Source organism: Microchirus variegatus (genome assembly GCF_963457635.1).
Source record: "Microchirus variegatus genome assembly, chromosome: 17".
Classification (NCBI taxonomy): Eukaryota; Metazoa; Chordata; class Actinopteri; order Pleuronectiformes; family Soleidae; genus Microchirus; species Microchirus variegatus.
Window position 1 is genome coordinate 17,123,143 of NC_139818.1, and position 270,980 is coordinate 17,394,122.

The 270,980-nt window shown below is 39.7% G+C and overlaps 17 protein-coding genes across 20 annotated transcripts; 7 read left to right on the plus strand and 10 right to left on the minus strand.

The window, feature by feature from the left end:
• Window positions 1-7,026: 7,026 nt before the first annotated feature.
• skap1 (src kinase associated phosphoprotein 1) lies at window positions 7,027-35,059 on the minus strand (the record flags this gene model as incomplete). Its single annotated transcript, XM_083903705.1, has 12 exons — window positions 7,027-7,458; window positions 15,202-15,311; window positions 15,414-15,467; window positions 17,652-17,819; window positions 19,435-19,498; window positions 20,314-20,438; window positions 20,538-20,621; window positions 20,747-20,827; window positions 33,457-33,573; window positions 33,796-33,821; window positions 34,394-34,499; window positions 35,020-35,059. The coding sequence occupies 12 exons, from the start codon at window positions 35,057-35,059 to the stop codon at window positions 7,366-7,368; spliced, it is 1,068 nt and encodes a 355-aa protein (XP_083759831.1). The 3' UTR covers window positions 7,027-7,365.
• Window positions 35,060-44,632: 9,573 nt separating this feature from the next.
• hoxb1b (homeobox B1b) lies at window positions 44,633-45,795 on the minus strand (the record flags this gene model as incomplete). Its single annotated transcript, XM_083904011.1, has 2 exons — window positions 44,633-44,943; window positions 45,237-45,795. 2 exons carry the CDS (start codon window positions 45,793-45,795, stop codon window positions 44,633-44,635), a joined length of 870 nt encoding a protein of 289 aa, XP_083760137.1.
• A 1,389-nt stretch (window positions 45,796-47,184) lies between these two features.
• On the minus strand, window positions 47,185-49,999 carry LOC310939039 (homeobox protein Hox-B3a-like; the record flags this gene model as incomplete). The annotated part of the gene is made up of 4 exons (XM_083903706.1): window positions 47,185-47,756; window positions 48,470-48,570; window positions 48,750-48,840; window positions 49,855-49,999. The coding sequence occupies 4 exons, from the start codon at window positions 49,997-49,999 to the stop codon at window positions 47,185-47,187; spliced, it is 909 nt and encodes a 302-aa protein (XP_083759832.1).
• An 8,388-nt stretch (window positions 50,000-58,387) lies between these two features.
• hoxb5b (homeobox B5b) lies at window positions 58,388-59,944 on the minus strand (the record flags this gene model as incomplete). Its single annotated transcript, XM_083904254.1, is given in 3 exon segments — window positions 58,388-58,635; window positions 59,217-59,874; window positions 59,876-59,944. Coding segments are annotated over 3 exon segments (975 nt in total).
• A 1,135-nt stretch (window positions 59,945-61,079) lies between these two features.
• On the minus strand, window positions 61,080-62,783 carry hoxb6b (homeobox B6b; the record flags this gene model as incomplete). Its single annotated transcript, XM_083903888.1, has 3 exons — window positions 62,334-62,783; window positions 61,434-61,466; window positions 61,080-61,336 (listed from the first exon to the last, which is right to left on the minus strand). Exons 1-3 carry the CDS (start codon window positions 62,779-62,781, stop codon window positions 61,080-61,082), a joined length of 738 nt encoding a protein of 245 aa, XP_083760014.1. The 5' UTR covers window positions 62,782-62,783.
• A 5,064-nt stretch (window positions 62,784-67,847) lies between these two features.
• ttll6 (tubulin tyrosine ligase-like family, member 6) lies at window positions 67,848-82,059 on the minus strand. The gene is made up of 17 exons (XM_083903708.1): window positions 82,014-82,059; window positions 81,838-81,920; window positions 79,342-79,500; window positions 79,063-79,097; window positions 76,205-76,323; window positions 75,657-75,787; window positions 75,415-75,571; window positions 75,187-75,330; window positions 74,408-74,493; window positions 74,086-74,311; window positions 71,901-72,079; window positions 71,606-71,794; window positions 70,552-70,714; window positions 69,943-70,230; window positions 69,704-69,841; window positions 68,907-69,036; window positions 67,848-68,303 (listed from the first exon to the last, which is right to left on the minus strand). Exons 3-17 carry the CDS (start codon window positions 79,497-79,499, stop codon window positions 68,056-68,058), a joined length of 2,391 nt encoding a protein of 796 aa, XP_083759834.1. The 5' UTR covers window position 79,500; window positions 81,838-81,920; window positions 82,014-82,059; the 3' UTR covers window positions 67,848-68,055.
• A 2,616-nt stretch (window positions 82,060-84,675) lies between these two features.
• Window positions 84,676-92,184, plus strand: calcoco2 (calcium binding and coiled-coil domain 2). 2 transcript variants are annotated; one of them, XM_083903351.1, is made up of 15 exons: window positions 84,676-84,761; window positions 85,217-85,405; window positions 86,375-86,477; window positions 87,188-87,348; window positions 88,016-88,141; window positions 88,252-88,377; window positions 88,470-88,574; window positions 88,682-88,791; window positions 88,876-88,945; window positions 89,224-89,391; window positions 89,466-89,654; window positions 89,763-89,879; window positions 89,956-90,139; window positions 90,472-90,497; window positions 91,222-92,184. In XM_083903351.1, exons 2-15 carry the CDS (start codon window positions 85,223-85,225, stop codon window positions 91,381-91,383), a joined length of 1,830 nt encoding a protein of 609 aa, XP_083759477.1. In that variant the 5' UTR covers window positions 84,676-84,761; window positions 85,217-85,222; the 3' UTR covers window positions 91,384-92,184. The 2 variants fall into 2 exon arrangements, with proteins under 2 accessions (XP_083759477.1, XP_083759478.1); XM_083903352.1 differs by lacking the exon at window positions 84,676-84,761 and having other exon boundaries at window positions 85,217-85,291.
• A 59-nt stretch (window positions 92,185-92,243) lies between these two features.
• Window positions 92,244-94,740, minus strand: snf8 (SNF8 subunit of ESCRT-II). The gene is made up of 8 exons (XM_083903839.1): window positions 94,419-94,740; window positions 94,285-94,335; window positions 93,968-94,106; window positions 93,762-93,866; window positions 93,593-93,665; window positions 93,309-93,450; window positions 92,863-92,937; window positions 92,244-92,664 (listed from the first exon to the last, which is right to left on the minus strand). The coding sequence occupies exons 1-8, from the start codon at window positions 94,467-94,469 to the stop codon at window positions 92,527-92,529; spliced, it is 774 nt and encodes a 257-aa protein (XP_083759965.1). The 5' UTR covers window positions 94,470-94,740; the 3' UTR covers window positions 92,244-92,526.
• A 970-nt stretch (window positions 94,741-95,710) lies between these two features.
• msl1b (MSL complex subunit 1b) lies at window positions 95,711-100,282 on the plus strand. 2 transcript variants are annotated; one of them, XM_083903346.1, is made up of 9 exons: window positions 95,711-95,834; window positions 96,331-97,043; window positions 97,145-97,344; window positions 97,451-97,812; window positions 97,914-97,978; window positions 98,091-98,158; window positions 98,304-98,428; window positions 98,538-98,610; window positions 99,101-100,282. In XM_083903346.1, exons 2-9 carry the CDS (start codon window positions 96,423-96,425, stop codon window positions 99,189-99,191), a joined length of 1,605 nt encoding a protein of 534 aa, XP_083759472.1. In that variant the 5' UTR covers window positions 95,711-95,834; window positions 96,331-96,422; the 3' UTR covers window positions 99,192-100,282. The 2 variants fall into 2 exon arrangements, with proteins under 2 accessions (XP_083759472.1, XP_083759473.1); XM_083903347.1 differs by having other exon boundaries at window positions 97,451-97,770.
• Window positions 100,283-101,220: 938 nt separating this feature from the next.
• On the minus strand, window positions 101,221-104,999 carry chmp2a (charged multivesicular body protein 2A). The gene is made up of 6 exons (XM_083903365.1): window positions 104,871-104,999; window positions 103,848-104,015; window positions 103,584-103,763; window positions 103,362-103,492; window positions 102,659-102,720; window positions 101,221-102,558 (listed from the first exon to the last, which is right to left on the minus strand). The coding sequence occupies exons 2-6, from the start codon at window positions 104,013-104,015 to the stop codon at window positions 102,437-102,439; spliced, it is 663 nt and encodes a 220-aa protein (XP_083759491.1). The 5' UTR covers window positions 104,871-104,999; the 3' UTR covers window positions 101,221-102,436.
• Window positions 105,000-106,297: 1,298 nt separating this feature from the next.
• mrm1 (mitochondrial rRNA methyltransferase 1 homolog) lies at window positions 106,298-107,428 on the plus strand (the record flags this gene model as incomplete). The annotated part of the gene is made up of 1 exon (XM_083903709.1): window positions 106,298-107,428. The coding sequence occupies one exon, from the start codon at window positions 106,298-106,300 to the stop codon at window positions 107,426-107,428; it is 1,131 nt and encodes a 376-aa protein (XP_083759835.1).
• A 2,010-nt stretch (window positions 107,429-109,438) lies between these two features.
• Window positions 109,439-122,710, plus strand: fbrs (fibrosin). Of its 2 annotated transcripts, XM_083904304.1 has the most exons (18): window positions 109,439-109,872; window positions 111,533-111,664; window positions 112,002-112,028; window positions 112,154-112,183; window positions 112,473-112,521; window positions 113,629-113,977; window positions 114,083-114,315; window positions 114,806-115,050; window positions 115,163-115,207; window positions 115,319-115,417; window positions 115,626-115,709; window positions 115,925-115,963; window positions 116,335-116,406; window positions 116,563-116,716; window positions 116,983-117,063; window positions 117,186-117,269; window positions 118,706-118,910; window positions 119,801-122,710. In XM_083904304.1, exons 1-18 carry the CDS (start codon window positions 109,570-109,572, stop codon window positions 121,407-121,409), a joined length of 3,840 nt encoding a protein of 1,279 aa, XP_083760430.1. In that variant the 5' UTR covers window positions 109,439-109,569; the 3' UTR covers window positions 121,410-122,710. The 2 variants fall into 2 exon arrangements, with proteins under 2 accessions (XP_083760430.1, XP_083760431.1); XM_083904305.1 differs by lacking the exon at window positions 115,925-115,963.
• A 3,084-nt stretch (window positions 122,711-125,794) lies between these two features.
• srcap (Snf2-related CREBBP activator protein) lies at window positions 125,795-149,095 on the plus strand (the record flags this gene model as incomplete). The annotated part of the gene is made up of 35 exons (XM_083903710.1): window positions 125,795-125,802; window positions 126,299-126,375; window positions 126,658-128,750; window positions 129,174-129,773; window positions 130,203-130,250; window positions 130,404-130,658; window positions 131,529-131,714; window positions 131,879-132,019; window positions 132,172-132,364; window positions 133,033-133,202; window positions 133,690-133,777; window positions 133,902-133,991; window positions 134,469-134,642; window positions 134,752-134,987; window positions 135,205-135,382; window positions 135,478-135,614; window positions 135,747-135,916; window positions 136,317-136,646; window positions 136,823-137,009; window positions 137,124-137,293; window positions 138,013-138,164; window positions 138,348-138,560; window positions 138,645-138,809; window positions 138,914-139,069; window positions 139,371-139,700; window positions 140,610-140,776; window positions 140,888-141,201; window positions 141,313-141,515; window positions 141,629-141,798; window positions 141,918-142,114; window positions 142,342-142,456; window positions 142,881-143,006; window positions 143,182-143,358; window positions 143,508-143,591; window positions 143,803-149,095. 35 exons carry the CDS (start codon window positions 125,795-125,797, stop codon window positions 148,597-148,599), a joined length of 12,897 nt encoding a protein of 4,298 aa, XP_083759836.1. The 3' UTR covers window positions 148,600-149,095.
• LOC310939044 (syntaxin-4-like) lies at window positions 148,630-154,630 on the minus strand (the record flags this gene model as incomplete). The annotated part of the gene is made up of 10 exons (XM_083903711.1): window positions 148,630-148,806; window positions 151,198-151,308; window positions 151,401-151,538; window positions 151,730-151,794; window positions 152,488-152,596; window positions 152,834-152,940; window positions 152,997-153,071; window positions 153,428-153,527; window positions 153,636-153,755; window positions 154,601-154,630. 10 exons carry the CDS (start codon window positions 154,628-154,630, stop codon window positions 148,630-148,632), a joined length of 1,032 nt encoding a protein of 343 aa, XP_083759837.1.
• Window positions 154,631-155,688: 1,058 nt separating this feature from the next.
• Window positions 155,689-161,337, minus strand: LOC310939177 (syntaxin-4-like). The gene is made up of 10 exons (XM_083903855.1): window positions 161,204-161,337; window positions 159,804-159,908; window positions 159,205-159,304; window positions 158,914-158,988; window positions 158,767-158,837; window positions 158,555-158,663; window positions 158,131-158,204; window positions 157,605-157,742; window positions 157,399-157,509; window positions 155,689-156,895 (listed from the first exon to the last, which is right to left on the minus strand). The coding sequence occupies exons 1-10, from the start codon at window positions 161,231-161,233 to the stop codon at window positions 156,815-156,817; spliced, it is 894 nt and encodes a 297-aa protein (XP_083759981.1). The 5' UTR covers window positions 161,234-161,337; the 3' UTR covers window positions 155,689-156,814.
• A 1,861-nt stretch (window positions 161,338-163,198) lies between these two features.
• LOC310938915 (rho GTPase-activating protein 44-like) lies at window positions 163,199-219,770 on the plus strand (the record flags this gene model as incomplete). Its single annotated transcript, XM_083903545.1, has 22 exons — window positions 163,199-163,251; window positions 195,293-195,332; window positions 196,027-196,131; window positions 198,180-198,256; window positions 198,831-198,942; window positions 200,001-200,077; window positions 201,136-201,253; window positions 202,279-202,347; window positions 202,457-202,538; window positions 203,144-203,271; window positions 203,813-203,924; window positions 206,046-206,127; window positions 206,239-206,319; window positions 208,812-208,925; window positions 209,834-209,925; window positions 210,056-210,236; window positions 211,552-211,569; window positions 212,709-212,900; window positions 213,663-214,181; window positions 215,093-215,208; window positions 216,514-216,897; window positions 219,613-219,770. The coding sequence occupies 22 exons, from the start codon at window positions 163,199-163,201 to the stop codon at window positions 219,768-219,770; spliced, it is 2,910 nt and encodes a 969-aa protein (XP_083759671.1).
• Window positions 219,771-231,120: 11,350 nt separating this feature from the next.
• Window positions 231,121-239,859, plus strand: ndel1a (nudE neurodevelopment protein 1-like 1a; the record flags this gene model as incomplete). Its single annotated transcript, XM_083903546.1, has 9 exons — window positions 231,121-231,206; window positions 232,970-233,123; window positions 235,483-235,631; window positions 236,077-236,213; window positions 236,384-236,557; window positions 237,467-237,561; window positions 237,668-237,813; window positions 237,941-237,975; window positions 239,732-239,859. 9 exons carry the CDS (start codon window positions 231,121-231,123, stop codon window positions 239,740-239,742), a joined length of 987 nt encoding a protein of 328 aa, XP_083759672.1. The 3' UTR covers window positions 239,743-239,859.
• Between the last annotated feature and the right edge of the window lie 31,121 nt (window positions 239,860-270,980).

Sequence of the window (270,980 nt, forward strand, 5' to 3'; positions counted from 1 at the left end):
TGCAGCCACTTTTTTTGTGTGGACAGGCGTTGACATCATTGTCTAGGGCAGTGAGTTTTGTTGAGAAATGCTGTGTCAGCAGAAAGGCACCATGCCCAGACGGGTGTGTTGTATTTGCTCGTGAAACTGGCAAACAGCATGTGACTGCACATGATGATTACAATCAGTTTGCTTTATTCTTAAAAACAATAATCTCTAGTGATATTTATTGACACTTTTCATTATCTGGGTCAAACCTGTTTTCAGTGTATTCAATGGTACAGTATTACCAAATAAATCAAGGCATAAAACACATGAGTAGACATGATATCGCACCCATAAAACGCAGAACAGACTCGCACTGCCCCCTTTACAAATGTCTATAATAATGTTGGGGGAGAAAAAAGTACAATTTTAAATATTGCTTTATTTAACAGTCACAAATCACTAGATAAGGAGTAATATGTATTCATGCTCATATTTGTGAAGATAGAATCAGGGGAAATTTCTAAAACTAGTTAAGCTTTTGTTATGAGGCGATGCTCATGTGCTTGGTGGGATGACATGGAAATTAGACCTGCTCAGATTGTATTGGAATTGATTATGGCCAGTCAGAAGGTGACTTGAACAAACATTGGTGGACTCTGTCACATGTCTATGGTACTCATGGCATGTGATAACGCTTGAGCTCTGCTATAAGCACGGCAACAGCTGACGCAGCTGAACCATGAGTCACTGGAGTCACATTAGTCACAAAACAGCGTTAAACACATTTGTCATGTGCCCAACCCTATCGGCCTTGGTGTGTAATTTGGTGGCATAAATAATTATAACAACAAGAACACATTTCTTTTTACAGAGGCTCATTTAATTTTGACCCGGCATTTTATTTTATTTTGTTTTCTCACAGCACTAGCTCAGGAAACACTGAGTAGGCGATTATGTGCAGTGGCTAGCAGATCACCACCAGTGCTGTTATTGTGCTCCAGTAGCCAAAGATCATAGTTTTCTCAGACAGTCATGCTTAGCACAAAGTCTGTTCCACTTTAATCAATGGGAAAGTCTAATGTCCTGCTGTACTCGTCTATATGGTTTTACCCCTGGAGCAGCAGTTGGATTGTGTGTCTTATCAATGTCAAAGTTACTGTATCTTCATGTGAGGATGTGAATGACTGAGTTAAAGGAACCACACATGTCACTAATGAATTTGCATACAGTGCATCATTTGTAGATCATGATTGTACCTCATCCTGTTTTTCTCTGTTGCTAATGGATTCCTAGAATTAAACAGTTGTTATAAACAAGTCTTATAAGAATAAGATCTGTCAGGCTTTAGGTCCGTACACCATACACTAGTCGTTGACAACAAAAGAAATATGAAAACCATATCCTTTTACAGGATTACAGCGACTCACTCTGTATGATTATTTATTTCTCCACTTCCAGACCAACAGTAAAGCCTTCACAGCAAAGACGTCCTGTGTGCGTCGGCGCTACAGTGAGTTTGTCTGGCTCAGGAAGAAGATGCAGAAGAACGCCGGTTTGGTGTAAGTAGATGTGAGGAGTTAGATGCTCGTAAGCAAATAAGATATAACCTCCAAATGTTTGATTTTTGCTTGTTGTTATTCTTTCAGGCCGGTCCCGAACCTTCCAGGAAAGTCCTTTTTCTCCTTTAGCAATGAGGACTTCTTGGAGAACAGACGGAAAGGACTTCAGGCTTTTTTGGACAAGTTGGTCCTTCATTTTATTATTCTCCATCTCCTGCTTTAAAGGTTACATAATGTGTGGAACTGACAGTTGATTTTGTTGCCTGACAGAGTGGTGCACATGACGGTATGTCTGTCAGACAGCCAGCTCCACCTCTTCCTGCAAACGCAGTTGCCCGTCGGTCACATCCAGGACTGTGTTCAGGGTCACACCCCTTACTCTGTGACCGAGGCCATTCTCACTTACGCCTCGTCCAACTGGGGCTTAGCTCAAGCTCGGACTCCAGAGGACGATTCCATCAAGGATCCAAGTCTGACCATTTCTTATGAGTCCATGGAGAGGTATGAAAGAGGGATATGTGGCAGTAATGTAGTCTATAGCTATTTTACTTTTACACTAGCCTACAACTGTTTAAAAATTTCATTGAATTACTTGTGTACATGGGTTAGGTTTCGGGCATTTAATGTAATTACCATCACTGTCACGGCAATCGCAATAATATAAAGATATTGAATCATTCATGTATTTTGTGAAGAAATACAATCTCAAATGAACCGTTTTAACTTGATGTAAAAGTATTTGTTGAATTGTTTGACAGGTGGGGGAAATAAGTTTGTTTCCCTTTTTCTGAAAGTAAAATGAGATATCGCTCTTTATCTGTGATTATGAAGCTGTTAGCTTAGTGCAAAAGGCTGGGAATTCATCATTCATTGTAGTTGAACTCTTTATTTTATTATTCTAATGTTTTATTGTTTGTATTATATATTATTTTGTTAATACTTTACATTACAACGCAGTGACAATATGGTAATTATATGGCAATATCATCTTATTTCCAATGCACTTTTCACCTTAGTAATAACAATGGTATTATTGTGGTAATAGAAGATAATATTACTGTTAAGTTGATATTCGTCCTTCCTTATGTTGGACACATTATTCCATTGTTCCATATACCAAGCTATTACTTGGTAAAAGAGATGGTATTACTATAATATGACCCCTATTATGAAATGCTAACCACACGATTACTGTAATAATTACTGTTGCCATTTTTGTCTGTAATAGCAAATATTTAAATGAGAACAGCAGAAAAACATTAGTAGTGGTCTTTAAACTTGGATTGACATAGGAATCATTCAAATCCGTGTCATCTATCCCACCTGACATGAGCCTGGCCTTGGAGGTACTTGTAGTTAAATTCTTGTCACAGTTGGACGGAACAAGGTCACCCCCTTATGTTAAGCTAGGTTTTCTGATATAAGACGGCTATCCATCTTCATCAATGTTGACAAGATAACAAGTGAAAATACATAATCTTGTGACATGTCTCCTTATAGCATTTGTTCACATCATTGTTTTCTTCTCCCGCTGCACAGCCCGGCTCCTCATCTGCCATGCCTTCAAACACAAGAGACTTTCAGCCCCGAGCTCCTCACATGCGAAGACTCTGACACTCTTGCAGATTTACTGGCGCTCTGTGATAAAGGTACTGCACAGGTACAGCACAAGAAGAAATCCTCCGTAAAGATCTCCCAGAAGAGCCACCATCTGGAGGCGGTTGTTGAGTGGGAGAGTGGCTCCACAGACGCTACCTTCTTTGTGGGTGACAGCCCGGTCGAGCACCAGAGTTGCGACCTTGCAGAACACAGCCAGCAGAGGTGCGGTCAGATACAGACTCCAGTGGAGGTCCATTCACCCATGGGGGCTGGCTTTGTGGAGGACTGTGTGCTAGGAAGCGAGGAGGAGTCTACAGAAAGTAGAGCATGTGATACAGAAGATATACAACAGGTCAGTGCTGATCAGTCGGACAATCCTTTGCTGGCAAATATCGACGAGGTCACCAGTGAGCCAAAGACTTTAGATTTGAAATACAACGTCTCAGAGGAGGGGAGCACTCAGGAGGAAGTTTTCAAAGTTGTTAATTCAGATAAGAAGATTCTAGAAAACCACACGGTCTCTGAGGACAACCACACTGATAACACTAAATGTCCTGCTGTAGAGGACGTAAGGAAATCAGACGGACAAATCGAGCCAAACAATAAAGACAGCTGTGAAGATGAAGGCAAGGCGGAGACAACACTCGAGACAGAAATCCATGCAGATACTGACGTTATAAACAAGGTACAAGACGTTGATATTGACAACACTCTTCAACAAGTGGACCAAAACCAAGCTGATGAAGATTTGATCGGGTCCAAACACGAGCGCGACGAGGACAGCCATTCACTGCCGTCTTCCAACGAGAGCATCGTCCAAGTAAGCGATGAAGACAGCACGTGCGACGACGCCGAGGAGTCGATTCGGGCTCCGAACGGCTTCATGAAAACGTCTCCCGACGACGTTCCTCGTCACATTTTGGACCTACACGTGAACGGATGCTCCGTGGAAAAAGAGGACATTTCTACGCACAACGATGACAACGAAGACTTACGATATATGACATCTCTGAAGCGTAACTCCACCGACGCTGGCGAAAGCTTGAGTGAGAGTGGTGACATCAGCATCTTGGAGACCAGCTGCACACCTGGAGTCGCCGACGAGGAAGCGTGGTCCTCGCCGATGTTGGACACCTCAGAGGAGACTCGCGAGGTGCAGATGTGTTAGTTAAATGGCTGCAGAGACACCAGCGGTCCAGGAGAACTCCTCAACAAGGTTCATACCACGATTACAAACACACAACAAGGTCGGCCACATATTCTGTTGAAGGTACCAATCCGTCATGATTGTTTTTGTAAAAAAAATAGGATTTATCAATTTGCAAAATGTAGGTTTTTTATTTTCCATGCTGATGCCAGTTTTCACCTCGGGCCTTGTGTCAGCACAGGCTTCATTAAACAGCAGAGGATTCCGTGATCACTTAAAGGTTCAGTGTGTAACGTTAAGGAGGATTCGTTGAATAGATGTTGGCTGACGTGTTTCACACAAACAAAGACACAGGAGGAAACAGCAGAGAGGCTAAGACCTGAGTCATACTTGTCACTGTGCAGTGTCATGGAACATATGACCCAGGTGAAGGAAAAAAGGAAGAGTGGAGAGAGGTGCTCTTTACGTCTACACAGAGGTCACCGTAGTTCCCTGACATACTTGACAAAAGGAAAGGTTGAGGGTTTGTTGCAATCTGCAGTCTCACCACTAGACGTCACTGCGTCTTACACACTGGACCTTTAAGGATTGAAGGTTTTATCATAGATGTTATATATATTTATTTTTTAGCTCTGACATTTCTCCGTTAATGAAGCTTTTATCAGATTAGTCAGATCGTGACAGATTTGCACACGTGAGCTAAAGGTTAAGTTCCCTTTTTTTTTTTATGTTAACACTCACATGCTCACTGTGTGTCATAATGATGAAGCAAGTTGCTAAATATTTTGATGCTTCCAGTTTCTTAGTGACAGTGCGATGCTTTCTTTCCATTGTGACAGTTAACCTAATATCTCTGAGGACAGTGACCTTTACCGAGGGGAAATTACATTACATAAGGCATGTTTTACTCTGTTCACTGTTTTACACCCAAAATGAATGGATTATTCTCTGTAATTTTTCGTGTTGTGCTTTGAACAGTCCAAGTAAATCTTAAGTTTTGAGGCTTTGAAAGTCAAAAATAATTTTAGTCACAACCTTAAGTTGCAGATTTTTGTTTTTATTTTATTTTTTTACCACAAAGATTGTCACTTTTATGAGTCAGCGTGATGAAGCCTCACATTATAACGATGTAAACCCAGAATATTCTTCTTCACAGAACAAAGATTTCCTCAGGGATCGCTTCAGGGAAATCATACATTTAACGCTCATGTCGACACCTGACTAATGACAGACTTTAAAAAATTGCAGACAAATTGTTTTTCTCTGAAATGTTTTAATGTTGACAGAAGAACAAAAAGGAAGAAAAAAACATAGCCCCACATAAAGCACAAATAACTATTATCTGGTTATGTTTTCACAATTTGATTTAATAAACAACTATTAAAATATGTCTTTTTATTGAAGGCTGAAATATTAGCACATTTAATTTCAACCAGAACTTAAAATAATAAAACACACTTGTATTTTCTCAGAACAACAGCCACTAACGCCTTCTCAGCCTCGTGGTAGTAACGGGTCTTAATGTTATTGTAGTATTTTACCGTATGTTTTTGATTCAGGAGAAATGAAGGAATCGTGGTTTTGCATACACTCCGCTTTATCTGTGAATTAAGATTATTTTTCCTTTTATTTATTTCACAATAATATGCTGGATCACCTCCAACTGGCTGGATCTGAATTAAGACGGGCATAATATCTTCTAAAATAAAGCTGACAAGACTTTTTTTTGAGAGAAAATCCCCTTTTGTGAAAGTTGAAAAATTCTAGCTGCAGTTTTTAACCTCGACATATTGTAGTTCCGACACACTACTGCTTTTGTCAATCACTACCACCGATTCTAATATATCGCTTTTAAGAAGGGACTCTGTTTACTGCTCCATGTCACACATGGAACTTCACCTTTACACATGTTCATATTGTTATGGTACAAGCTGGAAAAAATATTATTTGACTGTGTTTTCCATTTGACAACTGACCATTTCTCTGAGTCTGATCAGAGAAAATGATTCTCAGTTTCTGTATTTGGACTGAACAGTTCTGGCTTTTGTTTTCTGTCTACACTATTGTTGGATACTTTTTTTTTTTCTTTTTTTTTATAGGGGGCAATTTTGAGTTGCTTCTAAAGAGACTCCAGCTGTATCCATGTAAATACACAAACTATGAATCTATTTCAAATTGTTTGGGTGTTGATCTTGTTATTTATTTGTCCTTGGAGCAAGCCTGACCCCTAGTGGACGAAAACTGCAACAACTGCACTGACTATGAACAGGACATCAGACACAAATATGTCAGATATTGTTCATAACATCTGAAGATAGTTTTATACAAAATCTGTGAAGGGAAAATGTCGAGACTCTGAGGAAATATTTTACAATTCTCTCCATATTTTTGCTAATTTTAACCGGTGATTTAATGTTATTAGTCTGCAGGGATTATTCAGTAAATACTCAGACGCCTGCTAATGTTGGAACATGTTCATTCATTAAAAATAAAACCGTCCACATTCTCTGTTTGAAGTGTTCTATTATGAATGGAATTGACCGTATATTCCATTCACAATATCTTCCCTATGAATCTCAATAGTACATAGGAATCAATAGAAGTGCAGCACATGTACAGAATGTAATTCAGTCTTCTGAGAGAGAGAAGAATTTAACATTATAAGACATTATCTGACAGGACTGTTGGTGAGAATCATGGCTGTGTTTTGTCGGTAAACAGCAGCAGCTCTATGTGGAAAAAAAAAAGAAGAAAGAAACGTACTATCAGACAAACATGCATCAATAATTCAGTGTTCATTTCAAGCTTTGCTTATCTAACTGTATTAGGGCAAAATTGTCTTAAATACGACGTCTGCGGTGCCCATGATTATGCTTTTGTTGCACGGATTTATTCTCGCCCCCCACTGCAGCGTTCCCGCTCGCTTTATGTAGTACTTCTTCCAGCCAGCAGATGCCATAAATGGCAGGTCAACCACTGAATATACCTCAATGGCAATGTGGATGAGCACCAAGGGGACCGTTTGTGTGTATCGGGCCTCAGTAATGGTCCATAACACTGATGATAAGAGAGTAGCTGTGTACCTGTTGGCGCTCAGAGGATGTAAGCGGGGTGCAGGAAGTCTTTGGGGACGATGCCTATGGTGCTGTTCAGCTCGCCGACCCACCAGCCGTGAATGTTGTACTCCTGGACCCAGAATATGAACAAATAAAAACTGTTAAGAGCTGGCGAACGACAGCAGCACCAATCTCACATTTTTATTTGATTTTAATGCGAGATCCACCTCATAATAACGCTAACGCGAGAACAGCCATTTAAATGATTTGAACTGTGGCCCCTGTGTCCTTTCAAGTGGCTGAATAACTGAGACAGTGAGAGTCTCAAATTAAACCGCTTTCTTTTTGGTAACCAATTTAACTGCTGTTCCCAGACTCATTTCAGGAAAACGTCGTTTTTGTTCTGTGGTTAAATAAAAGAAACTGAAACAGAATCTCAGTTTTGTCATTAATTGTGAATTAAAGTCAGTTCAATTTCATATTATGTCACAATTCACACCACAACTTTTACAAACTAACACGGCCTAGATCCTCAATTTAGGGGGAAAAAAATGTGATTACATATGCAGGTGAATAAAAACATGAAACCGTTAACTCTGTCATCTGTTTTATAACCTCATGTATCAAAAAATATATACAGCACTTTCAGGGTTTGGGGGAAATTAGGAACATTTTTTTAGAGTTTAGAGTTTATCAAATGGAAAACAAACAAACACATGTATCAAGATTTAAATGATTTAAATAGATGATGAACATATAATTACGGTGTTTTTGTTCAGTGAAAAACTTCTAGTTCTTCAATTTTTATGTATTTCGTCTACTTCTACTACAAGCTGTTTTCAATGTTGTTTCCAATTAATATAAGTTGTTTTTCTCAACTGGAAGTATCTTTAAAAATGAAAGAGAGTGTGATATTTGATTTAGAATGCATTTAATCATCACTCAAACAATCCTTATTTGATTAGTTGTCACAGTAAAATTGAATTAATTGAAAGTAAACATATTCTGTTGTTTGCTCCACACACACACACACACACACACACACACACACACACACATTGTTTCACGGATTTGTTGGAATTAAAACACGTACACAGCCCTTTCAAACTAAGACACTCTCATAATGCATTTGTACATCTGTGCCGCAAACATTACAGGAAGTTGATTCACATCTCGACCGCCACATGATCCCGTGGTGGTCCGAGATTGATCGTTCCCCATAATCCCCTCCACGTCTCTCCCCTGTTCTCTGGCAGATTGAAAATGGCTGGGTGACCAATTTTGTCTCTGCGCCCGAGAAGAAGAAGATCGGCCACGCTCGGCTACGTTTTGCCACATCTGTGCGCGCACACGTGTGCGAAGACGCATAATAAACGTTTCAAAGTGGAGTGAGAGTTCACTTCTCGCTCTAACCGGTTGTGTTTGATCTTTCTAAAATCCCACTCATACTGTGACAGGATGACGGCACTTTGTCAACAGTTTCCATCCAAACTTGGAAATGAGGCCTGCTGCAGCTAATGAGTGGTGTTTGGAGCTTGTCCATCCAGGCCTCTTGGTTTCAATGCTGCCTGGAACGCGACACTGTGCTTGGGTTGATGACAAACTCTGATTGACAATTCAGTGAGTGTTTGAACTCATCGCACAGGGCTAAGTTACGTCCAAATGGGTCCTTTTATGGTCCAATATGACGCCTTGGAGGGGAAAAGCCCGGTTGCGGAAAGCTGGCTCTGGTTCTCATTTGAGAGGACGGGAAAAAGAGGAGAAGGAGAGGGGAGACAGACGGACGTGAGGGGGGGGAGGCATCGGAGAGAGGGAGTGAAACAGTTTTTCTCTCCCTTGGGGGCGTCACAGCACTATTCCACCAACCGTAGTGACAGAGATTTTTATTTATCTCTGTGGCCCATCTGTGCAGTCGGTCTCAAATTCTCCCTGAGAAAGGTCTTTTGGATTATCAGCGCCGCCATTTTAATACCACTGCTACATCACAGAGTGGGTGCCAATGGCGGTGGAAGTCTGTCAGGCGTGCAGAGTCCATCTCCCTCATACTTGAAAAGGGTTCATCCAGAGTACACCTGCTGTAATGGGGACATTCCAAGAGGTGTGGAGAGTAAATTATCCAAATGATGCCAACTCATCAACGTCCACCTCCTTCTGTTTGTTCTCCTCTTTTTTTGTCTTTCGGGGGGGGTTGATTTGTTTTTGTGTGATTCTGCATCTGAAGTGTTGCGATGCTAAGGTTTGGGGGCAGGCACATTTGCGGCTCAGTGTGGCACCGTGAGAGATCGAGCAAGTTGTTAAGCGTTCACCTGAAATGGGGAGATGTTCCCTCCGAGATGCTCTGTTGTGAGGTAAATCAAGTGTGTCTGGGCAGCGGCGTCCGGGGAAACGTCTGGTTTTGTCCCATTTATGAGACGTACGGGAACACGCTGTGTGCGAGAGGTGACACATATCAGAGCCTGTGTTTGCTGCAACCTGGATGCAGCTCAAATAAACTCTGTGGGAGCAAAGGGAGGACAAGTGTGGGCTGGGGGGGGGGGGGGACAAACAGCGCCGTGTTGTGGTGGCTGCGGCGCGTTGACTCGTTAACCTCCCGGTGACTCCTCCGTGGAGAGAGCAGGGGAATGAGCGTGGGCGGGGCTGGCACTGAGCGCACGTTGCCATGACAACACCTGCAGTGTACCGGCACGATCGTTTATTTACCACTCAGGGGGCTGGCTAATGGTGGCATTCTGATAGGCCCATCGCTCATGTCCCCGACCGGAGGACGGATTGACAACTAACCGAGCCTGAAGCAACAAAAAAAAAAGGAGACGTGGTTGAGTCGTGGTTGGGTGGATGCGGTGAAAGACAGCGGGCGAAGCAGGTGTCGCTTCACGCTGTGTAACTATACAAAACACACTTTTTAAATTTCTCTACGCTCTGACCACAGCTTTACAAAACACACATTTTATTTTAAAAACAAAAATCCTGACCTTCCTTTCTCTTTTCCTTCCCTGAACCACAGACTCCCAGAAGAAATGCACACAAATATACACAATCCCAAATGCATACAAAGTAGGGGGAGTGCTAATAAGCCTGACACATGAGGCATCTTTCCTTGGCCAACAGCTGACTGAGGCAGGCCTTGGGCGTGATGGAGCGCAGGAAGTCTCTCATTGCCCTGCTGCTGAACCCGCCGCCTGGGTGTTACAATCTCTCCCTTCCTCCCTCTCTTCCTATCTCCAGCCTCCTTCCTCGTTCCCCTCCTATTCCTCTCTTTCCATCTCTCCTGTATTAGCCTTCTGCTTGCATCCATTGTGTTTTGTTTTTTTTATCCTCTCCTCTATGTGGACTCATCAGACACACTGCAGTTCTTCCATCAGCGGTCACTAACAAAGAAACATGAACACCTTGTGCCTGACAGAAGACAGTAATCTGTAATCTGCAATCGGGTTAGCGGGCCCTCGTAACTGCTCACGCCGCTGCCACACAAATGACCTGATAGCACCTGAAACTGTGGAGGAAACACTTATTGTGTGTGTGGGTTATTTTAAGGTTTCTGTGCCAAAAAGAAACCCCCAAAATCTGTCCAGGAATAATATAGAAAATATGGCAGGTGATTCTGCACAACAGGATCAGAATGGCTATTTAGTGTCCATTTTTTCCAAGTGGGCTTTTAATTAAATCAATGAATTGGCTTCATGGAAACATGACAGAGCATGAGAACATTTGAAAATATCTCAGGGATGATGAGATTTAATAAAAAGAAAACCTACTCGTTCCTTTCTAATGCACGCCCGGGATTACAGATAGCTCCTTAACTTAATAGCAATTTAAAGTGGATTTGTGTATGCCACTGAGTGTCTGTAACGATGGCTGTTTACGCCGCCCCTCATTTATAATAATTAAGCAGAATGGATTGGGGGTCGGTTGCTCGGACACGGTTCTGGGCTATTGGCTTGGGCTGAATAATGACCTACTGTAGTTGACCGGGGGATGACCGCTGCCTCCTGCATGACCCCAAACCCCAGACTCACCCCCTGCTACTCTGGGTGGTAAATAGGATGTCTTGCCTGTCTATAGCGTCTTGGTGTCTATGGCCACAAAAGCAGCTAGGGGTCTTTAAATGGGTGTGTGACAGAGGAACGGAGAACGGAGAAGGGGGGGGGGGGTCACACAAAAGAATAAAGGGATCTCTCCTCTTTGTCTCTCTTGCTTGACTTTCCCATCTGATTGTTTGCCCACTTTTGCTTTTCTTCAGCTGCACTGAGTCAGTGTGACCTGTGGGCTACAGACCAAAGTAGCTTGTAAAACAGAGATGTGACCCCCCCGAATAAAGGCCATCTCAGGTAGCCTGGATTCAACACAAGTGTCCATTTAAGCACAAATTTACTATTTATATTTTTTTAGCAGCAGTTGAAGCGGTTAGATAAATATCACAGCAAGTGGATTTAAAAGACAGTAAATCAGCTTCTAGTGTTTGCATAGGTTGCCTCTCCATAAAGCCGTCCTGTTACGAGACTAGCCACAAACTGCCACAAGGTGTCAGTGGTGTCCACGTTCTCCGTTGTCTCTGACAAGCAGCTGCAGCTGAACACTTATAGGTCTAAATGTGAATTGCTTTGGGAGACGCAGCGGATTGGCTGGCTCGTCTCCCGCTCTCTGTGTTTTGGTTGGACAACAGATGGAAGAAGAGAGGTGAGCAGGGCAATGGGCTGGAAGAGGGAGAGGTGGCAGCAGAGCTCGCCAGAGTTTTAAGGACCCTGGATGGGGTTCGTGCCATAAATCTCTCCCCACTCCATCCCACCGTTCTCCATGAGTGCCTGTGGGAATACAGGAATGTGACAGCTGACCTGTGGAGCCCATGTCTTTTTTTTATTGTGGATACATAAATTAGAGGGCAAGAATGCAGGACAACCGTATGGCTTACTGTGAGACACAGCTGACAATGTACACAAGCGTTTCACACGTCAGGGAAAAGTAAAACAATAGCTTACAGCCAACCGTGATATATGAACGCCGCACTGTAGCCGCTACATTGTAAATCCTACCGTATTATTTTCATGTTAAAGGATAAGCAGCATTTTAAAAAATCAGAGAGTGTGATACTGCCAAAAAAAAAAAGGAAGCTCTGCGATATTAGTCATCACACACACTGAAATGTCATTGTAATGCCATAATGTGTATGAGAAAAATGCAAGCTCTCAGAAATGAAATGCCAGAGCGAAGGAGGGGAAAAAAAAAAAATCACAAGATGGATTTCATAGTGTGTTTCTACCTCATGTATCAGCGCGCTGAGCATCGACATCAAGCTCTGCGGAAAGCAAGTTAGGCATCACTGAAACCAGCAGCAGAGGCGCACCATGAGATTAATTCTCTTGAACTAATGGGATTCATATGAGTTGTGAGGTTCCTAATTTATTTACTTTGTCAGTGACATGCAGATATGCACACGCACACAGCAGCACACAGGGAGGACGGGGGGGGGGTTGAAAAAAATACACAGATACAGTAAAAATGCCCCCACTTTACAGTAAGTGAGAGATCAATAATGATGGATGAGGGCCTTTTATATAATCGGCATGTTCTCCTCAGTTCACAGCCATATGACACTCCGCCTGTGGCTATGCCATTCTGCACTTCAGCAGTCAATCACATCCCAGCTTTAAAAATAACACTTTGTTAGCACCATTGATTTAGCACTTAGAGCGTGTCCTTATTACCTTGTAATTATGGTCAGTGTTGACATAACAGCACAGACAACCAGGCCTCCCACCCTCTAAGAGAATTTATGGGCCCTGGTTTTATTACGGCCATTTCATGTGTCTGGGTCCCCAGTTAAGTGACAGACTTGAGATCCAGCCAAGGGCCCGTATTTCACTCACGGAGGTCAGGGTTCTTAGGAATCCCCCCCGTAAAACTCGACGCGGAAAGGGCCAACATGTTTCGCACAGAAGACACAGGGAAGCCCTCCCCAAGGGCTCGTTAAAATAAATAGCCGATTACAGGCCATAATCCAAATAATTCTATTCATGAGGGGAATGTGTTGCTATTAGGATGCAAAATGAGACACAGGTGGAGTTGTAGCATCCGACGACACGAGAAAAAATAAATTCGGGGAGCAGTTTCAGACTTAGCCTTTCCATAATTTACAGCCTCGCTGACACCCGGGCTCTAAACCCTGTGGAAGATAGTTAGCATATTCTCTCATAATCTCTCAGTGTGTTATGACTTCAGCGTGCGGCTTGACAAAGCAAGAGCGATCTGTGTCATTAAGAGCGTGAGATACTACAGCCAAGTCTCGCTTCCAACCTGGACTTGGGTTTGCTTTTAAGATCTCCAGTGATGCTGTAATCGGATCCATCCAGTGAAAAGTGATATGGCAGCCAGGCTGAGGCAGTTTGAAGCAGATCTGTAGCACGGAGCCAGGTCCCCTTTGTTTCCCCAAGTACACTGCCTCTGTCATCCTGACGTGAAAAATGGACATGGCTGTTTTGACATTTCCCCCTATCAAACAGCGCACAGAGGCAGAGAAGGCTGGTCTCTCATTAATCTGGAACTGGCAAGCGAGCCTCAATTAAGAGTTAATCTCTCAGGATATTTTATGCGGTTATAAACAAAAGGCCAATATTCACGAAACAAAAACATCCCAAATTCCCACAGAAAAAATGGATGTGAATTGCTATAAAGAAATAATTCAAATTCAGCTTCTCTAACTGCTGATCAAAGATGTCATGGGATTGAACACTCGATTTCTTCATCTCCACCATAAAAGTATTGACAGGAAAGCTGAGTGTGCTGTAATTTCCTCCTCCCACTGCTCTTCAGATAATTTACCTAAACACAGAACATGATGATTCAATTTCAAACTGAACCAATAGCAACAGTCTGGGAACAAGACGCCTGCACGCGGCGGAGTAAAAGTGCCCAAATTACAAGCCATTGATTTCCAGTAGGGTGGCTTTTCAATGGTAGATACTCTGCATGTAACTACAAGATGGCCATAAAACACAAGGAAATAGACTGAGAGAAAAGAGCTGAGATGCACCTGCAGTTTGTGTCAAACAGAAAGGAAGAGCTTCGCATGGCTGCCTACTCAATTAACCCCTGTGATAGAGGCTCTATAATGAACAACAGCACCATTACACAGCACGAGAATGGTGCTTCACCCTAGCGGCCCGGGAATAGACAACGCCACTGTCGGCGCTTCTCTGCTGCATCGACATGCAAGTGACGCTGGCGATATCAGCATGTTTTAAAGAAAAGGTAAATGAAGACACCACGATGAACTGGAATTGACGTTGTTTAACTCTTAATTAATTGCCTGTTTTAGACAGTCTGCGTCACGTTTGACTCATTTTAAACATGAGTCAGAAATTGATTCCTGGTAGAGATGAGCTGCAGAACAGTCATCTCATATTTGACTGAACTAGTGAGCTTAAAACGTTGTCTTATTTGCTACTATCACAGTCAGTTTGGAATGTAAAATCTTGTAAATCCAAATCCATTTTGATTATTGTTGATTATTGACACACAAGGCTTGTTTTCTGGTGAGAAACTGATAACTGAGTTGATTCTGACTCATTAGTTTGTGTCCGATTTGTGTGACCAGGGAGTTGCTGATTTGTTGGGGGAAAATGAGACAATTACAGTAAATCACCAGTATAACGTTGCCATGGTTACAGTGAAGGTAAACTGATTTATATCTGTTTTTGAACATTCTCAAAGGCATCTATGTCGCACAACTTTCCCTGAATTACTGAATTCTGAACAGACTTCACATTTACTGATTCATGAATGAAGAAGAAAGTACGGACCTTTTTTTTTTTTGTCATTTGCCAGCTAATAACCTTAATAGCACTTTTAAATAACGTCTCAGATTATCACTGCTGACCTTGCTAACGATGTAGATGAGATCTCCTCTCTGGAAGGACAGCTCATCTGGCTCGTCAGCCTGGCAATCCCATAAACCCTGGTAGTAGTTAGCGTAATCTGATGACCAAGCTGAGAGAAAATGCAGAGCACAAATTAAAATTTTGCCATCGCCTTCAACTTACTGAGTTGGAAATGTCCTCATTATTAGCACAAGGCCAATGAGGTTCTGACCTGGTTTGCTGTTCCTGTCACTGCTCTCATCCTTCTGATCCAGGAAATCCTCATCTACACAAACAAAACACAGCACAATTATTATTTTACCAACATATTTTACCACTTGGAATTCCATTGAAAAGTGACTTAAAGAGCATTTATTTTGTGTCTCTCAGGAAACAAATAACACACAGCCTCTCTGTTTTTATCTCCGCGTGACACAAGATTGAACTATTCAATGAGAATCAATTTCTTTAGATTTATCTGCGCGCCAGACAGGAGTTGAAGTTGAAGAAAAAAGAGGCTGCCTTTAAGGCACGTGGAGGCGGCCCGTGTCATTGACTGCGGGGCGTGGCACCCGGTGGTCTGAGAGGTGACACAGTGATACGCCTGCCCTCTGTCTCCCACATCCATCCTTAACACTCGCAGGCTGACAGCAACGCCACAACCCAGCAACACTATCCAACTTCCAGCACAACCTGCGCCTCTGCTTCCAGGAAGAGCAGGAAGGATGACACACACACACACACACACACAGACACACACAGACACACAGAGATATATAGTGTATATTCAACACATGCATATTTGCGATCAAAGGAACACTTTGTGTTTTGATGCGGAACGTTTTTCTCGTGTCTTTATGCAACGCAATGACTGGCACATTTTCATACAACACCATTACTCTTGTCTCCTTTAAAAATGCAGATAAGATCACTTTGCACGCATCATATGAACCCCTGGAAAAAAAAAAAAGAGACAAAAAGAGATTTCAAATTTATTTGCAAAAGGTCCACACATTCGTTCCGGCTCTCTTCAGTTGCAGTAGAGAAGAGCATCCTTCAGTTGAGAGGCCACGGCAATGGGCCAACGGTTTCTATATCAAAGTGATTTAATTTTCCAGTCAATAAAATCAGTCATCAGCCCCAGAGCTGATGGCACCGACGCTGCATTCGGCCTGCAACTGAGCCATGTTCTGAAATCTGCTACGGAAAAAAAACTGATCGTCACCTAAAACACTTAAGTCAACACGTTTTGTATTATTTCTCCATTTATTGTTCCTTATATTGGGCATAGTAGTATATAATAAATGAAGCACAAGCCTAATAAATGAACAGAACAAAATACTTACTTAAACAGTAATATTTGTTTTGTTTGTTTTACGAAATTAAGATAAGTACGAGCAGCTTTCCAAATCAATGGTTATAAGCATAATTATCTAATCATTTAACAGTATCTAATCACTGTGTCCAAGCTGCGAGCGAGCAAAGGGAGGTGCAGAATGATTGATAAGTGAAGGGGTGAGAAAGTGAACGAAAGAGCCCGTCATTCGATATGCCATCTGTGGTCAGGGTCTGTACCTCTTCCCAGATGGCTTTGAACGCCGGTGTGACAGTTTGAAGACTGATTTCCCTCTCACCAGTGATTTTGGCAAAGGTAATGTACTCACTGAGTGAAACAGAATCTTGATGTATCTTATTTAATAGAAAGAGTGATGGACGACGGCCTTGAGAAGATCGGATCACCCCCTTTTGTCCTTCTCGGGATCTTGTAGCCACCCTGACACGTGGGATCATCTCTCCCCCCTCAGTGGAGACTCACACTCACACTGTTTGCCGTGCAACACTCTCAGTCAGAGTCTAATATCTATTAAAGACGTGACATTAAGACCTCCAGAACTATTTTAAGCTCCGAGAGATGCCGTTTTTACTTCCTTTCAACTAAATTGCTGTTGCTAGGCAATTTTAGCCAAAACTCTGCTTAATGGATTGAATTGTAGGCTATTTGTTGCCTGGCAACATTAGCTAATTGGACGTTCTGTGACAGAGCATCGAGAACGAGACGACTCTCGCTGATTTTCCACGACATACGACGACAAACAGATAGCTCTCTGGATGATGAGGACAGAGAACAGAGGAAGAGACTCTCCTTCTCTGCGTCCTGTTTGTCTCAGCTTGGTCAACCCCTGCTCCTGACAAGCTTTATGGTGTTGATTTAAAATGAGCGATCAGTCTGGGTGTCGTAGTGATAGGGAGGCACCTGGCAGCCCACACTTTGCAGCCAGGGAAGCTCATCACGAACACCGTCTTGCTGCTAAAATCCCAGAGGGCTGGAGTGTGTGTGTGTGTGTGAGAGGCAGAGCATCTGTGTCTATTTGTCTGACTGAGTATCACACAGGTTTGTGTGTGTAGCACCTTCCGGTCTTTTTTTATCTGTGTGTGGGCAGTCGCTGGTGTAGTAACCACGTCCTCATACCTGGTAGCACCTCATAGATATCGTCGTCGTCCTCGCCCCACTCCCCCCTTTCCTGCCCTCCTGCCAGTCTGGCGCTCTGAGAGGCCTGGGCAGCACCCTCAATGTCATCATAGGTCTCCTCTTCCTCCTCCTCTTCGTCGTCGGGAGGGATGAAGGTGGAGCTGAGATCTATGAGGGGAAGGAGAGACGGCGTGATGGGCGGCGTTAGCGCGGAGATGGAGCACAGCGTGGTACAAAAGACACAAACATGTATTAAAAGGAGGGGGGAATAATAGAAATGTTGGAAGGGCATGTGCTTCATTGTAGCATTAAAAATAAAAACACTAGAGGCTTAAACTCGGGCTTAAATTATTGTGTTTTATATTTCTATTAATGAATTAATTACTTGTTGACTCTGTGAGATGTTTATATATATTTTTTCTTGTCTTCAAATTGCTAACAGTTCCATCCTAACGTTAGGAGTTGATTTGCAATGGTACAATGACACAGAGAAAATGACTCAGCAAATGCACGCTACTTTTGCTTTCAGTTAAATTCAAGTATTTTTTTAATAAAATGATGAATTAGTGCACTTTCAAAGTATGACAGATATTAAGGGCAAGGGTGAAAATAAGGCCTTGGATTAAAAACTATGTACATGCTTTTTTAAATTATATTTATTAATATTTTATTAATTATAATTGTTTTATCCCCTGAATAAACAGCAAAAAGATTGATGAATTGATCAAATTCTTATTATTATTATAGAGTTTTCTGACTACTTCCTGTTTATGACTATTCTTTACTGTCTGTTCCCTAACTTGTAATCTCCCTTTTTGTTTCTTTTCTTTTTATTTGCTGATTATTACAAAAAAAGAATTATTATTACTACTTATCAAGACGACATTTAACAAGTTGTGTTGCCTGTCACCCCGCATGTCACTCATGTCAGTTGCAAACAAAGGCAAAAGGATACAAAATAAACTTAAGCAGAAGAATTTTAGAATTCTCCATAAGCATTCTGGGTGTAAAGAGGTTAAAATCAGACGGTGCACTGTAGTGAAACTGGACTGGAAGTGAAGTAAGACAAACTGCACAGTGTCTGTTACTTCCCGCAAATCAGTGGCCCAGCCCGAGCCCATTTTAGAGTAGACGAGGCAGGACTGCTCTCTCAGATGGAGGAGCCGTCTCATTGCAGGCGACTGGCCACTGCAACACAGGGTATCAGGTCCGCCGCCGTACACCAGCGGCCAAGCAGAAATCAATGTCACTGGAGGATAACCAGAACATCTACCAATCAATTTCCTGTAAGTTGGAATTTGGTAGGAGGGTTAGGGGGAGGAGTGGTTGGCGGGGAGGGGTGGAGGAGAACTAGAGCTACATGACGGCGCACGTGACATGGTGGGTGACTTGTCGAATGAGGAGACTCAGGACGGCTGTGCAGCCCGTGATGGATCGGGTGGTTTTTATTTGAGCCACAGATGATAAAGCACTTTCCCTCACTTGTGACCTTTCGGCTGTGCAGAAACACAAGCAAACTTTGGTAGAAAAATGAGGGAAAAAGCAAGGTCGAAAAAGGTTTATAGTGCTCTTATTGTATTCTCCAATTAATCATTGTAACTTTTAAAAAGCCAGTCAATTTTATTTATACACACCAGAATAAATTAGTCTTCAACCTAAGTCTTTACATTCTTAACGTAAACAGACATCTAAAAAAAAGCTAAAATGCAGAGCCCGCTCTTCCGAAAAGCTGCATATGCACTCGGTATTCCAGAAAAACACACACACACACACAAAAACCTACCTCTAAGTACAAAATTGATTTGGTCCACCCATTCTCGTGCCTCTTGAGGGCTGCTGGCAGTGAACTGAGGGGACAGAATGGCAATAATCCTGCAATTATCATCACATCTAAGAGTGCATTTATGCAGACATAAAAGTCCAGATTTGTCTTCTTGGAGGCACGGACCAAATCGCTTGCGTGCTGCCACACAAAAGGCCAAATAGAAACCTTGTCTTTTAGGAGAGGATTTAATGGGTTAAAGTAATTTATTCTAAAAGCACATTTCATAAATTCACAATGATTGAGAAAACATTATTATACGCAGAGAGTTAATCTGCCAATGTACCATACATACATGTGTATTGAAGGTTTTTTTTTATTTTATGAATTTAGATTAGAGCTCAAAGCAAATAATTGTGAGACAGCAAAAATACTGATAATTTAAGAAATAGTCTATTATAGCATATTAAGCAGCAGGAAATTATTGCTTCAGCTATTGAATAATGCAGCAAAATAAAAATTCAAAAAAACATAGACCTTTTTTTGCAAAAGAAATGTCCAAATTTATATTATTGAGTTAATTATTACTTGACATTAATTTTACTATGGTCATGTTAAAGGTCAATGTGTGTTAATCGTCTGAAGAATTCTAAATGTATTCTAATCAAAGTGATCTAATATGAGGACTTGTATATATATATATATATATATATATTATTTTTTCACAGAAATGTGACCAAAGTTGAATGAATTAGGTGATCTCTGGCACACATGGATAACACTTTCTTGTTAAAATCAGTACCATATCCACAATAATATATATCTACATGATCTTGCTTTACTTCAATTACCTGACATATTATTTCATTTAAATGATTTTTATGTGGTGTTAATGCAGACCTGGAAAGCTCGCCGTCCCACTGCAAAGAACTCGAAACAGGCATTTTTCTTGGAGTCTCTCCTCAGGTTGGGCACCAGCTGAACGCCGTACTCGCTGATATGAAATGAACCCTTCTGCTGTTTATCTGCGGGAGGGACGAGTGCACAGAGTGAGCCTGAGTTATCTGATTCACTTGAAGTACCTGTGTGACACGACTCGCACATACTGGACATTTAATACAAACCTTTTTCACAGCCGTAGTAGTAGAATATTGAGTTGTTCAGGACGCACCATCTCTTTTGCCACTCGGAGCCAAAGAAGCTGTGATCTAATGTCGGAAATACATAGGTTTCAATACAAGTAAATAAATATCTTCAAATATTTTCTATTACACATTATGCTACTAAGCCTAAATGTCACCCATCCAGGACTGGTATCTACAGGCTGTCATACCTTTCCGTTTTTTCTCCAAGAAGCCTTGCTTCAAAATGTTGTTAAGGTCTTGAGCTGCCACGGCTGGAATGTCACCAAAATCTGGGAATAAAAGTATTCAATTTGTTAATCTAAGAAACACACAAAGGAGACGCACAAAGAGAAATTCAGCTACAACTTCAAAATCCAACAATGTTTGATTTATTAAGAGAAAAGCTTTAAAGATTTTTCCTTTTTGATAAGTGATTAAAAACTATTATTAGCTAATTGTTCCAATCCCCAATAAGCTGCACTTAAAAGGCAACACAAACACACACACACACACACACACACCGTGCATATAAAATCTCCCACTCTGTGGATCAAATACATCCCAGCTATAGGCTTGAGCAAACTGGGATCAATACGTGTACAGTGCTGCTGAGCACTGCACTCCATTCATCTGCTCACATTGCACTTTTAATGGGAGCAACCTTCCTGTGGGGACTCAAACAACTCTCATCAATTTGCAAAGTCAAATTTGAAAACATGAGAGGACAATGGCACACCCTTAAGAGCCTTAAGTTAATTAGTGCAGTTGTTAGAAAGCAATGCACCACGTATGTCAGAGAGTATTAATCCTACTGTGCCATTTGTGCGAGGGAGAAGTTTTAAGACGCCTCTCTCTTGCTCTGCTTTTTCATCTTTGTGGGGGAGGTGCAATCTAACGCTGTGATTATATGAAGTGTGTTTAAACCTCCCATTCACCAGAACACCTGCAGAGAAGTGCTTTTAAGCAGCTGTTCCATGTTTGACTTAGTTTTGAAGGTCTAACAAGAAATGTGCTTGTTTGACCTACTGTCTCGCCTTAAGTCATTAGAGGGCACCTTGTAAAAGTGACCCCTGTTTGGCCTTGAGGGGCCATCTTCTGCCCTGTACTTCAGCAGGACTACTTGGGTTTTTTTTCCATGTGTCAAAAACAAAGCTCAGCATCCTCCAAATTCATTAGTCTTAGCAGGAGGAAAAAGCCCAGGGCGAACAGGAACCGCCTTTTTAGTCTGAAACACAGGAACAATTTAAAGATCATTTACACTGGTCAGTGTGACACCTCACACAGTCCACTGATGACAAGGGGAATGCCTGGAGTCCATCCCCCTGTTTAACTGCTGGGAAAAACCAAACATGTCACACCAAACAAGGTCCTTTGACTTAAACAAAGAGCACCTCCTAACAATGGAAAAAGAGGAACCTCTTTCTTACTCAATCTTAAAAAATCGCCAACATGAGAAAAAGCAGCTTTTCTAGAAATATTCGCTCCATCTGTGTCTTGTTCCCTCTCTCTCTCTCTTTCTGAGAGCGGCTGCTTTGAGTCTGCCCTCAGTGTGTGTCCTGTTAGAAACACTCTGATCTAGGGGGTGAAGTTGATATCCTTAGCTTGGCTTACATTCCAGAGATTTAACTTCACAACAGTGCAGCGTGTGATCCGACAACGCCGCCGCGCCTCAGCTCGTGGGCCTGACGGATGAGCGGGTCATTCTAGAGCAGAGCCCCAGACACCTCAGCGCACTAACACACTCACATATCATCAGGCTGCCGTTGTGGATGGACTGACTGGTGACATAATAAATACAGAGGTGCTCGGGACTGTTTTGTCAAAGAGAACCTGATTCAGTACATCATAACAAACAGCGGTCATTATGCTCCCCCACCTCATCCATCCGCCAGCAGACCGTCCATTTTTTTTCCCCGGGCCTGCTTCCCTGTTGCGGCCCACTTCTAATCCCCTCATCCGTCTGCTTCCCTCGCTCTTCATTTATCTCAAAGGTCGAGCACGGCTAATAGATGAGGAGGTACAAAATCAACATGGGATCACTCTGATCTGCTAGAGTCAATAAACATTACACATTTGTGCGTGTTTAACACTTTAACGCTGAGTGACCTCACTTGACTGTATGAATCCTCAAACAGGAATACAGCAGAGCGTAGCACACATGCACGCGCACGTGCATGAGCTTGAGTGCAAACTGAAGCACAATTATAATTCTACGTTCTTCCACAGGGTCGCAGCACAACCTAAAAGCAGTGCATTGCTTAACGCTCCTTGCTCAAGTCCTTAATTCCACCCTAAACAAAAGCAGAGTCCTGATTGCTCCCGAGTTAAAAAAAAAAACGCCTCCTTTAATGAAAATTACACACTAACACCTCTTTGGGACCAATGCAATTTTAAGTGGATATTCAGGGGTAATGTTATTTGAAAATGTGTAATTTAGAGTGTTAAAAAAAAAAAGCAGCAACCATCATGGTGTTTGAGTTTTGAGTTTGAGCACAGGCACAGAGAGAGACACATTAATGCATCTAATTAAAGGCTCATCAAAATGGCAGACAGACGGCACTCTTTCATAAAAATCATAAATGGCCGTATCAATTATTCAGAGCAATGCCATGACTTCATTTTCATCCCTTTTGCGTTTTAATTAGCGCCATCCAAAGCTTTGGTATTGACATTAATTTGATGGCAATTTATTGATATTTCAGCATAACCTATTTAGCTGAGTGCAATTACCAACAAAGAGAAGCAGATAGATGCGATGTGAGAGTCACATCCCGCGTTTCGTAAATCAAGGTGAGGAGTTGCTACGGGCCGCGCTAACTGAATCTAACAGCTCTCAGTGGTAATCAGCGAGACGAGATTTGAGCCACCCAATTTCCAAATGGAAGGAGGATAATCTATAGAAATTGACCAGAAATATGTGTTAATTGATCCTGACAAAGAGGCATTTCCGTACGCGGGCTGACCCGTGTGCCTACGCTACACGTTCTGTCGCCTGGTCTTAAAGCCATGTTGGGGAAGGTACTGGCAACAATGCATCTGAGTTGGCAGCAGTTTGCCACAGCCGCAATCTCTCATTTGGTTATTCACACTCTCTCAGCATGGTGTTATGAGCTCAGCAGTTGATCCTGCAAGAAAGGTCTGATTTATGTTAGCATGACCAGAGGGAGTTAATGTATTCTCTCATTAAAATCCACTTTAGTTGGGATGAAAGTCAATCAAAGGCTGTATAGAGAGTGAATCAAAATGAAGGGAAATGGTTGGGTGGGAGGAATAATATGTTACATTAGATCTAACGGTGGTCATAATGCAACAGAGATGTTATGAAAACACCGAAATGCACTGAGGATGCAGAGGAGTGCAGATGATGGGAAGGATGAGAGGAGAGTGAGAAGTCTTTTTTTTTTTTTTTTTTTTTCAGACAGTCGGACAGCAACTGACAAAGCTGGCATGGTTCAGTCCCAGCAGGGTACATGCACTTATGAGTCAGGGGTCTTGACCGTTACTGGAGCCCCAGCTACAGGAATCACACCGTTTCTGCAGCCGTTTACGCGGAGAAACGGGACGCAACCATCAGCGAGTGTTTTCTCGGCTCTGCCGCTACTCTGTGTCTGCAAAAACAATATATGGCCAAAAATGTTACCACAATAACAAGTTCCAAATCAGTCGATATTAATAATTATTGCAATGAAGTGTCAGATTGTTACAGATTCAGTTTTATTCCAAGAAGAAACCAGTAAACAGTGGTTTTAAATTTCTGTGCTACGTCTCAAAGTATGTTTGCACAATGCATACATATGATACTGATATATTTATTGAACCTGTGTTATATTGAAAAAATCATTTAATTTCATGAAGAAAATAATGTTGCAATACATAATGTAATACCTAAAATGATGCAGAAAGTCATTTGGACACATGGAGGTAAACTGTGCAAAGAGAAAAAAGAGGCAGTAATGCAACATTATGGATGCCAACTGGCCGTAAAACACACAAGAAGGATAAAATAAAATAAAAAACAAGAGATTATGCTGATGTGTAGACATGTAATACTCTATATATGTCATGGCGGAAATGCCGTGCTGTATTTATGACGTTTGATGTACGGACAGTATTGTCTGGTGGAATGGCAACGACATGAAAATGAAAAATTATTTCATAATATTTGTCCGTCAGTGTCTATCTGGTGTATTTAAAGTCAAATATTGCACGTCTCTCATGTCTACACTATCTATTCTTTTATGTGTGTGTGTTAGTGTGTGTTTTGTGTGTCCAAATCTGCCGTCCTCTGTGCTTGTAACCCATTTGATGCCAGATTGTAAAATCTGTTGTCCTTTGTGATGCTGACATTTATCTGATGTTGTGAAGTTATTCGATCATGTCGTCTGTATTTTTCCGCTCCGTCACAATTTAAACGGCTCTCTTTTCATTCATGATGCAAGTACTACCACTACTGCTATGTATTATTTTACGTTTTTAAGTATTGTCAGCATTTGCTCTTTAAATGTTATGATGTAGAAACAGTTCAAAATACATTAAAAATTACTATTATGTATCATAATATTATGTATCATATTATCATGTAAATGTTTACTTGATATTTTTTGCATTAAAATGCTAATTCTAATGTTTGGCAAATTTTTGGCTAATGTGAATTATTGGCTGATAGCTTGTACCTGGATACTCTAGATACTGGATAATATTGCATCAGGAGCTAAAGAAGGAGAAATTTAAAAAATGCAGTTGTGTCATTTACTTGCGTTGACTGTGAGGTGAGAGAAAAAAAAAAGAAAAGAGTTGAGAGCATTAATGGGATAAATAAATCCATTTAAGGGTGTGTAGGTTGGAATGAAAATTGGAAAGTAATCATATGTTTTCTTTCTCCTTTGCTTAGTCCTTGAGCACAGGGGCTTTCACAGTGCCTTTTCGACGCGAGAGGTATTGGAGTGAATGCAGCATCAGGGGGGCAGGACCTGACCTCGGCGTGAACTCTTCTGATGAGGTGAAACAGAAGGCAGAAAGAGGCTCCCCGGCCCAGGGTGGGGTGGGGGGTCTGAGGGGGTGGAATGCTGCTGATTCTACAGACGAAGCCAGCGAGACCACAATCCTCTTCCATACTGTCCTTGATTAGGAAAAAGGATTCACTCAGTGCACCTTCACCCACCCGGCGCTCAATCTGCACGCAGGCCGAAGCTAAATTGATACATTTTTCCTCATTACAGAAGAAGGCCTTTGCTGCGCGTCCCTCCGGCTAGGCGGCCGTCAGAAAGGGAGGAGAGACTGAGCGGCACTGAGGTTAAGGGCAGAATGTCTTTCCTGCCCTCCTCTCTTCCCCGTGATTTGATTAGGACTTCAGTCATCAATACATAAACCGTGTTTAGGACCTCCTAATGCATGTGTTTAAACCAAAGAAAACATGCAGTGCATTATATCGAGCTGCAACCATGCCTGGCCGTCTTCAGATAATGTTAAATGGCACCACGGATTTATGCAGGAGTGATTATGTGTGTGTTTTTTTCTTCTGATCAGGGCTGTCAATCAGGTTAAACATCGAGTCTCCCTTGACGTGAGATAAAAGCTTTTTGACTGAGTGACGCCTTAGTAAAAGCGAGGATATGCACAGGTTTGGTTTTCTTCAATGATTCGGAATCCAAAAAATCGATAACATTCCAACTCCATCCCATGCAGAGATATTGAGCGTTTGTCTCCTTTATTTTCTTCTATATGTGAAGCAATTTGGGATAAAAAAAAATAACAACGTATGTGGCTCTATACGCAGGAATAGACGTCAAATTATTCTCGACTCCGTTTTGCTCTTTTCCTGCGTTTGAACATCACAGGCCAGCTACTGCAAAGACACTAAGGGGCTAAATTTACTATGTGACATTGCCTTCCCCCTGGGCAGCTATCAAGCGGCGTCTACAGCGACCCTGAATTTCCCTTTTCTAGATTTACTACCACTATTCAAATGCTTAACTGCAGATACAATGATCCTCTAATCGCTGGGGATGGTTTTCAGCTGCTTCACTGACAAGAGACAAAGAAAAGAAAAAAAAAACAAACAAAAGAAATAAAAATAAATACAAACAAAAGGGGAAAAAGCATACTTGTACTGATATAAATACCAACAACGGAGGTGTTTGGGCCCACAAGAGAGCGTGCACATCTGTGATAAAAGCGGGATATAACAGAGTCATCGACAGAGCCTGCAGGGAAAAACACTCAAGAGGAAATCAACACACTCACCCTGTGAATGTACAGTTATTGCAACTTTAAAACGCTTCCGTTATTTCCTCTAAAATGCTTCAAATATCATTTCAGCAATAAGGGTGAGTAAATATGTTCCGCAGAACTGTGTTCATGCACTGTGATTCCTGAGCAATATCTCATGCCTGTTACCTTTATATATAATCACTCTCATATTATAGTCACTCGTGTTACATATTGTGCCAATAAACAATTCCACGATGCATTTATTCACATGGATCACCGGCATGTTCGCGGGCAACAGGTGTTATAGGTGTAAATCAGTGTCTCCTTTATTTTTCTTTATTTGTATTTGGTCAAAATAAAAACATTTAATTAATTTATTGTCTCTTAATGTCATATGATTTTTAACCTACTGGGATTTTAGAATTAAATTAATGTATCATTATTATGATTTCTTTTTTTTTATTTAAATGATAAAAAGATTATTATTCATTCATATTATTTTTGTATTAATCATCGTTTTTGATGATTGGTATTTATTATATAATTTGGGAGGGTGTCTGTTTTATCTTTGATAAACAAATAGGGGTGAGAATAGAATAATTATTTAGGATTGATCCTTTCTTTTGCTTCGTTTCCTCTTTTGAGACAGAAACTATGGCTCATTTTCATCTGCGATGACATGAATCAAATCAAAGGTATTTTATTTACATATTTTCAAAATATACTTTATATTATAGAGAAGTGATAGAGTTACAAGTAAAATATATTTTCTTTTTCAACTCAAAATTATTTTCTAACTTTTTAAATCTTTATGAAATCAAAATCTTCAAGTTTTTCATTCATATAATAACTAAATAAATAAACCACAAACTGAATGTAAAAGAAGACCATTCAAAAGAAAATAATGTCAGCCTCTGTAACACTAACTACCAAAGAAGTTATTGAAATATACAATATACAAATTAACTAGTACAAAGCAGATCCATTATTAGAAACACAATTTAAATGTTTTTAATTATTAAATTTTTGTTATTGTTGTACCATACACAAACCAAAATTACAATCAATGACCGCATCAAATTAAGCAAAACAACAATTATCCAAAGGTCTGATATTTTATAAAATGTCAGTTTTATGTTTTGTTTTGTTTTTAAAGTTATTTCTCCAAATGCACAATTTTTTTTTGTTTTCTTTTTTGTAATCAAACTAATTATAAACTATACTGTGAAACTAAATTATGCTTTTAAACAATAAAATGTGGCACCCAATCCCTTCACTTCTTTTCTACTTATCCGAGACATGATAACTTACAGCATCGGTTTAGATCAATGGGTAAGGAAAGAAAAAAAAAAAAAAAAACATTCCATTGAAGATATGTATCCTCAAAAAATCATATAAGCCCACGACAGCCCTGTCCTGCATGACACACATTGTGCTGACTTCCCACAGCCATGCATTGATCCCAGTATGAAGAGGGATGCATCTTCAACATCCCAGAATAACTCCACCAGGGTATGTTAATGACCTTAAAGTGCTACATTACAGCAACAATTAAACAGAGGGACCCCAGAGGCATTGGAAGCCGTCATGTCACTGTCTGTTTACAGGCCAACACATCTCTCCCATCTCCATTTATTTCCCTAAGAAATCAGCAGGGCCACCTGGGCTTGGCATTGAAACTTCATTCATCTCCAGAAATGGATTCCAGTGGAGGGCAAAATCAAATTCTCATTTGCAAGGCAGGGGGAGTAAGAGAGGGAGTGAATGCAGGAGGTACCTGGGAACGCTAACCTCTGGGTGAACCCGCTGCATCTGATAGTTTTGCTATTTGTCTGTGACATTGACAGCTCTGGGGGAGATTAGGAGCCACCCTGCCCCAGCTTCCCACTTTGCATTCTGCCTATATGCCGCTTTACAGATGGACTGCAGCACATTTACCTTCGCCTGTTGTCCCTGGGTTTCAACGGGGTGCTACACCGGTGGCAACGCTGGGATGTAATTATATGCTATGCAACAATAAAACAAAGCAAACGAGGAGAGAGCCGCATCTGAGCGCTGACAAACCAGGAGGATGCAAAAACTACACAGAGTGGCTTTTTGTGGGGGTGAAGCCAGAGAGGAGAGTGATGGATGCCCCTCGGTTAAATACGTCCAAATCCCCCCTTCAAGCCTCTCTCTTCTTGCCAGGGAGTGTGAGTGAGCATGTGAGAGAGAGTGTACAAGATTAATAGTGTAAACAGCAAGGGAGAGAGGGAGGGAATGGCAGAGAGAGAGGAGAGAGCGAGAGAGAGAGAGGGAGAGAGAGAGAGAAGACTATCAGCATCTGCAGCAGCACAGTAGCCCTGGGGGAATAGTGTGAACTTTTGAACCCTGATGGCAAGCAGTTGCAGCGATGCACAGAAACTGCTCCTGGCTCATAATGTGAGTTTGTGTGTGTGTGTGTGTGTGTGTGTGTGTGTGTGTGTGTGTGTGTGTGTGTCTTTCTAGAATAGCATGCAGGCAGGCAGCGAGAGAGGGCGGAGAGGAGAGAAGAGCGAAGGAGAATGAGGAGGAGCGGGGGTCATTAACATGTTCCTCGCTTCCTTGCAAACGAGCAGCCACTATGCAAATGTCATGAAATCCATACGCCGATGAATACGGTGAAAAATTAATCTCCTGGCAGATATTCTGACTGAGAATTACAGCGGATGGTTATCAGCAAGTCCTAAGAAACTTTGTGACTGATGGCCATTCTGAGACAGGAAGGCCAATCACTCGCATAACTCTGGACTGAATGCAGACAGGTCACAGGTTGGCCAAGCATGAGGCCAAAGGTCAAAAGTTCACTGTGTGTAGAGATTGCACTCTCACAAAACAACAAATCTGCAGCGACAGGTCATTTGTGAATCTCAACATACCGTCCAGGTGCCTGCGTGTGTTTATTTCACATCAAAATTAGGGTTTATTTCACAAGAGATTTGCCTGCTGCATCTCTCATTCATTTAGAATCATTTGTTTTTCCAATGACGCGCCCACTAACTTCCTCTTTCTCCACGACTTCATTCGACATCAAACAGAGACGAAGGCCAGTTGGCAGCCAAAAGATTGCTGATTAACCCCCTAATGGAACATCACTCTGTCAGCTGGCATTGTTTCTCCTGGTTCACCAGCCAAGACAGCCAGGCATGCACACTCAAAAAACACTTCACTTTATACAGCTTTTTCAAGCCACGGCCAAAATGATGAAATTCAAATTTAATATTCTATTTACCAGCGCCGTGTAATAATGTTGTTACTGTGCACACTGGCTCCTCATATTCATATGAGGAATAGGCAACAGTAAGACATAACTTCAAATTGGTTATCCTACTAGTGTATTCTCTTGCCAGTAATTGGTTTAGGAAATTGGGGCCAGCACAGTAATCACTGACAGAAGTTGTGTTCCAGCATGAACACCTGCCTATAGAGCTGAAAACATTATTAATATATCAAGCAAAAATGCAAATAATTCCTTTGTTCCACACTTTAAAATTATTACTTTATCCCGATGCCGTTTTACACAGATGAAATAATTAAATAATTGCTGAAATAATCAATTGCATGCTGGAAATGTATCTAAGGTATTAGATAATATGAACCAGTAAATAATCACACGTAATTTGAGATCACATCATTCCAATGGCTCAATAAACAAACACGATCCACGTCCACACATGAACAAACACAGACTGTACAAAACAAAAGAGACACGGCGATCACAAAGAAGGAGGAAGACGGAGACGTTTCCAACGTGCCATCTTTTTTTTTTGTTTGTTTTTTTTGCACGCCTCCGGAAACAAAGCTGTCCGTGCGGTGCTCTGTCATCGCTGCAGCTTCCCCAACAAATATCCCCGAGCGCCCAGCGGTGCTCCCCAATCAAAGAAAAACAAACAGGCCATTTCCACTTCGTAAACTTGACCTGCGAGCAGCATGACAGGTCTGAAAGCCCCACATCTCTGTCTGTCTCCTGGGGTCTACTTGTGTGTATGATCTGTTTGTGTTGTTTGTGTGTGTGTGAATTTGAACGCCAGAGGGAGAAGTTTTTAGTGCATATATTTGTTTTTTAATGCAAAATTTGCTGGAATGGCAAATTATGTGTGTGATGGAGGGAGAGAAAAATAAACATCCCCAAAATTCCTGTGTGAGGGCCCTGGAGAGAGAGAGAGAGTAAGACAGAGAGAGAGATAGGTGGAGGTTGTTAAAGGGGGCAGACGAGGGCTGGGGTGAGGCTGCAGGCGCGCTCAGGTCATCAGTTCGGTCGGCGGGTGAAACTCAGTTCACATTACCATGCAGACACCCGGCCTAACAATGGAGGCTCCATCTGTTCCTGTCAGCCATTACAAATCTAGTGTCACCCAGTCCGCTGAAGACAACAGGCCACCGCATCTAATCAAACGGCACAGGCTCCTCCTGCGTGTAAAAGCAGCCATCGACTTCACACTCACTCACTCTCTGGTTAGGGAACAGAGAGCAGCAAAGGCGGGCAGTCGATTACCACGGATAATACATTCACCGAGTCACAGTCTCTCTATTGTGTACAGTAGGGCTCAAATGAAACGGTACAATTAAACTCAAGAGGGGGAAGAGAAAAAAAAATCCCAATCTTCTCCATAACATCTTCTCTAAATCACAAAATCATCATTTATTTCCCCGACGACAAAAGGAACCAGTGCAAATAAAAGGAACGAAATAAAGTTTCCGTCGTCACCGCAGAAGAGCCATCCTCCTAAAATGTCACTGATTTCATTAAGTGGCCACGCCATTATTTTCCACAAACACTCCCTCTTCCCTTGAAGCAGACCGCCCAGTAGAAAAGTGTGAGCCATTTCTTTCAACTGGCAATGAACAGAGAATGAACTATGAACTCCACATGCCCTTTTACTGAGGACACAGGCCATTCACTACACTAACATGGCCGCCGTCCCCCAGCAATAAAACCACACAGCGCTGTGAGGAGCACGTTTTTCTAACACAATCAAATGCTATTATTGATCCAACAAAAAAAATCAGCCTTTTTTCTCTAAGTGTAGTCAAAAGGCACCAGTTGGTGAAAATAAAAGCAAAATGCAAATGAAATGAGAAGATTGTCTCCGTGCTGTATAATTGGCTATTTCTCACATTTAACGCCAACAATGGTGAGACATGATGTTCGTGTTTAAACAACTAGCACATTCAATTGTAACAGACGGCAGAGATTGTAGTCGGGCATGTTACCGTTAAAGCAGAAAGGGGGATTATTTTTCTTTTCTTTTTTTTAAAGCATTTTACAGTTTGATTTTTGTCTGTTTCCCAAAGGAAATCTCGCCTTCATCATTTTCTTGTCCTCCACGTTGCCACCATCTGCCATGATTTGTTTTCTCTTGTTTTTCCCTAGTTGCAGAGAAGAGGTGGCACTTCCTCTTCCGTGGGCGCAGGATGAAAGAGTTCATTAAGCCATCTCCAAATAAGGGGAGCATTTTTGACTACATCCTGCTGGCATTAACTACCGCTATCACAATTGCACAATGCCATGGGGAAATTCCACATGATAGTTGCTTTACCTCAGGAGGGGAGCTTAAAAAAAGGTGTACAAGGTAGAGATTGGCACCTGAGGCAGCCGACTCAGTAATGCCCACCTGCAGCATGTAACGTCAAGGGCTATTAGCTGGCACGTAGAACTAGAAATACAAAATAGTCTGAATGGGAGGGAGGGCAAGTCAGAGAAAGGAAGATAGAAAGAAAGATTGATACAGGGAGAGAGGGATAGAACCCACATGGCCCCTCAGGTACAGTGTTGTATTTCAAACCCGGTTGTGAAAGAATAGAGGGGCTCAGGGTCAATTAATCACTGCGTTAGCCTGCAGCTACAAAGCCACCTCTCTGTGTGGGCTGCCTCCATGCCTCCCTCAGTCCACACATCCAACTCAGGGATAGAGACCGGGAGCAGAGGATCTGCCACTGGAGGGAGCTCTAGGTCACCAATCGGGCTTTAGTGAACCACCAGCCCCCTTTCTCCAGAGTCAGGACAGCCCACCTGCAAACTGGCTCAGAGGCAGAGGAGCGGGAGGAGGAGTCAATGATGTCACTGGAGTCTGGTAAAGAGGTAGGAGGCCGACAGGGAGGGGAAATTTTACAGATGTGGAGCAGTTCTTCAAATTAACATGTCTTGCGATGACATACAGCAAAAAGGTCCACCCGCGCTTCCTGCTGCGAGGTGTAGGTGTGTCGGTGAGGATGTGAAGGGTCATGTGTTAAAGCTGCACTAGTTAAGTTCACTTGTGGGAATACTGAATCTTCTCCTGTGACACTGGCTCCTCCTTTTTTCTTTTTTTCTTTTTTTACCTTTTCCATTGCAGTGCTGAATTCCTCGCACACCGTTGCCATTCAGTGGAAACATGCTTTCATAAATACGACACACACACAACGCGTACATGTTGTTCTACAGGGGTTCACATTTCATCCTGTTGTCCTTAGTTAAACTAAATGGGTTGCGCTAAAAGCTACATTTAATCTGAACCAATGTTTTCTGCCCCAATTCAATATCATTACTTTTTTTCACGCAACTAATGTTGTGAAGAAAAAGCCATTAGTGATGCTTTGCCACACAGAAACGCCCACACTGAGAATTAGGTCTTTTTGTGCTGAGATCTCTGCACTGCGCAAAGAGCCAAAGTTCACACACACACACAGGAATTCCGAATTGTGGACTTACACTCTGGGCCGCCATCATCCTGGTAGTCAGAAGCTACTGAGGCGTCGTCTGATGGGGCAGAGCGGCCAAGACTGGAGCTGCGGTTGTCATCAGAACCATCTTCTTCCCTGAAATCGGCTGAGTGTGTATGTGCGTGTGTGTGTTTAACAAAGAGAGATAAAGTAAATGTCAGTGACTGGCGTGAAATAAGAGATTCACATGACTGAGAGTCATGATAAACCAGTCACTAATGTGTGCACTTAATAGTATGTAATGTGCACACATATTTTACATATACATGTGTACACACAAAGCAGAACTTAAGTGTATATAAATTAGAAACTGGCCCATTTAACTTACATGGGAAGGGAAATTCCTGAGGGTTTCTGTAAATAAAAAAAATAAATCAAAATAAATCAATTGCTAAGTTTGTGCTTTCATTTTGCAGACAGTTCAACACCAGTCTTGCCATTTAAATGCAGCAATTGCTTCCTGCACAAGCGACCACAAAACCCACAGGTTTTCTGTTGGCTGCCTTTCTTATCAAGCTGTAGACGCTGTTTCCGGAGAAAACTGCTGCACTTCATACAAGAGTTTCGGTTTGTTTTTGGACCATTCATCATGCTTAGAAATAAAAATCCCAGGACAAATTATTTTGATCAGAAAAGATTATTCTTTGAGAACTACAATACCTACAAGAACTCATCACAGCAATAAAAAAAAAGCAAGAATGAAGTCTTGAAGGTGACATCATTAGACTTAATGAGCCTCTTCAAATGTAATTTTGCAAACCATTTTTAAAGCAATTACAGCAGCATTTCAGTCTTGTGTGACATTAAAAGCAAAAGTTAGATAATGGTGTCGTGAAATTCAACTGTAAAAATCAATTTGACATTCCGTGTCTCCTGCAAAACAGTGATTAATGATTTAATGCTGCTTTTGGGACGTTACAGCCTACCTTATATGGACGACTCTGAAGTTGTTTAGTAAGACTTTTCGTGTCTCTTGGGCATTTTCACTGAGGTGCTCATCTTCGAGGATCTCCGCTACAAAAAGCTCACAGTCTGAGGGAACAGAAAACAGGTGTATTTCAAAAACTACAGCTAAAGACACACAAGTTTAGTTATTATATATTTAGTTATGTGATATAATATCACAATTTGCTATTGCAGATCAAACAGGCCAGGTTTGAGAGCAACATGGAATAACACCTTCAGTCTTTTCCAAATTTGATGTCGTAAAGATGTAAAGAGAGTAACATGACAAAGTCATATGAGGTACCGTAGGCAAAACAGACTAGCGTCATTACTTATCAGATTCATTTTCTTCATGTCCTCTACACAAATGTAGTGGTAAATGCAAATCTGCCTCAAGAGGCCATGAATGCCAGACTGACAGTACACGCGAATGTCGCAAAATGTCATGGCACCACCATGTTTTTACGGTTGAGTGTTTTTGTTTTGTTTGAAATGACTTGAAATAACTCACTCTACATTTGTATGGCAACACTGTGTGATAACAGGATTTCAAGACAAATCCGCATTGTTCAAAAAAGTATTATTGCAATCAAAATAAAGGCATTACCATCCAACAGTCTCCGAAGATCATGCAGAGCCGTCCCCATCACCTAAATTCCACCAGGTCAAATGTTTTACTCCACCTTTCACACTTCCCTGCTCCTTTGAACTTTGCTTCTAAAAACACAAGGCAGCCTAAATATACTCAGCCTATGTCATACTATTAACGACTCCAATAACAGAAACAAAACACTGGCACGAACGGCTACAACTTTAAGCCACCTGAGTGTGGTTGCTCTGAAAGCTAACTTCCGTGCATGCACCTCGATTTGCACAAAATGGGGTGGAGCAGGTGCAACGCTGACAACTTCCTCTGCACGCTGGTTTCTCAGATGAGGAAAAGAACTGACAGGCACTGAGCATAACCAATGTGTCTGACATCAAAACAGTACCACAAAGCAAGCCCGATCATGGGAAGCCAATGCCATGATCTACACATTAGCAGCACTACTAAATCGATAAAATGATCTTTAATAAAAATGTGGAGAAGGTCTGCAGTAAAACAAACACACAGGTGTCTGTGGTGAGCAACCTTAATCATACCTTCAAACTTTCGACCAAATGAGGCTGGCAATCATCTTTCATGTGAAGCAGAACAGTGAATTCCCACCAATTCCAACTGTGTTCTTTTGCTGAGTGTCTACAGCCTGGCATCATAGTGAGTGGAGGAAACAGACAATGGCGTACAAGTCAGTAAAATGGTATGGCTAAAGTCGACACCCAGCACCACAAAACCTACTAGTGTAGGCAATAGCAGCCACGAGAACGTTGCCAGATATTTGAATATTGGAGATCTTATTTGGTTATTTTCAAATCTAACACATGAGTCACTGAGGGCAGTGACAATAAACATATTTTGGTTCATGATGATACCTGAACAATATGGTTCCTTTCCAGGAAGCATTAAATGATTGACTGGAATTTAGAGACTTTAAATAAAACCATGTTAGGATTTCTTAAGTCTTTAAAACCAGTGGAAATTACTGTTTAATCTTGTGCAGTAAACTGCGACAACTCAAACACTTTAAATTTACAATGTGTTAGTGGACTGGATGTACCATACCTAACATTAAATCATTCCCTAACACACTCTCAAATATTGCTATTCTAATAAATATTGCACGGTCAAAGATATTTATTGCCCAAATAGAGGCAGAGCAATTTTAACTCATACTGATCACAGACCAGATAACAACTATGTTTAATGGAAAACATGTGTTGTTGTTGTTTTTCTGTGATTTATCATTATCTGGAGGTCCAATATTGCCCATTTATTATCCCTTGGCCCTTAAAGTAGCAGCCATTATGACACACATTAGCAGGAAAAGCACAGGTGCTACTGATCACGTGAGAGATAACGCTGTTCAGTTCAGTACATGTAAAAGTCAGGACAGTGTGAAAGAGAAACAACATGATACCCTAAAAATGAGGAAGCTAAATGCTGCTCACTCGTCGTTGATTAATTTAATTATTCACACCTGTGATTTTCTTACCGTCACCTCTCAAAATGGCCGCTGTGCTAATGGTCCATCGGTTTGAAGCTAAACATCACCTCGCTCACCTGGTCGGTGAAGGTCCTTCCCTTTTAGGCTGGATGCAACAAGACAGTCGGTGAAATCGCATTAGATAACACAGAAATGTTAGCGTGTTGTCGTTGTACTCCTCCTGTACTACTGTATATGGGTCAAAGTGCGTGCTTTTGTTTCTGAAAGCGCTTAAACTGGATTCACAAAGTAGCATCAAGGCCCTGCGTAAGCTAGCGCGATAGCTTACTCACCCCCAGTGGAGCCCGACGTTCATCTCTTACCAAAACTAATTCTGAGTAAGTCCATATATTTACCAAATGAAAGCTACTGAAAATGAGTGCGAAGTAACTTTAAAATGCTCGTTTATTTGGTCGTACACACAATAACCACGATAAGTACTTCCCCCATTCATTTCTAAAGGCGTTGCGTTCAAGTCCTCACAAAGTTTGTAAAAACGTATATCATCGTTCATGCCGTGTGTACATTCACTTTTAAAACTATTGTAGTGTTTTATTTGGGTTATGTTACACACATAAAACTAATGTTTTTAATGTTAATATTTTATTATTATTATTTGCGTGGTTATTTTATACGTTGCTCACAGTATGTAGTCGCTACATTCAATGCTTCGCGGTCTTTCTTACGGTTAATGAAGATGTAAAATCGTAAACGAGAGTGTACCTTCGTGGGTAAATTGTGATTGTTATGTCACCTTAATTCGGCTATGTTTTCCTACTATTTCAACGAAGAATGCTAGTATTGGTTATTAAAATGTTTTTAACGCTGGCTTCACCGTCACACGGGTTAGTGGTAAATTAGAGTTGTGTTACATGGGAAGATTTTGTTTTGAAAAATGTTTTAATATACATTCCTTACTATTTCCTTTGTAGTATGTGCAGATTATGCTTTCAGGTACTTGCAATATGTAATTGTAGTACAATTAATATAACATTATGGGGACCTGTAATGCTGAAATCCTGTGGCAAGTGCTGCATTGTTTAAAGATAAGAAAAACACAATCGGCAGGGATGCAATTGATGTCTTAACATGGCCATACAACAATAAATGACACAAGGCTCAATTACTCAATCAGACTTTCAAATGGTTAAGCATTATCTTCTCCCCAAATTGCACATCTTGTCAAGTTGGTATGAGAAATTCTGACTTTCACTCTTTAAATGACAGTCGCTGCCACTTTGATGGGTCTTTGCTTGAAGCCAAAAAACAAATTGGGCTATTTCTGACAACGCATGAATATAACATCACTAAATTGGTCCCTCACTATATCTGACAGGGTATGGATGAATAGTTTATATTCGTGGGAGAGGCTGAGCAGCAGTGGAGTGGCCTGGACTGTGCTTTCATATCCACAACTGACATGTAGTGGAGGAAGTAATACTAATAGAAGTAGTGGTGGGCCTTATTGATCCTGTATTACAGAATGACGACAAGAAAGGTCATCAAATAAGCAAAGTTCAATCAAACACTGCTCACATCGACCGGAAACACAGAATATCAATCGTGCTTGTGTTGAACTTAAATTACGTTCGTCTTCCATTCTGAAGTGTGCAATGTGTGTTCAAGCTCACAAGATAATTAGTTCATATTCCCAGCAACATCCCACAGATGCAGACACAAGCACACACAGCATTAACTACTAACAGACTGGAGGGTTTCAGCATTATGGTTTTAATGCAACATTTATATTTGTGTAAAAAAAAGTTGTTTTGAATTGATAGTTTATATACCAGTGTTTAGTTTATATACTGGTTTAGAATTTTTAATTAACAAAGGTTTTGTTCAGGTATTCCACAGATGTAAAACAAATGCAGTGATCTCATTGTTGTCTTATTTTAAGTTCAAAACTGATTACCCTGTTCCAGTAAATTAATTTTATAATTGAGTAATCTGCCAGTTATTTTTCCTTTTTAATTAATCGGTCCACCATAATTTCATAATCTAATGAATTGTTGCAATTTTGCATTTTTATATAAAACTTTTACTTTTGCTTATAGCAAGTGAGCAGCAATGTTGGCAGCAGTCTCTGGTTTTAATGATTTTACTATTTTTCCCATATTTCACGATGATGACTCTCATGATGGTCTCCTTTTCTGTCACGTCTCTACAGGAAGCCATGGGGTCAGAGCGAGTTGAATCTCATGTCAGAATTGTCCCCATGTTGACCTGTGCCTGACTGGCCTCCCAGCAAAAAGCCCCTGTGAAGGTAAGAGGAACTGGGGTCCCCTCCCCTGGAAAAGAGGTTCCCTCCCCTTGACAGCTCCACAGAGCCCCAGCCACCTGCCTGCTGAGCCAGCCCCATATGAAAAGGGAAGCCCTTTGTAATCCGACAGGGATTACACCACCTAACAATGCACTGTTGAAAGAGCGACAAAAGCCCTGTATCAAACGCTGCTGAGGGGGAGCAAGGCTATGATCTCCCACTACTACCAACACTGACTCCTCTGCCACCTCTCATCTCCCCAAGAGGCTCTACACCCCCTTTAGCATTCGCTGCCCCTGTCCTCCTCCTGCCCTCTCATCTTTAGGATCTGGCCTTTTATCAGTGCATTCCTTTTCATTTGCATTGCGGTGTGGGGAGGGACAGCAGGTCTCTCTGATCTGCCAGGAGAGAGTCAGGAGGATCCTCAGGGCATGAAGGGTGTGTGTGTGTGTGTGTGTTTGAGTGTGTATCCTGCCCTGAAAACACACACACCACATTGCCACATTGCATTCTCAAGATATGCAGTCCAGAGGTGCAAATACCGAAGCACCCATGCCTGTCTTTCAGGCTTCAGGCGTCTTCACCTTTATTTTAGAAGAGGATGTGTTGTGGTTTAGGGGCATGTTTGTTCTGAAAATAATTTGTTCTCTTCCAAAATTATGCAGAAAGTCTTGTTACTGGTTGACATTAATCACTCCGTAAGAATAAATGTCACCTTTCACAATAGCAAATATTTTAAGTCGGTCCTCACACATGGCCCTTATCTATGCATGTCACTACATATTCAAAGACTTCATAAACAAGGGAAAATGGGTGTTTGGCCTGATTCTTAAGGGTCTGTTGTAAATGTTTGTGTTGCTCAATCAGATAAAAAAGAGGTAGTTTACTTTTCGGATTTCCTCAGAATCACTGTATTCTCAACCCACCCACTGCTCAAACATATATCAGTGTGGGGGGGCTTTGGTGGCAGCGAGGTATAGAGTGATGATAGATTGAGGACACAAAAGACAGAGGAGCAAATGTGTTGCGCTAAATCTACAACCTTCACTCTCACACTGGCTGACTGACTCAAAGGGGGGGGTGTTACCTCGGCTTGTTCTCGAATCAATGTTGGCCCTGAGAGCATTGAATAGAAAATCATTCAAATTGTATTATGTTAGGATATATGAGCCATTTCAAAATATTAATTCAGCATTATTTGAGGTGTCTGTTAAGGACAGCTGTTACAGCTCGCAGTGCGTTGACGCAACTGAGTGATCGCATGCCTCTATTATATGTGATCTATGAATGTATGAGAGGGAACTATTTTTCATTACCTAGACATTGTCCCTAGAGGCAGTAGTTAAAGAAGAATCTATGTATTATCCCCTTGGAACAACTGGCCCTTGTCAAGGCCCGAAGAGAAAGGAGAGGAAAGGAGAAGTGAAAGGGATGCACGGCACCTCAGATTGTAGTAGGATTGAGAGACTGGAAGGAAGCCAGGGGAATGTCTGCCTGAGCTTGTGATCTGCTCACTGTTGCCTCTCCCTCTGTCCAGTTAATTGGAATACAAAGCAGAGCAGGGTCGATGAGAGAGCGGTGGTGCTGGTGAGGAGGATGGTGGAGCAGGGTGGGGGGGCTGTCTGTCTCCAGCAACACTCAACCTTCACTGCTCGCTTGGAATTGACTGGGGAGCCAGCAAGCGAGACCGACACACTGTCACTGGTAAAATGAACTGTCACCTTGCATTTCTCAACCTCCTGGCAGCATCGAATTGGCCGCTTTGAACCATGTGACGTGACACTGATTGAGGTCTGGTTTTCCCCTCCTGGGCTACAAAGGATGGAGCTGCTTTAATTTCAAGTGTACAGGCTCCACATGCAAAGTATCCCGGCAAGGGCTCATCATTGTCTCGGCAGCAAGCATCGCCTCAAACCTGTATTTTTTTTTTACCACCAAACCTTTCATAGGTGCTCTATTTGTCCTCACCACCCCTCATTATTTCATTGTGCTGCTTCGTTACTCTGCCTTTCAGCTAGTCTTGTTTTTCTTACGGCGTATAGTCATGGCGGTCTGACAGGCACATGGAGGAGGAAAACTATTAGGGGTAGCCATTTGGATCCTGGAGGCAATCCCAGGGAGTATTAAGATGTTAACCCTGGCCAAGTCACTTGTCTCTCTCAGTTACAATGCTGATGGAGTGGGGAAAGGATGCAGTTGCAAGGGGACCCAGGAGGCTTCAGGGGCTTCAGGTCGGCTGCTGCTGCTGCTTCCAGGTCCGGTATAGAGCCAGACTAGGTTGGGGGATGGTTGTCAAGAATCGCTAAGGCTGAGCTAAAAAGAGCCTCGGTGCCATAACAAAGGCAGAGGAGCATGTGCCATTCAAATCTAGGCAGCAATTCTTATCAAGGCTTTGTTGGAACAGGCAAATTGTAGAAATTAAATATGAGAATAGATTTGTAATTTTTAAGTCTATCTTTGAAAATGATAGTGAACTAACTAAGGAAATAATGTGCAGTGAATCAGTATGTGGGCACTAATCATTTGTCCTTATTTCCTTACAAACAAACTAGAGACACAAGAAAAAATCAACAGGCCAGGGTGTGAACTAGAACATATTATTCTGTTAACTGGAGCTCATTTCAGCAGTCCTATTTAAATTAAATCACATTTTCAAAAGTCTCCTTTTATTTGAAAATGTACAGTTTTATATCTCTCCATAAAAGATCTGCAAAATAAACACAGTCTGGAAAAACAAACTACAACTGTTGTGCTATAAATAAGTTTATTCCTCAGACCGCTGAAGCTTCATATCATTAATTCATTTCAGATAACCTTACATGTTGGCAGTTTTGTTGTTCTCACAGGCACTTGTTTGTTTGTCTCTTTTTTGAAAGTGTATGAATAGAATGGTTTATTTTTATTTTTAACACTTTGATACCCTCTTAAAACTCCAGTCTGTAGCATTTAGAAGGAACGGTTTGCAGAAATGGAATATAATATTAAAGATGACATTGTCATTATTTAATGTCAATTAATATTCATTCATTAAAATTAGCCCCTTAATTTCGCCCTGAGAGAGAGTCCTTTTCCACGGTGTCCAGCATTTGTTTCAGCAATTTCATATTTCTATAGTAGCCCAGAACTGACAAACCGGAAATCACTGGTTCATATTACCTGAAGACCATTTTGTCAAAATATTGGAAGGGAGGAGGACTTGCCAAATGCTACTTCACCTTAATACACTGAAACATTTAACCCACCGGAATATGTACCTTTTTAATAATAATATAATATACATTATGTTTGGACAGCTAAAATACATTCATTGTATGGTTCTTTAAAATGCATGTACATCATTTTTCGATTGGTTGTACATACATAACCTTTTCTAGTGATTTTTTTTTTTAATACAGCCCAATACCACAAACAACTATTTTTACTGAATTTGAAGTTACCTGTAGTACACCCTTTATCCTCAGACACATGATTTGAATCAGGTAAAATTAAAGCAGTGTTTTCAAATATCTTGTGTCTAACAGACCCATTCCCTTAGATATTCACTCTACTCTTATGTCAACAAAAATCAAAATCACTGCTGTTAATTTTCTGTTGACTATTTAGTTACTTGTCTTTTGCAGCTCTGGGTATTTTTCTCTGTATATAGTAGTAGTAATAGTCCATATTCTATTATAGATAGATTACATGACGTTAATGTAAACAGCTGTTGTTTGATATCTGCCAATAAAAATGCCTCCTGCGGTGTCTCTGAAATGACCAACCCCCCGTTACCCTATGAATACTGTATCTAGATTGTCTTTGAAGCCCTGGGACCCTGCAGAGTGACATGTGACAGTGGAACTGGTAGAAAACCAAGGAAGTGAGCCTTGCAATAGACTTGTAAAAGAGCCTGCAACAACTGCAAACAGCATGGGGTACAAACAGCATTGGGTTGACCTCAAACAAAGTGTGTGGGGAGGGGGGGTACAGGCTGGCTTAAGATGTGGAAGATATGTGAGGAGAATGTTGCTTGCTGTATCTATTAATAATCCCCATATTTGTGCAGTCAGGTGTTTGTGCCGCAGAGTTTTTGATTATTCGTGTGCCGGCAGTAGATCTTCTTTCTCGCCCCTTTGTGTTCATTTACCATTTTCTGCCCCTCTCCTTGCCCTACATTTTCCAGCAGAAGAAAGAGATTGCTACGCTGATCTGAAGGTGAAAAACACCCTCCTCCTCCTCTCCCCCACACGAACATCTGTCTCCGCGGCGTTGGCTGCACCACAGACTCTGACACCTCCAGATGGAGAGCCCGCTGGGAGTGCTGAGGTATTGCCTACAGTGATGGCAGGGATCACACACCTCTGGAATGAAGTCCCACACTTGTTTTCTGCACCGTCCCCTTTTTTTGTTGTTGAATCTGTCACTATTGGCCATAATGACTGTCGCCCCAGTCCTCAGCCTTGTGACTCATCTGAAGAGGAAACCTTTGGCGTGTTAAGAAATGTATGACAACGAAACCTCTTAGCCCCTTTTCTAATTTACAGTAATGGGTCTTCTGGTATTTCAACTGTAACTTCTATTCGTGGAACTGTATTAATTATTAATATAGTTGTGAGAGACCTGCATACTTATGCAGATATATTTCAAATGGTTGCTTATTTCCATTTACCAGAAACATGTTTTTAGAGGCTTGCAACAGTTTAAAAAGTTCACAAAGTATATGACATAGGCTAAATGGCCAATAACCTCGTTAGTCTGAATAGTAAAAGCAATACCTGCAAAGAGCTAAAGTAAGAGCGGCCTGGAGTTGACTCCTCCAAGCCACTCTGGTGTCTTGACAGATTGACTCGGCATTCATTTGTGCCTGAACTCTGCATGAACCTTAGCTTTAGGGAAAAGGACACCAACAGGCCAGTGCTGCTGGGGCAGAAACTTGTGTGTGTGCAAACTTAACACCCAGTGCAAATATTGAAACTGCTGCCCCTTGTAGCATCAGATGAACCTAGGTGGCCTGGTCTGACAAACGTTTAGCTAAGGGCGAGACCCAGATGAGCATGGAGATGTTAAATTATCAACCCAGCCCCTCTTCTTTTTTTTAAAAAAGAGAAGCGTTTGTGTCTTGTTTAACACAAATTAGAGTTTAACTTAAATTATGTATAGATTGAGTTCTGTGGCGACCCATGTCACTCGTGTCCAAGCAGAATTTGGGTAACAAATCAAGGGTGAGACTTGGCTCCCTGGAGTTTGTTGTCATGTTTAGAGCCCCTGGAGGTATTTGGAGGTGAAAAGGTCACTAGGAACCACCCCATGTGTTGTGAAAGATTCCTCTTGTCACATTATGCAAGGAGACTTTGGCAAGACTATTAATGGAAGTTAATATCGAAAAAAAAAAAGTTTGATGTGCAATTTAAGATTCGGAACAATTTATTTAACACCTATGAAATTCAACAATAAGAGGAAGAGACTGTCAGTGGGAGTAGATTCTGTATCAGCATTTCTTTTCTTTTCTTTTTTTTTTACATACAAAGCAAACATTTTTTTAAATTTTATTTTATACACTTTGATAAGCTAGATCATCTCAAAATTTGTTCGAAAATACCCTGTAAATAAATAGTGCAAAAAATGACACTGAGAATTTCAGTGCTCCATCACAAAAACACACTCTTATGATGGGAGGATTACAAAATACAAGAATGGATGAAAAGACATTTTAAACAAAAAATTCCCAGCATTCAATGTCAAAACAATGCCCTTTAAGCACATCAGCAGACACAGACATGGCGCGTGTGTGTTTTCACCACACACAAGTCCATTTTCACGGTAATGTTTTTCTGCAGCAAAACTGCTCAGGCCCTCACAGTCATTTTTTTATAATATTTTCTATTAAGAGTCGTTTATGGTTCAGGGTCTTTGCCCTTTTCGTTTGGGGAGTTGTCAGGGCCGGTGAGTTTCTCCACAGGTGCGGGAGCGTTGACCAAGACACAGCCGAGTTTCTCGCGTTTCTTTTGTTTCATCCTGCGGTTCTGAAACCAAATTTTCACCTGCGTCTCGTTGAGCTCCAGACTGGCGGCGATTTCCACCCGCCGTGCCCGCGTCAGGTATTTGTTAAAGTGGAACTCTTTCTCCAGCTCGGTCAGCTGCTTGGTGGTGAAGTTGGTGCGGATCACATTGTGCTGGCCAGGAACACCGTACTCGGACAGAACGGCTGAGGAGAGAAAAGGATGAATGTGTGATAATGGAAAACATGGGAGTCACAGAACTAACGCAGGGGAAATTATGTGCGAATGGAAAGTGTGAGAATGAAGAGGAGTACAAAACGTTAGTTGCAAAATAATTTTCCAGGACAATTTTAAACACTTAGACCTAATTATATGAACTAGATTGCGTTTTATGCACCGTTTACGCACTGTGAAGCCATTATTACCTTCAAATGTCTCATTAAATTTCTAAACTACACTTAGAGCTGTAATTCTCAAATCAGTCTAAGGATGAACAAACCTGTTTTAGGAGGATTCCGCTTCACTTTCATCCAGTCGAATGTTTGAGACACTTCCTCCACATGCTCCAAATCCCTCTCCTTATTTTTGGGTGGTAGCCTTGTGTAGACACTCTCAGAGTAGTCTTGTTGCCTCTGATCTCCGGTGCCAAAATGCAGATACTGGCTGCCCGTTGGGACTCCAGGCCCACAACTGTCCCCGGTGTAAGGGGCCATGTTTGTTCCAAGGGGTGAAACTTGCGCATGAATGAAGTTCCGGTCCTGCTCTGGAGCAAGGCCGTACTGGTGGTGCCCGTACTCCAGAGGTGACCCATACATGGAGTTCCCAGCTGTTGAAAACTGCAGGTCCAAGTTGACGTGTGTCTGATGGTGCAGAGGGAGGCTCGGTGTCTGGTGGGGCGCAGAAGTTGCTGCAACTATGCGCCCGTCCTGTGCGTAACTATCACTTGTTGCGCACGAGTTGGACGACATGTATCCATGGTTTAAATTGTGATATCCGGCCTTGGCACTGAAGATATTTGCCCCCCTGTTGCACACAGGATAATCTAAGTAGGAGTTCATCCTGGACCTCGGCCTTCTGTTTGTTCAGAAGTGATCAAGACTGAGCAGTCATTAATCGGTGCTCCCTTTGCCCTAACCTTCTAGGTAGTATGTCAAAGCTGTAAAACTGCCTTCCACTCTCATATCACCTTCCTGACACACCATGTGACCCGCTAAACGCCAATGGCAAAGGACCTACAGCACTCTGTCAAGTCTGCGGGCTCGTCCATCAAGCGGCTCGCATTTACATGACAAATGCTTCAATCAAACTCGCTCATCCATCTGATAAGAACACAAACATCAGGACAAATTTCCAGGCTGCAGTCTTGGAGACACGCAGAATGACAAATTTGAGAGCGTAAAAATTAAACAAATGAATAGCGCTATAATAATGGATGTATGATTCATAAAATGGCCTCCACGTAAAAGATTGTGCACATATGTGGCGTTATTGTCTTTTAAAATGATCAAATCAATATGAAGCATGTCGTTAGACTGAAATTATTCTTCTGACCTAGTTTTTCTTGTTTTTGTCATTTGAGCGTGTTAACGCTCAAATGTATGGCCTGTGGTTTTTATTGTGGATTATTCATTTTCTCGTTTGTGCACCCGTTTGCCTCAGATATCGACATAGTTGTTCAATTTAAATATACGTTTGATCAAAATGTGTAGTGGCTTATTACTAAAAAATGTTCCTCAGCCAGAATGAGTGCTGGTGCAGTCAGACTCCTCTGAATCAGACTGTGTTATAGTGGGGAAAAAGGCAGTGGAGTGAATCTAGTGATCCATCATGCGCTCTTTTAAAAGATTGACAGCTTGTGTGGCCCACTTTGCCCATAAAGGAACAAAGACACGTTTAAGAACCAAACAGGCCCCTTTTCTGCATTATATCTCTCTTATTTGAGTGTTAACGACACTCCCTATAATGTAATATCTTCCAAAACCTATCATGTCCACAGCCAACCGTGAGGACACTGTGATTAAGCAAGAGGAGTCAATGTGATGTTGGAGACATAAAGTGCCAATAATGCTTTCACAAAAAAACGGAGGATTTGGCTCCATAATCGTTATATTGTGCACAAGCTCTAGAGAGAATATTTACTCTTGAGATTCGTTTTTATTTATATTGCCTAAACGACAACACTTAAGTTTTATTTAACAGAGCTGGATTATAGCATTTCAGAACGAATGTTTAAAGAAGGCTCATGCGTAAAAGTTAACACAACAATACCCAAGAGGAACAATATCTATAATAAATACAAATAAATATAGTTTGGGACTAATCAGACCATTAGATCAATAAATAAACGATAAAAAGCCATGCTTCTATACACATATGTACAGTTTTTCTTCCATAAAATAAAGGGAAGGTGTTTTGTGGCGACAGGAGGAATTCAAAATCAATGTCTTCTACAGATGAGTCAGTTTTGGAGCTTGCATGATTCTGTCCTGTGGTGTGCAGCTCTGTGAGAAATATGAACCCGTCACATCCAGATCCGAGTTTTTTGCGTGCACGTTGTTGTGAGTGCTGTACTGCACATCGAAATGCGGGCCGTGCAGCGTGAAGCCCGGAGCAGGGTATTCTGCGGGATATGTCGGCTGATGTGGCTGCCGGTGCTGGGAGTCGAGCGGAGGAGAGGCCGGCTGGTAATCCCCGCCCAGATGGACATAACCCAGGCTCGACAGAGTGGGGCTGCCCGGGGCGGAGGGGGAGGAAAGGGGTGAGGAGGGGGAGGTGGCGGTGGTGAGGCCCTGCTCTCTCTCGTCCTTCTTCTGCTTCATCCTCCGGTTCTGAAACCAGATCTTGATCTGCCGCTCGTGGAGATTGAGCAGATTGGCCATCTCCACCCGCCGTGGCCGGCACAGGTAGCGGCTGAAGTGGAACTCCTTCTCCAGCTCCACCAGTTGCGCGCTCGTGTACGCGGTGCGCGTTCGCTTGGAGGCCGGGGTCGCGCCTGGGCACTTCTCGTTGATGGTGCAGTCTGTGTAGACAAGCAGTTTGAAAAAGAGGCGGTTGGACAGGCAGTGTTTGTTATTGTTTATTTATTTTACACGTTTGTATTTGACATTTGCTGCTTTATTCTCTCTCACGTTTGCCTGTCTGGGCCTCGTTTACTCTCCTCTGCGTATACTTTATCTATCTGGACGTTGTGTGAAATTCAAATAATGAAATAGTGTTGGTCAAAAGGGAAAGAGTGGTAACGTTAGTAAGAGGTGGTGTTGCACCGTTCAAGACATTATATAGACATTATATTAGTTTTTTTAAGTAACATGAAATTTTTCCTTTTCTAAATCGTGTTACTCAAGTTTTATATTTAAAAGTATGCAAACAAAAAAATACGCAACATACTTAAGTGTGTGTTGTGTGTATTTCTGCATTTTTGTTTGACACCTGAAATGAGAGTGTGATCAGGAAAAGTGCTGAACAAATAAATGTTCCATGTTTGCTCACTTTGAATGACCCTCTCAAACCAATGCGGGCCCAAACACTGAGCCAGTGTCTGTTTACACTTGTGTTCCATGCCTGGCTGAACCTAATTAATAGCTACCTCGACCTTTTGAACCCCGAAAAAGGAGGAAAATACAAGTTATATCCCTTCACTTGTCTGTGTATGAGCTCATTAATGAGTCATAAATGAAAAGGCCTCATTTGGAGACAATGGCTGTGCCTCTTTTCCTCGTGCCATAAACAAACCTGAGATTCTCCTGCCGTGTTTCTGCTGTGCCTGTCTGGACTCCTTCATCCAGGGGAAAATCGTTTTGCTCATGGTGAAGTTGGGCTTTTGCTGCTTTGATCTGCGGACAGACGTGAACGAAAACGTTTCCTCTTGCGTCATTTGTTGACAAACATCACGCAGGGATTGGCTGAGGAAGCCGTGGTGGTGGTGCTGGTGCTGCACGTTAATGTGCGCAGCTCTGGTTGTCTGCATTTCCATGAAATGTGCACCGTGGATCCCCCACACACACATACACACTCTCTCTCCACTTTGACCTTCTGATACAGCGCTTGGCAGCCAAATGTCACATGGCAGGTTTCCAGAAAGCCTGTGCTGCTGGCCTGAGAGGCTGCAGGGGAAAAAAGACAGAGACAGAATCAGGGAGGAGACTACATAATCCATCTTATCAACTCAATAGTATGCTGACATGAATAGCAAGCCTCTCTTGACCAGAGAGGCAACGGAAAATTAAGAATGGGCTCAAAATAGACCCTCTAAAAACACACCAGCTTAGGGATAAACCTGTAAAAATGTGTTTTATTGTGAATCCTTTGTTTATTTTAAAGAAAAAACACAACTGACCCACAACTTGATTAATTGTGTGTAATATTGCAATAAATATAGACTAATTCACGTATTAAAATGTACTTATTTTATATTTTCTAAAAAGAGATCAACGTTTACATGAATGGCAACAATAACAGAGTCTAAATAGGAATATTAATTACACTGCACACGTGCGTCTGAAATGTAAAGAAGCCACCAAAAAAAGAAAATGCATTAAATACCAATATGCTGCAGTAAATAGGCTAAATTATTTATACTCTATTTTCAGAAGTGGGTTTCTTGAAATCACATTAGGCCCCGTGACTGTTAATATAAATGAAGGCTTTATTCAGTAAATGGATTGTCCTGTCTGTAACATTTTTTAAGGGGAAAATTAAATGTTTTATCACAGGGAATTGAAAAGCTCATCCATCAAACAAAAATAATACACAAGTCCATTGTGCGCTGCAGCTGTTTTTTAAGGCCCCGGATTGAAACAAAATGCGATAAAAAGAAATTACATCCCCTCAACCAATGTCCTAATTAGGGCAAATTAAATCCAGAATTAAAGATAAAACGATAGAGCAGCGGTTTGTAAGAGGGAGAGAGGATCAGAGAGAGGGAGAGAATAAGTCTGGAGGCATGCAGCTCTATGAACTCTGGTTGAACCGCGGCTGGAGTCAGGCTCGTAAATCATAAAGACACATAACCCAGTCCTCGGCACAACGGCAGCCTTACCTTCCCCACGCACATCCACATTCACCCCGCACCCGACCACAATCCTCGCGGTAAAAACAAACGCACCGGCGCCTCTCACCTTCGCAGATTATAGAGCGATCCCCGCAGAGGCAGCGGCTCTCCCGCGTCACTCGATGTGGATGTGGTGGTGATGATGATGTGGCTTTAGGATGATGCGGAGAGTGGACAGTGTTTCTGCAGCTCACGCTGCTCTTGCATAGCATTTCTGCACACCATGTCGGCGTGTGTGTGTGTGTGTGTGTGTGTGTGTGTGCGCATGTGGTGTGTGTGCGTAAAAAGGAAAAGTCCTCTCTGCTGATTCTGCAGGAGCCGAGTGTCATAAACGGTATTAACGCGTGCGATAAAGATAAGAAAATGTGGGTTTTATGTCTTTTTACGTGTGGCAGTTTGACTCATGACTGAAGTGGAGCTGAATGGAAACAAAAGCTCTGAAGAGGTGACTTAACAGACCCCCCCCCCCCCCCCCCCCACACACACACACACACACACACACTTTTGGCACTGCACTATATGTTTGAATAGGACAATTCTTTGTTTAAGAAGTCTCATCTGTGCCATTCTGGTGCTATTTTTACATTTTAACCCTGAGGTTTTCAAGTTGTGCACAGTTTTCATGAATCATTTCTCTGGGAAAGTGTCCAACACTTGGGACAATAAATTCAAAGATCTCGTTTAGGAGCTGTGCCAGTGATTCCCATATAAATTACACAAGGGAGGGTTGTTTGTTTTTTTTGTTTTCACACATCAGGTTTTGTGAATGTAATGGATTTTTCTTTTTTATACCCCCCACTAATTTAAATTACTGATCAGATAAAGTCATTTTAAAGCATTGAAGGGGGGACAGACAGAGGTCAGTAGCAGTATCCATTAGAAAGTCTCTGTGCAGAAGGGGAGAGAGTGTAATAATGAGGCCTGTGCAGGGTTTGGTTTCCATGCCGCAGTGGGTCGATTGGGGCTGCTTTGCTCTCTCATCTTCACGTCTTGCTCGAACGCTTTGATTGGCTCTTAGAGGTAATATTTAACTAAGTTAGCGTTAATTAATGCAAATTAGTTTGTCTTTGATCTCTGAGCCGTACACAATCTGCCAAAGTTGGAATTTAAAAAAAAAAATCCCAAATGTGATTTGTTGTTTCAAGCAAAAAAAAAATGCATTATCATGTTATTTTCAAAGATTCATAATTTTGCAGAATCACTATAATTTTAAATAATCTGTCTTCAAACTGTGTGCTTGTACACTCAGTTACCAAATTATTAGGTACACTTTGTTATAATGAATGCAGCAGACCCACGTGGTGCCAGCACATCTTAAACTTTTATAAAGGCAAGTTAATTCAACTTTTTACTTTGATTTTAATCCGTATTTATAGGGAGTAACATAAGTGTAACTTACTGGTGTGGTGGTGTGGGCTTATTTAAGTATTTCCATTCCCTCATACTGTTATTTTAAATAATTTACATAGATCACATAAAGAACCTTTATACATAAAACCACTCCACAATATAAAACAGACAGATAATCTGCACTTCAACCAAAGCAGTAAAATGCTGCTTAAAATCGCAACCGTAGTATATAATTCTCTTTTTATTGCACCGCATATGTACGTTTACTTTTTAGTTAAATGTGCTTCATCATATCGGCCTCTGCACATCACAATAAAACAATAGAAGAGCCTGGATGTTTCAGTCAAAAGTAGAAAAACACATTTCAGGATAGTGTACCGGCTCTATTGTAGGTCTGTTTATAATTATTGATGCTTTAATGTGCAACAACAGTCACTTCATGATATATTTTTAGTTTATATTTTGTGTTTTAATCTAAAAGTTGTGTTTTTTCATAGTTGGTGTTCATTTTACTATAAGTATATTTACATACGTCTCACTTAAGTGTTTAAGACAAATTTAAATAAAGTAAAAGTAACTTAAGTTATCGAGTAAGAAAATAAAAAAGTCCAGTTTTCCTCTGACAAAGCTGATGTATGAAGTAGTGGAAAATGGAAACACTTGAGTAAAGCACAAGTACCTCAGTTGTACTTTAGTGCAGTACTTAAGGGATGCTCAGGTGTACTTAATAAACTGGCTACTTAGTGTGTGTGTGTGTGTGTGTGTGAGCCATAAATCTCACTGATGGCCTATAAAGTGCAAAAAAACGTGACATGTAAATACATAAAAATGAGCATTAAGTTCACTGATTTAGATGACTAACTCTGCATACATACAGTTTATCTATATAATTTATATTTAAGTCGATAAAAAATATTGTTTAAACATATGCTGTGTGCATATTATGGTCTGTAGCTGTCATTCAGTTAAGACGCCATCTTTGAGTTGCACTTAACACAACCCATCACGCCACACTGCCTGTCTGATCTGTGAGGGACACACACACACACACACACACACACACACACCATCCCTGGTGAAAAATGCAGCTCACTGCAGCTTCTCTTGTCTATTAGCTGCAGAAACCACGTGTCTGCAGAGGAGGGGATTTATTGCTCTCAATCAATATATGGAGACAGTTGAATCAACAATGGCAGCAACTTCATTTCCCTCAGAGATGCAATGCAAGTGAATGAATGCGGTTGTGTATTTATATAATCAAATGTATACTAAAATTAAGTTTATTGTTCAAATAATCGGCAAAAAATACATAAAAAAATTCCCAGTTGGATTAAGATTAACGTCGGTACTATAGACCTTCATGAGGTTTAGAGCACAATAAGCAAATTGAAGTGAATCACATCCTGTGGGCGGATAATGAATAAAAACACATTTTACAAGACATAAGGATACGTTTTAAATACCCTTATAGCTGCTTATAACTACCAGTGTGTTATAACCTTTTATTTAATCTAAATTTAAGTTGGCACTATAGTACATAGACCTTTTTTGGAAAAATAACTGGCTAAAAGGAGTTAGTTTTCAGTTAAATCGTGATTAAAATCTGCACTTAAAACAGCAATATTTTTATAAAATAGTTTTCCAGTTGAATTAAGATTGAAGTCAGCACTATAAACCCCCACATAGACCTTAATAGGTGTATAACAAATTAGAATCCAAGCAGATGTAGGTGGATCACATCATGCCGGCAGTTAATTAATGAAAGCGCATATTACAGGACATTAAGGAACATTTAAAAACGTCCTAACAACTGTTGGTGTGTTGTAATCCAGTTATTAAACGTCTAAGTTGATATTAAAGTAATCACCATAAACATTTAACTATTTTTAATAGCACATAGACTTTTGTTTTACCAAATAACTGGCAAAAAAGTTAGTTTATTGTCAAATCAAGATTAAATGAGCTCTATAAACTGCATGTAGACCTTTTTGTAAGCAGTTTATTATAGTATTTCTCATTGTGTAGGCAGATAATAAATGGAAACAAGTTCTTATAGCCTTAACTATCATTGTGTTTCGTTTACAGTACAAATAAGTGACATAAATGTTGATTTCCAGTTAAACCAAGATTAACGTCGGCACTATAAACGGCACGTTTATAACACAACGTAGTCTGAGCAGATGTAAGTGGTTTATTAATGTATTTGTCACCAAGTCACATCATGTATAGGCAGATATAATGAATCAAAACTAATGTGTTCATAACAAAACAAGACATTATGAAACACTTTAAATGTCCTAATAGCGGCGTACCACTATCAGTGTTCTAAACCATTCATTAAATCTAAGTGTCCCATCTATTCCGGGATTATTCCCTGATATTAAAGCCACCCTCACACATTGACCTCGCCTCTCTGCTCCTCTCTTGTCAGCACAGTAAAATACATCTTCAGCAAACTTACTGTGTGTGTGTGTGTTTTTCTCTCTCTCTCTCTCTCCTTCTTTGGCAGCTCATCCTCTCACGGTGACACATTCTGTCCGTCCAGTGTGTTGGAGCGGTTTGCCGAGGTCCTCCTCACGTTTCCCCCGCAAACTCTTGAAACTCCTCCTCGACTTCAGACGGTGGCAGTGAAACAGAGACATGATAAACGACGTGTTGAACAAAGGCCACATTGAAAGGAGAGGGCCTGTCCTGCAACTTTCACAGATGCCATATCCTTCCAACAATATGCAGCTACACAAAAAAGGGAGGGGGGAAAAAAAGCAGTTAAGACATCAGTTGTTTACATGAAAACTATACTTTCAGAAGTCCTTTCCTGAAAGATTGTCACTTCTAAGCTCACTTTATCACCGGAGAATAACAAACACACAGTAAACTTTCATCCCAAAGCAACAACATATAGACAATTAAATGCATATGTTCTTCCTCTTTGAGGTGAAGTGTCATCACCTACATACTCCCCAAGATGCGAATTTGCGGCTGCTGCTACATTTACACAAATTCGGATCTACAGGGTATATATAGATGACAGTCTCTGCAGTGGACAGTGGAGTGTACATTATAAACAACACAAAAACAATACATTCATGTGTTGATTAAGTGTTGTTATTAATAATTATTCATAGCTATACATGTATTGCGACATTAAAAAGTGGTTATTAATTGGCTTTAATAACTTAGTGAGTAGTTAAGTCAATAATTCATAGGAGTAACCCCTCATGATCAGTCAGAGAGACTTTGCACTTACACCTGGCAGCCCAAAAGTTTCTTAATGGCTTACAAGGGATCTATAAAGTAATGATTTATTTATCATTAATAAAGCCATTAGTTGAGAGCCGTACCAAAAAACACTTCCATCCAATATGCCTGCATAGGTCTGCGAATATATTTTACATCCACATGACCTCATATTACGGCTCCGTTATGGGTTTGTTTTCTGTTTTAGGTAATGTATGAAATCATAAACATGTTAATTGCACTTTACACTCTCTGTTTAGTGCATATAACGAGCACTTATCGGAGTGATTCAACTGTCACAAGATGGAGTACAGTCAATATGCCAAGTATGAGGTTTGTTCTTGCACACAGCAGCGTTGTCGCTTTTATAACCCGAGTTTCACCTCGACTCAACTGCAGAAATACTCACCTCACGACACTTAAGTGTAAAAATACTCAGTGCAAGTTCACAGTGATGGATACTTTATTTTATTTTAGACATTAATAGATATTGAATGGTGTCCTGTCCTTTTTTTTTTTTTTTTAAGTTTAGCAGCATTTTAATATGAACTGCTGGAGCTGAAATGGTGGTAAGACAAATATGAGGGGCTGGGAGGTGATTAAGCAGGAGAAAAGAACGAGGACAGAGCCTTTCTTTCTTTTCCCTTTTTAAATTATTTTCATTCATTCATGTGAAATACTGGTTCATTTCACCCCACGTTTGGAGAAATGTGTCTTTGAATCTGATAACTATAGTTTTAAAATTTTTGTTAAAAATCAGACAAGTGGCTGCAAGGTGAAGGTTATTTCTTCTCTTTAATCCTACTCCACTTTTACTTGAAGGGACATTAAAGAGGAATGCTCAAGTAAAAACAGCAAAAAAATTATTTAAAGTACAAAATACTCAGAGATAGTGTGACTTGAAAATGAAAAGGCCACAACCGACACACTCAGCTCTTAAGTATCAGCAATTACTTTAACCTGTGCACAAACGTGAGCAGAGATAATGCAGCCATAAACCTGACACACACATGTTCACAGTGACACCTTGTTTCTATGTGTCTCTCTCTGCTCTGCAGCTTTTAGGCTTCATGTCCTCAATGATGAGAGCTGGAGAGAGGAGAAGAAAAAAAAAAAACTCATCCATCATCGGGCTGACCGGTCTGAGGCGCCCTCTGCTGGCAGAGGCGCTGCGCTGCAGAACACTGCAGTGGCATGAAGTCTCAACAACAACAAAACAACACAACACAGCCTTCCAGATGTTGAGCGATAACCTCCAAATCCGTTCAAGGTGACATTTGTTCGGTGTATTTTATCATTATTATACTAATAATAATAATACTTACTGTATTGAATCTAATGGGCTGGGAGGTGGCGTTTAAATTGTTATTGACATAAAGCTTTATTTTACTTATGTAACCATGACATAAACACCCCATTTATTTTACAATAAATATACCTAATTAATAATATTTTATTATATCAACTTCAGCTCAAATAACGTTGTTTAGATTCTCAGAATTGAACACACGTGGTTAAAATGGAGGATGCTTCATGAATGAATCTTTTTTTTTATCTTTACTTTATAATTTGTTGTAATTCTTGCTGCAATTTCCCCAAAAACAAACGTTTATTGTTAATCTCGTTAGAGGTTCTGCTGTTTTCCTCTGCGTTTATTATAATTAATAATAATTATAATAATTTAATTAATTGTATTTTATTCCGTTTTTAAAACACAAAGTGTGTGCTTTTGGGTGGTTTTTTATAGATTTGAGTGTGGATGGTGACGGTGCAAAGTCTGACAGCAGCAGCAGCAGCAGCAGCAGCAGTGCGTTTCCTCCTGACGCATCTGCGGCTGCAAAAGTCTACATCGTCTCCTGACCCAGCGATGATCCCCGCCGCCATGAATTATGCATGAGATCCGGGTACAGATTACCCCTATCAATATGCAATACTCATTACGCTGCTTAAATTGCCACTTAATAGTTATGAATATGTGGGAAATGTCTGGGACCCATATAACCCACCATTGGTTTAAACTTTTTCTTTTCTTTAATTTTTTTTTTTTTTTCTTAATTTAAAACCTGACATGAGTTGGAAAGACTTTGGAAAATATTGCACAACAAGATAATATTGCTGTGTTTTTACTATAGTGGTCGCTAAACTATATCCACTATATTCCCCGAGATTTCTATGCGTAAAGCCTGTGTCCACGTCTGACTTGTCCGGGACTTCACCTTTGACCGCCGCGTGACTTGACAGAAATAGATAAATCACTGCAGAAACCTCGCTCAAGTTCGTATCATGGCAGCTTCATAAAGGCGCTTAAATAGATGTGAAGACAAGGGATGTGTAGCCTTTCTTCCAAAAAAATATTCTTCTATAATATATAAATATTTTTAGGTTTGTTTATTTTACATTAATATAATAATTGCTGCAGAAACACGATAAAAGTTAAAATACTAATAATTCCTGATTTTCTGCAGATACACACGTGGAATAGATCTGGATTTATATTTTTTTTTACTTTTTATTTTTTTTTATCTCGCAATAAAATTAATATATACACTTTATAATATTAAATTGTCATTTTTTAATATAAAAAAATAAAGTACATGTAGAATTATTGTCTTATAAAAATGAAAATACAAATATTTCCCAAGTTTTCCAGCTGCTAAAACGAACTAAATATGAGTGGACACCACTTCCTTCCCCAGTCCAGCCTTTTCCAGTCCCATCCACGCAGTTAAGCCGTCACTTTCATTCAAGGTTGTGAATTATATAGTACATTGTCTACTCCCCAAAACCATAAAACCAACTTTATGGACCTCACGTGACTTTTCACAGTCTGTAAGTAATATAGGCCTATACAATCTTTGGTAAGGAGGGATTTTTACCAACTTCAGCCATGACTATATACCTGTAAGCCAAAGCCACTCTTTTTTTTCTTCTTTTTTAGGTGGGATTATATCACAAATTTAAACTTCTGACGTGCCAAACACGCAATTCTGCTGCAAAGAGGTGAGAGGAGGTAAGTTTTCTTTTTCACTATCTCTCTGCTAAGAAATGCGTCAAAAACAAGTCTAAAAAAATGTTGTTCATCTGACATTTGAGCTATTTCTCCAGGTTAATTATTAACAAGACTTCTCGCTGTTAGAAGAAACGCATAAATCTTTGAATGTGTATTTATACTAAGTGATAACACAGTGGAGACACGTTCAAAGCAATTGAGAGAAACTTTATTTTCAAGCGCTATGAGTTCACTTACAAATACAAAAAGCTTATTGGCGAAACCAAAAAAAAGTCAACGCTTACATCACTGCCTATCCACAGAATAACCCTTTGCACTAAAAAAAATCACATTGACAGGTTGAATACATTGGCATTGCTCATAATTAGCTCTAAACAATAATAATAACAGATGCACAAAATGTCCTAGAGCTACACATTGGCTTGTTTATGAAAGTTTATGAGATCTGGCCACAAGATAACCATCAAAAATAGCAGTAAAAGTTACACTAAAGCGCTTTGAATGGCCCCCGATACATTACATTCAATGAAGAGCAGCATATGGTTTGGAAACTTGTTTTTTTTTGTCATGTTTTGGTTTTTTTTTTTTTTAACTGTACAATGGATTTACTCCTGTTAGACCGTCAAGAAGTTACAATAAAGAGCTCAAGTTTTTTAACACCTTCAAGAGAAAGATAGAGACAAAAAGAGCATTTAAGACAATGAATACCCCGAATAATATTTACATCTTATTTTTCAAATTGGACATCTATAGCTATCATAGTACAACAACAGTCAACTAAAAAAAATGGCATTTTAAGACCACAGAATACTTCTTTTTCTATCACAATAGCATGCTGGAAGGTGCTGCGCTTTCAATAGCTTTACAGTACTCATGGATTTCTTTCTTTTTTCTGTTTTTTTTCCCCCACCTTTTAATTCTCATTATTATGATGGTTATTATTATTATGTTGATGATTATTGTTATTCTCACTCTTATTCCTCCCCCCCCCAAAAAAAGTTATTCAGTTGTGGAAGGCGCTCCCTCCTGTTACAAGGCTCATGCTTTTCAGTTTATTGTCCTTCTTCCACTTCATCCTGCGGTTCTGAAACCAGATTTTGATCTGTCTTTCGGAAAGACACAGGGCGTGGGCTATCTCTATCCTCCGCCGTCTGGTTAGGTACCTATTGAAGTGAAACTCTTTCTCCAGCTCTAGCGTCTGGTAGCGGGTGTACGCAGTTCGGGCCCTTTTCCCGTCAGGTCCAGTCATATCTACAATTTCACAGAAAACCCAGAGAATTAGCAGCTGCACTGCACAACAACAACAGCAACAACAACAACAGCAGAGTGGATTTCACCACTGGACTTAAAATCATCATCATCATCATTAGAGTCATTTTTGGCTTCACCACACTGGAGACAGACAGAGAGGTTACGACATGGAATGAGCGGATGCAGGTGGACAAGCATGCAACACCACACACACACAACATACACCACTGCTATATCATTAGTATGATTATGATGATTATTATTTCTTATCTTATCCCAAGCTCCAACATCCACATGTTTGGTCACGTTTAAAAAAGAAAAAAGACAGGAAAAAGCCCAGATCCACATGAAACCAGACCTCCACAGTGTGAAGCTGCAGCGGCTGCAGTTACACAGAGACAACACACAGTCACAGCCACAAACACTTCACTGAATAAAAAACACTCACGCTTTTCCCCACTCATCCACGCCAAAAAACCTGCCCCCCCTCATGCGCACTCAGACAGATTTATGTCGCGCCGTCAGCCTGGCATGCTTCAAAAGTAAACATTATTAGATAAAGTATATATATGTATATATACCATGGCTTATGTGCAGTTTCCGCATCCAGGGGAATATTTGTGGCGTTTGGCAATCATTTGATGTTGGAGTAGAGGAGGTGGCGTTGGGTTCCTGGTGCTGCTGCGGTTGCTGCTGCTGCTGCTGCTGCTGCTGCTGTTGCTGCTGCTGCGCCCGCGGTGCCGCGCTGGAGCCGCCGCCGCCGCTGCTGTGTGCCCCGTCCTCGGTCTCGGAGGCGACGGTGGAGTCCTCGATCTCTGTGAAATGGGCGCTGTTGCTTTTGTTGAGCTGGCTGTTGACGGCCGAGGTCGCGCTCCGGTCACACGGGGGAGAGGGGCTTTTTAGTTCCAGCGGCTCTCGGCTGGCCGTGGCGCACGACGGCGGCACCGGGTCTGGCGACGAGAGCGAGCAGTTGGGTGTCTGTCTGTAGCGGGCGTCCGGCCCGAATCCCCGGGCATCCTCTCTCACCGCCCCGAAGTGGCTGCCGGTGTTGGTGCGGTTCACGGTTAGGTCCATGCCATTGTAGTTGTAGCCGAAAGACCCGGAGTGCATGGTGCCAGGGTCTCTGAAGGAACCGTTCACAGCGCCGTTAGTCCCATAATTTAGTAACTGATAGTCGGAGCCATTTGGGTAGCGCCCTGAGAACGAGTTTACAAAGTAAGAGCTCATTTGCTTGGATTTTTAAAGCCTCGATTTGTAGATCTTTGTCGCTATAATCCTGTGTGCTTGCACGATTTATGGACGCAATCATGAATTATAAGCAATGAAGCCCTACTGTACTTTGCCAGGTATGCGGCCAAATATGGGAGAGCGTTCGGGAATCACGTGCCTTTGTTGACCAGTCGTAAATCCTCACTGATGACTTCAAGAGGTAATTCATGCTCCATGGTTACAAATGATGACGAAATAATGGTCGTTAGGCTCCAGTCAATGGTGCCTCCCCGCTGCGCCCCGAGAGCCGTGCGGGCAGAGGGCGCCATCTTCTGGACAGAAGTGGTAGTGCTCCGGCAGGGACGCGCTGTCAGGCCCCGGAGTCATCGATCATTTATGTAACGCACTGATAGAACAGGCCACAAACAGGCTCAGGTAACACATAACAGAGACTTATCAGCAGCAGTGTTGGCAGTTTAACGTGCAGTGTGTCAAAGTAAAATTTAATTTAATCTTTACGCTGCTTTTATGCGAATTTATGAGCTCATTGTGATCCCAGAAGCAGCCCCCAGTATAATCTGATATTAGCAAATAATGATAATATAAGGAATTATTATTATTTAATTGTTCTTTCTTTCTCGATCATGAATGACACCACAAGAATTTCCCATTATACATCAAAAAAGCGTTTATTTTTTTTTTATGTACAATTTCTCTAAACAAAAATATTGCACACAATATCCAGATGTGCACTGAACACAAGTGAACGACAATAAATAACATGTAACATCTGTACAAAGTGTCGATGGCACAGCTGAAGACGAGTCTATGGACTATTATAGAACAACTACACCACAGAATGTACAGTGAAGGGCGAAGCCTCCTTTCTTTTTAATGTCATGAAGAATAAACAATAATAACAATGACAAAACTCAGTAGGCCTATGGTCATGAGATAACAACATTGTCCAAACTAAACACGAAAGATTATTTACATTTTGGCGGATTTTTGCATAGTCCCCTAAATAAAAGACACGAGCACAAGGACAAACAGAAGGAGGACCTGATTTTAAATCTAATGCAGACATTATTACCGTGCAGATACTTGGAGGGCTATCACTCTACACGTCTCTAACATGGGGTGGTTTTTTGCAGCACTTTATCTACAAAGAAATAAAACATTTATTCATTTATTTATTTATTTATTGAGCATACAATATGTGTCCTTATTTTTTTTTAGCTCTTTTTCTCCGCCTGCTCCTCCTCCTCTGGTGTCTTTGAGGGGTTGAGGAGTTTGTTCTCCTTTTTCCACTTCATCCTGCGGTTCTGAAACCAGATTTTGATCTGTCTCTCGGTCAGACACAGCGCGTGGGAGATCTCTATCCGGCGCCTCCTGGTCAGGTAGCGGTTGAAGTGGAACTCCTTCTCCAGCTCCAGAGTCTGGTAGCGGGTGTAGGTCTGTCGGCCCCTGCGGCCACTGCTGCCGAATGGCCCTGGAACAAGACAAAAAAAAAAGCAAATTCAATCATTTAATATTTAGAAATCTTGAAGCTCGAGTGAATTTTTCCAAAGTGTGGGAGAGAAATCTACCTGAAACTGCACTCAAAATCTGTAGTGGTGTATCTGAAAAAATACAGTAAAGTGGCACTTTAGTGTAATGCAACTCTAAATCACATATACGACATATATAATAGAATAGTTAGGTGTGTAAGTGATAGATAATAATATATAGCTTATATGCTTTTGGGTGTATTTCTCTTTTCTCTCTTTTATAACAACTTATATTATAATTGTAAAGCATATACATGACTTGGTGTCTTTTTATGACGCCTTATAATATAAATAATCACTCTACATATTTAATTAAAAATAAAACTTCAAATAATGCAATAAAAATGAAGCCTATATGAATTTGTGTGGTGCGTAAAAGGACATAATGTTGTATTTCCTTTCTAATAACAACAGTATAGAGTTATTTAACATCAGGTATGTGGAGTCAGAGTTGAACAGCGCAATGTCTTCTTTTTTATACATAAAATATATTTATAGTAAGTTCATTGTTGTTTTGTTTTTTTACACTATGTGTGATATTTCTGAAAAAGGTCCAGTCTGAAGAAGATGTGACTGTCAAAGTTTGTACAGCTCGGATGATGTAGGCCCAGTCTCTATGTGTGTGCGTGCGTGCACGCGTGGCCGTGCATGTAGCCTATGTGTGATGGCGATGATGATGTGGTCGTCAAAGAAAAAGCCCTGAAGGCACACGAAGACGCGCGCACTGTCAATGCAATCACAAATTCCCATTTTGAAAACCACCTCATCATCATGTACTCGCTGTACTTTTTTTTTGTTATTCTCTGTGTAAAAATGTGGAGCTGATTTTAAAAACACGCGTGTGAGTGGGGAGTGTGACAGGAAACTGTCACTTCATGCGCTCCCTTTCTAGCTCCAGGGCTGCGCGACAACAACAGCAGAGTTAAAGTGTGTACTCACCGGCGGAACAAGCGTTCATCCTCTGCATCCACGGGTAGATGAGTGTGGAGGACTTGTCGTCGATGCTGCTCATACTGATAGCCTGCTCCGGACACTCAGCTTTGCGCTGCTGATGCTCCTGCGTGACGAACAGCGGCTGGTCGTCGCGGCTCGAGAAAGCGCACGAGCCCTCCGCGTCCTTGTAGAAAGTCCCGACCGGGTTGTAATCGCAGGTGGCTGCGCCGCTGGCCCGGCCGTAGATGGCCGCGGCCGCTGCGCCCGTCTGCTGGTAGTAGGACGCCGGGTAAACCTTCTCCTGCATGTTGGCTGCTCCATATGTGGCGGCGTTAGAGTAGTGTCTTAACGGATCAGTGTATCCCGAGGAATATAACGGTATCTGGCCCAGGAGAGAGTCCTGTCCTCCCGGTAGAGACACGGGAAAAGTTGAGTTAACAAAATAGGAACTCATTGGGTGGACAACGGGGTGTATATACTCCGGAGGAATATGATTTGTTGTCTTTTATAGTCCAAGTGGTTTTGCCATTACTTTATCGGAGATTTGGTTTTTGCTGAGAGGGGGGGTTGTGAGGTGCCACTGAATACAGAGGGGAAGTGTACCATCTGATCAACCTCCGGCCAATCACCGCCGCCTGCGCTTACACTATTGCACCCATGGGGGGCTCTTGTTGCGCGCAGGAGACCCCGGTGTGTCCAAATGAAGCGCTCGAGTCTGTCTGTCTTTACGCACGCTCGCTTACGCACTCACAGAGATGCTGCGACTCAGAGAAATATATACATACTCTTAAAAACACACACACACATACAACATATATGAAATAACATGTATATAAGCAGTTCAGGAAAACAAGGCTCTACACCCGTGCACAAACTATCCCTCCATATTCCCCCCTCTTTTTCTGTCTCTCTCTCTCTCTTACACACACGCGCGCAGACACTGCATGAAGAAAAAAAAAATCATGCCAAACACTTTGCGCATTCTTTCCATTTACGCGCAAATCATCACCCCGTGTGTCTCCTCCTTTTGCCTCAAACCCTCACTCCCATCATCTTCTTCCTAAAGCAGCTGCTGTGTCAATAAGCACGAACAAAACGCACGGATAAAACATCACATCAGTGAAAGCAGTTACCACAAATGTGTTCATCAGTTCACGTCTATATAATATAAGTGCAAGTGCAGTCAATAATGTTGATCTTTTTACTCTTTTCTTTTGGAAAAAAAGAGCTGCTCGTTCTGCATGGCTCCTGATTCAGCACCAAGGAGAAGACATGCGAGAGCAGGAGGGACGACACACATACACACACACACACACACACACACACACACACACACACACACACACACACACACACACACACACACACACACACACACACACACACACACACACACTCCATCATCATCGTCACCATCCTCACCTGCAGTGTGATCAAGTGGGCACTACTTTCAAAAAACACGTGTAAGTATAAATTATATTTAGTTTTGATAAAATCCGATGAATTGATTATTATAATTGATTATTGACGTCATAATGACCTTTAGTAAGTATCAGTCAATATTAATGACTCCCAAATGTAACGCGTCTTAAGTCCCACTTTATTTCAGTTTATTCTCTATTCTTTTTTATTTTAGTGCAAAAACAACAACTTTTGAAGCTTAGTAAAGAACCCGTTTTGATTTATATTCAGCATATTAATAATTCTATTTACCGTTTATAAACGGGAAACATCTTTCCTGTTTGGAAAAGGCACCCTATTAAATGAAAAAGTCGAATTTAATAACGAAATAATGCACAAAGCAATCTGATTCTTAAATGTATGACGTTGCTTTGAATGTTTAAAAAGAAAATGAAATCAGACCTTCTGTCTTGAAATGTAATGTATATAAAAGTTATTAAAAAAAATATCTATTTCGAAAATATCACAAAGTATTATTTTAAAATCATATGCTTTTTTGCTCGTTCGTTTTGTGGCGCAAAACCATAACCACCAGGCCGCAGCCTCTGCAGCGTCAACATAGCTGCTTTTACACGAAAAAAAATCATATGAACTGATCAAAGTAAATAACTATGTATTTAGTTTCATTATTAATCCAATTATTAGTATATAACTATATTAAACTAGTGTTATTTACGCGCCACTCGTAGGCGACTATGAACCTGAATCAACAGCCAAGACAAAGGGGAGCCAGAAATGCAACAAATGTGTTATGTGGAAATCAATGCTTCCACTAATTTATATAGAAAGCAACTATAATAGAGTAAAAATAAAATAAAATACCATAATAATCATTTAATAGGAAGTCTGGATGTGCAGACAGCGCCGCGCGCAACAACCTGCAGGATTCCTTCACATTTCATTCAGAATAAAACAAAACAAAATAGGAATAATGTAAACTAACACTTTAAGGCGGAATAAAAACCTGTCATTTGTATAAAATGTCACGTGTATCTGATCAAACGCGTGTGAGCGGCTGCAGCTTAGGCCTTTGTATCATCATCATCACCATCATCACCATCATCAAAGCGGAGCATGTGTGGCCTGCAGCCCAAAAGCAGTCACCGTCAAAACACGCAGTTATTTTCGCATTTACAGGCCGCAGACTCTCGGTGAAACGTGTCTGTTCTCTCTCAACCACAGGTCAAAACACTGCGGTTTTGTCGCAGACGCTTAAAAGGCGCTGCAGCTACTGCGGGGTTAAACGGAGACAGAGCAGCTGCTGGGAACAGCTCTCACAACACATGAGAGGAAGAAGGGGGGAAAAAAACAAAAAGGATGGTTTGGACTGGATCATTAACATTTTTTTAGACTAATCATCTCATTCCCTCTAGTGTAAACATCAGGCCTACAGTGACAGTTCAGGCACAACAGAGCTGCAGCGGCGCACTTGTGCGCTCAGTTAATCGCTGGTCGACTGGAAACATGGTGCCCTTACCTTTGTTGATAATCCATCATGTTCCAGTGTGGCTGCCACTCCGCGCAAACTCCTTCTCAGCCGCTTTCTCCCACACATTTCCCCACTTTGCTCAAGTGATTTCATCAAAGTAATCCCAATGCTGCATCATCCAGGAACCAGGAGGGAGCTGATGCGCAGCCCCTTCTCCAATTTTCACCGACATAACACCAACACAAGTGCGGGCACACATGGACATGGCGGACAAAACACGGTGAGGCGTCGCGCAATAATCAGGCTCCATCGCCCACTTTTCTTTTTTTTTTTTTTTGGGAGAATCACGTGTATACATAACGCACACAGTGGATCCACAACACGACACACGCGTGTTGCATTTACAAAGAGCCCAAGGAAGGGGAGAAAAAAAAAGGGTTGTGTTACGAGTGTTAAGTGAATGAGCAGTGGAAAACAGCAGCTGCAATATAACCTCATGGGAAATAAGTTCCCATTCCTGCTGTCCACATGACCGCCAGCGACCAATCCTGGAGCCGGGCGAGTCGTAAACTTCCATGGCAAAGTTGTAAATTTTCATAAACAGCAGCCGTTTTTGTGCTTAAGACATTCTTTCTCATCGCCATCTTTTATTTTTCCTCCAGCGTTTGAGATGTTTATGTGCGAGAGGGAAAAAAGAGTGAGAGGATTTTTGTGATTATTGTGCTGCTGGATGATGATGATGATGGTGATGGTGATGACGCGCACTTGGTCGTGATCCATGCAGACTCTGGTTTTAGGTGATTTTTTAAAAAGGTCTGTACACCTGATTGTTCTCTGATTTAACCGATATGGAAACAGAATTTTTGAAATATTTACCGAAACTAATTTTTTCCCACTGCTCACGTTCGAAAATAATCGTGTCATCTCCAAACCTTTACGCACAGAAAGATTTGGTTTGCTTTGGTGCAATCATAATGTGTTTTCACGATAAAACATTCTTCACAATCTCTTGGTAAAACATGAGTGATAGTTTAAGGTGACAAACAACTCTTCAACTGGACAAAGTTAAAACTTTAAAGAGTCTTAAGTGTTCGTTCAGACTCAAATGAATCTTATTTCTCCACGATGCCATTTCTTTAGGCGCGTTTCCGTTTCGTCTTTGTTTAAAAAAAGGTCCTTTTCAGTTCGTGATTTCCACCACCGACATTTACAGACGCAATAAAACCATAAATTCCTGAAATGCAACTCATGCCTCACATCAGGCGCTTTGCTGTTTTTTTTTTGTTCTTCTTACCCTCGAAGTGACACAAACTCCATTATAGTATTGTGTATATTTTAGTTTTTAAAAAGTAAAAATAGAAAATATTGTTGCTTCCTCCACTGGCCAATATTTTAAAGTGATATCATCGAATGATCAGTGGAGGCCTGAAGCAAAAACTGTCCATCTGCACCAGAGGCCTTCAGTTAATAGAGTTTATATAATTTTTGTTATTTCTATTAATATCAGTGGATGAACTTGAATTCTTCTCGAGTCTGAAAGCGTCATTAGAAAGTGAAGTTTACAAATTTAACATCACGTGGTTCCCGATTTGTCTCTCTAATAATAATAATAATATTTCAATTTTGGATTCCAATTATTATTCTGTGATTCTAAAAAATATATATTGTACGAATGTGTGTAGTTTCTGTTCTATTTCCCACACCATAAACCCTCAAATACAACCTTATTGTTTAAGGGAATTTCCCATCAGATGGTTTATAGTTTTAAAGTTGTTTTTTTATCTCGGTTTCTTTTTGTTTTCAGTCTGCGATGCAAACAAAGAAACCGGACACAGCGATGCTGTAAAACTTTATGACTTTTTTCTTTCTTTCTTTTTAAAATCCAACTAAAAGTCTCAATATGAAACGGGAGCATCATTATTTTAAACATGAATGTACTACTTACGAAATATCAGATATAAAGGTTTTAAAAAAACAACATTATTTTAATTTTAAATAATATGAATTTAAAATAAAAATATACTATAAATTGTTTTTACAGATTGAAAAAGCTATTTTTTTATCATAAGTGTAAATAAGGTTTTTTTTTTTTAATACTAGGCAGCACAAAATAAATATAACAGTTAATTGGTGACTAGGAATTAAAGGATTAGTGTGTAAAATTTAGCAGAATGTGTTGTGAAGTTGCAGCTGAATATTCCTCACCTTTTCCTTCTGTGGGAAAAAAACATATGAAGCCTTCCATTAACCTTAAAATCTCAAAACATGTTAAGTTTGTCCATTGTGGGCAATTGTAAAATAAATAAATAAAATGGTGGTCCAAAATGGTGGCCTCATTCTGGGGTAATGGAAAACGAAATTGGACACAATCAAGTGATGAAAACAAATAATAATAAAAAAAGAAGCCAAAGAAAAAATAACTTCACCTTTAATTTTCACACATTACCTTTTAAAAATATAATTAAGGCCCACAACAAAAAACCCCAGTAAGCATTGAGATTTAGATTTTATTTTTCAGATCTAGATTACACATTGTTAAATGAGGCCTGTCTGCTTTTTATTTTTGGCACTGAATGTGACATTTTCTTTGAGTTCATTCACCCTGAGAGCAGAAGTGTTAGGCTGCAAGTATCTCAGCTGGTAGAAAATGGTAAAAATAGTGGAGGGGGGGGGGGGAGAGAAGGGCATCTGCTGTGCTGCAGGCTATATTCTGTACAGTGGTGAGCAGCTTAAACTGCAGGTGTCCACATATAAAAGATAAACATCGTACAAACATGAGAGTTCCTTCACAGGCACAGTGTGTTTTCTGTGTATGATCACAGTCCTGGTTTGTGCTCCTCAGTGCCCTTTACCGTGCTGCGAGCCTCTGCGGGAGGAGTTTCTGACGGTGTGAGAGAAACCAGGCCTCCTGAGGAGCGGGATCGGAGTGGAGACGACGAGCAGGCTCTGCAGGGCAGCGGGGTCGTGGGACATGTGGCCGCAGTGCCCGCCTCTGTTAGCGACGTGGATTTGGACGCCGGGACGGCACCGTTTCTTGGAGTAGGAGCTGCTCCGGCTGTCCTGCCTCGCGGTCAGGGAGCTGCTGACTGTGAGAGAGCGAGAGGGAGAACATTCTGAATGAAAGCTCACTGTTAAAGTAAGAGTCAAACACGTGTGCTGCTGTGCAAAGGCTCATTTTGTTTTTCCATCTTTTAATTATGTGTTTTAATAAGGCAGTTGTCTGGGAACTCTCCAGGGCTCCGTGGTATTCAATATTAAACTAATTCCTCACAACTCTTTTATTAGTGTTGCTCAGGTTTTCCTCGGTTAATAATCGAGGAGTTGTGAGAATGCCTAAATTAAAAGTGCTAACTAATTATGGAGGCTGAATTATGTTCATATTTAGTCATGGGAGCATGTGATGGAAGGATTTTAATATTTGAATTTAAGTCGATGCCATTTTCATCACAACTTTAAATTAAAACAATTTAGATTAAAAAGATTTTTAATGCCATTTTAAAACAGTTTTTTTGTTTTATTAAATATTTACAAAACTATATGTATGATATGTATGAAGATTTAAATATTCTTTCCACATAAACACCCTCCACAATTCCCAAAAATGCTCTTTAAATTATATTTTTTAATATTTGAAGGTAATTTTAAGGACATTTCTGTGAAATCATAAGCGTGCAGAGTGATATGTTTACCTGGCCAGTGCAGTCTCTTAGCGCTGATGGCCGCTCTGTTGTTGTTGCTCACAGTCTCATCCTTGTTCAGGCTCCTCTGGTCCATCGAGGGCCTGAGCAAACGCTGCTGAGTCACGTGGGAGCGGATGTGCTGCAATACAACAGTGATTTTATTAACAGCATATATGATAAATTCCATTTCATTAACGTTATTTTACTGCAAATCACTGATAGGCTCAAAAAACACTGACTCTGAAACATGGAAAGTGTTTAAATGTCATTCAAATCTGGAAAAGTGCTACATTTGCAACAATGCATCTGAATTTATGTTTGATTTGAATTTTTTCCACACATATTCAGACCTGAAACTAGCAATTTTGTAAATTTTAAAAATCCACACTGGTGTGCACTGCTCCAGTTTCATTAAAAAACTATTATTAATTCAATAATATGATTTAAAAAAAACAAACTATAATATTAGTGTCTACAAGCAGAGCTTTGATGAGTAGGTAACAACTTCTGATGCAAAAGAAATTAATCTGCAACAAATTTGAGACATTTTCTTAAACAAAAATACAGAATATTCTCAGGAATTTTGAATATAAATAGCTGGGTTTTGTTTGCCCATACTGTTAATAATGTCACATAAAAATGAAAGACTAAATTTAAGATGGCAATGTGGAAAGAAAAATGTAAAAAAAAGAAATTGACAAATATTTAAAAACACTTTAAATAGTAGATCAATAAATCAGCAGATTATTTCAAACAAATACAGACAGAGTTAAAATATGGGTTTGTTTAATGGGATGGTTTTGTACCTTTTTATGAATCTGTTGTGAAATGTGAGTGTAGCTTTTCTGATGCTGCTGCTGATGCTGCTGAAGCTGATGCTGAAGCTGATGCTGAAGCTGATTCTGAAGCTGATGCTGAAGCTGCTTCTGCGTCCGAAGGGAAAACTGTGCCAAAGAGTCCAAATGCAACACGTCAAAAACCTTTTTCTGTTCATTTAAAGTATTACTTTAAACATTCCCTGACATCACCTGTCACCAGGTCTTACTTTGGTGTGTTGTCGTCTCTGCTGGTGCCTGTGGGCGTCCGGGGCTCCCTGCAGGGCTCCCCCTCCCTCTGTCTGGCCCTGTAACAGCTGCTGGATCTGGCCCACCACCCCCAGGTCCTGTAGTAGTTTCTTCCTCTGGAGAAGCAGATACACTCTCTCTTGCTCCTCCATCTCTGCTGCTGCTGCATCCTCCTCCTCCCCATCCTCCCCCTCCTCTTCCTCCGCCTCCTTCTTCTCTTCTTGGACTTGTGCAGCTTCAGGATCGACCCACATGCTGGACAGACGGAGCTGCTGAGAAGAAAAAAGGAAAAAACATTATGGCATTTGATTCAATTTGTGTTTATGGCTTTACTGTATATCCTTCCACGAGTATGCATTTCCCACATATTAGCAATTACTGTCACCGAATAACACTGTTTGTTTTTTCAGCCTCGACAATAAAGCATCATCTGAAGGGAATATTATTCTGGCTAATGTAAAATGGGTAAATATATACGTAGACTACGACTCTAAAGGGGTCAGACAGACTATGAGCCATTCATCACGGGGCAGAAGCTGTTTGACTCCCTCTTGTGGCTTCATGTGGACACTACATGGTTAATGACTCACCAGCTGAGGGTCACAGCCAGTGTCTGGGATGGGGGGTTGTTTTGGTGCTCGCCGGGGTTTGGCTCGCTCTCCCGCCGTCTCCCCCTGCAAGTCTCTCCTGCGACTCGCCTTCAGGTCTTTCTCCTTCTGCTCCTGCTTCAGGAGCAGATCCTGCAGCTGAAGCCTAAACACACAAATGCACAAAATGATCATTCACAACTCATTTTATTGATTTTTTTTTTTTTTTTGTTAAATCATGCTCCCTTATAATATAAAATATTTAAAAAGTAAGTCACATTTAATGCATGATTTTGACATAATGGGATATAAAAAATACAAGTTTAATTAAAATGTTGACATTATTTCTTACAATATTACCTTTAACTATCTGTTCATATAGAGCAGCTTTAACGTATAGGCGTTAATGGGACACATGAATAAATACATATATTTTCTTCAACCTATTATTTTTATTACATGCCCTTTTTAAACTGCACATAAATGCTAAATACTCAACGCCTCTATATGTAGATGTGTAGTAGATTATAGGATTATTTAATGAGTTCATTTGGAAGAAACATTAAAACTGTTGCAGTATTAAAATCTCTATATTTAGTTCCATAAAAACCTTAACTCAATGTGATTATGTCTTGGAAAAAACGTATATAAAGTAAAAATGTATTAATATAAGAAAAACCCAGAAAAAATAAACAATTGTTTTGTGGGAAGCCCAATTAACAAAAAATCTCATAAAATCTCATTTATAATTGAATAATTGACTGTTTTTAAATCAAAATTGCAATTCCCAAATCTGAAAGTCAACAATTTAATTTTAAAAAATTTGTTCAATTCCAATAGAATAAAACACACAACAACACAATACACAGTAAATATTAAAATGAGGCTTGACTGAAATCTCTATATTTAAATCACTGAAATCAGATATTTCCACCAAATCATTCAGCCCTTATTTACAACAAATAATGTGTGATATAATAAATGAAACATAACATAAAGGATGTGCATCACTGACACTCTTGTCCTCAGTCTATAGAAGGCGCGCTGCTGCTGTTACCTGACACACTCCTCTCTGGCCTTGGACGCCGCAGTCTCCTGGAACAGCGACCTGCTATGTATGAAGTACTTGTCGTATTTCTCTCCTCCCTCTCTGGGATAAATCCTGGTGAATCCGCCCAGGTGTTCGGCCTGGTATCTCTCCATCTGTTCCACAGAGGCGGCCTGGCACTGTCGCAGCTCCTCCGACCTGACGGTAAACACACAAACGCAACAACCGCACACGGTCAGTGAATGAGTAGATGAGTGCATGAATGACCTTGGTGAAAAACCCTTTGCTCCTTACAGCTCCATACCTGGCCTGCCTGGTGTGCTTTAGTTGCAGCCTGTCCTTCACCCTGCGTCTGTCCTCTTTGTTGACTTTGCGGCGGTCGCAGGCGCCTAGGTTGATGAGGTTCAGGGTGTCGTACAGCAGAGCGTCCTTCACCTCGCGGTCCAGCTGTGAGTCTGTGGTAAAACTCGGCGAGTGGTTCACCTGGACACACATTTAAAAACAACAGAATAGTTATGTCTTATTAAACATTAAACCTTGGTTCAGCGGCCACATATAGCACAATTTGATCTCAAGTGGGCCGGACCAGTCAAATAATGGCATAATAACATATTAACCCTCTTTTTTACATTAAATTAATATCTTTTTACAAAATATTATGAACAACCTGAAACTTCATAAGAAACATAAGTGCATTCTCTACAATATTATGCCTAAATTTACCATTTACAGGTATCTGTAACTGAGAATTAGGATTAGATTCTAATCCTAATGTGAAATTTCCACAAATTCATCCTGGGGGACAGATTGGACCCACCGGTTCGGGGCACAGATTCGTGCCGCAGGTGCACTCTTTGTAAATTGCCACAGGAATAATAACTCCTTATATGGACATCCTGGGCGTGTGTGTGTGTTTATGGGTCACATCTTCAGGCTTTACAAAATGCTTTTTTTTCGTCGTCTTATGTGTTGTTGAGTCAAATTTATAATTCATTTTAATCGCATCGAGTAGATATAATTGTGCAAAAGTCACACAATTACAGTTTTTTTATTTTATTTTATTTTTGTTCGTAAATACCAGCCAGGCGAATTTTGAACTATGACGCATTTCTAGGTTTCAAAATGTTGTATTTTATGCTCAGGTGTGTTTATATAGTTGGTGAAAATGAAAACAAATAATCAGATTTGCCTATAGGTTGTGCTGAAACTAAAGGATACTCTATACTGCACATTCTTATTATAGCCTCTGTGAATACATTTTAACATAGTAATGGATTAAAAAACAGCCTAAATGCTCTGTGTTCTAAGGCTTAAAATGCTTCATTATTTCCTGATTATTATTTCCCCTTATACCTCATTAGAGTCGCTGTTAATGATGCTGTTAAGCCTCATGGACTTTCTCTGTATTTCTCAGTGTAGTGGTGGTGTCTAGATCTGGCGTGTAGGCCCGTGTTGCACACAGGAAGTGATTTGGGAAGCAACGGCAACACTGAGCGAATAAAGCAAAATACAACAAACACTACTACTAAAACTCTACTTGACTCCGCTGCGCTCCCTCACTCAGGTCTGATAGTATTGCTCGGCTGAGCCTGGTTTCAGATGCAGAACGCAGCATATTAACGACGTTATGCATCACCTCTGCACACGAAGACCGAGGCAGAGCAATAACATGAAAACAACAACAAAAGTTTACGCGCTGCAGCTTTATGCTTTTCAAAGATACCAAAAGATTTAATTTAGAGGAAAGACGAGTATAAAATAATGCATAAGATAGCGATACCGTTTCCCTTTGATGGGATGATGCAGCCATAAAAAAACATCTGAGGTCTGCTCCTTAATATTTAACTCAGTGTAAACATCATAAAGCTTCGCTAAAGAGCTGGAACGAGCCAAGCAAAATGAGGAGTGTGAAATGAGCGCGTTATGAGGGGGAAAATGTTGCTACTTGATAAATTTTACATTCATACTTTTCTGTCATTTTTATACTTGATGGTCCGGTGTGTCAACATTTTGTAGATTTTATTGGGCAGAGATTGACTGCACTACCTTTTAAGTAAGTTTGTAGAAGTGTGGAATTGCTTTAAAATCAAAACATTGCTTGTTTTTCTTTGCTTAGAATGTACGCAGCATGAAGAAAATGGACATAGTTTTCTGGTTTGGTGGAGCAAAGGGAAAAGGATGGAAGTAGCAGTTAGCCACCAGGGGGCGACTCCTTTGCTGGTTGCAAAAATAACTCCATTTGAATAGAAGAAAATGTGAACATTTGCCTACTTCTCACTTGATTTATAACGTCAATCTCTAGTTTCAGGTCTGCTGCAGTGGAACATGATGGCAATTCTGTAAATTATGTTCCCATTTAGAGGAAAACGGAACAGTTATGTATCAATATCAAACTGTCAACTGATGTCTGTCAACTTCTGTGAACCATCATAGATCCCTCTCTGGTTCTTAAACCCAGAAATAAACTATAATGTGTCGTGTTCTCTCACCTCCAGCACCCAGGGTCTGAGGCGGTGATCCAGCAGCATGTCGAAGCCCAGGATCTCAAAGCAGGCGCTGCCCGTGGTGTGGTTGGGGAAGCACGTGTGGTAATTATGCTTGAGGATGGGATGAGCGGAGATCAGAGTCTTGATGATCATGTCCTCGATGTCGCCCCACATCTTCTGTGTGTTGCACATGATGGAGTCCAGGTACTTGTTGAGGGTGGATAGTTTTCTACAGTTAGGAGAGAACAAAGAGTCACTTAAAGACAAAATGTGATATTTTAGGAGTTAAGAGTTGTAATAGAATTTGGTTAAAGGGTATTTATACCGTTTGCTGCCAGTATCCCTGTCACGGATAAAGTTTTCACTGTGCTTGTTGATTGAGTAGTTGGTGAGATGCATGCACACATCATCCTAAAATTAGAAACGCAAAAAAGACTTGTATGGGTTTACATAGTGTCAATGTTTGGATTTTAAACTGCATTAGCCTTTTAAATTTTTGCTGCAATTATCTGACAAATTCATGTATTGATTAAAAGAGAATCAAATATATTTGTTAAGCCCCTTTTGTTCAAGTTTATGTCAGTCTATTGGTTCTGGAATTGTTGTCTTAGTGCTTTATTATTTTTAGATTTGTAATTATTTTAATCATAAAAGGGCCAGGAAATGTCCTGTGAGTAGTGCTTTCGCCCATTTTCCAGAATAACTTTCAATATCTGTAAGTTATTTACAATGTTAAAATACTGTATTAACTAAAATTTAAAATGAAAGAGGAAAAAACACTATAGCTCTACATGAACACCAGCTTTTGTGTGTTAAATTTGTAATTTGAACAGTATAACTCATTTAAAATAACATTTGTTAGAGTTTTTGTCTCAATGTCCAAAAACAGGGTTAGGGTTAGCGTTTTTTCCAACTCTCTCCTCTCCGGTGACAAAGACTCTGATTCTCCGGCTTCCTGCAACAACGCGAGTGAAATTACCGTAAGAACCACAACTACACGCTCATTTTTCCGATAGCACAAACCGTCGCATAATTACGGTAATGCAACCACTTGGTGTTGTGCACCATGTGCTCCTCAACAAGTCACACATTGTCATGTCTTACCACGTTGCCGTGTGTCGGCTCGTTGTACTGCGTGGTGCAGAAGCGAGCCAGTCCCTCCTTGTACACGAAGATGCTGAACGGGTCGCACGACGTCACCAGCACGTAAATACGCAAGTCAAACTTGTACCCGTCGATTAAAAAAGGCTGGAGAAACAAAACAAAACACATATTTAAACATCGAGTTCTGCGTCTTTTTTTTTTTGAGTGTGCTGTTTGACAGACCCTCACCTTGGAGAGGTAAACCTGGCAGATCATGTGTTCTCCGGGGGGAATGTCTCTATTCGATTTGGTGATGAAGATGCCTTTGCCTTGGCAGCCCGTGTCCGGCTTACAGATGTACGTCTTGTTCTTTTTGGCCCTGGTGTAAGCTTGGAAATCATTGTAACTGCAGAGTACAACAACAGGATAAGTAGAGGAGTAAGTGACAGTGAGACATACTGAGAAAAAGTAGCAAAAGTAAGACAACTGACTCTGCGGGGAGGCACCACGTTCTCGGGAAGATGCCGTAGTCTCTGGGGAAAAGCTTGCGCATGCGGTTCATGTTTCTTGCCAGGGAATCTTTGCGGCAGATCTCGCTCATCCCAGGAAAATGGTTTATTTTCTCCACGAGAAAACAAAAATGTAGATGACAGTATTATTCGATGAACATATGAAGACTGCTCCATATTTTTATGAGTAGGATTGTGTGCAGCATAAAAGGGGATATGGTACAGCAGAGTAAAATGGGTTTTAACTTGCTGAATAGTAACTGAATTACCCACTTAGACTGCAAAAATATTTTACAAATCAAAACACTGTGCCCTTAAAAGCATTAAATCTCGACAAGAATCAGGGTGAGGCTATTGATGATCATTACAGAGTGAGCGAGGAGAACGACTAGTCTTCCGTGATCCACCTCCAGGTGCAGAAATTGAATTACAAGACAATTATTTGACAGCGTTGAGTCCAGTTCAATTAGCTCTTTATGATGATGACCGTCGTGTGGCTGCGGCAAGTCGCAGTGAATTCAATCAAATACCTGGTAACGCTTCATGTCTTTAACACGCTCCAGGGACACGGAGAAGTCGGTCCAAAACAGCGTCCACTCCTCGCCGTCCGCCGCCTCTTTGAGGCCGTATCGACGAGCAGCTCGACGCACTGAGACAAAGCAGACATCAACATTTTCTCATTTGTTCCTCATGTTTTTTACACAAATGATCTGTTTGTAGCCAAGAAAAAATGGCTACAAGAGATCTATCATCAAATCAGCTGTGGTTATTATAAATTAAGTGGGGAAGCAGGTGTGCACAAGCATGTTTTCTTTTAACTTTAACTTTTAAAGCTAAGTTTAGTTAATTATTTATAGCCTAAAGTAGACTAGCCTACATTTTTATATATTTTACTTACTTTATATACCATTTGATATTTGTAATGTTGTATGTCTTGTGTGTTATTGTTTTACACCACTGCCAAAGGTAAATTTCCATTTTATGTGAATTTAATAGTCTATTTTTATCCAGTTCTATAGTTATATGTGTGTGTATATATATATGTATATATGTGTATATGTATGTATGTGTGTATATATATGTGTATGTGTATATATGTATGTATATATATGTGTGTGTATATATATATACACACATATACAGTATGTATATATATATATTTACATACAAACATATATGTGTATATATATATATATACACTTACATCTACATACATATATATTTATATATATATATATATTAGTTGTATTGCCGTGTATGTTTTTGCTCGTGCATGTGTGTGGGTGCAAAGTGTTGCTGCCGTCAGGAGTCGATCGAAGAAATGTCGATTAACGATAAATCATACGATGAATAAATTATATAGATTTAGTGTACACGACATGGGCAGAAATATGTGGATGCACAGCACTGACTGCTCTGATTTCAGACTTTCCAAAAGGCTTTGGACGCACACACAGAGCAGGGATTTACTCGCTTTCGGTGCACGAGAACATTAGTGAGCTGCTGTTGAGTGATCAGTTGCCGGCTGACGCTCTCAAAATGTATTAGGTGAGGTTCTTCTGTGTCAACCAACAGTTTGCACAACCTTTAACATAACAGAGAAGACAATTCAATGCACGTGCACGAACACATTTATTCTCCCCATCGTTCTCTTTAACGCCATGTTCACTTAGAGCTGCAGAATCAATGGAAAAAAAGCTGATAAATTCCTATCTCTAACACCGCTTATCGTGTGTAGTTTTTGTAAACTAAACCCTCTATTTAGTTTTCAAAAGTTAAAGTGACAGTTATCCATTGTCGTGACTTATTGTGGTCAACGTATAAAGGGAATTGAAGGTGTGCAGACGCAGATATGAAAGTTGGCATCCTCGCTTTTTCAACATAAACGTAGCCCCGGCACCATTACTGCAAAAGTGTAATAATAATGATACTAATTCACAGAACGCTGAGAGGACGAGAGAAAACTAAATGCAACATTGCTCTTATTCACATAAAAATGTCATAATTGTGAACAAAATGAGCTGTGTGTGGTTAAGTGTGATAGTGCAGATAAGGAAAAAAAACTGAGTAGGATCTATGAAAAGAAACAGTAGTTAACTAGACATCAAATTGCAGTTATTATGAATCAAATAACCTTATTCTGAAAATGTAGGTTAACTAGATGAAATATAGCAGGTTTAAACAGCTAATTATCACAGTGCAGATATTGTTTTGTGATGCTATGCCTCTCTGTCTTGTGCCCCTCACTGAATGACCATGCGACAGATGACCATCTTTTTTTTGCAGTGAAGGAAATTGTGTTGGTGCTGCAGCACTGGAAAGGGTTTTTGCTATGGGACAATGTACGATATTATCGTTGATTGTGATAAAAAGTACTAAAAATAAATTGCTCGTGGTGGATTTCTATTATTGTGATAATCGTGAACAAATACTAACATTAATATTTGCAGTGAGTGTCTAGAAAATCCTGTCGAACTATACTTATCTCACCTCACGGAGTGGGAGTGAAGTATTGTTTTTGGTGGCTCTGTGTGTCTGTCTGTGCTTTTTCACTTGCACTTGCCAATATGACCAACAGAGGCCGCCAGAGGCTTGTTGCATGAATGGGGTGCCATAATGTGAAGCTGCAGCTTGTTACTATTTATGAGCTATTTAAATTCATCACTTTTCACTAAATATATTAAGGCTGCAACTAACGATCATTTTTAAAGTTGACTGATTGATTTAATGTCGATTATCCTCTCGATTAATCAACTAATCGTTTGGTTCATATAATGTTTAAAAATGTGGATCAGTTTTTTTTGAATGTTTTCAAACATCTTGTTTTGTCCACAAACCAAAATTATTCAGTTTTAAGAAAAATCTGTGATGGTTCTAATCAACATATATTAAGTTAAAGCATCTGAATCCATGCAATAGTATCATAAATCGCAATTATTTTGGTCAGGATAATCGAGGTGGGGAAGTTTTATATCGTTTATACAGATTAGCAGTGCTAGAACAGCTCTCTCTCTCTGAAATGCCCTGTGATTTTTCCTTTATTATGAAATTATGAATCAATAATGCCGAACATATATCCTGCTTACTGTACCTTTAATTTGCCATATTATATATATATAAATATTATATTCTGTCTTTTTATCTATATTCCTGTTGCACAATTTGAAACTTCTGTGGTTGCTTGATAATTTACTTTGTTTGACTGTTGCAAATGAGAATATTACATACCTGGGCATTATGTTTTATATAAAAGTAGAGTATTTGTCCATATACGTTTGGCCACATGGTGTACACTTACTACTAGAGCTTATCCAACATGATTACACATAGTTGTCTAATGTAAAGGCCTAAATCAGTGGAAATGATCATAGAAACGTCTGAAACGTACCACTTTCATATTTGCAGTTGGTCATGTTGATCCACAGTCATCTGGAAGAGAAGAGAGACGAGGAGAAGGACAGACATCTGCTTTGCTGTGAGCTTCTCACAGATGCCTCATTACACTCATCTTCCCCTTTTTTTTCCCCTCCCCAAAAGATGAGGCCAAAATGTGAAAACTAAAAACTTAAGAACCTCAAGGACAAGTTCTAAAAATCATGGCTGTCAGGGCGTCCAGCTGTTAAAATACCTGTGATGGGAAGAAGAAATGAAGGAGATCCTAACATACCTCTTTTTGCCCTTTCTCCTCCTCTTCTTGAGGGTGGGTGGCAGAGTACTGCGGCGGGCCTTTTCTTCCATTTGATGTTCATCCACATCGTCCTCTCCCTGCTGCTCACATTTAAGTACATCACTGTTTGTGTCATGGCTGTCCACAGGTACACCCATCCTGGAGAAACAATATATGCACAGTTTGTAATACTGCATAGTAAACAAAAATCATGCTGTGCCGTTTTTAACGGGACTCGCTGCACGGCGTCATTATGAAATTCAATCAAACAGAACAAAGTACACGGTGTAAGTGCGGGCATGGACTCATGTTTCCGTTTCCATTCCTCTCATCAGGTGAGTGCTCTGTCTGTCAGCACGTTGTTCCCTCACTGGCATTCAAGGGTTATTGTGGCAGGACGGATACAGAGGCTAACACTGCAACAATAGCCCGGGAAATTAATCCCAACACTGATGCACAAGAGCAAGTGAATACCTTTTACTTACTTCAACTGCGAACAATACTAAAAACATCTGATCTGACAAAAAAAACATCTCGGTCCCATCTTAACAGCTGGAAAGCTTCTGCCAAATAATGTGAACATTTAGTCAGCGCCACCTACAGTTTATTTTTGCAGCTCATCCATTTCCTTTTTTTGTCGATTGTGCACGCTCAAACTCAGCCAGGCTGCATTCTGTGCGGCAGGTGTGTTCCGATTCCAGAATATACGCTTCACACTTGCATGAGGTGAAATCTCAGCGTGAATGCTGAGTAATCACGCCGCCGCCTTTGATCTTCGAGCGTGCACCCACTTCCGATGGGAACGCCGCCTATGATCTGCACGCTGTCGTCATTTCCCCCATGGGAAAAATGTGTTCTAATTCAGAACTGATTTTTCTTAAGCGGTAGTAGTGTTCTCAATCTGGATTATAACACAATCTATACTCGGCATTCCCAACTAATTAATACTAAATTAGTATGAAGTAAGGTTTCACAAACTTCCTGAGACGGTACTTAAAGCTGCAGTGTGTAACTTTCCGTAAAAATCTGCCTCGATTTGGTTTGTTGTGAACAGAAACTACATTATTTGAATGTCGTGTCCATCTGAAAACAAAATATGTGAAGCAATACTATCAGACCTGACTGAGGGAGCATTTTTGTGTATTTACAGCATTTATGCTGTCAAAAAAAAACTTACATTTTTCAACTTGAAGGTTGGGGGTTCGCTTCCCGATTCCGCTAGTCTACATTGAGTCTAACAGATATTTTCTATTTAACTACAGTTAAACTAAAGTTTAAATGTTGTCACCACAAAGAACAACCATAGTTGACTCGAGGTTCTTTGTCATCAACCAAAATACTTGACAAACTGAACAAAATAAGCACAATAATATCGGTGTGCAAGTGCGTAGAAACTATGGTTGAGATATTTTATCCAACAGAATAACCCACATGTTACAGCGACAAACCTAAGTGAGTTTAATTCCACTTATTCCTCATAAGCAAACGTCCGTCTGCACTCTAACCTGAGCACAGTGGTCAACGATCCTCACAGCAGCGTCTCAGCTGTTCACCTCTGCCCCCCTATCTGGTGTCTTGTTGGGTGAAGGTGAGGTCAAGTTAATTGTAGGTAATGATCCTGACGGAATACTGGGCGGGTGGTGGTGGGGGTAACTTTAAGGAGGGATATCCCAGGTACACTGCGGGAGGTTACGGTGCTAGGTGACTGTATTTTGATCCAGTAATCTGGATAATCCTGACCCTGGACCGTGAGCTTCACGCTGGGTTGAGACGCCCCTCTGACCTCAGCTCGTATACTGTTACAGCACTGCCAAAGGATTTCTCCAAGGTTCTTTATCAGAGTCAACAACAACAACAACAATATGTGGTTAACGAATCTTCGGCAAACAATGGTTTAATCCAGTTAAGCTGTTAAATGATATTTCCTTACCTGTAAAGAAATAACGGCACTAAACACTTCAGTAAGTTGTGTTGAATGAACCTATTTCTATCTAAGAGTTGCTTTGAATGAATGTGTCTGCTTAATGAACTGTAGGAAAGTATACTAAATAAACTACCCTTCTTTTTTACAAGTAATATGTACATTTTAAAGCTCAAATTATATAGCATTCATTTGATCAATAAATGGTCAAATTATGTCCATATTATGACAGTCACAGGTATTTCCACTAATTTGCGATGATATAAAACATAATTAATATGAAAAGTTTGACTTGTTGTCCTTGATAAATGGATAAACACCTTTAAACAACTTTGTGAGCTGAAACTACAGCAGTGTAAACTCGTTTAACTGAATTTAGTTGTCACTGTGATTGGCTTGAAACACAGTACACTCTAAACACATTTTCAGTATAATCCAGCACAAAATACAAGCAAACAAAATTCTCTGAAACGTCCAGATTCATGACAGTTTGGTCAGTTTTAAGTACCCGTACCTAACAAATTGGTTTACGTCAAGGCTCGCTAACATTATTGGACAAAGTGACCGTTACTCACCTGCATCCTTACCCCGCTACATTTGTGAGGATGAGTGGAGAGCAGACCAGGAATCTTTATTGAAGAGCCCTTTTAAGCCACATCTGCTGAAGAACACACACACACACACACACACACACACACAGTGGATTAGTATGAGCACAAGGATGGGTTCACTTCACTTCAGATTGACTTACACACTCAAGCCACGGGGCCTGCTGGTTGACCAGGATCTGGTGACCAATTAGAAACTGTGAGGACAAACACCCGATCCCTGGTGACATGTTGAGGAGAAAATGAGCAGGAGACCTCAGCAGGGAGCGAGCGCTGAAGGATAATCGCTGATATTTGTTCACTGAAATCGGAGCGCTGCTTTTCAGTTGTTGAATTTAAATCTGTGCCGAAAAGCTTGTTGACAGTGTGTGTGTGTGTGTGTTGTAAGTGAGCAGCTTTAGCTCCGGACAGGAAAATGAAAGAAGAACACAGAGTGGACAAAAGAGAAACCATGTCAGACAAACATGTTATCAGTCAGAGATATCTGATGATGTAGTGCAAGGATCGCACAACAGCGGCTGCTTGATTAATGAACGAATCAACATGAATTAACCATAGGCTGACATCCTACACTCGTCAACCTTTAGGCTGTCATTGTGATGCTTTAAAGATCACCTGCTAAGATTTCTGCAGCCATGTCAATCATGTCATGTGCTTTTGCTGGTCTTTAATTTGTGAGACATAGAGACGTGGACTACGTGAGCCTTCATACAATTACAGTGAGGGGGAATTATAATTTAATGTACTGTAGCAGTGGTGTAGTTTTCATGCGGAGAGGTATTAAATAAAGGCAGGAGGAGATGTTTGCCTTGAAGAGATTTCCCCTTATGTGTAAATTGTTATTCCTGGTGGTTTGAGAAATATGCTGCTCTCCAAGATCAGGAATTGCCAGATTGTCTGAACTCTGTCCTATTGTTGGATTATAAATAAGGATGCATTCAAGTGTAGATCACACCAGGGCTGAATGAGTAGAGAGTAGGGAAAAATACTTTTGAATCTAGCTTTTTCGATATTGATTATTATCTTTGAATGAGTTGCTTGCTCCATAAAGTGTTGAAAATTGCCCATCATTGTTTTCCAATTGTCCTCAAACAAACCAAAGCTAAAAAAAAACCAAACCTGAACATAATCATACTTAAGAACCTTAAATTACAGAAAAAATTCAAATAGATTCATCCATGATCAAAATAGGTGGTGATTAATTTAGTAATTGTTGCATTAAATACATAATTGTTAAAATATGAACCACATTATATCCTAAAGTGCAGCCTTTGTCATTTACTAGTTGCATTGTTTAAAACTGCAAAGAATTAATTACTGTACAATACTGGGCTTGTGTATTTTGATTTCATCTGCACTTATAATAATCCACATATTCCTTGAATATATGCTGTGTTATTAATGTTCCTAAAAAAGGAAAACACATATTCTCAGTATCAGTATACTGTGTATGCATTGCACAAATAAACTTTGAGATATAACGCATAAAAAATGACTGGAAATGTTTTGCCTCAGATTTGTGAAAAATTATTCCAAAAATAACTATAATCAATACTCTTCTATCCATCATTTATCGTGATAATTATCGAGGAGCAAAGAACAAAGAATAACTAAAATCATCACAAACAATCAGTTCATGAATTCACTCACACTGATTATCAATTGTGATTAATTTATATGTCGATTAATAATAAACTAATTCATTAATTGTTGCAGCCATGGCCAATAAAATGGTGGTCCAACAACAAATCTATGCCCCCAGTTGTACAAATGAAGCAAACCTGAAGCTAAAACTACTAGCACAGGCCTATATGTTGTATACTATAGGCGCCATGCTATTACCATGGTAACGGGATGCCTACTTCCCACTTTAGCCACGAGTGCTAAAGCTTCAGTCAACTTTCAAACATTTTAAAGGGACTTTACCGTCTACAAAAAGCGCATCTTCTTGTTCCTGACGAGCAACAACAAAGTTGCGCGGACTTTTGTCGCGTCACTGTGTCACAGACGCTGCTGTTGTTGTTCGCGGGTCGGTCGTGACGTGACGTGAGTGAGAGTGTGTGTAGGAGTCTCGCTCTGGGGCAAGTGGGAGTAACTCATTTCAACACCCGTTCATCCTCAGCCAATCATGAGCCGCAGCCTTTAAGAGTTCTCACACCTGATTGGTTGTTGGCTCACCGATGAGAAAAGACACACATGAGGATGAATCACAGGTGCACAGCCGGATGATGCGTTCCATTGTATCTCTTATGGATAGGAAAACTGTGAAATAGAGACTAAAGAATTAAACTGAAATTACAGTGAGGGTCAGCAAACATTTTAAACCTCATATATTGTTTCCTACACACTTGTTGAAGATTATTTTAATCATAAACCTATACATTTTATTCACAATATGAAGTTTAATTTGGCTTGAAAGAAAGTGCATCATTTACTTCAGTCGATTAAAACGGCCATAAACTGCAACTTTCAATGTCTCAAGAGGATCAGTAACAAGAAGAGAAGAGTCTGGCTCCCTCTTGTGTTCTTTTTGGCTCAGGAGTGAGTGACACTTTCAATCTCAACTACAGCTCCCATAATGCACCACACACTGATGCCTTCACATACAATCGGAAACGAGGGTGTTACAAGTTTGGCGTGTATACGCCATTGGACCAGAACCAGGCGAAAAACCCTTAAACGTCTTGTCTATGAAATGTGTAGTCTTGAAAAACCTGGACTAGCAGCGTACTGTTTATGAAGAATGAAAAGTTGCAGCTGTCGTAACACTTTTCATTTCGACTTACAAATCTCCGAGGAGCACGTGAAGGCAGCACGGTGATAGGCCACAGACGTCGAGCGCTTCAGGAGTTGTTGGAGCTCAGCTCGGTGCTGCGACAGAAGTGTGTCCTGTAAGTAAAAACGTCTCTACCTCAATACTATAGCATCATGACGTTATTATTTTATTATATACATGTGTTATTTATTAGTATACGTTTGTTTTCAGCTAAACATATGGTGAGTGCGGTCGTTTATAGTCTAATTTACTTTCGGTTTCCCTATGACAGCGTTTTTCTTTTCACAAAGTACTTTTTTAAAAGTGATTTAAATCGATAAAATGTACATTCCAGGTGGAGGGAACAGTTTTAAGACGACGCCACTGTGTAAACAGTGGAAAGTGTCCGTGTATAGTAAAGTAACAAGTGCTGTGCATTGCTTTAAAATATTAAAGCACCAACAACAGGAAGAGGGGGGAAATATGTTGTTTGTAAACAGGTTGTTTTCTGTCAGTGTGGCACCTGCTGTCTTCACTCACACACACTGTGAGGTGTTGTTTCATCATCACTCTTTATATGTTTGTTGGCAGGAGAGTATGGAGAGTCCAGCAGAGACAGCAGCAGCAGCAGCAGCAGCAGCAGCAGCAGAAAACCCCTTCTCCCAGGTTGTTTTCATCGACATCCCTCAGTCCTATCCACCTTCAACCCCCATCACCTGTCGCTATACACTCAATGCAACCTTCCAGCCCCAATCTAGAGACTGGGTGGGCATTTTTAAGGTGAGGGAAATCAGTAATCTAGAAGAGTCACACATATGCTATGCACATATTATGCAAAGTCAATTTTTTTAAATAATTTTAATACTTATATCTGGGACTCTGGAGGCCCTACCAGTCGCCAAAGTGTGAAAAACTAAGACTCAGTCATGTCAAGTTCGAAGTCCGAAGTTTTATCAGTAACAGAAACTGTAAGGACTGCTTCATGGTTCCATACAACTGAATTGTCCATATGAAAAAAAAAGAACAGTTATAAATAACATCAGTAAAATTTGTGGGATTTGAAGTGTCAAATGAAATTTCACAAAGTGGTGTTGGTGTCGCTCGGTTGCCAGGTTTGTATGCAAGGCCGCAAAAGCAGACAACCAATGTTTTCCATGTTTATTTGTTTTTTTTGTAATGTTAACCCTTCAATATTTAAGAAATTGTAAATATTCTAAGATTCAAGTCATTTTGAGTCAGTTTATGCAAGCCTAAGTCACGAGTGTTATACTCGAGTCAAATCACGTGACTCAAGTCCCCCACCTGTGGAATCTAGGAATGAACCAATATGATACTATTTAAAATCTGATCTGATATTGAAAAAAAAAAAAAATCTTAATTTTACCCATGTTCATATATACTGTTCATGTTTGTATTTTACAATATAAATAATTCGTTTTTTGTTGCTATATAATAATCCTTAATATGTATTTTAGACATGTGCCTTGCTTTAACGGAGCTCGCCATCTCGCTAGTGTTTCTAGAGTTTTGAAGTTTTGAGACGGAACAGCTCACATGGGGAAGGATTATTACCTTTTTGGAGTGCGAAGGCCGTCATAGTCCCCTCATGTGCATGGGAATTAATGCTGCATCGGAAGTCGGAATGCTGAAGCATAAGATTTTGGAAATGGCTGTTAAAATGCAAGATGTAAAACAAATGTACAGGTAATCCTTAAGGGAAACCGGTGAAATGTAATGTTTCGTTTACAGGTGGGATGGAGCACAGCAAAGGATTATCACACGTTTGTGTGGGTGGAGCCATATCAGGATGTGGAAGGACAAGAGGTCGTGACGAGGCAAGCTGTTTTTAAGGGTAAGAAAGAGTTTTGATACTTTAAATGTGCCAATGGGTTAAATTTAAATCTGATCTGCGGACACAAATACGCAGTTACATTTGTTTTGTTTCCATTTTAGGTTTTAGACTTTTGACAGATAAAACAGTTTGCAGCAGCAAGATCGCAGATGTGATTAATAACAAAAGCTGGCATTAAAAAAACGTCATGAATTTGCTATTCATTGAGTATATTTGAGTTTTTTGAGTATTTAAAACCTTTTAATTTGCACATCGTATGAGTATTGTGAAAATGACTTCAAGTACGATGATGACTGGTAATGGACAAGACTGCATATGTTTGTTTTGAATTGAGCAAGAGAGACTGACATGAATTCCTTTCCCAAAAAGGCTTTTTTCGCTTGTTTGCTTGTGTTTGGTCTATAAACCACGCAAAACATCAACAACCTCGACTTGACATTCCATGTGTTTTGTCTGCATAAAACACATGCCCATGTTGCAGTAGTGATCTTTTGATAAAATTTCAAAAAAACAAAAACCATAAAAATGAACATGTCACAGCTAAAATCTAGTGTAAGGATTTAGTGCTTTTCTTATTTTACTGTGTTGTAAACCTGAATATCTACTTTGTTGACTCACTTTGCCAGGTAAAGTGTCATTTGCTGAATAAATGTGACCCTGTATCACTGTGGTTCTGCCTCTAGCAGTCATTTCTTATCTCGCCCCATCAGAATATTACCTGCCAAAAGATGAGATAGAGTTCTACCAGTTCTGCTACGCTGACAGCACGGGCCAAGTGCGAGGGGCCAGTACTCCCTTCTGTTTCAAAGCCCCAGAGGGGCAAAGCATGGACAGCAGCCAAGATGATGACCTCTTGGTTATTACAACACAGGTACCGACTGCAAAGGGTTGACATTACTGGAAACTGCTGAAACAGATGTCTAAAATATCAAGAATTCTATTCAGAGTTGGGCAATAACAGTTCTAGTTTGGGATGCAGAAGAAGGGATCATGAGAAATCTACGCTGTTTTGCTGAGTTTTAATTAGGGATGCACAATAAGCTAAATTAGATAAATAAACTGCTTCCTCCTTGATGACGAGAGTATGAAAAATATATATTAAATACATCTTGCGAAAAAAACGGTATGGGCTATCGTCCCAAGCACTCCCAATATATAGACATATCGGCATAAAGTCCAATATCGTGCATCTATAGTTTCAGTTAGCAGTCAAAGCTCTGGTGAGGAGATTTAAACATGCGTGTTAAATATGTACAACAGTGACCTTAAGCATTTAAAACAGTTACTGCAATCTCAATTTTCCCCCAAAAAAGGATAAAAGGATAATGAAGGCCATAATAACAGATTGTAAAAAACATTATATACGTTAAATAGAGGAGGGGGTGTTGCCGACATTGAAATGTTTTAATTCAGGACCTGAGAAGTATTTAACTGTATGCTTTGCCACTGCTACTTTAATCTTCCATGTCCCATGAAAACAGGTCTCTGTCTCCCAGAAGCTTATACTATATTTCCTGCATGTGTTTCACTGAACACAGGAGCAGGTGGAACAGAGCATACACGAGAAAGCTGCGCTGCAGAATGAGTTGGATCTAAAAAGAGAGGAAAACGCAGCCTTAAAAAGTGACTTACAGAAGAAACAGCAAGAGGCCGACATCTTAAAAGTACGTATACATCTAATTTACAGCAAAGACACTTTGCTCATTGTGCAACAGAGAAAACAGACAAACAAGAGGACTGAACTTTGATGTTTGATCGTCTTTCATTTGTACAGGGTCAGAGTGAACAGAAAGAGAAAGAAAACAGTTGGCTGGTCAAAAAGCTGGATGAAATCAAGGAGCTGAATAAAAACCTACAGAGCACCTTAGAGCGACAATTCCAGGAAACGGAAAGCTTAAAGGTTTGTTTTCTTTTGTGCACGTTTCAAATCTGAGCTCAGCACTACACTGTCGGTATGAAAAACATGAACCGCAACAAAAATGTCTGCACCAGGAGGAGCTGCTGGTCCAGACCAAGAAGGTGGGGATTCAGGAGCAGAACGCAGCTGAGCAGAAGAAGCTGATCTCAAACTACGATGAAGCATCAAGGGAAAGTCAGGTAAAGACAATTTTATTATTTTATTACAGGCTCTGACTAAATGTTCTGTTGGTCCCCTCCTCCTGTAACCTTTCTTCTTCATTCATGTTTTCTTCTTCTTCTTAAAGAAACACACTAAGGAGAAATACGATCAAGCCGTGTTAAAGATCAACCAGCTGAAAGAGGAGCGCAAGGAGTTGCGGGAGAAGGTTGAGGTTCAAAGTGAGGAGATGAGCCAGTGAGTCAAGTCTGCACCTTTTTCTATTTTTAAAAATAAATAAATGTATACATACATACAAAAATACATTTCTGTGCGTTTTAGGCTCAGGAGCAAATCCAGAGAATCAGAACGAGAACTGCTCAAAGCAAAAGACAGCAACCAGCTCCTAGAGGTAAATCTGATGATGTGTAAAAGGCTGATTTTATTCAGATTATCTAATCCCATGATTAAAAAAAACATGACTGCTGCTCTTCAATGCCTCTAAACACATTTGTTAATATTAATGTTGATGATGCAACTATTAAAGAAAAGGTCACAAAGTTACTTCATAATTTCCTAACACTGGGCTTTTGTTGGGGACTGAGTTCTGCAGCAGATTAAACATACCAGTGAATAATACGTGTTGATGAACGGGTGGATTGTGATCACATTTAAGTGGTTTACCTTCAGGTGGATCTAAAGAGTAGTGCGAGAGACAACGAGAGGCTCACTGCAGAGCTGCAGAGGCTTCAGAGCCTTGCACACAACATAGAGGACATGAAGAGGGAGAACCAGGCGTTGAGCAGGGAGCTGATGCAGCTGGGGACACAGCAGGATTCTCCACAGGAAGATCTAAGAGTGAGAACAAACACAAAATCTTTAAATTCATCAGTCTCTCAAGGCAGGACAGCTTAATGATTTGTGCTCTTTAGGTGCAGTGTCAGACTCTTGTCGACCAGCTACAGGACACTCGAGAGAAACTGGCGGCTGAGAAGGGAAAGACCACAAAAGCCAAGGCACAAATTGAGATTCAGGAGCAAGAGCTGACGCAAGCCAGGAAGCAGCTGGAGAATGTGTTGATGACATATGATCAGGAACAGCGGAAAAGTAGCAAATTTGAGGTAAACCCAAGCATCATTGGAGACTAACGTTAGAACTATGTTTCAGTATTTGAAACGTGTGTAGAAATATAGTTCATGCATATTTTTTTTTTTACTTTGATTGTCTAGCTGCAGTTCAGAGATGCACTTGAAGAGATTACAGATAAAGACTGCATCATAGAAGAGAAGGAACACCTGACGATGCTCGTGAAACATGAGAACAGTGAGCTTGTCGCTGAAAACCAGGTACACTCTCACACAGGCAGCCAATGTTCACCGTCGACCTTGTGTTGTGTCACTCAACTGTATTTATTCATGTCAGAATCTGCGAAGCGATATCGAGAACCTGCGTGCCAGAGTTTACTCCGATCTATATGCAGCACCTGCCGCCGACTCACCACAAGCGCAGCCAGACGCCAACTCACCTGGTAGAAACACTCCAGGCGGCCATGAGCAGCAGCAGGAGGAGGTACCTGACCAGTCTGACCACCTGTATGAAAACATAGGTGAGGAACAGCCTCTGATATTTGTTTCTAACTGTTTATAGGCACCTTTAGGGTATTCTTTTGTGAGGTTTTGAGATATCAGACACTTCTGTCGACACCTGGATGGTTTATTGTTTTAAAAGAAATTGAGTATGACAAAGGCAACTTGTCTTTACTGGAAATCTCTTCCTTATTTATTTGGGAAAAAAACAGAAATTCCAATGATGGATATTGTGATTACTTCTACATAAATAGCTATGACTTTAATATCAGATAATTAACTCTTGACTAAAATATGGACAAGTAATATTTCTCGATTTATCGCTCATTCATTGATTTGACTTTTCTTACAGACAGTCTTGATGAAGCAGCAGACGAGGTGAGTGAAATAATATCTGGAATCTGGTCCAGTCAGCTGAGCCATCTCTCACATGACTCCTTACCAAAACATGTTTTCAATCGTGAGCAATAACTAGGTCAACTATTATCTCAGTTAAAGGTCTGTTTCTGAATCATAGTTGTTCTTCTGCAGCTAAATCGTCTTTCGACCTAATGTATTTTACTTAATTAAACTGAATAGTTCTGATAGATTTGCATGAATAAAATAGAAAATGTGTGGTCGTGTCTGTTTTAATATATTTAATGTATTTGATTTCCTTTTTACCCTATTACTCCATTTTTACATTTTTTTTAAATGGGCACAATTGTATTCTATACATTTTTGAGATGTGTATGTGGTGTGAAGGATTAGCTGACATTTTAATATTTTTTGTTTATTATTGTTATAATTGGACCCAACAATTTAATACACCATATAAGGATGTGATGGAACAGAAGATTTGTATTAAGAATGTGCTGCAGACAAATCTGCACCAGTTGTGTGATTTGTGCTGAACATAAAATAAGAGTTTCCAGCACCGTGTTGTGTCCGAGCAATGGAGAATTAGGGCTCAGTAATATAAAGGTCAACACGGATGTGGTCCCCTGCATACTCACACAGGGCTCTTGTTTACTGTTTATTTTTGCCGTGGACTTTAAAACATAATCTGCTCCATATTTTGTTACCGCTTGCGAAGTGTCGTCTCTATTTCTGTCCCCGGCAGACGCTGGTGTGTCGTCACTGCAGGGAGTGTTTCCCTGGCATAACCCGAGAGGAACTGGAGCAGCACGAGCAGAGTCACAGAGTGTGTCCCTTCTGCACCATGATCTGTGACAACATGGAACAGTCCGTGTTTGAAGATCATGTTTACAGCCACGAGCTGTGAGATCTGCACCTGGGCCAATAAATATGATGTTTTGACCAGTTAGGTGGTCATATGTTCCAACAGTTTTACACATCAATCTAATTGTCAAGGGGAGAAAATCCTGGGAAACAGTTCAATCATTTGTTTTGATGCTTTAGGAGTTTTGTTTAAGTGCATCAAAGGACTTACAGATGGGAGTGAGAAGTTTGATGAAGGCCAACACAATAAGATGATGGTGTAATTTTCAGCAATTTTCTTTTAAAAATCTGTGCAATAGTGTTCTTTTTAAATTATCCCAAGGCACACAACTGTACCTGCCAGTTATCTCATCCAAACACAGAACCCTTATTTTCAAGTTGCCAAACAAATCTTGTAACATTTCTCTTCTTACATAAACCCCTGGAAAGAAATCCACTGTATAAATCTTAAACCAGTGGTATATTTTTTTTAGTATTGCACTAGTAAAAGGCTGCTTGGAAGCTTAATACCTAAAAATAAACCGTAAAGAATAATTAAATATATATATGGTGTTCAATGATCAGAATAGGTAAAAAATGAACTATATTCAAATAAAGCATGACACATGATATATTAACCACAATTATTCATTTACAGCAAAGCTTTGCACTTGAGATCTCTGAGGTAATTATTTTCCACTGATTAGATCTATTATTCAAGTATTTATTCTATCTCTATCCATTTGTATGTGATCGGATGAGTTGTCGTTATTGTCGTGGAAGAGACCAAGTTGTCCAACAAGTGGATTTGTGTCAGTAATCATAACAATGGTTGGTATAATAAAAATAAGTTCAAATGATACAATGCGGCTGATTTTGTCTTTGTTTATGAATGCAGGATTCAACCGTCACATGATCTGTGCATTGACAATCATCAGAAACTACCCCTTAACCATGATTTACAATGAATTTATATATATGCTGTGTGAAGGAAATCTCTTTGGAAATTGTCTTTGAAAGTACATAAGTGCACTTAGAGTAAAGTTTCCCTTCTTGTTTCCACAAAACCATCTCAGTGGAAGGTCAAACAGCCTGCCACCTCAGTAAGCAAGCCAACCTCTGTATGTGCCTTCATTCCATGCCAGGCACATTCTGTTGACTAATATCTCTCAATCTGTCAGCAGCTCATGGTCCAGGTCCATTTTTTTTAAGGTGTCATCTGATTGGCCTCCTCTGGTGTGACATCGCGTGATGTAAGCTCAGAGAAGAGAGCAGGCAGCCAGTACTGTGCTTCTCCAGCTGCTTGAGAGTCCAACCAAGCCAAGCCTTCTTTCAGTAGGTGTTCCTGGAAACACAAGGGCAGGGTTCACAATAACGCAGTAAAAGACTGTAACTCACCTTGAACAACCAGTGAACCCGATTCTATCATGTGAATGAATAATGAAAGTCCATTTTATACAAAGTTTCAACATGCAAATGGAACATACATCAGAGCAGAGGGAGCGAGAGTCTATGACAACTTGACAAAGAGCAGGCAGCTTACCAGGACATGACAAGCTCGTTCCTTCTCCCATTTCAGGCTGTCCTTGATCTCACTCACTGAGACGTATCCCTTTTTCTACAAACAAACACCAGTGATAAATCCATCAGACAGGTTAGTGACTAACTTTTGTCCTATTCAGAACTTTTTTCAGAGCAGCTATATTGATGTATGACCAACTAAATAGCACATTTATTTCAGTGGTTAAAGAAGGCATAAAGATGCAATGTTTAAGTTTCTCACAATTTTTTGTTGTGCCGCTGTAGCCTAGGGATTTACATCAGACCTGAGCAGTGATTCACTGGAGACGTATTGCAATACTTTTACATAACATAATAAATGTCTGACTGGTTTTTAGATTGGTAACAATTATGTACACAAATAGAATTAAAAGAGTTTACAACAATTAATGATTTCATTGCATTTCAACAGGTTAAGCTGTGTCTTACCTCAGCCAACTGCAGAACCACTGTATGGTCCATGTTGAGCTCTGCCGGGACAGACTGCACCAAGTAAGAACCACCCACAGGAATCATCCCAAAGCCATTTCCCATCACCTTTAGTTTCTTAATGGCTCTCACCAAATCATCTCTGGGAAGCATGGATATGATGTTTAAATTAACATGGAAAGACAAAATTTACATGGTAAATAATAAGGCATGGTAGTTGAGCCTAGATAGATTGATAAAATTAAATCAACAGATGCATGCAATATTTGATTCATGGTACTCACTGGCTCACTTCCTGAGCGTATTTGCCTCTCCCTTTCAGTACTCTCTGATGGAGTTCATCCAAAGTAATAAGCCCTGAAAGAAAATGCACATCCTGAGTCTGGATTTTGTATCCTTGCTTGCAGCGAAATACAGCAACAATCACTTAGTTTTCATTGACAAATTACAGACCTCCATTTCTGTGTTTCAGGGCCAGACACACTTCAATAATCTGTACACCAAGCTCATAATAGAAGTCACCAACTCCAAGCATCTCAGACCAAAAACCTTTGCCAGCTGTGGGGGGGGGGGGTGGGGGAGAGAAATAGGAATAGATATGTTCAACCTGTAAACATGTACATTATTAAACACACTTTTTAAATAAATACAATTCTCACAGGCAAGTGGGTCAACTCCGATGGTGGCACACATTTCCTGGAACTGAACCCTGAACTGTGGGCTCTTTTTGATCTCCTGTTTGTGTTTGCTGGCAAATTCTTCCAGGTTCGATTTGAAGGTTTCTAGCTGCTTGGACATCTGTCATAAAAATAACAAAGCAGAGTAGGGTCTCACTTGTAAACAAGATTTTTATGTCAACATGACTTCCAAGGAAAATACAGGTTAAAAGAGTAAATATCAACAGACACTTATATGCAAACAAGGATGAAAAAGAGACTTAAAGATATTTCATATAAGTTATTACATATTGATTTACCTGTACAATTTGATCCTCGGCAAGAACATTTCCTCGCTCCTTGTATTTTGCCTGAGTAAGTGCAGAATATGAAATGTGAGCAGTGGAATTTGTATTTATATTTTTTATACAAAAAAAATAGCATTTTACTTTACCTCTGCCAGTTTCTTTTTGGCAATAGCTCCCGCTCCAACTCCTCTCCGCATTTTGACTGATGTCTGGCGAAGACCCAAATTACGTATGTGATTATCGCGGGATAATGAAAACAAGTGCAGTAGTTTCAGGGAGTTAGCCTTTGGTTAGCTGCGAGGCTACCTGTTATTTTACTGACTTCTCCGCTGACATTTACACGCTTCTCCTGAGCACACACTTCTATCAGAACACTAGAACATAAGACCACACCAGTCCACGAATTTTAACACAAAACACACAGAAATAAACACTATCACCATAAATGTTTCGGGATATTTCAAGCTATGCCAGTAATGGAGTTTACATTTTCATTAACCGGAAATGAACGACTTCCTCCCATTTGGCGAGTTCTATAGTTTATTGAATGTCGCCACCTAGTGTCACGGAGAATATAGCAGCCCTTTTATTCGAATAATTCAAATGCGGACCTGGACGAATCAATTCAGTGACTACAGTACTTACACGCTGTTAATATGTTATTTTTGCTGCAGTCTGTGATCACAGATCATCATTTTTTACTGTTCATTGACATGCCTTTTTTGTCACAGTGAAGTAATACATTAACATATGCCTGTCATTCAGAAAAGGCCACATTTTCAAATGTACCTCAACAGTCAAAAATCAGTTTGTCTTTTTGATTTATAGAAATAATCCCTCAGTCTAAAAGAAATAAAATGTGTATGCAAATTGTTAATAAAGTGTGGAGCTTGATGTGGACAATCAGTATCAGGATGTTTGACTGTAGGTATTCTGAGGGAAATAAATTATTTGAAGGACATTTTAGTTCCCTTCAAACATTAACATATGATCTGTGAGGATCATTATTGATATTACACTTGGCTCTTTTGATTTTTTTCCCCTTAAAATGTCAAAAATTATCTAATCTGGCATTATGGATAGTCATAATACTAATTAAAAAAATGCATGCTTTAGTATCCTCTAGAGTGGTAAAAACATCAGGAAGTGTCATTCGTATGTGGCCTCTAAATCAAAATATACATTTTAATATGTATTGTTTATTAATGAGTGGCTTTCTAGTGGAGACATTTGATGCAGTAACCTAAAAGATTATACTATGGGTGCCCTTCCAATCAAAAAGGGTGTCCTTAATTTTCGCCCCTGTCCTTCTAAATGTCTGCGTACGCCACTGTCCGTCATGAGAAACCCCATACACATAAAAGGGGAAGAGTGACGTCATGAGAACAGTGAAGTTGTGGAAATCTGAAACGTTAACTCGACCTCTGCGGCTCCTCCTCTGATCTAAAACCTCCGAGGAAATGGCCAGGCAGCACATTACGCATGCGCAGTCAACGGCGCTTTAAAACAATCTTGAGGAGGGAACATGAAGATACCTGCAGGTGGGCTCGATTTTAGACGAGGTGAGTTCAAAACACACACAGTCGTGTCGACAAAAACGACCGTGGGCTGTGTACGTGTGTTACGTTGCCTTCGTTTTAGTCGTTTTTCTCCGAGGCGCATTTTATTGGCGAAGCTAACCGGCTAACGTTAGCCAGCTAGCTAGCTGTTATTGTTTTTCACGAGAACCAAAATGGAGGAGCAGGCTGTTGCCTGTGTCCTACACAGCCACTCCCGAGTCCTCGTGTGGCGTCTGCTCTCCGGTCCTTGCGAATGTGGGTTCTTTGTGTCACCGACAGCGTCTGTATGTTTGTGTCGCAGTGCTAATGCAGCTTAGCTTGAATGTATTACTCGGTGGAGGATTTCTGGCCAAAGGATGCACCAGATCTCTGTCTGTGCTGCAGTTTCCCTCGGATTTTCCCCAGTATTATCAACGCTGATACTCTGCTATTTAAAAAGGAATGGTAACGCCATAGTAATATGACAACGCATATATTTTATTTGTCTCCAATCTTACAGGTTAACAGTTGCTGGGTGCACATGGGAACCACATAACTGTGGTTGAATTGCATCGCCGAGGCGTTGCATGACGAAATGTCGCTGTGTTCGCCATGACGCTGAGGTCCACGTTGTTTCTAAAGACGGGGTCCAAGCAGAGCACTGACGCCGTCCACTTGGAGCAGTCACACGCTGGCACCGCCAACGTGAGTCATGTTGGCCTGAAGAAGGAGTCCTGTGACTTTGTTCTGAATGTTCAAAAAGTGCAGGGGGGCCAGATCCTGAGCAAACCACAGGTCTTAGACCAGAACTACATGACAAGCAAAGTTGCTCTCGCTGCCTCAGTTTCAGAATTAGTTCCAGGAGACAATATAAGCGTGGGGATATTGTTCCCTGTCAGACCGATGGGGGGTGAGGGAACCCCGGTGAAAGGTAAACCCCTCTCTGTTGACAACATGGATAACCCTCAGATGGCGGTGAACAATAACCCTAAGGATGCTGGTGCTGACGACAGTGCAAAGGGGGTTGTCCCTGGAGTCGTTGGCACTGCATCCATTGAACTCTCTTCTGAGGGCAAATGGAGGAACATCAGAAAGACCCCTGCCAATCCCCACACACAGGCCAACTGCCTCAGACAGATTCTCCTGCTGCAGCTGGATCTCATTGAACAGCAGCAACAGCAGCTGCAATCCAAGGACAAGGAGATAGATGAGCTCAAAGCTGACAAGGAAACGGTATGTTCCATTTTTTTCTTCATGTCAATGTGGTGGGAAACACACTATTGATATTGCCTTTGAAGTTACAGGTGTTGTCATTGTCTCTCTCGCCTCTGCAGCTTCTTGCACGTATTGAGCGCATGGAACGTCGCCTGCAACTCACCAAGAAGGACCCACCGCGTGACAAGCGCCTTTTCCAACCCCTGGAGCCATGGACTCCTGACAAAGAGGACATGTGGGATCTGGATGTAGAGGAGACTCCACAGTCCAACCAGGCCACTTCGCTCCCCTTTAGTAGGGGTGGTAAAGGTCAAAAAAGGTAAATTATAAGTATTATAAGCACTTGGTTCGAAATCAAACCATTGCTTTGAAATGTAATCATGAACACTCTCTTCAGTTTGTAACCATTTGCTTTCCACACACAGGAAGTCTTGCTTTGGGGATGTAAAGAACCAGAAATCGCGGGGAAAAAGTGCTAAGCTTAGCCCCCAGAAACCTGAAATTCCGCCTGGCTCACCAAATCAAAGAGAGCTACGCAGTAAGGAAACTCCAGAAAAGATGGTTCCCACAAGGTCTGGGACAGAAAGGGACATTTCACTTCCGTTTAAAGAAGAGTCTGAGCTCAACTGCCAGATGGAAGATCTGCCCTTTATGTCGACCACAGAGATGTATCTCTGTTGCTGGAACCAACCTCCACTGTCCCCTCTTCGTGAGACTTCCCCTAAAAAGGAGGAAGAGGTGGCCAGTGAGTGGACTCCTCATGTAGTTCATGATATGCTGATTGTTTGTAAGGCTAATCTATATCCCATCTTTAATCTATTTATCCTTTAAACGCACTGAACACTACAATTGACTTTTTTTCTCTGACTGTCTTTTTCCACTCGTTAGTTCCATCCTGGAGAGAAAATTGCATTGAACCTTTGGAAGAAGATGACGATATCACCTCTACTGAGGTGAGAGACACTTGTCAACAGTCCAGCCTCACCAGTCTGAAAGGTTAAATGACACCCGGCGCAAAAGTATTCAACACATGATTAACTTGTATTTTTTTTCTTCCTGTCAAAGCCGTTGGATGATGGTGTGTTTTTGAAACGCCATGCGAAGCTGGAGCTGGATGAAAAGAGGCGGAAAAGGTACCAAAAACAGCACTGCTGCTCATAAAACATCAATTTAAATTAGGGAGGATAAGGATTGTGTTATGGTACTTTGTTACAGATAGTTTTTCCCCCTTATTCATTAATTCTGCTATGTAAAAACGTAAATAAATCATGTTTTCAGGTGGGACATTCAGCGAATCAGAGAGCAGCGCATGTTTCAGCGTTTGCAGCAGCGCATGAACCGGAAGAAAGTCGTCCAGGAGACGGAGCCAGAGCTTTCATCCTTCTATCCTGACACTGACGATGGTATGTTTTTTTTTTTTAAATCAAAATGTGAATTGAATTGAAGGGTCATACTGCTGGATGTTTTTAAGTGGATTACAGAGTTTAACTTTGTTCTTTTAATATCTTCCAGTTGAGGCTATAGTGATCACTCCCTTCTTGCCCGTGGTTGCATTTGGTCGGCCGTTGCCTAAACTCTCTCAACAGTAAGTAACAGTTTATGATTCATCACGTTGTTCTCAAAGGAGCTGTTAAACTTATCACTGAACTGAAAAAGGGAGGAGGAAGGCAACTAATAAAAGCAGGTGTAACTCACTGAGATTGATAGATTAAAACATAAATGGATGATCTATCATGTGCACATATACGCTCTAAATGCATAACCTGATTCATTAAAACAACAGACTGGTTAATCTTTAATCTGACTTATTTTATGGTCTTATGTTGATAGTCAAAGATGACTTCATCCGTTCAGTTATGAGTGAGTCAAGTACACAGAATGGTAGTAAATTTCCTCTTCTACTATGATAGATGAGAAGAAACTGCTTAGTCATACCATGAAAAAAGGGTTTCTAAGAATATGAATACTTGTGTGAAACAAACCTTTTTGTTGTGTAATAGCCTTTTCTACTTGTATAAAAAGTAATAGTTCAGTATAGTTTTATTTGAATGAAAAAGTGTCTTCTTTACCACCAGGAACTTTGAGCTGCCCTGGCTGGATGACCGCAGCCGATGTCGCATTGAGGTTCCCAAAAAACACACGCCTCACCGGACCTGTCGGAAGTGAACCCACCCCCAACCCTCCTCTGACATTAACAGCAGAGCAATACAGCTCACACTCACAGATAAAATACCACATTAGTGTTGTTTGTGGACGGCACACAAATCATCAGTCACGATATATATCTATATATAACTGCTGTTGCTTTCAGTCTGTGGAAATATGAACGACTCTCCGGCCTTCTCGCCCCGTCACCACAGACCGGCTGATCTCCTGCAGAGTGTTAAAGACAGGATGGGAGATAGCTGTTGCCATTCGATGTTCTTGATATTTCCAGTTTCATTTACACCGTTTTTGAGCGGAAGGAAGTCTCTAGCTTCCTTACTTGATGCTCAAAGTTCGCAATACGGGAGATTACACACGAGTACTTGCAAAATATAACAGTTATATGCATGTTCTGCAACATGGTTGAGATACATTTTTCCAAAAACTGACTTATTTCCTTCAACGAAAGTGGAGATTCTGTCAGTTTTTAATTCATAGTGTGCCGACTGGAACATCTAGGGACTCTTGAGAGCGCAGGGGAAAGTATTTGTTGCCATTTAGGCAAAAAAATAGATCTCAACACAGCCATGACGTTCTGCTCTGGGTAGCTGTATCACACCCATTCTTCCTGCCTAAGTGGAAAAAAAAAAGTCAACATTTGACTGTGTCGTGCCGTGTATTGCCTATATTGTTCGCACACAACTTCAAATAAGATTATATCAATGTTTAATGTGATATCTGGAGTTTTGAGCCACACTCAGCATGATGTTATATTAAAAAAAGAAAAAAGCAGCTATTGAATCAATTCATTGCAAGGAAACAATTGTAAAAGCAACCACGTGATTGTTGTGATATTTGGGGTTTTTGCTTCATGAAAAAAACCAAGGCACAGAACATTAGATGGGTGGTGATCTTGAAATGAAACCCACTGACCTGTTATGTTTTGTTTCTTATCCTTTTTTTGTTTGTTTCTCCCTTTTTCTTTGTTATGTGATTTGCATGGCTGTGTCAAAAAAGGTGGTAGCATGGCTCGACCCCAGAATGGAGAGTAATCACTGCTCAGTGGGATGCAAAAACTACAAAATATAGTTGGAAGCATGATTCCTCCCTGGCTGCTCTGTTGTGATGGGTGGGTGAGGGCGGGCAGTTCATCGCCACCACAAGGCAAATCTGATAACAAGTTCAGTTTACATCTTAATTTTCCTTCACTGTACGCTTACATCCAGATAATATTCTCCGACGAGTTATGTGAATGCATTAATCTCTTTTTAAGGATGTGGTTAGCTGACATCCAAACTGAACCAGATTAGATGATTAATAAGCTTTGATAGCTGTAGTTCTAGCAATGTTCACCAGTATGCTCTTTAACATGCTGCCAGTTAATCTCTCCCTCTCTTGACTTTAACCTCAGTCGCAATCGCAGTGTTTGACTTCTGCCTGCGTTTCCTTCCTCGCTGCGTTCTATTTCGCCCTCGTTAACATATGCAACGGCTTTATGCAGCTTGTGTACATCGGCTGCCAGGTGTGTGCGTGTATGTGTCGGCAGGCTGGAAATATAAAGTTGATCTTTCTTTCCTGTACATAGCTTTTGGAAAAACAAATGTACATAAAACATGGCTGTTATTTTTTTATTATTTAATGTCAGAAGTGTTGATTACATTTAATATTGTTCTATGATTGTGTGTTGACCAATTGACGGTTTTGAAAGTTGCATTTTCTTTTGGAATAAAATTACTTCTCTATGATAGGTGGATTTGGTGCGACTTGAATTGTTTTAATGTGAAGGCAATTTGGAGCATGCTCCAAATTTTATTCACTTAAATATATGTTTGATATGGATATATAGCAAAATGTTTTTACAGGTAGAAAAAGAAAAAGTATTTGCTGTACTGTACCTTAGAAATACTGTGCTCCTATGTACTCCTTATTCAACCAACACTATGGTACACTTTATTGCACTACGTTAACTATGGTTTCTAGCTATTTAATGATACACAAAAAATGTTGAATGCACAGAATGTAAAATTTCTCTAATAAGACAATCACTGAATCTGGAAAAAAATGTTTATTGAACAAAGGCTGAAGAAAATCAGGACAGTTTATCAAGAAAAAAAATCACACAACTCATTAGTACTTTGGTGAAATTCCAGCTTAAATGAAGAAAAAAAGGCAATTTCCAGACTGAATTAATTCTTATTTGATTTGTGAGAATTTCCACAGGATCCAGGTGAGGGGGTAGCATCTGGCCTGCAGGAGGCAGCATTCTCAACATTCAACATTATGCAGAGATTGAAGTGGGGGAGCTCACATGAGAATCTGCAGATTTCACACGTACAGCCCAGTGCATGACCGAAAGCAGCTGAAGAGCAGCCACGTAGAACACATTCCTCTGATGACGAGTCGCCTCAAAATACCTCGGTCTCTTTTTCCATCCATATGTTTTTGTAAAATAAACCTTCCTAATGGTTAATTTACACAAAATCTCAAACTAGGTTGAGATAATTCACCATTTGAATCTGTTCTGAGGCTGGACCCTGACCTGCCGTCTCACTCACACAAAACCTATGGAAAGCTTCTCTCTCTGAGCTAAACAGTATATTTTATATTTACTCCATGTGGACATACAGATATCAGTCCGACACCGTTTTTCTTGTGTCCTTTTCAAAGAAAACCACTCAGATTTTACCACCAAGCCACAAATATTGTACTCAATAAAGGAAAAAAACAGGTATTCCACAAATCCTGCTAGTTATTTTTATTGGAAATATCTACAAACAAAATTCCACTTGGTTTAGGATGTTTGGCTTTTTTTTTTTTTTTAAAGCATAAAGAAAGCCTTCATAGCTGACAGTGACAACCCTTTCTCTGTTGCTGGTCACATGACGGCAGTTTTATTCAGGGTTTATGGAAAATATCGGATCCAGTAAATTTGGACTGATCCCGATACAGAGTATTGTATTGGTCTAATCTCTGACGACAATGATGATAAAAAGCATGACTGAAATACAAAAAAAAGCTCTACATATAAAATGACCACTTCTGTAATATAACCTTATATTTGGGCTCTTTTTGTAATTATTAGTGTCTATTTAGATTGCGAAACTGTCATGCCTGGTATAATTAGTATTTACACAGAATGAAAAATAAAAAAAAACACCTCAAACAAAAAAAGTGTCCTGCCCTCGATACACTCTGGACACAGACACACACTGCACAGGAGTGTGTTCACATTTTTTCCCCCGTCTGTCAGATACCGTGTGTCCTGTTCAGTCTCTCCGTAGGTTGTTAAGTCGCTCCTCCAGGTCAGCGTCTGCATCAGCCAGTGCGGCCTGAGGCTCGGCCTTCTTCCCTCCAGCCACCGACAGGCTTCCCCCAGGCGCTGGAAGACCTGAAGGCGAACAAGACATTTGTTTAGTTTGTTATAATGAATGTTAAAATAGTATAAAATAATAATAATAATGATAATAAAAGTGCTGTGTATTTCTTACTCGACAGTTCGTCGGACAGATTCAGACCCAGCTCGTCCAGCACTTGGGACACGATGGCGTCGCTGCACGTCGGAGACAAACACAAATATGTCAAGGTACATGCAAAACATTTGTTGTATTACATGCTAAAGCATAAAAGAAAGTAATAAAAAAACAAAACACGGCGGTAGTCTGCCAGTGACTTTTGCAAGAAAGGATTCTAGAAAATGTACTTCAGGTAATTAAAGTATAACCAAGAGGTTATAACTAACTTTTGTTACAGTGGTGCTGTAAGTCGAAAACCAACAACTGGACTGTCTTTATTACTCAAGAATATATCTGTTGGCATTTTATTTACTTATTCTCTTTCGTGTATAATGGATTATGTTTTTTCCATATTTTACAGTACAAATGGGCCATAACCGATGTAGATGTGGCACTTTTATTCCACTTCTTTGGCAAGTATAGCTTAAATTGAATGTATCAAAATAAAAATAAGATGCATCACAAACTGGAGTATCTATTGATATAAGACCGATACAGACCATTTGTGAACTATGAAGCTGTCAACAACACATTTGTGCTGAGTGTTTTTAAAGACGTAATTCTCCAACTGTGTATCAAATATTGTTCTCCCCAAAAAGAAGAAAAAACAGCCCAAACATGACTCTTATGAACTGGCCCTATACAAAGAAAATTTAATTGAAAAATAACAGGCCCTTACCTCTCGTCTTCATCATCCTCATCCCCCATGGCATCATCGATGGCATCATTCATCATATCCTCCTTCATGTCCATGATTTCACTCTGTCGCTCAAACTCCATCATGATCTTCTGAATCTGAGGCAGTTTGAGCTGAAAAAAAATAAAAATAAAATAATGGAATCAATACGTTTGGAGGCTCACAATACGTTTGGAGGTTACCACCAATGAATATTAGACAGACCTGTCTGTTCATGGTAGCCATGGCTTTGGTGACACCTTTCATAGCCTGTGCCATGCTGTTGTTGGACTTGAGCGTCTGTATCTTGAGACTAACAGCCTGGATGTTTGCTCTCATCATGATGAACTTCTTGACGTAGCGCCTCGTGCGAACCAAATCCTTGGCCATGATCTTGACAGCGTCCTGCAAAGAAGTAACGTTGCACGCGATTAGAATCATAATTCCGCCAGTCCTCGCAAAGCACACATTATTTTCTCTTCATCTCACCATCTGTCCCTGTTTGGCCATTTTCTTTATATCGGCGATGATCTTCTTCTCCTGTTGTTCAAGTTTCGATCGTTCCCGGTCGAGTTCTCTAATAGCGCGATTGAGTGCCCTCTGATTCTGCTTCAGTATCTCCTCAGGAGTTTTTCTCTTACCGAAAATGAACTCCATCTGTTTAAAAGTAAAAAGTTAAAAAAAAAAGTTCAAGGTCAAGCTAAAACAGGTTTTTCTATGACTGATGCTGATCCATAGAAATCACACTATATGTGCCTACCAGTTGCAGATATCTACAATTCTCCACATCCTGAATTGTAGATATCGCTAATGTAGTTTCAGATTTTTACGTCATTTCAAGTTTGAGGTATCTTAATTCAATTCAAAATATCTAAATAAGGACAAGGAAGATACCTACAATTGAGGATAATTAATTATTTCAATTAGTTAAATATTGAACTTGAATTATGACTAGTCAGTGACGTAGATATCTGAAACTGGATATCTATAGCGATGAATCCCATACACGTGAATGGCAAAAGTGACGTCATTGTGACTAGTAAAAACAGAATGGCAGATAACTAGTTTTGAGTAGTAAGATATGAATGACGTTGCAGATATCGGTAGTGAATATCCAGTCTGCCGATTACATGAGAATCATTGAAATAATGACACGGAAACCGTAAAAACAATATTAACTAAGTGAACCGCTGAGTTTACCTTTATACAACACTGTAAATTGTCGGTTTAAACCGACTAAAGTGTCATGACATGACGCGCTATACAAATAAAAAGTACAGTGTCCGTTTTACACGTTAGACACATCCGTTTTGGTTTAACTCCCTTATTTCCTGGACTACACTGGTCAGCAGCAGCTCTTATGTCACAGAGAGGAGAGGCCCAATCCTCCTGTGGTGTTGAATTTCGAACTCTGTCAACCTGTTTTTTTCCATCTTTCCACACGAGCTCCACCAGCACACACACAACATTACTGTTATAAAGACACAAACCCGACAGTGCGTTAACTCTCACCGTGTACAAGGTGTGTCGTTGGCGAGGCTTCAATCTCGAGGGTTTAAGGTTTTTCTGGGCGTCTTCACCGACAACAATGTTAAACGATTATTTGTTTTCGTTGTTTCTCTTCCGTATCGCAAGAGTTTCACATCCGGGAAATGACGTCAACTCGTACGTGCTTTTGCATTTGCGTCACACGCTCGGACGTTCGTCAAGCTCACGATGACAAAGTAAGAAAGCAAAGAATTTCCTTTCAAGATAAGAGCTAAACATCGCGACTTTATTTTCTTTCTTTCTTTGACTCTAATGATTAATATGCGTGGCTGTAGAGGGTATGGAGGACGATTAATAAATAAATAAATAATTAAATTGATAAATAAATACATTAGTATATAAAAAAAACATTGATAAATAACGTATTAAATGTGTTTTTGTATTTATTAATTCAATTATTAATTTGTTCGTTTATTTCTGTATTAATTGTTTTATTTATTCTTTTATATATTCATTTATTTCAGTATTTCTGTATTTCCTTTATTTATTCAGTCATTCATCCATCTATTTTTTGTTTATTCTTTATTTATTATTATGTTATTTATTGTCTTCCATAAACCTTTTGCGTCAGTCAAATCACATGTAGACCACACCCTGAACGCTTCATGTACATCAGACAATCTTTATTATTTTGACTGTCAATATCTGCAGGTCCTGATATGCACACAAAGAAAAAAGGGTGAAAAAGAATAATCACAGCAGATGCAACAGGGCCATCACACCAGTAGATGCTCTGCCCCTAATTACTCTTACTTAATTTATAAAGTGTAATATTTTACGGCATTGTCATTAACTTCTATATTTTATGAGTTCCTGCTAAGCTTGTAGATCAAAGCACTCATCATGAATAAGGAAATTCACAGATCACAGATAAACAATCTATCTTATCCATTTGTCTGTCTGAATTAACTTTTTTGTACTTTCTGAATCTTTAGTGTATTATGGTGTTTTTCTATGCGTTGTCATGTATGAGCTGATTTATGTTTATGTTTATAAAATGTTCAATCTATTTCATTACATTAATTTTGGTTTTAATATTATTGCACATTTTGTGACAATTCATTAAATCAAATATAACAAGTATTTTTGTGTGGTAATAAATCAGTAGTTCTTAGACTTTTATTTTGTAGCTACGGGCGCTCCTTATCCGGTCATATTCTCAGTCAATTGCCACAACTAGGCTTCACATGTGCCCATTCAGGAGGAAGACGACTGCTGTTGATGTTTGAACGAAGATAAGTTCACTATAACGAGAGCTGCTCAGTGAAATCTGTGTTTACGGCTGTTATCCACGGATTAGTGGATCACTTCTGTGGGACAGTCATGTCTCTTGGGGCGTGTGGACACATTTGCAGGTATTTCAAAATATAGGAATCCACATCGGCTCGAAAATGCTGCAGGTTTGGTGCAGGACATTGCACAGGTTGCCAGTTTCCCTCTCAAGAGTGGTCTTCTCTCCGATTGCCTCATACCATGTCACAGGTCCACTCCTCTACCCAGAGGACAGAAGCTCCAGCCGCGTGGTGAGTAGAAAACACAGACACAAGCCAGGACCTGATGGACGGAGAGACCATGAGAGGTCAGTCAAGGGTAAAGTGTGGAAGAATGAGATGCCAGTGATGCAAGGTGTCGGCCTCTGGAAAGGAGGTGATAGAAGAGTATCATCTGAGCTCAGGAAACTGTGTCTGGACGATTCTTCTGCAGAGAGGGAGAGGCCGGTGAAGCAGAGGTCATCTCTGGACCCCAGATCAGAGAGATATGAGGTTGTTTTTGGCATCGCTCCCTGTCTCTTGGCTCTAACTCGGGGCAGAAGGAAGGCCACAAAGCTGTTTGTAAAAGATGGTGCGACTTCTCAAAGGGTCTCTGTGGTAAAGGTGTGTGAGGAGGCTTTTCAGCGAGGAGTACAAGTCCTGAGGGTCAGCAAGAACGAGCTGGACAAGATGTCTTCAGGGGGAGTACATCAAGGAGTCTGCTTGCAGGCCAGTCCCCTGGACTTTCTCACCGAACACTCGGATGTAAAATCAAACGGGCAACGCAACCCTCTGTGTCTCGTCCTGGAGGGAATTCAGGATCCTATGAATCTCGGTGCCATCCTGCGCTCTGCTTATTTTCTCGGCGTGGACAGAGTCATAAGCAGCCTTCACAACAGCTGTCCACTGACTCCAGTGGTCAGCAAGGCCAGCTCAGGAGTCATGGAGGTTCTTGGGGTGTATGGATGCGAAAACCTCGAAGATATGGTCAAGTTGAAGGTGAAACGGGGCTGGCAGGTGGTCGGCACAGTAGCAGCTGATGCGGACGGATCTGGGACCCCTGTCACCCAGTGTTCTGACTTTCACATGACCAAGCCCACGCTGTTGTTGATGGGCGGTGAGGGGGAAGGACTGTCTCAGGAGCTGCTCACACTGTGTCAAACGCTGCTCACCATCCCGGCCGGCAGAGATCTGTGTGCTGGTGTCGAGTCTCTGAATGTGTCTGTGGCTACAGGCATTCTGCTGCACTCTCTGCTGTCCTCCAACAGATGATCTCCTCCTGTGCTTATGTTTTATTCGAACAAACGCTTAAAAACATAAATCAAAAACAGACATTTTTGACCAAAGACACCGTGAAAACAACACTGAGAAATAAACAAGTTGTGTGAACCATTTGGTTTCTGGTTTCTTTGTGTAATCATGTAAGGTCTTGAGAAAATGTATGTTGTGATTCGACAGTAAACAAATAAAACTGTAATGCACAGTTTTGTTGTTAAGTAAACGCAGTTTTGGACACGTTGGATTTGGCTAAATTCCCTTCTTTCCTGTAATAAACACATTAATCAAAGATATCAAAAAACATAGCAAGTGCCTAAAACCTTTGTGTCCTCCTCTCACAAAATATGCAAAGATACTGAGACTTAATATTTGTATGTTTGGTGATTTTATTTGTCAAATACTCCAAATAAACCAGCTGTTTCAGTTTGTTTTTGTGTTAAAATGTGTGTTTTCTATAATAACCAGTGGGATTAATTAACAAGTAACAAAGATAGTTAGAGGAAATGTAGTGGAGTAAAAGTAAAAGTTACTAGAAATATAAATAACAATAAAGTACAGATACGTGAAACAAATGTCAGTTACACCAAAATGTATCAATGTAATCAACCAACGGTGATAAATTAATCTGAGCCGTAAAAGCTTTCTCCACATGGGGGCAGTGTGCTCCAGCAGGGCTGCCAACAGGCCTGTTTGATGGGCGAGGAAGAAGAGCGGGGCACACAATGCACTGCACGGCTGACAAGGGTTGTGTCTTCCCGATTTTCACGATAAATTTCCAATTCTGTGGAAACTTGTAAAGGGGTAGCGGCGGACTCGTGCGCTTCCTCTCTGTGAGTATATTTACTCTGGATTTGGTCAGAAAGAGGAATCGTTGTGTGGAAACCTCAGCGAGTGCTTGAACTTCTCCCAAACATTGGATGTACACAGTAAAGGCTGCATGAAGGAGCTGCCCGGCCCGACGGGGGCTTGGCCGACACCCTCGTTTATGGAAATCGACACCGAGGCTTATGATTATTGGGCCTTCAATTTTTTTCTTTATGGTGGAAGGGGAAGGCAGAAGAGTTGCGTGTGAAGAAGCGAAATATCATCACTTTATGCCCGATTACTTGCTAAATATATGCCCGCATCCATCCCGTTTTCTCACAAAAATGTTTCTTTAGCCGGCTAACGTTAGCTAGCTGTAGTGCTAACGTTACGTCTTTCTTTTGATGTGATGCGAATTCAACCATTACTCACGGCCATTAACGTTTCGACAGTAAGACATTTTATTCTCGTGGCTGGCGAATAAAACGCAACTTCACAGTGTGTCGCCCGGTTTTTCAAATCTACAAGACACATTGTAAGAATATAATTTTATTCTTATGTTGCGGGCTGCATAACTGTATGTAATGTATCGAGTTAGCCGTGTGTGCAAAAGCTAATCAGGCTGGGATCAACACTGCGTTAGCTAGCGGTAGCATTCACTACGTAAACTCCACCGATTTTTCTTCGTTGCAATTCATTTAGGAAAAAAAACACGGCACATTACTGTGATATCATGCCACTGCCGTTGTGGTAATGTGAATGTGTGGGTTATTGATCTCGTTACTGTTAGCTGAACGTATCAATTTGCTAATAAATTTGTCAGCGTGTGCAGAAAAATAGGAACCCATACGACTGTGTTTAGCAATTCCGTCGTCGGTTTAGATTTCTTTGTGAAATATATCCAGGGAAGATTCGATCTCTCCTGTCAGCAAAACACCGAGACGTGTCTTTTTTTTGTTTACATGCGTGTAACTTGTGTGGTTTTCGGTTGAAATTTTTGCTTGCTAGCTAACGTTAGCATTGTCCGAGGTACAATTAGCTATGTCCTGACATTTGTGTACGTCTTGGATGATTTAAATTTCCATGAGGATCCAAGTTTCAGTGAAATGACACTCAAATTTCGCCGAAAGAAAGGCACGGCTGCCAATGGACTGTTGTCAAAGGACGGTAAATAATAGCAACTGGTTTCATTAACGCCATTTTAACAGAGGCTCCCTGAAAGGGCCTGTGTGGTGGTGTTTTTTTTGCGGTTCGGTGCCTTCCACCGGACCGGGACTTGAACAAAGTGCCTTTGGCCTCACTGGAGTTACAGAGGGGGACGTCGTCTGAACATGGAGGGCCCGAGCCGAAGCACTGGATTTAGGCAGAGCCGACGGTCCCGTTCCCAGCGCGACAGGGAGCGGCGGAGGCGGAGAGTGGACTTGGCGGCGGAGAGGGCCACATCCCTGTCCTCAGGCTCCGACAGGGAGGCTGCTGGGACGAACAGTGTACTGGGACCCGGTGGGAGAGAATGCCGGCCCGGTTTTGGGAGACACAGGCCTCCACGTCGGAGGAAAAGGGAGTCGGTATCCTGCGAGGAAGACATCATCGATGGCTTTGCTATTTCGAGCTTCATTAGCTTGGAGGCACTGGAGGTAAATGTCAAGATTGTACACGCAGTCATCAGCTGTCACCCGTCAAACTTTATTTATTCCTTAGTTATTAATATAAACAAAGATTGATGACAACGAAATGATACTGGCAAGTATTTTTTACATAGCCCTTTGGTGAAGTCTGTGTGATTCAAATCCATACTTGTTATTTACTTTTCTTCAAAAACTATTAAACCTTCCCCACATGTCTGTTAAAGGCTTTGTCTCTAAACTCCTCAACTCTGACCCAGGGCTGAATGATTTGGGGAAAATATTTAATTGCAAGGGTTTGCTACTTACTTTGGTTCAGTATACACATTTAACAGGTTGCACATTACTGAGCCTTACCACGAGATTCCATCAAAAATATCTATGTAAAATGATGCAAGGATTATTGAAACCATTAACATTAAAACCCTGGGTCGGATATGCACAACATACAGTGAATTTAAGCCTTTGCCATTTGGTAATTGCGTTGTTTCAAATTGCGATTTTAATACGAAAACTATTATTTGTTCAGCCTTACTTGGAGCAGTCCTTGCTTGGAGAAAGCACTCCATTTAGGCCATACCCAAACCCCAAGGCATCCCTCTGATGGATTCTGGAGAGGCCTCAATTATTCATGTTCTAATTCTGTGAGGTGTTGATGAGCTGCCAAATGGCTTCTCAGGAAAATACTGGAACAAATATGACCTTAATTGTATATTAATTACCACAAACCCATTAAAGTACCTTGGCTCTTCACCTCAGACTTGTCATTCCTAATTTGCTCAGGTCAGTTGTCTATACATTCAAAACAGACTATATGTTGTCTATGGGCATTTTGCAAATTGGTTTACCTCACCCAAAAAAGGATATTATATTATTATCCCCTTTCCTTTTAAGGTACATGGCTGGCAGAGCACTGAGTTTAAAAGGAATGAGAACCTGCACTTGTGTAAACATGTGGCAGACGAACTCAAGTTGCCACGTTATCTGTGATGACTTTAATGTTTAACATTCATAATTAGTGTTATTTATTATTTATTACAAGCTCAAGTATCTATTTTTCATTTACAAATAAGTAAAACTAACCTATGTTCCAACAAGAACAGTAATACATGGTGGACATTTTCAAACTTGAATTGCCCTTTTGCATCAAACCATCAAGTGGATTAAAAACTGGATAGTAAATGTAGATATATCCAGCACTGTCTTCAGTCTTTCCAGTTTCAGTTCCAGATGGGTGTATGTTTGTGTTTATATATATATGTATGTATGCATGTATGTATGTATGTATGTATATATATATATATATATATATATATATATATATATATATATATATATATATATATATATATATATATATATATACTAAATAACCAGATGGATAGAAATCTCTGCACATTCATATATTAATTTCTTCCATTTTTATCCTCCACATGTGGGTCTTGAGGTTTGCGCATTCCAGTTTACTCGAAATATCCAAATTTTTCAAAAAAAGAAGCACACTTTATCTTCCCCACATCTTAGGCTGCATTACATCGTTTGATTGTTTTCTTGTTTTAACTCTGAAGAAACCTGTTGTCCACATGTAGTCAGCATATGGTCTTTGTCTTGAAACACACACAGTTTTAAGTAGATTTCCAAATAATGCATTTTTTTCTCCATCTTTTATCAGCGGACTGATATGTTGGGAAGGAGGAACAAGGGGAAGAGAGGGCCAGAAGAGAACGGAGGAGGGCCACTTTCGGAGCCAGAGGAGGGAGCCCCACACACCCACCCAGCTAGAAATAAGAGAAGAAAGATAGAGGTGAACTAGTGTATTCATGGCTCTAAGGTTGCTGATCATCTTGTCATGTTGGAGGTTGAGCTGCTTTTAATAGTTGTATTTACTTCTATGTAGCGCTGCTTATCTGTATATCCTGCTATTGAACATGATCTAGTTAAACTGGTTTGCTCACAGGCTTTTGCCTGCAATTCCAACAGCACCCACCCATGGGTGTTCCTTTTATTCATGAAGTAGTACAGAGTGAATCCATACATCATGAAAGTAGTATTTTATGTTGACATATTTCAATTTTTTTTTCAAATCAATTAAACCTAATTTAAGAGCAAATTAAAGAAAAATAATATTCATGTTTTTTTAGGGACACCCTTTGGAGACTGGCTACATTGTAAGTTACTTTTCAAATGCCCTTTGTTCTCATGTGTCAATGCTGTGGATTATTTCAGCAAATGTCTTGAAGATTGCACTTTACCTTCAGTGTTCTAAAAGATGCAACTCTGATTTTTTTTTCAGTGTGACACCGAGAGTGATACTGGAGACAAGGTATGTACAACTTATTATATACTGCAATATTTCACTGTTACATATGCAAGACACTAAACATAGTTTGCCACATATTGTGCACCGCTTTTCTGTAACAAAACTTTGTTGCGCTCAATAATTGAGAAAGCAGCAATCAATATTAATATCTGGAGTTGTAATTATTTAAATGAATTGGACATCTTACATAGGTCATGATTAATTTTTCTTGATACGGCACAGTCAATTTGCTTTCAGTGGGTATAGATGGGGAATAATTATAAAGGAATCTTTGTGTTTTGTCCATTGCCAGGCTTCTGACAACGACATGGATCCAGTATTCACAGTCAGCACTAGAAAAGGTATGAGAAGTTGTGCACTTAATCTTTTTCTACTGCTCCTTGACATTCATGAAATCACTGATTTGTGTGATGTCAGTCAGCAAGACTGTGAGAAAAGTCTCCAATCATTGATTTGATTCAAAGGGGCTGTATGGCTCCAATTTGAGCAATTATTCTGATAACTACCAAGACATTCATTGATGTACAATGACACTATATGAAAAGGTGACCTGGTATGTTTGGTATTTCACAGTATGAATGTTGTTAATTATGGTTTAAGGTTTTGTTTGGCTTGGTGTATGCAAGTAAGTGATTTGTTGAACATTTACTAGGAAAAGTCTGCTAAGGTCTCCTTGATTACAGTCATTAAGACCCAGATCTGTGACCTGACTTGTTTCAGCTCCATGTTATATTCAGTGTAATCAGGCATGTGTCCTTGTCTGCGTGTCCCTAGGGGCAATACAAATGTTTATCCAATCAAGACTGATTGTGTAGTGTGTCCTAGTCACATGGGGTTGCTGATCATCAGTTGGCGGCACATCATGATGGTGCCAGTGTTGTTTTTCTGTCGAGGACAGCTGCATTTTTGCTTTGGATTGTGATACTGGAGCTTAGGGATTCTGTAGATACAGATAGCCAAATAAAACAATGTCTCGCCACTTGGAACACACTGGGATGTTTTCTTTTTGGAAAATTGACATGAAACTAAATATTGCAGTGGTTAGTTGCACTAAAATGGAGTTGGCAGCTCACTGACAATTACTGTAAATACAAAAAGCCTCTACATTTATTAACAATTTAGAGTCACAACGAGTGATACCTTTGGTTGATATGCAGTCCATTTATTTAATAAGGTAAATTTTGCACTGCACTGACCCATTGGTCTGGTAAATCCAAATGTTGGACCTGTTTTGAACAAGGTCTGACTGACCACAGGTTAGATTATCTATTTTTGTCTTTTTCCCATTTTTAATAATTAAAACTAAGTTAGAGGCCAACATTGTGGACCTATGCTGATTGACATTTTGTGCTCGATGCAGATCTCCATTCATGTTGCATTTCTTTTCCTCATATTTGTCCCTCTTCAATGCAAAAAGGCAAAATAATGACTGACAATTTCTTCTTTAGTTGCAGAACCTGCACCCTCAAACATGGGCACATCCATGGGCAAAAGCTGCCCACCTCTACCGGCTCGTTGTGGTGGCATCTCGCGGTTGATGGTGACCCCGCGAGTATCGGGCCTGGAGCGAAGTCAGGAGAAAAGCCTGGAGCAGCATTTCCCTGAGCCTGTTTCTTCTTCTACCTCTTCTACCTCCTTCCGTCTGCCTTCCCATTCTCCAGTGACGGCTTCAGGCACGGTGCCCCGTCTCAGCTCAATGAATGGTAATGGAAGCCGCCACAACTGCAGCCCCCCACTCTCCAAACCCAAGCCCTTTCTCACTTTGCCTGGACGATCGCACTCCATCTACAATAACAGGTACGTCAAGTACCCACATCATATTTTTGATGAGAAATGTTTAACCTATAGAATTCTTTTTCTGCACATGACTAATTTTTTTATACTTAAATTTGATTCTTTCAGGAGCAGCACCCCAGTCAAACCTCCATCATCTGCTTCATCAATTGCATCTTCTTCATCCTCCATGCGCCCACCAACTCCTTCCACCAGTGTGTCTCTGCCCTACATCAGGGGCTCTGCATCCTCGGGTCCCCTTCGACCTCCATCCCGAGCCAGCTCCGGGGCCTTGTACACATCCTCTCCCGGACTTCCTCCCCCTCCACCTCTGCGACAAGGTCCTACCCATTCAGCAGCAGGTAAAGCCAACCAACAGAGTGCACTGCATTTTTCTGTTATTAGAGTCTTATGGTTGTACAGCTGTTCTTGCTAACCCAGTGACTAATATGTTACGAAAATAGACCAAACTCAGACTTCCTCTGGTGGTTGTCTGGGGGTTGAGGAAATTATGTATTAATGTACTGAGATCTGATTACTGACTGAACACAGCTGAGTATTGACATTTTTAAGACCCAGGCTGCCTTTTGGTATTCCTATTATACAGCATTTATGCATTTTGGACAGTCTGGCCTTAAGTGCATTTGGAGACTGGGTATTCAACACCTTTAAAAAAAAAAATCACAAATGGGTCATTCTTGTATATCAGCTCTTGCATACATGACCACTAATTAATCACCCTTCCATTTAAGAGCCAATGTGTGGTTTGGATTTATGTCTATTTGGCACCCTCTTATATAAACCAGCAATTGCTTTTTCAGAATATTAACTCCCACTTCTTGAATCCACCAGAGCGTGAGGGCAGACGCAGTGTCCCAGGGGCTGAAAATAATGCAGCAGCAACAGGTCGCTCCACTCCTGGTGGTCCATCATCATCGGGCTCTGCACCGGGCTCATCCGGCCGGGCATCTCAGAACCAGCCGAGCATCGGTCCCGTGGCCTACCAGTTCCATCAGCACAACCACCAGCACCAACACACGCACACACACCAACATTTTACACCCTTCCTGCACCCTACAGCTAGTGCACCACCTCTGGTGAGAGTCTGTTTGTCATTGTGATCAACATCTGAGTCAAATGAGAAATTCCAGTTTGGCTAGAATTGTCAAATAATTTTTTTTAAACTTGTGCACTGGTTTTGTCTTTTAGTTTGATAAGTATCCAGGCAAGATGGAGGGGCTGTACCGACACCCTGTGAGTGTTTTGAGTCATTTTACTTATCCTATAAGTTGTGTATTTTCATTAACCTATTTAGTTTACTTAAATGCTCCTTCAACTAATGTGTGTTTGTCGCTGTTATGGCAGTTCTTCCCACAATACCCGCCGCCCTCAGTGCCGAGTATCCAGCCTGTGATTCCTCCCACTGGGCCTTTCAGCTCTTTGCAAGGAGCATTTCAGCCAAAGGTGAGAGTAATTCTCTTATACCATCAAAGGTTCAATTGCCCCAATTAATGATGAAAACAAATATAAAAGGAGGGATTTCCATGGTGATTTGATGCAGGGGGTGTTGGAAAAGTAGCGTTGGAAAAGTAAATGTTTACCCAATGTTTATTTTATCAGATGTTGACATTATGAGTAAACAGTTGCTGATGTGTTGTGCTGTGTGTGACAGCCTCTTGTCCCTCAGGGAACGAGTCACGATATATCTGCACGACTTGGGGTTGTGCCTCACCACCTGCAGCCCAAAGACCCCAGGGTAAGAACGGTACTCACTTACTTACTACCTGTTTGCATCATTCCTCCAGTGATGTCTTTCTGTTAAAAATGTATTAATGATGAAGTCCAGTTTAGGCTAGGACGCCCTGCGACATGGGCCTAGTCAGTGCAGTAAAAAGTGCAAAGCTATTTTTGATAAGGAGTGAGGTATGACACATTGATTAAAAGTGGTTTTACACTTCTGTTCTCTTGTAGCTAACTGATCCATTTGGGACATCGTTGAAAGTCAGTAATGTAAGCAAAAACAGATGTTTTTGAATATCCTGGCTCCTTTAAATCTTCCGCCTGTTTTACTTTCTCGCTGCTTCACTCACTCTTTGCACTACTCTTACTTGTAATCTTGACTGCCACCACTCTTTTTTTCTGCCCTTGCACACCCAGTTAGATAGTTCAGATTCTGCAGTGAATTCCCAGAGATAATTTGTGGGTAGTTTTTATATTCCCATACTCGAGTAACCTTCTGTCCAGCTCGAAAATTCAATCTTTATTGAGCCTCGAGATATTTCTGAAAAAGCAGAGACATCTGACTCTGTGTGCAAAGGCTTTCAAGTTGTACATGGAAGATTGATGAATTTAACTGTTGTAATTTTTTTTTTGCTGTGCAGAAACCAGGAAAATGGTGCGCTATGCATGTGTATGTGGCCTGGATGATTCTAAGCCATCAGAAAAAAGTAAAGGTATGTGTTTCTAATTGTTAACCTAGGGCTGTAATTTTCCTAAAAGTACATTTCACTTGCCAAATACAGTTTATCTTTCGGTGAGATAGCCACAGTAGTATGAGAAGGGTTCAGATAGTAAATAAAGTGACCCCTCAAAATGCTTTCCTCTTTCAGATGATGCAGGTTGATCCTCATAAGTTGGACTTCCGTAGTGACCTGCTGGCCCGTCTTCCTGGACCTGGGGGCCATGGCCCTCTGGGCCCTATGGGCGGAGCCCTTCCTCCTACTCATGACCTGACCAGACCTCCCAATCTGTTTTCAGCTGCAGGTGCATGTCAAAAAAATTTAATCTCTGGAGAACAAAGACTAGAATGTGAATTTGTTGTTGAAGAATGTTAGGTTATTTTTCCTCAGCTCAGCTCAGAGTCTTACTCTTCTGCACATCATTTTAACTGTAACTCTGGCTCCCTGTCATCTTTTTCATTCGCTTATCCCTGAGGTTGAGAAAGCTCCTGCAGCTTTACTAAATGAGCCACAGCATGAAGTGTGAAGATTTGATTACTCATCTTTTGGTTTGCTACTCCTTTCCCTCAGGTGCAGTCAATCCATCCTCCGCTCCATTTATCTCTCCATCAACGGCCCATTCCTCATTCCTCCCACCAACTGCACACTTGGGTAAGAACCATTTAAAAAGGCACATCAATCAAGTCAGTGATTGATAAATTGTTAAATGTAATGTTATTCTCTTTACAAATATGTTATGTTCAACCCATGTGTTTTTTTTTGTTTTTTTTTAGATCCGTACGGTCGTTCCCCACCTTTTACACCACTGGGAGCTCTGGGTTCTGGTGCCTTTGGAGGTCTTGGCAGCCCAACATTGGGTCAGTTTCACAATTTTTCTGCTGCTGAAGGGTTAGGGTTAGGTTAGGCTTTAAGTCTGTCTTGATATATTGCCCATATGTGGGTCATGTATCTGACAACGTTGCCGAACATTCCGACTCCACATTTGCACAACAATCGAAAAATGAACAGCAGAAACATGCTGTTGACTTACCTGCAATCCTGATAAGGGTGATATTTGATCGCTGCTGGCTACCATCCTCTTGTTAGCTTCCAATTCAGTGAATGTGGCTGGAAAATTAAACTAAACAATTGTTCACATTTTAGTCGGAAGCTGATCTTGTTCTCATGAAAAACCCACAGTCATTTTGAAGCATCGAATATGTCCTTTTTTCTGCTGTTACTATTACCTGTGCAGCTTTTATCTAGTCCTGGGAATTGTCTGTGAGGATAGTTAGTCATGCAGGTCATGATCATCTGAGAACAGATGAATCGAGAGCAAATGGACCAACCATGCCAAGTATGTGTTTCAGCTTTTCATGGACAGCCCTGAGTATTTAAAAAAAAAAAAAAAAAAAAATTATATGTACATTGGTACTTTAAAGCTGCATTTGGCCGTATTGCTGGAAATAGTTGACTGTTGATTTTCATCTGCATGTTGTTAAAATACTCATGTTGTGGGATTGCTGTGCTCCATCCTGAGCTCCTCATCAGATGATCATTGACAGGCACCCTTTTTAATATGAAGCAAATGACCGGAGATATCCACACGTATCCCTTTTTTTTGGAGGTTTGGATCCAAATGCAGAGCAGGTGTGTTGGAACAACACGTAGAAGAGCCTGCCGTCTGTCACTCTGAACTGTGATCTGATTGGTCAAAAGCTTCCAATGAAGGGTCAGATTTAGTTGTGAGGCTATAAACAGAGCTCAGAGGTGCAGAAGTTTCAATTTCTCTCAGATCACTTGATTTATATTACGCTTAAATCTTACTATGGAATTATTAGTTAATAATGCTCCAGAAAATCCCAATCTCTGTCTATATTTGATGGTTAAATTAACAAGTTTAAAATGTTATTCTCAAAAAAATACATTAAAACATGTGCACAACTTAATCTTTTTCTCTTCTATCTCGTATCACTCGTACAGCTTAGCTCTCACTATCAGAGACATGCTTTGAATGGCTGTGCTAAGCTTTGTCTTTGATAATAACAAGTACAAGGTTGAGAACCTCAGTGTGAGTCACCATGAAGACTGAGAGCAGTCTTAATAAAAACCCCACTATAAAAGCGTAGATTAGACTTTTCTGTCAAATTGAATAGGTTGTTCAAGTTATACAAACACCTTATACTAACTATTAGCTTGATAACAACGCCCTAACGGTTAATGTTACAATTAAAAACTAACATATTTTCACTTCCACAAGATGGAAATATATAATCAGAAGGCTTTATTGTAAAATGTTTTTTTTCTTCTGCAGCGAGCTCCATGTTTGCCCCTAAAGACTCACCAGCCAGCTTGTCCAGCCCCAACCACCCTGACGCATGGAGTCGTCTGCATGGCGGTCCATCTGGGTTTCCTGTTGGCCCTGGTTGGGCTAAAGCGGTGGACAAGAGGGATGAGAGAGATCGTGTGAAGGACGGAGAGAGGAGAGATATCCCCCACATCAAGGATGAAAAGGACAGGTATGTATGGCATTCAGCTGAATTTTAACTCAGGCTTCATTCACAAGGAAAAGCTTTGATTTTCAAACAAGAAAATCTAAATGGTTTTAGTTGGCAATCACTAGCCATATTCCCTCCAGCAGTCTCGTTATTGCACAGGACTGCAAAAACAGCAACACACACAAAATATATTTAAAACAATTAGACAATTATCTCATCTCTATCTTCGTTCCATTTAATGACCGATGAGGTCAGATTCTGTGTTTTCTCCTCGAGCTTTTATAGTCTTCATAATCAGAATATGAGGATGTTATATAGCTATAGTTGTGTAGTATAGTAATTGTAAAAGATTTTGTAGCATAAACTAAATGTTTAAGATTAAGAACCCTTTAAGTCCCGCAAGGGGAAATTCAATTCTGCAGTGAGTTAGTGAACACACACAGCACACGGTGAGGTGTAGAACATGTAACCCAGCGCAGTGAGCTGCCATGCGAGTGAGCGGCGCTCGGGGAGCAGTGAGGGGGTTAGGTGCCTTGCTCAACAGCACTTCAGCTGCGGACTGGTCGGGGATTGAACCGGCTACCTTCCGGTCTCGAGCTCGAGACCGGAAGGTAGCTAAGCCACAGCTGCCCCAAGAAGAAAACCTCATAGACTATATATATACAGTGTGTACTATAAGATAAATGAACATATCCTTTCAAGGGTGTCAGAATTTTCCAAAACCCAGAAGTGCTCGGTGTTTTTCCTTGGTAAAACTGACTTCAAACTATAAATCTATTTCTCAGAATAGTTCGAGATTAAGATTCTGTTCTATTTGTCGATTCTAAATCAATCCTTGATTCAGCTCTAACGTATTTGTAACTGAACTACTTTAAATGTGTTGTTTTAATACACATTTTTTGTTTTTGCAGAGACAATATGCTGTATGGCAGACAACCTGTGAGAATGTCCCCAGGTGCCCCCTCCTTCAAATCCCGAAGTAGCACCCCAGTCTCCCACATTAATGGTCACAGCAGTGTCCTAGGGAGGGGCAGTGGACCTATTGAGGACTTAACACGCAGCTTAATGAGAGACAGAGACCGCGAGCGAGACAGAGATGGGGACAAGAGGCCACTGCCAACAGTGTCCTCACGAGGGCCTCCTCTTGCATCTTCATCTTTAGTAGCAGACCGGGACAGACCACGGTCTTCCTCCTCATCTGTACTCACTACCCCCCCACCTTCAAATCGGTCAGCCCCATCTCCTTTGGACCTTTACCACCGCTCATTGGTCCAGACAGCACATAGCCAACACAGTGAACCCTTCCACTCCCAAAGAGACGGTAATATCCCTGCTTCCTCGGCAGCTTCTGCTTCTATCACGTCTTTGTCTCAGGCTAGGAAGCCTGACCGGACCACAACACCTGTCTCCAAACCTCCCATGCTTCTTCCACCAGTAAAAGTCAAAGAGGAGCGGAAAGAAGAGCCGGAGCACATCCCCATCACCTTGCCTCCCCCGATGCCCAACCATAGCTTTGACCGCCCCAATAGCCATCACCATAGTTCTGGTACCCCTTCCTCCTCCTCTTTATCAGTGACTCCCACACCTGGTGTACCCCTTCCACCCCCCACTCATAACGCTCCTCCCCACCAGCACCTTTCCCTGCTGGACCGCCCAAGAATTGAAGCATATCTGGGGAGCACAGCAGGACCTCCAGGTTTGGTAGTGGGTCCAGGAGAACGTTTCTCTCATGGCCCACCCCATGGACCACCCCATGGACCGCCACATGGCCCTCATAGCTTCACCTGGGACCCCTGGAGGGAGCTGGCAGCTCAGCAGCAACATCAGCATCGTAGAGAGGCTTTGGCACTTCGGTCAGACCCACACCTGGCCCTGCGATCTGATCCACATCTGGCCCGACTGTTGCAGCATCAGCGCCTTCTGGAGGCAGAGAGGGTCGCATGTGTAGCAGCTGCAGCTGCAGCAGCATCTCCTCACCTCCCTCCGACTTCTACCTCTGCATCCACTTCTGCTGTTCGCCAAGAGTTCGGCCTAATGGCTCATCATTTCGACCGCCCTCATCATCATCATCATCATCTTGGCCCCCCAGGAGGAGGGCTAATTGATGAGGAGCAGCGTGCCCAAATCCTGAGGGAAGACTTTGAGCGGGCTCGCTACTTTGGGATGCACCCACACCTCCCTGCTGGCTCTCACCTCACAGGTCCCTCTCATGCTGCTACTGCCGCTCACCTGGAGCAGCTCCACCAAGGCCTTCTTTCCCACTCGCTTCCCCATGGAGCCTCTGCTGCTGCACAGCACCATGCAGGACTCTACACCCGTCTTGGCCCACTAAACCCACACCATCTGCCCAATGGTATCCTGCCAAAAAGCCCTCAAGGCTTGGTGGGGGCTCTGGCAGTGGGGGCACCACCTCCACTCATTCCGTCCATCACTAGCCGGTCAGCCACACCTCCTCGCAGACTTGGAGGGCCAGGTGAACTGGCACTGTACAGCACCCACAAAGATGGAGAGTCTAGATAGTACAGGGACAACACTGGAGGAGATTCAGGGACGTGTCAGGATCACTGTGCTGCTCTCAACCTGCCCCCTTTTCCTCTTGAAGACTACTAAACCCTTCCCTCCCAGTTACACAACCAAACCAGCTCCAGTCTCCCACAGACAAGGGTAACATGACTTGGCTGGAGGTAATGGTAGGGAGGAAATGCAAGAATCATCAGTGTGACTTGGAAATATGTCCAATGGTTCTATCAGTGCAATTTAAAGGTACATGGTTTCTGTGCATCCTTTTATGTATTTTTATTTTATTCTGGTTGTTGGTTATTACAGTACTCACTTTCAAAAGCTGTAAGAAGAGGCAGAGGACAGGTTTTTTTTCTTTCTTCATTTCTTCATTTCTTCATTTGTCAGGTGAATTTTGATCCATACTTTTAATCAGCCTATTCCAGGTGGATTGGAAAAAACTTCCAGAGGGATTTACACTTTGAGAACATGTCATGGGTTCATGCTGGTTATCTCATGGGATATTATAAACCTCTCTTCTACATAAATCAAGCCTGATTAGGTATTGTGGTTGAGGGTTTTTAGAAATACAGTGGTAAAGTGGTGCTTTCTGTTCTGTCTTTGTGTCTTTTTGTCATTGTGAAAAGACAGATTAATGATTACACCATTTGATGAGTATCAGTAAGCATTGTACCTCAGTTCCCGCATTACCCAAAAATGTAACCCCAAACCTTCAGTTTCACTGATAAAATTCAACCTTTTGTCTTGTTTTTTGTTTTCAAAGGATGGATGGTGAAATGAACTGTGTGAATAAACACAGTATTTTAGAGCTTCCTGTAACTGTTTTCCAGTCTCCTTTTGACTATACAAGCAGGACCAGATTATAGTAGTCTAGAGATATTGCCTTTGTAATTATTATTCTTAACATTAATTATCTTCTATAATAATAAATATATTCATTGTTATGTTATTTGTCATTGTTTCAGGTATCAACCAGTACTCTCTCCCCAGGTAGTAATGTTTCAAATCATGCAAAAGACGAAGCAGAAGGCTTTCTTCACAGAAAACTTTTTAATGCTTGTGAACATTAAGCCTTATTGATTGCAACCTCTGGCCTCTTCGAGGATCTCATCTGTCTTTGTTATGCTGAGAGAGAGGTTTACCCGTTTGCCACTGGTTGTGCCGTATCCATTTGGGACTATGGCAGCCCTGTACATTGAACTGTCAAGTTGTTCAACAAAAATAAATTATATACACGGATAAGTGGGACATCTGCTGATGAATTGAAAAACAAATATAAGGACGTGTGTCAAGAGACAACCAGACAGTGGGTATCCTGAGAGGAAAAAGACTGGGTCGATTATTTTAATATGACCATTTTATACCTTTCAAACCCCTTCCCTAGAGACCACAAAGATTAATTATTAAATGAATTGTTGTTTACTCTGTTGTGTGCTTCTTTTGTTCTTAACCCAATTATTATCAGTGCAATTAAGGTAAGGCAGGTTTATTTGTATAGCACTATCCATACACAGGGCAACTCAAAGTGCTTTTAAGTATTACTATTGTGTAAAAAACAAAATAAAAAAATCCCCCAGTTTCTTAGTCCACACTGACATTTACAATACAAATGTAGCAGAAAAGCTTATGCCTCTCATTTTGGTATTTTTTTAATTGGATTAATAATATTAATCATATACCACAGCAACTTAATGTGCACATTATCGTCAACATTTGAATCTCCATTGGGATTATATGTTAAATAAATTCTACTACTAAGTGAAATACTGTCAAACTTAAACCAAAAAAATGTGGTTAATTAAAATGTGACTCACTTTAAAATGTGTCAAAAATTCATACAGTGGAGTAAAATTCAGTTTTAACACAATCATCCCGTTAACTGCTAAGACAAAAAAGGCGATATTCTCACAGACTCACATAAAGTATGTTCATTTGCTTAAAATGGCTATGGTGCATCCATCATTATGCTAAATAATATTAAAATGATCAACTAATCAGCTAACTGGTCATAGTTTTAATTTAATTTAATGAGGAATTAACAGGAAAATAAAAAATACTCGATATGAAAGTCTTCATAGGGTCGACATATAATGCTGTGTTCCTTTTATCACAGTTTTATCCAAGAATTAGAAGAAATCGGGATGATGTGTCTTCAATAATTATTTGTCACTTTGCATTCAAACTAAATAATTACAAAATATATTGATACAACATTTGTGTCTCTCAGAAAGCTATAGAGCCTCACACATCTGAGAGCCTGTGATCATTTTTGACACAAAGTTGACCATCAAAAACATGTTTTTACTTTACTTTTTACTTACTATGAATTGACAAATTGTCTCAGTTTTGCATAACATTTTCAAGCGCAAATTCCACATTTAAAAAAAAAAGAAGAAAAACGATTGATCTAATTGTCACACATACTAATAATGAAAAACAAAAAACATTGTTATCATAAAAGGAAAACACACGTATAAAACTTTACACATATTATTTAAAATGAATTGTGTATCGCAATTGCAATGAAACATTACATGGGGTTGTGACCGATTAGTAAACATGTACTTTTATTCTCGTTTTTACGCTCACAAACGAGTAAATATCGTACGAACGTCCACAAATGTCAACATTTTAAGTGGCGCGCTTGACCAGATCTCGCGAGATCTTCCGGTGCTCAGTACTTTGTCAGCAGCAGCGCTCCTCCACCATTTCGCTGCGTAAAGTCTCCTCCCCGCGACCGCTACATTCTGCGCCGAAACCCAGTCTCTCCCGGTCCGTATTTTAACTTCTTCCCACAGACCTAGTGGTACCTCGTTGGGTACCGGGAGACAGTTTGGATTACTGGCATTACGGATTGAGTGCGATTTTACGTGGATGACGACTCCTTCAACGAGAATTTAGTAAAAGAAAATTGGTCGGAAATTTCAGGTAGGTGGGAACTTAAGATGGCGGCCTAGAGAGGGAGGGGGGCAAGGAGGAAGTAATGGGGGGATTTGAGGGGGGCCTCCGATAAACGATAGGACACAATCGCACTCCCTTTCGCCTGGTGTTGCAGTTTAAACGGTCTGTGTTCAAATTTGGTAACAGTGAACTAAATAGAGACAGTAGCCATACGAAACGGATATCCACAACGCTGGACCTAAGTGTATTTGCTTTATGTATTATGAATGCTCCATCATTTTCTCATTGTCGCTTTCAAAGAGTCATTGTTTGTGGGACAGTGCGGGTCCCCCTGAATACCCCGTGTAATCATTGCAAAATTTCTATGAAAGTTAATAATTTTGTTTTTGCTTTTTGTATGTTTGGATCGAATCTTATCGTTTTTAGAGCTCGAAAGGGAATATTGTATAAAAACAATTAATTTTGCTAAGAGATTTGACCCCACGCAATGACGTCACGAGTGATTGTCCCCCTCCAGTGCATGCAGAAGTGGGTTTTAATGCGACTTTTCGTTTTTTTGTTGTTTCCCCCGTGAACTAACATGTCGTGTGTATCAACATAAATGAACGGGCTCCTTTACATGCTGGAGCATTACATAACTGATGGTGGGATGTGGCGCTTGCGCATAAAATGAACGCACCCTACTAACTCTTCTAGCTTGCTAGTTAGCAGCAGCAGTGCCACCCAAGCAGTGTTATTGTGCGTGCGCTAACGTTAGCTAGCTAACCACACTAGCTAAACCGGTGTTTTATTGAAATCTGCCCCCCATCGAGTAGCGCCTTCCTTTTACTAATACCATAACTACGATTTAATGCTGTCTTTCGACAGTGGCTCAGTGCAATGCTTGATGCTAACACATTTTTACCCTTATTCATAGACAGTTACCTGTCCCGCTTCTTACCATAATCAAAACTAAAACCTAACACCAACATCACAGGGTAATAGTCCAAGGGGATAGTATTCCGGAGTGAAACGCCACAGCGGCAACGTTAGCTGTATACCACATATCTGTTGTTATTATTACAAGAAAAAAACGTTTCAGTAGCCACTGAGATGGGAATGAAAAGTCAATTCAAATGTCATCCACTCAGCGACAGTATAAAACCATTGAACGAGGATGTATTTTCTTAACGTAAAGAACTGTCTACAAGTTCACGAGGGCTTTGTGTAGCAACAGTGGCCATAATTTACATTGACGGGAACATTAAATGAAATACCAGGGTCCCGCGCGTCTGGTCACCGGCTTTTAGCTCAAAGAGCGCATGTTGCAGAATTCACACCACCTTCCAGTGGGCGACTGCAGCAAACGCAACTTGGAGCTGGCTACCGTTTAATGCAGCTTCACTGACTATTTTTTTTATGCTGCTGTAACAAAAATAAGATAAGATAACCCACTCAAATTCGGCCAAAATCAACTGCTATAGCCCTAACACAAGTTGATTAGCATGGCTCTGTGAGTGGCGGCTAATATAATGCTCAAAGTCTCATGTATATTTTGTTTTCAAATTGCACGTCTTATGAACTGTATTGTAGCTGTAGTTCATTGATTGCAAAAGTCACTGTCGTCAAACTTAGAACATTGGATCAAGTGTCCAAAATACAAATATGTAATTATCACTAAAAGTAATGATTGCGTACCCCATGTTCCTGGAATACTATGATATTATTATAACTGAAGTTTTAAAACCAGTTTTACTTGGTTCATTTCGAAGGTCAGGACTGCAACAAATTATTCTCATCATGGATAAATAAATGTGTGTGAATTTCACCAGTGTGGAGTTAATGAAATCAAACCTTGTTTGACCGTTTTACATGAAATATCCAGTGATCAAAAATGTTGTCACTTTTTTAATTGTTGTTTGGTTAAGAAGTTTAAGGTGACAGTCAATGTGGTTGGGTAAAAGTTACATTTCCTTCTCTAATCTCTCTTCTATTTTTTGCTTCTGTAGAATATGTGGAGGGGACCTTAATTTCAGCATCCTGGAAGTAGAAAGCACAGAAGATCTGTGTCTCACACCACAGACAGGTGAGAAATTGTTGCTTTCATTTGGTCATTTCTGAATATAACATGTTCTTGCTTATGGCTTTTATTTCTTCTATAACTTTGATAATTTCTCCTTAACTGAGAAAATGGTTTATGTGTTTTTTTTGCCTTTGCAAGTTGAATACATCATCCTGCTTTTGTAGAAAAGACGCAGCACACAGCTACACCCTGACTGCCTTTTTTAACTTACGTCTTTTTGTGTGAGTTTATTTAGTTGTTGTATATCTTTTGTTTAGACACTTTGTTATTGATCTCCATCACCAGGTGCAGTGTGTAGCAGGGGAAACACAGAGGAAGGACGCTCTGGGGAGGAGGCGGTGCGGCAGCAAGCCTCTCCGGCTGTGGATTTGCTGGGTGGCAACCCCCAGGCTGCACAGAATGTGGCTGGGGAGTTGCCTCAGCATGCCCCGCAGCCGGTCGGAGCTGCCCCCCACCCAGACCGTCCGTTCACCAATCCATCCACTGTGCCATTGCCAGAGAGCAACGACTCAGCATTCTTTGGCATGGAGAACATCCTTCCATCACCAATGCCCGAGATTGTCCCCATCAGCAGCAGTACTAAGGACAGTGTCTCGAAGGAAGTCTCCGCTGAGGAAAGCATTTCTGGAGTTGTTGGAGTTGCAAGATCCTTTACGACAGCCCTTACAGAGGATTGTAGCTCCTCTGCTGAGTTGCAAAGGCTTCCAACACCCCTTTGTCCTCCTCTTGCCACAGCCACACAGATCGACAGCACAGTGCAAGAGTTGCAATATGGGTCAAAAACTGAAAAAGAGAAAAGCCACTCATGTAGTGAGACAAACCAGATTCAGCCACATAAAGGTGCTGGGCTTGTGGCTAATGCAAGGACAAAGGAGAAAGAGTCTGCAAGTTTGGAATATAAACCAGAGACTGGGACAAACATGGAACTTGTTGGAAAAGAGGAAACAGGTGGAAATACTGTCCCACAACCATCATCTCAAATCTGTTTTACTGCCTCATCATCTTCTGTCCCACAATCAGATGTTGGATTTAACACAGAACATGGGGCTGTGGGGCAGTCTGACAGGGATTCACTGGTCCATGCAAATCAGCATGGCCACTTATCTCCATCTGGTGCTGATGGTCAAAAAGACTCAAAACCATCTCCACTCCCTTTACCCTCTTTTGACAGGTGTGAGATTAAACATACGAAACAGCAACCTAATATCACCAAGACGATCTCGGATGATGCCAGAGAAATACAGAGAGCCAACTCTGTGGAAACAGCTGAGACAGTGGAGCATGTTAAAGGACCTCTTGAAACTTCTCACAAAGAAACACAACTTCCCTCAACTGAAATACTTGAGACCCCAAATAAAAGAGACATGCTTGATGGATTATACACAAAAACAAGCTCAGTGTCCAGCAACACATCTAACAGAGGAGACGGCAACGTCGACAAAGGCTGCGATCCCATTGAAGGAGAGCCGGTGGATGGAAGCACAAGGGAAGAAGAAACTGACATGGCAATCTCATCTGACTTCACAATACTGCCCCAATGTTCTTCCACACAGGATAGTTCCTCAAAGCTCTCTGCTTCCCCTTCCCTGTTTGACACAGGCATAGTTGTCTCTCTGCAGGAAGGACAAGTTGTAGACGCAGAAACATCTCACCCCTCTGATCAAATCCCCACAACAGAGGCATCACTGGTTGCTGAGCTCCCTGAAGCCCAACAGATTGTGGTTGTCCAAGAGGGAGGGCATATCAGTGAGGACTGGTCTGACATGCATCTGAATCAGAGTTACCTCATACAACAAGAGGATGGCAGTCTGTGTGAAGCTGCCATTGTTAACGAACTGACTTCTGAACCAAAGCTGTATGAAGAGAGGGTTCAGTCACATGTGGAGTTGGACTCACAGCCGGTGTATGAGTTTTGCGGCCTGGTGGAAGAGGTTGCTGAGGAAACGGTGTGTGCCAGTAACATCACACAGATACCTCACTCTCCAGGATATGAAGTGAACCTATTCAATGCATTACTAGAAAACTCTGAGTATACAGTGAAACAGGACTTGGAGATGCACCTTGGACCATCTATTCACACAATCAATGATAGTGACACTGTCATAATTACCCAGCAGCATTTGCCTTCATCAAATGATGCAAATCAAATAGATAATTGCCATACTTTGTCCATACAAAACGTGAGAGCGACTTCTGTCAGACAGCATTTAATATTAGATGCTAACCAAGCTGTTCAAGTGGCAAACTCAAGTGAGGTTTGTTTAGTTGAAGTAGCTGCTGTTACATCTGACCCGTTCACTGTTGAACAGACAGGCACCAGTGGGCAAATTGAGACAACTTGCCCACAGGCCAATGCTGCATTGTCGGACCAAACGGATGTGAGTGATTCTGCTGAAAATCACACAGCTCCCCCAAAACAGGAAGTAGAAGCAACAACTGATTCATTATCTCTCATATCTCCAGTAGTAACTGGGGAGGACACTGGGACACAATCATCTGTTGCTGTTTCAGTACATGTACCTCATTTTGAAAATCCACCTTCTTGTGTGCAGACCCCAGGAATAAATATTGTAAGTGCCACAAAGCTTGAGGCATGTGTATCTTCACGTGAAAGGACCAAAGAAATCCTTGCTTTGACAGAAACTCCATCACATAATGACCAGAGTGTTGCCATGTCCACAGGAACCAATCCAGTGGCTCACTGCAGCACTCCTATCTCTAGTACAAAAAATTCTAATCCGATCCTTCTCAAACTGGGTGGAAGTCCTATCTTGAAAACTCCACCCTCCCTTTTGGCACAGGTGTCCAAGCAGCAAAACGTGGCCAGCAAGCTGGCCAATGCTTCTTGCTCTGGCACAGTATCTGAGGAGTGCCTTCCCCAAATTGTCTCAGCAGCAGACTCTTTGTGTTCGTCAGGCATTTTTAGCAGCCATCAACAGTGCTCCGTCAATAAAGCCTCTGTGCCGGAAGAAGCGTTGTCTGTGGAAGTGCAGCAGGCCAGTATGAGCAGTAATGTCATATTTCAGCCTGACCAGACCGCAATAAGTACACCTGAAAAAGAGGCTTTACTTGTCGCTGAAACTTCAACAAGTGAAGCTGGGTCCCGAGATTGTGTCACACCTACCAATGGCACCCCACCAGGAATCCCACACACTCATGACATCCTCAAAGCATCAATGGAGAGGGAAGATTCAACATCCACCAGTCCTCATGACCCCATCAGCCAACCCGACTCTTTCTATGCGGAGGATGAGAGTGAGGACATGGACCAGGATGAAGCCATGGCAGAAACTGAGGCTCAGGAGGTTGCTTCAGGGCAGATAAGCAGTCCAGATGAAGGCAGTGATGAAGACCCTGATGAAGACAAAGCAGAAATGGCTTCACCCAGCTCTCCACACAAGGTATTTTCATGAGGAATGGGATGTTGTATTAAACTAATTTGAATCATAGAGTAAGGGAGGTGCAGAATAGGTAGGATTTGAAAACAAAGTGACACCTTTTCTGATGCAACACAAGAACACAATGTCTTTGTGTTGTGCTTGTTTTTTAGTGGCATTTATATGATAGCATTTCAGAAAACGGCAGTAAACTTGAAATCTGTATTTGCCAAGGACGAAATTGCTTTATTTGCTATCACGTCGTTATTCCATCATGTCGTTGTTTTTCTGTGATTCACATGAGGTATGCTGGCATGTTTTAACTGTGTAAATATGGCATCACTCTGGTATTATACCTATCCCTCAGTCTGCATGTAGTCCATATTTATGTAAATCGTTTTTGCTCTTTCGTGATTTTATTTGGCCGCATGCTAAGCCATGTGTGTTTTCCAGCATGGACAGAGCAGGACAGACATGAAGGCATTGTTCCTTAACATCACAGTTTGTAGCGTATTGTGACTATTTCATGTTTCATAATTCTGCACTAAAAGCAAGCTGCATGTGACTTCTGTTACATTTAAGAGCAGTATGCTCACATCAGCTAGTTTCTGTTATTGACTTATTTCCTTTTCATACTTGTCCCATGGCCTTTAGGTACAGCAATGGATTGCAGACAGGGCTACCTTGAATTCATCTCCTGTCTCACCCTCCACCTCCTCTTCCTACCCTGGTCCCTCACCCGGCTGTGACTGGAGCACACGGCGGGAGAAGTCCTCGCCTCTCCGGGATCCTCACGGCAAATTTGTTTCTCCTTCCCTTCTTGGTGGCTACAGCTCGCCCTCTGATCAGACCACTCCTCAACGACCCCGTGGGGAGCGTCACACAGACATGGCAGAGCTGGCTAAACACGTGAGTGAGCCTTGAAATACAGTTTGTAATGGGAAATGGGAAATCATGGTCGCTGCTTGAGTTTAAAAGAACCGTGTTTAGTTAATAAATCTATATGACATTTTTGTTCTTCAGTTGATCTGAGATGGCACAAAAGACTTTCAGTCACAGTTTATTTGCCTCATGCCTTGATGGGGCTGCTGTCAGAGACTGACATTTAAATCATATAAAATATATCTCTGACACAACATTTTTGGTTTGCCGCAGGGAGATTAAACTACTTGGTTTCTGATTAATGCTGTCACAATTGGTTTGGGGTTGATATTTAATACAAAAGTAATTCTTGATTCAGTAAAGAGATAGCAAAGCACTATTTTTACTTCACTCTGTGCTAGGCCACACTTATGTCTGTAGTATTGCTGTGTTCAGTAAAATTACTGCATTTTTCAAATGTTTGCCATTTTATACTTTTTCTAGCTCTGGAGAATATGCTGCTTTTCATTTTTTTAAACTTAACTTGATGCATTCAGAAGTATGTCAAGTAGAAACACATCACAAGGGCAGCCTTATATTATCATTAATATTACAATTATTCTCAAACGATGTAGAGCGGCATGTCTGCTGCAGCACAGGAGAAAATGGAAAAGAGATACGGGTGCATATATAATGAAAGTTTTCATGCAAAACTTTCCCCTGCAAAGCTGTACACCATCAGAGTTCTGTGCTATGCCCCCCGTGTGTTGACAACAATCAATCTATTCAGAATCATAGAAGTTAAAAGCTATGATCTTGAATGAACTCATTTTAATTTCAGAATCACTAGATCACAAGTGAAACAATGTGGTGGCAGGATTTAATGAGGGATTTTTTTTTTTCATTTGTGTCGTGCAGGAAGCAGACATTGAGCATCGGACCCTGGCACTCAAGCGAGAAGGCTTCTGGTCAATGAAGCGTCTCACGCGTTTGACAGAACCTGTGCGACCAAAAGTTCACTGGGATTACTTGTGTGAGGAGATGCAGTGGCTCTCTGCAGATTTTGCCCAAGAGAGGCGATGGAAGAGAGGCGTGGCCAGAAAGGTGAGTGCTTCCCTTCACTTGTCACATATGCTTAATTAGCATGCTTCTAAATCGAATTACTTTAACACCACTTGAGTAGCTTTTCTGAAAAGGTGTTTTATAAATATTTTTTTGTGTTCTATACAGTTTATGTTCTATATTGGATCTGTTATTGTGTTTTTTAGGTAGTACGAATGGTGATGCGACACCACGAGGAGCTGAGGCAAAAAGAAGAGAAAGCCAAGAGAGACGAGCATGCTAAAATTAGAAAAGTTGCCTCTTCTATTGCAAAGGAAGTGCGGGCATTCTGGAGCAGTGTTGAAAAGGTAAAGAATTGCAAAATTTGACACTGGTTAAGTGTTAAATCTGTGATTTCTATGCATCTTTCAGAAAGAATATAAATCTATGCAGTTACAGTCGATAAATATTTGCGGAGGAGCATAAAGTCTTAAGAGTGGTGTTGTCTTTGACCATAAAGGTGGTGCAATACAAGCAGCAATCCAGATTGGAGGAAAAGAGGAAGAAGGCGTTGGACCTGCAGCTCGACTTCATTGTTGGCCAGACGGAGAAATACTCGGACCTTCTCAGCAAATCACTAGCAACCACAAGGCCGGCTGAAACTGTCCCAGTGGCTCCCCAAAAATCTATGCCGCCTCCTGCTGATGAGGATGGTAAGGAGAATTCGCTTTTTTTTTTTTATTTAATAAAATGAGCTTGGTCCTGAAAATCCCTTCAGTTGGTCCATTGGTTCAGACTTCGACGTTGGCATAGCTACACCACCAATGACTGAATTTTCTTTGACTGCCACAGAGGTATGATGAAGACAAAAGGCTCTTTTTGACTGTCAAGGTTGTTTCATCTTTGAAAGAATCCACCATAATCTCACGTCTGAAAATCTCACCTTCTTACCTTAGCTCAAATGTACTCTGGCTTGACTGATATGATGTTAAATCAGATCTGTCATTGCAATACACCTGAAGACTACTCTAACTTTTCTCAACAACCGACCGATGAGAAACTTGTCAAACTTGTCACACTAGTCTGCAGCCATTGTCGGCAATGGATCATGATTCCTAAAGCATGGCTGTGTGCAGTCATTTCAGGTTAAGGGTTTGTTCAGGCAGAGGAAGGACATGGTTCATTTTTGTGCCAGTAGTTGAGTCTTCGTCTTCATTATGTGAAAGTTATGTGGTGGTGAATTGCAAAATGAATATTCTTGGACATCAAGAATCTCTGACACTGGAACAGTGTCTCCTGAAATGTTGTGAACATGTGGCTTAAAACCTTACAGCTGAGTGTTTTTGTGGCATGAGCACAAACCATTCCTTTTTTAATGCAGACAGAGACTTTGAGCCACCATGTGAGGAGGAAGATGATGAGGAGACGATAGACGTGGAGGAGCAGCAGGAGGGCAATGATGCTGAGAGCCACCGGAGAGAGATTGAACTGCTGAAGGAGGAGGGCATGCTGCCACTGGACCAGTTACTCAGCACCCTCAACCTGCCACAGGTACCTCCACAAACCTGCCAGCACTGGGAAATTGTCACTGATTCTTCACTGAGCTTACTTTTAAGATTTTCTGTTGTGTCATGCTCTCGTTTAAACCGTACGTGGAATTACAGTTCAGAATTCATTCGAAACTTATTGGCACATTCAGACATTAACCATTAACTATAGAGCTGAAAGAAACCTGGACTGCATGTCCATGCTTTTCTTTTTAAAAGATAATTATTACAAAATTAGTGTTATTGCTATCCCACTGTTAAACCACAAGTAAAATGAATATATATCTCTTGTCTGTATTACGTATTTTGCCTAACATATGGATCATGTCATCTATCTGTTTTTCAGTTATAAAATATAGTATATTTCAGATTCAGGGGTTGAACAAATGAATACATACACATCTAATAAATATTTTGGTTGTGCTGTTAAATATAATCATGTTAAATTAGGTTTACATTTGATGCAAATACTCTGTCATTGCACTACATAGGACTCGGTCTCTGAGGAAGAAGGCTCTGATGAAACGTCTCCATTAGTGGAAGAGGAAGATGGTGAATTCACTGCCAATGAAGAGGATGGTAAGATCACTTCTCTCATGGTATAGAAGAGCATAAATTATACTGCATTTGGGAAATTAATCACTGCACCAGAATTTTCTTGGAAATGTTATGAAATAAATGTTCAATTTCTTCTCTTTTTCAGCTGAGGACGAAGAGGACACAATAGCAGCCCAGGAGAAGGTTGAGGGAACGGTAGATCATGCAGAAGAACTGGATGAACTAGCTAAAGAAGGTTGGTGCTTTTTCTTTTTCTTTTTTTTTTATTGGTGCACACTGTAAAATAAATTATGCTTTTGTATTGTGTGGCCTTGTGTTCATTTGTGCAACACTTGATAGTTCTGTAAAGTGTGTTGTCCTTGAAAATAATTTGCCCAATAGCTTAAATGTCTGTGTAAAAACGTTGATATTACAAGGAAATAACTATGAAGGGTCTGCATGGGCTTAGAAGAAGACATAAAGTCATACAGTATAAGCCAGAACTTGGAGTACTGTGGATGTATTTTGACACATTAAAAAGCTCACAGACGGTGAAACAACTTGACTTTTACAATCCGGTGTTCAGATCTTCAATGGCAACACCATTGCTATACTATTGCAAACAAGTAATTTCATATCTCAAAGTCTTTTCCATGTCAAGTTCATTCAAATATTAAAAAAACAACTGTTTTACTCGTCTTCTACCCTGACATGTCTCTAAATCTCCGCGTAGGTGACATGAGTATTGAGGAGCTGTTGGAGAAATACAAAGGAGCTTATGCCTCAGACGTTGAGGCAACGTCAGCTTCTGTCTCTAAAGCGAGCTCCGACTCTGAGGCATCTGGGGATGACGAGGTGGAGACTGAGGAAGACGAAAGTGATGTGGAAAGCAACTCTTCCTCCTCAGGTATTCATGGTGTCAATAAGAATTACAACTGCTCACGTCATCCTGCATGATTTTGACATTTCCATCAGTAAAATAACTTTAACAACTTCTTCTGATGTGTTGCTCCTAGTGTCACCTGGAGACAGTGGAGAGGAGGATGAGAGCGAGAAAGAAGAGAGTAAGGAAGACGACGAAGAAGAGGAGGAGGAAGAGGATGACGGCTGTGGAGATGAAGGGATGGAGCTCTTGCTCAAGGAAGGAGACCACAGCCCACCCTCTGGCTCACGACCAAAGAAAGAAATCAGCCATATTGCTGCCACTGCAGAGAGCCTGCAGCCTAAAGGCTACACTCTGGCTACTACAAAGGTCAGTAATGAATCTTAATGAATGAATGATAGTTGAGGCTAATTGCATGCAAACTCCTTGAGTGTAGTGCAGATGTAACGGATCTTTATTGTTGTAGCAGGAGAAACCCCTCCAAATCAGTAGTTTATAAAGTAGGACTGTTTTGTGTGTTCAAGTTCACCAACACAATCCTGTGCAGTTCAGGACCATAGATTTCTCATCTTCTGCCCAATAAAAGGTCAAGACCCCCATCCCATTCCTGCTGCACGGCACGTTGCGAGAATACCAGCACATTGGACTCGACTGGTTGGTCACCATGTATGAGAAAAAGCTAAATGGCATTTTGGCTGATGAGATGGGTTTGGGAAAGACGATCCAGACGATCGCTCTGCTTGCTCACCTCGCCTGTGAAAAAGGTAATGTACAGTCTCCCAAATACAGCACTTTAATGTTTTTTCTATTTCATTCTATCCTTTCATTTACTTACATTTCCTTGGTTGTTGCTATTTAGGTAATTGGGGCCCTCACCTGATCATCGTCCCCACCAGTGTGATGTTGAACTGGGAGATGGAGCTGAAGCGCTGGTGTCCCGGGTTTAAAATCCTCACTTATTTTGGTAGCCAAAAGGAGAGGAAGCTAAAGAGACAGGTAATATTTCCAATGGCTCTGGGTGGTTTTATCTGCAGTTTGCTTGATTCCAGTGTGGGAGCTGCAATTACTTAATTATAATTAAATGTGGTTGACAATATTAGAAATGTACTACTGTTCTCCTCTTCTCAGGGCTGGACAAAGCCTAATGCTTTCCACGTGTGCATCACTTCGTACAAGCTGGTGCTGCAGGATCATCAGGCCTTTCGACGCAAGTCTTGGCGTTACCTCATCCTAGATGAGGCCCAAAACATCAAAAACTTTAAGTCGCAGCGCTGGCAGAGCCTGCTGAACTTCAACAGGTCAGTGAAGCTGGGTATTTTGTATTCTCGGAAGTATGCACTCTGAATAATTATTTTCCCACTACTGATGAGTCAACATATATCTACAGCATTTTTGATGCGAACAGTTGTATTTATTTTTGGGAGGTAGGCCCAAAGAAAATGTGTTTTTGAAAGAAAATGTGAGCATCCTGAAAAGTTGACAAATGACCAGTGAGGCAAGTTTTGTTTCTCTGCAAACAGACACATTTTCGTGTTCAAGTTGGCACCAAGTCAGTCAACTCTAGGGAGTTTTAGTTAGTTTTTTTTTATTAGAAATCTATTTCATTGAGAAAGTCCTGATTAGATTAAAGTTCTTTTTGTCATCTTAAGTCATGAGGATAAACAGTGAAACGTCTTCTCTGACATCTCCCAATTTCAGCCACCGGCGACTGCTGCTGACTGGAACCCCACTGCAGAACAGCTTGATGGAGCTGTGGTCTCTGATGCACTTCCTCATGCCCCATGTCTTCCAGTCCCACCGTGAGTTTAAAGAGTGGTTTTCAAACCCGCTTACAGGAATGATTGAGGGCAGTCAGGAGTACAACGAGGGCCTGGTCAAGAGGCTTCACAAGGTGCTGAGACCTTTTCTGCTCCGGAGGATCAAAATTGATGTTGAGAAGCAGATGCCCAAAAAATATGAGCACGTTGTGCGCTGTCGCCTTTCCAAGAGACAACGATTCCTCTACGATGACTTCATGGCACAGGCCTCGTAAGTAACAGTTTTGTGCAAGAGAATTTAGCAATGTTCAAAATTAGTTTATTTTTGTCTTTAATAACTGTAACAAACACAAAGATATATGAATTATATTAACAGTTGGTCACATACTGTTATTGTTGATACTATCTTTAAGGTCTCTTCATTCCCTTTTTGTGTGTAATTCACAGGACACGGGAAACACTGGCTAGCGGTCACTTCATGTCTGTGATCAATATCCTAATGCAACTCCGCAAAGTGTGCAACCACCCCAACCTGTTTGACCCTCGACCCATCCAGTCTCCCTTCATCACAAAGCCCATTGTTTTCCGTACAGCCTCTTTGGTGCACGAAGCCCTGGAGATCTCTCCTTTAAAGGTCAGCATTTAAGGGAGACCATGAAATCTTTGATTTGGTTTGAAATATGAAGAGAAAAAATACTTTGAAACTGAGCACTATTGAGGTAATAATTTGTTCAATTTTTCTCCACAGCGCTGCGACTTGTCAACGTTTGACCTTGTTGGTTTAGAGAGCCGTGTGTCCCGGTACCAGGCAGATGTCTTCCTGCCACGGCACATGGTCACGCGCCAATTAATCCAGGAGATCATGGAGTCTCCTGGACCTCCTCCGAGACCCAAACCAGTACGCATGAAGGTCAACAGGTACAGATTCAAACTAATACTTTTGCAGTCAAGTATTCCTGATTCTCAGATTAGTATTTCAGTTATATTGAGTTGCCAGTGTACAAGAAGATAATACCAACAGGTGGAATATGATTTTATTCCTGTCCTTGCTCTTCTTTGCTTTTGGTCAAACTGGTCACAATTTTATCACATTTTTCCATTAACCTTTAACAATTGATTATTTACTATTCTGCAAGTTTCCCTATGTTAAAACATAGCCCTAAAATACATTTTAATTTAAAGTGTCAGCCTGAAGCAGCTTCAGCTTCTGTCCTGGAGGAAATACTTACCCTGTGCTTTCTGACCACGGTATTTCAGCTAAGCAGTTAAGTTAACACAAGCAAAACTCTTGTTGCACTTTAGGCAAAGACTATTATCAGCATCAGTTCTGATAAAACATAACCAGACTTTTGAACGTTTAACTTTCTCCACTGTTTGGTCTGACTCCTATAGCGGTTTCCAGAGAGCAGATCCCTGCAAACCAATCAGAGAAGTTTAAATCGGGTCTAAACATTTCAATCTTCTATTACCCTCACTTACACTAGTTATTGCTGGGCTGGGTGTATGTGTGGCGAGGAAGACGTGGGTTGGTTTACGTTTGATTCTCAACCTAGGGAGATTTCCAGAAATCCCATATGTATGTAATCAAATACATTCATATTATTGTTGATCTTTGACATATTGTCTGTCTGTTTCAGGATGTTCCAGCCGCCGCCCAAGGGTGATAACAGACCGTTCCTGCTGATGAACAAACCTACCTGCTCTGTGCCACCTGCAGCTCAGACTCCCAAACCACCTCCAATCACTGAAGTTACCTCAAGTCCTGCAACTGCTCCTGTAGTTCAACAAGGCAAGCAGTAGATACAGTAGATACAACTAAACCAAAGATGCAGTTTATGCTGTTGTCTTATTGATATTGCTGTAGTTTGAGATTTCCAGCCATAATTCTAGACCACATTAGTGATAATGTTGCCTTCCCCAAACCATCTTTCTCTTACTAATGTCTCCTCATGTTTTTTTTTTGTCTTTGTAGTGGTGTGTTCTGTTGCATCTGCCCCCCCTCCCCGCACATCCATGCATCCTGCAGCTCAAACTGCTGTGAGATCCAGTGTGCCCAAGCCAGTACTGACTGTACGGCCTCCTAATACTCCCTGCACAGCCAGCATTCCTGTCCATCCAAGTCCAAACCCTACCGGCATGCCCCAGAGGGTTCTTCTTAGTCCAGATATGCAAGCCAGGTTGCCTTGTGAGTATATATTTTTAATTTCTATTACTTTCTGATTTGTTGAAAATGTTTCTCATCCTCTTCTTTTTGTTTTCCCTTTTAAAGCTGGCGAAGTAGTGAGCATAGCTCAGCTTGCCTCCTTGGCAGGGCGACCCGTGTCATCATGTCAGGGCAGTAAACCAGTCACCTTTCAACTTCAGGGCAACAAGCTGACTCTCTCTGGAGCTCAGATCCACCAAGTCCCTACGGCTACTCCACGCCCTATTCAAGGTGAGTGTAAATCTGATCTCTCACTAAAGGATTGTTTTAAATTACTGTAAATGACCGGCTACGAACTGAAATTGTTCCTGTGGTCTGACTCGCTTTCCCTGTAGGAAATGTAATGCACCTGATGTCCACCGGGGTGCAGCACCACATTATCAGTCAACCTGCTCAGGTGGCTGTCCAGAGCCCCGCAAGCACGAACACTGCCAACACCTCTTCCACTGCTCCCCCTGTGAATCGCCTATCTCATAATGCCCCTGCACAAGGTTTTCAATGCTTTCTTTTCTTTACATTGCTTTTCCACATTATGTCAGTAGACATCAGTCATTATACGTTCATGCCTTTCACTGACGTATGTCCTTTACTTTTTGTGAAGTTGAACTTAATGCAAGAACTGACCTCAACTGAGAGGAAGGACCCTCATTTAAGAGGCATTTTCTGTTTTTTGTTCCGTGTCAGAAAATCAATTTAAATCTCATCATTCAAAGTGATCGCTATTATTTCTGTGCTTAACCATTTCAATTAGGTTTCCTTCTCAAAGCTGACATGGTTTTGAATGTTTTTCAGTGCCCCCATCCATGGTGAGCAGCCCCGGCGTAGTGAAGATCGTTGTGCGCCAGTCAGCAGGCAAGGAGGGTGGGCCTGTGCCCACCCTGGCAGTGGCTCCTTCCCCCCGTGTTGTTCCTCAGGCACCCCCCACCTTGCATGCCCACGTCCACACAACCCCCATCAGAAACACAGCTCCACTGCAAATAGCCCAGCGCACCCCTGGTCCTGCTACTGCCCACTACACCATAGCTCCTCCCAGAAACACTAGTTCAACCCCGAACCAGCCCCAACCCCCTCGCCCTGTTCTCAAAGTAGTGCAGACCCCTTCATCGAGCACAGAGAGGCCAGGTGAGAGAACGTTATTCTCTCTCGAGCTAATTCATAAGGCTGCATGCATGCATGATGGGCAGAACTGGGTCAAACCTTTATTGCAACTGATCTTTGCTATTTTGTTGTTACATGCCTTTCCATTTTACTTTTTGTAATCTTCTTTTAGAGTGTGTACTGTGTCAAGTTAGAGAAAACATCCTTGGAGTTTAGATGGTGGCAAGAAATAATTTCAAACCAGTTTCGTTTAAAGATCTGTTTCTGGCATGTTTGATTATATATTCTTCTTTTGGGTCCCATATGGTTAACTTACTGCAATCATCTTTCTCTTGTGAGGGAATGCAGGCTATGGGATTAGAGGAACATGCTATCCCTTGGTAGATTTAAAGGATGCTTGCTCCTCTGCTATTTTTCAAATGTGTATGGCATGACATCAGCCTTTGAGGGAAGGATCTGACACGTTGGTCCCCTTTACACCTGACATTAAAATGCATTTTCTGTGAGCTGATTGCAGTTGGATAGAACCTGACCTCTTGTACAGGTGTAAATACACCCAAGTCTCACCGAGAATGAATTGTTATCCGATCTGCCAAACAATTTTGGGAGGTGGTCGGAGAGTACATTGAACAGAAGTGTAAATGCATGCTAATGCCAGGTGTAAAGGGGGCCATGGACAAAAATCGGGGCCATAGGCAAAAATCAGGGCCAACCACTGCCTTGTCTATTACTTTAATTGTTCAAAGGTCTTGACCGGTGCTGGAGGCCTAGTACAGAAAAAGTCGAGCGATAAATTACGGTTAGAATGTCCAAATATTATGAGCCAATACAACTACATTTTATTCATAGATTAGCCAAATGTTTTTTGTAGGAAATGTTTCTATGTATTCACCAACAGGAATGTTAACTTTGCTTTCTCCTCTCTCCCATCAGCTCCTGCAACCCCCTCATCCTCTGCATCAAAGTCTTTAACAACACCACGTGACAGTAGCAGCAGTCAAAAACCTGTTACCATGAAGTCGAAGCTCAGTGCAGGGGAAAAAACCTTCCCTCCACCCAGAAAAGTACCTCGTCCACCTCCTCGTTCCCCTTTTTACATGGTAAGCAAGTTGCACCTCTTTTTGTCTTTATGAAACTGAACTTCAATTATAAACATCATCATTGCCGTTTTATCCACTTCTTGACATGCCCTTTACCTTCTATCTCAACAGCCGTGGCTGGCAGAGAGCTATAAACAGCAGCATGACAGTCAGCTGGACTTCATCTTTAGAGTCAATGAGCAGCACTGTGGAGCAAAGCCCGTGTATGGCCAAGAGGTTTTGGAATTTCTGACTTTTCTCCCAGGCCCTCGTCCCTCTCCAGCTGCCCTGTCTACTCGGGCAGAATGGGGGCGGTCAGGTCACAGCAGCTGTCTTGTCACACAGTTCCAAAACAAATATGACATCTGGTCACAGAGTCGTGCTGTGAAAAAAGCTATCCACAGCATTGAGGCGAGGCTGGAGCTACTCTCTGACATTATAGACAGGTGATCACTTGATCTGTTTTTTTTTGGACATTATGTCAACTGAGGATACAAGAGCTGTAACTAAGGGGGAAGATTTGTGATTAACTTGTAATTCTTCTCGATTTATTTTAGGTTCACATTTGCGATTCCGCCCGTAGAGGCTCCTTCAATCTCCATGCACTGCTGCCATCCTCCTCCCTCTTTGAGCCACAGTCAGTCAGTCTTCTCCTCCATGCTATCAAGTCGGGTTGCTCCACTCACAAGCAATCTCCATCGTATCCAGAGTAGCATGAGGACTCAGTTTCCAGATCTGAGGCTCATTCAGTATGACTGTGGTGAGTTGCCAAGATGTCTAAATCTATTAAATGCTTTTCATATCCTTTGTCAGTCATATGCATGTGACGGTTTTCCTGAGTTTTGTTGCTACTGTGTGCTCCCCCATGTGCAGGTAAGCTTCAGACTCTCCATACTTTGCTGCGAAAGTTGAAGACGGGAGGCCACAGGGTGCTGATCTTCACTCAGATGACACGAATGTTAGATGTGCTGGAACAGTTTCTTAACTACCACGGACACATCTACCTCCGCCTTGATGGTAGCACTCGTGTGGAGATGAGACAGGTGTGTAGGCACATTATCATCAAAAATGGGATGATATTTTAATTTTATACTATTGGACAAATTGAGTTGTGGACATTCCTCCCTGTTGCTTATTCCCTGTACACCAACTTCTCCTCCAGTCCCTAATGGAGCGCTTCAACGCAGATCGACGCATCTTCTGCTTCATTTTGTCAACTCGCAGTGGAGGTGTGGGGGTGAACCTGACAGGAGCCGACACTGTGGTTTTCTATGACAGTGACTGGAACCCTACCATGGATGCCCAGGCACAGGACCGATGTCATCGTATCGGACAGACGCGTGATGTCCACATCTATAGGTGAGGCTTTTTTTTGTGGCTGATTTTGCCATATATTATATTTTAGTGGTGCCAGGACGCCACAATTTACTTCAAGATGAAACAAGATCTTGTATATTTAATTTAAAGAAACCTCCTGACTGGGTATTCTTAAGGAACATTTTCCCATGGCCCAATATTTTGATAATGGTGCAAAGAAAATGTGTAAATCGGGGTAATAACATTTTTTAATTCATGTTGCCCTTTAGGCTGATCAGTGAGCGCACAGTGGAGGAAAACATTTTAAAGAAAGCCAACCAGAAGAGGATGCTAGGAGATATGGCTATTGAAGGAGGAAACTTCACTACTGCGTTCTTCAAACAGGTAAGGAGTTAAGAACTTATAGCAGTAGATGGCTACACTTTATTGTTCATTCTAATAGTTGCCCACCATGTGAGATAATTATGTATGCAGGTCAAGCAAATTTCTCTGAAGGCTTTGTTCTATTGGTCTGTTTAAGATTTCCTTTATGGCTGTCTGAAATTACTGGCCTATTGATCATGTGACAATGAATCCATTAAGCAGAAGGCATTTCAAGTGGAAAAATATTGGATCTTGCATTTACCACATGCCTGACGAGGCTATCTATTAAATTTAATGCACTGAATAAGTGACACGATTGGTACAACAGGATTTTTTTAGAATGTCGTGATATCAGGACATAATGAAGATGAAGTCTCTATTAATTTTGTACACAGAGCCATTTTCCCATGCTTAATGTGCCACAATTACTATTTGGTCCTTTTAGAATACCATTCGAGAGCTGTTTGATATGAATGAAGGAGAGAAACGAGAGATGGCAGTGGAGCTATCCGTGCCCCAACCTGAGGAAGAGGAAGCTGCTAACAAACAAAACACCACCATTCTGGAACAGGTGAGATGCATCACTGTCACATAGACATAGATCTCTTGATTATTTGCTTTTTGCAGCACATTTTAGATATACTGTGGGGGCCATTGTTTAAATTTTATCTTTCATCTTGTTAGGCTGCTTTCCTTAATATTTCCCACATCATTAATACATTTTAATGTTGATGTGATTTTTGTAGGCCCTATGTCGTGCTGAGGATGAGGAGGACATTGTAGCAGCCTCTCAGGCTAAAGCTGAGCAGGTGGCAGAACTGGCAGAGTTCAATGAGAACATACCACTAGATGATGGAGGGGAACAAGAGGAGGTGGAGGAGCTCTCGAAGGCTGAGCAGGAGATAGCAGCTCTGGTCGAGCAGGTGAGTAACAGTGAAGTCTGCAATAGCCAGATTATACATCTTTACACTTTTTTTTATTTTTTTTTAAACATTCTGATGTAAATTGGAATTGGAATTTTATGTATTCTGTTTTTCTCTTTTGACATACCATATTCTCTGCTCTCCTCAAGCTCACTCCCATTGAACGCTATGCCATGAACTTTCTGGAAGCCTCTTTAGAAGATGTTTGCAAGGAGGAATTGAAGCAAGCTGAGGTACTGCCACATTTTCACCTTCTTTTAATAGTAATTGTCTGATGTGCTTTACAATGAATAAAGATCTCTGACAATGTGCAGTTTACCTATCTCGCATTTACTCAAGGGTATGATAAATAGGATGTAAAATAATAGTGTTCTCACAAACTTTTAACATGAATATGACAGTGGACAGCCTGCTTTAATATAAATATTTGCTTTTCTGTTACAGGAGCAAGTGGAGGCTGCCAGGAAGGGACTGGACCAAGCCAAGGAAGAAGGCCTCAAGCTTCACGCTTCATCTGATGATGACGATGATGAGTTTTTATCGCCGCCGGCTTCTGTGGAGCCTGCACAGCCAGCTCCAGCTCGTCGTGGACGTAAACCCAAGGACAAAGACAAGATTGTCTCCTCTACAAGGACCAGCGGTCGGCTTCGTGGGGCCTCACCTGAAACTGAGCCTGAGCCTACTACTCCTAAAGAAGTGCCTGAAAGACTCCGCCTTGGTCTGAGAGTACGAGGACCTGCCAAAGACACTGGTATTGTGTCGACCACCCCATCCCGCACAGAACATTTAAAACCCTCCATAACAACTAAACCCCAGGACTTAGTCAAATCTTCAAAAGCTACGTCACCTGCCAGGGAGACGATCAAAACCAGGACTCCAAATCGTTCCCATCCCAGTCCTGTGCATGTCACACCAGCAGTCTCTCCCCCTGGAGGGAAACCACCGTGTGTTGTTGAGAGTGATGTTAAGAGCTCCAAGGCAGGCGTGGAGGAAAAGGAGGGGCAGGACGAGAGGAGGGTGTCGGAGTCGTCCCTGGAATCCAGCTGTGATGTGGACCATCAGAAAAAAGATAATGACAACAAAGACCACAATGCCATGTCTCCCCCCTCCACTAGCTCCAGATCACCTCGCAAGCGTCAGTCAGCAGATGACGAGGTCCTGCGAGGCCTCGTTGAAGACTCCCCATCAGCCAAAGTCCTGCGGAAGCTTCCAGGGAGGCTTGTTACTGTGGTAGAGGAGAAGGAGCCAAAAAGGAGGCGGCGGCGTGGAAGTGGAACTGGGGCTGGAGGTTCTTCAGAGGAGGCAACGGTGGAGGAGCCTGCTGTTGGATTTGTTGATGAACCAAACAAGGACAGTACATCACCAAACCCAGATGTCAAAACTAAAGGGACTGTTACCATATCCCCTCAGGACCAAGACTCCACCCCAAATCCATCTGTGCACCCACCACCTGTCAGAAGTTATCCTCCATATTCCCCACCTCATCATTCTCCTGACATGCCTGTGCTGAGAAATCTTCCTGTGCGGCGCAGGTTGGAAACTGAATCTCGCATGGCTGCTCAGTTGGGAGAGCAGCATCATTTGGGTAGAGGACGGGGAGGAAACCAGTCCAAGAAAACAGACACACCTCCTGGAAAAGATTCCTCCTCTACAGAGTCCAGCGCAAATTCTCTTGTGGCACCTTTTAAACGAAAGAGGGGCCGGCCCCCTAAGGCAACCGTTGCGTTATCTGATTCTGATAACACAGCGACTTCCTCCCCACAGCCCAACTCGCCAAGTGAGGAAATGAACCCTTCTCTCTCCCCAAAACGTAAGAGGGGTCGTCCCCGAAAAGACTCCACAACCATGTTCGATACTGTTGGTGAAGGAAAGAACTCCAAAAATGAGACTACCACTACTGACATATCTGGTTTATTAAAAACTGATGGTAGCAAAGAGCTAACGGCACCATCTACACATAATTCAGATAGCCCTACATCTGCTCTTGTCAGCACTAGTCAGGCCTCCCAGTCTACCACAGCTGAAGAAATGGACACTAAGATTCAGGTTCCACCACCAGTGACGGCCACTGTTCCGAGTGCAGCACAAGCCTCCACAACAAAAAATCAAGATGACATGCAAGTGTCGGCTTCAGTCCCAGCACCAACTGCAACTACACCTCAGGTGATCCCACCCCTCCCAGTTACTACCTCCACTTCAGCCTCAAACCAAGTCCTCAATTCAGCTACAGTTCCAAAATCAGATTCAACATCTGCTCAAGTTTCCTCTCCATTATCTGCCACTGTTTCCACATCCATTACTATCCCACCCACTGCTACCCAGGCTACCACAAATTCACTGCCACCTGACAGCACTGGCATATTATCTGTTCCAGTTGTGAAACCAACATCTGCAACTTCAACATCTGCTGTAGAGCCAGAACCCACAGCTTCTACAACTGTGACAATAGGACCAGTCACTGCCAAAACAACCACCGTTTCCACACCCGATGCTACCATACCACCCGTAACGGCTGTGAAAGCAGTTCCAGCTGCTGCTACTACCATAGTTCCTAAAACAATACAAGAAAGTGTTACACCAGCAGTCATTACTGCTGCAAAGGACTTGCAAGTCACTGCTCTGCCATCCACAATACATGGTCCAACATCTGCACCAGCTATCAGTGTATCAAGTCCAGCTATAGATTCACCAAAACCACCCACAACGTCTGCGCCGCCCACAGAAATATCTGTAACAGTAACCAACATGACAACAGTCCAAGCTTGTCTGGGAACAACAACTCCATTAACAACAGGACCAGCAATTCCATCAAACCCAACAACAGTTGGCACAACAACTCAAATAGATCCAGTGCAAACAAGTCCACCTAGCTCAATAATTGCTTCTGCAGTTTCAACTTCATGTCAAGACAATTTTGTCAATACTCCTTCACCACCACCACCACTCCCCGAAGTCGACACGTCCTCAGCAAGTACAGCGCCGTCTTCTCCAGGCCGACAAAGGGCAACTCCAAAACCACTTCAAGCAGTGCAAGGAGAGACACAGTCAGAACTGACCACAGTGGCTGTCACATCCTGTGCATCTCCTTCTGCAACTTCCATCAGCGATGGTGGTACCACCGAAGCAGAAATTGCTGCAGTAACCTCATCAACTTCAACAGATCATCTAAACGTAACAATGCCTGCAGAACCAACCTCTTGTAAAGAATCTACTTCTGCTACAACCAGCACACCTTCAGAAAATACTTCTGACATCCCACTCCCAGTAACAACTACCACAGATCCCACACAAGCTCCACAGTCTGTGACCACAACTGCATCTCCGGAAATGTCAGTTACTATTGCTGTCACAAACACTGTTACCACTGCCCTAGTATCCACGACCACAGCCACTGCTGTGTCAGTGTCAGCAACCATAGACGCTTCAACCATAACCACTCCATCTGTGTCGACCTTCCAAACCTCTGCAGCCGTTTCCCCCCAGGCCATAAACATTGTATCCAAGGATGTTTCCCCTGAGGTGTCCACATCAATATCAACCACGTGCGATGCCCTGCCTGAAGTACCTGCATCTGCCCCTCCTAGTGTTTCATCTGAAAAGAATGAATTTGAAGAGTCAAAACAGAAAGTTTTGACATCTAAACATGACTCGGATACGGCTGAAATGGAAGTAGATTCTGTGGAGGCTAAGGACGAGGCCAACAAGGAGGGGGAAAAACAGCAGATCAGTAGGTCTCAGCCAAAAAGGACGAAGGTGGAGAGTTCCTCTGAGACTAAACATTTGGACTCTGCAAATGAGGGAGCAGGGGAAGATAACACCACCTCTCAGAAAAATGAAACTAAACAACCGGCAGCAGAAGAAACTACTGAAGACCAGAAACCTACCAAACCGAAAAAGTCCCTCAGTCGCCAGAGTAGTCAAGAGTCCACTTGTTCTTCATCACCATCTTCTGGGGCCTCCACGTCAACCCTCACTCGCCATGCCCACCACAAGAGGACGTATGAAAACAGACACCCCGCCAAGAGGAGGCGTGTGGATGTCACCTCCGATGAAGAGATGAAGGAAATAGGTGGAGAAAAGAAAGAGGAGGGCAGTGAACAGGAGCCAGGTGCCACTACCTCCAAGGGAAGGCGTTCCAGGTCTTCGTCTTCTGACTCCGACTCTGACAATGCCAAGAGCAGGAAGGAGCATCGATTAACACGCTCGGCCAAACGCAGGTTACAAGATCAGGAAAAGGAAAGAGGAAAGAAACCTTCACGCAGAACCGCACAGAACAATGCCAACACGTCCACAGGCGGAGAGTCTGGCAGTGATACATCTTCTGTCAGGAACACTGGAAAGTCTGCTGGATCTCACTCTACACACGATGGTAAAGCCCAGATAAACAGAGCCCCACCATTGCCTCCTGAGCCTGAAGTCCTGGGAAAGAGATGTTCGGCACTCAATGCAGCAGCCAAGCTTTTAGCAATGAAAGGCAGAGTGGACACTCCTGGCCACACCCTTCGGAAAGACTCTGCGGCTAAAGCTGCAGGGACGTCCCCTGCCTCCTCTGACAAGAACCAAAAGCCCAAAAATAACAGTGTACCAGCCTCCCCTCAGATTAACTCTGTGACTAATAACAAAGGCACTGGCAACAAACCTTTAACGACACCCAGTCAATCAAGCCGGGCTGCTTCCCGCTCCACCAGACAGTGTCCCGGGTCTCTGGTTCCACCCCTGGAAATGGAATACAAGAGGTCCAAGCCTGAGGAAAAGGAGAGGGGGAGTAGAAAGTTGTCTCGGGGAAAGGATGGCGAGGCTGAGGCCCAGTCTTCATCCAGGGGCCACAGTGCCTGCAGCAGCATAAGCAGTGATGGTGAGGCTGATGGTGGCGGACGCAGCAGCAGAAGTCGCAGCAGCAGCAACAGCAGCCAACGTACCCATAGCATCAGCTCTCAAAACACAGAGCACAGAGGGTCCCACTCTCGAGCCGCTTCCTCTGGCAGCGAACGCGAGAGGGACCGCAGCTCCGATCGGGCAAAACGTAGAGACAAAAGGGACAAGCAGGGTCATCAACAGGAGGGCCAAAGGGACAGTAGGAGGTCTCAAAGGCTATCACAGGAGGTGACTAGCAGTTCGGGAACTGAAGGCACGCCGGACAGGGTGCTGCGCAGTGTTGCAGCACTTGCCGCAGTGCAGGCCAGGTCACCGGCCGCAAGCACTCGCTCCTCTTTTAGTCAACATCGCAACAACAAGACATGATCAGAGTGCCAAAGGGAAAGTAAATCGACGCTAGTGTGGCAGAGCACGATACAAGAACATGTCATGGCCTTCAAGGTTGCTGCTTTGTCCGCACTCAAAAGAAACGCAAGGGATCTGAGTGCTGCACAAGCCAGGGACCTCCCTGTCTCTTAGGCCCTCTCCCTTTCCAACTGGAGCTGGTCTGCCTACCAGCTCAGCTATTGTCAGCTGGGGGAAGGCTCAGGGATGATGATGATAATGATGGACTGAGTGTATGTGGCACCATCATTGTGCATTTGTAAATGGACGTTAAGTTGGTATAGTGGATGAATTCACCACAGGAAAGGGGCAGGTGATAATAAAGGCAAGTTGTTAGTTCACATTATGTACTGTAATCATTTAAGACTGGAACACTCAGATCTTTGTTGACATGGGACTATACAGCGCCCTCTGGGGTATCAGATGAACTCCTGTGTGTCATTAAAAAAACGTTTGAGTGACCAGTTGTATTGTAAGTTGGCGGTTTTAGAAAGTTTGGTTTTGAAAGTTTCGTCAGCTGTCCTGACTATTGTTTCTTTGTAGTCAGTTGATAAGTTATGCATATTTTATTATATCTTCCAGGGTATTAGGAAGAGAACTGATCTGTCGATGTGATCGTTGCTGCACTATGCTGGAACTTGTCTTTGCTTGGGCCCTATTTTCATGTCGACTTCTGTTCATTTGATTAATTTCTTTTCTTTCTCTTTCTTTTTTTAAAATCAGGCCTTGCATTTCTCATTTGCACATCAGGCCCCGGGCCTTTGGTTACATTGTGGTCTAGTTATTTGTTTCACATCAATTTCAGTGAATGAAGTGGTTCCTGGTCTATCACAATGTATCTCTTCTAATTGAAGTCGCAAATTGTCTTGACACCTGGAGATAAAGTCCAAATCTTCCCAAAGGTGGTTATTGTCATGTATTTATATTGTAAGGGCAAGAAAATGTTATTGAAATTAAAGAGTGCCTCTTTGGCCAAATGGGTTTGAACCTCAGATTGCCTTGTAAAGCACCTGAAGCAGAGGTGTTGAGCTTCTTTCTTTATTAAAAAACAAAAAAGCCAAACAAAAAAATATACAACCCCCGCAAAACATCAAAAAGAGCACCCTGTGTATCAGTGCTATCAAATTGTTTTCCTTTCACCTTAATGGTTTGTCTCATCACTTCATTTCTTTGTTCATGTAAAAAAAACAAAAAAAACCTGCTTGGACAGAATATGTGAATAAAATTACTGGTGCAGTTCCAGATGTAAATTGTCGATTTAATTTTTACAAAAGTTATATTTGGAGGGAGGGTAGTTCATGGTGATGGTCTTACTTTTGATTTGTCTCATTTAATTTGTTGCATTCCTTTTGATCCCTTGTAATTCCACATTATTTTACTTGAAAATTAATTAAGGCAATTACAGTTGAATAAAAAGACCAAAAATGTGTTGCAATTTTTCAGTGTGTTGAACGTTTTTTTTTTCTACAGCAGGTGAAATGCAGGTCTGCACGTGTTGGGTACTTAATCGAAAAACTGCAAAAGCTTAATTTTGAATCTTGTGTAACTATTTACCTACATGCATCAGCAGCCCCACTTAAACAGAACCGTTTAACTTCAGGTTTTTTTCTTATTTTTTAAAAATAATTAATAGTCCCACCCATGCCTTAAAGTAATTTTGTGTTGGTTACATAAATTTGACAGTCATCTGCATAGCAATGAAATGCCACATTTCCTCTAAACTAAATAGAGCAGATAAGCGGAAAAAAAGGAGGGGTCCAAGAATCTTCTTCTATGATATTTAACGGCAGCTTGCATCTATGATGTTGCATTACTGCCATCGTCTGGAATCGGGTCGTATTCTTCTCATTCTTGTGTCTTCAGACCCTTCTTGCACTGTAGCTTCAGTGCTTTCGTCTTCTGCGGATCCTCACTGCTCTTTGTTTATCGTATAAGGAGACGCGGCTTTCCTCCTCTCCAAACAGTTCAGCTGCGATGGTGCCAATCTCAGCCGATGTAGGGCGAAAGGCAGGGTACATCCTGGACAGATCGCCAGTCCATCACAGGGCCACATAGAGACAAACAACTGTCCACTCTCACACTCGCACCTAAAGTCAATTTCGAGGGTCCAATTTGCCTAATCCCTAAATCTGTGGACTGTGGGAGGAAAAACTGGAGAAAACCTGCAAACCCCATGCAGAAACGCCCTTGTTCTGACTGGGTTGCAAACCCGGGTCTTCTTGCTGCAAAGCACCACTAACCACTAAACCAACTATGTGTCCCAGTTGTAATAGAGTATACAATTAAATCTGCAAATGAAGTTTGGTTGAAAGTAAAGTGGACAACAAGATGACCAACGTTACGACGACGATGGCCAAAAAGACGGCGATCCAGATCTTCTTCTGCAGTGGACGACAAAGAAAGGTTCATTAACACGCATGCAAAACACCAAAAAATGGACAATGACATTTTAATTTTCTTCATGTGTATGTAGAATATTTGTATATGGAACTGTATATATTGTAGAGGATGTTAGCTCAGGTGATAATCATAAGTGGACAAAATGTATTTGAGGTTTTTGTGTGTGAAACCACATTGTACCTTGCATGCTTTCTGCCGATAAGTGACTGCTTTCTGTGTGTTGTCCTTTGCTTTCTCCACGTTGACAGACGACTGGTCGATGTTGTTTTGAATCCAGTTGACCATCTCTCCCTGCGAGAGGGGGGGAAAAGAAAGCAATCTGAATCGGATGCTTCTTCAAACCGTGATGAACCTCAGAGACTTTCACCGGCATCGTTTCTCACCTGAGCCACCACTTCAATGGTAAGGTACTGGAACATGTCATGCAGGGTTTCGATGCTTTTCTCCAGCTTCACGATCTCGTCGTGTTGGGACTCGATCTCGTTCAGATCCTGTTTTGTAGTTACACAGTCGCTGAAGATCTGTACACAAGCACAGAGCAGACTGTCTGTAATGCACGAGATGGGGATAAATATGCCAGTGGTCATGTGGTTTCAGGGTATACGACCAATAGGGGCATCAAAAACATCTGCATTCGTCACACAAGCAGGAAGCCACATGCATACTGTGGTTGATGCCCACTTATTTTTTTTTTTTTATCATGATACATCACCTGTACATCCATCTTGCCACTTTCGAGCATCGCGTCCAGCTCCGCGTCAGATACGTTGGCCCCAGCTGCAGTAGAAAATGAACAAGAGCATTATAGTTGAGTTTTTTTGTTTTTTTTAATTATGCAATTTAAAATGAAAATGACATTCCAGCTGAGCTGAACTTAATAAATATTATATTTGTTTGCAGATATTGTACAAAAATGCAAAATATTCTTCCTTTAACAGCAACGCCTTAGCAGTGTTGTAATGTACCAATATACAATACAAAATTCACATATCTGTACTTTAACTGTCTTTGTTACTCGCTACTACCAAAGAAAGAAGAGTTGGTAATGGTCTATATTTATAGGAATTTATCGGTATTTACAGGAATTGAACCCACAACCTTCCAGTTTCGCCCGACCACAGAGCTACTGTTGTTCAATGCTACCTATAAAATTACTTTTCGATACTTAAGTACAGTAAATGTCATATACTATGTCAATACTTTTACTAAGTAAGTAATATAAAGTAATAAGTAATATTATAAGAAGTGACTTCAACTTCTACCGAAGTCATTTTCTGGTAAATGTTAATAAGGAATTTAAATAAAACATCAGGTGTTGTAGAAATGACCAGAAAGAGAAAACCACAATCACAACTACACAGCCAGGCCGCAGTGACTTCACCATTTTAAATAAAAAAAAAAAGTATATACACAGCCGACAAACCCTATATTTTGACAAAATGAAACGACAGCCCTGCATCATGTGCTCACTGATGTTTAGTTGCCTCTGTATTCTCTCCTTGTTGCAGTCTCTGTACCGGGACTGAACGGTGTAAAAGTAACCCACCAGCTCCAAAAACATCCTGGAGCAGATGCTGTGCTGGAAAATGAAAGAGTTACAGTCAGTGGAGAGTCAGGGTTTGATCATGGATGTAAATATAACTCATGTATGAAAGCCCACAAGCTTAAAGTGAAACTGCAGAATTACATACAATGACTACAAGTAGAAGTGCCACAACATACCAACAACATTGCTGCAAATCAATATTTTTTTACATCTATACCTTTATCTCCTTACTAAGCTGTTGTGGTGTGAAAACAACAATTATGGCTCAACCTGTGTGCGTTGAATCCGAATATTTATGGGAATATATTTCCCCTCCTTGACTCCCTTCTTGGGTTCAATATCTGTGGAGAGATTGTGGAGCGATACGTGGATCTCAACTGAACAACACAACAAAAATCAAAAAACGTCACAATTGGTAATTTTTATCACTCACTCCTCAGCTTTCTCTGGATCTGGCTCGCTATCGTTTTTATCTCTTCTGCAAAAAAACGCAGCTCTTTCTTCCGACCTAGACGAGAGAAGATCAACATGTTCAGCGCATAAATTCCCCCGTAAGAGACGATGTAAGTTCTGTCTGTTTGGGATTAACATTCAAGAACTTCACATGGATGCATTGGAGAGACAAAAACTGTTAGTGGGGTTCTCTGGTTTCCTCCCACAGTCCAAAAAATATGCAGATTAGGCTAATTAGACACTCTAAATTGACCATAGGTGTGAGGGCTGTGTGGCCCTGTGATGGACCGGCGACCTGTGTCAACTGGGATTGGCACCGACGACTCTCATGTGGAGGATAATGTGGTAGAACGATCTTCACGCGGCTGAGTGAGTAAGATTAGAACCAAATCTTGACCGGTTACTACTTACTGTCCACAGGCAGAGCCATGCTGAGCACTGTTTTCTGTTTGTTCTCAAGGTCCCTCACCATCTTCTTGAGACTGTGGATGTCCTCGTGGATTTCATGTGCCTCCAGAACAGGAAAAAGTGAGTTAAAGAATGTTATTACAGCCTCTCAAATGTGAGGTTTTCCAGAATAAATAGGTTTCAGAAACAGCTACATGATGTGTAAAGTCACCTTTTTTAAGAAGGCTTCGCTCTCCTTCTCCTCTTTGGCTGATGAGTTTCCAGGTTTGGTGATCAGAGCTGTGGTCTCCTCCTCCCCATCATCATCATCATCATCTGAATCCTCAATGTACTGCAGTCACACACACACACACACACACATGCTCAAGCTTGGCTTTCAGTACTGAGGCACTGATTCTCTGTCGTTCAGATCATTTGTGCAGAGGAGGCTTTGGTTTTAGCCACATTTGTTTGTCTGTGAACTTGAAAAAGGACAAATTATTGCAAGATATTCGTACATTTTGGTGGCGATAACCTACAGATCTCCTGTCAGTTTGTGTTCACTGAGATTATTATTATGAGAGGTTGTACGACAACCTTGTTACCTCAACTACAAGTTCATTTTAAAGTAGGGTACGATACGATACGAGATACATGGTCCACGATACCAATAATATCACGAGATCTGTCTACCGTCGAACTGAAGAAAACGAAACTTCTGTGAAAAGTTAAAAGTGCAGGATTTCTCTATTTATTCTCAACAAAGTGCATAAAGTCTATACGTATTTTTCCACCATTGTCCCTAAACTCCCTCTTCTTCTGTCAGGTTACTTGCACCCAAGCACCACTTCGAGGGAGCATCAAGTTTCAATGGCGCCCAGTGAGTGAAACTTTTGTTATTAATTAGAATGTCGATATGTGTCCTGGCGTATCGATGATCCTGTTGCACGAGGAAGGACGACGAGAAATTGTTGTTCTTGTGGAGTATGTACAGGCTTGCCTTCTGATCTTAAACTATTTTGAATTTAATGAAACTCAAAAATTGGGTTAAAGTAGATGTTGATGTCACTTTTTCTCCGCAGCCACCGGGCCTGACTTATTATTATTAACCGTATTAGTCAAAGATGTTATGGTGTAGCCATTAACTAAATGTCTGTTACTGGTTGCAACGGTGAACCTGGCTTATTAAAAACTCACTTTTCTCAGCTCTTTAATCCGGTCCCGCATTTTTCAAGATGTTTGTTACATTATTTTGTCATTTATTGTCCTGTGTGGATTGCAGGCATGAAATGCTTGATCCAACCATCTTAGAAATATTAGCTTCCCAATGGCAAACATAACACCATTAGACCCTCAGATTACCTAAACCCTCCACCCAAAAACCTGGATGAATTTGTGGTGCATGGTCTAAATGGTGTTCTCTCTATGGCATTATGATTGTGCCTACGTTTTCTGGTCGTAAGCTTATTGTGACTCTTCTTTTGTTTCGCGAAATATATGACGCAATATATGACACAAATAACTTGTCCTTTGATAATGTATAGTATAGGGGTTTTGCTGTCTGATTAAGGTTTGCCAGAGATTAAAAGAAGAGAGTGAAACTCTTTTTCTTAGCATAATTTCAAGTACATCTTGTGATGAAGGTTAAAAGGTTACAGCCATTCATTTTGTGGAAGCAAATAGCACCATCTTGTGGCTACAAGAAACAAGTTCGGGTGTCGAGCCTATTTACTTATTTATGTGACTTTATTTATTCTTAAAATGCTGGAAAATGCTTACACTTTGATTATAAGTCAAGCAATGTTGTGTATCATTAGTGCAATGCTATGTGTTTTTCCATTATGTTATTTTTTATCTTATTGTTGTCTAAACATGCATTATTAACCTTGCCCAACATTCAGACCTCTGAAAAACATTACATTCAACTTTTGTTGTAGTTATAGATTTTGAAATATTTAAATTCACCATTTAAAATGAATGGAGACCGACACCAGGCGCTTTCTCCCTCGCACGGATCAAAGGAAGATAAAGTTCCCTACCCCAGTTGCCGTGGCAACTCGCATCAATTGCAGACGACTGCAGTGAAAACCCTTCTGATTTTCCTCTGTTTAATATAATATGAATATTTTTCTACCCACAAAAAACTGCAAAAACAAATACACAGCAAACAGATTATGACAATATTTTATTTTAAAAACAATCTATATTAAAACAAGAGTGATGCAAAATTCAACAGCCATAATATTACACAGTAGCAAAATCACTGTTCTGCACCAATAGGCGACTTTCCTAGTTCCACTGTTGGATGTGGTTTATTTTAATTTTGTGGACAGATTTGTCATAATTGTGGTGCACAGCAGGTCCCATTACTGCTCCAGTCTTTTCCACTTTGAGTTAGAAATGACTAAGAATGTGAAAGAAAACGAAAATAACATTTTAAAGTCTAACCAATGTTTTATGTATGATGTGAAGCCAAGGACTGGGCAGCTGTGAATTCAAACATATATTATAAGAATAAAGAATAGAACACTTACTCTGTCCATCCCTTCTTGACAAAGTTAGTCACAACATCACAGTATCTGCTTGACATACAGAAGGCACAAGTTTGTCTTGTTTTGTGGAACTTTTCTTTCTTATAGCAGCTCACGTAATGTACAAATTCATAAATACAAACTGGTAAATTAAGTAAAAAGGGGAGGGTGTGAGACCTGCAACTGGACCTCTGAGACACTGAAGAAAAAAAAAAAAAAAAAAAAAGGGCTGCGACCTTTGTTTCACAAAAAAATAAATTGTAATTACGCTCGACACATGTACGCAGTTTGAAATCAAATTTCAAGTTTTAAAAATTGTCCTCATAAAACATTTCTTTAATCCTCAGCAACACAGGTTATGTACAATTATATTCAATCTATAAACAAAACAAAAATCTGTTTTATACGCCTCCAATTCACTCAGAAATAAAAAAAAACGTAACAAGAATCTAAGCACATTTTCCTGAGTACAGTATGTCCAGCGCCAGTGTCAGGTTTCAATACTGCATTGTGCTGTGCTCAAGGTCACTTATGTCCTCTTTATATGGAGGAGGGAAAGTGGCACTGACCCAACATTTGTGAGGTCGTAGTCCAGGGTCTGACACATGGGGGGGGGGGGATTACAGGTGAGATTGTTGTCATTTGTCAGTTAAAACAACAGAGAGCACATCTCTTCTTTATAAAAAAAACCCAGAAACAAGTGGGAAGTTTAAAGGAAGGCAAATTTTAAATGCGTGTGTGTGTGTGTGAAAAAAGAAAACCAGTCCAAATTACCCCATACAGCCCTGTGGGCTCATATATTTACATAAGAGGGATTTTTGAACCAGTATTGTGCTTCTGCCAAATGAAATCCTACTGCCGACATCGATCCTTCCTGGCGTTAGGTGCCGAAGGTGGCGACCAATGAGATGACTATGATGAGGATGAGGATGGCCAAACAGATGGCGATCCAAACCTTTTTCTGCAAGTGGACGACAGACAGAAGAGTAAATTATTTTAAAGACACACACACACAAACAATTGACAGTTTTATTTTCAAGACAATATTTTACTATGTGTGTGTATATGTATAGTTTCTTTATACCTGATTAAAATACCAATGACAGGAAAGATATGTTTTATTTTGTAGGTCAGGAGTTCATATGTTGTCCATTATGGAGGTGAATTCAACAGCTAAAAAGGGAATCTGTTTAGCAGTTTTTACTTGCATTTTTGTCATTTATTGTTTGTATTTTACTATTGTCTTTTGACTTTAATATTGAATCGTTTCCTTTTTATTCTGTTTATAGGATGACTTGTTAAAATCTGTCCAGGGCCTAAAGATGAAAAATAGTCTTTTGTCAAATTCTGGCACATTTCCAGTGATGTTTATTAATGTACACATTGTCCCTGTCAACTAAACCGTTGTTAATGTGTCCATTTCACTGTGTCTTTTAGGTGTTTGTGTGTGAAGCCACGTTGTACCTTGCGCGCTTTCTGCTGGTAAGTGACTGCTTTCTCTGTGTTGTCCCTCGCTTTCTCCACATAATCAGACGACTGGGTGATGTTGTTTTCAATCCGGTTGACCATCTCTCCCTGTCAGGAGGGGAAAAAAAAAAAACTGAAGCAGATGCTTTTTTTTTTTTCAAAACCTCAATGAAACTGACAGTGTTTTATCAACATTGCTTTACCTGAGCCTCCACTTCCATGGCGAGGTACTGGAACATGTCATGCAGGTCTCTGATGCTTCGCTCCAGCTTCAGGATCTCGTCGTGTCGCGACTCAATCTCATTCAGAGCCTGTTTTGTGGCTTTAGCGTCGCTCAAGATCTGCACACAACAGACAATGCATGAGATAGAAACATCTGCCAGTGGTCATGAGGGGTTTTCTTTCTATGACAAAGGGGGAAAAGCATCTGCATTATTCACACTATGAGCTGTTGTGACGCTAAAGACACATCTATGATTTTTCCTTCACATGCTTACCATGCGTGTCCAGTTTGAGCAAAAAGAGAGGCTACAACAGAGCAAACCATTTCATACATGCATGTCATTTCAGGACATTGCTGTCACAAATAACTGTTGACAACACATAGCTCAGACACAAACTGTAAATGTGGTGTTCTTCAGGGGGGGGTCTTAATGTTGTGGCAACCACATTGTATACATATTTGATGCACCTACTTTTATCTCGACAGGTTTTACTGCGTATACTCACATTCTGAGTGAAAACATCCGTCTGACCACTTTCGAGCATCGCATCCAGCTCCTCGTCTGACACGTTGGTCCCAGCTGCAGTGGGAAGTGAGTAAGACTTTTACAAGAGAAGAACTGAAAATGAAACTTCTAACAACAACCACAGTGTCATAAAGCATTAATATATCTATAGTGACCATAAGTGCTACATAAGGGGAGTTTAGGTTAAGTGTAATGTGACGTGCTAAGTTGATAAGACAGAGAAATGAGAAAAGACGACATGCAAGTAATGTCTTAAGATGAAGTGAAAACCACAATGACAACACACAGCCAGACAGCAGTGAAGGGGGGGAATGCTCATTTTTAACTGGAAACTGAAGTAACACCACAGCCCACAAAACCAACACACTGACTAATGAAATCACAGCTGTGCGTCATGTGCTCACTGATTTTCAGTTGCCTCTGTATTCTCTCCACGTTGCGGTCTCTGTACTGGGACTGGATGGTGTTACAGTAACCCATTAGCTCCACAAACTCTTTGGACAAGATGCCGTGCTGGAAAGAGAAAGGAGAACGTTTACTTTTATGGTCATTGTAGAGTCGTGTCAAAGTCGTGGATTTAAAAGGAAGCTGTAAAGAGCAACAATTATGGCTCAACCTGCGTGCGTTGCATCCGAACGTTTATGGGAATATATTTTCCGTCCTCCTCTCCCTTCTTCGGTTCAATACCTGTGGAGAGATGAGTGATAAGTGGATGTCAACTTAGCAACACAAAAGTGAACAATGTTTATCCAATAAGGCTTACTCTTCAGCTTTCTCTGGATTTGGCTTGCCAATGTTTTGATCTCTTCACGAATAGTCTGCAGCTCTTTCTTCATACCTGAGCAAGAGAAAATCAACATATTCAGCACACAAATGCCCCCACGTGAGACAATGTACTGTATGTTCTGTCTGTGTGGAGTGGACACACATTCACTAAAACACATAAACAGATGTTACCATTATCACTGTATTATCTCTATAACCCTTTCAGTTTTTCTTTGAATAGAACAGTTCCAAATCTTCAGCAGCTAATGGCCAAAATTAAATGACTTACTCTCCACTGGCAGTGCCTCGCCGAGCACTGTTTTCTGTTTGTTCTCAAGGTCCAACACCATCCTCTTGAGATTCTGCAGTCCCTCATGGATTTCTTGTGCCTACATACAGAGAAATAATCAAGAGAAATTGTTACATTTTCTACCAACAACCCAACTGGTTTGGGTTTTGCTACTCCACAATAATCAGATTACAACCCCTCAAAGTTGTGGTGGTGTTTTTTCCCCCTCTGTGTTGGGGTGTCTTAGTCGAATGAAACCCACATTGTAGTGTTCGTGTTGCTTGTTTTGTTCAATCAATAATATTCAATTACTTGATAGTTGACTTGGACAATATTTGATGAGTGATATCAAGTGTTTTGTTGCTTGAACTGTTAAACTAAGATCTATAATTTAATCTGTAACCATAATACTAGATCTTTAAGCAGACTAGGAGACAGAAATGTTGACAAAACAGAATATAATAAGCAGCTGCACTGCAGATGTCTACCCTTAAAATAAACTGGTTGAAGAGTGACATGTCTTTAAACAGCTACTCATGGAAAACCACTGAAGACAAAACACCTCATGAGAGTTGACTTATGATAAATAAGACATTCACCTTTTTAAAGAAGGCTTCACTCTCCTTCTCCTCTTTGGCTGAAGAGGTTCCGGGCTTGACCACCAGAGCTCTGCCCTCCTCGTCATCATCTGAAGCCTCAGCATGCTGCAGTCACGTTGACAAAAAAAGAAAAAATACTGTCAGTGCTTTGTCATGATGTCGTGGTTTGCTTTCTATTTAATTACTTAATGGAAAAACATGGCTCTCAGTTCTGAACCACTGATTCTCTGAAGTTCAGATCACTTATTCACTTATAGTTACTTCAACAAAGTAATGCATCAGTCTGTCTTTGAGCAGCATAAGTCAAGAAGTAAACAAGTACATTTCCTGGAGATGTTATGACAAAAAGAAGAAACCTTTTAATTTTGGTGGAAATCCTTGGCAGAGTACTCGGCCTGAGCGTTTTCTGTACTTGTCATCATGAGAGGTTGTAGGACATCTTTTTTAATAATCGGCACGATAACGGTATTAGCAGATATACGCTTTGAAATATATTATTGAATACCAGCAAACATGCCAAGATCCACTGACTAAAATAGCAGGCTGAAAAAGCTGCTTCTATGCTAGTGCACAATAAAAGATATTTTATAGCCACATTTGCTGCGACAGATCTGTGAAAAATATGTTGATTTCACTACAGAAGAGAATAAATGACCTCTGCAGTTGGGCAAAAGGAAAGACCTATATATCGTTTTAAAATCCAATATGGTACATCCCTATTTATAAATCAGTAATTTTGTTATTTTCCATCAAGACAATCTATTTTTAAATACATACAATGTCAATTATCAAGACAGAATTTAATTAAAAAAACGAGTTGCATATGTGAAAACCCACATTTGCAGTACTTGTCAGTTCTGGATCAGACTCTTTACGAAATGCTAATCTCTCTGACCCCAGATTTGAGAAACATCCTTATTGTAAAACACAAACAACTGCAATCTCGCAGTGTTTCCCAATGCTCACCAACCACCAGACAAGTATATACATGATCAAAAACATACTGTACTTATACGTTGAACATAATCAAGGCGACACAATCGGTTTTAAACTATTTTAAATGTCGGGAAATGCATGAATAGGGTCGCTACAGTGAAGGTCGTCGCTTTCTCTTCATCTCAATCACTGAAGAGTGGCGTGTGTGTTTCGTGCAGCCCTGCCCTTCCCCGGCCTGCCAGATCATTGGAGGAGAAACGGAAGCTGAAAATAACCTGCGGCTGAAGTTAACGTTCAGACGCAGGATACGGTAACACGTCGTTATTATAGTCGCTTATTGGCTCTCTTCGTCAATGCTGCAGCGGTGTGTCAATTCACCAAATGACAGTTACGCGAAACACGGCGTAAACTTGGTGAAGTTAGCAATGCTGCTAATGTTAGCCGCTAGCTGCTGCCAAACTCACATTTCCCAGCTCTTTAGTTCGGTCCCGCATGTTTCAGGCTGAAGCACACAGATGTCCAATGCCAGAGAGGCTGCGAATCCACGCCCGAGTGTGGAAAAATATTTCCTAAGTGATAATCGAACTGTAAAAACTTTATTGTTTCCTCTACTGTAATTCAACAAGTAACCTCCAGAAGCAGCTCTTCTTCTGGTGCTCGTCGAAAGTAAAATCGATCGCTTACTCACTGGCGCCACCCGTGGAAGAGATGTGTAAGTGCAATATTTGAATGAATGAATTATTAAACAAATGTTCTCATTAATTATTTACATTCATATGCACATAACTGATTTTAAGATCAGAACATACTTTTTTCAATTAAAACATTAAAATGTAATATATATTTTATTTTTAATATTTTAATGTTACTATTGTGTGTTACCTATTTATGTATTACATTAATGAAGATTATATTGGGCCAGACAATCTGTATGATGTGACTGTTAATAAATGGTGAAGGAGCAAATTTGAAAACAATTTTGAGATGTAATAGAGCTATAAAGTGATTCCAGATACAGGAGTTCCAAAAGAGATGTAAAATGGCTGAAAACAGACATAAAATGACCACAGAGACAAGAAAACACAGGGAAGGAAAGAACCACTAAATCAAAAAGACCTAAAATGACCATGAAAACACTAATTGACCATAATGAGAACACAAAACAGATGAATTTACCACAGACACACAAAAGGAACAAAAGAAGATGTATTGAGGTCACAAGGCTGCAAATAGACACCTTGCACAGTCATTTATTTAATTAGTTTATTTATTTAGCGTTCTCCACTTATTATTATATTGTGTTTTTCTTTACAGGGCCTGACGCCTGCAACAGTGAGCCATAGTCTCTCACGGCCACAAGATGATGCTATTTCCTCACACAAAGTGAATGGCTGAGTTTGGCTGTATTTGAACCTGAGAATTATCCTAAAAATGACAATACAACCACTATATCATTGTTTACACTTGTATTGTATGTACTATGTATTATTCTGACCACAGAGCTGAAATTCAATCCATTTTTGTTAAGTTAAAAAATTGTTATTATAACTTTTGTATTGTTTTAGCAGATGGAGGAGGAAAATAAAACTGGCCAAACCCATAAGTCAATAAATAAATCATCACAAGTTATCATATACTATTGGTCATTGACTGCCATGCATTTGCCAAACCTCTAGTTACAATATTCATATATCATATTTAATATAGGTATAGAATATAATTGTTTCAATAAATGTAACTATGTTACATTGTTATATAACTGTATATGTAACATAACTATTGTGTAACATAACTGTAAACTAAATTTAAACATTTTAAATTCTTGTCCCCATGTTTTTTTACTGCTATAGTTTGTAATGTTGATTTTCTTTTATTTTTCTTTTATAGGGACAGGAGATGGAAACCAGCAGAAATATGTGAAATCCAATGTTAGTACAACACAAGAATATGTCTACTACTATTCTTCATCCTTATATTTATTTAAACTGTAAACTGATTTTTTTTTTTTTTAACTCTGCTTTAATGTTAGACTGTTCCAAATCAAATTATATTGAGAAAAAATTTACATTGAATCATATAAATAAAAAAAGTAATCATGTAATCGCTGTAAATTAAGTGGTTTGTTTATGTTTGTCTCCGAGGCCAAGAACTGTATAAAAACGACATTTCCCATGGTGCACCACGGTGGTGCGCGAGGCGTCGTGTCGCCAGCGAGCTGTCAGTGCTGAGGGGGGAGAGAGGAGTTGGTCCAGCATCTCTGGAGCAACGGAGCGGAGCGAATGACAGAGAGACACACACACGGCGTCCTCATCAGCGAAATGAGGAGGAATTAGCTCACACAGATGCCCCAGCTGGATTTTTACAGACTGACGCTGCTCCTCCTCTGACCTGACTTTGTTCCATCAATGAGATAATGTGGAGAGGCTCTGCCGCGCGGTGCTAACGCTGAAAAACACAAGATGAAGAAGCAGTTCAACCGAATGAGACAGCTCGCCAACCAAACAGTGGGCAGGTAAGAAAGTGGGCTTAATATAAACATGTATTTTCACGACACAGAACCCGGAGCTTTATACCTTCCCACGACCCAGAACACGAGTCGAAGCAGAACCGTGGGGAGGAGGAGGGGGGTTTGTGTCGCGTTCACTCAGCTGCTGCTGCTGCTGCTGCTGCTGCTTTACAGCAGTCACTCATTCACTCGATGGGCTTCAGCCGGTTTGATTGTGCACAAAGCAATAGCTGTCAGTGTAGGTCACAGTTGCTGCGTGGACGCTGTGTGTGATTGATTGGCCTCAGCAGGCAGGAACATGTCCGCACTTAAATGAGGAGGAGGGAGCAGACGTGGTACCCGAGGAGCAGGGCTGCTGCTGCCCGCTGACCAATGACAGGGATGGTGGCCCGCGGGCACCCTGCTGGAGGTGGGGCCAGCACTCGCTGACTGATTTAAAATGAATACATAAATACATTATATACACATATGAGGGTCGAAACAATTGCTCTATTAATGAATTACTGATTTTGAGATTTCTGCTGCTGCTTTTTTCAGCTCCTTAAATGTGAATATTCTCTGGTTTTGATTTGAAAACATCATTTCCGTATCAGCAGTAATCTGCATCCACACAAGGTATACTGGGCATGAGTATACAGGTGTAGACAGGAAGCAGATTCTCTCCTCTGTAGTGGTTTAGACCAGTGTTTCCCAACCCTGGTCCTCAGGTGTGTTGGAGCAGGGTAACACCTAAAACATGCAGGACAGTGTTCCCTGACACTGGTTTAGACAACCCCCCTTTTCTCATTTTTACCCCCTGACCCTTGGAAATGAGTTGCTAAGAGCGCTAATTAAAGGGACTATATCTAAGATATGAAACAGGGTTTAAAAGGCCAGGTAGTTTGAGAAAGCAATCTTGTCCAATTGATGCTGGAACTATGAAGAGACACATTTATACCCCGTTTCCACGATATTAGTAATGTTACGGTAATGTGAATGGCAGTCATATCCAGAGCAGAGTTTATGTTTTTCAATGAAAACAGAGTAGTGTAAATGTGGCCTAAATCTTGTCATGCTTGTCTCGTTTTAGTCTTGGAGATCTTTGCAGTTGTATTGTGCTAATAATGACGATCTGTGGATTAACTACAGCACCTTTGGCTATAACTGTTGCACATATAGTGCTGTGTTGTTGAGGTTTTGATGATTGCAAAAAAACAAAAAAACTGACATTTTGAAATAATTTAAATACATGCTTTCCCAAATGTACTCACACACTGTCTGTCAGTGTTGTGTATGTAAAGCTTGTTAGAGATGTCAGCAGCTGGTTTCAATTCAATGACTCATTTTGTCCTCAAGTTACCCCAGACCTGGAGTTTTTAGGCCTTGATGAATCAGTTGTTGATTGTGTATATGTGTAAATATATATATTATTTACACACAATGTTTTAGACTATTAAAGTACAGATTCTCAATGCTTCCAATATCCAGGAAAGGAAATTGCACCCCGTAAATGGTTTGGCTGAAGGAGAAAGACGTATGCACCATATTTGGCCATTGGGCTGTTTAATGTTGTCATGGCAACAGGCATCTCAGGGTACAATCAGTTAAAGTGAGTTTGGGCACAAATGTAGTTGTTGGGAGTTTTCATTCACGGGAGCAGTAATCTGCAGCCACACTTGTGGGGAAGAAGGTCAATCATAAAACCAGTTTATGTCTGGGGAATTTTAGGTTGGTTGGTTTTGGTTTGTTAAGAGCTTCTTTTTTCAGTCCTGGGATTTAAGAGTCCAGGGTTTGGTTCGTGCCTCACTTACTGCACCATTCAAACATGGTGACACATAATATGCAATTGTAAGGACACTTAAGATTATTGTGTTTAGTGTTGAGTGGTTTATTTGTATCAATGTTTTCTACTGATAAATCTAGAGGCTAAAAAACCTCACATACATGCATATCTCAGTATTTTCTAGTTGAAGTTGTGCAGCTGGAACTTCACTCTTAATAAGTGTTGTCAAAGTCTTTGTCTTCTCTTTTATTTGTCAACTCCACCCTTAGCATCTAACTAAAAGTTAATTTCATATGTCAACACTGCGCCATTGGCCATTTGGATCAAGTGTTGTTTAACCCTTTGGAACTATTGCATAACTTTTAATACTTAATCATTGTCACGTCTCTCTCAGCTCAGTCAGATGACAGCGGTGAAATCAGAAAACAGGTTGATCTGCTGCCTGGAGAACTTGCTTCATGTTTATTATTAAGCGAAGGCCGATCACATTTTTGTTGTGCTCTGCTGACGGCAGAAAGGACTTGGTGTCAACCCATCTACTGCCTTGCTCACCTACGCTTACTGCAGGTAGAGAGAGCTGCTGATACAAATCAATGATAAAAGTATTACTGCAGCTAATGCCTTGCTGGAGTGGACTTGGCAAAGGTATCAAAAATATTCCTGGAGGCCATTTAGCCCTTTACAAAAAATGACTGGAATTGTGCCATGCTAGTGCTCGAAGGTACAAAAGTGCTAATGCATCTGAATAGATAAAACCAGCCAATTATTCATGAATGTAGAAACATATGTGTGTGTGTGTGTGTGTGTGTGGAGGGCCAGGTGCTTATTTATTTCCTCTCATCTGCCTGAGAGCCAGAGCACCAGAGCCCAATGAGGCGGAACATCTTGGTAATGAGTTTTAACCTGTATCATAAGAAGCAGAACAGCCAGGGCAATTAGTCATATTTAGAGGTAGAGACTCCAACACGAAGCCTGACGGCTGGAGACACAAGTAATCAGTGATATTTTTCCTCCATGACCTTGGCATCACCTGGCCTGTGATTATGCCTCAGAAAACTACTGTATCACTGTCCTTGTGTCCTGCATGTTTAAAGGCCACATGTTTTACATTTTACATTGATATCCATCAGAAGATCAGTTTAAATAGCAACGATACATCAACATGTGGAGTGTAGCCTAAAACTCACTGAACCTGATGCTTGAAAAAGCTGCTGTAAGACACCAGTGTCTAGTTATTTAAGCCAGATAGAGTTCCCATAGGAGGATTTATAGCTTTTCCTATATACCCCCTCTGCATACACGTTCTTTATGATGCTGCAGCACTTCCTATGCCGTAAAGAAACCCAAAAAAAGAAAGAGACTTGGACGTTAAACTCGTCAATATACAGGTCTATTTATGCTTGACATTTACTCATTTCCATTTAAAAAAGAGCAGCAGAAGGGGAGTTTCCCTTTGCCATATCGATCGACATCTAGAGTAGCCAATAGTGCCACTGCAGCTACAATACAGTCTGACATCAACATCTGCAAGAATCGCAGGGATGGATAGATTGCCCCCGAGTCATCTGTTGCATATGAAATGATTGCAAGAGAGGAGCTCAGGACAGAGAGCCATGATCCCCCAAAATGTATTGAGTATTTTAACAAGCTGTGGATGAAACTCCTCCCACAGTCCAAATACATGCAGATTAGGCAAATTGAATGCTCTAAATTGACTGTAGGTGTGAGAGTTTGTCCCTATTTGGCCCTGTGATGGACTGGCGACCTGTCCAGGGTGAACCCTACCTTTTTCCCCATGTCAGCTGGGATTGACACCAGCGACCCCTGCAACACTCATGTGGAGGATGTAGCGCAAGAAGATGAGTGAGTGAGTGAAACTCAAAAATGAGCAATTCTTTTCTTTTTTAACTATTAAAGTAGCATTAAATCTTCTCTGTCCTTTGGCACAGAAAACATTCACATGAGCATCCTTAAACTAATGAGGCATTTCCCTTCAGGATGACATTGCTGCATTGCTCCAGTTAAGGATATAGGTCAAGCGCAGCTCAGACACAGTCAAATTTTATCTCCAAAACAGTCAGCCTGCACCATAATCCTGTATAATGCTGCGTAAACTGTGTAACTGAGTAAAAAATGTGTAACTCACTGTGAGCACAGAGAGGTTAAAGCAGGGAGGGGACTGGTATAATCCTTGGTATAATGCCTTTGTCACTTCTTTTTTTTCATCTCCTCTTTTGCTTATTCGCACATTTTTGTTGGCAATCATAATCATTTACTGGGTAATTATTCTGCTGGAGAACCGATAATAGGTGTCAGTCCAGGTTCAACAGAAGCGGCTGATGAACGCCGAGCTGGGATAAAGCTGAGAGATGTTAGAAAATAGATTTCTCTTTTCCATCAATGGGCAGGGAGATTATGTGTTACTGCTGGTGTGGTGCATTCAGGCTGCAGGCAACACAATTCCACAGAGAATTGTTTATAACGCTCCATTTTGGTCCTAAAACTGTTAGTCTGTTAGCTTTGGTGATTGAGAGAGTAAATTGCATGTTTATTATGTAAAAAGAGAAATCCTAATGGCTTCATTATTATAATTTTTTTCTCATCCTGCATCATTGTGTTCCCCTGTCAAATTGTGGGCTGCAGAAACACATTTCTGCTTGATGAATGAACCTGTGCCCAGTGACTTATAGTTTTCTGGGAACCTACTGATTGCTGATTGCCGGGCTTGGTTGGCAGTGGCACTTTACCTTTTTCATTTCAATAGACCGCGAGGAAGGAACTCGTGTAACCAGCCATGCTTGTTAGGCTGTATTCGCTGCTGTGACAGCAGGAAGGAGGAGGACAGGATGCGTTTCCCTGCAGTGCTCTTGACATGCTCACAGACCTCTGCTCCTGCCACTGACACGTTATATTCTGTTTGAGTATGACGTCGAGATTCGGGGAAGAAATAAAGTGCGGCCATTTTTTTTCAAAGATTTACAGTGCTCTACCGTTCAAAAGTTTGGGGTCACCCGTACATTGTTTTTTTATGTTTTCCATTAAAAGTCACACTTTTATTCATGAAAAGAGTTGCAAGGTGAATAGAAAATATAGTCAAGACATTGACAAGATTAGAAATAATAATTTTTAGTCAAAAAAATGATAATTTGTTTTCGTCAAAGAACCAGCAAAAGTGTTTCCAGCTTCATTGCACAAGGGTTTTCTAATCATCCAATAGCCTTCTAACGCGATTAGCAAACACAATGTACCATTAGAACACTGGAGAGATGGTTGCTGGAAATGGGCCTCTATACACCTATGCACATATTCCATTAAAACCCAGGCGTTTGCAGCTAGAATAGTTGTTTACCACATTAAAAATGCATAGAGTGTATTTCTGATTCATTTAATGTTACATTCATTGAAAAAAAAGGGCTTTTCCTTCAAAAAAAATGAAATTTCTAAGTGACTCCAAACTTTTGAATGGTAGTGTAGATGTTTTGTAGATGTTGCCAGTTTTGCAACAGTTGCTTTGCATGTGCACCACCTGGATAAGTGCACTTAGCTCAAACCCTTTGGCCATATACATAAAATGAATGACTTAATCATCGGATTAAAATAATGTATGTGAGAACCTTGAGTTTAGACCTCACTCATGCTCATACCGTCGATCAGCAGATCATTCCCGGGAGTTAAACATCCATATTGGGTAATCTTACATCGAACAAGGAGTCTCTAATTGGAAAGGTTTATTTGCTAACTTTATATCGCAAGGCTTAAAGTAAGAGCTGGCACACAGATGATGTGGATTAAAATCTACAGTGTCAGATTCAGTTAGCAGTTAACTTTTGCCATTTCTTGAGGTTTACCTAGAGTGACATGCACATCTGCGTCACTCCTCGAACTTTTGCCTGTCTAAAAACTTCAGCAAAGATGCATTTACACGTTGTAGCTGTCTTTTATAAATTTGCTTATCACTGACGTCGCTAAATCCATTTTGTTGCCGTCAATCTATGAAAGTCTTGGCTGCAGATTTCATCGGCCCTCGTCATCTCTGGTCTTTAGTTTTCTGGACTTCCAGTGGCAGCTGGTTAGCTGACCTAAGCGCTCTGATGGGAGCGTGCATGTGCAGCAGTTCAGCCAGCTGCGGTGGCGGTGCCAGCCCATTTCATTTAAAAACAAACAGGATTTTAAAATCAATCCTAAAACGCGCTGGTAGCCAGTGGAGCGAGGCCAATACTGGTGTGATATGTTCAAATTTGTGTTTCCCCAGTCAATACCTGGTCAATGACAAAATACAATACATTACAGTAATCCAGCTGTGAGATTATAAAAACATGGATTACCCCTCCAGATCTTTTGGTCTAAGATGATTAAAAAAAACCTTTCTTGTGGGTTGTGGGTTAACTTATGTTTTACATGTTATGGCTGCTCATTACAAATAGCTCCATAGTGGAGCACATTAATTGATCCGTTTTTTTTATACCCACATGACAGCTGAAACATTTAGATGACATATAATTAACCAATTTGTCAGATGTAGCACTGTGTGTGCTTGATGTGTGCTAATTATAGCAACATCCTCAGGATTCAGTAATTGATTGCCCTTTATTTGAAACATAATCATTATTCATAGCGATGGCTGCTGTAACAGTGGGAAAATGGTGTCCTGTGAGCAAAATAAAATAATCTACTAAGTGACCAGATCGGTGCTCAGCGTCCATACGATGCCCAGAGGTGAAATGTCCAAGATAAAGCTGGATTAACAGGAGCTGACACACTGTGACACTATGTTTTCAGCATCTCTCCAGGCTCCTGTGAAGTGTTGATTCATTCTGGGTGGGAGAGGATTTATTATGAGTATCATGGGGGGCATTAAGGCTATGGACTTGAGTTTTCACACAGAGGTCCATGATGTAAATGTCATTTTCTGCCCATTTCCTCATTTTCCTACATGGATGCAAACCTGGCTGTTGATTGTATCTGAACTGTATTCATTGTTTAATTGTATGACATTTAGGTAATGTCTTTGGTGATAATTGTAAGAAAATAGTAAACAAAGACTCAACTATTAATCTTTATTACAGTGATGTCACAAATTGAAAAAGCAAACATTATTGCCGTAATTATCACATAGTTATAGAAGGCAAAGGCTTTGAATTTACCCCAGAAAACTGCCACTCATTTTGATAAAGATGGAGCCAAAATGGTGGATGAAGAGGAGTAGTAGCTGTGTAGCTGGGAGACCCTTCTTGTAATGACTCATGTGTTGCAGATAAATTTAGAGTTTCCCAGTTAAGCTTTATCAAATTGCAATCAGAGATTCTTTCTTTGCCCCTTTGGAGATTCATAATCTGTCACATAGATATACGTCGCCTTGTCTTCATCATTGATATCATTTGCATCCTCTTGATCCTCCTGTATAAATTTTGCTTTGTGAAAGTGCAGCAACGTCTGAGATCATGTTTTGACAGTTCTGCCCTGAAGGAGATTAGCATAAAAATAGGCGGAAAAATAACTTCCTTTTTACACACGGAGCGGAGATCACAGAACTGTATTTCATTGTAAAGGTTTGTAATTCTGTGAATCAGCAGTAGGTTTGTGGCGAGGGACAAAACTGTCACAGTGAGGTTTTTCTGTCTCTGTCAGTGTTCTCTGGGGGACGTCAGGTTTGTGGGTGAAGCTGGAGGAGTCACTCAGGGAGAATGTCACTGTCAGTGGAGCGTTATTAAAGTCGCTGGAGTGTGATGATGGAGAAGATGCTTCCATTTGATTGTTAGTGAGCCACCAAGGAGCTGACAGACAGATGCTCAACCTCCTCCTCCTTATCTCTTTTGCTAGGACTGGGAAATAATGTTTGTTTAAAATCAGTGAACAAAAAGCTGCTGTTCAAATCAACCAAGGAGTTCCATCTGTTAAATAATTCACTAAGTTTTCACCCCTGTTTTTTTTTTTTACCACTGACGTTAGCTCATCTTTCAACTGGAAGGTTGTGGGTTTGATTCCGAATCTATGTCGATGTTGTCCATGTTGCTTTAATAATCTGTCAGCACAGAAAGCAATTTAGTAGTTCACAACAAGTCCTGTTATGGAGCTTATAGCACTTAGCTTGGCTCGGCCTGGCTTGGCTTGGCTTGGCTTGGCTCGACTCTACTCTTTTTTTTTTTTGCTAGAACATGGTACCTGCTGCTGTTGTCACTGGAAGAGTCATGACCGCTACTTCCGACAAAGGAGCCATTCCGAACAATGCCTAACTGCAGATCAGTTCAAAAGATTTCAAAAATCCTGAAAAATCCACAAGTTAATCTCTAACATTTAGCAAAGAAATTTCTAAAATCTTAAAGATGCCACATGTAAGAATGTGGCCAAAAACGGTTACTACATTCAAATTTTTTTAGGTTTTGTTTTCTGATGTAACTGGCAACCCGTGGTTGCTCATCAGTTGAGACTCTACTGACTGCAATTATTGGTAGACGGCGGTAGGTGGCGCCACATGCCAAAACATGATTTCAAAACATAAACATGATTTGCAGTCTGCAAAAGATTTTTTTTAATGCAAATATTTTGGCTGTACTGTTGTTGTTGGTGAGTTCAGTTTGTTATATGAACATTATTCCTGAGTCTCTGTGACATATTAAGAGGATTTTATGGCCAGTTACTTTAGATATTAACCTTTAATATTTAGTGACAGCACTGCTGAAAGCCGGCGGTCTTGAGCCGAATCATAACCTGTTTAGCCGTATTTTAGTTCAGTGGCTGTATCGGATAGAATCTGCTGAGGTCTGGTCATACAGGAAGGACTGAACTAATCTTTTTAATGAACTGATTCTAATGATTGAGTACACCGTATAAAACAAGGTCACGGCAGTTTCGTGCAGCCGTGCTATGACCGTCCCGCCCACGTTGATGAGGTACTATGGTAATGGAAAACGACGTGCCTGATACCAAACTGAGCAGAGCCAAGTAATGCCAGAACTATATAATGGAAAAGTGCCACGAGTGTGTGCAACACACCCACGTTACTGGGGCAACCAGGGTCCCCCAGTTTTGCTGTGGCTGACATTACCCGTCCGGCTTCCACCACACTCCACCTATCCTGTGTGATGACGAACACTGGAAACATCAGCTCAGCTGCTACCAACACCCACCTCAGGTAAAAACAGCCCACAGCCTCTGTGGACTATTATGGCGCTTTCTCCGTAATACAGTTCTACCACTACTCGGCTCAACTCAGCTGAAACCCAAGTGCTTCATCAACATGGGAGCAGAGCATGAACAGGACAGGAAATTACATCAAGGCTGGGGAGCTACCAGAGTACATTTTCAGTCATGCAGTGGGAGCTGCTGTAATGGGGACTGTGTTATTGAATATAGTGTTTATTCCGCTCAGTCGACAGCATGTGATGCAGACGTGCTGATGTCTCGGTCAGAGCTGTCAGGGCGAGTGTAGCTGCGTCGCCAAGAGGAAACGCATAGAGTCAACTTCCTGTCATTCCGTGATGCAAGCCAGTGTGCTCATGTTGACGAGAGACAGTCCGCGGTGGCCCGTGAGTAAACATCTGCACACGTTGATGAAGTGCAGCTTGAGACGGACGCAGCTGATCTGATCTCACAGGTTTTTTTTGAAAAGGTGAGGTGGTGGGAGAGCAGTGAGGCAAAGATAGTGTGAGTAGAACTATCGATCGTACAAATAAAGCTGCGGTGCATAACTTTAGGTGATTCCTTCGTTGTTGTAGATGGGTGCAAAGATCTATTTCTCTCCTTTCCGGTATCCATCCATCTCCTACTGCATTTCTTCTCCACATGAGGGTCGTGGGGGGGATACCAAAGGACCAAAGGCAGGGTACACCCCTGGACAGATAATCAGTCCACAGTTGTTGATTTTTTCAGATTGCAAAACATGGTAACAGAAGGGTTAAGAAATATAAATGTAAATTATAATGTTGGCTGAAATTGATCCAGCTGTCTGCCTGAAGATGTGGACGGTATTAAAATCCACACTCGCATATCAGGCAGTGAGACTCAGATGGCTGAGATCTGAAATGACCAATTATGTGGATGTGTGATGAGCAGAGGAGCCTGTCCTTGTTATTTACACATTATCTCGTCCAGTCATCTCTCATAACGAGCCAGGCCCATTCTTTACCCACTCTAATGGGAACACTCTCTCTTGTTACGTTTCTTCAGCATGTCAGATTTCAGAAAAAGATTTTTCACTCCCTGCGGTGAAAGGCTTTGGCCTGGAGTGTGTGTGTGCATCCACTCCAGTGGACTGTGATTGAGATGCACACACTACTTTTATTTTCTGTGTTTGTTGTTGAACAAACCACATATAGAACTTACTACCATTTGATGAATAGTGGCCAGAAAAAAGCTGCCAAGCCACGTCCTCTTACTGTACCTGCTGTCTTGTTGTCTCCGCTCCTATCTATGGCTCTTAAACTTTAATGGGAAGTCAAACCCTCAGCGCTCGGGTGTCACTGCCTCACTTGACGTGGTGTGAGACTGGTGAAGAGGACAACCTTTTTAACGTATAGAATCTTTACACAACCCAAATAAACAGCAGATGAATTCTGCTTCAGTTCACCTCTGCAACAGAGGCTGTTTTAGATCGATACATAACACTCACACTCCTTAATGTACAGTTATATTATTTACAGTTGAGTATTTAACTTGTGTAAAAGATCATAATACATCCTCCCTCCCCGCTCCCTTATAATGCATATGAAATATTACTGCACAACCTGCAGTTAATTTTATTTTTAACAATCAGAGGCTGTTCTTCTCCACAGGGTCCCACAAATGTCCTCTGTCTGCACACCTCATAAATAACAGCAACGCTGCTAATGCGCTAACAGGGCTGAACACAGCAGCTGTCCAGAATAAAGTCTTGTTATTGTTTTGGGGGAGGGGACAACCTCAACAACTTATTGATCATTTGTTCAGCTTTATCTCATTCATCCTTTATTTAATCGTTGTAAACTAAACTGTGGCTTATGAGTCACGTAATTTATACTGACACTAATGTGTCTGCGTAGCCAAAGGTGTCATTTACACTAACTATGCTTGCAAAGCCAGCGCTTAACTGCTCTTTGTATTCAGATGATTTTACTACAATATGGCGGTATAGTGGCTAGCACAGTTGCCTCACAACAAGAAGGTCGCTGGTTCAAATTGTCTTTCTCCTGAGGGCCTATCTGTGTGGAGTTTGTCCAAAAACATGCAGAGTTCTAAATTGACTGTTTTTGTGAATAGGTTCGCAGTCATTGTGTATCATTTAATCTACGCTCTTATAACTAAGGGTTCCAAAAGGGTCCTTCTACAAGGGCTGAGGATCTACCTGGAACCATTTGTTTCTGAAAAACCCTTTCTTGAAGGGTTTTTCCAAGGGTTCTTTGTAACACTAATGGTTCCAGTTAGAACTATTTTGATCCAGAAAACCTTTTAAAACCCCTTTCCTGAATAAAGGGAACCCTCCAAAAGGGTTCTGGAGCCAAAAAGGTTTCTCCTATGAGGACAAGCCGAAGAACCTTATATGGTTCTACTTTGGTGCTGATGCGTTTACCACCGAGACATAACCAGTCCTTTCAAAAACATAGTGCTCTAACTGTATTACATATATTCTGCTACCATAAAGAAGAAGTTCAGAAGGTTTTTGTATAGTATCAAATTTTTAATTTTACTTTTTCTATCCAGTGATTTCTACAGAGTATCGTATCAGCTTATTATTATTTGCTGTCTTCACAGTCTTCATAAAATGCTGTTCCTGAGCATAGGTTGTAGAATATTGCACATAATTGGATGCAAAAAACAGTTATTGCAGAGTTCTTCGATAGACGCATGTTGTCTTTTGAAAAGGTTGATTTCAGAATGTCTGTAATGAAAATAGCTGGAGGATATGGTGGTTCGGTGGAGTAATACCTGTCTTATCAAATCAAATCGCACCACTCTCTCTGACTGATGTGCTTCTGGCTGGACAAAAACATTTTCTGCACAAGGACTCTCTTGAAAATGTAATTTCTAGCACAACAAAGACCGAAAAAATCAGTAAGTGCTCACTGGCAGTCTGAGTCTTCTCTCTGAAACAGGCTGTAGCTTCAAGAATGCAACTCAAGTAGTCATTTAATTGAATTTTAAAGGTGCATTATGTAATAAATCTAAAGAAACTGGCCGTAACATCCTCATATGTCACAGAGACTCAGGAATAATGTTCATATCACATACTGAACTCACCAACAACAACAGTACAGCCAAACTATTTGCATTAAAAAAATATATTTTTTTTTAGTTTTGAAATCATGTTTTGGCATGTGGCGCCACCTACCGCCTTCTACCAATCATTGCAGTCAGTAGAGTTTCAGCTGCCGAGCAACCACGGGTTGCCAGTTACGTCGGAATACGAAACCGAAAAGATTCTCTGTATTTTGAATTTGAATGTAGTAACCGTTTTTGGCCACATTCTTACATATGGCACCTTTAATATTGCATTTAATGTGTTTTCGAGAGACATTGTTGTATTGCCAGGGCCACTGCTTCTGAATGAACAACACTTTTACTCTTTTTGCACCACCCTGCTTTGAATCATTGCAGTGAACATACAGACAAGGTTCCTGCTGTGAACCTCCATGTCCAAAGTGAAGTGCTGCACAAAGTCGAGGAACATGCTTTGATAACAGACAGATGGACAAGTCAAGTGGGATCCAGTTATTTCATCACACTCCTCCGCCCCAGGAGTGAGTTTTACTCAGGCCGAGTTGTTTGTGTTGACAAGATGTCTTCAGTATTCGCTCCCTGGACTCAACTTATCCTCTGTTAAAAAAAAAAGGGTTTTTATATGAGACAATATTGGGCAAAGCAGCTGTGGGATAAGTCGGCTGAGTGGCACATTCAGATGTCACTGCTGATAACATGACGTCTCTGTAACAAGCTCTCGCACTACAGGGGAGGGGGCACTTAGCCACCATCCCTTGTTCTTCTTGAGCCTTCAATTTTAATTTGACTCTTATGTCCTAGGAGAGGAGCTTTCGCTTGGCGCTGCCCACTAATATCACCAAAGAAAGATTGTTACCATGGTAATGAAAGGAAGTGTTGCTGGATCGTAATGGCAGAGATCACAGGGTAATAAATGAAAGTGAAATGGAATTTAGCTGGAGACATATCATCTGTTTTTTTTTCAAGTCATGCACTGGGTAATAACTTCATTTTGTGTTTCACATAAAATTAATTGGCAAACTTTATCCGTATGACAGGAAACGGATTATTTATTCATCCTCTTTCAATAATGAAGCTATTCAAAGTGAAGAGGAAAACAATAATCCTCACACTTAAAACAATATATTAAAAACTGTCAACTTCTCAGTGTTTACGCAAAGTGTTTACGGTGTTTATTCTGACTCCGAGTGATCAGAGATATAATGAAACAGGAAGGCTCATTAAAGTATAGATCAATGCTTTTTTTTAGGGCTGTATTGATGCAACTGTAATTTTCCAGTATTGATGAATGTTAAAGATTCAATTTATAGCAATTCACTGTTCAGCCATTATTCCAGAGCTCGAGGTTTTTCTAAGTAGGGCTTCCCTAAGGGCTTTCACTTTCAAATGAGTTTATTGGTTATTTCCCATTCCTTAGCACACATCTGTCCATGTATTTAATGTAGTTAGATATTACATCAGAAAGCAATTAACATTCAACCGTCTCTGTTCAATTGTTGAGTGTCCATAATTCTACTTTGTAGATTTGCTTCAGAATTGAACTACGGTTGAGTCGATGTTGTGGCAAAGAGGTCCCGCGTCGTCCTTTTGAGGAATGACAGATCTGTCAGTGAAACCGTTGGTTAAAAGCTACCACTCATGCAAAGAGTGGACTCGTGTCTTTTTTTTTGTAACGGTGGCGGTTGTCTGTTGAGCTGATTCACTGCTTCAAGCGCGTCATCGTAAATTGGCTCCAAGGTCTTCCTGTGAACATGACAGCTGCTTCGCTGAGGCGCTCACTCATTATTGATGTAGGACGACCCAGAGGCTGGAGGTTGTGATGACTGAGTGGGATGTTGGCGTTTATCAAATGGCTGTTCACGGACTGTTCACTGAGGGATTCCGGTATGGAATTGATCTCGGAGGGAAAGTTGCTGCAGGAATGAATCCTAAAAAAATCCACACCAAAGTTAGCGTTTTTGTTCGGAATGGTACGTTACCACTTTGTTGTGTCCGATACCAATACAAATTTGAGTATCTATTGATATGAGTCTAATTTTCAGTCATTTCGAAAATAAAACGTTTTCAAAATGTGTTACAAATCTTGTTCTCCCACAAAAATAATAAATAAACAGTGCAAACATGACTCAGCTAAAATGCTTTGGCTGACAGTCTGTGCATAGGGAAGCATTCGATATGTAGGATTATTGGATTATGTCAGATTTTGACCAGTTTTTGCACCTTTGCTTCCCTTATTTACTGGTAATATCTCGGAATTTGGCACAGTAAAATGTTAAATTCACGACATGTCTCTTTAAATCTTTATACGCCAATTATTTTTGGAATATGTCTTCATGTAAAGATGCCTAAGATTACTCCTGGACTACATCTGTGAGTCTCTGGGTCAGTTTCTTCACAGCCTTTAAGGTAGATGATACATGCGATGATGACTCACATCCAGGCTCATCCCATCCTCGTCTTTCTCATCTCAACTCGTCGTAAACACCACAGGGTGATTCCTGCAGGGTGCCACGGCTGCCGACTGAAGCTGTGATGAACACAGACAATGGTAAAATGCCACTTTATGTGTACAGGCCAATTAGTTCCATGACTGTGGACAAGAAAGGTTTGCTGATGGATTCACATCAGCTTTTCTCCGGCTTTGAAGCTAAAATTAGATCTGATGTTAATGCGTCTCTCACGCATGGATCATTAAACTGACATTTACAGAGTGAAGGTAAACAAAATGTGTGCATTGCAATGTTACAAACAAGTCCTTCTGGTTTCATTGTTGCATGTTACTTGACACTTACAGTGTTATTGTGTTTTTTCTTTTTGTAACATTCTCCTTTTTTCTTCTTTTAATAGACGCCAATGTGCAAGCACACCCATATTGATAAATTGTACGTCATGCGGAAATCACACCCATGACTAATAAGTGCACCATGTGCCTGGCACAGTGACCATGTGTACACACCCCGAATGCACTCACACACAAATACCAAATAGTGTGGTTACATCCTGCAAAGCTCTTACATACCAGTAGCCAGTAACTAAACACTGATCGATAACTCGGAAAACACTTTTTTTATTTCTTTATTTCCTTAAAAATATAGTCTTTCAAACTGTTATTTTTGTAGTTGAGGGACAGAAACAGATCCTTCTGTCGTGTGTAGCTCCCTGAATGATTTGTAGCCAAGAAGAGCGACATATGCTCTCTAATAACATAGCAGGTGCTCTTCCCCCTGCATGTGGAGAAGCAGACTTAACCTACTATGGCGTGTTGGTGTTCTACGTCTCCCTCTCTGAAATGTAATGGTTTCTTTCTCAAGCCTCCGCCCATCTGAGTTAGAGTTATTCTGCAGGACAGTCACAGTTCTTTGAAGCCTCACCTCTGCTTTTGTCTTGTGTTGTTCCAGTGTTGAACAAAGCACATGGGTGTGTGTATGTGTGCTTTTATTTGTTGCAGGACATTTTCTGGCATAAACACTGGCCTTGCCAGGACCAGTAGCCCTCATGGAGACCAAAACCTTTTTTTTTCTGAGGAGCTGGTTTAAGTTCAGGACTAACTAACTTAAGCCCAATTTATACTCCAGCGTAAAGTGCTCTACGTAAGTTATGCAGAGCCTCTCGCAGAGCCTCTGCGTCGTCTCCGACTGCACAAAATATTTTTTAAGTGTCCATCACTCCGTCAAGGGACAACGGAGACGGCAAGGGCTGCGATTGGTCCTCAGGACAGGCCGAGATAACGCTGCTCTGTGCCGGCCACAGTGCGCACCGAGCGTCCACAGAGGTGGAGCTGATCACCGCCAAACTATAAATACGTCATATCTTAATACACAAACCACATGTTTAGACTTGATATAATAATTTCTCGCCTCAAATAATCTTAAAACTGCGTTCCGGGACAGAAAAATATTTATTTCAGATGAGAAACAGCCACTTCAATGTTATTCAGCTGCAGCAACAACAACAACAACAGTCTTTCTCTCTCAGACGCCATTGCTCACGGTAGCCTAAAGCACAACAACATTGCGTAGCGACCCCTACTGTTTGGGCGGGAAATTGCAGTGCATATCCGGCACCACGTGGTTACGCAGTCGGAGAAGTATAATGTGGCCTTTAGGGATAACGCTTTGGTTAGGCTGTCCAGTTGAATGGAATATAATGATGTCGGTGAGAGTCCTTGAAAGGATAGCTCTGCAAACCTGTGTGTGTGTGTGTGTGTGTGTTTGTAGACAGATGAGGGACCAGGGCGTGCTGTGCGCTGCCCGAGGGCCTGTTCTCTAAAGGCATCTGGTGCCCGGTAGGAGAGCCTTACGACGCCTGATGAAATCACAGCTGACATTTTGAAAAGACGGAGCTCACCCAGCACAGCAGATGCAGTGTAGCCACTTAATGATTATTTTTTCCAGAGCCAAATACACTGAATTCTTCACACCTTTTTCCCTCTCCCTTTTTTTTTTGCTTCCTTCTGTTCCCCCATCCACCCTCTTCAGTGACATTTCTGGCTAATGATTACATGTGCAAATGATGGTGTTTAACGCCACCATGCAGGAATCTGTGAGTGTGGTGAAAGGAGAGTATAATTCACAGCAATATCATTGTTTTGTGCATTTATTAAAATATTCAGCGTTGTCTGGTGCAGCACTGCCAAACAAGCTTCCGTTCTGATCGGCAGCGATAACAGCGATGAATATTTCACCAATGTGGAATGTGGGTCGCAACGAGGAAGTGAGGCCTTGCGGGGAGCACCATAAATATCTCTCACTCTGATTTTAATGGTTAAGCTTTGTTAGGGCTTTGCGTCTGTGCAGTAACAGGTCTAAAGGAACCCAGAGGAGTCTAGAAAAGACACAATGTTGCCTCATGTGAAGGTCTTTTTATTCCATTAGGCATTGAGGGGGGTTCCTTGAAATGAAAAAGAAAAAAGAGTGAGTGAAGATGAAATTGGAAAAAGGTAAAGTGAAAATTGACAAATGTGTGTGCTACTGAGAGATACAAGGAGAGTGAGGGATGAAAAACCAATGGCTTCCTTTGACAGAGCTGCATGCTGAGAGCACATTTTAGTGAACCCAGGTGAAAGCTGTCATCTGTACTTGTGAAGAGACAGAGACAAAGGGATGTACATAAAATACACTCTAATCTGTGCAGCTCATTGACAGGAAAGACGCCCCGGTACTACCTGATAGTCTCGAGGCTGGTGCGCACATAATCTTTACAGTTACAGTGGCTTTGTGTGACATTAACTGGGATAAGAGGCTCAATCCAGAACATCTGGGACAGTTTACAACATAGCCTAATGTCACAGTGTTACTTCTGTAAGCAAGTGGGTAGGAGAGTGAAATAAAAAACATATAATATATATATATATAATATATAATATATAATTCAGCAATTGATCAAAATATAGCACAACACTGTGTGATACATTTGTATTCTATATTTGACTAGCAAGAGATTGCATAGGCATGGCTGCAGAGACTGCCAATAACATTATGTTGGTTTAAGACATTTTAGAACCGTTTCAAGATATTTATATCTATAGAAAATTAACTATTCTCATTCAATGTAACTCAAAGTGAGGAATTCATTGCTGCATGAATGTGAAAGCAGCTTTTGACCCTTTGGTCCCATGTAGGGCAGACGGACAACACTTATGACATATTATCATCTAAGCAAACAGTTTCTTATGTACACTTCCCCCAAGACCCATAGCAACATTACTGTGTGTGTCCATCACATGAGTTTACGTCCAATACTCGCTCTCCTTTTAGCTTTACTTTGGTTTTTACTAGCTCCCGAGGGAAATGCTCCATGTGACTCCCACTGTTATCTGTTGCTCTGCGCAGGGCAGGCTGTAATACTGCTTATGCCAGCTTTAAAGGTAAAGTGTGGGAATCCATTTTTTTCTGTAATTATACCCATTGTTTTAAGTGGCAACAGCCATTAAATGCTTTTTTAATTAAAAGCAACCACACCTTGAGAGGAGCAATTTTCATTCTTGCCTTTGTCCTTTAAAAAAAATAAAAAAAATAAAAAAAATATATATATATGTGGGTGTTATTTAGTCCCCGGGGCAGATAAGTATCAAACTGCATCAAGGATGTTAGCGTGCCACTGTGTATAGGCTGCCTGTTAAAATGGGCTGTGATATAGTGTAACTCTGCAGTACGATAATGTCCCGAACGACAGGAAAAAAATATGACGAAAATGATGAATGGCCTCCAATTCAGGCTTCTGTGAGCATCCCATAGCATTAGTCGAGCAATCTCATAGACTGAAATACTTGCATCACACACACCATTTCATTATAAATACATCACAGGAGCAGCAGTGTGCGTGTGTGCATGTGTGTTTCTATATGTGTACATAATACTAAATGTGTGCATAGCTGTAACAGACGGCCTGGTTTAGTGCTGTGTGAGAGCAGTGGATTTCCCAAGGTGGCCATTATCTGGATTCACACGAGGACACAGAGCAGTGTGTGTGCTGCACATGTCTTTGCCATCAGATAGGATGTATGGAGTGTGTGTGTGTAGTAGTGTGCACAAGTGTGTTCTTACTCTGTGAAGTGTGTGTCTGCAGTAAGAAGAACATGCCTTCAGATCTATTTTTGTATGTCACAGTGCAGCTACGCTGTCACAAAACTAGAGAAATTAGCAGGTTGCATTGAAACGTGCACTATAATCTATCATTTTCCACCTCTGATTTCCTGAAATGTTGTGTTGATTTACATCCAGAAATGGTTGTCTCTTTAAATTTTCTTGTCTTAGGCAGAGAAGGAAACTTGATCTGTGTTTATCTGAAAGAAGCATAATGACTGACATATACAGTAACCCCACTTTGAGATGTATTAGCAACCGAGCTCACATATCATATTATGATGTATAAAAAGGCATCATTTTCCCAAAACTGTGGATAGCTTTCTTTGGTTTTGTTTAATCTGTCAATTTTCTCTTCATTTACATATTGGATTGTCAAATGGTGCTTGAAAATGACAAAATTGTGACTAAATGTGATCAAGAAAATCATCATATCTTAAAGGTGCCATATGTAAGAATGTGGCCAAAAACGGTCACTACATTCAAATTCAAAATACTGAGGTCTTTTAGGTTTCGTTTTCTGACGTAACTGGCAACCCGTGGTTGCTCGGCAGCTGAGACTCTACTGACTGCAATGATTGGTAGACGGCGGTAGGTGGCGCCACATGCCAAAACATGATTTCAAAACATAAACATGATTTGCAGTCTGCTAAATATTTTTTTTAATGCAAATAGTTTGGCTGTATAAATAATAAATAACATATTTGTGTTAAGTCACATCTGTTTTAAACTCACTGCTCTATTGTCAGTTTGAGAGGATATTTCATGGACTCATGGTTGGCTCATGGTTTCCAAGTGACATGACGTGTCAAACATCATTTTTTTTTTTTTTGCCCACTTTACTGGCTGAGCTCATCTGGCTAATACGTTATGATGGGAATAAGCAACTTCCCCGATTGTAAAATTTGCCCCGCAGCACTTTACAGCTGCCTTCACTTTCACTTTTAATTGAGCAGCAATTTCCCAGATATAACAAGACTTTTCCAATAATAACACGAGAAATAATGAGCCAGAGAAGTTTGACGGGGCTGTTTCTCTGGTGTTAAATTTGTAGCTCGTTAAAGTGTCTTTGCTTTGTCTCGGGTCAGATTTTCTACTGTAGTCTGTACTTCAGTGCTGCTCACAGGAGTCTGACAGTGACACGCGACACTGCTGTTGGTTGTAATGCCTGAATTCGCACCTTCTGTCGCCTCCCCGTTGGGAGGCTGCCACATGTTTGTGTTTGTTTGTTTGTGAACTCGTAATTCACGTGTCCATATGCTGTGTGTATGTGTCATAAATGACAGTTAGGTGGTGCTGTTGCGATGAAATCCTGATGCTGTTGGTGATGTTTTTATCACTTGTTTTTATAAATTGCTGAAAATCAGCCTAATATCTTAACTCCTTCTGTTCCCCAATTGAATTCTAAAGATTGTGCAGATTGTTGTATAATCAAAGTGGTAGAACACTGTTTTAGATCGGAGGCTTTACATAAACTTTCCTGTGGCTTAAGCAGCCATTCTGGTTCAGAAAAGCTCTGATTGCAAAATCTGCCTGTGCCTTGTTCCACATATGACTCACCGATAAAATATCTAATAAAGAGACCAGTGCCTGAGCAAGGGTCACAAGTTTAGAGTTAGTTTTGATCCGTGAAATTTGTCGGCACCAGTGAGAGGAAATTATCTCATGGTGTGAACATTTGTAAGAATCGGTGCCAAGGACTGTGATACACGATGCTTCATGCATGTGTCAGGGCTGAGCCTTCGCAAGTTTAATTTCCACGTAAAATGCCACTCCAACAAGTGTGACAATGCAAAGGCTGAGTCTGTCACGTGAGCGGCCGAAGCTCTGGCTCTATGATGGGAGGGAGAACAAGGTCAGCGGTATCCATGGTGACGGCGCAACCTCGTGTTTCTGGAGGCAGTAATGGAGATGTCCTTAAGAGTGGAGAGGCAGGAGCGAAGTAGAGAAATGATCCTGTGTGACTCCCATCAGTCCTGCACTCTCACAGATCACTGTTATTGTTAGCCACTCACAAAATACTCCATTTTAGTGCAAACCTCACGTCAGTTTGACAACTGCAGAGCCACATTGTCTCATCCTGCCCATCACCTGCTCGACTTTATGTCACAATTTCAATGCTGACGTGAATATAAAGGTGCGTTTGTTTGCAAAGAAAGAAAGAAATTCTCACCCTTGGTGCTTCTTGCTCTCTGAGCGTTTGTCTGTCTCTGTTTCCACCTCAGTACCCTTCTCACACTTATTAGTCATTCTGGGTAATTGTTGAGCACGATGAGAACTTGGCAGGTGTGAATCCTGTCTGTCCCAGTACGCCTGCGACAATGAGGCCAACGATTTGCAGTTTCCCTGGTGCGTGTCTCCTCCGCTGCACTGTCTGAGACACTCAAGATGTTTATAGAGAGGAGGAAGGGGGGCCTTTTAGACCACAAAGTACAACATTTAAAACACGTAATGATTGTGTTAGTCCTGCTAAAACCACACTTCTGAAGTATCTTAACAAGTTAGTCCGACCGAAAATGTACTAAATTGAATTTAAGTCGGATAAAGTTGAAACAAACAAACAAGAAAATGATCCCCCACTGGTGCTCGTGTACTGGGACAAGGACAGTCGTCCAATTAAATGTTGAAGACAGAGAGTTTAGATGGTGATTGCTTTATTATAGCAGCAAATCTGTGGCAAGGCAGTTCACCCTTCTTTGGGAAAGCTCTCTGTTTTACAGCCGACACTAATTACCCTATAGGGCTTTTATCTGTGGATGTTTAAATAATGTCCCCCGGACTTTAAGTCCAAGTCGTGCTGTTGATGAAAGAGCTGCAGAAAGCACAGCCACATGCTTGTCCTACATTTCAACACGTTTCGGCGTCTCCTGGGTCAAGCACCACCAGTTCTAGTTCAGGGCCAGCTGTGTAAAGACATGAAAATAAATCCACAGCACAGAGGGAAGACACTCTCTCTCTCTGTCTCTCTTCTTGTTTGTTTGTACGCATGTGTGTGTGTGTGTGTGAGCTCTCTCCACCTCTGCTGTGTGCTGGCTGCTCAGACTGGCTGACCCCCAGTGACCACAAGGTCAATGCTGGTTACTGTAGTTTAACACGAGCATCGAGTTCATGTCCTTTGTGTGTGTAGTTTGTATTTGTTACCTCTTCTTTTTTTTTGGCATAGACACTAACCTTTGTCAGCACCAGTTGTCCACATAGAGACCAAAACCTGGTTTCAGAAAACCTAATTTCTGAGAAACTGATGTAGTTAGGTTAGGGTTGGGGTGAGGCATTAACTGGTTGTGGTTAAGGTGAGAAATAATACTTAGGTTGTCCAAATGAATAGAAGTGTGTGTGTGTGTTTGTGTGCATGTGTGCTCCAGCTGAGATGAGGACTACAGACTCAAAAGGGCACCACACATTGTTTAGTTGTACAGCTGCTTCAAGACATGTTTGTTGGTGACTGGCTGCACTCAACGCACAGAGGAGATATTCACTTTATTTAAGACACATGTACTGTGTAAGTATACTGTAGTTTGACTTCAGAATTGACTGGATTCTTCTGTTATTGGTAAACGAGACATTGACGGTATGACCTTTTTTTTTTTTTTCCAGTTATGGATAAAACGGATCAGTGATTTGAGATGATGTTACGTTGCTTTCACGCTGACTCAGGGTAACATACTTAGCTGTGCTGAAATATTGATAAAAACACAGATTAAATTCAGTCTGTATGTGGAAGTCCAAGCAGTTCCCAGCATTTAGAGTTTTGTATGATACGATCAGGTTGTTTCTTTGCACCCGAGTCCAGAAAATGAGCTGAACAAGCAGCACTGGATGCTTTCAACACCTTACAGTCATAAGTCTTTTAAAATGACAGCATACGTGTGTAGGATGTCAAAAGTGTATCAGATAAACAAATTCATCATTTTATTTTTTGTTATGCTGTCATTATATTTTTCATCATATAATCTGCTTAGTTGACTGATTTCACGCCGCAGCCTCCCTGTGGACGTGTGTATCGGGCATGTGCATCTGGGAGGACACCCAGAACTCGCTGAAGAGATTACGTCTCTCATCTGGCTTGCCAGCGCCTTGGGATCCTTCCAGAGGAGCTGGTGGAAGTGGCCGGCCAGAGAAGTATCTCTCCTGACAGTTCTTGCCCACGTGACCCGGTCCAGAACAAGCGGAAAATGATGATGATGGTGATGATCAGTGGTTGACTCACTGAATTTCATTTTTCTGCAACCTAGTCTGGTGGTTTACCCTCATCCCTTTAGAAATTCACTGTTAATAGTCATACTTTGTCAATAAGTCACTGGCTTTACACAGCGTTTTATAGCAGGGCTGGACTGTTAGTTCATGCACAACTTTTTTCTGTGATTGCAGGTTCTTCAGGGCTGAAAAAACAGTTCACATGTCCTGGTTTTACTTATAGTGTTGCCCAAGAAAGAGGATTGATAATGAAAATAAAGCAGTAAAAGTAAAATATTTGTAATGAACTCACAAGTAGAGACCCAAAAGCAGACACACAATGAGGTCAAAGGATCTTTCCTTCTGTGCTACATTCGTGCAACAGCATTTAGTCCCAGGAGATAAAAAGTGAATCTTCGGAGGCTTGTAAGAAGTGCACAACCACCTGCTGTAGATATTTGATTTTTGAGAGCTTTGCTCTGGTCTGTGGCTTGAAGAGAGAGAGCTGAGGTAGTCTGGGTGAATCTAAAATGAGTCCAGGCCATTTCATTGTGTTGGGCTGAGAAAAGCTGCAGGGATTTTTGTGCTCCTCGAAGAGAAATCGCAAAACTCTCTGGGGAGCTGGAGCTGGACGCTCGAAACTTTTGGCTGTGAGCAGCATTTTGATTTGCTGTGCTGTTTGGAGGGGAATTAGCCCCGGGCTGTGTTTTGTTATCTTGTGCATGTTATGTGCCGTTTACTATGCAGCACAATCAAGGTGGTCTTTGGTAAATACCACGAGGATGAACACTTTCATTTGTCAGTGGAATGGAAGATTTTACATTTTCTTAGACTAAGTTTTACATTCATTTACTGAACACTTGGTGATAAGCAGTGGTAGCAGGATGTTCCAAAACACACCAGTGTGTACTTAAAAAACACTCTGCATGGAACAATGTTTTTCTGATATTTATTTTCCACAGAAACTAATAACTTCAAGATCAAAATCAAACGTATTAAAAATTAATCTGCTCAAACCATAAACCCACAGATTACAAACAAACATTTTATACATTTGACCCAATTATGACAATAACAAATTTATGCAGACTATAACATTTTTACTGTTTCACTGCCATTTCTAAAAGGTATAGAAATGTGACAGACTGTTGGCGCCCCCATTTAATGGTTACAAAAATTGTAGGCTGATATAATTAAGCATGCTTAATCTAATATAATGTAATTACAGCTGGCTAATCTGCGCTCTATATCTGTATGTATTCCTTATTCTTTTTCTTTGTTGGACTGATCGTTTGCCCATCCCTTGTCCTTCTTTTCTCCTGTAACAAATGGAATTTCCCAGCATTGGATCAATATAGTCTAATTTAATCTAATCTAATTTAATCTGTGCTAATCTATTCTTAATACCCTATATGAAGCAAGTAAGTAATGTACATATGTCACAGTACATTTACGTTATGTGTGAGTTAATGTACTTAAATAACATCAATTAAATTCCACCCATGAGTTTTAATTGAACAGGATCTTGTTTTTTTTTGCCAATTTCTTATTCCTCCCTTACTTTCACAGTCATTGGAGGAGGTGACCTTGAAGCCAAATGAAGGCGTGTGTGTGTGTTTGTGAATGTTTGTGTGAGTGAGTGTGAAGATAAAGATCTGCTCTGTTCTCTCCCGACAAATGAAAGCCTGGTCAGCGGCACCGCACCTCAGGCTGCTCTTGCGGTGGCGACGACTCCCCTTTTTTATGCCATTGCATACGATCCATCCATACACTCTTGTCGCTGCAATGCTTTCTCTCCCCGGAACGAGTTGGAGAGAAGCATGCTGGGTAATGAGACTTAACCTGCGCCAATTCTCCTGGGGGATTTTTCTGTCCTTGAACCATTTTTCTCCCCTCACATCATCACAAACCAATTCCCCCAGCCAAAGATGGACTGAATTAATCTCAGCCATTCGTTATTTTTTTTTCTCAATCATGCCAGTGTTTATGTTCAAATCGAAAGACAAAGCACGGGCCTGTTGTTACAGATTATTTCGAGTATTGTAATAGCCAGTAGCGCAAACTAAGCATGGGCATCGATTGTAGAAAACACTAGCCATAATCAAGGGCACAATTGTTGTTGTGATTGTCTGTAATGTTTCCATTGAAAATCTGCAAAAAGAAAAAAGGCCTGAAAAGACTATTTTTTCTGCACAGTTTAAATTGTTGACTTCTCGATGCTTTAATTAATCTCATCGAGATAAAGACTCGTCACATTTCATAGACAGTGTTGGGAGGGTTGGGACGGTTTAAAAATGTATTCCGGTTAGTGCTGTCAAACGTCAATGCGTCAACGTTAACGCACAACGCGTTTCCGTGCACATTTTGCGCCGGATTGTTAAAATGAGTCTCTAAAGTAACGCTAAACTTTAAAAACAGAGACACACACATACGCAGTACACAGGTACGCTTGTTATTTGTAGCGCTGCTCTTTTCGTTTAATAACCTGACCGCTCCAGTTCGACTGTAGGCGCGCTAACGGCGCTAAAAGGAGCTAATGCAGCTAACGGAGCTAACTGGTAAACGGTGCGTGGACTCTGGTGTCGCGGCAAGTAAACATGACGTCATGCGTGTCTTTTTCCGGTCAGTCGTCATGGAAACGTGTCATGCGTTAACGCGCGTTAACCTTTTGCACAGCACTAATTCGTAATTTTGTAAGTAACCTAATCCAAGTAAGTTCCACAATATTAAAGTGAAAGGTCCGTTACTTTCATTACCTCAATTCAAATGCAAATAAAGACAAGAGAAAAGAAATATCGATAAGATCACTTTATACAACAAAACAATGTGACCTTAGAAAACAAAAATGTGCCTCTAGACATCCAATGAATGACAAGGGTACATGGTGTATTTTAATTGTAATCGTATTTATAATCCCAATTTTTACTAAATGTAACGGTAATCTGATTATGTCTCTTTTTCCTGTAACTATCACAGAATACAGTTACCTTTTATTTTGTATCCTTATTATGTAACACTGTTCACCCCCCGAGCCTAGTCATCACAAAAAGACTGCCATGTGCAAAAAATGGAAATATAATGTATGATTAATTTGGTTTAAGGAGGAACGGCAAAGTAATTATGGGTAATATCGAATCACAACACTGTACATGTATCATGATCCACTGGAATCATGAAGAAAACATATTGTCCCAGCCTTAAAATGTAGAGGATCCTAAATATGTTGTGACTTGATGGTGTGAGTCAATCTGTATCACATTCCACCGCCTCCATTAAAGCCACGGCTGTGACAATGGCCCTAATCTCCTGTTCTGTGCACTGCTGAGCCCCCTCGTCTCTGATGAGATTCTTCACTCACCTCTGGGATTTCTCTGTTCTATTAAAACGCGACCAACAGCGGTGAAGCTGCTCGATTTTCTCGCCAAGATTCATTCGCAGACAAAAAACCCACATCAAGTTTTTAAGCCTCTTAAGGTGATCGGAGAGAACGCCGGTGTCTGCAAACATCGTTGCTATGGCGTTAATACACTGACAAAAGCAAATCAGCGGAAGAGAATCTTGTTAGTGTGCAGATGTTTGTATTCCCACCTGTGCTGTTCTGTTTGATTCAGAATTGTTATTGTTTTTTTTGTTTTTTTTATCGGACTATGTTTTTCATATAATCACCTCATTATCTCATGGTCTGGCATCAATAACCCCCAAAGGAAAGAGGTCTTAATATGAAGCTGTAAAAATGGTACAACAAGGTAACATCACAGTATAAATACTTTAAAACCCCCAGATAGGTTGATAGAGCAGAGATTTACCAACTTTTATCTATGCTCTTGTTGTATTATTCAGTTATTGAAAAATAAAAATTACCCATAATTTCCCAGAGCTCATTTTACAGTCATTGTCGTTTCACACACGTGAATCACTGCCGTGGATCTTTGGCTGTCTCTCGTTTTCCTTGGTTACCTTGCGGATGCAAATTCTGCATGTTGTGGCGTTTATGTCTAAAGCTGTGGATATTTTTTGAGCGTGAATTCAGAAGCTACTATAGAATACGTTTTCAGAGTGTGACCCAGTAATAAAGTGATCTTCAAATGTACACAAGAGACGTCGTGTAGCCTTTACCATTGCGACATGTTTTTATAACAGCTGTGACATAAATTCGCAGCAGCAGGTTGCGACATCCCATCGTTTTCATAATTTTTATGCCTGCAGAACATCATGTTTTGTCCACCACAGTTATTATGTGGGTTAAGTTTCTGTAAGATGCACCGAAATTATTTAGTATATTGTATTTGATATTTGATACCTCTTTAGGAGCATTTCTGGCATAAACACTGACCTTGTTGTCCTAATAAAGACCAAAACCTGGTCATAATTAACCTCTGCCAAAGAGGTATATGTTTTCACCGGAGTTTGTTTGTCTGTCTGTCTGTTAGCAACATAGCTCGAGAAGTCACAGACGGATTTGGATAAAAGGTCTGGCCGAGGTCTGCGCTCTCCGAGTGCTTTTCTAGTCTACTTGAGTTGTACTTTTTGAGTTAGCAAGAATAGCCTGTACAGACCTGTGTGCTTGTAGTTGCCTGTATATGCTCTGTATTTTATTATCTATCCAGCTGCCCAAGGACTTCAAATGGAAATGAGCTTGTTGTACAATCTGGTACAAAGCACCTTTTCTCTTGCTGATAATAATGTATTTTCTGCAGTGTCCTTGATACAAAGTAATGTGTTATATTAAACTAAACCAGTGTACAACATAGTTTTTAGTCTTTAGTGCTCCCAGTTGTCTTCTCGTGTTGATGCGGCTGTTTCTGAGTTGAAAAAAGATGTCCTATGAACCATTTTGCCACTTTAACTGTGACTGAGCACGAAAGACTCACAGGTTTATGATCTTCTACCCAAAGTCCCCAAGCAGAGAGCGAGCAAAACAAAAAAAGTTTGAAGAGATTATGCACGAGAACAATCTGTGCTTGCCCCAGCTCCCCTTTTGAAACGCACGATTGATGAGTGTAAAACTCAAGGCTTTACTCATCATTACCTCCTACTGCTTCTGTTATTTCCATCGTCTCCACTCCCATCTCCCCACGCCTCGCCTCCTCTCTGTCTCTCTCTCTCTCTTCTCTGTGCCAGTGGGAATCCCGGCAGTGACGACACAAGCTGATGGCGCAGTAAAGCACTGACTGTGCTGCTGAGGCTGTGATTTAGGATGCTGTAATGCCCTTGATGTGTCGAACAATTAACAAAAAGCTGCATGGAGAGGAGGGGGAAGTAAAAAAGGAAGGGAAGACAGAGTTAGTGAAAAAAGACAAAGAGAAGGTGGTCATGTGCAATATTGTGTCATTACTTTTTTGACACCCTGTGTGTGTCGATTGTTTTTCTTCCACCAAAAATAAGAACCATGTGTGTTTCAGCCTCTCCCTTCCTCAGCTGCGACCCCCATGTCACACGGCATCATGAGGACCAAATCCCTGGAGTGGAAATGTCAGCACAACATTAACAGCTGACCTTTTCCTGTCCTCACATGAGCACATACACCGGGGGGGGGGGACAATAATGTTAGCAGAAAACATATTTTACAAAAAATTGTCAGGTTTCGTTGGAGAGGCAAACATCGGTTATATAAATCAGTCCCGTGACCCAGGAGTGTTTAGTGACTAGAAACGTGGCCTAACAATTTAATAGCATAATAAGATTAAGTTTAGATTTAATCTGTGACATCATGTATTGTAAATTATCTAATTTAAAGGTGCCATATGTAAGAATGTGGCCAAAAACGGTTACTACATTCAAATTCAAAATACTGAGGTGTTTAAGGTTTCGTTTTCTGATGTAACTGGCAACCTGTGGTTGCTCGGGCAGCTGAGACTCTACTGACTGCAATGATTGGTAGACGGCGGTAGGTGGCGCCACATGCCAAAACAAGATTTCCAAACATAAACATGATTTGCGGTCTTCAAAACATTTTTTTTAATGCAAATATTTGGCTGTACTGTTGTTGTTGTTGGTGAGTTCAGTTTGTTATATGAACATTATTCCTGAGTCTCTGTGACACATTAGGATTATTTTATGGCCAGTTGCTTTAGATTTATTACATAATGCACCTTTAAAAATATATTTATTAATCAATGTAAATTTTAAATCTAAATCTTATTTAGTGGTCCCAGTGTTTTCAGCATCTCTGCTTTAAATTGTCAATAAAGTGTGATTTATTCAGCTGCTTTAACCAACAACACCATTAATGCCATTCGTACATTATGCTGCAGCTGTGACTTTAATATATAGTCAGTAAGACATTCATCTGTTTCCCTCAGGAAGACATGTGGTCAAATTATTATGGAATCTTGCCTCCTGCTGGTAATGGAGGACATGACAGTTCAAACGAGAGTACCGGGGATGCAGGTGTTATTGTATTCTACTGAAAAGCAGGTACTTGTTGCACATTTCATACACACAGAAGATGACAGGGTAGCTTTGTCTGTGTGCCAACACTCGGCTGACAGAAGTTTGTTTTGCCCGCACCAGTCTTTGTATTAATCTCATCATGCCAGAAAAAGGTGTGTGTGTGTGTGTGTGTGTGTGTGTGTGTGTGTGTGTGTGTGTGTGTGTGTGTGTGTGTGTGTGTGTGTGTGTGTGTGTGTGTGTGTGTGTGTGTGTGTGTGTGTGTGTGTGTGTGTGTGTGTGTGTGTGTGTGTGTGTGTGTGTGTGTGTGTGTGTGTGTGTGTGTGTGTGTGTGTGTTCCTCTGTTGCTGTAGCTTATCTCTTACAATGTGTCACATACAGTAGATGATCTTCTTCATACCATAAAGGAGTGGTTATTCTACAGAGGCAATTCTAGAGTCTGTAGGGGCCCTAGGCAAAAATTCCCAGGGGGCCCTTCCAACCAGCGTTCATCACCATTACGTTACAAATAATCTGACACCAACGAAAAATGTATGACTTCTAAATATTTTTTTTTTCAAAATAAATGAAATAACATGGAAAAACCTTAGTGATCTAGTAAATGCTGTTCCTTGTTGTCATAGAGAAAAGTGGTCCTGTCAGTGATTCAACCCATCGCTTTAGACCTGAGGAAAGGTCCCACATTTGTACACATTGTGTCTCAAATAAATCATGTTAAGTCAACACACAGAGGCGGAGACACTGAGACGACAGTAATGGAAACGGTGTCGCGCTGCTGAGGATATACCCACACCCACAGGGCCACATAGTGGATTCAGTCACAAAGAGATTGAGACACGATTTAACCTCCTCCTTCCGCTGTAATGCACATGAGGACGCGAGCATTTGTACTCGTTGCAAAAGGATTTACTCCACTACAATCATGGTATTGCTATACAAGCTTGATGAGCAGAAACAGCTGAAAGTAGCAGTTGCCACAAAATGTAATGGATGTTTTATTGATCACTGTTTCCTGCAATCCAGGCTTTAGGAACAACATTTTTTTCAGTTTCATTTGAAACATGTTAACCTGAGGGTTCAAATTCTTTGCTCTTCCTGTTTTGAGAGTCTCCGAGCAGCAGCTCAGTGAACACAATGGACAAAGATAAAAAAAAAAAAAAACACTTGTACATGTCCTGGTTGTATTTATTTTATTGGTTGCATGGAGCAGTGAGATGTAACAGTTTTTCAGTGTGTGTGTGAGTGTGTGTGTGAATCCATCTGTTCTTCTGCAGCGGAGAGAAAATGAAAGATCAGTGGGTGATGAGAGAAAGAGTGAAAGAACAAGACAGTCAGGTCTCATTCTTGGAGCGGCCCTCCTCCCTCTCCCTCTCCCTCGCTCCCTCTCCCACCTCCTCCCCCTCCTTCTGTCCCCTCACCTTCTGGCTCGTTTGTTGTCGCTCGGTTGCAGCCTGAAAACAGGTGTCTTCCCTCCTGTTAGCAGGAGGGGGACGATGTGGAAGAAAAAGCTGCAGATCAGCAGGACCAGAGCCTCACGCAGGAGCAGCAAGGCTCCGTAAGTGCACACAGCCTCAGCAGCGCAGGGTGCTGTCAACTGTGATTTTCATTTGGATGAAATTGTAGCAGTCAGAGTGGATGTGTTGTCTGTGCAGTTAAGGTAAGGCAGCGTTGGTTTGGTGTTTGTTCTTGGTTAGAAAAGACAGAGCTCTTGTGGTTTATAATTTAAATTGCTTGAGTTATCCCTCTGCTGTAGCTGGCTGTTAACAATACAAACCCTGAAAATGACTGAAAGTTCTCATCAATTGTGGCAGGTTTTAAGTGGCGGAACATCAAATTCAAGGTGTTAACGAGACACTTATTTCTAAAAGCAAGGGTTTAATATGAAATATGTTTCCCTGGTATGTTTTTATCTTGGATATTTATCATCCATCATTGTCTACCTCTTTATCCTTCACATTAGGGGTTGTGGGGCCTCTGGAGCCAATCTCAGGGGCCATAGGCTGAATGGCGTGGGTACACGCTGGACGGGTTGCCAGTTCATCGACCATTCACTCTCACATTCAAACCTATGGTCAATTTAGAGTGTCCAATTAAGCTCTGCATATTTTTGGAATGCAGAAGGAAACCGGAGAGCATACGAGCTGTATACAGAAAGGCCCTGAACCATAATATCATTAGTCCCTGATATTTCTTCCTCAGTCCAGGTCAGTTCCTGTGTCTTCAGCTGCTAACAGGCTTGTACGAAAGCAAAGCTTCCCGTCATATTTTAACTCTGAAGATGTTATTGCGAGAAGAGAATCTTAATGCAAGGATGCTTTTAATGAAAGTGGTGTCTGATGTATTTTCAGTGTTAGTGAATGAGAGCAGACAGAGGGAATCATAAAGGGCCAGGACATGTTTTGGTTTTATTCTCTTTGGTTCCTCTTTTCACTTGATTCTATCAGTGATTCCTAACCTTTTTCCAACTTGAGTGGGAACAAACCAGCCCACACTCTGCTTTTGATTGGGTTAGAATGTGACAAGAGGTGCGATGATTGCTTATTGTTGGAGAAGGGAACCTTGGTGTGAACTACTGGAGTTTGATTCTCACCCAACCTTCAAGGTAGAGACTCTGAATATATAGACATTATTGTGAATGTGTATGTTGTGCGATGTCACTGATGTTTTCTACTTGACTTCAACCTCAGATTCCTTATTCAAACATTTGTGCTTCAGCTCCTCTATGAGCGCCTCATCAGCTTGAGCCCAGTGAAAAGATGAAAATTGCTATTTTATGATCAGCTCCGGGCCGTAACGGCTCCATTACTCACCATGTGGCGAGAAATCCAGCCTTTCTTTTGTAATTACATTGACTAACATCTTTGTGTGTACGCTGCCCAGTTGCCACAGTAATAAGTTATGTAATTTAGCAGCTCCTCATCTATATTTATGTTCTCTTCTCTTCCAGGGCTGAAAAGACCGAAGTATTAAGTGACGACCTGCTGCAGGTACGAATGAATCTTCATCTAAATTGTATGTTTTTTTCCTGCATTGTGTTTTGTGTCACCCACTGGGTGGGGGGGAATAATCATCTGTACAAAGTATTCAGTCTGCATAAAATGACTTTTTTTTTAATGGCCTTCAGGCATTTAATGAGCACCGAAATTGAATCTCATTGCGAGACAAAAGATAGAAAGTCCCCACTGATGGACTCAGGCTGCAGCCCTGTGATTGCTCTGAGTAATGATGTTCTCAGTTCAACTGAGTTGATTTGATCATGAAATAAGACACATTTGAATAAAGCAGTTCATAGTCTCTCATAAGCCTGACCGGCTGAGGATACTGATGTTATTTTAGAGACAGGCAGCTGCAACCGTCAACTTTTCAATCAAATGTCAACAGAGGTGAAAGTGTACTGTGTGTGTGTGTGTGTGTGTGTGTGTGTGTGTGTGTGTGTGTGTGTGTGTGTGTGTGTGTGTGTGTGTGTGTGTGTGTGTGTGTGTGTGTGTGTGTGTGTGTGTGTGTGTGTGTGTGTGTGTGTGTGTGTGTGTGTGTGTGTGTGTGTGTGTGTGTGTGTGTGTGTGTGTGTGTGTGTGTGTGTGTGTGTGTGTGTGTGTGTGTGTGTGTGTGTGTGTGTGTGTGTGTGTGTGTGTGTGTGTGTGTGTGTGTGTGTGTGTGTGTGTGTGTGTGTGTGTGTTACAGGTGGAAAAGCGTCTGGAGCTGGTCAAGCAGGTCTCCCACAGCACACACAAGAAGTTGACCGCTTGTCTGCAGGGCCAGCAGGGAGTGGACGTGGATAAGAAGTCTGTCAGGTCGCCCTCGGTGAGAACCGGCCGAGAGTCAAGGGGAAAAAATACAGTATTTATATTATACAAGACACACATATTTAAAATATTTAGACAAATATAACACCGTAAAAATATGGTATGTCGAATTTTCAAAAATGTACAATATGTACAACATACATAAACCCCCCTACCCCTTTAAAAAATGTAATACAGTAAGCATAAATCATGTTTAATTTTTAGTTTATTTAATTCACACACATAAATACAAGGGGCTTAAATGAACACCATTGCCACAAGATTATACAATTCTTATTATATATAAGTGTAAAATTAAATTTAAATCATAAATTGGTAACACTTTAGATTAAGGAACACATATTCACCATTAACTAACTAACATGCATAGAAGTAGCCTACTAGCCCTTTATCAGTAAATATTAAGCACTTATTAACACCTTATGTTGGAAAAATATTAATTCATGTTGTACGAGAGGTAGAATAAGGTGTTAATACATTTTTACTAATAATGGTACACACAATTTTGCCACAAATACAAAATAAAAACAACTAAAACCAAACTTTAAAGACCAGCTTTATGCAATGAAAGCACTTTGTCCCATATGGTTTACATTTTAAATTGTATTTTGTGAGTATTAATCCGTTGTCTGAAACTGAAACAGCTCTAACCATTGTCACAAACGCTATCGACGAGTCGTTTGAGTGCCTGCAGTGTCTGTTCTCATGCTTGAGTCACATTTGGTGCAAATGTCTGAAAATCTGTGCAGAGTTAGTCACGCCAGCTGAGTAATTTGCTGCAATGTTGACCAGATGCCTTCAAAAAAAATGCTGCTGCTCGAAAACGGCAAGAAATTTCCCCGACAACAGCGTCACACAAGGCCTCTGCAAGGACAGTGATATATGTGTATATTAGTTTTTTTTTCAGTGTGGGTTCTGTTCAGTTTTATGTCTTCCATCATCTCTGTTTTTGACAAGAGCGTCAGAGCAGAGTAAGTGTAACTATGGTAGTTAATGTGAGGTTTTGTGTCAGTGAAGCATTAGTCTTATTCATTATGCATCACAGGCACGTCATAAAAATGTCTAGATAAGGGCAAAAGTTTCTTTGAAAGAATGTGTGGTTAAAATGAAGGTCTTGGTCTTAAATTGAGAGGTTATTAGCCTGCGTGTGTAAACCCCTGGAGCAGAGTATTGATTCCACAGAATAACTAATCTACACCAAAGTAGGATTAACGGGATTGAAATTGTATGGTCAAGGTCAATAACGATATGGATTGAAAGCACCTTAAACACATCATTTCCACAAACTAACATAGAAGTTATATAGTATGTTATATATAATGTAGTAGCCTCAAGACATTGCATAAAGACATTTCCATTACTTAAAGGTGCATTATGTAATGAATTTAAAGCAACTTGCCATAAAATCCTCCTAATATTTCACAGAGATTAAGGAATAATGTTCATGTAACAAACTGAACTCACCAACAACAACAGTACAGCCAAAATATTTGCATTAAAAAAAATATTTTGCAGACTGCAAATCATGTTTATGTTTTCAAATCATGTTTTGGCATGTGGCGCCACCTACCGCCGTCTACCAATCATTGCAGTCAGTAGAGTCTCAGCTGCCGAGCAACTACGGGTTGCCAGTTACGTCAGAAAACGAAACCTTAAAGACCTCGGTATTTTGAATTTGAATGTAGTAACTGTTTTTGGCCACATTCTTACATATGGCACCTTTAACTGCATTCATTAACTGCTCTGTACTCCTATAGTAATTCTGGGAAATTAAATGAAATAGAAAAGTTTGAATAATATTTCTAAATATGATTATAAATACAGGTTTCTCCCTGATTACGATCAATGCAGGACAATACATATGGACTTTTGTACCCTTATCTTCTTGCATTGTACTTAAATTAAATGATCCGTGTTTAAGTGCCTGTTACAGTTTCTGTGTGATTACAACAGTTGTTTGAATGTCAAATGCCCGCTTGAGCGGACACCGGCGGCTGATTCATCGATCATTTTCCTTTGTATTCTTTGCAGAAAAAGCTCCCCCTCACAACACTAGCACAATGTATGGTAGATGGCGCGACGGTGCTTGGAGACGAGTCTCTACTAGGGTGAGAACACACACACACACACACAACTGTATAATTATTAACCTTACTCATATTGAAGCTGATTTCACCTCAGATAAAGAAAAACCTTATCCACTACTGTAGAATATAGAAAGTGTACTAAATGAATGAGCTATGACGTCATTGCCTTGACTCCTAAAACTCCTCTATCATGAAGAACTTCTGTAAAATCACTTTTCCCTGACATTGGGATGAGATGGAAAATTCTGAAAAAAAGCTGATGGGTTTGTCCTTGGTCAGTGTCATATCCTCTGCCTGTTTGCTTCTTTATTTCATTGCCTTTGTTATTTAACACCTCAAAGAGGAAATAGCAGGGAATAAAAAAATTGCACATGTTGATGTCATGCTGTATTTATGGCTCTGTTTACTGCCACCGCGAACGCTCAATTACCCTTTATTACGCTGCTCCGCTGCATTATTTCCTACGGCACATGAACGGGCCTTTTATCAAACATTTTTTGGGGGGTAAAAAGGTGTTTAAATATTTAGTGACAGCCTCAAAGGCAAGACGCAGAGCGTACGCTGATATTTCCATGCACCCGTTTGTCTGCTGTAGGAAGATGCTGAAGCTCTGCGGCGAGACGCAGGAAAAACTCGCTCAGGAGCTCATCGAGTTCGAGGTCACTATAGAAAGAGACGTCGTCGAGCCCCTGTACGATCTGGCAGAGGTATGGAAATAATTACTATATTATTATAACCTGTATTTCTGTTATTTGACATATTCAGTTATACAAATCAGAATGTAGTTTTGGTTTTAATTGGTGTTTCCACTTGATTAAAAGTAATGTATGTGTGCATAAGTAGTAGCTATAATTGGCCACAATATACTATTGTATTATGAAAGTAATGCAAATATAACGTAACTTAGTGCTGTATTAATAATTATATAAAGCAGTGAAAAACATTGCAAATGTATAGATGAGACCTGCAGATGAACAGGAATACTTTGTTTGTTATATTTTAATATTCTACATATTTTTGATGAGCTTTGACATTGATATTATTATTCAAAAGTGTACCGTCAACTGATTGTATGATGTGAATGGCTGCCATTTTGGACCACTGTGTTTTTACAATCGCCCCTAAATGACCAAATCCTAGACATTGATTGATTGAAATACTAACTGAAGCCTATACATAAATTCTCCAACACACTAAAATAAGGATGCTGGAGCTGCAATTTGCAACTTCCCCAATTAATTCTGTCCCCCATTTTCTCCTTTCACCGCAATCGGTCTAGGCAGATGGCCTCATATCTTTGAATCTGGTTCTGTCAGAGATTTCTTCCTGTTAAAGCAGAGTTAAGACACGTTAGACTGTCACATTACCACTAGGCTGCTATAGCCCCCCCCCTTTTTTTTAAAGGCAAAGACCAGGGTATCACAAAGGACAAGCTTTCTTTTTTTGCTTAATTATACATATATTTTTTTAAATATTTACATGTCATTTTATTCAATAGCTTTTATATCATGTGACCCACTGACTTCTAACTTGTGTGAAATAATATTCTTACCTTAAACAACCAGGATAAACCTCCTTTAATGTATTACATATAAATACTTTTTGGTTTTCGAGAGAGAGACAGCGGCAGAGGTGAGGTTTGCTTCTACAGGTGCAAAAACCTCTGACAATGCTGAGTCTGTTTCCCGTTCTCTGTCGCACCAACAAACAACAGAACACTGAAATAATAATAAAAAAAAACACTCTCTGTGCTCTGTCCACTCAGGTGGAAATCCCAAACATCCAGAAACAAAGGAAACATTTAGCAAAACTGGTCTTGGACATGGACTCTGCACGCACACGGTGAGTCTCAGTGTGTGTTTGTGTGTGTGTGTGTGTGTGTGTGTGAGAGAGAGAGACAGACGTGGCTGTGATCAAAGACATTTTATCCCCTGTGAATGAACTGCTCCTGCTGCTTCTCACTGAGTATTATGGGATTGGATTGTACATAGTCCTCATGCTGTGCCTTGTGTGAGAACCTCAGATTTCATCTTCTGCTTTCTCTTCATTATTGATTATTTAGGATTCTATTTAAAAACACAAACACTTTTACCTATTAGAGCGATTTTGACATTTTATACTAACTGTGTCTGTATTTTATCAATTGAATGAAAATCTGTCCAATAATTCAAACCTAAACGGAGCGTTCAGAAGATTTATTGTTACTTTCACTGTTATTTTGTTACAACTTTGTTATCACCTGCTCTGATTTGTGTTTCTATGCGTCTCCTCGCTGGCCCTAACATTTTGTTTTCATCGTTTCCTTGAACATTTTCAGTCTAATTCTCTGTGACTCGCTGTTATCTCACTACCATTATGAGCAGTGACATGGAGAAATGTGATTTTCCACACTGCAGTCCAGTCTGCGAGATAGCTTTTGCCTTTTTTTTTTTTTTTTTTGTGTGACCCAAATCTGAGACAATTTCTCCCATCATCCCGCTGTGTGCTGAGCTCCACACATTATCTCCTCTCAGACTGCTCAGACAATTCAAACAGAAAGTCTGGGCAGCTAGAGAGAGAGAAAGAGGAGAGTCTGATAGTGAGAATTCGATAAGAGACGGGCTTTAGTTGAATAAATGAAGATATACGAGTAGTGAAGTGTTTTCACTTTGACAGATAATAAAGTAGTAGAAAAAGTTTGTTTCTTTTGCTATTGATCTTTTCGAGACAGCCATTCATGATTATTATTTCCTCTCAGGAACAAAAGTTTCAAACTGCTGAAGGCAAAAAAGTCTGTGTTGGCTTTCATGTGCTATGTTTTTCACGCTTCCTTGTTGTTCATCTGTTAATTCTCAAATCTATAGAGGAAAGCACTGACAAAGGGAAAAAAAAAAGAAGTAAAATTACATTTCTGTTTCCAGATTTTATCAATCCTCCAAGTCTTCAGGACTGTCCACCAACCTGCAGCCAACAGGAGCCAAGGCCGACCATCTCAGGGAAGAGATGGAGGAGGCAGCCAACCGCATGGAGATCTGTCGAGTCAGTCGTCACTTTTACTCTCATTTGATGAACTGATGCCATTGTGCCATTGCATCATCTTAGGCCTGGTTCATATATGACTTAGTATCTTACATACTGCACCTTTAAGTTCTCATCCTTGCATTAGAACAGTCGGGATGGGACGATACCACTATTTTGTGTCTGATACCGATATCAAAACGATATTAGTCAACACATTTGTCATTTCAAAGACACAATTCTCTAACTGTGTCACAAATATTGTTCTCTCCAGACAGATCAACCATGACCCAGCTAAAATACTTTTGCAGATTTTTTTTTTTTATTTAAGATGAGATAAGAGAGTCCTTTATTCGCCCCGCAGTGGGGAAATGTACAGCGCTACAGCAGCAAGAGGGTAAAGATAAGGAAAATAAATAATAACAATGCATTAACAAGAAAAGTACAATATAAAAACACATAAACACTGAGACTATATAAAAAAAGCTAAATAGATTTGGAATTTACATTTTTACAGTCTGTGCACAGTGAAGCATGCGATATGTAGGATTTTTTTTGATTGCATTTTTATCAGTAAAATATCCAATCCAGTGATTTTGACCAGTATCGCTATGGATTCCCATCCTAAGAATATAAAGTAAAATATACTTTTGTGGTGTCATGTGGTAATACTCCATCAGTTTAAACCTATTAAACAGTAAATAGTGAGCTGAAGCTTGACTATACAATAAAACTGTGTTATAATATCGGTCAGATAAATTTACATCAATCAGCCTCAGTGTCATCTTTGCATTCCATCATTTACATTATCTTCATTCTTTTTGAAATTGTTAAATGTCAATATTCATATTTAGCATTAGCATCTGCACAGAAGTGTTGTCCTTATGGCATAACCACTAAAAACACTCAGCACACAGTTTACTCGACTTCCAGTGTTGTAACCACTGGTTCACTGGATCCAGCACAACAGCCATTGTTTCAGTAATGAACTACAACTGTGTGTTTTTTTAGGTCTAAAGTTCCCATGTCTTCTCTTCTCCCCCCAGGATCAGTTATCGGCAGACATGTACAGTTTTGTGGCCAAAGAAATTGACTATGCAAGCTATTTCCAGACAGTAAGTACAGCATTACGTGGGGCAACTGCAGCATGGAGTGGAAAAACCCAAATGTTCCACTCTCACTCATTCTCTCTCTATCTCTCTCTCTGTGTGTGTCCTCATCAAGCTGATAGAAGTCCAGGCGGAGTACCACAGGAAGTCATTAGAGCTGCTTCAGGCTGTTCTGCCCCAGATCAAAGCTCATCAGGGTGAGTTTGTGACCGACAAAACGCTCGTGTAACTGATCTCACACTATCTTAACAACACCGTTTTAGCAAGAAGCCTCAACCGGTTGAGGTAGGAGAGAGGAGAGAAACGAGGGGAAAGGGATAGGGGGTTAGTGAAGGAGAGGTGGGTGAAAAGAAGAAAATGAAAGGAGAAGAAGATAGAAAGATAATTGTCATTAAAGATCCCAAGGACTTTTTATTCTCCGTGCTCTCTTTCAAAAACTGTCATGGTGTTAGTGAAATCTTGAATATTGAGGCTTCAAAACCGGTTTGGTTTGCAACTTGGTCCATCTTCATGTGAAGTCTAAGTTTTTGCACATTTATTTGCCTGATAGGATTATGAGAACGTCCTTGTTTTGTATAAATATATCATGTACCTTTCACCTTAATCCCCCCACATATTATTTTCAAACACCTGGTATCATTTAAACTATTCCTGATAACGGCGTGTCCATGGCTTATAGCTAATAACTTTGCCCAGCAGATATATTCTCAGTTTGTTTAGTTCACTTTCTGTGCGGCATCACAGTATCTTATCATCGTTGTGCATGTGTAACTGTGTGTGTGTGTGTGTGTGTGTTCGACAGAGACCTGGGTGGAGAAACCATGCTATGGGAAACCATTAGAGCAGCACTTAGCACTCAGTGGGAGAGATATTGCCTTCCCCATCGAGGCCTGTGTCACGATGCTGCTGGAGTGCGGCATGCAGGAAGAGGTCAGACACCACTACTACAGACACAGACATACATCGACTCTGACACATTAACTTTCCTTTTTACTAGTGAGAGAAGTCGCCACCAATGATGCACTAAGAACTGAAGGCGCCTGGAATCCAATCCACGCTGTTAAAATTAGTGTGTGATGAGCTGCTCAATGGATCCAGCTTTGTTCACCATGTTATGAGAAAGAATGAGTGATTGATAAGTAAAATATATCGTTGTTGCTTATTATTACACACTGCGTAATGGGGTAGAGAAAGGCTTGTTTAATATAATAAAAGAGCAGTTAGTTTAATCCAGTTAATCCAGTGCACCGTTTGGAATTAATGGACTGCCAATGATTCAAAGAGCTTTCACAGTATGACATATTTTGTCGTGTGTAGGTTGATTTCAGGAATGCAGGTATTTAAACTAAACGAATGCTTGTGCAAACGAGTGCCTCCCCCTTGTTCTGAAATGATCTCTTCTGCATAATACTTAACACTTTTCCTGCCGCTGTAGGTGTGTATGTGATGCTGTGGCGGTTTTGTGTTGCAGGGTTTATTCAGAATCGCTCCCTCAGCCTCCAAACTCAAGAAGCTGAAGGCGTCTTTAGACTGTGGAGTGTTAGACGTTCAAGAGTACTCTGCGGACCCACACGCCATCGCGGGTGAGCTCCTCACAACCCACCTGTTACCTCCCCTCTCATCATCATATCTGTACATTTCTGGCAATGTTACTGAGACATCTGCCTCCAGTCGGGAGAATAAACAGAACAATTAAGCCGCTTAATGAGGAATCCCTAATACTATTAATCCATTTCATCGTTTGCTTTATTCCTCCTGCACACATCAGACTCGGCTGTGAATTTCCCACTAAAGGTTCAATTGAAGGTCTTTATGTTTGAGACTTAAAGATTAATTAAGGCTTGATTAAGACTCAGTTTACTTCTGCAGCTGCTGCAGGATAAACAAGCGCAAGAAAAGCCGCGCCGCTGTTGTTCATCACTGTACGTCAGACGGATTCTTAGTTTTTTGCAGAGGCTTTTGCAAAAAGCCAGATAATTTTTCTTTGATCTGCTTTTTAAATGACTCTTTTGGCAGACAACAAAAGAAAGACACGCTTCAATGACACCGTTTTTGATCTTTTTTTAAAAAGAGGAAGTGAATCTTCTCTGCGGCTTTCGATCATTAAGCAGTTATTAAATGAATCACTTCATTATGGCAATTAATTAAACAATTTTGAGGATGATTCATCTGTTAATCAGTGTTTTTTCAAAAATAAAAACAGGTTTTTGGATTTTTCAGCCTCTTAAATGTGAATATTTGCTGGTTTCTTGAATTAAAATGGAATAATTTTGGTTTGTGGGCAAAACAGGGCATTTAAGTTCATCATCATTTTAAGGTTTTCTGACATTTTTGTGGACCAAACAATTGATTAATTGAGAAAGGAATGTATAGATTACTTGATTATATAGTATATTATTATTATTATTATAAGTCTGGACAGTCCTCCTTCTCTGTGCAGAGCAGAGGGTAAGTTTCAGCTTGACATAAATCTGTATCAATATGGGATGTCCCACTAGTATAACTACCCCACACAAGTATTTGGATAAAGAGGAAATAAAACATTATTGCAGCTCTATCCCTCTCCAATTATCCCATGTTAAAGTGAGTTAGCTCTAACTGGAAATCTAATTTGTAAGCCTGCTCCACTGGGGTTGTTGGTGTTTGTTGTGATCGCGGGGTTGGCGAGTGTTCTGGCACGCAGGCGCTCTTCGTCTTCCATTCAGCCTCAGTTGAAATACTTTGGCTCGTTTGTGTAAATATAGCCGCGCAGAGGAGCGTCGTGTGGTTTCACAACAAATACCAGCGTTTTAATGTGTTTGTTTAGTACAACGTACCAACACAGACAACACACACAGATCCAAACTCACACATGTACGTAGACACACAGAGACGGAATGACAGCAGTCTCCGAGCTGTCTCCCAGTGAGGGACGCCGTGACTTCCTTTGTTTGTCCCCGGGGGACATGAATGCAGCAGACCAGACACAGAGGAAGACAAGTCGGAGAGAAACCCACTCTTCCATCACCTTTCTCGTCCACCCACTGGTTCTGCTCATTTTGAAAGTCTTTTGATAGTCTTGGGCATATTTTGTAATATAATGGATGGGCCAATGTAAAATTATACACACATACGCTCTTTATTAGGACAAGTTTCATCTCGGTGACTTTGACTGTGACACAATTGTTAGTGTCAGATAGTTCTAGTCACAAACGTGTGAAAAGACGTGACGCTAACATCGCCGTGCACTGCGCGCACAGAAGTGAACTGATTCTGAATTGAGCCGTTGAAGTGCTCGTCAGGTCACAGCACGTTTCCTCTTTTATTTTTCAGAAAGCATCTCTCACCTTCGACTGTGCAGTGCGTATAGAGGCTGCATCTAAATCAGGGGTCTGCAGCCTTTAGAATGAAAAGAGACATTTTTGTCCCCTTTGCACCCAAATAAACTTAATCTGGAGCCGCAAAAACCTATTTCTTCCTTAAAATTAAGATAATATCACATGTAAAGTCGATACCCAACCTCTAAAGCGTAGAAAAACGACTTGAAATAAAACAATTTGCATAGGTTATGTCTGAGAAAACCTGCCTGGCATGAGTACATGGATCTTAAGATGGACTGATCTAAATATATCACCTGCTGGTCATCGTATACGTGCTACAATCTCATCCTGACACATCTACGTCTCATAAGTGCAATGCGTGTGTTTATATCTTCCTCTCTCTAGGTGCATTAAAGTCCTACCTGCGGGAGCTCCCCGAGCCTCTAATGACGTATGAACTTTACAACGACTGGATCCAGGCCTCCAAGTGTGTATCTGTTCAGTATAATCTTATTTAGTCACGAAATAACTTTATGAAAAAAACATTCATGTACTTGTGCCGCGTCTGTCTGACAATGAACGTCGTCTCATCCTTCAGCGATCAAGATCAAGACAAGAGACTTCAGGTTCTGCTCGGTGCCTGTGAGAAACTACCAAAGGCCAACAACGACAACTTTAAGTGAGTCACTTTCACAATTTGCTTACGTGTGGCTCAATTTTTCCAGACAAACCACGATGACGCTTAATCATACTGTAATGCGAAATAACTACTTCATACATCCAGAAAACAAAACTGTGAGCAATTAAATCAAGTTTACTCATGTACTCAAACCTGTAATGATGTTTTGTCTTTGGTAGATTGAAAAATATTTGCACAGCACAATACTGTCATACTGTATTATTGCTTTTGTTTCATGTCAAATTTGCAAAACTCTTTAGCCAGAAGATACGGTGCATTAGCAGAATCCAAATCAGAAATGCTTTATTAATCGCCGTGGGAAATGGCGTCCGAGTCCATATTTACTTTGCTTCAGGCTCAGTTCTGTTCTCCACCTCCTCTCCCGCTGATAAATACTTTATTATGGACACCAGCTGCTCGCTAAATGTATCTGTCTGCTGTTTGTAGCTGAGGGTTTTTTAGAGCTTTGTCGCAAACAACAGCTGCCCGCTGTGGCTGGAAATATAATTTGTTGGTTGCAAGAGTGAACCAAAACAAAAGACTAATGAGTTGAAAGATGCCAAAAATCCCTCTGTAACTGTGAAGGGACCTGCAGAGCTCAGAGAATCTCCAGGCCATGGAAGATGGTTTATGAAAGTTTAACACTCTTTTATAAAGTTGCATTTGCATTCCATATATTAGTTCCATAATTGTCTAACTTTTGTCAGACACTCAAATTTAACCGCTGAAGCATGTAGACAATAAAGTATCAGTCTTTTGTCAAATATTAAAGCGGGCCTAGACTGGAAGTTCCAATTAATGCTGTTTTTTTGGTGTGTATCTGCGCCATTACCTCGTTTTTTGAAGGTTCTGTAGGTTCGAAACAACCCGGCTGAGATCGCCGGGTTTTATTGTAATGTCGGGCTCAGGTAGATTTCTGAAGAAACCCGGTCCGGTTACGTAAACAGCAGTTCTCCTGAACAGCGTATCCTCCTGCTCCGGGCACTAGTCCGGGCACATCCGGTTGCGTACATTGAACCGCAGAAGAAGAAGAACGTCCATTGTGGAGGTGTGTTTCACGAGCGACAGTGTCTTCTGACTCCGGGTCCAAGGCGTAAAAAGGGACTGCGGCGGGGAGTCGTGACCAAGCTATTTTTAAACACTGTTCAAACAATGTTTTGATAATGAGTAGCAGTGCATCCACCGTTCCAGAGGAGGGAGCTGCGCTTCTGAGAGCGGGTGTGCTGATTACGTCACTTCCAGGTACTGGCCAATCACAACACAGTCTGTCTACTGGGAGTGAGATTTCAGTCTGAAACAGCGCGGCTGACGAGAGCTTCAGTGAGGAGAGATTTCTATCGCCTCGTTTTGCGGCAATTAGGAGGTTTTTGACCATAAAAACAAGTTAATGTATGTAAGTAGACCTCCAAAACTCACATATGTGCGATAGGACCACTCTAGGTCTGCTTTAATGCAATGCTTTAGTTCATAAAATAGAAAATAAGCAGTAGCTGAAGTGAAGTTAGTGTCTGTTTACTACAGTGGTTGAATTAACTCCTTAAATCACTTAAAAACACCTTTAACCTGTTGGCATCTGACCTCTGTGCTGAGAAAAAAAGCCTCAAACCTCAGTTGTGGCAGTTATTTGCTGCTATATTAAGGAAACGTGTACTTGTGTGGTCAAGGAGTTCTCTCATGATGGAAAGACATAAATGCAGAGAGGCTACTGTGCAGGAGAGGAGAGATACTGCTACTGCTGCTGCTGCTGCACTTGTCAGAGTCATCATCAAATCACACAAATAGGGTGTGTTTTTTTTTGGAGAGCTCTCCTCTGAGAAGACCTGTCAGACCTGTCCACATCACCACTGCTCACTGGAATGAGCCACCTGGTGTTCATTCAGCTGTAGTCTGACGGAGGATGAGTCATTCGGCCTCGGAAGAAAACCCACAGAAACCCACTCGCTCAAGTCTGTGCCTCAGAGCCTCTGTGAAGATCAGAATCACATCAAGAGTTATTTGCTTTTAATGGTGTGTTTTAGCTCGGTATGATTCATGCAGATTAGGTAGAGTGAAAGCATACGGTTCATGTTCAAACTGCAGCCATAAAACTACACATAAATCTATTAATGGAACTCAACAGTATTTAATTCTGATTATTTTTAAAGAACCTGGGGTAGAAATGCTGTAAAATGTCTCATCAAGTTAAAGATTTTTATCATTAGATATATTTATATGTTTTTTACAGTTGGGTCATTTGATTTGATTTTATCCATCCATCCATAATCCCGATTTTATCACAAAAGACCTCGACGAGGCGTCAACATTGTGATGTCCACTTTCCTCAGATCCTTGAAATACAGTGAATGATTTATGATTTTCCCACTTTGACTGTCTAACACTGCTGCTCCGTTTTGTTCTATTGATGGACGACCTCTCGTTTGTTTAGGGTCAAAGTGCATATATTGTAAGTATTGAATACTGGCTGATGTGTTTATTCTCTGTTTTTTTAACAGATATTTGATCAAATTTCTCTCCAAACTGACTGAGGACCAGGACGTGAACAAGATGACGCCTGGAAACATCGCCATAGTCCTTGGACCCAACCTGCTGTGGACACAAAATGAGGGGTGAGGAAAGAGTGACACATATACAGTAACATGACAACTGAGAACTGTTCTTTGTAACAGCTAGTTATAGTAGTTACTATTTTACTACTTAATATATTCACTTATGCAGAACATATTTAGGTTTATCTCCTTTTATTCCCGTTTTACTCTTAGTCTACATTGTCTGACAGTAGTCTATATACATTTGTACATAACTATAACATCCTATATCTATTCCTCATTGACAAAATTATGTTTGCAAACCCCCAAACTCCATGTTATTGTAGCTGCACGGTTGCACCATGTAGCAAGAATATTCAAGATGCTTTTTTGAAAAATCCAGCCTGAAATATCTTTGGGATCTTTGGAAGTTTGGTATTGACTGGGGGAAACGAGGAGTGACAGAGAAGTCGGTTTCACTTCAATTGTTGTTATTTTTAGCGCCGTCTACCACATGTCATGTCACATACCTTAAGATAGTGTCACCTTTATTTTTCAGAGCATTTTAATGTCATTTCACATGGTGAAAAATGTGTTTGTAATGCAGTACCTGTGTGGATGTAGCAGACGGATACAAAGGAAGACAGCTCAGTGTATTTTCTCCATTTTCCTTGACCTGTCGGTAGTCGTAATACTGAGTGCTACAAGTGCCATTAACAAAAAGGCCAGTGGGCACAACTCCAACACATTTCAGGAAGACAGTTCTGATAAAACCGTGTGTTTTACGACCATGACTAAGCGGTATAAAGGTGAAGGACACTTTGTTAATATTTCTCTGTAAATCTGACGAACTCTTGCCCCTGTCTGATTTTTAATTCATATTTTAACAGGTTACAAGCTTTTCATTTTCCTCAGTGCAGCATCAGAACAACGCGTTAATTGCAGCCGCAGCATAAATCTCTTTCCGTGTCCTTCTGTGTTCGCAGGAGCGACATCACCGAGATGATGACGACAGTTTCCTTACAGATCGTCGGCATCATCGAGCCCATCATCCAACACGCCGACTGGTTTTTCCCTGGAGGTGAGGACAGAAAGTAGATTGTGAAAATATACACAAACTCCAGTAGTCTATTGAATAGTCTGAAGTCTATATCCAGTAGGTATTGAACTTGAATCCGTTTTCCTCATCTTTCTCTTCCTGTCTCTCTCAGAAATCGAGTTCAACGTGACAGGAAATTATGGAAGCCCCGTCCACACCAACCACAACGCCAACTATAGCTCCATGCCGTCTCCCGACATGGAGCAGATGGATCGCAGACAGAACGACCACAGCCGGCGGCCGCTCAGCGTCGCCACCGACAACATGATGCTGGAGTTCTATAAGAAGGATGGGTACTGTTCTCCTGTTCTATAATATACTTTTATATTATTTTAATTATACCACTATGCTTTTTAAACAAATTGTAACACAAAGTAGTATACCTAGAATACCTATAGTTATTAAATATCTACATACTAACTTTAGGATTAGTAGTAGTAGACAAATAAGGGATTAAAGGTCCAGTGTGTAACATTTAGGAGGGTTTACTGACAGAAATTCAATATATTACCCATAAGTATGTGTGTAACAGTGTGTAATCACTTCAAAAATAAAAATGGTCTCATTTTTGTAGCCTTAGAATTATACTTTAATGTGCACTCACTATGCAAACGAGAAAGTTATAAACCTAAAGTTCATTTAACTACTTGTTACACGTTTTATGACTAGTGGCGAAAGAGAGAGGCTCAGTTTTGCCACTGCAATGATGTCATGGTTTTTCTGTGACTTCTGTTTTCATATATGAATTATTCAAGTGAGTAAAAGACACTTGATGAGAAAAGAGTCAGACAGAGAGATGACATTTTGGTCTTTGAAATGAGAAATATGACCGTCTTCGAGCTGTGAAAGGAGGATTATATGAAAAGCGCTTAGTCACTCTCTGTCTTCCTCTCTCTGTCTCTCTGTCTCTTTCTTTAATGCTGTAATACACCCTGGCTCTTATCAGACCCTGAGCAGTCTGAGCAGCTCAGGAACCACAAGTAGCTCGGCTAATTAGACCTGGACCGAGAGCATGCTGGGCCTGATCAATAGAGCTCAACTTTCAATAGAATCACACAGAACACTTTTTAGAACCAGAGGCTTTGAAAGCATGTGTCTGGGTTTCTTATGTACAAAGGAGTTCAGATTTAGATCTATGTCATTGGTTGTGAAGTTAAATTCCAAATAGTTAAATTTACTAATTCACACCTCTTTAATTAGCTGATGTGCATACACTAACATTGTCTACTTGTTAAAAAGCACCAATCCTTAATATTTACATCATTGGAAGCCAAGGCTATTAAATAATCCCATACCAAATATGTGTCATATCTGTAAAGGAAGCCCACTAAAGAAAGAATCACTGCATTTCCGCTGTCTGTTAGGGAGACGGTGACCTAATTAAGGCTAAACGGAACAATCCTTTTCTCCACTTGGTTGAAGCACTTCAGGGAGAGCTCATTTTTTGATTTCACCCCACGTGCAGCGTCTTCTTGGACTCGTCCTCCTCTTGTCTTTAGATGTTGATCGCTGCTTTGATGACGGTGGGGGGGGGAGAGACTTCTGTCTTGCATGACCTTCGCTCCTGTCCTCATTGTGCTTTCTGTCTCTGTTGTTTTAACAATGCAGCATTAGGAAGATACAAAGGTACAGTATGTAGTTCCTCTCCCCACCGCTCATGCTCTCATCAGTCCAGTTCATCGTGTGTCCATTTCAGCTGCACGTTTGACAGGAACCGTCATGTGATTTTGTGTATGTGTGTCAGGTTGGCCTCGAGTGGCGCACTAAGGGGACACATGGGCCGCGTGAACAAAGCACTTCTTTCTGTCTCTGTTTTCATAAGAAGCATCTTCGCAGTTTCTCGCACTGGATAGACTTGTTCAGCCTGAGAGTACAAAAGCCTCTTGTTGGTTACTTTTAGCTGACTGCATAGTTAAGTTCATATATAGTTCACATTAAGGGAATAGTTCATGTTAAAAGCTCAACATAAAGCAGTGGTGCACAGTAAAAAAAAGTCTATACTTAAAAGAAAATATTGCACCTCGCTACATTTATTATGCTGCTGTAGTTAGAAGAATAACATTTTGCATATAAAACACAAACTTCTTAAATATGAACTGTGCACAGAATCTGATGCTCCTGTTCTGTAGCTGTAATGATTTTACTTATTCTGTTCTCTACATACAGTTGTGTTCTAATATTATAAACTATTTAGTTTTACTAAATAGTGTTTGGGGCCACATGTGAAGTCTCCTTGCCAAGAAATTGAAACCCACCGTTTAGGCCGATATTTTTGTATACATCTTTACTGACAGATTTTGTGTGGTAGATTTTGTCAACTCTTCTAAAGTTCCCAGTGTCTGTGTTGAGCTTATTTAACCCGCTGCTGGGTGTAGCTTCATCGTAAACAGACACTTGTTATTCTTGTACCGTGAAGTCGTGTCACAGAAGAACCATAACGTGAATCCATTTCCCACCAAACTGCTCGTGTGTTGCTGTTATGTGAGAATAAGCATGTCACCTCCCTCGTACTCGTACTACATGTCATGCAGGGAGGATGAAATGTTCTCTGTTCTTGCTCCATTAGAAGCCACGCTCCTTGATTCCCTGATTCAGGGTCAGTGCACTGATGCTATAGATGAAGGGGAAGTTGTTCCCTTCCCACCCCTGACGATGTGTTTAGGGTGTTGAAACCTGACCCCTTGAACCACACAAACACACGCCCTCCCTCCCTCTCTCCCTCCCTCCCTTGATTTGATTGGCTGTGCATCTCTGTCCCACTGCAGCATGGGTGTCAGGGTGATGGATACTTCTTGGGTGTCGCGCAGGGGCTCGTCGTCTGCGCGTAAAACCTCCTCCACGCCACCGAGCGTGCATCCCCCTGTCCCACCCACTGACGCTCTCATCCCCGAGCAGCCTGGGGAATTCTCCGCCTCCCCCTCCCCAACCCCTCCTCCCACTAGCAGCGACCGAGCCAGGTAAGGCTGTTGTGCCCCCCCCACCCCCCCGTCCTCCTGTCCTGTTTCACCTCCTCCCCTCCTCACACACCGCTCCCACCTGCTGCTACTCGCTCCTCGCCGCGCGTGCTGCTGCAACTGACACCAGAACAGCATTGTCTGCTCTCACCGCGGGTTTTCTTGTCTATTGCTGTCCCCCCCCCCCCTCCCCATGAAATGCATTCTCTCACCTCGTCGCCTCTGTGTGAACCCCAGTGTCGCATCTCAGGGTGAATCCTGCCATTTCAAGTTGTTAGAGCTTCTTCTTTTCTTTTTAGAGCCATGCGGGGAGTTAATGATTTGCTCGAATGATGATGCCGTAGATTCCACTTGGTTTACCATCAGAATATGTGGGGAAAAGTTCATCCATAGTTCACTGGAAATGGTGCATGTGCATGAATTCTCTTTTGTTTCTGCCAATAGTTCAAGCAACATTAGCAGCGTAACAGTCCATTGTTGCAAGGCCCTACTAGGGACTTTTCTGTTTGACTTGATTACTGTTTTTTGAACATCACAGGGGTTTTCATGAGCACGTATTCTTTTACTCCAGAGCCTTCCCTTCACCTGTGAATGCACAGGAAACCACCTGATATTCCTTCTTCGTAAAAAAAAAGGACCACACCTGAACTCGACCCAACTTCCCTTTCCCTCTACAAACTAATGTGTTCACCCGCCCTCACAGCATTTTAGCCTCTGGACACCTGATCAGTTTCCCATGAAACCTTGATATTTTTATCATTGCAGCTCGGATGATGCATCCTCCAATTGGTCGGACTCCTGTTACGCCTACCCTTCCCCTGAGGAGGAGAAGCCACTTCCCCCTTATCCGTCTTCTTCATCCTCCTCTTCCTCTTGCTCTTCCTTCTCACTCCCTCACCACCATTTCTACACCCGAGCACCTCTGGGTATGCGTCCTGTTGCTCCTAGCCCCGAACTTGTGCCTCCCGGCCTGTCCCCTCCCCTCCGCTGCTCTGGCTACAGCCCACCCCCACTCTCCCACTCTCTTTGCCCTTCCCCTCAGCAGCTTGATGTCAACTCCAACCCCAGCTCCCTGCACCTTCCCAAACAGGCCGCCCTGTCCGATGCTCTGCATGCGTCCCTGTCTGAACCGAATGGCTCCGCCCTTTACATCAAGCCCCCGCTCGTTCTTACTCGTCACGATCTGTTCCTAGGCTCCCCCAAACCTCCCAACACCCCACTATCCGCTCCCCCTCCATGGGCAGCGTGTGCCTGTAGCCGAGAGAGAGGAGCCAAGCTGACTAGGTAAATACAACCGCAGTTCATCTTGTTCCAGCACAATTAACACACAAATGAAGAGAGGCCCCACATGGACCGAAAGAAACTTGAAAAGGGATGAGATGAGGAGAAAAGTGGATGGGGTGAGACCGAGATTCTCCCAACTGCTACAGACAATTCTCCCTCTGTTTTGTGTCCATCAGTCATGGAAATCAATTCGCTTTAGGATTCCCATTATCAGATCCACGTTTAATGTAATAGGCTCATATACGACCCATAACTTTCCATGTTGCCAGGATATTCAGGAGCCGGTTGCCAGGCAACAAAGGAAATTCAAAGCTTTCAGTGAATACCATTATAAAAGTGGGCGTTAATGAGTCATTCCAGCGGGGCTGTAGAGCCCTGCAAGATCAGACCTTGAATTATAACAGAAAAACCATGACACGTTGTTGAAGCGAAACAACACGGAAAGCAGGATTGGTTACTGGCTTTGTGCTGGTGTTTAATTCTGGAGGAAATCCCAAAGATGCTCATCTTCACTGCTCCGTCCTGACTTAAAATCCCAGCAGCTTCAATCATCCATCTGTGTCTCATCTTCTGAGAGTGAAAGCTACAGTCAGTCAGATTATGTCTTGACCTTCAGGCCACACTTCTCATTGGCATTCTGACTGCACTGTAAAAAAAAATAAGATAAATCCATTAAGCCATCAGGGCTTATTTGGGATTCGTCTTCTGTCCTTCTGCTTTACAACAATAAATGCAAGACCATGTCTTTCTGCAGCAGTGGTCACTCCGGCCGCTTGACATTGAACTAGCTCATGTTTCTCCAACACGCCGAGTGATTTACCGAAACAGGACACATTATTGCATGACATGCAGAGAGCGGCTTTTTAATTTAAAAGGAAAATGTGTGTCTTTGTCCTTCATCTTTTCCTCAGCACGCTGAAGAACAAGGAGCTGTCCCCAGTGATTGGACAGAAGGGAATCCAGGGAACAGTGACCTCCGGTGGACAGCCTCAACACTCTGAGCACAGCCCACACTCCCTGAGGAGAGGTAACGAGGACACCTGAACATCTCACTCTTTCAGATGTTCATGTTCTGCCATTGAAACTATGACATGTTTTGACTTTGTCTGTTTGTCTGTTGGCAGTGGAGAGCCCTTTCCTGACGTGCACTTTGTTATATAAATGTCTATCAGTCTGGAGCTTACATGAGCTCCAGAACCACTTGTTTTTAAAAGCCACAATATTGATCTCTGGGCTGCCACATCAACACTGTGATGCAGTGATGCTAGAGTAAACAGATTTAAAGCAAAAAGTCTTGTTCCACCATTTTACGAGTAATGGAATCAATTTATAAATATTTTTCTATGTATGAATAACAGATTAATAAGCTTTTATTCTGAAATATTTCAAAGGAGCCTATTCTTAATGTGTAGGGCAGATCATGCCATGTCAGATTAGTCGATAATCTGTTGTAATAATGTGTTTTTTATTCAGTGTTTCCTCTCATAGTATAGTACAAAAGAATAAAAGAATGAACCTAAAATTTAAAACAAAACATCCCAAATATGAGCAAAAAGGAGTTACAACCGAAGGTTTTTGTATATACTGTATATTCTCTGTTCAGTTAAAGTCTGTTGTTGAGTTAATTTGGCACTTAACTACTCTGGACAAGGATTAAATAACAGCCTTCCTTTATATGTGAGAGCTGCTCAGACCCTTGATGAGTTGACAAAAAACTTCTGAAGATTTATGTCGTCTCTGTGGCTTTCAGCGCTGGTCGACAAAGATGCCTTGGTTTTTATTATTCATGCATCGCTCATATTAAAGTTACTCCTTTTTATATATTTTTTTTAAATCTTCTTTTAGTGTTATATTTTGTCTCTGCTTTGTCTCTCACCCTAACCCTAACCCAGAAATAAACTTGGAATTAAATTTTAGAATTGTCCTTTGGATTAGATTAGATTAAACTGTATTGTCATTGCACAGGTATGAGGCAAAGAAATGCAGATTGCATCTAACCAGGAGTGTATAAGCGGCAACAGAACAAATATAAAATACACGGAAAGTGCCATTATATAGTATGATATGTGTGTATGAATGTCTATTACTATATACACTGGGCTGTGACTATTATGGTATGTATAAAGAATGTACAGTGGTGCAGATTGTGAGTAGTTACTGGGGAACTGATGTACAGTGCTGCAATGATGGAAATAAACTTGGGTATACATTATGTACAGCAGTGCAAGTAATATAAAAGCTGTAAAACCCACACAGCCTCCTGTTATACACAGGTGTAACAACATCAACACAGTCTGATGATGGTGTATTTTTTTTCTTGGTGTCTCCACAGCAAAGAAACTGGCCCCGACCCCACCTAAAGGCCCGTACTGTCAGACTGGAGCCATGTCCGACCACTCCACAGGTCAGCCGTCTCCAGTCAGCCTGTCGCCCACTCCCCCGAGCACCCCCTCCCCGTACGGCTTCACCTACCCCCAGGGATACGCCACCATCGGCTCCCCGTGTCAGGCTCAGACAGCCACCATGCCTTCCCTCTCCTCTCCACCCTCGCTGGCCGGGACTCTCACCAAGGCCAGGCCAACTCCCAAGCCGCCTCGCCAGCGGCCCAGCTTACCTCCTCCTCAGCCACCCTCCACCCCTGGCACCAGTCCACAGCCACTGGAGAATTCACCAGGTCTCCTGGATGCTTTGTCTTCTGGAGAAAGCATGTCCACAGGTAATGTAGTGGATTGAGACTGTATTTCTCTTTTGTACATTTAGTTTAAATGCTTTTTTAAATAGAAATAGCAATGAAAAAGATTTTATTTATATTCTGGTTACATTTTTTAATTTCTCTTTATATTCCTTATACTTGATCATACACAGCTAGGTTCTAACCGTGTTCATGTCTAATTTTTTTCCCCTTCTTGTTCGCTGCTCTTATTGTTTCACTTACAGCGGTATGAGGCGAGAGGTTCAGTGTGATTCTGTGTGTGAGAGGGACTTGTAGGGTAAGCAGGAGTTCCCGTGTTAAAACCTCACCCCCCTCCTCCTCCTCCCCCGCTTTCACACCCCTCAACCCAAACCACTCCCTTTGCCATCTTCTCCAAAACGTTGTGCTCACTCACGAGAGAGTCGAGCTGCCAGTAGATGCAGATTTTTGGATCAGACCCCCTGTATCTGATTCACTGCTTTGCCTCTATGGCAGTGTCACTCTTGGACCCACAGCCACAGCAGCACTGTAGATAATGGAGGATCTACTGAAGGAAACTAAAGCCACTTATGTTACATATCATACATGACTTTTATTCATGTATGTACATAGCTGCTGGGTTCAGTCCACCCTCTGTTGGCCTTTGCATGGTGGCTGAGACTGATGCATGGCTTACTGTCCAGACTAAACAGACTGAGGCAAAACACCTTCTTTTTTTTTTACCTTGTACCCCAGCTTTGACAGTCACTGACCCCCCCCTCCCCACTCCCTCCACACTCCCAGTCCACTCCACAATGGCGTGCCTCCCTGCCCACTGCTGTTCTCCAGTCAACACCTCCCTGTCTGTGCACATTGTCCATTACATTTATTATTACACTGTGGACTGTCATCATTTTCACAATTGACACCAGCGATGAACCAAAGATGCACAACTTATTTGTTTATTAAAGTGACCGTAAGGGTTTGGCGTTTTTGATAGTGGTTATTATAAAACGCTGTGTCATTTTTAAAGCTATAGTGCGTAAAAAGTCAGATTTAAGTTGGACTAAGACAAAAATTTGACTTTCTTAATGTCATATAAACACGTTAGTTTGACTTATATCGAGCTAGTCTTAGTCGGACTAACCTGGATACTGCGCTTCATAGTCCGATTACTCTCTGCATTTAAACACTTAGTCAGATTGGAGTCGGACTTGACGTTCAAAATTTTCTCCCTGGTCTTTGACCTCGGAAGTAGAAGGAGATGATGTATAAAGTGCAGTATTGTTGCTGGAAATCATACAACACAACAACCACAAGAGCCATGCTCCAACTAATTTGGATCACGATTAGCATGTACAGCAGGTACGAAACACGCAGAACTACAGCACGATCCATGTCCCTGTTCACTATTTGTTTTTTTCTGCGAAGTAAAGGTCAACGGGAAACTGATTCAATACGCACTAGCCTATAGAGAGATACAGCCACGGCAATTTTCTTCTCTACTCAGCAAGTTGTCTGATTGCCCGTCTTAGTCAGACTACACCTTAGCTTGATTGAACTGTGCTTGTAAACTCAGTATAGTGGTGTTTAGATCATCTGCTGAGCTGCACACAGGAAGTCCTCATCTCAGTCCCTTCAATCCTTTAGCACTTTCGTGATAAACAAACCTTATCACCCGACATGATTGTGTTGAACCTCACTAATGCTCCTGTGGCTGAATGGAACAAAGTCCCTGCAGCCTGGTTACAAAGACTGAAACAAAAGCTTTTGGGTTTGAGATTCTGTCGAGTCATGTATGAGAGTATGGATGTCCACATGTTTGAACATGTCATGCATAACATTTATTTAATTTGTCATTGCCTAATATGAAGATCTGTGTTGTATTGTATATTGACCCCCCTCCTTGCTGCCATGCATTTTAATTTTTTTCATGCCGTAAAAGTAAAGCTGGTTTTGGACATCGGATTACAAGAGACTGAATATAAAGATGGACGACACGTCTCCACTTTTTCTCGCTGTACAAAAACTGATCCAGAAACGTATTTGGAGTCAGAGAACACATGATAGTGATCTAGAAGTGGAGGTACGTTTTTATTAAACAATAAGCCAAGATGCCGTAAACACTTTTTTTTATTTTTACAGGCTACACATAGGATTCTATGATTAAAAAAAAAGACTGCATTAATGCATAGAAAAACTAGGCATCGATGCAGTCAACACAAGTTGAAACTGATCTGGGTTCAGACTACCTCATGATCAATAGCCAGTGACGCATCAACAGGTGATGATTTAAAACCACAGATATACTTCCTTAATGACACTCCCATCATCCAGGTGCTAATCCAGTGCGCCCACAGGTCCCAACATATCAATAATAAAAACTTAGATTTCTGGTTCCTGCAAGTATTGAGCTTGACTGATAACTAAAACCATGACTCGCAGCTGTTAAGGGAAGTCTCAGTCTGTTTTTATAACGTCAAACCACAAATGAAAACCAAACTTATCGTCTAAAATGACCGAAACTAAAATTCGCAGGCATGTATTTTGACTTTTTTTTTTGGTCCTGCAGCCAGCCATCAGAGGGCGATCCAGATGTTTTAGTCCATCTTTATATCCTGTTTCTCCTCATGACTCACACGTGTTAAGTTGTCCAGCATCGATCAATCAAGCCCTCATCTGGAATGATCCGTGTCCTTTTTTCCACACAAATTATGTTCATTTTCTGTCTGCTCATCGTCTGTTTTTCTGCTCCGTCAGATTCTCTCTGCAACCTGGACATCCCCGTCATCGACATGGAACTGGACGGTATTTTTGACTTGCCCCACATCTCCTCCTTCAGGAACTCGACGGCGCTGCTTGAATTCACCAGGACCAGAGCGGAGTCGGAGGAAGAGTCTGAAAGCACAGTGCTATGATGCCACCGATTCCTCCCCCACCCTTCCACAGACCCACCGGCTGATGTAATGAAACACAATGCTACTGATGCAGTGTTGCTCAGAACCCCCCCCCCCCCCCCCCCTCATTGAACTTTGACCTCTCCAGCTGTTTCTCATCACACCTCACCTGTAAGAACAAGGAGTAGAATAAAAAAAGAGAACAAGGTGAATATAGTTTAAAGAAATACTCACAATCACATGAGGTGTTGGTGGCACTGTGGTTCGGGGGGACTGTGGTTGTACTTTGGCTGGAGATGTTTGTTTTAACTTAAACGTATGTGTTTGTTTTGTTTTTGCCTTATTTTTTTGATTCACTTGAAACATTGCCTTTAGTGTCACACACACACACACAAGACAGGAACCAAGGCAGCTGGGAGGAATGAGTGCTCTTTGCTGCTGCCACGTCCGCTTCTCATGAGAGACTTTTAGACAGAAGAACAACACGGTACTGTACATCTGTCCTGCCAACACCATAGGCTGTCTTCTTCTTCTTCTTCTTTCTTCCTCCTTCATTCCTCAGGGGCATCAGTTGAAATGTCTTGCTCTGCCATGCGGTGGCCACAACCCCAGAATTTCTGTTTCACTTGAGCTTGCACTGTGAGTATGTCATTTTTGTGTGTGTGTGTGTGTGTGTGCGTGCGTGTGTGTGTGTATTTTGTTAAGTGTGTGATTCAAGTGGTAATTCTACGATTCTACGATGTTGCACTGCTGGAGCGTAAAACAATTGCGTGTTTTAGATACTTTGGAAAACAACCAACAGATTGCAAAGAGGTTTAACCCTTTAAGGTACACACCAAGAAAAAAGCAAAGGAAACCCTACATTATTTCCAGAGACGTCTGTTCATAATGAACCTTGTTTGCATATTTCATAAACATTCACAACATTCAGAACAAGTCGCATTAAGTGTTCAGCTTGATGCATTTTTCACTGAGACGTAGTGACTTAAAGTGTGGTCGACCCAACGGTTGAGTAGTACCTTAAAGGGTTTTTAAACGCCCAGTCATGCTTTTTGCTCTGTATTTACACGGCATTCAATGAGAGTATTTCCTGTTTATACCGGAGTATATGGCATCATTAACATTTGTAAATCAAGTCAGATGATATTTTGTACCCACAGGAGAGCCATAAAAATGCACTTCATTCAGATAGAATATAATCATCACGGCTATAGGGAGCTATTAAATGTATATGAGATACAAACAGTGAAGGAAAGCAAGCCTGAAAAAGAATTAAAAAAAAAAAATCCCTGGCAGAAAGAAAGAAAGTTACACAGAATGTTTTATTTTTCTGTGTCAAACAAGGTTTAATTTCATGTTAAAGAAAATAGAACAGCGACTGGAGCCTGGACTGTGCCACCAGGACTTGTAAATTAATCCAAATTAGGATTTTACCATCTGACTCCCTGCTTTTGAGGGCTTATGTGGTGCAAAAAAATGGATGCATATAATGTTAAAGTGGCAGTTAGAGACAGCCAAAATGTCTTTACAGACTCAGTTTTTAACTTCCATGTTTAAAATGAAGGCTAAGAATAAATGTAAGGATGTTTGTATTTATCTATCTATTCCTATTTAAACCTGAATTAAGTTGTGTTTTTGGCCTGATCTGTAAACAACATTGATATATCACCCATTGATATATCACCTAACTAATTTCCCTCTTTATACACCCAATACATACAGTACAGAAGAATTTCTATGTTCATATAATTGATTATTAGTTAACTGATTTCATCAGGACCGTCGCCTGAGGGAAAATAACATACAGGTATAGGCTTATAAAGCCACACGAGGGAGCTACAAGACACATAACGCTTATTCAAACTGATTAAAGCTGCATTAAGTGTAATGATGCACCATTAAAATGTGTTATTTTAATAACCAAAAATGTAATTATTATCATTTCAAAAAGTAAATAAGTACTCTGGTGGCACACTTTGGGCTCAGTGTCTGAGAATAATTCCCTGAGCCACAAGAATTAGTCCTCGTGAGGTATCATGTCCTCTAATGATAAAAAACTAAATCCCAGAAAAAAAACTGTGCTATTTCTGTCTCAAACAAAGCCCTGCAGCTCCAGCGGTAACATAAGCACACTTTTCTCTGACAGTGCAGTCTCACTGCAGTTCTTAAGAGCCGACGATGCCGATATTTTTGGACTGCACTCGTGAAAACCGTTGGGGGCAAATGATGTATATGTGTATATGTGTGTTTATTTTGACAAGAGTATTTATACGGATATATTTCTGAATACTTTGTACCGGGGTCTGAGTTAGTTGTGACGTTTGTGTCTCCTCCTCCTCCACCACCAACACCACCACTACATGAATCTGACCTAAGGGAAACAGACTTTTCCCTGCTGTCGCATTAGAAACCTTTTTCAGGAAGCGTTTTAAAAGAAAACCTGAAAATAGTAATAATAATAATAATGAAATGGAGAAAGCAGCAGCAGCAGGTTGTTGTTTGCCTTGAAGTGCGTTTTCTTGTGACTTATCCAGATTTGTAAAACTTGTCGTCCTGAGAACATCCGGCTGCTCCGCCGTCCTCTTTGTTTTGAAACTGTAATAATGTTGTAAATACTCAGCCTCTGTACATATACAGCACATGTTCTGTACATACTGAAAGGGGGACATTTAAATATATATATATATATATACAGAGAGGGAGAGAGAAATAGATATATACAAATGCTGTATTAAAAGTTGAATACAGAACAGTATAACATACTGTACATATAATATATTGTTGCTGGTTATAGCACAGTCATGCCACATAAATTACAATAGAACACGCACAGTAACACACTTCTTTCTTTTTTACAGTAGATCTCATCGCACCGACGATAGATTTTCAAAATAAAACAGCTGACAGGCGGACATCATGCGTCTCCATCGTGTTTGACATGGCTATAACACAATTGATGTCTGTCGTATAAAACACGTGCATACAAAAAAGTTTTCAAATAAATCTTTTTTTGGTATTTTCTGCTATTCAAAGCAGCAGTTACTGATTTTTTTCCCCAGCGCTTTCTGTTACATAGGACAGAGAAAAGCAGTAAATCGACACAGGACTGGAGCTCAACTATGGCTAGTGCAGCATTAAATGAATTCACCAGTATCATTTTAATATTTAATTAAAAGACTACATGCAAACCTCAAATTATTTTTTAAGTTATTCTGTTTGTTGTTGTTTTTTTTTAGGGGCTGTGCTGAGGTCTGTCCTTGTCTTTGTCTGGAATACTTTGCTGCTCTTTTAGTTTGGATTCTCAAAGCGTGTCCTCCGATGACCTCCAAGGCTTGTACATACATAACAGTAATCGAGAAAAACTTTATTAACAATAACCCTGTGCAGCAGAGACGGTCAAAGCGGCAGTGTCCAGTGTTATTGCTTCTTTGAGGCAGTAAAAGATGTGAAAAAATAAGAATAAATAAATAGTGTGTATGTGCCGGCGACTGTGCCGGTGATAGACGATGGGTTCACCTCATAGGTCGTGACGCAGGCAGGTTGTGTGTCTTGTGGACATAGTTTCAGGTAAAAAAAAGGTGTAGAGAGGTATTTGAAGTGTGTAATTGTAGTGGGAAGAAGAAAAGTCTTTGAATTGACATTGTCCTGTGTGAAATTCAGCAGCATGCTTTTTTTAAATCATGCATATGAAACAACGTCTCATCTTTGGTCCTATCTTAATGTGGTTGTATTGATTTTTTTAAATAGAAGTAAATTGATCAACATTTGCTCATCAAAACTCCCCGCTGATTATGTGTTTGGATCACTTGCAGTTTTATTTATTTGTCTTTTTCTTATCTTATTTGTTTCACCCTTTTAAAAAAACAGAGACCTCAGTCAAGAAGTCCAAAAACCACCGTGTCATGACGAAACATAGAAACCATGTGTTCTCAGATGACTGAAATCACTTTTTAACCATACAGATTACACTGTTGTGCATGCAGCCACTACAAGATCTTCAACTTCAAGTAACGGGGGCCAACATTTAAAAAAAAAAAAAAAAAAGGAACACATCAGTGATCAAGGAATCTTTTAAAAACTCAAAAGTTCTTTGTGTCAAATTGTAATGAAGCTGTGAGTGAAAAGGGAATGTCTTTTTTTGGACACGCTGTCTCTCCGTCACCGAGTGGAACAAAGTGTAAGATAAAAGGAGAAAAAAAAAGAAGATAAAAACAGAATCCTCATCCAAATGTTGAAACTATTAAAATGTTTTTATATTACCTGGCTTTTTCTGTGCTTTTGTTGCAAATGAAAATTGTGTTTAACACCTTTATTCCTCTCAGTGATTTGCAGGCAGTGAGTTAAATGTTGGTATAAAAGTGTCTGATTTTTTTTAGTGTAGCACAGGGATTTCTTTCTGCTGGGAGGCCATCACTTACATCCATGCATGCATTACGTGCTGGAAGTGAAGGCCAAACCCATTCGACAGGGACAGAGAACATTTCATTACAGATGTGAACGGTGAGGTAAATCAAAAGTAAATGGCTGACGGTGACAGCGCTGCGATGCACCCTGCATGCAGATCGCCGTGATGCAAACAGCTTCAACTCCAGAGTTGAACAACTCCGGAGTTCACTTCCAAGGTTACATTTAAAACATGTTCTCATCTACTTCCTCGTAGTCTTCTCCAGGGTCTTGTCCAGGTTCTCTGGCTTCCTCCCACAGTCCAAAAACATGCAGATGTGCCGATTAGGCTCTAAATTGACCGTAGGTGTGTGAGTGGATGTGTTCTGTGTGTGTCCCTGTGATGAACCTGGGCGACCTGTCCAGGGTGTACACTGCCTATCGCCCTATGTCAGCTGAGGTGACCCTCGTGTGGAGGATAGAGTGGTAGAAGACGAATCAAAAACTATCCCTATAAATTGACTTTTTAACTGATAAAGGGTTCGATATTCTGTGTGTAAAGTAGTCAAATCTGCATGATGAGCTCTTACCTTTGACCTTTTGTCCAGAAAGTTATATTGTGCTGAGGCAGCTGCCTTGGATACCTTGTCCTGTTAAGATGTCAGAATATGTATTTCATGCCTTTCTATTCATCATAAAGCAAAAGGTCAGGTGGAAAGTGCATCTTACCAAAAGTCATTCTGATGTTTACAGGGCAGTCGTACATCTGTAGGTACAGTTGTGGACTCAGGAGTTCGCCTCGAGCCAGCAGCTTTCCTACAGTATTCTGGGAAACGATGAGCTCTGGATTCTTATCCAGCAATAATCCGGGGAGAGCCTAGGAATGCACACAGAGAAAATCTCTCTATTTACTTTTACAAAGTGACAGCAGCAGGATTGTGAGATCTCAAAGATGACTTTATCATAAACTTGATTCAAAAAAATGAGTTGACAAACCATCTTTGATAATTCAAGGTGCTTGCTGAGGTTTTGCAGTCCTGAGAGGACACTGCACACCAGAGACTCTGTGCTCTCGTCTTCTTCTTCCAGTCCCTTAGCTGCCGGTTTTTCTGTATCCAGCTGTATCCAGTTAAATGATACACGTGGGTACATATTGTGATTTAAAGGGAAAATAATCACATATTGTGACAAATTAAAGACTCTATTTTTTTGACTTTTTTGGTCAAAATTTGGACGGCATACCACGGTATGACTTTTTTTGGTACAATTTTGGACCACAAATTTTTTTTAAACTTTTTTAAAAACTTTTTTTTGGTCAAATTTTGGATGACATACCGCGGTGTGACTTTTTTTGTCAAATTTTGGACCAAATTTTTTTTTTGACTTTTTTGGTCAAAATTTGGACGGTATACCACGGTATGACTTTTTTTTGTCAAATTTCGGACCCCAATTTTTTTTCTACTTTTTTTTTTTCAAATTTTGGATGACATACCGCAGTGTGACTTTTTTGTCAAATTTTGGACCCCACATTTTTTTTTTACCTTTTTTGGTCAAATTTTGGATGACATACCGGTATATGACTTTTTTGTCAAATTTTGGACCCCAAATTTTTGTGTTTCCTTTTTTTTTGTCAAATTTTGGATAAAACATTTTTTGGGGAGTTTTTTTGGTCAAATTTTGGACGAAATACTACGACAGGACTTTTTTTGTCACGTTTTGGACGACACATTTTTTTTTACCTTTTTTGTCAAATTTTGGACCCCACTTTTTTTTTTTACCTTTTTTGGTCAAATTTTGGATGACATACCGGTATGACTTTTTTGTCAAATTTTGGACCAACATTTTTTTTTTGACTTTTTTGGTCAAAATTTGGACGGTATATCACGGTATGACTTTTTTTTTTGTCAAATTTTGGACCCCAATTTTTTTTTTACTTTTTTTTTTTCAAATTTTGGATGACATACCGCAGTGTGACTTTTTTGTCAAATTTTGGACCCCAAATTTTTTTTTTCCTTTTTTTTTTGTCAAATTTTGGATAAAACATTTTTTGGGGAGTTTTTTTGGTCAAATTTTGGACGAAATACTCCGACAGGACTTTTTTTGTCACGTTTTGGACGACACATTTTTTTTTACCTTTTTTGTCAAATTTTGGACCCCACTTTTTTTTTTTTACCTTTTTTGGTCAAATTTTGGATGACATACCGGTATGACTTTTTTGTCAAATTTTGGACCAACATTTTTTTGAGGACTTTTTTGTCAAATTTTGGATGACATGCCACGGGATTAACTTTTTTTTGTCAAACTGGGCACAGAATGAGATAACTTAATGTATCTCCTTAAGGCAATTCAGTTTCCACAGCTTCACAGACACAACTCATCAAAACACAAATCCTGGCCTGAACTGGGATAAAAAATAAGGTTCAATACTTAACCAGAACACTTCAAAGTGTGGCTCTGTGTTCAACAATGTGACAGACAGAGGAGAGAACTCAAACAAACAACCTGAAAGTACAGAACCAGAGAAAAGAAAAAAGAAAAAAAACAAACCTTGTAGCTCCACTGTTGGAAGAGCCTGCTCTGTGCACCGTGTGCCATGAACACAACCTTGGGGGCCTCAAGCAAACTGACAAGAGAGAGAATTTGAAAAAATAAAATCAATTAAGGACAATATCTGAAAGAGAACGTCTCCGCCAATGAGCAGCAATGATAAAACATCTCTCTCTCAGAGCGGCAGTTTTGGTCCTAACACTTGTAGCTGCTTCTTGTGTGTAATTATCCAATGGAGGCGTGAACATGGTCTTCACTGAACAGCTGCATCTGTTATTTAATGAAGATTCAGTTGCAGTTCATGGTCACTGCAAATGTGCAGTTAGTCAATGACGAATCAACTGAAACAAAACACTTCTTAATGGAGCAGCATGAAGCGTTGCCAAACTACATTGTGGATCTGTTGCTTAAAGAGTGGCAGACTCACGCCTACATGTTGCTTTAAAGCCTGTTGCTTGGTGACTATTGGAAGTTTGCAAAGCAGTGAGTGTCATAGCGGAGTGTCAGATTACAGATTATATAGTCTTTATTTAATCATAAATCTTAATGAAATGCATATTGAGATGCTGATGCTGTCCCGATGTTCACTACTAAATCTGTAACACAAACAAACATTGTTACCTTTGTGTCTGTTGCTGCATGTCTTTGAGGTCTTTCAGAACAGAAAACAGGACATCTCTGGACGACTGCAAGACAACGACAAAGCAAACGTAAGATTGTGAAAAACATAGGCCACTTTTGACAATTTACTGTATGCTGTGAATATTTATTTCTCGACAGGAAATCTTACTTCAATGACATGCAGCAGATAGTTTGGATAAATGAAGAGCAGGCCCGTCATGTGATCCCATATGTACTGTTTGCTTATCTGAAAGTTGAGTCTTTCATAATGAGCTGTAAGAGAAAGAAAGACAAACTGTTGTCAGCACGCAATCACAGCCTCTCCTGGGGCTTTTATTGTGACTTTTGTGGACAGAATTCCTTGAAAAGCAGTTACACAAAGTTGTTACAAGGCCACTGCGCAGGCACATTCACATACAGGAATACACTTTACCAAGAGAAAACGATTTTTGACTTTTTGTCAAGTTTTAGACAACATACTACGGTATTACTTTTTTTTGTCTAATTTTGGACCAAAAACTTTTTTGGGACTTGTTTTTGTAAAATTTTGAACCAAAACATATTTCGGGACTTTTTTTTGTTGTCAAATTTTGGACCAAATACCGCAGTATTACTTTTTTTGTCAAATTTTGGACCAACATTTTTTTGGACTTTTTTGTCAAATGTTGGACGCATGACTTTTTTTTTCAAATTTTGGACGATATACCGCAGTATGACTTTTTTTTGTCAAATTTTGGACGCGGCATGACTTTCTTGTCAAATTTTGGACAAAAACATTTTTTTGGACTTTTTTTTAATACACTTTACCAAGGCGAACGCTCTTTCACTGCTTTGTGAGCAACTGCAGCACATTTATATAAGTTTAATCATTGGAATTCAACCAACAAAAAGTCAATTTTACAAATGGCACCAACTAACCTATAATACAAGTTCCACCAACTGGTTGAAAACTGTTTTAAATTTGTACAAATAGGTTTTTGAAGATAATAATTGTTATCTGACCTCCCACTTCTGTCCTGTCGTTAAGATGTCGCGGGAGCCGGGCGATCACGATGAGCTGCTGTAGCACGATCTTCTGCAGAATCAAAGGAGAAAACCGTCACGAGAACCTGCATGTACAAGTGGACGCACATGATATGGACAAGGGGAGCAGAATTTGACATGTATGATTATTTGTCCCTGTTTATTCATAATCAGTTTCTTTGCAGTTTGCTATGAAACTGCATACAAACCATGTCTTCATCTCGCAGATTCTTCTTCTGATTCAAGAGATGCTGAAACAAACTCTTCTGAGTTTCTTCCTCTTTCTTTTCTTCTCCATTCAACGGCTCAGTTTTCTCCATCGCGGCCCTCTTTTCTCCACCTGACTTTCTCAGTGTAGTTCAAGCGCTTCAGCAGAGACAGAGTGTGCAGAACTCTTTGTGTGAGCTGAATCCCCACAGTGTTTATGAAAGCTTATATCCTAGGAACCCTTTGTTCTCTGGCATTCTGCTGTGACAACAGATCAGGACACTTCTCAGCTAACAATTTCTGGTTCCCAGAACGTTCTGTGAATGTTACCTTTTAGTTGTGGAAATGTTCGCTGTAATCTGCCTTAGGTTGTCCTATGGTTGTCCTAACGTTCTCCTAACACTAGCTTTTGGTTGAACATTCGGTTTCCATAATGTTCTCCTAACATTACTTTTGTCACAGCCTTTATGGAACCTTTGTAGTGTATCATTTTATGACAGCATTTGGGTCCACGTTCATTCCCCTGATGAAGCTAAACTGAATAAATATTGAAAGACTTATTTGAAATTGAAAGAAATATTTTATATTTAGTAAATGGCAACTATAGAAAACTGTTTACATAAAGGTCCAGGAAAATTATGGTGGAATTTCCAAAGAATTAATATTAAATAGTTAATAACTGTTAAAATAGGAATTCAGTAGGTGTTAGAAGATGCATTTGATGTCATATTATTATATATTTAACAATATTTAATGACAAATGTGTTAGGATTGTGGACTGTGGTCCCTATGTTGTCCTCATTTGACTCCTGATCATGTTTGCTAGCTGAGTGTAGCTTCTTATTTTCTCACTAATCCACTTACACTGGAATTTAATCACCTAATTAACTTTCTAAATATTGGTTCTTGTCCTCAGGACAAGATTTATGATTTATTTATATATTTATTTATTTTTACAGAGATATACTTTTTAATATACATACATACTTGAGGAGCGGTTGTTGACCAATGTACTTGTACTTTAATTAATTTGTGGGCCGGATGGACATCGGTGAGGTACACCGTCCACAGAATAGACGTGACCCGTTATTATGTCCCGTTATTCGGCAGAGACGCACCAACCTCTCTCAGTGTCCCGCTGAACACGTCCAACAGTGTCTCTGTGTCTCTTCCGTCCTCTTCTGAAGTCTCTCTGTTTTCCCACGAGTTTGACGAAAGGCCTCCGATTTTCTGCGACGCAGCCATTATTACGATAACCAACGTAACCCCAACGAGGCAAGTTGCCATGGCAACCGAGGTGGAGGGTCGTTGATGACGCGAATGACGTCACTGCCTCTGTACGTGGGACCTAATACAAACCTATCCGTGCAGCAGGTGGCGCTGTTTTAACATTAGCCGCGTCGTATGCGCAGCGTGTGCGCAGCAGTAAAGCTAGCGAGCACGAGGAAAATCGACACTAAAAACGGATTGTTTTGCCCTCTTAATGTGTTTTTGACGTGGAGACGGTGTATATTTAGGTATATGTTTGTTAAATATCTAAAACGATTAGTATGTGTTCAATTATTGTCGATAAAATAACAGCGAGTGTTCGTGTTTAGCGTGTGTTCTCCTTTAAATGTCACGCTGCGCAGAGGCAGCTGAGATCACAGCACAGTCACAGGAGATGGTTCGGCCTCATCAGCGCTAACCAGCGGCAGTAATGGACTGATCTGCGTCGATGTTCAGGTAAGAAAAAGACACAATATATACTCAGTTTTCGTTGTTTTAAAACCAGGGGAGGTTTTTTTTAAGGAAAAAGGCAGAAAACAGTGATTATTACCTGGTCGTTTGATTGATTCACGGCATGTTTTCACACCCAGTTTTGACAGCTGAGCTCAGCATCATCGTCATCGTCATCATCTCTGTTTATTCACTCGCTCGCATTTGGGTCATTTATGCACCCGTTTCATTCTTTTCTTCAAAAATAACCATTTAAAATCAGGTTATTTATGTATCTCAATGTGTGTTTTTTTTCTCTCTTATATTTAAAATAACCAGTGACCACTGTACTGTAGCGTCATCGTTCATTCTGTTTAAAAACCTTTCATCATGTGTGGAATTCTTTTCTCTGTAAATTGAGATTTTATTAATCAATACATTTCATGTTGTATCCACTTGTTTACATCAATAATGTGACTTTTCAAAGCTCATACTGTGACACTAGTGCTAACAGATCATAATATTGATACTAAAATTTCAAAAATGAAAATAAAAACTGAAACCCCTTATAAATGATAGAGAACACAATGATATTTTTGTAAAGGAATATAAGGTATGTGTAAGTGAAGGGACATGATTTCTTTATTGTGAATTAAATTCTAATTTTAGCTTAATTGTTGAATAATAGTCTGTTTTTCTCTCATTTTGAGTGCTTGCTATATCTTTTTTTTTTTTTTTTAATGTCAAGTGAGATTTGATACTAATTTGAAGTTCTAACAAAAGATGCAATGTCCCGTAGCGTAATGACCTTTTTTCTCTTTATAGGCAAGTGTTCTCATAGTAATAATCCCTGTTGTTTTTCCTCATTCTTTCCTCCCCAGATTTGTCGGTCATGGAAACAGATATGATACCGAAATTCTCCTCGAAAGATGAGGAAATAGACTTCTGGAAAACTCTCACTTTCAAGTACAAGCAAGGGTATGTATCTGTCTTACGCTGTGTGGGGAATTCTTCTTTTCCCTCACATTTTTGTTTCATCACCACATTGGTAACAAAATTCTGATTAAACCAATTTCATTTAGAAAAAGCAGCTTTAGTTTAATTTGCTGATGAAGGGAGTGAAGGCTACATTTAAATCACAGTTTCTGCCACTTTTATTCTGTTTTATCTGTGAGCTCTCGCCATAACTTCACTTCAGGAATGTTTTCGGGCAGCTGTTAAGTAACAGTTGTTCCTTCTCATGCTTTCATAAAAATATGTGTTCGCATATCCAGTGACACTGGGAAGAGAGATTAAAAGCGTTGGTAGAAGCCCCTCCCTTTTCCCCAGAGCGACGTCTCATTTTTTCACATGGAACATAAAAGACTTCTTGTGTGTCGTTGTCTTCCTGCTGTATGAATGGCTTTTTGTATTGGTGCGGCTGTTATCACTGTGCTCTCATTGTTGTCGTTACTTAACATTGTGATCACCCAAAGGGCAGCTATCTATGCTGCTGCATCTTTGGTTTCACTCGACTAAAATGAAATCTCACCTTCTTGTGAAACGAGCTCCAGCACAGGCTCGCAGTTATGTAAGGGTCACTGTACTACAATGTGACTTTCAGAATCAGGGCCTTATTTATAATGTTTATGTTTTCTTTGGGTTAATCCAGTTTCAACATTCATGTTTAACCTTTGAAACGTGGAACAATTTCACCTCCGTGGTCCTAAATATCTTCATGATCTTCATTGGCAGATGGAGTTCTCGTTTTAACTACATTCTTAACTGGACTGCTCCAACATTAGCACTGTCGTATACAAGAATTACATTCTTATTGTAGTTGCAGTGACGTTGGTTCTGCTCAGTTAACAGTTCCTGGTTCCCAGAATGTTGCCTTTTAGTTGCAGGAATGTTACCTGAAGGTTTTCCCTAGGTTGTCCTATGTTTATGGATCCCCTACTGTTTTGGTTGCACTTTCTGTTCCCAGAATGTTCCACTAACATCTCTTTTGTCGCAACCTTAATTCAACCTCTACAGAACGTTCTCCTTTGGTTGCATTAATGTTCTCCTAACGTTACCTTTGACACAACCTTTAGGGAACCATTGTAGAATATTATATTGGTTGCATTAATATATGACAGCATTTGGTACATGTTACATTAATTCTAAACCATGGTTGGTATGGGACTAACCCATTCAGCCTTCAGTAGACATCGTAGTTCTGTTGTTTTGCTTTGCATCCTGCTGCGATTGAAAATAAAATATAAATATAACTGAGTTTAATGTGATAATCTGATGCAAACATATGATCAAACTGTTGGCTTCTTGTTGTCTCACTGCGGGTAATCCTCTAAGAATACATGTGCTTTATATTTAATTCATCCAATGTTGTTTGTGCTGTTCGTCAAACAGCCATAATTAGCTTTGACATTGTTCTTTGACAGGGTTGTTGATTCACTCGTTGAAAAGCAAGTGAACCGAGCACATGTATAGTCTTATAATACAAAGTGCCAAATATAAGAAATATTATGGCTTAATCCCCTAATAAAACAAATTGCACACTCAAAATATCATTGTGAGTGCTCAAGTGATCACTAGACAATTTAAAATAAAGCAGAAAAATTAAATGTTGCTCCAGGAACCAGTTTCTAGTCAATGTAACAGTTGAGTCCATACACAGCATGTCTTCCAGGCCTGATTTACACGCCAACTTCTCTCTGTCCCAACTTGTTGTCTGATGCTTCCTCCTCCTCTGCCTGCAGCTGCCAGGAGGCTCAGGAGGAGCTGTGCGAGTTTCAGGAGGGGAGCAGGGAGCTGGAGGCCGAGCTGGAGGCCCAGCTGAGCCAGGCCGAGCATCGCATGAAAGATCTGCACTCTGAGAACCACAGGCTGAAGAATGAGGTCGATTCACTCAAGGTAACTGCAGGGGTTATGGGAAAAGAGTGGGGGAGATGAGAGACGTGCATCAGTCTAAGTTGTAAAAGCTGACCGAGCTGAGAATTAGGCTCATTTTGCCATAGACTTCCATTCAAATTGAGTTCTTTTTGACTTGCCCCCTGGTGGCCTTTCAGTATACGGTTACGGACGTCATATACACCTGCTATTTAATTAATTATCTGAGGAGCAATTATGAGAATAATCACAGACACCCTTAATAACTCTCTAGGGTTACATAAACAAATGTCTTACTCGCCATGTTTCCCTCCTTCGTTGCTCTTTCTTAGTTGGATAAAAGCTGTAAAGGTTATTTAAGCTGACTCGAACGCTCAAATCCCCCTTTATATTAGTAAACCACTGATCTATGCATAGGGTAACCTGTAGTATAATATACAACGTGTCTTAATCACATTATATGATGTAATTTGGAAACATCCCTCACTGTTAGGTCACATTAAAAGACCTCAGCTGTTTGCAAATATAATATTTATGATGACACCACCATTATGTATGTCTATATATCTGCCTTAACAATACATTAGTCTCTGAACCAAGCAAGTACAGCATGTCCTCATGTCTCCTTGAAATAAATATTGAATGATTTTTTTTTTCTTTAATAGCTATCTTATTAAATTACTCGTCACGCAGTAACATGTTATCCAGTAGTTGTGCAGCTCTCTGTGCTTCCTGGATTTTAAGAGATCGTAGAAATATTAAAGTCACACAGCAAAGTATAGGGATGTACAAATATTTTTCATATGCACTTGAAACTAAACTGGATGTTTTTTTTATTTGTTCGGATTTTAGTTAGACTTTTATGGGTTATTTTGGTTTTATGTTGTTGTCATCAAGGGTGTAGTTGATGGTGTAGGTCAGGAAATGACTGACCATCTAAGATTTGTTGTGTTCAGGTAAAGGGGCAGTCATCCAATCATGAAAAAAATGTGCATTTAAATATGTTTTATATATCAATTTCATATTGTGTTATTGTGCACTTTTATGAAAGGAATAAATAAACTAAATAAAAGGTGATAAAGCTGTCCTCTGACAGAACAAGAGCGCACTGTCTTATTTCCCCTGACTCTGCGTTCTCTCGCACAGATTCCGTGAGCCTCACAGTTAACGTTTGAAGTTTATAGACCCAGAGAAACGTTGTTTGTGAATCCACGTGCAACCCTAAAAGTAAAACCCAAATGCCTTTCCAGTCTCAGTGCCTGCTTTGTCCCATGCAGGCTGCAGAACTGATGCAGCTGTTGTCTCTGACTCTGATAAATAATGCATCAGATTGTGTCTCTCATTCCTATTTTTATTATTTCAGTGCCTAACAACCAAAAGGGAGGTGGCACACAGGGGAGGAGGAGGAGGCGCTTGTGCCAAGGGGTCATGTCATTTTTGTGTGCAAGAAATAATTGACACAATAATGTTTTTTTGGGGGGTGAAATGCTGCACCAATAGCTTTTTGTGAAGGTGTTGTTATTCGTAGTGTGATATTGTTGAATCGTTTGTTTACTGTTTTGCTGATTTATATTGTAAAAAAGATTATTTCACCTTTCATTGCCATTTTAGAAAACTCTACATTTTAGGTTATATAAGGTTCATCTTTATCGTCCATGCTGTGGAAAATTGTCTTTCGCTCCACATGAAAACACAACAGGAACTAAAAACACAAACATTTTTTATAAACTATGGCTTTCCAGAAAACACATTTTGGAAGCACAAGGCATTCATTAACACAACATTTTAAAGATGACTATATGCAAAGTAGGAAAACACAGCAACATTTCAGTCAACATGATTAAAAAACCTATTTTCTCAGACTACAAATGCAAAGAAATCATCAAATCAAATATAACAACACAAAAACAAGCGTGTTCTCTGATTTGCTAGTATTTTTTATGTTCGTGTTCAGGCCATACTGAGAGCATTTCTCTATCTTTTTCACCGCCACGTGAATAAGTTGAGCTGAACAAGACTCAAACAGGTTCGTCGTTCGTTCGGTTTTGTGCAGCCGACAGCACTTTATCCAGATTCCAGAGTGACAGCAGATATAGGTCAGACACGCACACAGAAGCCAGTAGCAGCATTTATCGACATGACCGTCTCAGAGCTGTTTTATATGTAGGTCATATTTCACACATGACACCTAACCATGGGGAGCAGAGAAATGGAAATGAAAAATGGATGATGAGATGAGATCTAGGTCAGAAACGATTAAACTGTGTCGCTATGTTGGCACACGTGTACAGATTATATACTGTACATGTAAGTAGTATATGCGCTGGCTGTCTTCATCCCATCTTGTCTTGACCGCGTGCCTCGTCCTCTGTTCTTCCACCAGGATAAGCTGGAGCATCAGTACTCGCAGAGCTACAAGCAGGTTTCCATGCTGGAGGACGACCTCGGCCAAACGCGCAGCATCAAGGACCAGCTCCACAAATACGTCAGAGAGCTGGAACAGTCCAACGACGACTTAGAGAGAGCTAAAAGGTCTGTGTTGGCCTCTTGGTGTTCAATAAAATGAAAATAATAAAAACGGTATAGATGGATGGGATAAACACTTTATTGTTCCTGTAGGGGAAACTATTTTTCAGTGAGTAAAATGTGTCAAATTTTCATTGGTGTGACAACAGAAGCAGGATAAGACACTTTAACGTACAGTATATACACGCCTTAAATTGCTGTAACTTGTACTTGAAGTTGTGACCCAATTTGTTCTTACATGTAAGGATGTTTTTTCTTATTTAATCTAATCTAAAATCAATGCTGTAATTACACAAGGCTGAAATATTGATCCCATATTCGTGCTTAAATAATTATAAATGAGCGAATAGGTGTGACACCAGAGGATATTCTTATTCAAACTTGATGAAATGCTGTCTGTGGATTTTGCCGCCTTAATGATTTAGATAATTGTTCCTGTCTCTCATCTCAGAGCCACTATTGTATCTCTGGAGAACTTTGAGCAGCGTCTGAACCAGGCCATAGAGAGGAACGCCTTCCTGGAGAGTGAGCTGGATGAGAAAGAGTCTCTTCTGGTCTCTGTGCAAAGATTAAAGGATGAAGCCAGAGGTGATTATTGACCAGACTTTAATAATGAGCCTCTCTGTCAGTCACCGCTGCAGCTCATTACCATACTGCTGCTGTGTCTGCTTCCTGTAATGGTTCATAATATGGTTCCCACTGTTCATTTGGTGCTCATTACAATAGCGTATTGTCATTTTTTTTATTCTCCCCTGCAGACTTGCGGCAGGAGCTGGCCGTGCGTGAGAGGCAGACAGATGTAACCAGGATGTCCGCTCCGAGTTCACCCACTCAGGACAATGTGAAGATGGACACTGCTGTGCAGGCTTCGCTCTCCCTCCCTGCTACGCCGCTGAGCAAAGGGCTGGACAACGCCTTTGCCAACCCGACAGGTAGCTGCAGCTCGTCTTTTTTTGTTCATATTGCACAAGTACCAACAGGGAAATCTGAGTGAGCTGCCCTTAATTATGCTGCCTTTATTTCAAGTATGGACACATCTAACTGTGAGGAGCAATGTTTCCCAGTGGCACATTTTATTCAGGTTTGATGAGGAACGCAAAATTGCATTAATTCTATTATTGTCACTCTTGACAAATCAAGCAGTATTTATTACATTTTATTTAGTCAAAGTGGCTGCAACCAACCACTGTATTTAATTATTATATTAAAACTATTTATTTATTGACACTGACGTGTGAAATCAGTGCCTGTTTTCTATATGGAAATTGGATCTCGGGCCGAATTGAGCATATTTTGAAGGGCACTCGTTTTGCCCTCATGACTTGCTGAGTTAGGGCACAGCTGAGCATGTGTCAATGTGCAAAATGATAAAAAAAATCTTCACGTGAGCTCTTCTGATGTTAGTAATTGTGTAAAAACTGTACCTCTGACACTATATGTTTCAAATGTTCTGAAAGTTTTTTTTTACAGATAATGCATTAAAACTATGACCACAATGCAGATAAAAAAACAGTGTTGATGGTGCTGTGTGTCATGTGACATTACATCATGTAGACTATATCGTGCAGGTTTGTCCAAAGCTTTTATAAGGCCCGCAGCTTCGTTTTTATTATATATTATTTTTAGCCAGGGACAGATTGTGACAGAAAATCGACATTAGTCACTCGCCGTCCCCCCGAGCTCAGCTGAAAACCAGAGACCAGGGTTTGCATCCTGGCTGTAATAGGTTTGCTTATAGCTGTAAATTATTATTTTATGAGACTATGTTATCGAAGTTTGGTCACAACTGATGTCATGAATGTTCCCTTATACCATCTTCTCTTTCACTCGCTCCTGTTTAGTTCTACCAAATGGCTACGGCAGCAACTCACCGTTGACTCCCTCTGCCAGAATATCAGCACTCAACATTGTCAGTGATTTACTCCGGAAAGTAGGGGTGAGTCATTCCTTCTCAGCTCCCCTGTGTCTGGAACAATCAGCATCATCATCATCATCATCATCATCGTCCTCATCTTCTGCTTATGTCCCTCTTCCTCTTACAGGCTCTGGAGTCCAAACTCGCCGCGTGCAGAAACTTCGCCCGGGACCAGAAAGCCAGGAAAGCGTACGCTCTCGACAACAGCAACGCGCTGAACGCCAACACGACCAACTACTCGCAGTCACTCCATACTTCATATTTTGACAAAGCGTGAGTGAAACCGACCTCTCACTACTTTACTCTTTGTCAGATGTGTTAATATTGTGACGTGTGTGTGTATTTGATACAGTGAGTGAGTCAGAGATGAGACCTGTGCTCATTTTTTTTTTCCCAGCAGGACAGAGATGGTCATATTCCCTGCACTGATTATGGGTAATCACAGCTCCTCTGTCTGTGTCAGGGCGCTTGCATGCTGCCATAGATTTTAACAAGCATCTTTATTCTTCTCATGTAGAATAACTGTAAGACGTCATGACTGTGGGTTACATGGGTGTCCTGGTCACTAACTATTCAAGGCTGGTGTGGTGGTGACGGTGGACTCTGAATGTTTCTGACTGCTTTTTAACTATTTATCCAATAGATGTTCTTCCTGTCTGTGTACTAGTGCAGGGGTCTGCTAACTCTTTTCACCCCTCTCTACCCAAATATGATTAATCTGGAGCCACGTTTTATTTGACCCATAAAACTTGGATCCAAATTACTCTTTCTTCATGATCACATGACTTGTTTTTAAGAACTTTTAGACTATTTTTCTCTCTATCTCTATTGGACAATGACATTGACTTCCTTACGTAGATCTCTATCTCAGTATAAAGTTGACTTTTTGTCTAGAAATGGTTCCCAATGAGAGAAACCACATTCAATAATATTATTGCCCCTTTTTGTCTTGTTGTCTGTTGTTGACTTGTTGAGATTTTGCGAGTTTGGTCTCTGTAGATATACATAAGTTAAAAAAAAAAAAATGTTGTAAATATTTTATTTACAAGAGGCTGAAAACATTTCCTGGAAGAATATATAAATAGTGTTGTTTGTGCTTCAGTGAATATTTAAGGCAACAGAATGGTATTTATGAGACTGTGTTACAGTAAATGAAGACGACGTGTGCTGAGACCACAGAAGCATTTCCTGTTACAACTGTCTGGCTTATTTGTGTTGTTTGTTTTTGAAACAGTAACTCTCTGTGGCAGAGAGTAACAAATTATATCAGGCTCTGGAGACAGACAGACAATATTGTTTAGAGTTAGGTCAAATCAGTGTTAGTGAGGCTCTTTTAAGGGGTTTGACTGAATGATTTGATAACAATCGTTTTATCATCTGCGCTGTCACTCTCCACTTTTGCTTGTGTTGACAACAGTTATGTTTATAATGCATCAGTGGTGGTTCTACTGATGCAGGTTTTATTGTCAATAATTTTTAGGATTTTAATGCATTTTGTTTGCTTTTGGAGCAGAAAATACTACATTGGTTAAAACCTGTCTGTTTTTCAGGACTTTGGCCGAAACCATAGCAGACATACTGATCATAGCACAGTCATGACCCACAACGGAAACCAGTTGAACTTGTCAATCTGACAAACTTTTCTCACACTCTCTAACGTCCTTTCCGCTTTGTGTATTCAAGTTCCATTTTTGGCAACACTTGAACTCTGCGTGTGTGTGTGTTTTTTTTTTTTTCAAACAAGCCTATGGAGTCCTTTTGTCTGTGTGATGGAGACAAACTGAGTGGCAGAGCAACATGCTGCAGCGCTGACAGCTGCTGGTGGAAAGTTTTCATAAGTTTGACTGAAAGTTTCTCTCAGAACAAAGCTTTTACAAAGTTAAATCGAAAATGATGAGATAGGAAGTTCAATTTGTCATTTCTTATAAAAACGATTGCCTGTATATATATTAGCAAGGATATTGACACTGCCACTCTCGTTGAGAGTGTTGGTGTTTCATATGTCTGTGTATTCTTTTGCTTCATGACTTTAGGCTCCTGGATTGTTCTATTATCAGTTCATAAAAACAGTATATCATTATTTTAGTTCTTGCATTACTACACATCATCATGTATTAGACCCAGCAAATCACTCATTGATTCACAACTTTTTCTTTAATATTACTTCAATATGTTTTTTTTATTTTTACAGCAGGACCATGAATGGACTGGAACCTGGTAACCTGACAGCCATCACCGCCCCTCCAGCTGCCTCCTCCCCAGGCTTAATGCCCCTCGCTGTGCGACAATAACCCCCTCCCTTCTATAACCCTGTCACCCAACACATTCACCCCTCTAATGGGAAGTCTCATTCAGGAGAAGAGTGCAGACAAAAAGTTGAACACAAACACTGTAAAACTCAGTTGTACTGTTATCCCAGGGCCTCCTCTCATCTTCTCTGTTCTCACACTTGTGCTTCGTTCCGACTGTAATAATGCGTCCCTTGTCTGTACACTGTATGTGTTACTGTATCTGCTGTTTGGCTTGTACAAAAGGTGGTGAAACCCTCTGCTGTTGACACAAGGTTCCATCAGGTTGCCCCACAATTTGTCAATGAGTGCGTCATAAAATCTTAAAAAGGAAATATTATGCACATTTACCATTAAAACTTACAAATATTATTTTAAGCTTTTTTCCCCCTGAGCAATAACTGCAGTTATATGTACTTGCATCCACAGTTGAAGCAAAGAATGCAAAATAACGGGTTTATATTGGTTGGCATGTTATGCCACATGACTCATGTCTTCACTGGTTATTGATGTGTCTCACTGTCCACCACATTATCTTTAGTGTGTGAGTGACGATGCAGTTTACTTGTCAACTGTAAAAAGGGAGTAAACTGGAGTCTTTGTGTCAATGTCGTGGGTCAAACACACTGTTAACGTCTGAACTGTGTGACATGATGTGTACAGTATTGGTCATATTGATCGTTATTTATATAGACAGCCAGTGAAATGGTGCGGGTGTGGTGTTCACAGCAGTTAACCAGCATTCTCGTATTCTCTGGTCAGTGTTTTATCCTGTAGAAATCGAGCTTCCTTTTTTTTCTTTTTTTAAACGACACAACTAATTTTTAATACTGTTCACGACAAGATAAAATGAAGCACTTTGACCTTGTGTCAACTTCAAATGCCACCTTTATTTGTTTTCATCCAAGTGCAATATTGGCTGTTTGTTATTGTTTGCGGATTTGAATTATTTGAGATTTCTTATAATGCATGTTTTAATAAAAGCTCTACTACATGAACTATTATTGGGAAGTCGTCCAAATGTCGTTTTTTTGGTGCAAAACTTGACAAAAACGTCATACTATACTATGTAGTACGTCATACTATACTATATCTCCAAAATGTGACCATTTTTGGAGAAAAAAAATTTGGTCCAAAATTTGACAAAAACGACATACTATACTATGTCGTCCAAGATCTGACAATTTTTTTGAAAAACGTTTTTTTGGTCCAAAACTTGACAAAAACGTCATACTATACTATGTAGTACGTCATACTATACTATATCTCCAAAATGTGACCATTTTTGGAGAAAAAACAATTTGGTCCAAAATTTGACAAAAACGACATACTATACTATGTCGTTCAAGATCTGACAATTTTTTTGAAAAACGTTTTTTTGGTGCAAAACTTGACAAAAACGCCATACTATACTATGCAGTACGTCATACTATACTATGTCTCCAAAATGTGACCATTTTTGGAGAAAAAAACATTTGGTCCAAAATTTGACAAAAACGACATACTATACTATGTCGTCCAAGATCTGACAATTTTTTTGAAAAACGTTTTTTTGGTCCAAAACTTGACAAAAACGTCATACTATACTATGTAGTACGTCATACTATACTATATCTCCAAAATGTGACCATTTTTGGAGAAAAAAAGTTTGGTCCAAAATTGGACAAAAACGACATACTATACTATGTCGTCCAAGATCTGACATTTTTTCTGAAAAACGTTTTTTTGGTGCAAAACTTGACAAAAACGTCATACTATACTATGTAGTACGTCATACTATACTATATCTCCAAAATGTGACCATTTTTGGAGAAAAAAAATTTGGTCCAAAATTGGACAAAAACGACATACTATACTATGTCGTCCAAGATCTGACAATTTTTTTGAAAAACGTTTTTTTGGTCCAAAACTTGACAAAAACGTCATACTATACTATGTAGTACGTCATACTATACTATATCTCCAAAATGTGACCATTTTTGGAGAGAAGAAATTTGGTCCAAAATTGGACAAAAACGACATACTATACTATGTCGTCCAAGATCTGACAATTTTTTTGAAAAACGTTTTTTTGGTGCAAAACTTGACAAAAACGTCATACTATACTATGTAGTACGTCATACTATACTATATCTCCAAAATGTGACCATTTTTGGAGAAAAAAAATTTGGTCCAAAATTGGACAAAAACGACATACTGTACTATGTCGTCCAAGATCTGACAATTTTTTTGAAAAACGTTTTTTTGGTCCAAAACTTGACAAAAACGTCATACTATACTATGTAGTACGTCATACTATACTATATCTCCAAAATGTGACCATTTTTGGAGAAAAAAAATTTGGTCCAAAATTTGACAAAAACGACATACTATACTATGTCGTCCAAGATCTGACAATTTTTTTGAAAAACGTTTTTTTGGTTCAAAACTTGACAAAAACGTCAAACTATACTATGTAGTACGTCATACTATACTATATCTCCAAAATGTGACCATTTTTGGAGAAAAAAAATTTGGTCCAAAATTTGACAAAAACGACATACTATACTATGTCGTCCAAGATCTGACAATTTTTTTGAAAAACGTTTTTTTGGTGCAAAACTTGACAAAAACGTCATACTATACTATGTAGTACGTCATACTATACTATATCTCCAAAATGTGACCATTTTTGGAGAAAAAAAATGTGGTCCAAAATTGGACAAAAACGACATACTATACTATGTCGTACGTCATACTATACTATATCTCCAAAATGTGACCATTTTTGGAGAAAAAAAATTTGGTCCAAAATTGGACAAAAACGTCATACTATATACTATGTCGTCCAAGATCTGACAATTTTTTTGAAAAACGTTTTTTTGGTCCAAAACTTGACAAAAACGTCATACTATACTATGTAGTACGTCATACTATACTATATCTCCAAAATGTGACCATTTTTGGAGAAAAAAAATTTGGTCCAAAATTGGACAAAAACGTCATACTATATACTATGTCGTCCAAGATCTGACAACTTTTTTGAAAAACGTTTTTTTGGTCCAAAACTTGACAAAAACGTCATACTATACTATGTAGTACGTCATACTATACTATATCTCCAAAATGTGACCATTTTTGGAGAAAAAAAATTTGGTCCAAAATTTGACAAAAACAACATACTATACTATGTCGTACGTCATACTATACTATATCTCCAAAATGTGACCATTTTTGGAGAAAAAAAATGTGGTCCAAAACTTGACAAAAACGTCATACTATACTATGTAGTACGTCATACTATACTATATCTCCAAAATGTGACCATTTTTGGAGAAAAAAACTTTGGTCCAAAATTTGACAAAAACGACATACTATACTATGTCGTCCAAGATCTGACAATTTTTTTGAAAAACGTTTTTTTGGTCCAAAACTTGACAAAAACGTCATACTATACTATGTAGTACGTCATACTATACTATATCTCCAAAATGTGACCATTTTTGGAGAAAAAAATTTGGTCCAAAATTGGACAAAAACGTCATACTATATACTATGTCGTCCAAGATCTGACAATTTTTTTGAAAAACGTTTTTTTGGTCCAAAACTTGACAAAAACGTCATACTATACTATGTCGTCCAAGATCTGACAATTTTTTTGAAAAACGTTTTTTTGGTCCAAAACTTGACAAAAACGACATACTATACTATGTCGTCCAAGATCTGACAACTTTTTTGAAAAACGTTTTTTTGGTGCAAAACTTGACAAAAACGTCATACTATACTATGTAGTACGTCATACTATACTATATCTCCAAAATGTGACCATTTTTGGAGAAAAAAAATTTGGTCCAAAATTTGACAAAAACGACATACTATACTATGTCGTACGTCATACTATACTATATCTCCAAAATGTGACCATTTTTGGAGAAAAAAAATGTGGTCCAAAACTTGACAAAAACGTCATACTATACTATGTAGTACGTCATACTATACTATATCTCCAAAATGTGACCATTTTTGGAGAAAAAAACTTTGGTCCAAAATTTGACAAAAACGACATACTATACTATGTCGTCCAAGATCTGACAATTTTTTTGAAAAACGTTTTTTTGGTCCAAAACTTGACAAAAACGTCATACTATACTATGTAGTACGTCATACTATACTATATCTCCAAAATGTGACCATTTTTGGAGAAAAAAAAATTTGGTCCAAAATTTGACAAAAACGACATACTATACTATGTCGTCCAAGATCTGACAATTGTTTTGAAAAACGTTTTTTTGGTGCAAAACTTGACAAAAACGTCATACTATACTATGTAGTACGCCATACTATACTATATCTCCAAAATGTGACCATTTTTGGAGAAAAAAAATTTGGTCCAAAATTTGACAAAAACGACATACTATACTATGTCGTCCAAAATTTGACAATTTTTTGGAAAAACGTTTTTTTGGTCCAAAACTTGACAAAAACGCCATACTATACTATGCAGTACGTCATACTATACTGTTTCCAAAATGTGACCATTTTTGGAGAAAAAAAATTTGGTCCAAAATTGGACAAAAATGACATACTATACTATGTCGTCCAAAATCTGACAATTTTTTGGAAAAACGTTTTTTTGGTCCAAAACTTGACAAAAACGCCATACTATACTATGCAGTACGTCATACTATACTGTTTCCAAAATGTGAGCATTTTTGGAGAAAAAAAATTTGGTCCAAAATTGGACAAAAACGACATAGTATACTATGTCGTCCAAGATCTGACAATTTTTTTGAAAAACGTTTTTTTGGTCCAAAACTTGACAAAAACGTCATACTATACTATGTAGTACGTCATACTATACTATATCTCCAAAATGTGACCATTTTTGGAGAAAAAACAATTTGGTCCAAAATTTGACAAAAACGACATACTATACTATGTCCAAGATCTGACAATTTTTTTGAAAAACGTTTTTTTGGTGCAAAACTTGACAAAAACGCCATACTATACTATGCAGTACGTCATACTATACTATGTCTCCAAAATGTGACCATTTTTGGAGAAAAAAACATTTGGTCCAAAATTTGACAAAAACGACATACTATACTATGTCGTCCAAGATCTGACAATTTTTTTGAAAAACGTTTTTTTGGTCCAAAACTTGACAAAAACGTCATACTATACTATGTAGTACGTCATACTATACTATATCTCCAAAATGTGACCATTTTTGGAGAAAAAAAATTTGGTCCAAAATTGGACAAAAACGACATACTATACTATGTCGTCCAAGATCTGACAATTTTTTTGAAAAACGTTTTTTTGGTGCAAAACTTGACAAAAACGTCATACTATACTATGTAGTACGTCATACTATACTATATCTCCAAAATGTGACCATTTTTGGAGAAAAAAAAATTTGGTCCAAAATTGGACAAAAACGACATACTATACTATGTCGTCCAAGATCTGACAATTTTTTTGAAAAACGTTGTTTTGGTCCAAAACTTGACAAAAACGTCATACTATACTATGTAGTACGTCATACTATACTATATCTCCAAAATGTGACCATTTTTGGAGAAAAAAAATTGGGTCCAAAATTTTGACAAAAACGACATACTATACTATGTCGTCCAAGATCTGACAATTTTTTTGAAAAACGTTTTTTTGGTGCAAAACTTGACAAAAACGTCATACTATACTATGTAGTACGTCATACTATACTATATCTCCAAAATGTGACCATTTTTGGAGAAAAAAAATTTGGTCCAAAATTGGACAAAAACGACATACTATACTATGTCGTCCAAGATCTGACAATTTTTTTGAAAAACGTTTTTTTGGTCCAAAACTTGACAAAAACGTCATACTATACTATGTAGTACGTCATACTATACTATATCTCCAAAATGTGACCATTTTTGGAGAAAAAAAATTTGGTCCAAAATTTGACAAAAACGACATACTATACTATGTCGTACGTCATACTATACTATATCTCCAAAATGTGACCATTTTTGGAGAAAAAAAATTTAGTCCAAAATTGGACAAAAACGTCATACTATATACTATGTTGTCCAAGATCTGACAATTTTTTTGAAAAACGTTTTTTTGGTCCAAAACTTGACAAAAACGTCATACTATACTATGTAGTACGTCATACTATACTATATCTCCAAAATGTGACCATTTTTGGAGAAAAAAAATTTGGTCCAAAATTGGACAAAAACGTCATACTATATACTATGTCGTCCAAGATCTGACAATTTTTTTGAAAAACTTTTTTTTGGTCCAAAACTTGACAAAAACGTCATACTATACTATGTAGTACGTCATACTATACTATATCTCCAAAATGTGACCATTTTTGGAGAAAAAAAATTTGGTCCAAAATTTGACAAAAACAACATACTATACTATGTCGTACGTCATACTATACTATATCTCCAAAATGTGACCATTTTTGGAGAAAAAAAATGTGGTCCAAAACTTGACAAAAACGTCATACTATACTATGTAGTACGTCATACTATACTATATCTCCAAAATGTGACCATTTTTGGAGAAAAAAACTTTGGTCCAAAATTTGACAAAAACGACATACTATACTATGTCGTCCAAGATCTGACAATTTTTTTGAAAAACGTTTTTTTGGTCCAAAACTTGACAAAAACGTCATACTATACTATGTAGTACGTCATACTATACTATATCTCCAAAATGTGACCATTTTTGGAGAAAAAAATTTGGTCCAAAATTGGACAAAAACGTCATACTATATACTATGTCGTCCAAGATCTGACAATTTTTTTGAAAAACGTTTTTTTGGTCCAAAACTTGACAAAAACGTCATACTATACTATGTCGTCCAAGATCTGACAATTTTTTTGAAAAACGTTTTTTTGGTCCAAAACTTGACAAAAACGACATACTATACTATGTCGTCCAAGATCTGAAAATTTTTTTGAAAAACGTTTTTTTGGTGCAAAACTTGACAAAAATGTCATACTATACTATGTAGTACGTCATACTATACTATATCTCCAAAATGTGACCATTTTTGGAGAAAAAAAATTTGGTCCAAAATTTGACAAAAACGACATACTATACTATGTCGTACGTCATACTATACTATATCTCCAAAATGTGACCATTTTTGGAGAAAAAAACTTTGGTCCAAAATTGGACAAAAACGTCATACTATATACTATGTCGTCCAAGATCTGACAATTTTTTTGAAAAACGTTTTTTTGGTCCAAAACTTGACAAAAACGTCATACTATACTATGTAGTACGTCATACTATACTATATCTCCAAAATGTGACCATTTTTGGAGAAAAAAAATTTGGTCCAAAATTGGACAAAAACGTCATACTATATACTATGTCGTCCAAGATCTGACAACTTTTTTGAAAAACGTTTTTTTGGTCCAAAACTTGACAAAAACGTCATACTATACTATGTAGTACGTCATACTATACTATATCTCCAAAATGTGACCATTTTTGGAGAAAAAAAATTTGGTCCAAAATTTGACAAAAACAACATACTATACTATGTCGTACGTCATACTATACTATATCTCCAAAATGTGACCATTTTTGGAGAAAAAAAATGTGGTCCAAAACTTGACAAAAACGTCATACTATACTATGTAGTACGTCATACTATACTATATCTCCAAAATGTGACCATTTTTGGAGAAAAAAACTTTGGTCCAAAATTTGACAAAAACGACATACTATACTATGTCGTCCAAGATCTGACAATTTTTTTGAAAAACGTTTTTTTGGTCCAAAACTTGACAAAAACGTCATACTATACTATGTAGTACGTCATACTATACTATATCTCCAAAATGTGACCATTTTTGGAGAAAAAAATTTGGTCCAAAATTGGACAAAAACGTCATACTATATACTATGTCGTCCAAGATCTGACAATTTTTTTGAAAAACGTTTTTTTGGTCCAAAACTTGACAAAAACGTCATACTATACTATGTCGTCCAAGATCTGACAATTTTTTTGAAAAACGTTTTTTTGGTCCAAAACTTGACAAAAACGACATACTATACTATGTCGTCCAAGATCTGACAATTTTTTTGAAAAACGTTTTTTTGGTGCAAAACTTGACAAAAACGTCATACTATACTATGTAGTACGTCATACTATACTATATCTCCAAAATGTGACCATTTTTGGAGAAAAAAAATTTGGTCCAAAATTTGACAAAAACGACATACTATACTATGTCGTACGTCATACTATACTATATCTCCAAAATGTGACCATTTTTGGAGAAAAAAAATGTGGTCCAAAACTTGACAAAAACGTCATACTATACTATGTAGTACGTCATACTATACTATATCTCCAAAATGTGACCATTTTTGGAGAAAAAAACTTTGGTCCAAAATTTGACAAAAACGACATACTATACTATGTCGTCCAAGATCTGACAATTTTTTTGAAAAACGTTTTTTTGGTCCAAAACTTGACAAAAACGTCATACTATACTATGTAGTACGTCATACTATACTATATCTCCAAAATGTGACCATTTTTGGAGAAAAAAAAATTTGGTCCAAAATTTGACAAAAACGACATACTATACTATGTCGTCCAAGATCTGACAATTGTTTTGAAAAACGTTTTTTTGGTGCAAAACTTGACAAAAACGTCATACTATACTATGTAGTACGCCATACTATACTATATCTCCAAAATGTGACCATTTTTGGAGAAAAAAAATTTGGTCCAAAATTTGACAAAAACGACATACTATACTATGTCGTCCAAAATTTGACAATTTTTTGGAAAAACGTTTTTTTGGTCCAAAACTTGACAAAAACGCCATACTATACTATGCAGTACGTCATACTATACTGTTTCCAAAATGTGACCATTTTTGGAGAAAAAAAATTTGGTCCAAAATTGGACAAAAATGACATACTATACTATGTCGTCCAAAATCTGACAATTTTTTGGAAAAACGTTTTTTTGGTCCAAAACTTGACAAAAACGCCATACTATACTATGCAGTACGTCATACTATACTGTTTCCAAAATGTGACCATTTTTGGAGAAAAAAAATTTGGTCCAAAATTGGACAAAAACGACATAGTATACTATGTCGTCCAAGATCTGACAATTTTTTTGAAAAACGTTTTTTTGGTCCAAAACTTGACAAAAACGTCATACTATACTATGTAGTACGTCATACTATACTATATCTCCAAAATGTGACCATTTTTGGAGAAAAAACAATTTGGTCCAAAATTTGACAAAAACGACATACTATACTATGTCCAAGATCTGACAATTTTTTTGAAAAACGTTTTTTTGGTGCAAAACTTGACAAAAACGCCATACTATACTATGCAGTACGTCATACTATACTATGTCTCCAAAATGTGACCATTTTTGGAGAAAAAAACATTTGGTCCAAAATTTGACAAAAACGACATACTATACTATGTCGTCCAAGATCTGACAATTTTTTTGAAAAACGTTTTTTTGGTCCAAAACTTGACAAAAACGTCATACTATACTATGTAGTACGTCATACTATACTATATCTCCAAAATGTGACCATTTTTGGAGAAAAAAAATTTGGTCCAAAATTGGACAAAAACGACATACTATACTATGTCGTCCAAGATCTGACAATTTTTTTGAAAAACGTTTTTTTGGTGCAAAACTTGACAAAAACGTCATACTATACTATGTAGTACGTCATACTATACTATATCTCCAAAATGTGACCATTTTTGGAGAAAAAAAAATTTGGTCCAAAATTGGACAAAAACGACATACTATACTATGTCGTCCAAGATCTGACAATTTTTTTGAAAAACGTTGTTTTGGTCCAAAACTTGACAAAAACGTCATACTATACTATGTAGTACGTCATACTATACTATATCTCCAAAATGTGACCATTTTTGGAGAAAAAAAATTGGGTCCAAAATTTTGACAAAAACGACATACTATACTATGTCGTCCAAGATCTGACAATTTTTTTGAAAAACGTTTTTTTGGTGCAAAACTTGACAAAAACGTCATACTATACTATGTAGTACGTCATACTATACTATATCTCCAAAATGTGACCATTTTTGGAGAAAAAAAATTTGGTCCAAAATTGGACAAAAACGACATACTATACTATGTCGTCCAAGATCTGACAATTTTTTTGAAAAACGTTTTTTTGGTCCAAAACTTGACAAAAACGTCATACTATACTATATAGTACGTCATACTATACTATATCTCCAAAATGTGACCATTTTTGGAGAAAAAAAATTTGGTCCAAAATTTGACAAAAACGACATACTATACTATGTCGTACGTCATACTATACTATATCTCCAAAATGTGACCATTTTTGGAGAAAAAAAATTTAGTCCAAAATTGGACAAAAACGTCATACTATATACTATGTTGTCCAAGATCTGACAATTTTTTTGAAAAACGTTTTTTTGGTCCAAAACTTGACAAAAACGTCATACTATACTATGTAGTACGTCATACTATACTATATCTCCAAAATGTGACCATTTTTGGAGAAAAAAAATTTGGTCCAAAATTGGACAAAAACGTCATACTATATACTATGTCGTCCAAGATCTGACAATTTTTTTGAAAAACTTTTTTTTGGTCCAAAACTTGACAAAAACGTCATACTATACTATGTAGTACGTCATACTATACTATATCTCCAAAATGTGACCATTTTTGGAGAAAAAAAATTTGGTCCAAAATTTGACAAAAACAACATACTATACTATGTCGTACGTCATACTATACTATATCTCCAAAATGTGACCATTTTTGGAGAAAAAAAATGTGGTCCAAAACTTGACAAAAACGTCATACTATACTATGTAGTACGTCATACTATACTATATCTCCAAAATGTGACCATTTTTGGAGAAAAAAACTTTGGTCCAAAATTTGACAAAAACGACATACTATACTATGTCGTCCAAGATCTGACAATTTTTTTGAAAAACGTTTTTTTGGTCCAAAACTTGACAAAAACGTCATACTATACTATGTAGTACGTCATACTATACTATATCTCCAAAATGTGACCATTTTTGGAGAAAAAAATTTGGTCCAAAATTGGACAAAAACGTCATACTATATACTATGTCGTCCAAGATCTGACAATTTTTTTGAAAAACGTTTTTTTGGTCCAAAACTTGACAAAAACGTCATACTATACTATGTCGTCCAAGATCTGACAATTTTTTTGAAAAACGTTTTTTTGGTCCAAAACTTGACAAAAACGACATACTATACTATGTCGTCCAAGATCTGAAAATTTTTTTGAAAAACGTTTTTTTGGTGCAAAACTTGACAAAAATGTCATACTATACTATGTAGTACGTCATACTATACTATATCTCCAAAATGTGACCATTTTTGGAGAAAAAAAATTTGGTCCAAAATTTGACAAAAACGACATACTATACTATGTCGTACGTCATACTATACTATATCTCCAAAATGTGACCATTTTTGGAGAAAAAAACTTTGGTCCAAAATTTGACAAAAACGACATACTATACTATGTCGTCCAAGATCTGACAATTTTTTTGAAAAACGTTTTTTTGGTCCAAAACTTGACAAAAACGTCATACTATACTATGTAGTACGTCATACTATACTATATCTCCAAAATGTGACCATTTTTGGAGAAAAAAAAATTTGGTCCAAAATTTGACAAAAACGACATACTATACTATGTCGTCCAAGATCTGACAATTTGTTTGAAAAACGTTTTTTTGGTGCAAAACTTGACAAAAACGTCATACTATACTATGTAGTACGCCATACTATACTATATCTCCAAAATGTGACCATTTTTGGAGAAAAAAAATTTGGTCCAAAATTGGACAAAAACGACATACTATACTATGTCGTCCAAAATTTGACAATTTTTTGGAAAAACGTTTTTTTGGTGCAAAACTTGACAAAAACGTCATACTATACTATGTAGTACGTCATACTATACTTTATCTCCAAAATGTGACCATTTTTGGAGAAAAAAAATTTGGTCCAAAATTGGACAAAAACAACATACTATACTATGTCGTCCAAGATCTGACAATTTTTTTGAAAAACGTTTTTTGGTGCAAAACTTGACAAAAACGTCATACTATACTATGTAGTACGTCATACTATACTATATCTCCAAAATGTGACCATTTTTGGAGAAAAAAAATTTGGTCCAAAATTGGACAAAAACGACATACTATACTATGTCGTCCAAGATCTGACAATTTTTTTGAAAAACGTTTTTTTGGTGCAAAACTTGACAAAAACGTCATACTATACTATGTAGTACGTCACACTATACTATATCTCCAAAATGTGACCATTTTTGGAGAAAAAAAATTTGGTCCAAAATTGGACAAAAACGACATACTATACTATGTCGTCCAAGATCTGACAATTTTTTTGAAAAACGTTGTTTTGGTCCAAAACTTGACAAAAACGTCATACTATACTATGTAGTACGTCATACTATACTATATCTCCAAAATGTGACCATTTTTGGAGAAAAAAAATTTGGTCCAAAATTGGACAAAAACGACATACTATACTATGTCGTCCAAGATCTGACAATTTTTTTGAAAAACGTTTTTTTGGTGCAAAACTTGACAAAAACGTCATACTATACTATGTAGTACGTCATACTATACTATATCTACAAAATGTGACCATTTTTGGAGAAAAAAAATTTGGTCCAAAATTGGACAAAAACGACATACTATACTATGTCGTCCAAGATCTGACAATTTTTTTGAAAAATGTTTTTTTGGTCCAAAACTTGACAAAAACGTCATACTATACTATGTAGTACGTCATACTATACTATATCTCCAAAATGTGACCATTTTTGGAGAAAAAAATTTGGTCCAAAATTGGACAAAAACGACATACTATACTATGTCATCCAAGATCTGACAATTTTTTTGAAAAACGTTTTTTTGGTCCAAAACTTGACAAAAACGTCATACTATACTATGTAGTACGTCATACTATACTATATCTCCAAAATGTGACCATTTTTGGAGAAATAAAATTTGGTCCAAAATTGGACAAAAACGACATACTATACTATGTCGTCCAAGATCTGACAATTTTTTTGAAAAACGTTTTTTTGGTGCAAAACTTGACAAAAACGTCATACTATACTATGTAGTACGTCATACTATACTATATCTCCAAAATGTGACCATTTTTGGAGAAAAAAGAATTTGGTCCAAAATTGGACAAAAACGACATACTATACTATGTCGTCCAAGATCTGACAATTTTTTTGAAAAACGTTTTTTTGGTCCAAAACTTGACAAAAACGTCATACTATACTATGTAGTACGTCATACTATACTATATCTCCAAAATGTGACCATTTTTGGAGAAAAAAAATTTGGTCCAAAATTGGACAAAAACGACATACTATACTATGTCGTCCAAGATCTGACAATTTTTTTGAAAAACGTTTTTTTGGTCCAAAACTTGACAAAAACGTCATACTATACTATGTAGTACGTCATACTATACTATATCTCCAAAATGTGACCATTTTTGGAGAAAAAAAATTGGGTCCAAAATTGGACAAAAACGACATACTATACTATGTCGTCCAAGATCTGACAATTTTTTTGAAAAACGTTTTTTTGGTCCAAAACTTGACAAAAACGTCATACTATACTATGTAGTACGTTATACTATACTTTATCTCCAAAATGTGACCATTTTTGGAAAAAAAAAATTTGGTCCAAAATTTGACAAAAACGACATACTATACTATGTCGTCCAAGATCTGACATTTTTTTGAAAAACGTTTTTTTGGTGCAAAACTTGACAAAAACGTCATACTATACTATGTAGTACGTCGTACTAAACTATATCTCCAAAATGTGACCATTTTTGGAGAAAGAAAATTTGGTCCAAAATTGGACAAAAACGACATACTATACTATGTCGTCCAAGATCTGACAATTTTTTTGAAAAACGTTTTTTTGGTCCAAAACTTGACAAAAACGTCATACTATACTATGTAGTACGTCATACTATACTATATCTCCAAAATGTGACCATTTTTGGAGAAATAAAATTTGGTCCAAAATTGGACAAAAACGACATACTATACTATGTCGTCCAAGATCTGACAATTTTTTTGAAAAACGTTTTTTTGGTGCAAAACTTGACAAAAACGTCATACTATACTATGTAGTACGTCATACTATACTATATCTCCAAAATGTGACCATTTTTGGAGAAAAAAAATTTGGTCCAAAATTGGACAAAAACGACATACTATACTATGTCGTCCAAGATCTGACAATTTTTTTGAAAAACGTTTTTTTGGTGCAAAACTTGACAAAAACGTCATACTATACTATGTAGTACGTCATACTATACTATATCTCCAAAATGTGACCATTTTTGGAGAAAAAAAATTTGGTCCAAAATTGGACAAAAACGACATACTATACTATGTCGTCCAAGATCTGACAATTTTTTTGAAAAACGTTTTTTTGGTCCAAAACTTGACAAAAACGTCATACTATACTATGTAGTACGTCATACTATACTATATCTCCAAAATGTGACCATTTTTGGAGAAAAAAAATTTGGTCCAAAATTGGACAAAAACTACATACTATACTATGTCGTCCAAGATCTGACAATTTTTTTGAAAAACGTTTTTTTGGTGCAAAACTTGACAAAAACGTCATACTATACTATGTAGTACGTCATACTATACTATATCTCCAAAATGTGACCATTTTTGGAGAAAAAAAATTTGGTCCAAAATTTGACAAAAACGACATACTATACTATGTCGTCCAAGATCTGACAATTTTTTTGAAAAACGTTTTTTTGGTGCAAAACTTGACAAAAACGTCATACTATACTATGTAGTACGTCATACTATACTATATCTCCAAAATGTGACCATTTTTGGAGAAAAAAAATTTGGTCCAAAATTGGACAAAAACGACATACTATACTATGTCGTCCAAGATCTGACAATTTTTTTGAAAAACGTTTTTTTGGTGCAAAACTTGACAAAAACGTCATACTATACTATGTAGTACGTCATACTATACTATATCTCCAAAATGTGACCATTTTTGGAGAAAAAAAATTTGGTCCAAAATTTGACAAAAACGACATACTATACTATGTCGTCCAAGATCTGACAATTTTTTTGAAAAACGTTTTTTTGGTCCAAAACTTGACAAAAACGTCATACTATACTATGTAGTACGTCATACTATACTATATCTCCAAAATGTGACCATTTTTGGAGAAAAAAATTTTGGTCCAAAATTGGACAAAAACGACATACTATACTATGTCGTCCAAGATCTGACAATTTTTTTGAAAAACGTTTTTTTGGTGCAAAACTTGACAAAAACGTCATACTATACTATGTAGTACGTCATACTATACTATATCTCCAAAATGTGACCATTTTTGGAGAAAAAAAATTTGGTCCAAAATTGGACAAAAACGACATACTATACTATGTCGTCCAAGATCTGACAATTTTTTTGAAAAACGTTTTTTTGGTCCAAAACTTGACAAAAACGTCATACTATACTATGTAGTACGTCATACTATACTATATCTCCAAAATGTGACCATTTTTGGAGAAAAAAAATTTGGTCCAAAATTGGACAAAAACGACATACTATACTATGTCGTCCAAGATCTGACAATTTTTTTGAAAAACGTTTTTTTGGTCCAAAACTTGACAAAAACGTCATACTATACTATGTAGTACGTCATACTATACTATATCTCCAAAATGTGACCATTTTTGGAGAAAAAAATTTGGTCCAAAATTGGACAAAAACGACATACTATACTATGTCGTCCAAGATCTGACAATTTTTTTGAAAAACGTTTTTCTGGTGCAAAACTTGACAAAAACGTCATACTATACTATGTAGTACGTCATACTATACTATATCTCCAAAATGTGACCATTTTTGGAGAAAAAAAATTTGGTCCAAAATTTGACAAAAACGACATACTATACTATGTCGTCCAAGATCTGACAATTTTTTTGAAAAACGTTTTTTTGGTGCAAAACTTGACAAAAACGTCATACTATACTATGTAGTACGTCATACTATACTATATCTCCAAAATGTGACCATTTTTGGAGAAAAAAAATTTGGTCCAAAATTGGACAAAAACGACATACTATACTATGTCGTCCAAGATCTGACAATTTTTTTGAAAAACGTTTTTTTGGTCCAAAACTTGACAAAAACGTCCTACTATACTATATCTCCAAAATGTGACCATTTTTGGAGAAAAAAAATGTGGTCCAAAATTGGACAAAAACGACATACTATACTATGTCGTCCAAGATCTGACAATTTTTTTGAAAAACGTTTTTTTGGTCCAAAACTTGACAAAAACGTCATACTATACTATGTAGTACGTCATACTATACTATATCTCCAAAATGTGACCATTTTTGGAGAAAAAAAATTTGGTCCAAAATTTGACAAAAACGACATACTATACTATGTCGTCCAAGATCTGACAATTTTTTTGAAAAACGTTTTTTTGGTGCAAAACTTGACAAAAACGTCATACTATACTATGTAGTACGTCATACTATACTATATCTCCAAAATGTGACCATTTTTGGAGAAAAAAAATTTGGTCCAAAATTTGACAAAAACGACATACTATACTATGTCGTCCAAGATCTGACAATTTTTTTGAAAAACGTTTTTTTGGTCCAAAACTTGACAAAAACGTCATACTATACTATGTAGTACATCATACTATACTATATCTCCAAAATGTGACCATTTTTGGAGAAAAAAAATTTGGTCCAAAATTGGACAAAAACGACATACTATACTATGTCGTCCAAGATCTGACAATTTTTTTGAAAAACGTTTTTTTGGTGCAAAACTTGACAAAAACGTCATACTATACTATGTAGTACATCATACTATACTATATCTCCAAAATGTGACCATTTTTGGAGAAAAAAAATTTGGTCCAAAATTGGACAAAAACGACATACTATACTATGTCGTCCAAGATCTGACAATTTTTTTGAAAAACGTTTTTTTGGTGCAAAACTTGACAAAAACGTCATACTATACTATGTAGTACGTCATACTATACTATATCTCCAAAATGTGACCATTTTTGGAGAAAAAAAATTTGGTCCAAAATTGGACAAAAACGACATACTATACTATGTCGTCCAAGATCTGACAATTTTTTTGAAAAACGTTTTTTTGGTGCAAAACTTGACAAAAACGTCATACTATACTATGTAGTACGTCATACTATACTATATCTCCAAAATGTGACCATTTTTGGAGAAAAAAAATTTGGTCCAAAATTGGACAAAAACGACATACTATACTATGTCGTCCAAGATCTGACAATTTTTTTGAAAAACGTTTTTTTGGTGCAAAACTTGACGAAAACGTCATACTATACTATGTAGTACGTCATACTATACTATATCTCCAAAATGTGACCATTTTTGGAGAAAAAAAATTTGGTCCAAAACTGGACAAAAACGACATACTATACTATGTCGTCCAAGATCTGACAATTTTTTTGAAAAACGTTTTTTTGGTGCAAAACTTGACAAAAACGTCATACTATACTATGTAGTACGTCATACTATACTATATCTCCAAAATGTGACCATTTTTGGAGAAAAAAAATTTGGTCCAAAATTGGACAAAAATGACATACTATACTATGTCGTCCAAGATCTGACAATTTTTTTGAAAAACGTTTTTTTGGTGCAAAACTTGACAAAAACGTCATACTATACTATGTAGTACGTCATACTATACTATATCTCCAAAATGTGACCATTTTTGGAGAAAAAAAATTTGGTCCAAAATTTGACAAAAACGACATACTATACTATGTCGTCCAAGATCTGACAATTTTTTTGAAAAACGTTTTTTTGGTCCAAAACTTGACAAAAACGTCATACTATACTATGTAGTACGTCATACTATACTATATCTCCAAAATGTGACCATTTTTGGAGAAAAAAAATTTGGTCCAAAATTGGACAAAAACGACATACTATACTATGTCGTCCAAGATCTGACAATTTTTTTGAAAAACGTTTTTTTGGTGCAAAACTTGACAAAAACGTCATACTATACTATGTAGTACGTCATACTATACTATATCTCCAAAATGTGACCATTTTTGGAGAAAAAAAATTTGGTCCAAAATTTGACAAAAACGACATACTATATACTATGTCGTCCAAGATCTGACAATTTTTTTGAAAAACGTTTTTTTGGTGCAAAACTTGACAAAAACGTCATACTATACTATGTAGTACGTCATACTATACTTTATCTCCAAAATGTGACCATTTTTGGAGAAAAAAAATTTGGTCCAAAATTTGACAAAAACGACATACTATACTATGTCGTCCAAGATCTGACAATTTTTTTGAAAAACGTTTTTTTGGTGCAAAACTTGACAAAAACGTCATACTATACTATGTAGTACGTCATACTATACTATATCTCCAAAATGTGACCATTTTTGGAGAAAAAAAATTTGGTCCAAAATTGGACAAAAACGACATACTATACTATGTCGTCCAAGATCTGACAATTTTTTTGAAAAACGTTTTTTTGGTGCAAAACTTGACAAAAACGTCATACTATACTATGTAGTACGTCGTACTATACTATATCTCCAAAATGTGACCATTTTTGGAGAAAAAAAATTTGGTCCAAAATTGGACAAAAACGACATACTATACTATGTCGTCCAAGATCTGACAATTTTTTTGAAAAACGTTTTTTTGGTGCAAAACTTGACAAAAACGTCATACTATACTATGTAGTACGTCATACTATACTATATCTCCAAAATGTGACCATTTTTGGAGAAAAAAAATTTGGTCCAAAATTGGACAAAAACGACATACTATACTATGTCGTCCAAGATCTGACAATTTTTTTGAAAAACGTTTTTTTGGTCCAAAACTTGACAAAAACGTCATACTATACTATGTAGTACGTCATACTATACTATATCTCCAAAATGTGACCATTTTTGGAGAAAAAAAATTTGGTCCAAAATTGGACAAAAACGACATACTATACTATGTCGTCCAAGATCTGACAATTTTTTTGAAAAACGTTTTTTTGGTCCAAAACTTGACAAAAACGTCATACTATACTATGTAGTACGTCATACTATACTATATCTCCAAAATGTGACCATTTTTGGAGAAAAAAAATTTGGTCCAAAATTTGACAAAAACGACATACTATACTATGTCGTACGTCATACTATACTATATCTCCAAAATGTGACCATTTTTGGAGAAAAAAAATGTGGTCCAAAACTTGACAAAAACGTCATACTATACTATGTAGTACGTCATACTATACTATATCTCCAAAATGTGACCATTTTTGGAGAAAAAAAATTTGGTCCAAAATTTGACAAAAACGACATACTATACTATGTCGTCCAAGATCTGACAATTTTTTTGAAAAACGTTTTTTTGGTCCAAAACTTGACAAAAACGTCATACTATACTATGTAGTACGTCATACTATACTATATCTCCAAAATGTGACCATTTTTGGAGAAAAAAAATTTGGTCCAAAATTGGACAAAAACGACATACTATACTATGTCGTCCAAGATCTGACAATTTTTTTGAAAAACGTTTTTTTGGTGCAAAACTTGACAAAAACGTCATACTATACTATGTAGTACGTCATACTATACTATATCTCCAAAATGTGACCATTTTTGGAGAAAAAAAATTTGGTCCAAAATTGGACAAAAACGACATACTATACTATGTCGTCCAAGATCTGACAATTTTTTTGAAAAACGTTTTTTTGGTGCAAAACTTGACAAAAACGTCATACTACACTATGTAGTACGTCATACTATACTATATCTCCAAAATGTGACCATTTTTGGAGAAAAAAAATTTGGTCCAAAATTTGACAAAAACGACATACTATACTATGTCGTCCAAGATCTGACAATTTTTTTGAAAAACGTTTTTTTGGTGCAAAACTTGACAAAAACGTCATACTATACTATGTAGTACGTCATACTTTACTATATCTCCAAAATGTGACCATTTTTGGAGAAAAAAAATTTGGTCCAAAATTGGACAAAAACGACATACTATACTATGTCGTCCAAGATCTGACAATTTTTTTGAAAAACGTTTTTTTGGTGCAAAACTTGACAAAAACGTCATACTACACCATGTAGTACGTCATACTATACTATATCTCCAAAATGTGACCATTTTTGGAGAAAAAAAATTTGGTCCAAAATTTGACAAAAACGACATACTATACTATGTCGTCCAAGATCTGACAATTTTTTTGAAAAACGTTTTTTTGGTGCAAAACTTGACAAAAACGTCATACTATACTATGTAGTACGTCATACTATACTATATCTCCAAAATGTGACCATTTTTGGAGAAAAAAAATTTGGTCCAAAATTGGACAAAAACGACATACTATACTATGTCGTCCAAGATCTGACAATTTTTTTGAAAAACGTTTTTTTGGTGCAAAACTTGACAAAAACGTCATACTACACTATGTAGTACGTCATACTATACTATATCTCCAAAATGTGACCATTTTTGGAGAAAAAAAATTTGGTCCAAAATTTGACAAAAACGACATACTATACTATGTCGTCCAAGATCTGACAATTTTTTTGAAAACCGTTTTTTTGGTGCAAAACTTGACAAAAACGTCATACTATACTATGTAGTACGTCATACTATACTATATCTCCAAAATATGACCATTTTTGGAGAAAAAAAATGTGGTCCAAAATTGGACAAAAACGACATACTATACTATGTCGTCCAAGATCTGACAATTTTTTTGAAAAACGTTTTTTTGGTCCAAAACTTGACAAAAACGTCATACTATACTATGTAGTATGTCATACTATACTATATCTCCAAAATGTGACCATTTTTGGAGAAAAAAAATTTGGTCCAAAATCGGACAAAAACGACATACTATACTATGTCGTCCAAGATCTGACAATTTTTTTGAAAAACGTTTTTTTGGTCCAAAACTTGACAAAAACGTCATACTATACTATGTAGTACGTCATACTATACTATATCTCCAAAATGTGACCATTTTTGGAGAAAAAAAATTTGGTCCAAAATTGGACAAAAACGACATACTATACTATGTCGTCCAAGATCTGACATTTTTTTTGAAAAACGTTTTTTTGGTCCAAAACTTGACAAAAACGTCATACTATACTATGTAGTACGTCATACTATACTATATCTCCAAAATGTGACCATTTTTGGAGAAAAAAAATTTGGTCCAAAATTGGACAAAAACGACATACTATACTATGTCGTCCAAGATCTGACAATTTTTTTGAAAAACGTTTTTTTGGTCCAAAACTTGACAAAAACGTCATACTATACTATGTAGTACGTCATACTATACTATATCTCCAAAATGTGACCATTTTTGGAGAAAAAAAATTTGGTCCAAAATTGGACAAAAACGACATACTATACTATGTCGTCCAAGATCTGACAATTTTTTTGAAAAACGTTTTTTGGTCCAAAACTTGACAAAAACGTCATACTATACTATGTAGTACGTCATACTATACTATATCTCCAAAATGTGACCATTTTTGGAGAAAAAAAATTTGGTCCAAAATTGGACAAAAACGACATACTATACTATGTCGTCCAAGATCTGACAATTTTTTTGAAAAACGTTTTTTTGGTCCAAAACTTGACAAAAACGTCATACTATACTATGTAGTACGTCATACTATACTATATCTCCAAAATGTGACCATTTTTGGAGAAAAAAAATTTGGTCCAAAATTGGACAAAAACGACATACTATACTATGTCGTCCAAGATCTGACAATTTTTTTTGAAAAACGTTTTTTTGGTGCAAAACTTGACAAAAACGTCATACTATACTATGTAGTACGTCATACTATACTATATCTCCAAAATGTGACCATTTTTGGAGAAAAAAAATTTGGTCCAAAATTGGACAAAAACGACATACTATACTATGTCGTCCAAGATCTGACAATTTTTTTGAAAAACGTTTTTTTGGTGCAAAACTTGACAAAAACGTCATACTACACTATGTAGTACGTCATACTATACTATATCTCCAAAATGTGACCATTTTTGGAGAAAAAAAATTTGGTCCAAAATTTGACAAAAACGACATACTATACTATGTCGTCCAAGATCTGACAATTTTTTTGAAAAACGTTTTTTTGGTGCAAAACTTGACAAAAACGTCATACTATACTATGTAGTACGTCATACTATACTATATCTCCAAAATATGACCATTTTTGGAGAAAAAAAATGTGGTCCAAAATTGGACAAAAACGACATACTATACTATGTCGTCCAAGATCTGACAATTTTTTTGAAAAACGTTTTTTTGGTCCAAAACTTGACAAAAACGTCATACTATACTATGTAGTACGTCATACTATACTATATCTCCAAAATGTGACCATTTTTGGAGAAAAAAAATTTGGTCCAAAATTGGACAAAACGACATACTATACTATGTCGTCCAAGATCTGACAATTTTTTTGAAAAACGTTTTTTTGGTCCAAAACTTGACAAAAACGTCATACTATACTATGTAGTACGTCATACTATACTATATCTCCAAAATGTGACCATTTTTGGAGAAAAAAAATTTGGTCCAAAATTGGACAAAAACGACATACTATACTATGTCGTCCAAGATCTGACAATTTTTTTGAAAAACGTTTTTTTGGTGCAAAACTTGACAAAAACGTCATACTATACTATGTAGTACGTCATACTATACTATATCTCCAAAATGTGACCATTTTTGGAGAAAAAAAATTTGGTCCAAAATTGGACAAAAACGACATACTATACTATGTCGTCCAAGATCTGACAATTTTTTTGAAAAACGTTTTTTTGGTGCAAAACTTGACAAAAACGTCATACTACACTATGTAGTACGTCATACTATACTATATCTCCAAAATGTGACCATTTTTGGAGAAAAAAAATTTGTCCAAAATTTGACAAAAACGACATACTATACTATGTCGTCCAAGATCTGACAATTTTTTTGAAAAACGTTTTTTTGGTGCAAAACTTGACAAAAACGTCATACTATACTATGTAGTACGTCATACTATACTATATCTCCAAAATATGACCATTTTTGGAGAAAAAAAATGTGGTCCAAAATTGGACAAAAACGACATACTATACTATGTCGTCCAAGATCTGACAATTTTTTTGAAAAACGTTTTTTTGGTCCAAAACTTGACAAAAACGTCATACTATACTATGTAGTACGTCATACTATACTATATCTCCAAAATGTGACCATTTTTGGAGAAAAAAAATTTGGTCCAAAATCGGACAAAAACGACATACTATACTATGTCGTCCAAGATCTGACAATTTTTTTGAAAAACGTTTTTTTGGTCCAAAACTTGACAAAAACGTCATACTATACTATGTAGTACGTCATACTATACTATATCTCCAAAATGTGACCATTTTGGAGAAAAAAAATTTGGTCCAAAATTGGACAAAAACGACATACTATACTATGTCGTCCAAGATCTGACAATTTTTTTGAAAAACGTTTTTTTGGTCCAAAACTTGACAAAAACGTCATACTATACTATGTAGTACGTCATACTATACTATATCTCCAAAATGTGACCATTTTTGGAGAAAAAAAATTTGGTCCAAAATTGGACAAAAACGACATACTATACTATGTCGTCCAAGATCTGACAATTTTTTTGAAAAACGTTTTTTTGGTGCAAAACTTGACAAAACGTCATACTATACTATGTAGTACGTCATACTATACTATATCTCCAAAATGTGACCATTTTTGTAGAAAAAAAATTTGGTCCAAAATTTGACAAAAACGACATACTATACTATGTCGTCCAAGATCTGACAATTTTTTTGAAAAACGTTTTTTTGGTCCAAAACTTGACAAAAACGTCATACTATACTATGTAGTACGTCATACTATACTATATCTCCAAAATGTGACCATTTTTGCAGAAAAAAAATGTGGTCCAAAATTTGACAAAAACGACATACTATATACTATGTCGTCCAAGATCTGACAATTTTTTTGAAAAACGTTTTTTTGGTGCAAAACTTGACAAAAACGTCATACTATACTATGTAGTACGTCATACTATACTATGTCTCCAAAATGTGACCATTTTTGGAGAAAAAAAAATGTGGTCCAAAATTTGACAAAAACGACATACTATACTATGTCGTCCAAGATCTGACAATTTTTTTGAAAAAACGTTTTTTTGGTGCAAAACTTGACAAAAACGTCATACTATACTATGTAGTACGTCATACTATACTATATCTCCAAAATGTGACCATTTTTGGAGAAAAAAAATTTGGTCCAAAATTGGACAAAAACGACATACTATACTATGTCGTCCAAGATCTGACAATTTTTTTGAAAAACGTTTTTTTGGTCCAAAACTTGACAAAAACGTCATACTATACTATGTAGTACGTCATACTATACTATGTCTCCAAAATGTGACCATTTTTGGAGAAAAAAAAGTTGGTCCAAAATTTGACAAAAACGACATACTATACTATGTCGTCCAAGATCTGACAATTTTTTTGAAAAACGTTTTTTTGGTCCAAAACTTGACAAAAACGTCATACTATACTATGTAGTACGTCATACTATACTATATCTCCAAAATGTGACCATTTTTGGAGAAAAAAAATTTGGTCCAAAATTGGACAAAAACGACATACTATACTATGTCGTCCAAGATCTGACAATTTTTTTGAAAAACGTTTTTTTGGTCCAAAACTTGACAAAAACGTCATACTATACTATGTAGTACGTCATACTATACTATATCTCCAAAATGTGACCATTTTTGGAGAAAAAAAATTTGGTCCAAAATTGGACAAAAACGACATACTATACTATGTCGTCCAAGATCTGACAATTTTTTTGAAAAACGTTTTTTTGGTGCAAAACTTGACAAAAACGTCATACTATACTATGTAGTACGTCATACTATACTATATCTCCAAAATGTGACCATTTTTGGAGAAAAAAAATTTGGTCCAAAATTTGACAAAAACGACATACTATATACTATGACGTCCAAGATCTGACAATTTTTTTGAAAAACGTTTTTTTGGTCCAAAACTTGACAAAAACGTCATACTATACTATGTAGTACGTCATACTATACTATATCTCCAAAATGTGACCATTTTTGGAGAAAAAAAATTTGGTCCAAAATTTGACAAAAACGACATACTATACTATGTCGTCCAAGATCTGACAATTTTTTTGAAAAACGTTTTTTTGGTCCAAAACTTGACAAAAACGTCATACTATACTATGTAGTACGTCATACTATACTATATCTCCAAAATGTGACCATTTTTGGAGAAAAAAAATTTGGTCCAAAATTTGACAAAAACGACATACTATACTATGTCGTCCAAGATCTGACAATTTTTTTGAAAAACGTTTTTTTGGTCCAAAACTTGACAAAAACGTCATACTATACTATGTAGTACGTCATACTATACTATATCTCCAGAATGTGACCATTTTTGGAGAAAAAAAATTTGGTCCAAAATTTGACAAAAACGACATACTATACTATGTCGTCCAAGATCTGACATTTTTTTGAAAAACGTTTTTTTGGTGCAAAACTTGACAAAAACGTCATACTATACTATGTAGTACGTCATACTATACTATATCTCCAAAATGTGACCATTTTTGGAGAAAAAAAATTTGGTCCAAAATTGGACAAAAACGACATACTATATACTATGTCGTCCAAGATCTGACAATTTTTTTGAAAAACGTTTTTTTGGTCCAAAACTTGACAAAAACGTCATACTATACTATGTAGTACGTCATACTATACTATATCTCCAAAATGTGACCATTTTTGGAGAAAAAAAATTTGGTCCAAAATTTGACAAAAACGACATACTATACTATGTCGTCCAAGATCTGACAATTTTTTTGAAAAACGTTTTTTTGGTCCAAAACTTGACAAAAACGTCATACTATACTATGTAGTACGTCATACTATACTATATCTCCAAAATGTGACCATTTTTGCAGAAAAAAAATGTGGTCCAAAATTTGACAAAAACGACATACTATACTATGTCGTCCAAGATCTGACAATTTTTTTGAAAAACGTTTTTTTGGTCCAAAACTTGACAAAAACGTCATACTATACTATGTAGTACGTCATACTATACTATATCTCCAAAATGTGACCATTTTTGGAGAAAAAAAATTTGGTCCAAAATTTGACAAAAACGACATACTATACTATGTCGTCCAAGATCTGACATTTTTTTTGAAAAACGTTTTTTTGGTGCAAAACTTGACAAAAACGTCATACTATACTATGTAGTACGTCATACTATACTATATCTCCAAAATGTGACCATTTTTGGAGAAAAAAAATGTGGTCCAAAATTTGACAAAAACGACATACTATACTATGTCGTCCAAGATCTGACAATTTTTTTGAAAAACGTTTTTTTGGTCCAAAACTTGACAAAAACGTCATACTATACTATGTAGTACGTCATACTATACTATATCTCCAAAATGTGACCATTTTTGGAGAAAAAAAATTTGGTCCAAAATTTGACAAAAACGACATACTATACTATGTCGTCCAAGATCTGACATTTTTTTGAAAAACGTTTTTTTGGTGCAAAACTTGACAAAAACGTCATACTATACTATGTAGTACGTCATACTATACTATATCTCCAAAATGTGACCATTTTTGGAGAAAAAAAATTTGGTCCAAAATTGGACAAAAACGACATACTATACTATGTCGTCCAAGATCTGACAATTTTTTTGAAAAACGTTTTTTTGGTCCAAAACTTGACAAAAACGTCATACTATACTATGTAGTACGTCATACTATACTATATCTCCAAAATGTGACCATTTTTGGAGAAAAAAAATTTGGTCCAAAATTTGACAAAAACGACATACTATACTATGTCGTCCAAGATCTGACAAATTTTTTTGAAAAACGTTTTTTTTGGTGCAAAACTTGACAAAAACGTCATACTATACTATGTAGTACGTCATACTATACTATATCTCCAAAATGTGACCATTTTTGGAGAAAAAAAATTTGGTCCAAAATTGGACAAAAACGACATACTATACTATGTCGTCCAAGATCTGACAATTTTTTTGAAAAACGTTTTTTTGGTGCAAAACTTGACAAAAACGTCATACTATACTATGTAGTACGTCATACTATACTATATCTCCAAAATGTGACCATTTTTGGAGAAAAAAAATTTGGTCCAAAATTTGACAAAAACGACATACTATACTATGTCGTCCAAGATCTGACAATTTTTTTGAAAAACGTTTTTTTGGTGCAAAACTTGACAAAAACGTCATACTATACTATGTAGTACGTCATACTATACTATATCTCCAAAATGTGACCATTTTTGGAGAAAAAAAATTTGGTCCAAAATTGGACAAAAACGACATACTATACTATGTCGTCCAAGATCTGACAATTTTTTGAAAAACGTTTTTTTGGTGCAAAACTTGACAAAAACGTCATACTATACTATGTAGTACGTCATACTATACTATATCTCCAAAATGTGACCATTTTTGGAGAAAAAAAATTTGGTCCAAAATTGGACAAAAACGACATACTATACTATGTCGTCCAAGATCTGACAATTTTTTTGAAAAACGTTTTTTTGGTGCAAAACTTGACAAAAACGTCATACTATACTATGTAGTACGTCATACTATACTATATCTCCAAAATGTGACCATTTTTGGAGAAAAAAAAATTGGTCCAAAATTGGACAAAAACAACATACTATACTATGTCGTCCAAGATCTGACAATTTTTTTGAAAAACGTTTTTTTGGTGCAAAACTTGACAAAAACGTCATACTATACTATGTAGTACGTCATACTATACTATATCTCCAAAATGTGACCATTTTTGGAGAAAAAAAATTTGGTCCAAAATTTGACAAAAACGACATACTATACTATGTCGTCCAAGATCTGACAATTTTTTTGAAAAACGTTTTTTTGGTGCAAAACTTGACAAAAACGTCATACTATACTATGTAGTACGTCATACTATACTATATCTCCAAAATGTGACCATTTTTGGAGAAAAAACATTTGGTCCAAAATTGGACAAAAACGACATACTATACTATGTCGTCCAAGATCTGACAATTTTTTTGAAAAACGTTTTTTTGGTGCAAAACTTGACAAAAACGTCATACTATACTATGTAGTACGTCATACTATACTATATCTCCAAAATGTGACCATTTTTGGAGAAAAAAAATTTGGTCCAAAATTGGACAAAAACGACATGCTATACTATGTCGTCCAAGATCTGACAATTTTTTGAAAAACGTTTTTTTGGTGCAAAACTTGACAAAAACGTCATACTATACTATGTAGTACGTCATACTATACTATATCTCCAAAATGTGACCATTTTTGGAGAAAAAAAATTTGGTCCAAAATTGGACAAAAACGACATACTATACTATGTCGTCCAAGATCTGACAATTTTTTTGAAAAACGTTTTTTTGGTGCAAAACTTGACAAAAACGTCATACTATACTATGTAGTACGTCATACTATACTATATCTCCAAAATGTGACCATTTTTGGAGAAAAAAAATTTGGTCCAAAATTGGACAAAAACGACATACTATACTATGTCGTCCAAGATCTGACAATTTTTTTGAAAAACGTTTTTTTTGGTCCAAAACTTGACAAAAACGTCATACTATACTATGTAGTACGTCATACTATACTATATCTCCAAAATGTGACCATTTTTGGAGAAAAAAAATTTGGTCCAAAATCGGACAAAAACGACATACTATACTATGTCGTCCAAGATCTGACAATTTTTTTGAAAAACGTTTTTTTGGTCCAAAACTTGACAAAAACGTCATACTATACTATGTAGTACGTCATACTATACTATATCTCCAAAATGTGACCATTTTTGGAGAAAAAAAATTTGGTCCAAAATTGGACAAAAACGACATACTATACTATGTCGTCCAAGATCTGACAATTTTTTTGAAAAACGTTTTTTTGGTGCAAAACTTGACAAAAACGTCATACTATACTATGTAGTACGTCATACTATACTATATCTCCAAAATGTGACCATTTTTGGAGAAAAAAAATTTGGTCCAAAATTTGACAAAAACGACATACTATACTATGTCGTCCAAGATCTGACAATTTTTTTGAAAAACGTTTTTTTGGTCCAAAACTTGACAAAAACGTCATACTATACTATGTAGTACGTCATACTATACTATATCTCCAAAATATGACCATTTTTGGAGAAAAAAATGTGGTCCAAAATTGGACAAAAACGACATACTATACTATGTCGTCCAAGATCTGACAATTTTTTTGAAAAACGTTTTTTTGGTCCAAAACTTGACAAAAACGTCATACTATACTATGTAGTACGTCATACTATACTATATCTCCAAAATGTGACCATTTTTGGAGAAAAAAAATTTGGTCCAAAATCGGACAAAAACGACATACTATACTATGTCGTCCAAGATCTGACAATTTTTTTGAAAAACGTTTTTTTGGTCCAAAACTTGACAAAAACGTCATACTATACTATGTAGTACGTCATACTATACTATATCTCCAAAATGTGACCATTTTTGGAGAAAAAAAATTTGGTCCAAAATTTGACAAAAACGACATACTATACTATGTCGTCCAAGATCTGACAATTTTTTTGAAAAACGTTTTTTGGTCCAAAACTTGACAAAAACGTCATACTATACTATGTAGTACGTCATACTATACTATATCTCCAAAATGTGACCATTTTTGGAGAAAAAAAATTTGGTCCAAAATTTGACAAAAACGACATACTATACTATGTCGTCCAAGATCTGACAATTTTTTGAAAAACGTTTTTTTGGTCCAAAACTTGACAAAAACGTCATACTATACTATGTAGTACGTCATACTATACTATATCTCCAAAATGTGACCATTTTTGGAGAAAAAAGAATTTGGTCCAAAATTGGACAAAAACGACATACTATACTATGTCGTCCAAGATCTGACAATTTTTTTGAAAAACGTTTTTTTGGTGCAAAACTTGACAAAAACGTCATACTATACTATGTAGTACGTCATACTATACTATATCTCCAAAATGTGACCATTTTTGGAGAAAAAAAATTTGGTCCAAAATTGACAAAAACGACATACTATACTATGTCGTCCAAGATCTGACAATTTTTTTGAAAAACGTTTTTTTGGTGCAAAACTTGACAAAAACGTCATACTACACTATGTAGTACGTCATACTATACTATATCTCCAAAATGTGACCATTTTTGGAGAAAAAAAATTTGGTCCAAAATTTGACAAAAACGACATACTATACTATGTCGTCCAAGATCTGACAATTTTTTTGAAAAACGTTTTTTTGGTGCAAAACTTGACAAAAACGTCATACTATACTATGTAGTACGTCATACTATACTATATCTCCAAAATGTGACCATTTTTGGAGAAAAAAAATTTGGTCCAAAATTGGACAAAAACGACATACTATACTATGTCGTCCAAGATCTGACAATTTTTTTGAAAAACGTTTTTTTGGTGCAAAACTTGACAAAAACGTCATACTATACTATGTAGTACGTCATACTATACTATATCTCCAAAATGTGACCATTTTTGGAGAAAAAAAATTTGGTCCAAAATTGGACAAAAACGACATACTATACTATGTCGTCCAAGATCTGACAATTTTTTTGAAAAACGTTTTTTTGGTGCAAAACTTGACAAAAACGTCATACTATACTATGTAGTACGTCATACTATACTATATCTCCAAAATGTGACCATTTTTGGAGAAAAAAAATTTGGTCCAAAATTGGACAAAAACGACATACTATACTATGTCGTCCAAGATCTGACAATTTTTTTGAAAAACGTTTTTTTGGT

Coding starts and splice junctions, on each gene's coding strand:
- chmp2a (XM_083903365.1), bottom strand. CDS start 104,015: ATGGAGTTCATTTTCGGTAAGAGAAAAACTCCTGAGGAGATACTGAAG. Junction 103,764..103,847: donor TGGCCAAACAGGGACAGATG/GTGAGATGAAGA, acceptor ACTTCTTTGCAG/GACGCTGTCAAGATCATGGC. Junction 102,721..103,361: donor GAGGATGATGAAGACGAGAG/GTAAGGGCCTGT, acceptor TCCGACGTGCAG/CGACGCCATCGTGTCCCAAG.
- ttll6 (XM_083903708.1), bottom strand. CDS start 79,499: ATGGGTGTACCTGTGGACAGCCATGACACAAACAGTGATGTACTTAAA. Junction 74,312..74,407: donor AGGGATACTGGCAGCAAACG/GTATAAATACCC, acceptor TCCTAACTGTAG/AAAACTATCCACCCTCAACA. Junction 71,795..71,900: donor AAGCACACCAGGCAGGCCAG/GTATGGAGCTGT, acceptor GTTTACCGTCAG/GTCGGAGGAGCTGCGACAGT.
- calcoco2 (XM_083903351.1), top strand. CDS start 85,223: ATGGAGAGTCCAGCAGAGACAGCAGCAGCAGCAGCAGCAGCAGCAGCA. Junction 85,406..86,374: donor ACTGGGTGGGCATTTTTAAG/GTGAGGGAAATC, acceptor TTTCGTTTACAG/GTGGGATGGAGCACAGCAAA. Junction 90,498..91,221: donor TTGATGAAGCAGCAGACGAG/GTGAGTGAAATA, acceptor TGTCCCCGGCAG/ACGCTGGTGTGTCGTCACTG.
- msl1b (XM_083903346.1), top strand. CDS start 96,423: ATGACGCTGAGGTCCACGTTGTTTCTAAAGACGGGGTCCAAGCAGAGC. Junction 97,044..97,144: donor TCAAAGCTGACAAGGAAACG/GTATGTTCCATT, acceptor TCGCCTCTGCAG/CTTCTTGCACGTATTGAGCG. Junction 98,429..98,537: donor CTATCCTGACACTGACGATG/GTATGTTTTTTT, acceptor AATATCTTCCAG/TTGAGGCTATAGTGATCACT.
- snf8 (XM_083903839.1), bottom strand. CDS start 94,469: ATGCGGAGAGGAGTTGGAGCGGGAGCTATTGCCAAAAAGAAACTGGCA. Junction 94,336..94,418: donor CCAAAAAGAAACTGGCAGAG/GTAAAGTAAAAT, acceptor GCACTTACTCAG/GCAAAATACAAGGAGCGAGG. Junction 93,666..93,761: donor CCTGAAACACAGAAATGGAG/GTCTGTAATTTG, acceptor ATTTTCTTTCAG/GGCTTATTACTTTGGATGAA.
- fbrs (XM_083904304.1), top strand. CDS start 109,570: ATGGAGGGCCCGAGCCGAAGCACTGGATTTAGGCAGAGCCGACGGTCC. Junction 112,184..112,472: donor AGAGTGATACTGGAGACAAG/GTATGTACAACT, acceptor GTCCATTGCCAG/GCTTCTGACAACGACATGGA. Junction 115,964..116,334: donor CATCGTTGAAAGTCAGTAAT/GTAAGCAAAAAC, acceptor TTTGCTGTGCAG/AAACCAGGAAAATGGTGCGC.
- LOC310939177 (XM_083903855.1), bottom strand. CDS start 161,233: ATGCGGGACCGAACTAAAGAGCTGGGAAAT. Junction 158,838..158,913: donor AATCCAGAGAAAGCTGAAGA/GTAAGCCTTATT, acceptor ATCTCTCCACAG/GTATTGAACCGAAGAAGGGA. Junction 157,510..157,604: donor CCATGGAAGTGGAGGCTCAG/GTAAAGCAATGT, acceptor CCCTCCTGACAG/GGAGAGATGGTCAACCGGAT.